The sequence below is a fragment of the Schistocerca gregaria genome, chromosome 3, assembly GCF_023897955.1.
Source record: "Schistocerca gregaria isolate iqSchGreg1 chromosome 3, iqSchGreg1.2, whole genome shotgun sequence".
In the NCBI taxonomy this organism is placed as follows: Eukaryota; Metazoa; Arthropoda; class Insecta; order Orthoptera; family Acrididae; genus Schistocerca; species Schistocerca gregaria.
In genome coordinates this window covers 617168336-617456693 of record NC_064922.1, presented here as the reverse complement: position 1 = coordinate 617456693, position 288358 = coordinate 617168336, and the positions used below count along the sequence as shown (strand labels likewise).

Genomic DNA, 288358 nt, shown 5'->3' with positions numbered 1-288358 from the left:
AGGAAACTTGATTGGTCCCCTGCGTCCTATCCACTGGCCTGGCACATTGTGATCCAGGTATGCTCGTACGTCCCTGTGGTGCGGCGGGGCACCATCTTGTTGGAAATAAAACTCATCATTACTGTATAATGCACGAATGGCAGGGAATATGGAGTTGGAAAGCATTGTTAAGTACGTTTCTCCAGTAACAGTACCTTCAAAGCGGAAAGGCCCAATGAGTTCCCTTGCAGACAAACCACACCACACATTTACACCAGGCAAATTCACAGCCTTTTCAACTGTCATGTGAGGATTATCTTCAGCCCAGTACACACAATTGTGCCTATTGACAGTCCCATTGAGTTTGAATTGGGCTTCATCCGACCAAATTATGCAACCCATAAATCCCGGTTTGCGTCTCACCATCTCCTGAACCCATTCACAAAATTCTAACCTTCGATCTGGATCGTCGTCACTTAGCTGTTGCACCAGCTGTGAAATGTACATACAAAACTTGCCTTTCTTCAGAATGCATAGCACACTACTAGCACTTACATTACTGTCACGTGCCGCTTGCCTTGAAAATTTTTGAGGCGAATGCTGAAACAGTTCCAAGACCGCAGTTGTGGAATCATCACTTGTAGCTGTATGAGGACGCCCTGATCAACCTTTATGCACATCGCACACTGTTCCATGAATTTTGAATTTGTCTCATAGTGTGTAATTGTTACCCTTGAAGGTGGTTCTGTACCATACTCACTTCTCCACTGTCTTCAAACTGCAGCTACATTCTCAAACCTCCAGTACCAGTTAATTATCTGCTACCGCGCTTCCAAGCTCAAACGCATGTTCGCCATGTCAGAGTTACTTCCTTGCCACTGCTGCCATCTGTTGAAGAAACATAACATCACTTTCTCACAGATATTTAACCTTGTAGAATGGGAAATAAATTGTCTATGACAGTTCAAAGTGTGTATACATTTTTTTGACCCACCCTGTAGTTGGTGTGCGTTTTGATTAGTTAAAAATAATGCTGTGTTCTAAGGACCATTGGTCTGTTTCTATCAAAATGGTGTAGATTACTTTGGATTTACACCCTACGTCTTTGTTTATGGTTACATACTGGCTATTTACATATTACCAGCTAGCTTATTGGCTGAAAAGTAATGATGATGAACATATTGGTATCTGTCACTGCCCATGTTACTGTTACAGAATGTTTACATCTACTTTTAAGTAGCACAAGCAATCATTATAGTCTTTTTATGCCACAAGGTTTTTGTTAAGTATCCATCTTTAGAGCAGAAGTTGCCAGAAGAAGCAATTTCAGTTCAGATTTAAATTTTTGTAAAGATTTAGAGCAGCCAGTTGCCTTCGATTTTATTCTTCAGTTTCTATTTACCATGACTTGTTTTAAATTAACAAGCGATTTATCATCAGATGGTACACATTTATTGCATATTTCCAGCATTCTTGTGTAGTTATGGCAAGAGAACAAAACATATATGCACCGAATGTGGTTAGAAGTATGTACAGTTCACACCTGGCCTCAGCGGCACAACTACAACAAAGCTGCAAACGTGCAATAAATATGTACCATCTGATGACAATGATTCAAAATTGGTCTTGGTAAATAAAGATTGAAAAATAATACAAAAGGTGGCTGACAGTAATTAATGGATTTTTTTTTTATTTTTTTTTTATTTTTTAAAAGAGCTCCCAGATTATACTAGTGGGACAGTAAAAAAAACTTTTGTGGCTGTTGAATGCTTTTGTGAACCTTTGGCAGACTTAGTGATAAACAATTATGTTTTCTTCTAAATTTTGATTAAAATAACCTCTTGGTTGACAGACAATTATGGTGGCGCAGGGTCGTTAGTTACGTACATCATTCTGCATACTTAGAATGCGCAAGAGTTGCACATGCAATGGAAATAAAGCAAAATATACATTCAGATTACTTTTATTGTTATCATTGTCAGCAGCGGCGGGATGTAAATCAGTGGGGATAGTGGATAGGGCAACAGTTAGCTCTCACCTTCCTGTGCATCGTACTGCAGCTGAGAAAGCTGTGGTGCCTAAAAAATCAGTCATTATAGCAGGCACATAGGTGTCAAGAAAGAACAACTGTTGGCTGACTCTTAACCACTGCCACAATCACAGAGTTATTTTAATCAAGGCATAGTGTGGTTGTGAAAAAATCAGTTCAATCTGAAATTTGATCGGCACTATCGATACAAGACAGAAATATAACTTTTGTGTAAACTTTGCATCCTTAACTAGGATTTACCAAAGTTATGTACTATGGTATGAAGATATCTGAGAAGCTCCCATCTAACATACAAGAAGTAATTAGTTAACTCAGTAAATTCAAAGGAAAATTTAAAACATATCTCATTAATGACTCCCTCCCCTGATTACCTTAGTGCAAGGATTTGATTCCTTCTTTAGATGGATGACAGGTAGTGTGTTGTAAATTGTCCTATGTAATTACATACTTAGGTTACTGTTTTCTTCGAAAAAATACTTAATTAATGAAGTAAATATTAAGTTTCTTATAAGCTACCTAATATAACTGAAGTAGCAGCAGCTTTCTTCACTAGAACATGTTTAACTGGCATAAACAGAACTGGCATTAAGCAGTATTGTGATCATTTCTTTTTAATATAGTGTACAGTTTAAGCAATGTTTAGTTGTCTTTTGTTAATGTTTACCTTCACTTGCTTCGTGTAGGTTCACCTTCTTGGAGGCAGAGTAGAAGAAATTTTGATTCTTGTTTACCTTCTTGCTGGGATGTACAGAATATGATGAATGAGTAGAATAAATGTCTATTCTTTTGAAATTGTGATTGTTTATTTATGTCAAGTCACATTAGTAAATGTATATAATTCAAAGGTGCTATGAGAATTCTTAATGCCTTGAACACGCACCTACATAATGACTGTCAGTAAATCCATAGCATCACTATCTTCAGCTGCCCAGTTGCAATGTGAATGCAATACATGATCAGATAAGCCGATTATAAGTTCCACCATTTAACAACTTAATATGTGCTCAAGTGTAGGAGTTTTTACTCCTAGGTACTTCATTTGAGATTGATTTGCACCTCATTGGTGACAGGGTGGTGTATTCTACATACAAAATTCATGTTACTGATCAGTACATACTTAATTCTTTTCTAATTTGACATGCAGTGATGTTATTCTAATTTGACATCTAGAGATGTTATTCTACTTATGTTTGTTCTTTCCATCACTGCCAGGTTCTATCAAAAAATATTCAATAATTTGTTCAACATATCTTTGATTTGTTTTCAGAAGCACATTGCAAATCCAGTACCACAACAGAGTGACTACAGGATTGCACAACCAAATGTTCTCTGCCACCACCCTATATTTTCTGGGATGGTTACTAGGGATAGGCAACAGCCAGTACCCAAGATCATTGTTTTTATTTTACCATCTGTGCCAAATTAATGCGTGTGATAATATATTAATGTTATGTCATTGTCTGCAGTAGAATCATAGATACACTTTACGAAAATGAAATGGTTTACATTCCACTGTGAAAACCCACTGTCATAAAATGTTTATTGATGTGGATGACACTTGTACCTCTTGTGTTGGAGTTACTGTTGCAGTGAAAGTGATTTTTTTAGTATGACATGTTAAAAACAACTGCAGTAAAATAAATTTGTTTATTGCAAAAGGAGATGTCTTTTACATACATTGTATTGTTCCATTAACTGTGAAAAGTATGAAATTAAAATATTTTATGATTGGTTCTGCATGGAATGTTGAATGTTTTGTTGTAATATATTCAATTATTCAAAATTTATTCACTTACCGTGAACCATTAGACATAAGCTGTATTAGGTATATTAGTGACATATGACAATTTCTGCCGGACTGCAGCTTGAGCCTCATCAAAGATTCACTGTGTATATGTTTAGAATAAGGTATAATGAACCCACTGTAACACATTCTACGAGTGATACACAGCTTCTTATTTGGCATGTGTTTAGTTCTTTTTCTTTGATTCCTTCCACACATCACCTCTCCTCTGCTTGTAACTTTAGATTGATCTGACTGTGAGAGTACATAATGGGCTATGAAAATAACACTTATTTACAACCGTTTCTTCTATATATGTTCTGTTTGGTTTGACCTTTGGGTGTGACATGATCTTGAAGAAATAAAACAAGTAGAAGTATTAACAGTTTGGACCAGTGCTTGATTTATAAAAAAAAGAAGAGGTATCAGTACTGTGACTTACCAGAGGTATCGGTATGGCATACCATGACAAATCGAGTGCTGGTTATAACAGCAAAAGCAGTTGTTTGGTTTAAAATAATGATTCCAGTAACTGTACCTGGATTGCTTTGTCTTCCCACAGCAATGAGAAAGGCAGATTTATGTTTGACAGTATTATGAAAAGGATAGTTGCTACCCACCATATAGTGGAGTCACTGATTTGCACAACAAAAAGACTGTCAAACATAGCTTTCAGCTAAACAGGTCTTCATTAGATTTAGACAGCACACAACACAACACACAAACGCAACATGTGCAGATGTGGCTACAGTCTCTGGCTGCCAAGGCAAGACTTTGAGCATCTTGGACTGCGGACAGTCTGGCCTTGGCAGCCAGAGACTGGGAAACACGTTCTCCATAAAGTCTCAATCTCTCCCCATGTGATTTCCATATGTTTAAAGTGCTGAAGAAAGACATTCATGGCTGTCCCCATGCTTCAGATAAAGAGGTGCGTGCCTGGCAACATTTTTCCACAAGGGCATTGACCATTGTAAGGCAATTACAGAGGAATAAATGTGTTAACAACTATCGCAAGTATTTCAATATTAATGAATCATTTACTTACTTTTTTCCACCTTTTTTCGTATTAATTTGACTGCCCTTGTATGCTGCTCTTTTAAGTTTGCTTTTGTAGATCTGTGTACTGTGTACACAAGTACTCTATTATTAGTTTACAGCATTTTATTTTTTTAAATACCGTGTTCCTCTCAGAAACTTGCAGCTGTGTGCTGGGTTAAAGATATCCAAAATTTGGTAGGTTTTTATAATCCAGCTAGATTATCTACAGTGCTAAAGCAATGAACAGTAGCTTTATAAACACTGATTGGCATGCACCATTTTGGATTTGAGAACAGTACACTCACTTTTTTAAGGTGGGGACCGCAAAGTACATACTTCTCTTGTACAGATGAGGAACTTGAAACTTAGCAAGTTGGAATAACTCCATTTGCAATAAATCTACTCCTTAGATAACTTTCTTGTTTCTTTTTTATATTTTGCTGGTAGTAGATGTACCACATTTACATGAAGCACCAAAGTTCCTATTTAGGTGATGTTTCAGTAAAATTCATTATATATCAGTTTAAGTGCATTTGCTAATGCCAACACTGTATGTGTTCTTTTAAGATAAATCTTTAATTTGCTTTATTCAGAAGCCATATGCTCAGGAACATATTGTGAGCTAACAGTTTTTTATTCCAGAGTGATGTAAATTATTCAAAAACCCTCATTTCACTCTCAGTAAACATTGTATTGTTTGTGAAAAGTCACTAACTAAAATGTTGTGATTCTTGAAGTTTTCCCGGTGTATTGAATATTCCACAAGAATTCGGGATTGCAGGAGGATCTCGTCGACTTCTTTCCACAATATTTCGACTGACAACCTTACAGCCATCTTCAGGTGAGTGTTTGACACTGGAGATTGCTAGTGCATGTCACTCTATTTATACGTAAGTGCCGCAAGACGCGCATGCACAAGTTACCGTTGCATGCGCACCACCTGTCAATTCCAAGGCCCTCTACAATATTACTGCATCTATGGAGCGCAAGCGAATGCGTGGTACAAGTAAAACATGCACGCCCCCTGTTGGCAAACATGTCCAACACAATAAAATGCAAAATTGCAATATTAAAATTAAAATTACTTGTCACATGTCAGAAGGCATAAAAAGTTTTCTTTTGGTTGATATTAAAGAAATCAACGGGTCCCAGGCCTTATTCAATTGAAAGCCCCCATCACGATTAATGAGATTTTCCGCCAAACGTATTTCCATGGATTACTTAACAACTGAATCCCAGAAGGATCTCAATGGGGCCAAGATTTTTGTGGCAGAATAATCCATAGTATGTCCTGTGGAAATACAATGTTCGGCTATGGCCGACTTATTGGGCTGTAAAAGGCGAGTGTGGCGCTCATGTTCAACGCAGCGGTCGTGTAGTGTGCGTGTGGTCTGACCAATGTAGGCTTTCCCACACTTGTAAGGTATTTTATAAATTCCATCCTTCCGTAATCCCAGATCATCCTTCGCTGAGCCCAAAAGAGCACGAGTCTTTGTAGGTGGCCGGAAGATTGCTTTCACATGATGTTTCTTTAAAATTCTGCCTGGACTTAAACACCTCCTTATACTCTTGATCTTGTGAGTGCACAATATCCATTATGTTCAAATACAGATTTCAAGTGCTCTAATTCATCTGCAAGGCTGTCTTTATCAGACACGACATGTGCCCTATGCACCAACGTTCAAAGGACGCCTATAGTTTGTGACGGGTGATGACAGCTTGACACCTGCAAGTACAGGTCCATATGCGTGGGTTTTCGATAGACAGAATGCCCCAATGACCCATCCACTTTGCGATTAACCATGACATCCAGAAATGGTAGGCAACTATCCTTTTCAACTTCCATCGTAAACTGAATGTTTGTGTGGATGGAATTCAGAAGTTGTAAAAACCGTGACAGCTCTTCTTCACCATGAGGCCACACTACAAAAGTATCGGCCACATATTGCCAGAAGACTGTTGGTTTAAACATCGCCGAATCGAGTGCCCTCTCCTCAAAGTCTTCCATATAAAAGTTTGCTACCAGAGGGGACAGAGGACTACCCATGGCAACACGGTCAAGTTGAAGCAAAGCAAGCGCTGTATCATGTATAAGATACAGAGGCGAGCGAGTGCACGGGACTTACCCTAGTTCACTGCTAGTAGCGTCACGTCATCGTAACGCGCCTGCATATAGTATTGCACCACATTTAACATAAAAGTAAAAATTAAGATTTGTGTGTAAAACTTTGTTAAAGTATAGTTCTATGTAATAATGTTTCAGGTAACAAATCTTAATGTTATAAAATTAGTAGTTTACGTAAAATTCACGTTTTGAAAGAAAAATAGGAGGCGCTAAATAATGACGCTAGGAAGCCAAAATTTGGTGAGAAGGTGCAGTAAGAAGTCATTAATGAGTGGTGCTGGTTTCCAAAACCATAAAACTAAAATTGACTCCAGAATCCGCGTTTTTCGGAAAAATCAGAGGCGCGAAATAATAGAGCTACAATATTGAAAATTGGTAGGATGCTTCAGTTCACCCTAATAATAATAATAGAAATACCACAATCAGTTACCTCTTCTAGTTTTTTAGTAATTTAGTAAAAACTACTTTTGTGAGTAAAATGTACATAAGCATTATAGATTAAGTACTTTAAATTTTAATGATAAAACAAATTCTGTAAGACCAATGATCAGATAGGACAATTAACAAAGCTACACCAAGTTTTAGTCTTGTAGCATAATTAACAGCTGATACAAGTCTTGATAAAGCTATGGTTCAGAGGTAACAATCTACCGTTAGTTCCATTGTAAAAATTCTAGAGAGTAAAGTTTTAATTTTTGGCGGGCTGAGATTTTCTACGTGCTTCTGTACTGCTCAGATGTATGTATACAAAAATTAAGAAGTTTGTAAAGCTATTATTAAATGTGATATTTAAGATTATGTGCCTGAGATAGCGGTCATTTGGAGGCCGCAGGCATCTGCATATGAACGGAAAGAACAGATGCTCTCTTGGCGGTACGCGCCGGAGCTATATAAAAAGAGCGGCAGAGGCAGTAGTAAGCTCACTCCGCATTAGACCAACGCCTAGTCCACGCGAGCTTAACGTCCGATCGCGCCTCGCCTCGGGTGACGTCATAGCGGGCTGTGACATGCGCGTACTTAGCAATGTAAACGGACATTGAAAATCGCGAGGACTGTTCACCGTCCTGGATCGTTTAGACTTCGGTAACAAACTGTTATTGTGCCGTCCGTGTGAAGTATAATTCCGCGTGGCAAGTGGTGACTAACTCCACTTTTAAGGCGAGCATTAATCTTTTTTTTTAACATTATTGCGAATTATTAATAGAGCACCGTTAGTTAGAGTAATGAACTATTCGGGAGGAACTTGCTGTAGAAGTCGCCTCTGAACTATTAAACGATTGGCTGAATTAACAATATTTAATGTCTTTAGCATTTTCAGAAGTTTCGAGTAATTTGTGTGAGCCTTTAAGATAATAAAATCTTGTTTGGAACTTTAAATTTTATTGAAGCAGCCCTAATCCCGTGAAGAACTATGGATATTTTTCGTTTAGCTGGGCTGTACAGGAATGTGGCCGTGCAGACTGGGAACTAAGGTCAGTAAGTTTCCCTTCGCTTTCTGACTGGCCACCAAATTAGTTGCCAGGCTCGCGTGATTTAAGGTGGCAATGTTCAACTTTCATTCAACATTAAACAACGACTTCTTCGCCGTCCCACATATGTTGCATCGGCAATAGTCTGTTACGTGAAATGAACATTCAAACAACTCATTCGACGACTTCTTCGCCGCCCCACATATGGTGCATCGGCCGGGAAAACTGAATTAAAAGCAAATAAAAGTGCTCGATGTGTGAAAGCGATTGGTATAAATTAACGAACTCGGTAGGCAATAACAGGACACTGAATTGAACTAGTGTGGGAACAGTGTTACCAGTAAAGGCGGGTGTAGTGTATAAACAATAAGTGTCTACCGCTGTACGTTGGTTAGTGACGATGGTGAGGAAGGCGACGATGCTGGATCGCGGCTGCCGACGGCGCTGAGACTAAAGGAAGACGGTGCGTCATCGCGGAGCTACGCTGATCTGCGAGACAGCTGCCGGCTGCGCCGAGCGGTCAACGGTGCCTTGCTGCCCCCCCCTGGAGCTATTGCAGTAGGCGATTCCTGTGGCGGTACTCGACGCTACAGCTGCTGCTGCTGCCTTCAATACGTCGCGACGCGTCGCATCACGATTGCTGGTACACCGCGACGACATCATTCGTCGAAATCAAGCATTTAAGTTAAGTATAAGACTTTTAAAATATTTATTAACTGCTGCTAACAAACTAAAAGATATGGAAAGTAGTGTACATTTCAGAAGGGAACCGGTCTCTGACCAAGAATCCTCAGGATCAGGAATTGAGTTTAATGAGGATGGTTCCATTAATCCCTCAAATATTGAACTAGAACGTAATTTGTCACCAGTAAATTATGACTTTAATTTAAATGAGAGTGCAGGGATGCAATCAATAAGTGAAATAGAAGTCAAAAGGGAGCCAGTAGAGTTGCTAACTTTGTCAGGTAGTGAAACTGAGCTCAATATATCTCCAGCTCAGTCAAGTCAAGAGATACAAAGTATCAAGGTAGAAGCTCCGGATTGGATGCAAATACTGTTTGCCAAACTCGAATCAAACCAAAATAAAATTGAGGCTAAAATTGAGGATAGTAATAAAGAACTAAAAGAAGAACTGCAATCAAAATGGAATAGTTTGAATTATAAGATAGATGCTATTCATCATGACATTCAAGTAAAAGTAGGGCAACAGTTAACTAAAATGCATAGTACTTTCAAATGTGAAATAGATCAAATTCAAAAAAATTATCAAGAGGCAGATGAACTTTTGGAAGTGAGGTTGTCCGAAAGATTGAGCAACGAGTCCAAACTTTGCTCTGACAAAGTTAAAGAGGTACAAATTAAAGTAGATACTTGTCAGAAAAACATCGAGAAAGTAAAAGAAACCTGTACCGAAATTCGTGGTGCAGTGGAACAAAGATGTTCTGCCAGGATAGAAGCAGTAGAGTCACAAGTAGAGGAATTAAATACTAACATTGCTAACCTAGAAAATAGAGTAACCTCTGTTAATTCTAGTCATTCTACTGTACAGCATGTGACTTCAGTTGACGCCGCTTTTATAGGGTGTCGACAGTTTTTGCGCTTTGATCCTGATAAGTACATTCACCCTCTTGAATTTTGGAATGACTTTGAGGATGTTCTCCCCAACACTTGGTCAGAAAGAGAAAAAATTTCATTTATAAGAAGTCATTTGTCAGGTGATGCCTTGCGATGGTCAGCGGATGTAATGATCAAATGTAAAACTTTATCTGAATTTAAGTCTGCATTTCTCAACGAATACTGGTCACATAACAAACAAAATGATGTGTTAAGGGAATTCTGGAGTGGTAAGAAGTTTTTCCCAGGGCGTGAATCAGTAAAGGATTTCGCTAGGAAGTGGGTTTCAAGACTGTCACATTTGACAGAAAAGATGAAGCCAGATATGATCATTATGGGTTTAGAAGGTAAGCTGCCGTGGTACTGGCAGAAGAGGATCATTTCCGCCCCTAGAGATAATATAGACAAATTTATTGAATATCTGGAAAGAGTGGAAAGAGTAGCTGCTGCTGAGGAGCAGGTGCAGCAGAATAACAAATCTTCTAACAATCACGTACAAAATAATGGAAACGTGAACGTTAGAAATATGGAAGTTAGGCACACCAAAATAAACTATCGAAACCAAAGCCGTGGCAGAGGAAGAGGGGTAGATACTCACCACGCTTTCGTAACAACTACTATGACGAAAGTGGAGAAGTAAATACTATGCCATTAAGACAAGAAGGGAGTCATGATGCTACTATATCTAGTGGTGTCACAGATGAACACAACAGGCCGCGTGTGGGAAACTAAATCCCGTCTATGAGGAAACTGGCGCTCACCAGGCGGTAACAGTAACACAGCCAGTAACGGAAACACAGACAATCAGCCAACATACACAGACAGACAACATGGATGACGAAATAAATACAGATAATACCAGTGATGTGTTAAGCCACTCTCACAAAATAGTGGATAGTATTTTGGATACACTAGAAAAATGGGTCAAGGAAGAACAGGAACTCAAGGTAGATAATGGGGAAGAAATAGATAATGGGTTTGAGTTTGATGGGAATAATGATGAAGTAAAAGCTTACATCTTCGATGAAAATGGCAATCTAAAAGCTGAAGTAGAAGTAGCAGAAGTAGAATCAGTACTGCAAAACTTTAGAGAGGAGGAAATGATGAATGAAGGGGGTAGAAATAGTAACGAGGTGAAAGAATCTAGTAGCTGTGTAAACGTGCCACCAATGGTTGAAGGTGACGACATTCTTATGAACAGCAATATTGCGCAGGGACGCAGTTGCTCAGAGGTAGAGGATAGTTTGGCTGATGTGCAGCAAACAAAAGTAGAAAAAGTCGTCAGATGCTTCGATTTAAAGTTAGTGGACAGATTAGAGAAAGCAGCTAGGATTATAGAGCATGATGAGCCCCATGATGTAAATGTAAATGTAATTGCAACTGATCAGAATTACTTTAGCTGGAAGAACATAGAACGAGATTTATTAGACGAGGTGTGTGAGCAACCTGTTCAATGTAAAATAACTCACCCTGTTATCAAAGTAAACATATCAGGAGTCACTGTGCGTTGTCTGCTTGACAGTGGCAGTGAAGCAAGTGCTTTATCACAAACATTTTTTGACACCATACCCAATAAAGAGAAGTTAACAGTTATGAAAGTAAGTGGCTTAAAGATTATAGGTGCTACTGGAAAAGTCTCTAGACCAGTTCAACACGAAGCTTTGATACCCATTGGTATAAATGACGTAGTAATAGATCATCCTTGTTTGATTGTGCTAGGCTTAAGTGTTGATATGTTGATTGGTACTGATTTCTTATCAAAGTACCAGGGAAAGATCAATTTTGATCAGAACAACTTAATTTTAACTTTACCTGACTCTAAAGTGATAAGAGAGTCTTTTATAGGAAGTCATATAGGCGGTAGTAATGAAACTTGGGAACTACCTATTAGAGTAATAAAGAATAAAGGATACTTGCAGGAAAATTTGGTTTTCAGTGAGAATGAGGAAAGTGCTAAGGTTGAAGAGAGACACATCCTAAAGGAAATAGAGGAAAAGGAATTTAAAATTAACAGTAATTAAATACTGTAGGGAGTCTGCCACTCTTTGGCGGATACACGGTTTGGCGTACCGTGCAGTCCCAGCTGGGTGAAACTTTATTTCCTTTTCAAGTTTCATTCCTTTCTTCTGGTCTATCATAACAGGTAAGAATCACATATGTCTTCATGTTGTATATATGCTATTAGGTTTTAAGTATTCTTAGTAAGGATCTACCTAGTGAATGGCAAAACAAAAGTCTGAGTACCAATAAGAGGCAAACATGGCTAAAATAAATAAATAAAAATATTTCATGTAATTGTAAAGGGTTAGAAACTACAACTAAGAGAGACACTTTGCAGTATACGAAGTACGGTATGAATATGAATAATCCATGAGATTATGCAGAAGGTAGTATGTTGCTAGAAATAAGGTTGTCTGAAGGAAAACAGCGTAAGAAGGTAATGCTCATAGAGGCAAGCAATGGCGTTTTAGAATTAAATAAATGGAGATGTGTGGAAGTGGTGTGAGGATCGCACCAAATATATAGAAACAGGACGTCAATAGGCTGACAAAAGGAAAAGGGAGAAAGAAGTGGAGAAATGAAGTATTTTGAATCTGGAAGAAAAGGGAGAAAATGAATAAGGTGAAGAAGTGAAGTAAGTAAATTGAAGTAAATGATGTAGGATTAAAGAATAATTCCCTCACGTCTCGTGAAATGGTGAAAAACGCTAAATCTTGCTTGAGGCAAATAAATAGTTAAACAGACAACAGAAACACACAAATATTGGAAAATGCAGAAATTTGGAATCGGTATACTGAAAATAACTAATTTCTTTAGTAATTCATACAATAAAGCAAAGTGCTGGTCAGCAAATGACTTCTTTGATGAACTAATCCATACGATAATTAAGCCAGAATACATTAAAACTAAAAGGTTACTCAATTTTCTAAGTTGAAGCAAGATCTTAATATATTAATTTGCTAAAAGAATTTTCACTATTTAGGAACCTAAAAGATTATTTATGAAAGAAGAAAGTAGGAGCTATTGTATCAGATACGACTTAGTGCTAAATGTCTTTCTGACAACTTCACAATTAGTAAAATAGTGCCAGAATATAAACTATAAAATGTACTTTGTCCTACCTTAGATATAAGTTGAAAACAGAAACTTAGACTGTATTGTCTGTTTCTCAGGGACATGCAGGCTGCATGAATGACTGACAACAAGCGGTAGGGAGATTGGAAGTAGAGACGCAAACCACAGTGAATACAATTTCCTCCCACAATTTTGTCAATCAGTGAAATTAAATAAGTGTTACAATAGGACACCCACCACAGTGCCGAGTATTATAGTAAAAGAAAAATGTGAGTGCGTTGCAGTGATAAAAGTCGTGTGTATTTTCTTTTTCAGGAAGACACTGATTTTAAAGAAAAAAAAATAACTATTTTGTAACCATTGAAAAATTTATATTTCCATGTAAATGTATGTAAATAATTTGTGAATGTCTTCTGTACTAGGTTTTCTATGCGTATATGAGTATGGTTATTTTGTGTATGTAGTAATAAGGAATTTCCTAAGAAGAAGCAACTTAAGTTGAAAGAGGTATACTAAAGTAATCCATCGCTTGTTTGTTCTTTTAGAAATTTAATTTTGTTCAAAAATAGATTTTCACGAAAATTAAAAAGGGGGTGATGAAGCAAAGCAAGCGCTGTATCATGTATAAGATACAGAGGCGAGCGAGTGCACGGGACTTACCCTAGTTCACTGCTAGTAGCGTCACGTCATCGTAACGCGCCTGCATATAGTATTGCACCACATTTAACATAAAAGTAAAAATTAAGATTTGTGTGTAAAACTTTGTTAAAGTATAGTTCTATGTAATAATGTTTCAGGTAACAAATCTTAATGTTATAAAATTAGTAGTTTACGTAAAATTCACGTTTTGAAAGAAAAATAGGAGGCGCTAAATAATGACGCTAGGAAGCCAAAATTTGGTGAGAAGGTGCAGTAAGAAGTCATTAATGAGTGGTGCTGGTTTCCAAAACCATAAAACTAAAATTGACTCCAGAATCCGCGTTTTTCGGAAAAATCAGAGGCGCGAAATAATAGAGCTACAATATTGAAAATTGGTAGGATGCTTCAGTTCACCCTAATAATAATAATAGAAATACCACAATCAGTTACCTCTTCTAGTTTTTTAGTAATTTAGTAAAAACTACTTTTGTGAGTAAAATGTACATAAGCATTATAGATTAAGTACTTTAAATTTTAATGATATAACAAATTCTTTAAGACCAATGATCAGATAGGACAATTAACAAAGCTACACCAAGTTTTAGTCTTGTAGCATAATTAACAGCTGATACAAGTCTTGATAAAGCTATGGTTCAGAGGTAACAATCTACCGTTAGTTCCATTGTAAAGTTTTAATTTTTGGCGGGCTGAGATTTTCTACGTGCTTCTGTACTGCTCAGATGTATGTATACAAAAATTAAGAAGTTTGTAAAGCTATTATTAAATGTGATATTTAAGATTATGTGCCTGAGATAGCGGTCATTTGGAGGCCGCAGGCATCTGCATATGAACGGAAAGAACAGATGCTCTCTTGGCGGTACGCGCCGGAGCTATATAAAAAGAGCGGCAGAGGCAGTAGTAAGCTCACTCCGCATAAGACCAACGCCTAGTCCACGCGAGCTTAACGTCCGATCGCGCCTCGCCTCGGGTGACGTCATAGCGGGCTGTGACATGCGCGTACTTAGCAATGTAAACGGACATTGAAAATCGCGAGGACTGTACACCGTCCTGGATCGTTTAGACTTCGGTAACAAACTGTTATTGTGCCGTCCGTGTGAAGTATAATTCCGCGTGGCAAGTGGTGACTAACTCCACTTTTAAGGCGAGCATTAATCTTTTTTTTTAACATTATTGCGAACTATTAATAGAGCACCGTTAGTTAGAGTAATGAACTATTCGGGAGGAACTTGCTGTAGAAGTCGCCTCTGAACTATTAAACGATTGGCTGAATTAACAATATTTAATGTCTTTAGCATTTTCAGAAGTTTCGAGTAATTTGTGTGAGCCTTTAAGATAATAAAATCTTGTTTGGAACTTTAAATTTTATTGAAGCAGCCCTAATCCCGTGAAGAACTATGGATATTTTTCGTTTAGCTGGGCTGTACAGGAATGTGGCCGTGCAGACTGGGAACTAAGGTCAGTAAGTTTCCCTTCGCTTTCTGACTGGCCACCAAATTAGTTGCCAGGCTCGCGTGATTTAAGGTGGCAATGTTCAACTTTCATTCAACATTAAACAACGACTTCTTCGCCGTCCCACATATGTTGCATCGGCAATAGTCTGTTACGTGAAATGAACATTCAAACAACTCATTCGACGACTTCTTCGCCGCCCCACAAAGTTGCTCAAAATATTCATTATTAAGTAGAAAGTGAGTAGAGGAAAGGGCATGGTGAAACAGCTCCGTTATATCGGCCGTAAACTAATTGCCGATAAGTGACAATGAATCCAAAAGAGGGACCCTCGTGAAGAGTGAAACGACATCGAGACTTACTAACAAGTCTGAATCCTTCAGCTGTAGTGTTCTCAGTCTGTTGATAAAGTCAGCAGAGTTGCGAATATGGTGCGTAAATTTGCCAACAAAAGGTCTCAGTAGCAAAGCCAGATGACTAGATAAATCATATGTCGGAGGACCGACATTGATCACTATGGGGCGTGAGGGCACATTATCCTTATGGATCTTTGGAAGACCATATAACCTCAGTGGAACAGAACTGTGAGGTCTCAATCTTTTCACAACTTCTTGCAGCAGAGAAGAGGAGTTTAGCAACTCTGACATTTTCCTTTCTACTCTCCGAGCAGGGTCTTTATCAAGCTTCCTGTACGTTGTCTCACTCAGCAAACTATATATCTTCTGATCATATATATCACGTGGCAACAGCACAGTGGCATTCCCCTTATCCGCCAGAAGGATCACCGTCTGAGGATCTTACCGTAACTTGTGCAGCGCAGCCCTTTCCATTGAAGAAATGTTGCTCTTCTGAGGCCAAGTTCTCGTAAGGGCGCGACATGTTTCCCGCCTGATTTCTTCTGCTGCTTCACCGTGTAGAGGCCTGACAGCTTCTTCAACAGCACTAATAAAATCTGTTAAAGGTAAGGTGTCAGTGTGAAGTTCAGACCTTTCCCAAGTACAGACAGTGTCACGTTGTCTAAATCCTTATCCGTGAAATTTACCACAAAGCGACAAAAAACATCTTCTTGTCGTGACGTTGCTGAGAGTTGGTCGAACTACGATGATTGTCTTAAAGAATACTCCTGACGGACCCGGTCTGATTTGGCCCATGTTACACCATCGACCCATTCCCATGAGAGGGAAGGAAGATTAGATGCAATCTTCATATGCAAATAAAACAGCTCTTTCGAAACCATGTCCAGTTCCCGGCGGGTGAAACGTATCCTCTCCTTCACAAGGCCTTAACTTGCTTTACATGTGATGAACTTTGCAGCGGCAGTCTTGATAAAATGTGTCACTCTGGCAAACTTCGGAATAAGGCCATTATCCCGGCATTTCAGTAAGAAACCTAAAGCACTCAACAATCTCACACGTTTGTTTCATAACTTATCCAACTTCTGGATGTTAGATGCCATCTGCTCCCCGAAGAGGTATTTGATGTGATTCTTAAAGTTTTCCCGGCCTATCGTATATTTCACAAGATGCGTGCAGCAAGCTGCCTGTCAAGCAGTCTCTGATGTTTAGTGCACACATGGCCCATTAAGGGCTACCTACAGTTCTGAACCTTATAGCACAAATCTAGGAAGTTTCAGTGTAGTTTGTCACAAAACTACCAGTGACTCTGGCTGACAACTTGCACTCAGCTCAGAATCAAGAGCCTACAATCAGTTCTATGGATTAAGCTCCAGATTATGAACTTTGTTGAAATGCCACGAGCAACACTTGCTTTCTCAGCCTCTTCTTTCAGTTTCTGGGAATGATCCAAGTATTACCTAAGGAGTCTATATGACAGGCTCTTGTTTCAACTTCTAAATTGCATAACAGGTATGGCTGAAGTAACATCGACACAGTTGCCTCTTTTGTAGCTTACTGAACATATATTCTTGCCGCGTAATCTAGATTTACTCCCCATAAAAGTGATAAGTACCATCAGTAGCATATTTTATCCTGGATTTCACTTGTGAACATCTTTCCGTCTTCTAATTAACTTTTTTTCTTCTTCAAAACCAATTTTCCAATGGAGGAAACCCACAGAAAATATGAGAGATAATACCTATTCTCTGTAATACAGGCCAGTTAACACACAGCAGCTTCTACTTATTTTGTTGTGCAAGTGAGGTTTACATTGTTCCAACAGGAATTTTTTTCTTATAGGCCCCATAATTGGCCTGTCATGGCATGATTCAGCTGCTCTCAAGAATTTCTAAAGGGTAATGCAATGCAAGAGCTAAGCTCACTGTTCTAAACTTTTTAGAACAATTTAACCAAGAACTTTCTGCAAGAATAATGGTACCGCAACTATATAAGATCAGCAATTGGTGGAGACCTTCAAACAGACTGCTTGCAGTATTATATGAGTATTTTGATTATGTGCTTTGGAAAGCCATATGACACAGTGCAATAAAAGCTTAAATTATGGGTACATTGATATGAAAAGTTAATTTTGTTAGACAAAAAGAATAAAATAGTGTTAAGAGAATGATTTTGAGCTGCAAAGAAGCAAAACAAAATGTATGAAATTTTAAGCACCCTGTCTTCTTAATATCACTATGGTATGAAGATATCTGAGAAGCTCCCATCTAACATACAAGAAGTAATTAGTTAACTCAGTAAATTCAAAGGAAAATTTAAAACATATCTCATTAATGACTCCCTCCCCTGATTACCTTAGTGCAAGGATTTGATTCCTTCTTTAGATGGATGACAGGTAGTGTGTTGTAAATTGTCCTATGTAATTACATACTTAGGTTACTGTTTTCTTCGAAAAAATACTTAATTAATGAAGTAAATATTAAGTTTCTTATAAGCTACCTAATATAACTGAAGTAGCAGCAGCTTTCTTCACTAGAACATGTTTAACTGGCATAAACAGAACTGGCATTAAGCAGTATTGTGATCATTTCTTTTTAATATAGTGTACAGTTTAAGCAATGTTTAGTTGTCTTTTGTTAATGTTTACCTTCACTTGCTTCGTGTAGGTTCACCTTCTTGGAGGCAGAGTAGAAGAAATTTTGATTCTTGTTTACCTTCTTGCTGGGATGTACAGAATATGATGAATGAGTAGAATAAATGTCTATTCTTTTGAAATTGTGATTGTTTATTTATGTCAAGTCACATTAGTAAATGTATATAATTCAAAGGTGCTATGAGAATTCTTAATGCCTTGAACACGCACCTACATAATGACTGTCAGTAAATCCATAGCATCACTATCTTCAGCTGCCCAGTTGCAATGTGAATGCAATACATGATCAGATAAGCCGATTATAAGTTCCACCATTTAACAACTTAATATGTGCTCAAGTGTAGGAGTTTTTACTCCTAGGTACTTCATTTGAGATTGATTTGCACCTCATTGGTGACAGGGTGGTGTATTCTACATACAAAATTCATGTTACTGATCAGTACATACTTAATTCTTTTCTAATTTGACATGCAGTGATGTTATTCTAATTTGACATCTAGAGATGTTATTCTACTTATGTTTGTTCTTTCCATCACTGCCAGGTTCTATCAAAAAATATTCAATAATTTGTTCAACATATCTTTGATTTGTTTTCAGAAGCACATTGCAAATCCAGTACCACAACAGAGTGACTACAGGATTGCACAACCAAATGTTCTCTGCCACCACCCTATATTTTCTGGGATGGTTACTAGGGATAGGCAACAGCCAGTACCCAAGATCATTGTTTTTATTTTACCATCTGTGCCAAATTAATGCGTGTGATAATATATTAATGTTATGTCATTGTCTGCAGTAGAATCATAGATACACTTTACGAAAATGAAATGGTTTACATTCCACTGTGAAAACCCACTGTCATAAAATGTTTATTGATGTGGATGACACTTGTACCTCTTGTGTTGGAGTTACTGTTGCAGTGAAAGTGATTTTTTTAGTATGACATGTTAAAAACAACTGCAGTAAAATAAATTTGTTTATTGCAAAAGGAGATGTCTTTTACATACATTGTATTGTCCCATTAACTGTGAAAAGTATGAAATTAAAATATTTTATGATTGGTTCTGCATGGAATGTTGAATGTTTTGTTGTAATATATTCAATTATTCAAAATTTATTCACTTACCGTGAACCATTAGACATAAGCTGTATTAGGTATATTAGTGACATATGACAATTTCTGCCGGACTGCAGCTTGAGCCTCATCAAAGATTCACTGTGTATATGTTTAGAATAAGGTATAATGAACCCACTGTAACACATTCTACGAGTGATACACAGCTTCTTATTTGGCATGTGTTTAGTTCTTTTTCTTTGATTCCTTCCACACATCACCTCTCCTCTGCTTGTAACTTTAGATTGATCTGACTGTGAGAGTACATAATGGGCTATGAAAATAACACTTATTTACAACCGTTTCTTCTATATATGTTCTGTTTGGTTTGACCTTTGGGTGTGACATGATCTTGAAGAAATAAAACAAGTAGAAGTATTAACAGTTTGGACCAGTGCTTGATTTATAAAAAAAAGAAGAGGTATCAGTACTGTGACTTACCAGAGGTATCGGTATGGCATACCATGACAAATCGAGTGCTGGTTATAACAGCAAAAGCAGTTGTTTGGTTTAAAATAATGATTCCAGTAACTGTACCTGGATTGCTTTGTCTTCCCACAGCAATGAGAAAGGCAGATTTATGTTTGACAGTATTATGAAAAGGATAGTTGCTACCCACCATATAGTGGAGTCACTGATTTGCACAACAAAAAGACTGTCAAACATAGCTTTCAGCTAAACAGGTCTTCATTAGATTTAGACAGCACACAACACAACACACAAACGCAACATGTGCAGATGTGGCTACAGTCTCTGGCTGCCAAGGCAAGACTTTGAGCATCTTGGACTGCGGACAGTCTGGCCTTGGCAGCCAGAGACTGGGAAACACGTTCTCCATAAAGTCTCAATCTCTCCCCATGTGATTTCCATATGTTTAAAGTGCTGAAGAAAGACATTCATGGCTGTCCCCATGCTTCAGATAAAGAGGTGCGTGCCTGGCAACATTTTTCCACAAGGGCATTGACCATTGTAAGGCAATTACAGAGGAATAAATGTGTTAACAACTATCGCAAGTATTTCAATATTAATGAATCATTTACTTACTTTTTTCCACCTTTTTTCGTATTAATTTGACTGCCCTTGTATGCTGCTCTTTTAAGTTTGCTTTTGTAGATCTGTGTACTGTGTACACAAGTACTCTATTATTAGTTTACAGCATTTTATTTTTTTAAATACCGTGTTCCTCTCAGAAACTTGCAGCTGTGTGCTGGGTTAAAGATATCCAAAATTTGGTAGGTTTTTATAATCCAGCTAGATTATCTACAGTGCTAAAGCAATGAACAGTAGCTTTATAAACACTGATTGGCATGCACCATTTTGGATTTGAGAACAGTACACTCACTTTTTTAAGGTGGGGACCGCAAAGTACATACTTCTCTTGTACAGATGAGGAACTTGAAACTTAGCAAGTTGGAATAACTCCATTTGCAATAAATCTACTCCTTAGATAACTTTCTTGTTTCTTTTTTATATTTTGCTGGTAGTAGATGTACCACATTTACATGAAGCACCAAAGTTCCTATTTAGGTGATGTTTCAGTAAAATTCATTATATATCAGTTTAAGTGCATTTGCTAATGCCAACACTGTATGTGTTCTTTTAAGATAAATCTTTAATTTGCTTTATTCAGAAGCCATATGCTCAGGAACATATTGTGAGCTAACAGTTTTTTATTCCAGAGTGATGTAAATTATTCAAAAACCCTCATTTCACTCTCAGTAAACATTGTATTGTTTGTGAAAAGTCACTAACTAAAATGTTGTGATTCTTGAAGTTTTCCCGGTGTATTGAATATTCCACAAGAATTCGGGATTGCAGGAGGATCTCGTCGACTTCTTTCCACAATATTTCGACTGACAACCTTACAGCCATCTTCAGGTGAGTGTTTGACACTGGAGATTGCTAGTGCATGTCACTCTATTTATACGTAAGTGCCGCAAGACGCGCATGCACAAGTTACCGTTGCATGCGCACCACCTGTCAATTCCAAGGCCCTCTACAATATTACTGCATCTATGGAGCGCAAGCGAATGCGTGGTACAAGTAAAACATGCACGCCCCCTGTTGGCAAACATGTCCAACACAATAAAATGCAAAATTGCAATATTAAAATTAAAATTACTTGTCACATGTCAGAAGGCATAAAAAGTTTTCTTTTGGTTGATATTAAAGAAATCAACGGGTCCCAGGCCTTATTCAATTGAAAGCCCCCATCACGATTAATGAGATTTTCCGCCAAACGTATTTCCATGGATTACTTAACAACTGAATCCCAGAAGGATCTCAATGGGGCCAAGATTTTTGTGGCAGAATAATCCATAGTATGTCCTGTGGAAATACAATGTTCGGCTATGGCCGACTTATTGGGCTGTAAAAGGCGAGTGTGGCGCTCATGTTCAACGCAGCGGTCGTGTAGTGTGCGTGTGGTCTGACCAATGTAGGCTTTCCCACACTTGTAAGGTATTTTATAAATTCCATCCTTCCGTAATCCCAGATCATCCTTCGCTGAGCCCAAAAGAGCACGAGTCTTTGTAGGTGGCCGGAAGATTGCTTTCACATGATGTTTCTTTAAAATTCTGCCTGGACTTAAACACCTCCTTATACTCTTGATCTTGTGAGTGCACAATATCCATTATGTTCAAATACAGATTTCAAGTGCTCTAATTCATCTGCAAGGCTGTCTTTATCAGACACGACATGTGCCCTATGCACCAACGTTCAAAGGACGCCTATAGTTTGTGACGGGTGATGACAGCTTGACACCTGCAAGTACAGGTCCATATGCGTGGGTTTTCGATAGACAGAATGCCCCAATGACCCATCCACTTTGCGATTAACCATGACATCCAGAAATGGTAGGCAACTATCCTTTTCAACTTCCATCGTAAACTGAATGTTTGTGTGGATGGAATTCAGAAGTTGTAAAAACCGTGACAGCTCTTCTTCACCATGAGGCCACACTACAAAAGTATCGGCCACATATTGCCAGAAGACTGTTGGTTTAAACATCGCCGAATCGAGTGCCCTCTCCTCAAAGTCTTCCATATAAAAGTTTGCTACCAGAGGGGACAGAGGACTACCCATGGCAACACGGTCAAGTTGAAGCAAAGCAAGCGCTGTATCATGTATAAGATACAGAGGCGAGCGAGTGCACGGGACTTACCCTAGTTCACTGCTAGTAGCGTCACGTCATCGTAACGCGCCTGCATATAGTATTGCACCACATTTAACATAAAAGTAAAAATTAAGATTTGTGTGTAAAACTTTGTTAAAGTATAGTTCTATGTAATAATGTTTCAGGTAACAAATCTTAATGTTATAAAATTAGTAGTTTACGTAAAATTCACGTTTTGAAAGAAAAATAGGAGGCGCTAAATAATGACGCTAGGAAGCCAAAATTTGGTGAGAAGGTGCAGTAAGAAGTCATTAATGAGTGGTGCTGGTTTCCAAAACCATAAAACTAAAATTGACTCCAGAATCCGCGTTTTTCGGAAAAATCAGAGGCGCGAAATAATAGAGCTACAATATTGAAAATTGGTAGGATGCTTCAGTTCACCCTAATAATAATAATAGAAATACCACAATCAGTTACCTCTTCTAGTTTTTTAGTAATTTAGTAAAAACTACTTTTGTGAGTAAAATGTACATAAGCATTATAGATTAAGTACTTTAAATTTTAATGATAAAACAAATTCTTTAAGACCAATGATCAGATAGGACAATTAACAAAGCTACACCAAGTTTTAGTCTTGTAGCATAATTAACAGCTGATACAAGTCTTGATAAAGCTATGGTTCAGAGGTAACAATCTACCGTTAGTTCCATTGTAAAAATTCTAGAGAGTAAAGTTTTAATTTTTGGCGGGCTGAGATTTTCTACGTGCTTCTGTACTGCTCAGATGTATGTATACAAAAATTAAGAAGTTTGTAAAGCTATTATTAAATGTGATATTTAAGATTATGTGCCTGAGATAGCGGTCATTTGGAGGCCGCAGGCATCTGCATATGAACGGAAAGAACAGATGCTCTCTTGGCGGTACGCGCCGGAGCTATATAAAAAGAGCGGCAGAGGCAGTAGTAAGCTCACTCCGCATTAGACCAACGCCTAGTCCACGCGAGCTTAACGTCCGATCGCGCCTCGCCTCGGGTGACGTCATAGCGGGCTGTGACATGCGCGTACTTAGCAATGTAAACGGACATTGAAAATCGCGAGGACTGTACACCGTCCTGGATCGTTTAGACTTCGGTAACAAACTGTTATTGTGCCGTCCGTGTGAAGTATAATTCCGCGTGGCAAGTGGTGACTAACTCCACTTTTAAGGCGAGCATTAATCTTTTTTTTTAACATTATTGCGAACTATTAATAGAGCACCGTTAGTTAGAGTAATGAACTATTCGGGAGGAACTTGCTGTAGAAGTCGCCTCTGAACTATTAAATGATTGGCTGAATTAACAATATTTAATGTCTTTAGCATTTTCAGAAGTTTCGAGTAATTTGTGTGAGCCTTTAAGATAATAAAATCTTGTTTGGAACTTTAAATTTTATTGAAGCAGCCCTAATCCCGTGAAGAACTATGGATATTTTTCGTTTAGCTGGGCTGTACAGGAATGTGGCCGTGCAGACTGGGAACTAAGGTCAGTAAGTTTCCCTTCGCTTTCTGACTGGCCACCAAATTAGTTGCCAGGCTCGCGTGATTTAAGGTGGCAATGTTCAACTTTCATTCAACATTAAACAACGACTTCTTCGCCGTCCCACATATGTTGCATCGGCAATAGTCTGTTACGTGAAATGAACATTCAAACAACTCATTCGACGACTTCTTCGCCGCCCCACAAAGTTGCTCAAAATATTCATTATTAAGTAGAAAGTGAGTAGAGGAAAGGGCATGGTGAAACAGCTCCGTTATATCGGCCGTAAACTAATTGCCGATAAGTGACAATGAATCCAAAAGAGGGACCCTCGTGAAGAGTGAAACGACATCGAGACTTACTAACAAGTCTGAATCCTTCAGCTGTAGTGTTCTCAGTCTGTTGATAAAGTCAGCAGAGTTGCGAATATGGTGCGTAAATTTGCCAACAAAAGGTCTCAGTAGCAAAGCCAGATGACTAGATAAATCATATGTCGGAGGACCGACATTGATCACTATGGGGCGTGAGGGCACATTATCCTTATGGATCTTTGGAAGACCATATAACCTCAGTGGAACAGAACTGTGAGGTCTCAATCTTTTCACAACTTCTTGCAGCAGAGAAGAGGAGTTTAGCAACTCTGACATTTTCCTTTCTACTCTCCGAGCAGGGTCTTTATCAAGCTTCCTGTACGTTGTCTCACTCAGCAAACTATATATCTTCTGATCATATATATCACGTGGCAACAGCACAGTGGCATTCCCCTTATCCGCCAGAAGGATCACCGTCTGAGGATCTTACCGTAACTTGTGCAGCGCAGCCCTTTCCATTGAAGAAATGTTGCTCTTCTGAGGCCAAGTTCTCGTAAGGGCGCGACATGTTTCCCGCCTGATTTCTTCTGCTGCTTCACCGTGTAGAGGCCTGACAGCTTCTTCAACAGCACTAATAAAATCTGTTAAAGGTAAGGTGTCAGTGTGAAGTTCAGACCTTTCCCAAGTACAGACAGTGTCACGTTGTCTAAATCCTTATCCGTGAAATTTACCACAAAGCGACAAAAAACATCTTCTTGTCGTGACGTTGCTGAGAGTTGGTCGAACTACGATGATTGTCTTAAAGAATACTCCTGACGGACCCGGTCTGATTTGGCCCATGTTACACCATCGACCCATTCCCATGAGAGGGAAGGAAGATTAGATGCAATCTTCATATGCAAATAAAACAGCTCTTTCGAAACCATGTCCAGTTCCCGGCGGGTGAAACGTATCCTCTCCTTCACAAGGCCTTAACTTGCTTTACATGTGATGAACTTTGCAGCGGCAGTCTTGATAAAATGTGTCACTCTGGCAAACTTCGGAATAAGGCCATTATCCCGGCATTTCAGTAAGAAACCTAAAGCACTCAACAATCTCACACGTTTGTTTCATAACTTATCCAACTTCTGGATGTTAGATGCCATCTGCTCCCCGAAGAGGTATTTGATGTGATTCTTAAAGTTTTCCCGGCCTATCGTATATTTCACAAGATGCGTGCAGCAAGCTGCCTGTCAAGCAGTCTCTGATGTTTAGTGCACACATGGCCCATTAAGGGCTACCTACAGTTCTGAACCTTATAGCACAAATCTAGGAAGTTTCAGTGTAGTTTGTCACAAAACTACCAGTGACTCTGGCTGACAACTTGCACTCAGCTCAGAATCAAGAGCCTACAATCAGTTCTATGGATTAAGCTCCAGATTATGAACTTTGTTGAAATGCCACGAGCAACACTTGCTTTCTCAGCCTCTTCTTTCAGTTTCTGGGAATGATCCAAGTATTACCTAAGGAGTCTATATGACAGGCTCTTGTTTCAACTTCTAAATTGCATAACAGGTATGGCTGAAGTAACATCGACACAGTTGCCTCTTTTGTAGCTTACTGAACATATATTCTTGCCGCGTAATCTAGATTTACTCCCCATAAAAGTGATAAGTACCATCAGTAGCATATTTTATCCTGGATTTCACTTGTGAACATCTTTCCGTCTTCTAATTAACTTTTTTTCTTCTTCAAAACCAATTTTCCAATGGAGGAAACCCACAGAAAATATGAGAGATAATACCTATTCTCTGTAATACAGGCCAGTTAACACACAGCAGCTTCTACTTATTTTGTTGTGCAAGTGAGGTTTACATTGTTCCAACAGGAATTTTTTTCTTATAGGCCCCATAATTGGCCTGTCATGGCATGATTCAGCTGCTCTCAAGAATTTCTAAAGGGTAATGCAATGCAAGAGCTAAGCTCACTGTTCTAAACTTTTTAGAACAATTTAACCAAGAACTTTCTGCAAGAATAATGGTACTGCAACTATATAAGATCAGCAATTGGTGGAGACCTTCAAACAGACTGCTTGCAGTATTATATGAGTATTTTGATTATGTGCTTTGGAAAGCCATATGACACAGTGCAATAAAAGCTTAAATTATGGGTACATTGATATGAAAAGTTAATTTTGTTAGACAAAAAGAATAAAATAGTGTTAAGAGAATGATTTTGAGCTGCAAAGAAGCAAAACAAAATGTATGAAATTTTAAGCACCCTGTCTTCTTAATATCACCAACTTTTCATCACTCTGTGTCATCTCTTTGAGCTGAGAATTATATTGTCTCCTCACACTTTATTAATTATTCAAGATTTTCTTGAAGTTATAGTGTGTATTTCAAGCAATGTCTTGTACTTGGAAATGTTTAAACTGCGGTTAGTAGTGGTGTATGCAAAAACTTGTTTCAGAATGTTTTATTGTCTATATAGGTTACCAAAATCATTGAGAATTTAAAATCCCAGATGAAAATAAAGTTCAACAGTTAGTGTCAGATCACTTAAAAAGGGAATTGAAAGCCATGATTAAGAATTCTGACCTGACTGACACTCAAGCTGACAACTTAATTTACAGGAAGATAGAAATGAAAGTGTGACATGCTCCAAACAAAGATCCTTTTGATATTGTTTACATTTACAACAAATACACACCTCATAGGGGTGCTACATTGAAAAACTGGGAAAATGTTCCCATCTATACAACTGATGTGTAAGTATACATAAATTTAATCATATAAACATATAGACTCTTAAGAATCAATATTTGTTGATTGCTGCTTTTTTTTTTCTTTTTTTTGTCATCTGTTCTTTTTGTTAATTTGGTCTTTGGGGTTTTCTTATTTGTACACAAACAATCTGTTCATAAAAATTGTACACTGTGGCACTTGAAATGCATGGAAGTATACAAAAAGTATACTTACTGACAGGATTTACCAATGGGAAGAAGAAAGTTAAATCTTAAAGGGCTGTACAGGAAAATGGCACTGGATGCATATCAAAAGAGACATAATGATGTAGAGCAAAATGGCAATTATTAACATGTGAGACAGAGAACAGTTTAGATAAAGTGATGCAGGGGAAGTTAATTGGCCATGTCCTTTCGAGAGGAACCATTCTTCCAGAAAATATGTCACCTTTAGTTGCATCATTTTAGTTCCATCTGGTGTATCTTGGAGCTACAACACCATCCTCAAGAACTATATTGAACTTTTTAGACGTTACATCTGCTTCCATTTATTGCTTTGCTTTGGCACCCAGTGTTTATTTTATGGAGAGGGAAAAGAAATTAAATTTTTTCCAAAGAGTAAGTGCAAATATGAAGTTTTTCACAATGCAACATACAAAAAGTTTTTGACCAAATGAATGTAACTTCACTTGGTCTGATAGCACTCCTAATATAAATATTACACTACTGCTTGTGAAAATTAGATTACCCAGAAGAACTGGTATGAATCATTCCAAAATCAGAACAGATGTAGACTGCTTCTTCTACTACTACTACTACTACTACTACTACTACTACTACTACTACTACAGCCTTTGGAGGGCCTTGGCCTGCATCACAATATCCTGCCATTCTATCTGGTCCACGGCTTTCCATCTCCATCCTCTGATGCACAGCTTTTTCATGTCTTCTTCAATTCCGTCCACCTGTTTCTGTCTGGGACACCCCTTCCATCGCCTGCCTCCAGCCTTGCAATCAAAAATCTTCTTACATGTTCTGTCTCCCTCCATTTTAACCATGTGTCCTGCCCATCACAGTCCTCCTATTTTAATGGTAGTGACAGTGTCATGTTCTTCAAAAAATTGTTCTAATTCTGCATTCGTATGGATGCACCAATCTTCTTGATTGTATATTGGGCCATATATTTTATGCAGAACCTTTCTCTCCCAAATGCTAAGGATCCTTCCTTCATTTGCAGTCATGATCCATGTCCTGGCACCATACATAGCAACTGGTCTTATAATTGTTTTGTAAATGAGGATTTTATATTTTCTGGGTAGAAGTGAGCTCCTAAGCAAGTAGCATCTGTTGCCTGCTGCTGTTCTAGCTTTCACCTCGCTGCTGATGTCATTTGTCTCTGTGATAGTCGATCTGAGGTATTTGAAGTCTCTCACCCTTTCAAACTTGTCGGCTATTCTGAGATTTGGTAGATTTTGCTGGTTGGTCATTGCAATATATTTGGTCTTTTCATCATTGACTGTCAGGTCGAGCGCCCTTGCACCTCTCTCCAGTTGTTGATAGGCATCAGCCAGCACATTGAGTAATACGAATAATGCCACATCAACTGTGTAGGCCAGGTACTGCAGTGAACAATTGAAAATGGTTCCTCCTCTGTTTATCTCTATCTGACTTTTTCTAGGTGGAGGCTGAATAACAATGAGGAGATTTTGTCACCCTGTCTCAGTCCCTTCTTCACTTCCACGTCTCTGCAGATTTCACCCTGTATTTTTACTTTACAGTTGGTCTCACTGAGGGTCATCACAGTAAGTTTAACAAGCTTCATAGGTATTCCTGCCTCTTCCATCACATTCTGCAATGTCACTCTTGAGATGCTATCGTAGGCTTGTTTAAAATCAATATAAAACTGATGTATGGTTATTTGATGTTCATAACATTTTTCAAGAAGTATGCATAATCTGAATATTTGATTAGTTGTTGACCTATTTCTTCTAAAGCCACTCTGATAGTCACCAATTCTCTCTTCCACATAGGGAGAAGGCTTCCTAGTTAGGATCTTGGAGTACACTTTATATGTAGTATTTAGCAGGGCTATTCCTCAGTAATTCTGGCAGTTTAATTTATCTCCTTTTTATGTATGGGGCACATAATAGCCGTTATCCACTCCATTGGCATGCTCTCTTCTTGACAGATGTTCAGTATTGCTTTATGTATTGCTTTCTACAATGCTGCCCCACCATATTTGAGAATTTCCACCTGGATCTGATCTTCTGCAGGTACCCTATTCTTTTTTAAGTTCTTAATGGCTTGTTTCCTCCAGTGTGGGTTCTGGTGTTAAGACCTCTGGTACATAAGTTATTTCCACCAATTCTTCTTTTTCTAATCCTTCTACTTCTGGGTTCAGTAACTCTTGGAAGTATTGCGCCCACCTGTTGAGTATTTTTATACTCTTCCCTATCAAATCCTCTTCTTTATTTCTACATATATTTGTTCTGGCTTGAAACCCAGCCTTTCCTTCTTTAATCTTTTGGTACATTTCATGTAATTGCTTCTCTTCCCCTAGCTGTTCAATTTCTTCCATTTTTTTCTTTTCTAGCGTTATTAAGATCTTAATAGGAGACAAAAAGGACACAAACTGAAAAATTTTGACATGAAGAAACTAAAGTTAGAAGAAATACGGAGAGCATGTCAAGTGAAAATAGAAGAGGGGATTAAGAACAATACCAACACATCAAATGAACAGATAGAAATAATGTGGAAACAATGTAAGACTGCAATCCTCAAGGCAGCTGGGGAGGTTTTGGGACCTGTACGGGCTCCAAGGAAGGCAGATTGGTTTGATGAAGTATGTATAAGAATTAAGGAGCATAACATATGAATAAAATTATTTCAGTGAAGAACTAGAGCAAATGTGAATTAATATAATGAGAAGTGTCATGTAGCTAAGAGTCTTTACATAAATAAGAAAAGAGAAGAATACGTAAAATTCAGGAAACAAAATAATGATAAAGATTGCATTGTGATGGCCCTCTTTTGTTTGACCAAGCAGGTATAATATAATAAAATGATAATATAATAGGATAGGGAATGAATGATAATAAAATGTTGGAATGTGTGGCTTTTTTTAAAAATGGATGAATTAAAGAGATTAATTCTTTGGCATGAAGGACAAGCACAATAAGCTAGGCATTGCCTGTTATGGGAAAGGAATCATTTTAGTTTATATTTATATAAATAAATCGTCTTCATAGTATTTTATGCGTACCAATTATTAATATTACGTCCGATCGCCGTCTCCTTAACTGTGGCCGTGTTGTTATATTCCGATCTTCGTAAATTTTCCGAAGTACACAGGTGGGCTTCCGTTCTTCTTATTGCATTACTACTTGAAATAATAATAACTCTCACAAATATTCTGTTAATAAAACACTACTATATTTCTGTTCGATGCACATAGAAAACACACACAATGGTGGTCTGCAATTACTCGCTAAAAAATGGCGGTTCTCACTCGTTCACTCACTGAGCGAAACCTTCCTTCCAACAACTCGTACCAGAACCAAAACTGCTCTGTCTTTTAACATCTGAAAGTCAAAAATACCTGATGGTAGACACAGGCTCTACGCTGGGCTACTACCACCTCATCTTTTCTCTTTGCTTTTAAAGAGGATGAAAACATAAATGTAAGAAATGCAAAAGGTATATCACAATTGCCCCCCTACTGTATACTGTCGGGAATAAGTCTCTTTATTTAGTGAGACAGTATACAGTAGCCTTATTTACCTTGGGGCTCATGTTGAGTCATTTGGTGCAAGTCAATGGAGTTTTAATACCCTTAAGCTACTACAAGTAAGTCTACGAAGTTCATTTCCTTGTTCATTACAAATTCATACATATAAATACACTCCTGGAAATGGAAAAAAGAATACATTGACACCGGTGTGTCAGACCCACCATACTTGCTCCGGACACTGCGAGAGGCCTGTACAAGCAATGATCACACGCACGGCACAGCGGACACACCAGGAACCGCGGTGTTGGCCGTCGAATGGCGCTAGCTGCGCTGCATTTGTGCACCGCCGCCGTCAGTGTCAGCCAGTTTGCCGTGGCATACGGAGCTCCATCGCAGTCTTTAACACTGGTAGCATGCCGCGACAACGTGGACGTGAACCGTATGTACAGTTGACGGACTTTGAGCGAAGGCGTATAGTGGGCATGCGGGAGGCCGGGTGGACGTACCGCCGAATTGCTCAACACGTGGGGCGTGAGGTCTCCACAGTACATCGATGTTGTCGCCAGTGGTCGGCAGAAGGTGCACGTGCCCGTCGACCTGAGACCGGACCGCAGCGACGCACGGATGCACGCCAAGACCATAGGATCCTACGCAGTGCCGTAGGGGACCGCACCGCCACTTCCCAGCAAATTAGGGACACTGTTGTTCCTGGGGTATCGGCGAGGACCATTCGCAACCGTCTCCATGAAGCTGGGCTACGGTCCCGCACACCATTAGGCCGTCTTCCGCTCACGCCCCAACATCGTGCAGCCCGCCTCCAGTGGTGGCGCGACAGGCGTGAATGGAGGGACGAATCGAGACGTGTCGTCTTCAGCGATGAGAGTCGCTTCTGCCTTGGTGGCAATGATGGTCGTATGCGTGTTTGGCGCCGTGCAGGTGAGCGCCACAATCAGGGCTGCATACGACCGAGGCACACAGGGCCAACACCCGGCATCATGGTGTGGGGAGCGATCTCCTACCTCTGGTGATCGTCGAGGGGACACTGAATAGTGCACGGTACATCCAAACCGTCATCGAACCCATCGTTCTACCATTCCTAGACCGGCAATGGAACTTGCTGTTCCAACAGGACAATGCACGTCCGCATGTATCCCGTGCCACCCAACGTGCTCTAGAAGGTGTAAGTCAACTACCCTGGCCAGCAAGATCTCTGGATCTGTCCCCCATTGAGCATGTTTGGGACTGGATGAAGCGTCGTCTCACGCGGTCTGCACGTCCAGCACGAACGCTGGTCCAACTGAGACGCCAGGTGGAAATGGCATGGCAAGCCATTCCACAGGACTACATCCAGCATCTCTACGATCGTCTCCATGGGAGAATAGCAGCCTGCATTGCTGCGAAAGGTGGATATACACTGTACTAGTGCCGACATTGTGCATGCTCTGTTGCCTGTGTCTATGTGCCTGTGGTTCTGTCAGTGTGATCATGTAATGTATCTGACCCCAGGAATGTGTCAATAAAGTTTCCCCTTCCTGGAACAATGAATTCACGGTGTTCTTATTTCAATTTCCAGGAGTGTACATTCACATACACTTATATCACATAACGACATTCACATAGATTTATACTACATAATCGTACGTCCATGTTGTGCTAACGTCTTAGTCTGTGATTTTTCATTATACTTGATAAGCTGTATGGACAGGGGAAAAATTTTACATTTCATAAATTGTCCTCACCATGTTTTAAAAATTGTTTTTCTCACTGGCTTTTGGTGCATTGGCCGTTCTGAGAAGGTGTCTTTTCAGCACACGCTATCTCATTATTCGCTGCACTTATGGCTAGCAGCAGCTCATTGTTTACCGCGCCCGTCGCAGCGACGCGAGCGCCACGTGAGCAGCAGCACTGCCCGCGCATCCATCGTAATGCCGCTCCAGGCTCATGAAGTCGGTGTTGTATATGCCCTCCAGTCCGGAGACTGGATACGACGGATTCAGCTCCAACGCTCAACCCGAAGAACACCAATACATCATCTCGCGCCTGGACGAGGTTTTCGCACAGCAAGGTGAGGTAAGGGCCGCACTGCAGAACTCGGCATTGTCTTCCGTTGTTCATTGTAGTTCAGCGGTCCTCACACCACAACTCGTGGTTATACGGATTTCCTCTCATTTTTCCGTCACACACGCATCATACTCACTGTATTCACTTCGCCACATTGTAGCGTTTACTCTTACTATGGCTCAGCCGTTATTTTCACTATTATTAGGCCTTAACATTTTTGTATTACTTCACACGTGCGAGTGTTTTACTCGTCCGTCGCGTTGCACTTCACATACATACATAAATGGTTCCTTTTCAAGAATAAAATTTCACATAAAATTGACAATAGTACATACATTTTACAAAGACAAAAACGTTGACAATAATAAAGTTGACATACAAATTTACAATTCATACTCATTTCATATATGGACTCCATGACATGCAGCCTCTTACACACTAATATGCAAATCAGAAGGAATCTTTAATTTATTCTGAATATTTGGGTTTCCTGTTCCTTTCTTGCAGGACCGACCTCCTGCGCGTTTTTACGTTCACAACTACACATAGAAAACAGTACATACATTCATTTTACATAGACTTCAACATTGACAGTAATATAGTTGGCAAATAAATGTACAGTCCACATTCACACTTCGTATATGGACTTCATGTTAAACAGCATCTTACACACCAATAAGTAAATTAGAAGGAATCTTTCATTTGTTCAGAATGTTGGCACCTTTTTCGTTCTTGTCTTGCAGGACCGACTTGCGCATTTTTACGTTCACAGATATACACAGAAAGCAGTACATACATACATTTTACATAGACTTTGACATTGACAATAATATAGTTGACAACTAAATGTACAATTCACCTTCAGTTTTCATTTATGGATTCCATGTTTGGTATCATTTTACACACTAATAAGTAAATTAGAAGGAATCTTTCATTTGTTCTGAATATTTGCATTTTCTTCTCTTGACTTGCAGGCCCGACCTCCTGCGCGTTTATACCTTCACAAAACACATAGAAAATACGTTCCAGCACTACTCACTACATGGAAAAAGAAGATTTGCTAAGGTCTGCTTCAGAGATCAAGCTACTTCTAAGATTGCTACTTGTAGTGCGTCGTTAGTGTACTTATTCTATCCTTGGCATTTGATAGACACCATACTACGTACAATATTTACAAGTGCTCGTTTATGAGCGGGTGTGTAGGATGTTTTTTTTTCTTTGACAATCCTGACTTCATCACTGCTTGTTAATCGTCGTAATATTACACATTCCTGTAGACATATTTCAAGTCATATTTCTGCTTTATTGATGCAACGACATGTACGTGTTTACCCTTTGTAACGTGTGGCCGATACTTTTACTGTATTTTTGCCATGTGTAATTCCACTCATAATTCATTCCCGCGAAAGAAGAACGTGCTTATGTTAAAGTACTGTTTTTGCTTCTGCGTGTGTCAAGAACTCAGTGTAGAAAATATTGTTTCACTGCATTTTGTGCTCGTTCCTCATACGAATCGTATATCATATTTTCATTAATATTCACCTTATAGTTGCTCAAGCTGTAACAGTTAGTCGCTAAAGAAATATTTTTCATACTAATTTGTTTTACTTTCTGACGCCTGTGTAGCAGATCACTGTATTGTAGTGTACTTTAAATGTAGCGTGTACCTTTGTTACTATGGACTCCACTGTTTCTTCTTTATTCTTCACTGCTTCTTCAAGATGGTCGTTTTCATAATTACTTACCGTACATACATCATCAAACTTTGCTTTCCACACTCATACAACCATTCATTCTAAGACTTAAAACTATATAATCTATTCTTTCTTACGTCGCCTTCGTGGCCCTTTCCTAGGTACCACTGCAAAATTAATCTTCATATTCATCGCCGTATATCCATGTAATTATTCATTAAAAAATCTTCCACATAAATCGCCATTTATACTCATGTATTACCTACAGGGTTCTTACGCTAGAACCACCGCCCTATTTATTTCTTCTCACAATTATAAATAAACTCATATTACTCTAATACACTTTCATTCTCTTCCTAGACTCATTCATGCATGTTATGTCACCACAAACGTAGATTAACTAATTAATACCTCCAATCGAATCTAAAACTTTTCACACTCTCTCTACTTCCAAGTATTATTCAGCAGTGAAATTAATTTGTTTCTGCATATTGCTTTTTTAAACATACAGTACTTACCTCAGTTATTTTGTTTTAGTTCGTATAATTACGTTGTGTGCGTATTGGTTGGTTTTCGTATTTACTTAGCTTATCTCCCGCAAGTTGTACGATTCATGTTGACAGTTTTACTCAGCTGCTTATGCTTTTCGTATAAGGTACCATGTAATTAATAGCAACTAACATAAGTGAGTTCTGTAATAGCAAATTTGTGGGTATGTATCCTCCCTATACGTCACGCTCGCTAATTCTAATGTTGTCTGTAAAGAAGTGTAGTCTTATAAGTGCACTATTGCTCCTCTCGCTAAATCTCGTACGATATGTTATTTTGTAGTTTACGCCTCCGTCACACGCACTTTTCTATGTGTATATTTCATTCTACGTTTCCCATCGTCGCTGACTTGCGTGCTGTATGTAAGCCGCTTAGTTCTCAATAAAGTTCAGTGCTAATCGTGTTCTTTTAAGTGTACATGTTGTTACTTTTCTTTTAAACTTGTCTTAATACTGTTGTATATAGTCTGATAGGAATATCTGGGTATATTTTCTTCTCCTTTGAATACTCATACTTCTTTCTAACTATGTACATTCAATAGCCTATGTTAAGTTCACAATTTTAGCGTATTCTATGCTCCTTATACTTTACTTGCACCGATGCGGTCCTTTTCTTAAAACTACGTATGCTTAACTTAATGATATACTCTTAAAATTAGTGCTCTTTACAGTATAGTCTCCATCTTGGGGATAAATGTCTGTATTCGTTTTGTTTGTGTAACTGATTTACGTTAGAGTAATGAGCTGATAGGTACTTCATTTCGTGTCGCTTCTGTTTTGTCCAGTTGGCAGCGCAGCGTGAATGCCGATTCGCTTAAATTCTAGAATGGTTTCCGTCGCGATGCGCAGTGTGTCTTTGCGCATCTAGCTGAGGACACTAAACTCAACCGTGCTTTTTGCCTACTCGACCCCTACGATCAGCTGTTAGCAGCTTCGTATGTAATTGTTATAAGTACACTCCGCTTCAAGCGCGGCTGCGCGTCTCAGTACTCTTCATCGCTCGTGCCGCTAGCTCAAAGCTCGCGCGCTGTGAATTCCTTTCTTTTCCATCGCACTTGTTTAATTATTTTTATGATTGTAACTACGTAATCTAATGATTTTCACTCATCCACTATTGTGTACAATTGTTTTATTTCTTCCCATATATTTAGTGTTCTCTTAAGGAATATGAAGAAGTTTCTTGTGTTTCTATAGATATTTAAGTCTTAAGAAAGCTCAATACCAAAATTACAAGAAAAATCTCTAACGACTAGGTTGCATTCTCATCTCTGCATTTTAGATAGTAGAAGAAAATTGAACATTCCTTATTGACTAAACAGGACAGTAGAAGAGGGAGAGGGTAACGAAAATATAAATATTGTACTCCCTAGCTGGAGAGGAACCGAGCGCCAATCGGTTTATTCGTCATAGAGTGACAATCCTCCTACCTATCCTGTGTTGCATATTCCGATCCTGGTAATTTGCATTTCCTTGTCGCCTGTTGTCAAAGTTTTCCCTCGGATTCCTAATGTCTCGGCCATTGCCGTACCTATGGGGCTGATATTTATTTTCGTACCCTCGGTCACCCTGTGGCTGGTGGGTAGGCCGATTGTACGGATTGCCGTTGTGACGCGGCGGTGCATACGGATGCCATTCATTCATACGCACACGACCACTATAGTTTCCAAATCCATTGCCGTTACCATAGTTGTTCTTTCCGTTTGGGTAGTGTTCATTACCGTTACGATAACTAGGCATGGCTTGCCCATCCTCATGAATCAGATCTATTGAGTCGAGCACTGAAAGAAAATACTCATGGTCATATTCGGGAACAGTTACTAATTTTTCCCTAACATTTGCAGGTAACTTGTTCTTTAAGATTTTCAATACATCTACATGAGAGATCGGATTATTCCAGTAACGGGTCTTGTTTAGATATGTTTCAAAATAGTTTCTTAGCCCCCCGAATTTTGAATGATATGGTACTGGGTTAAATACCTCTCGTCTTAACCTCTCCTGGATAGCTGTAGACCAGTATTTATCTAAAAATGCATTCTCAAACTGATCATATGTCTCGCAAAGTTCTGACATCTCCGTAGCCCACAAAAGGGCATCACCTTCGGTATGTCCTACTACATATTTGATCTTTTGAGCTTCTGTCCAAGTCCTCGGCAGTACATTTCTGAAGGCTCGGACAAACACTACCGGGTGCGTTCGCTTTTTCTCATTTGAGAATACGGGAAACTGTCGATGTTTTATTAAGCTCTCATCCATTAACAACGCTGTCCAGGAGGTCGGAACAGCATTTCCCTGCAGTGACGGTATATTTGTTTCACAAAAATTTTGTCCGTTGCTCGCGTCGTGCGTCGACATGCGGTCGCGCGGCGTGGGTTGGGCATTGTTGTCCGCGCCACTGATTCCTCCCACTGGCGGATGGCTGTTTAGCGCTCCGCTTACCGCCCCCGGCGATCATATTATCGTACTTTGTTTGCTAACTATTTCGTCCCTTAACCTTTGTTCTACCTGTCTGATATCCTGTTCCATGCGTTTTAAGATTTCTTCTTCCTTTTCCCCCATTACTTCCTTTACCGCTTCCACATAAGTGCGCTGTTCACGTACACATTTTTCTGCGAACGTTGTGTTTTCGTCCTTTGTATTACTCTTTACCGTTTCGTAAAGCTGCACAATGTCTGAGTTGATTCTCTTGTGTTCTAACTTGAGTAACCCTATCTCCACTGTGATTTTCTCTACATTTTCTGGCAAGTCGTCACAGAAAGAATGTAGTTTCGCTACTTCAGATTGTACATTGTCTAAGTTAACCTGCGTATTCTTTTGCATTGCCTGTAAATTCTCTTGGGTTTCTCTAATACCGGATAGCTCCTGTCGATATGTGTGTGTTAGTGTCTCAAAATTTTCTCTCATTATGCCTTTTAATTTCTCACCCATATCGTGAACTGAAATTTGCAATTGTTCATTAATTTTCCTATCCACCTCCGTGGAGATTTGCGAAATCTGCTGTGTGAACTTCGTATCCATGTTATTGAGTTCTGTGCGCAAACTTTGTACCTCGCCTGAAATGTGTGTCATGTTTGTATTTACCTTCGCGATCTCGGACTTTACTGTGGTATGTCTGCTTTCATGTTAGTCATGTCTGCTTTCATTGCAGTCATGTCTGCTTTCATGTTAGTCATGTCTGCTTGTATTATGTCTAAACTCGACATCTTTGAATTAATTGTGTTGATGTTAGTTTGTATAGTTTCTGTCAAAGCTCGAAATAATGCTTGCATATCTTCTCTATTCATTTCCGGCCTACGCCTGTCAGCATCTGCGTCTGTACTATGCCGTACTACGTTCATTTAAAATGTTCTCCTGCCTTGAGTTGTCATTAATTTCGTCTATTGTAGTCAAAGTATTGCTGGTAATGAAATGTTCTGTATTCACGGGCGTCGAATGCAACAATGGCATGTTGCGCCCAGCATCCAAATAATAATCACCGCTTAACGGTTCTAAACCACTCATTGTTGCGTTTTGTAAATGCACATCCACTACATTGGCATTTTGATTTTCGAATGACATTTCCTTATTGTTTTGACTCTCCATTATAGAAACTCTTAAGGCACTACAGTTATCAAAATCAGTATTTTCTCTCTTTAGATTTCACTTTCCTGGTACTTCTCACGCTAAAAATGCATATACAGCTGTATGTAATTGTAATCTCAGTTGTTGTTCGGTCAATATATTTTCAGTACTAATAAAGAAATGTCATTGTCTCTACTCGAATACAATAGCGTTAATCTCTGAAGCTTTAGGTTCTGGATTTTAGGAAATAGGTGCTTGGGTTTTCTAATATGCTTACTGGGAACGCATTTTCTATATGCATTGCGCGGTCCTACCCGATTGTTGTCTTGTAACTGTTACGTCCTCTATTGTGCTTTGTTGTACGTTCTTGGTATTGTCGTCCTCTTCCTTCTAATTTATTTATTATTTCCTTTCAGTATCACATCAGCGTCTCCGTCACATCATCAGCGTACATGGAACATAAAGAAATTGTTAACATACACGTATATTCATTTTCCTAACAATACTAGTACTCACAGTTTTGCCCACTACGTATCGTGACTGTCACTTGTCGCCACTTTATAATATAATAAAATGATAATATAATAGGATAGGGAATGAATGATAATAAAATGTTGGAATGTGTGGCTTTTTTTTAAAATGGATGAATTAAAGAGATTAATTCTTTGGCATGAAGGACAAGCACAATAAGCTAGGCATTGCCTGTTATGGGAAAGGAATCATTTTAGTTTATATTTATATAAATAAATCGTCTTCATAGTATTTTATGCGTACCAATTATTAATATTATGTCCGATCGCCGTCTCCTTGACTGTGGCCGTGTTGTTATATTCGGATCTTCGTAAATTTTCCGAAGTACACAGGTGGGCTTCCGTTCTTCTTATTGCATTACTACTTGAAATAATAACAACTCTCACAAATATTCTGTTAATAAAACACTACTATATTTCTGTTCGATGCACATAGAAAATACACGCAAAGGCGGTCTGCAATTACTCGCTAAAAAATGGCAGTTCTCACTCGTTCACTCACTGAGCGAAACCTTCCTTCCAACAACTCGTACCAGAACCAAAACTGCTCTGTCTTTTAACATCTGAAAGTCAAAAATACCTGACGGTAGACACAGGCTCTACGCTGGGCTACTACCACCTCATCTTTTCTCTTTGCTTTTAAAGAGGATGAAAACATAAAAGTAAGAAATGCAAAAGGTAAATCACACAGGTCAGTATTACATCACTATCAGTCAGTTGGCTACAGAGCTCTCAGACAAAGTGTAAACTTGCAAGGAAGTGCTGCTATGCCTCATTGACATCAAATGGTGCAGTGTCAGCACCAATGTGAAGAAGAAAGAAGAAAACTAATTCGAGTTCAGAAATCTTGGTTTCCAGCAAACAAGTATCTAATACCATGACATAATAGCTTACACAAAGCATGCTGCTATGACAGTGACGCATGTGTGGAACCAGTTGATAGAAGAGGGTTGTACTAGCATGTCCTGAGTGACTACAGTGCCAGGTCACCTTCTCTGCATGGCTGCAACTGACAGAACAGCTTTGTCCACAGTGCTGTCTCAACATGGGACTTCTGTAACATGTGTCAGCCATCTGCTGACATCAACTTCCATTGACCAGAAACCACCAGTGCCTCAGGCAACAATGGGCATTGAATGCTGTCATTGGCATGCTGAGTGAGAAAACTTGGATGAGCCCTGCCTCATCTTGTCCTGCAGTGATGGCCACATGTGTGTTCCGTTATGAACACAGGCAGACTGCCTTGTTGACTGGCATAGCAGACAAAAATCAAATTTGATTGTTTTCCGTTCCATTGGTTATAACACGTGATCTTGCCTCCTACATATTACTCAAGTGGCAGAGCTTGTGAAGAAAAACAGGTGCTTTACTGTGAATGACATAGCCACTATTTTTGACATTAATGTTGGTTCAGCATTCAGTATTGTCCACTGAATATTAGAGTTTGTCCAACACATAGTATTGTCCATGATGTGCTACATTTCAATAAAGTTTACATAAGATGGATGCATGTGAGCTGACTGATGAATTGAGAGATTGTCATATCAATGTCTGTGAACAAATTTTGTGCCATTTAAAGGTCAAAGGTAATGGATTTTTTGACAGAACTGTTACAGGGCTGAAACCATGGCATCCCATCACCAACCTGAAATGAAAAGATCAAGCAAGGAACAATGCCATAGTTATTCACTAAAAAAAAAAAAAAAAAAAAAAAAAAAACTGTACCAACCATCAGCAAGAAAAGTCATTCTGACTCTCTTTTGAGATGCAAAAGTTGCAATTTTAGAGCATTATATGGAAAATGGATTAACAGTCATCAGTAATTCATACTCAGATCTACTATGAAATTACCTTCACCATGAAATCAGGAGTAAACAATAAGAACTTCTTCTAAAAGACCTGTCTCCACTGTTCAATAAACAAGAAGATATTAAAATGATGAAATTTAAGTTTTGACACTAACATTTATTTGTCTGGATTACCTTACATGTAAATGTTAATCAGTAAATATTAGGAAATAGCACTGTAGAATAGCTGTTCCAAAGTTGGTTGTTGCGAAATTTAGAAAACAATGAAGATACCCATCTGTATTATTTTATGAAATTTGTGGCTCAATCCATTGGCCAATACATTTTGAGTATATTACGCATCAGTTTAGTAAGTGTTATGTTCTTATGAATAACAGCAGCATACCACAAGTTCAAAAACAACACAATATGAATGCAGTGTGCAATTTATAAGATAAAATTTGGGAACATAGGATTAGAATGAAGGTGGAGGAACTCAGTGCACTCAGACCCAATGTAAACATAAATCAAGAACAAAAACAGTGTAAATCCAGGCAAGATGTAAATGTAATTTTAACAGAGTGATGCAGCTGGGTGGTTGAGTGCACTATATTATTTAAAATTCATATTTTTGTAATAAACAAGTATAAATATGTTGTGTAAATTAACATGGAGGTTCCTCAGGTTGCTCATGTAACCAATCAGTGCATAAGATCTGTAATATCATAGAAATAACACTGTTTTATAATGCAAATTCATAAACGCCCTGGCTTGAGCACCCAAAGTATTAAACATCTTAGTTTACAAATGAAAATACCAAAACCATTAAGCATGCAGCAAAGTTAACTTACACCACAAAAGATCTCTAAAAATGTGTCATTTACTACAATTTGTTCTGGTAAACTGTCGGGAAATGAAATGTTGAGGGATAAATAGCTGTTTATAGATTATATCTTGGAGTTAGCTTTTGGTGTTTTTTAGCAGTTCATTACGAAACAGAAAGAAGGTATAATGTGTAAACGTTTGGCTAGTGTGTAATCCTGCAACACCGCTCCCCTTTCTCCCGCCCTACCATGGACACCACCTGGAATCTTGGTTCTGACAACAGACAGATCTGTAGTGTAGCCCAAGTTCTATGTAAGCTCCAATCAATAAATGTTGCAGCATTCCACAGCATGGAAACCATGAGCCACGCCTGATCAAGATCGTTTACTGACACTTGGAATGTTCCCTTGTAAGCCAATGTATAGACAACGTTTAAACAACCCTCATCTCTTAACCATTAGCAAATATCAGTATAGATATTTACATTACTGAAATGAGTTAACATAATAATGTATAGCTAATCATTGCAAAATTAAACTTCTTCATTTAGAAGGACAAAATAAGTGCCAAAGGTTTGCCAGTTCTTTATACCACACTCTACTTCCTAAGCTCAGTATTTGTTACAGCAATGTGGAAGTGTTTCTTTATTTCTTTTTCTGTCTTTTGACATGGATCTTCAGCTGAAATGTCATCTAAACTAACTGCCCTATAGAATCCTTATTGACTGAGCCTTATTCTGAAATCAGTAACAAATACTAAATTAGCTTTCCTGACTATGTTTATCATATATTTTCCCACCATTTATAGGTGACATATCACTAAGACCTTAAAAACTATCTCTTTGTGTAAGAAATTCAACATGTTCAGACATCAATTTGTCCTTTTTGGATACATGATACTACAAACCAAAATATTACATACACTAACACTGTAATTTCTCTTCCCTTGGTAAATTCATAAAAACTGATATTAGGTTATTTATGTGGTGGTATGCCCACACAATCCACCACTACAGCAATTGTATCTGGTGCCAGGGGGCAGCCATGTGAAGCAAGTGCACCAACGTCGCCTGCAGCCAGGGCCCCAGCTGGAAAATGTGAACATTTCAGGCCACTGCCAAAGGAGTGTCATCCACTTGCATCTTCTCTGCTGTATGCAAATTTTCTTCAGTCAAACCAGCTCCATGCCAGTGTGTATTGAGTTGTCAGAGACAGGACTCTGTACTTGAACAATTAATAGTGCGTTAATGTTTCTCTAACAATTAATAGTGCGTTAATGTTTCTCTAACAGTTAATAGTGTGTTAATGATACTCTAATATTGTCGTTATTTGGTGTGCAGTTATCAGCCAGTGCAATTTCTGTGTATGTAGTGGTTGTCAATAAAGAATGTAAATACAACAGTTTCCACAGTATCTGGTACTAAAGTGCATTTGTTCCACCCATCTGATAGTTAATTGTCATAAAAATGTTTCAACTGCTGAAGGAAATTTCAAATTTTTCTGCAATAGTTGTAGCTGTACTAGAATCTTTAAAATATGTCAGCTCCCTCATATTTCCAAATTCTTCATTTTAACAGATTCTTTAAAGGTTTTGCAATCTCGGACATGTCAAGATGAGGAATTCAAAAACCAGAAACCTCATCTCAGCAGTCATTGGGCAATGCATCCAATGTGATATCCAAAGGAAAATGATACAATCCTGTAGGTTAAATATTAATGTGGTACAATTTGTAATGAAGAAGTTGATATTCTTGCTAAAAAAGCCACAAAATATGAAACTTTCATTGACCTCAAACTTTTGCCCTCCAAATTTCTTCAAGGTCAGGGGTACTGGAATGTATCTCAGTTCTTCAGAGGCAGATGATATTGACCCTGTTATTTCACATACACACTGGTTTCATGGTGTTTGCTTACCCAAATGGCTAATATCTACTGTCTACTGTATGTGATTCAACAGTGGAAGTTTTCCAATGCACCTCCACAGCACTGGAATTAATCTAACACTGTTCTGTAATCAAACAAACTCTACAGAAGGCAGTATCAATCATGTCCTCTTTGCATGTGAAAACTGGGAGGACACAAACAATCTGTTTTGCAGCAGTTACATTGTCTGAAAGTAGAGTTTCTTATGAATGCCACCATTCTAGTTTCTTTAAGTAGTTCTTCATATATAACAGAGCTTTTTAAATTTTTACAAGGTGCCAAGATACTTCTGTACTAATGACCAAAGACTGGAAACTATATTAACTGTCATTTCATGTTAATATGTATTTCATATGTACAGTTATTGCAGTTTATGCTCTGAACATTTTCATTTCTATTCTTTTTGTTTTATCTAGTGAATGGTGGTTTCTGAACATTTAACCCTGTTCAACTACGTGCAAAATTTTTACACAGCATGTTCAACAATTTTGAGAAATATATACATGTATTTTTATTTTCATTTGTACCAACACAACATTGTTATTCATTAATGTTGTTACATTGTTCTTCCATCTTTTTCTCTATATTACTAAAATCTATTGTAAAATATCTTATATGCATATCAATCTGCAGCAGGCCTCTAAAGCCATCTGTTATACTTATATCGCTATCATGTCATCAATTAGATGCCAGAGGCCAAATAAATAAATAAATAAATAAATAAATAAATAAATAAATGCATAAATTTCACTTTAGCCTTTAAAAAGACAGATTGCAGCACTTTCTGCAAAAATTCATGCTTTAATACATAAAATTTTAATTTAAGTAAGTATTCTGCTTTAGAAGCGAGTTTACTGAATAATTTGTTGTTTTATTCACTCAAACTTACTTTGCAATTTAGTGTCACAAGTACACACTTCATAACTATACCACAGCTAACAGCACACACTTGCCTCATCTCAATTCAGTGCCAGCTGCCTTACTTCAAACCCAAACTGTGTTCATATAGGCATATGCTACACCATGACATACTGACTTATTTTACCATCATTCGTTTTATCTCTGTGGCGTGAATTTTTTGCTATATGTCATTTATAAGCTAACAGATATTTATGTTTGTATGAAGCTAAGGATTTATACATGATACAGTACAAAATTTTACAAAATAAATTTTGACTAGGGTCCTTGCCCTGAGACAGTGTACCATCATATATAATGGTAATCAAATTTGTGCAATGTTAATAAAATATGAAAAACAAAAATTTTGTGCTATAAATCTTAACCAGTCTAATCTAAAGGTCGTAAATTCAACAAAATATGAAGGAATTACAATTATGAACAATTTAAATTGAAAAGGACACATGGAAAACATTGTGGGTAAGGCAAACCAAAGACTACATTTTATTGGCAGAACACTTACAAAATGTTACTGATCTACTAAAGAGACTGCCTATGTTATGCTTGTCTGTCCTCTTTTGGAGTAGTGCTGTGTGGTCTGGGATCCTTACCAGATTAATGGAGTACATCAAGAAAGTTCAAAGAAGAGCAGCACATTTTGTTTTATCACAAAATAGGAGAGAGTGTCATGGACATTATATAGGATTTTGGATGGACACCATTAAAACAAAGGTGTTTTTTGCTGTGGTAGAATCTTCTCACAAAATTCCAATCACCAATTTTCTCCTCTGAATATGAAAATATTTTGTTGATGCCAACCTACATAAGGAGAAATGATCATCATAATAGAATAAGGGATATCAGAGCTCTCATGGAAAGATATAGGTGTTCGTTTTTTTAATGCTCTGTTTGAGAGTGAAATAATAGAGAATTATTGTGAAGGTGGTTCAATGATCCCTTTACGAGGCACTTTAATGTGATTTGCAGAGTATCCCTGTAGATATAGAGAGTATTACTATTTGTTCAGAAATAAATAAACACTAATGTTCCAAAAGTAGCCATATACATAGTCAAATAAAAAGCCACATCATGACAAAGCTGTCTAATGAAAATAATTTTAAATGCTTAATTGCACCGACTTAAGTCTTACGTTGAAAGTGGTTTAATGAGAGTTTTAATTTGGTCTCCCCCCCTCCCCCATAAACCTTGGACCTTGTTGCTTATGGAAATGGAATAGAATGTAGATGAAGATGAAATGGGAGGTATGAAACTGCGTGAAGAGTTTGACAGAGCACTAAAAGACCTGAGTCAAAACAAGGCCCAGGGAGTAGACAACATTCCATTAGAATTATTGACAGCCTTGGGGGAGCCAGCCCAGACAAAACTCTACCATCTGGTGAGCAAGATGTATGAGACAGGCGAAATTCCCTCAGACTTCAAGAAGAATATAATAATTCCAATCCCAAAAAAAAGCAGGTGTTGACAGACGTGAAAATTACTGAACTATCAGCTTAATAAATCACAACTGCAAAATACTAAGGCGAATTCTTTACAGACGAATGGAAAAACTGGTAGAAGCCAACCTTGGGGAAGATCAGTTTGGATTCCATAGAAATGTTGGAACATGTGAGGCGGTACTGACCCTACAATTTATCTTAGAAGATAGATTAAGGAAAGGCAAACCTACATTTCTAGCATTTGTATACTTAGAGGAAGCTTTTGACATTGTTGACTGGAATACTCTCTTTTCAAATTCTGAAAGTGGCAGGGGTAAAATACAGGGAGTGAAAGGCTATTTACAGTTTGTACATAAACCAGATGGCAGTTATAAGGGTCAAAGGGCATGAAAGGGAAGCAGTAGTTGGGAACGGAGTGAGACAGGGCTGTAACCTATCCCCAGTATTATTCAATCTGTATATTGAGCAAGCAATAAAGGAAACAAAAGAAAAATTTGGAGTAGGAATTAAAATCCATGTAGAAGAAATAAAAACTTTGAGGTTTGCCAATGACATTGTAATTCTGTCAGAGACAGCAAAGAACCTGGAAGAGCAGTTGAACGGAATGGACAGTGTCTTGAAATGAGGATATAAGATGCACATCAACAAAAGCAAAATGAGGATAATGGAATGTAATCGAATTAAATCGGGTGATGCTGAGGGAATTAGATTAGAAAATGAGACCCTTAAAGTTGTAGATGAGTCTTGCTATTTTGGGAGCAAAATAACTGCCAATGGTTGAAGTACAGAGGATATAAAATGTAGACTGGCTATGGCAAGGAAAGCTTTTCTGAAGAAGAGAAATTTATTAACATAGAGTATAGATTTAAGTGTCAGGAAGGCGTTTATGAAAGTATTTGTATGGAGTGTAGCCATGTATGCCTGTGAATCATGGGTGATAAATAGTTTGGACAAGAAGAGGATATAAGCTTTTGAAATGTGTTGCTACAAAAGAATGCTGAAGATTATAACTAATGAGGACGTATTGAACAGAATTGGGGAGGAGAGAAAATGGTGGCACAACTAGACTAGAAGAAGGGATTGATTGGTAGGATGTGTTCCGAGGCATCATGGGATCACCAATTTAGTATTGGAGGGCAGCGTGGAGGGTAAAAATCATAGAGGGAGACCAAGAGATGAATACACTAAGCAGATTCAGAAGAATGTAGGTTGCTGCAGGTACTGGGAGATGAAGAACCTTGCACAGGATAGAGTAGCATGGAGAGCTGCATCAAACCAGTCTCTGCACTGAATACCACAACAACATGTGAAAGAAGAGATTTCCCTCATGAAGTAGGATATGAGTTCTGTAAAACCAGTAGTTGTATAACAAATGACTTTAACTGTACTGTATATAAACTTGTTATTAGTTTCTAGAGACTTCTTTCTATCAGCCATTTGTGATTATCTAGCTATTGTATACATAAGACTAATGTTAATAAAATAGAAAGAAACTTCCACATGGGAAAAATATATTAAAAGCAAAGATTCCAAGACTTACCAAGCGGGAAAGCGCCGGCAGACAGGCACATGAACAAAACACACAAACACACACACAGAATTATTAGCTTTCGCAACCGATGGTTGCTTCTTCAGGAAGGAGAGGGAAAGACGAAAGGATGTGGGTTTTAAGGGAGAGGGTAAGGAGTCATTCCAATCCCGGGAGCGGAAAGACTTCCCTTAGGGGAAAAAAAGGACAGGTGTACACACACACACACACACACACACACACACACACACACACACACACACACACACACACACACACACACACATCCATCCGCACATACACAGACACAATCAGACATATTTAAAGGCCTTTAAATATGTCTGCTTGTGTCTGTGTATGTGCGGATGGATATGTGTGTGTGTGCGCGCGAGTGTACACCTGTCCTTTTTTTCCCCTAAGGGAAGTCTTTCCGCTCCTGGGATTGGAATGACTCCTTACCCTCTCCCTTAAAACTCACATCCTTTCGTCTTTCCCTCTCCTTCCTGAAGAAGCAACCATCGGTTGCGAAAGCTAGTAATTCTGTGTGTGTGTTTGTGTGTTTTGTTCATGTGCCTGTCTGCCGGCGCTTTCCCGCTTGGTAAGTCTTGGAATCTTTGTTTTTAATATAAGACTAATGTTAGTGTAATAACTGACAGTTATGAAGCTTGTCTTGCTGTAGGTTAAGTCCATCTACTGTTACGAAAGGTTACTGCAATTTTATGATTATATGGTGCTTCCATTTCACGAACTCATTCTGATAATGAGTTAATTTTGTAATGTGATGGGGAAACCAGGTTCTATTTACTAATCATAGGAATGTATTTTGTAAGACAGTATCATAGTGACTCAATGAGGATGTGGTCAACTACTATTAGATTTGTACAGAATGTCAAAATGTTGGCTTCTCAATGAGCAGAAATGCAACTAACATAATGTTTGTACTGATGACTTGCTGACAGAAAAGACAACTAAATACACTACAAAACAATGAATCTTATGTGATCCAGTCACATTAAAGAGACCACCTGTCAAAAGCTTGAGTAACCATCTCCAGCATTGTGGACATCCAGAAAGAAAGTCAGTAAGATTCTGAAAGAAACCAACAGGGATGTGGAGCCATACCAACTCTAGTGCCATGGCCAGTGCACTAGGCTTCTTGGTTAAGGATTCGTGCCACAAACAGCCCAGTTGAGGTGGTCCCACAGATTCTCGATTGAGTTTAAATCCAGGTAGGTGGGTGACCAGGGGAGTGAGGTAAACTAATCAAGGTGCTCTCAAACCAATACATGAACATTGCACACTGTCTGACATGCTGTATTGTCCTGCTGTTAGATGCCATTGTACAGAGGATAAAACAAACTGCATGCAGTGGTGGGCATGGTCCCCAAGGATAGAAGTGAACTTATGTTTATCTACCATGCCAGAATGACAGGGTCACCCAGGTACCACCATAAAAATGTTCCCCAGACCAAAACACTCCTTTCTCTGGCTGGACCCTTTGCCTTTAAACGTTTGATGCCACATGTGCCAACAGCCATCTGCCCACTGGAGCAAAAATGTAATACATCTTAAAAGGCCGCCTGTCACCACTAAGTGGAAGTCCATCTGTGGTACTGGTGTGCAGTTTCCATCCTTCGTCACTGATGGACAGCAATTAGTATGGCTGTGTGAACTAGGCCCCTCCTGTAGAGGGCTATACACAGTAATGTTCGCAGAACAACCATTGAGGTGACACCGTGGTAGCCCCTTGGTTCTATGGGGTGATCAGTTGCTTAACAGCTGTATGTCTTTTCCACTGTGCACAGCTCATTCAACTCTGTGGTCTGGGGTTTGTGGTGTGCCACAGTTGCCCCAGTGCCAGTTTTTGATAGTGTCATTTTGCCCCCTGCAATGTACTTTAAACATGGCAGCATGCAGCCAGTTGATAAACTTAGCCATTTCAGAAGTGCTTCCACCTTGGCCTGAAAACCAATGAGTGAGTCCTTGTGGACATCAAATCAATTGCTCCAATTTCAACAACCACTGCACTGTTTTCCATAACCCACTGACATGCTTTATATACCTTCCACAGCTAATGCTGTCACCTGCCCTCTGTGAGTATTTATTGCACATTGACATCAAACATTGGTTGTGGCCACCTAAAGACAGCATGGTCTAGTAAGAGAGTGATAAAAGGACTTAATGAATTGCTAAGCAAAATAAGAAGAGATAAATGTGACCATTACAAAATATTTATTATTGTGAACAATAAATATTATATCTTTTTATTCTTGCAATAGTTGTAATAAAACTTCAATCATTATCAGTTTGATTCTATCACTGCGTAATTCTAGGGAGGTGTCATAATGTAATCAAGTCTGACATCTTTTATGTACCTACCAGTACCACTGGATATTGTCAGTTACAGCAGAAAAATAAAAATATATGTAAATTAATTTTCACACGTAAGTAATATAAGGTAGAGAGTTTGGCTTCATTTTTTATGGATGAAACAATTTTGATAACTAATAGTAAGAAAATGAAATTACATAAATTTATGCTACAACTTTAATTATATTTTCTGTAACTTTTCTATAAATTTTGTATAAAAATATAACATTACAATGTTTTGCTTATGTTGTTAATCATATAATAAGTTGTACCATTACAATTATTGTAAGAGAAAGTATCGTTTGGCTGATATTATCTTCATGCCGCACTTGATCTAAGCACTTCAGATTTTAGTTGATAGTTGGTAGAAGACAGTTGGATGTTTATTTTTCTGGAAAGAAGTTGTAATGTGACTGTTGTGATAACAAAATTATCATCCTTTATGAGATTACTTTGGAGGCAAAATACAGATCAGAGACTGCAAAAGAAAATTATGTTAATATGATTAAATAGCTAATGCTGCTTGCATGACCCACATTGATTCTAAATATAATTAAAGCTTCTCCATAATTCAAAACCTGAGCCAGCATCTTTCACCCCTGAAGATGACAATGAAGCCACCATATAAAAAGATTAGTTCTAGACTAGGAAATTATTAAAAGGAATATGTCCTCTTATGAAATTCACTGAAGTGATACAAATATGTCTATTGAAGACACATCATTTAAATTTGAACTATGATTATTTGTTTCCTTATAGGAGTGTTACAAGCATCTTTTCAAGGTTGCTGGGTTCATAATATATGTGAAGTAGTGCATCTTGTCATGCACCTTGCTGTCTCTGACACTTTTAATAAATAAGCGTCATTTATACATCCATTATTACAGTTCTTTATGACTTGTGCTACACTAAATGCATTCTCCATATATTTATATGAGGTTCATCTGAAAAGTTCAGTGAATGGTCTCAGAAAATTAAGGAGACAGCAGTTACAAACAAAATATCTTTACTGGCCAACAATGTAATCATTGTTAGCTACAACACACTTTTGACATCTGTCGTAAAGCTGCATGAAACTATCATCAGATGCTTCTAATGGAATTGCTTGAAGCAACATGGTCATGCATTGTTGGATATCCACAACAGCTGCAAATGTTTATCTTAGTTCTTTATAAATGTAGCAAAGTCTGATGTAGATGTAACAAATAATCACAACAAAGTAAATCCCTTTGGCCTATGCGAAAACTCTGAAAACTTCACAAAATTCTTAAAAGTTTCTGTGGAGGATGTGGAAAATGCTACTCTAACATTAAGAAACAAAAAATCTGCAGGTTGGGATGAAATACCCACCAAAGTTATTAAAGTGGTACACAATAGAATTGTAAACCCACTAGCTCCAATAATAAATCGATGTTTTGAAGAGGGCTGTTTCCCAGAGGTACTGAAAAATGCTGCAGTCAAACAAATCTTCAAGATGGGATCAAGAGAGATCATGGGAAATCATCATCTTATCTCGATTCTCTAAGTCCTATCTAAAATACTGGAAAACCTTGCTGTTGCACAAATCTAAAACTTCATTGTAAAATATTCTGCTATTCTAAACAATCAGTTTGGTTTACAGCAGGGAGAAAACACGATAGATGCAGTAAAGAATAATAAGATGAATAAGGTGGAAGGAATTTTCTGTGACCTCAGAAAGGTGTTTGATTCTGTAAACCATACATTACTTGCTTACAAACTTGAAAAGTATGGCATTCGTGGCAGTGCCCTACAATAGCTTAAATCCTACTTATCCAACAGAAGGCGAAGAGTTACAGGGTGCATTCCGAAAGTAATGCAATTATTTTTTTTAAAGTAATTTATTGAACAGATTTGCACAAACACTTAAAATTCTTCAAAGTACTGTCCTTGGGCCTCTACACATTTTTTCCAGCGACTCTGCCATGACCGGTACGCGCCCTGGAAGGCGTCTTCTGGGACCTCTCGCAAGGTCTTCGTCACGGCGGATTGGATCTCGTCTATGGACGAAAAACGGGTTCCTTTCAGGGCTGACTTAATCCTAGGAAACAAAAAGAAGTCAGCTGGGGCGAGGTCAGGACTATAGGGGGGGTGGGGCAGCGTTGGCACCTGGTGTTTGGCCAGGAACTCGCGGACTCGTAGCGCGTTGTGGCAAGGCGCGTTGTCGTGATGGAGTTGCCAGGTAGCGGAGATGTCCTTTCTCGTCCTGACGACCCTTTTGCGGAGTCTTTCCAGCATATCCACGTAGTAGGCAGCGTTAACTGTCTGTCCTTGAGGAACAAACTCCTTATGGACCACTCCTTTGCTGTCGAAAAAGACAATGAGCATTGTTTTCACTTTTGATTTGCTCATTCTTGCCTTTTTGGGCTTGGGGGACTGATCAGTGTGCCACTCAGAGCTTTGGCGTTTTGTTTCTGGGTCGTATTCAAAAACCCAGGTTTCATCACCAGTGATGACGTTGTCCAAATAATTAACCAGTGATGACGTTGTCCAAATAATCACGTTCAATTTCAACACGTTGCAAAAGTTCACTTGAAATTTCCGCTCGGTTGGTCTTTTCGTTGTCTGACAACACCTTGGGCACGAGCTTGGCGCACACTTTCCTCATCGCTAAATCTTCAGTAACAGTGCGAAAAACAACAGTAGACGACAAGTTCAGTTCATTGGCAACCATCCTGATACTCAATCGACGGTCAGAGTCCAACAGTTGTCGCACACGAGCCACATTGTTGTCGGTTTTGCTGGTTGACGGCCGCCCAGAGCGTTGTTCGTCGTGAACCTCTTCCCGGCCTTCCTTAAAGGCCTTTAACCACCTCGAAACTTGTGAGTAGGACAGAGCAGAGTCCCCGTAAACCTCACGAATCATTTTGTTAGTCTCCTCAAAAGATTTGTTCAGTTTAGCACAAAACTTAATCGCGTAACGTTGCTCGATCGTCGATTCCATTTTTTCCGTGACACGGTCGGCGCGCAGAGGTTTACAATAACAGACGTCCTGCCGCTTCCACAGCTCGGAGAGCACTGAAACCGGTTTCGCGGCAAAGCTTAGCGTCCCCCCCCCACCTACTCCATGTGGCCCGCTCCCACTCCGACTACTAGGAGCGGCGCGGGAAATTCAATTAATTCAATTGCATTACTTTCGGAACGTACCCTGTAGCATCTCTTCAAATTGTGCATATTATTTTTCTGAGTGGAAAAAAAAATATCTCAGGGTGTTCCACAAGGCTCCATATTAGGCCCAGTCCTATTTATCTTCTATGTTAATGACTTACTATTAAATATCAGCTCTCCATTAGTTCTGTTCCCAAATGATACTTCTGTCTTAGTTAACAATCAGGATTCAGAAAAATTCCCAAATCTGGATCAGTACCTTAGAAACTTGGTTTCAGCTAAATGGGTTGAGTCTAAACATATCTAAGACTCGCGTGATGCAGTTCAAAATCAGTCACAATATGAGCAGATTAAGATTGTACACGACAACCAAGATATAGAAGAAGTTAACTTAGCCAAGTTCTTAGGTTTAAATGTAGGTAAAAATTTGAGCTGGCAGGCACACATTGAATAATCTGGTAAACTGAAAAGCTTTGCATTTGCATTGCAAATATTATCAACTGCAACTGACATGGACACATGAAAAATAGCATTTACAAGCTACTTTGAATCCATTATTAGATATGGTATTGTTTTTTGGGGTAACTCGAAAAACATAGTGCGGATACCAAAAATACAGAAAAAAATCATTTGAAATATGTGCACTTCAAATCACAAAGAACCATGCCGACCATTATTTAGAAAACTTAAAATATTAACTCTGTCTCCTTATACATACATGAGATTATTATATTTTTGTACACCAGACATGAACTATTTGAGGGAAACCATTTTGTCCATTCAGATGATACTAGAAACAAAGAAAATTTTATGCTGCCTATCCACCACCTCAGACTGTATGCTCAGGGACCTCAATACATGGGAATGAAAATTTGTAATAAACTAAAAGAGGACAAGTTGATGCAGATGAGTTTAGGTTCACATAAAAGAAAGCTTTATGAGATACTGACACGAAAGTATTATTACTCAGTAGATGAATTCATGCAGGACAAACTGGAAATTTGAGCTGGATACAATGTCTTACACATTCCAAGAAATATCCTTATAGAGCTATGATTTATTGTAGTGCTATTTAAAAATGTAAACATCATTGTAACTGTATTATATATTTTTGACATTCCTCCTGTATGTAAACCAAATGGATTGCAAATGTACATCATCAGATGATTACAACACAATTCACAATATTCAACAACACATGACCATGGTGCTTCAAGTGATTCCACAGGAAGTGTTTGCTGACAGTTTCCAACAGCTTTACAACCAATGTCAGAAGTGTGTTGTAGCTAATGGTGATTACTTTGAAGGCTGATAATGTATTTTGTTTGTAACTAATTTCATTTATTTTCTGAGCCCATTCACCAAACTTTTCAGAGGCACCTTATATATCTACTACTGAAGAATAAACATAGAATTTCTGGACTTTTTTAAATTGCACCTATATTAGGGAGAAAATCAGTTGTGTGATTTAATGATGACAGCATTGTCTTGGACAGATATTCTGGAGGTAAAATTGTCCCTCATTTGAGTGCCTGAATGGGTAATACTTGGGAGGATGATGTCACTGGGAAAAATAAATCTGTCGGCTTTTCAGACAGAGCACAGAATGTTAGATCCATTGTTAAGGTAGATAGATTTGGGAAACTAATGGGAGAAGTGATAGGTTCAAATTGGATATAGTGTTGATCAGTGAAGTGCTTTGTCAGGAAGAAGAACACCTCCAGTCATGTGGGTACATGCCTACCAACATAAAATCAAAGGGGGTAATACAGAAATAGATCTATTAATGGATGAAAAATTAGAAATATGAGCGAATTACTATGAACAGCATAGCGAATACATTATTATAGGCAAAATAGACACATCTACCTACTAGCTCTACAGGTGATGAAGGTACTGAAGAAATGTAGGATGAAGTTAAAGAAATTATTCAGTTTGTTATAGGTGATGAAACTTGTAATTGTGATTTGGGGAGAGGGGGGGGGGGGCTAGAATTTGATAAGGGGTGAACAAACACAGGGAAAAAGGAATGAAATAGGAGGCTGGGTGGTAGATATTTGCACAGAGTAGTTCTTTTGGTCTTCAGTCTGAATACTGGTCTCATGCAGCTGTCCATGTTACTCTATCCTGTGCAATCCTCTTTGTCTTTGAATAACTACTGCAACATACATCCATTTGAACCTTAGTCTCCCTCTACAATATCTTATCATGATTCCTCCCCCCCCCCCCCCCCCCCCCCGTCCCAATATTATCTGCAGCATTCTTCTGTAGCATGACAGTCCAAAAGTTTCTCTTCTCTTGTGTGAATTGCTTATCATGCATGTTTCACTTCCATATAAAGCTACAGTCTAGACAAATACCTTCATAAGGCTTCCTAACACTTAAAATTATATCAGATGTTAACAAATTCCTCTTCTTCAGAAATTCTTTTCTCACCATAGTCTGTGCTTCAGCCATCATCAGTTATTTTGCTGCCCAAATACTAAAACTTGTCTACTACTTTCCTAATTTAATTCCCTCAGCATCACCTGATTTGAATCATCTTCATTCCATTACCCTTATACAACTTTTGTTACTTCTCATCCTATGTTACTTCTCATCCTACAGCTCTTATAACTGGACCATATTTTATTTGGTTTCCTTTAGTACTTGCTCAATGTAAAAAAGGAATAGCACTGGGGATAGTGTAAAACCATTTCTCATTCCTTCTCAACTACTGTTTTCCTTTTGTGTCCTATAACTCTTACAACTGCAGTCACATTTCTTTACAAGGTATAAACAACCTTTAGATAACTGTAAACGAGTACAATTTAATAATTGGTACCACTTGGTTAAACAGTTTCTGATAAATTTGGCAACTTCTCCTTTCTCCATATTTTCTCCACAGAAATAAGAAGGTAACTTGAATTCTGTAACATGTAACGTATCTATACCAGTGGCCACAGGATGTTCAGAGAGGTAGATTATATCAACTGCTTTGCTCAACTCTAATTCTTCAACACAGATAAGCAACTTATTAAGCTTACCCCTAATCCTCAGATATTTTGATGCAATAAGGATAACTAATTTTTTGCACTGGCGGAATTACAACTAGAGGAACCTAGTTTTCCTGTCAATTATTGAGCATCTCTAGTTTCAATCAGAGGTTGTCTGCATGAATTGTGTATATTAAAGTTTGCTTTCTGGCTGCTTCTTTTATTAATATGAATGTCATTTTCAACCTGTCTCTGGACATCTTTTGTTTCTGCCTTCTCTACCCTAAAAAAAAAAAACTGCTGCTCTGTCAATTGTAACCACTGGTACTTTACCACTTGTGATAGTGCCCTGCCCCCCCCTCCCTTTTAAGTTATTTGCTATTAGCCCAGTTTTTCCTTCCCTTTCCCGCTGAGGTGAAGTCCATGCCTCGCATAGGCCCACCTGCTGATAGAGTCAACAGCAACCACACCGATGTGAGACCCTATACCTGACCTAAGCAGCCGTTCTCTCTCTAAATTAACTCTTCTAACAGAAAAGTTTAAATGAGGCTTTGAGGCTGGTCATGGTGCCTCAGAATGGACACAAGCCCAACAGCAGTATGTCCTGTTGCTGTAGCTGTCTTTACCAGGTCACTCTCAATTGAATAATTAGGGTTCTAGTATATGCTGATGCCCGCCCCACCCACTATTACCATGGTGTCTTCCTTTGTGAAGTCTTTGCAAAGTGAACCTACATCCTCTATCACCTAACCCAGACTTTCACTAGGCTTAAAACAACTTGTGCCCTGGTAACCTGAACCTAGTTCATCCTGCAACAGCTGGCCAACACCACTACCATGTGAAATACCTAACGACAAAACTTTATTCCTCTTCATAACATTTTCTGACTGCTTACTTTTCAAACACTTTCTGAAAGTTTGTTGTGTCCTGTCTATTGCTATGTCTACTTGTGGCACATCAGTTTCCAATTGTGACAACAGATCAAACCTGGTTTCCACATTCACAACAACACTGTCTGAGAAAGTACTATTCCTATTTCTTCTATAGCCTGTTGTCACTTCCCACCTCTCTTTTCCCTACTCCCCCCTTAACCTTTACATATCTTGTTTTGCTTTACCTAGTCCACCTGAAGGGCAGCAATCTTCTCCTCCTGTTCCCCTATCTTACTATCTCTACAGCAAATCCTACACAACCAAAGTGGAGTGATACTGATTCTGTGACTTATCTTAGAAGATAGGATAAAGAAAGGTTAACATATCGTTATAGCATTGACTGGACTCTTCGAAACTCTGAAGGCAACAGGAATAAAATATAGGGGGGAAAAAATTATCTGCTAGTTCTAAAGAAACCCGACAGCAGTTATAAGAATCAAAAAACATAAAGGAAAACAGTGGTTGAGATGGGAGGGAGAAAAGATTGTAGCCTATCCCAGATTTTAATCAGTCTATGCTTTGAGCAAGCTGTGGTGTAAACCAAAGTGTAATTTGAAAAGGGCATTGAAGTCCAAGAAGAAGATATACAGGGTTAATGACCAAAAACTTGCACTAAAAGTACTGCAGAAATGGAAAGTGCTATTGATGTACAGTTTTCATAAGGGCTCTGAGCACTATGGGACTTAACTTCTGAGGTCATCAGTCCCCTATAACTTAGAACTACTTAAACCTAACTAACCTAAGGACATCACACACATCCATGCCTGAGGCAGGATTCGAACCTGCGACCATAGCGGTCGCGCGGTTCCAGACTGTAGCGGCTAGAACCGCTCAACCACCCCGGCCAGCCAGTTATCATAGAATGGGTTAGTAATGAGGGGCTCATATTGTTAGCCAAAAACAGATTGTAATAATACTTAGCAAGAATATTTTTTGTGCAAACATACACTTTTTTGAAAGGAACGATGCATATTGACATTAACAAACTAAAAGTAGGATAATGTAAATAAAATAGAAAGAAACTTCCACATGGGAATATGGGAAACTTTGAAATATGTCTGTGCGTGTGTGCGCGTATATACATATCCTTTTTTCCCCCTAAGGTAAGTCTTTCCACTCCCGGGATTGGAATGACTCCTTACCCTCTCCCTTAAAACCCACATCCTTTCATCTTTCCCTCCCCTTCCCTCTTTCCTGAAGAAACAACTGTTGGTTGCAAAAGCTAGAAATTTTGTGTGTGTGTTTGTGTGTTATTTTATTGTGCCTGTCTACCGGCGCTTTCCCGCTTGGTAAGTCTTGAAATCATTGTTTTTATTATATAAAAGTAGGATAATTTAGAATGTCAATAGCGTTTGTTGCAGAATTCTAGGGCAAGTCATTTACGAGATAATTTTGAAATTTTCCCACACTGACACTTGTTTGTACCATTCAGCCTGGGTTGTTACGTTTGCTTACAGTGTACTTGTGTATTCCTGGACTGTGTACTGCATTGCAACTTGCTAGTCGGTCAGTGTGTGACAGTCTAATCAGTAGGTCATGAATGGGCAATGGGATACCAACACAGATAAAGCTGATATGCTCATAGTGTATGGAGAGAGTAAGCAGAATACAGTTTGTTCTTATATGATATATGGGGCAAGCTATCCTAACAGATGTCAACCATCTTGGCAATTATTTAGCAACGTCTTCAACAAGTTACATGAAAGTGGTACTGTATCGCCTAAACAATGTAAGGGAAGGAAGCAAGTGATGAGAGAAGAAGGGGAAATTAATATTTTTGCTGCTGTTGCAGTTGATCGGCATGTTAGCTCCCATGCAATCACTTGAGGAAATGGCATGGCTCAAGCAACTGACCTATGCATTCTCCATCGACATAGGTTCCATTCCTATCACACCTCTCCCCATCAAGAGCTGCATAGAAATTATTTTGAGACTCATATTAAATTTGTACATGGGCATTAAGATAGGATACTCCAGCTGCATTATGCACCCTGTTTGATGATGAAATGACATTTACCAAGGCCAGGTAAAATGCTGAAACATGCACTTTTGGCCTCTTGACAATCCCCATTGGCTTTGTCAGGTGAAACGTCAGCATCCATGGAGTGTAAATGTGTCCCATTTTTCCTAGTGGAACACTGAACACACACAAGTATCACAACCTCCTAGTAGACTGTCTTCCATGGATCTAGAAGACATTTCTCTGCAGACTAGGAAGCACCTGTGGTACCAACATGATGGCTTTCCAGCCCACAATGCATGAAGTACTACAGCATGTCTTCACAAATTGTTTCCAAATCATTGGATCAGATACAGACAACCTGTACCTTGACCAACCCATTCCCCAGATTTAATGCCTGTAGGAAGCTACAACCTAGTGCTACAAAGACGGAAGTATCTGCCTTCCATTTGAACAACAAAATGACCAACAGAACTACATGTATATGGGGAAATACTAAATCACAACAAACACTCTAGATAGGACACTAACATTCAAAGAACACCTGATGAAAACTGCAGCAAAACTTAAAACATGCAACAACATATTGCAGAAGCTCTGTGGCACCACTTGGGGCTCCACAGCAACTAATCCGCACTTGGCTTGGTGTATCCAGTGGCAAAATACTGTGCCGCAGTATGGCTCAACAGCAAACACACACACACACACACACACACACACACGGTAGATAGCCAGGCACAATCAGGCCAACTCCTACAGTGTGGCTGCCGTTCTCAGTAACATAGCCCCTCCTTGGAGAATTTCAAAAAATCATGACCAACCCTCAATTACAAATCCATGAAGATACTCACGACATCCGAGGAAACCGACTCCGGTCTAGGCATCCTCCACTAAAGACCGCACAGGCGCTGCACCAAACTAACTTTAAAATAAATGACCAATGGAAAGAGGAATGGGAGAGCAGAACAGCAGTAAACTGCCACAGTATGCCATGCATCTTTAGTAAACCAAAAGGATTTAATTGCTCTAGCAAAGTTTGGTCAACTCTTAACAGCATCAGAACCAACTGTGGGAGATTAGCTGACTCCTTACACAGGTGGGGTAAACTTCCTTTGGCCCTGTGCAACTGCGGCGCTGAGAGACAGACGGTCAAACACATCATGGAGGAATACCCGCTAAGGACATATGAGGGTGGCCCACAGAATTTCCTAATGGCGATCCAAGAGGCAATCAACTATATATTATCTAAGCTGGACGTTTGTTTGTGACTGCTCTTCTGTGAGTGTAAATTTACAATTGGTGGTGTCCTTATATACAAACTGTTATTTATTATTCTGTTTATACATATGTGATTTTTTAAATCGTGTTGTTTCTGCAATTTTTACTGTGATATTATGAGCCATACGCTAAATAAATAATTAAATGCCTGTGGTCTTTTTTTCTGTGGAGAAAGCTGAAAGGCACTGTCTACTAGGACACACCAACTATGCCTGACGATATGCAATGATGTATTACTGTAGTCTGCTCGAAAAACTTCTCTGAAATGCTAGCAAGTGTGCAGCAGTTGCTCCATACCAGATTGGAAGTGTGTATTGTGATTGCCTATGATCATTTTGACCTAACCTGTGATGGTTATGTTACTGGTCATAATCCACACTTTTCTAGTGAAAGTTACAAGTTGCATTTCAGATTCTAGCTTCCAGAATGACCGCAATGTGGTAGCATAGCAACGTACGTTCCATCACCCCTCACCATCCCACACTACTTTATTTTAAATTTCTGTTCAGCCACTTGTTTTTGTTTTAGAGGGATAATCAAAGATGGAGGTAACTTGTTGAACCAGTTAACAAATACACAGGGAATTAGATAATGATTTGGCATGCCTCCAATTCTTTTCAACATCTACATATAAGACATTGTCACCTATGGCATACATATCAACAGACTAATAAAACAGAAGTTATGGCATTCAAGGGAAAATTACCTATCAGATCTAAAATCGTAGTAAATAATGTAGTAGTGGAACAGGTAACCTACTTTCACTATCTCAGCTGTAACATGGAATGAAATTTTGACAATGAAATTGACAACAAGATCCTAAAATTTAATGTGTTTCGCGAGGGGTCAAAAAACATTCTATGTTGTATGGATCTGAAACTTGGGCTCACAGACTAAATGATATAAGCAGGGATCCAGGCTGCAGAAAAGACATTTCTCTGTAGTGATAAAGAGTGAACTATAGAAAATCTGTTCAGCAATGAAGACATTAGGAATCAATTACAAATTGATTCAATGCACAAGAAATAGACCTATATAAAGACAGATGGTGAGAACATGCAGACAGAATACCTCAAAGTAGACTTTCAAAATTAATCCTTGACTACAAACCATGAGGGTGAAGACAAAGGGGAAGTCCATGGAAGAAATGGCTAGAACAGGTGAAATCACCTAATCTATGAAGTGTCAAGTGGCTGTGGGGAAGGTAAGTGGGGAACAGAAAAGGAGAGGAACAGCAAAGAGGAAGACGGGTAACTGCATTGGCAGAGGGTGGCACACAATGACAGTGAGGGGACATGATTAGGGAGAAAGTAATAGGACAGGAGAGATAGAAAGAGTTGGGTGGAGGGTGTGGGGTTAGTAGGTTACTGTAAACCAAGGTCAAATTGGGGAGCAGAGAATGTGTTGTAAGCATAACTTCCATATGTGCAGTTCAGAAAAGTGCTGGTCGAGGAGAGAATCCAGATACCCCCTGTTGTGGAGCAGCCGCCAAAATCAAGCATTTTGTGTTCAGCTGCATGTTGAGCCACAGGGTGGGATACCATGCTCTTGGCCACAGTTTGGCAGGGACCACTCATTCTGGTAGACAGTGGTTGGTACCTGTACCAGCATAAAGAGCTCTGCAATGATTCCAGCACAGCTGGTACGTGACGTGACTTCTTTCACAGGTGGCCTGGCCTCTGATGGGGTGAGATAAGCATGTGACAGGACTGCATTAAAAAGTGTTGGTTGGTTGAATTGGGCACATCTTACACCTGGGTCTTCCATAAGGACACGATTCCTGTGACACGGGGGTTGGGATTGGGAGCGGCATAGGGAAGGACTAGGATGCCGTGGAGGTTTGGTGGGTGATGGAACACCATTGTAGGAGGATATGATGTCATTCATTTCAGGTGATAACAGAGATAATCATAACCATGGTGAAGGAGGATGATCAAATTTTTCAGTCCACAGTAGTATTGGGTGACAAAGGGTGCACTTCTTTGCATATGTTTCTTGGGGGGGGGGGGGGGGGGGATTGGGGGGGGGGGGGGATATGGCACAGGAAATCTATTTGCGGACTAGGTCTGGGGGTAGTGCCTATCTGTGAAGGCCTTTGTGAGATCTTCAGTATACCAACCAAGAAAGTTCCTGGCAATGCAGATACACCATTCTCTGGGGGTCAAGCCATATAGGAGGGATTTTTTTGGTGTGTAAGGAATGGCTGCCATCAAAATACAGGTACTGTTGGTGATTGGCAGGCTTAATGTGGACAGAGGTGTAGATGAATCTATCACAGATGAGGTCAATGCCCAGGACGGTGGCATGCTGTGTTGACAAGGATCAGGTGAAATGGATGGGAGAGAAGGTGTTGAGGCTGTGAACGAAAGAGGATAGGATGTCTTGGCCCTGAATTCACATCATGAAGATCTCATCAATGTACATGAACCAGACCACGAGTTTGGAGTTCTGGGAGGCTAGAAAGGTTTATTCTAGATTGCCCACAAGTTTGGCATAGAAGGGTCTTATTCAGATGACCATGGCTGCACCACAGATTTGTTTCTTTATCTTCCCTTCAAAATGAGCTAGTTATGGATATTGAGAACATTAGAGATCTTATTACACTTCCTTGTGCTACACCAGATGTTGCGTTTGTTTCTCTGGAACATTTGTCTTCCTATGCAGAATATTGCATATTTGCAAAGATATTCCATAAGATGACATCCTCGCTAATAGTGATGTAGCATTATGTCCAATATTGTTCTAAAATCTGGAAAAGGAGAATTTGCCTTTTCTTTTGCATCTGTTGTTTGAAAATTATCATGTATGAATAAAACAAATGTATTAGGTGGCTGCATTATTTCTTGATTTCCGAAAAGCATTTCACTCAGTACCACACCAACTTCATAAAGAAAAGTATGATTACGTGAGGCGCCCAACAAAATTTGACTGGATCAAGGATTTCTTGAAGGTAAAGACTCGGCACATTATCACAGATGGGAAGTCATCAGAAGAAAGTGAAGAAACTTCAGGAATTTCCATGGGAAGTGCTAGGAAGCTAACTGTTCATTTTGTATATTAATGAGTGGGTGAACAATGATAACAGCAACATCAGACTTTTTGCAAATAATGTAGTTCTCTATACATGAAAAGCTGCACAGAAGAATGGCATTATTATTGAAGTAGAGAACACATTGTGGTGCTGGAGTTGCAATAACATATAAAGGTAGCAAACAATGCACTTCAGATTATAAACTGCACAGATGTAAGTATTCAAATCTGCTGGAGAAGAAACTGGCTTGATTTGTGCAAATTCCATTCACCATGAATGAAGGTGGATAACTTTCTTTTGGAATTTTAGGTGTTATGAGGCAGAATTATCATGGAAATTGAACTTTAATTATATCATCGAAAATAATCAAATCTTGAAAATATAAAGTTTCTGGATTGATGTAAAATCTACTTACCTAGCAGCATGAGGAGAACACACATAGAAAGGTATTCAAGTTTGCAAGATTTTGGAGACTGTGGCTCCTCCTTCTGGCAGAAGGGTTGAAGGGAAGGAAGAAGGGTTAAGGGAAAGGACTCGTGAAGTATAGGGAAAGGGATAGAGTTTGGAAAGTCACCCAGAACTCTGGGTTATGTGAGTCTTACCAGACAGGATGAGGAGGACAGTCTGTTGGGGACAGCACCAGATAAGATTTGAAAATCTGAGAGCTTAAAGCTGGAAGATAGGGTAACATGCAAGATAGAGATTACTGCCAAAACATCATACATGAGATAATAAGATTGGAAAGCTAATTGCATTGTATATGATAGTAGTGTGAAAGGGGAGGAGGGGTTTAATGGACAGTTCAGGAAATGAAAGATACAGAAAATTAAAAGGGAGTGAAGAAAGGAAAAGTTATTGTGAAGAAATGCTACACACAAAGAAATTAATGAAAATTAAGGCCAGGTGGGTGGTGAGAATGAACGACATGTTGTAGTGCCTATTCCAGCACATGTGCCATCTGGATTCTTCCCCCGGACACCAGTTTTTCAGAACTCCGGTGGTGGAAAGTGGCACTATAACATGTCCTTGGTTCTTGCCATCCATGTTACCTTAATTTACATTAATTTCTCCAGTCTCAGCATTTCTTCACAGTAACTTTCTTTTCTTCAGTGCCTTTTAGTTTTCTATATCTTTTATTTTATGACTTGGGTATCCACCCTCTATCACATACAACACACTCAGCTTTCCTCTCTCATTAGCTTGAGCATGATATTTTCACAGTAATCTCTGTCTTAGGTATTAACATATCGTCCACCTTTAAACTCCCAAAGTTTTAAAATCTCATCCAGTGCATGACCCACCAATCAGTCTTACCTTCTCATCCCATCCAGTAAGTTTCCCCTGACCAGGGTTCTGGGCAACTCTTCTGAAATCTACCTACTTTCCTACATCTCACCAGTCCTTTTCCTTTGCCCCTCTTCCTCCCCTTCAAACCCTCTGCCCGAAGATGGAGCCAGTGGCTCCAAAAACTGTGCATGCAGGCATGTGTGCACATGCACACACACATGTACACACTCTTCTGTGGACAAGGAAAGCTGTGTTCTGATGCCTGTGTGGTTGTGTGTGTGCTACTGCTAGAAAAAGAGCTACCATTTGATAGCTAGTGCTATTTTCTGTTATGTATTTCCGTGCTCCACACATTGATTCACTACTATTGGTGAGTGAAAACAGAGAGAAAATAGTTGCATGAGAAACTTGCATTATATTTTACACTGGGCGGCCAAACAGTTTAAGTACACAGACAAGAAAGATGCATGGTGTAAACCTAAGATCCCACTTGGAAATCTAAATAGATTTAAAGGGTTACTGAAATTTGGAAACTGCATGGATATTTTTGTAGATAAAAGCATAGAACAAAGCTGAGGGAACTTCTTGTATAACTATAACTTGTCAGGAGATCCACAATAAGCCAAGTACAATTTGGATGACAGCATAAGTTATGAAAGCCAGAGAAAGTGAAAGGAAGATTTAATTACCGGAATGCTAAAATTCCCACTAAGGATGGGTCTACAGAGGCATGAAAAAAACTGTCAGGATATGTAGAGCAAAAGAGAACAATTATACATATTAAATTGAAATTTCTTTTACTGTTTCTGAAACCATTTAATCCTAGAGTAATACGAACAGAAAAAGTCAAATGTATCATCGAGTTTTAACATAGAGAGAACAGAATTAAGTGATTCATGGAAACAGTGTGAGAATTTAAAGTGGTAATATACAGTTTTTAGTGGAGTGATTGATCAAAGAAACTCTTCTAGTAGCAAATAAGAGGAAAAGGTCCGTAACACACAATAATTCTTTGCACTAATGGAAGTGGGTAGGGTTACACCAAGAAGTACTAATCCAGTATTTATCAATCACTGGAGTTGTTCATCACATAATTGGTATTAAATGACTGAACTTTCAGTCCCTTGAAGACCGATTTCTCTTGTGACTGCCGCAGACACAAATACACTCTTGTATTCACTGTCATACGGAAGCAAAACAGTCCAAATGTCATCCCGAGGAACTCCTCGATATTCTTGAAATGGATACTGTGTCAGTCCACACAGATTACTGGCTGTAGGCCCTGATCACCCCCACCCCCACCACCATACTTACTTACTTACTTACTTACTTACTTACTTGAAACAGGGCTTGATGGCCCTAATATCTCTTGACAAATTACTGCTAAAATAAATACATAGTTTTCCTTTTGTGCTAAGCTACCTTCAAATATTACCTATTAAATAAGGTGTGTACATTATCTGCTCCTACAGTACACATAAAACTAAATGCCAGAACTAGTAATTACAGAAGAAGAAGAAGAAGAAGAAGAAGAAGAAGAAGAAGAAAGCACTCCAGGAAACAACAGTTGTTTTGTGGTGTACACCATTTTTCACCCTAAATAAAAATTTCTTCCCTCAAAAACTATCTGTTGCATTACACAAAGGTGTCACCATTGTTGTACACTTAATTGAAATCCACTATTTTTTGTGGGCATTTATTTTTCCTTGTATAAACTTGTTATGGTTTCATGTTTTAGTATCATGTTGTTGTGGTGGTGGTCTTCAGTCCTGAGACTGGTTTGATGCAGCTCTCCATACTACTCCATCCTGTGCAAGCTTCTTCATCTTCCAGTACCTACTGCAACCTACATCCTTCTGCATCTGCTTAGTGTATTCATCTCTCGGCCGCCCTCTACGATTTTTACTCTCCGTGCTGCCCTCCACTGCTAAATTTGTGATCACTTGATGCCTCAGAACATGTCCTACCAACCAGTCCTTTCTTCTTGTCAAGTTGTGCCACAAACTTCTCTTCTCCCCAATTCTATTCAATACCTCCTCATTAGTTATGTGATCTACCCATCTAATCTTCAGCATTCTTCTGTAGCACCAGATTTCGAAAGCTTTCATTCTCTTCTTGTCCAAACTAACTATCACCCATATTTCACTTCCATACATGGCTACACTCCATACAAATACTTTCGGAAATGATTTCCTGACACTTAAATCTATACTCGATGTTAAATTCCTCTTCTTCAGAAATGCTTTCCTTTCCATTGACAGTCAACATTTTTATATCCTCTCTACTTCGGCCATCATCAGTTATTTTGCTCCCCAAATAGCAAAACTCATTTACTACTTTAAGTGTCTCATTTCCTAATCTAATTCCCTAAGCATCAGCCGACGTAATTCGACTACATTCCATTATCCTCATTTTGCTTTTATTGATGTTCATCTTATACCCTCCTTTCAAGACACTTCCATTCCGTTGAACTGCTCTTCCAAGTCCTTTGCTGTCTCTGACAGAATTACAATGTCATCAGCGAACCTCAAAGTTTTTATTTCTTCTCCATGGATTTTAATACTTACTCCGAATTTTTCTTTTGTTTACTTTACTGCTTCACTCCCTGTATTTTACCCCTGCCACCTTTAGAATTTGAAAAAGAGTATTCCAGTCAACAATGTCAAAAGCTTTCTCTAAGTCTACAAACGCTAGAAATGCAGGTTTGCCTTTCCTTAGTCTTCCTTCTAAGGTAAGTCTTAAGGTCAGTATTGCCTCACGTATTCCAATATTTCTACGGAATCCAAACAGATCTTCCCCGAGGTCGGCTTCTACCAGTATTTCCATTCGTCTGTAAATAATTCGTGTCAGTATTTTGCAGCTGTGACTTATTAAACTGATTGTTCGGTAATTTTCGCATCTGTCAACACCTGCTTTCTTTGGGACTGGAATTATTATATTCTTCTTGAAGTCTGGGGGTATTTCGCCTGTCTCATACATCTTGCTCACCAGATGGTAGAGTTTTGTCAGGACTTGCTCTCCCAAGGCTGTCATTAATTCTAATGGAATGTTGACTACTACCGGGGCCTTGTTTCAACTTAGGTCTTTCAGTGCTCTGTCAAACTCTTCCTGCAGTATCATATCTCCCATTTCATCTTCATCTACATCCTCTTCCATTTCCATAATATTGTCCTCAAATACATCGCCCTTGTATAGACCCTCCATATACTCCTTCCACCTTTCTGCTTTCCCTTCTTTTCTTAGAACTGGGTTTCCATCTGAGCTCTTGATATTCATACGAGTGGCTCTCTTTTTCTCCAAAGGTCTAATTCTCCTGTAGTGAGACCCCTAGTGAGATAAGCCTCTACATCCTTACATTTGTCCTCTAGCCATGCCTGCTTTTTGCACTTCCTGTCGATATCATTTTTGAGACATTTGTATTCCTTCTGCTTTATTTACTGCATTTTTGTATTTTCTCCTTTCATCAATTAAATTCAATATTTTGTAAATAAAATAGAAAGAAACTTCCACATGGGAAAAATATATTAAAAACAAAGATTCCAAGACTTACCAAGGGGGAAAGCGCCGGCAGACAGGCACATGAACAAAACACACAAACACACACACACACACACACACACACACAGAATTACGAGCTTTCGCAACTGGCAGTTGCTTCGTCAGGAAAGAGGGAAGGAGAGGGAAAAATGAAAGGATGTGGGTTTTTTCCTGATGAAGCAACTGCCAGTTGCGAAAGCTCGTAATTCTGTGTGTGTGTTTGTGTGTTTTGTTCATGTGCCTGTCTGCCGGCGCTTTCCCGCTTGGTAAGTCTTGGAATCTTTGTTTTTAATAAATTCAATATTTTTTAGTATATGATGTGAAATCTTTAAATGTCCGTTAACAGGCTAATTTCATTTTTGATGTGTGGCTGTTTTCTTATAAATGATATAAATTTAAATTTTCAGTAAACAGATGAAAATTTTAATATTATGCTGCCTTGTTCTATTTTACTGTTTTGTCAACTGATCCTTCTAGTGCATCACAATCTCTCCAAAGTGTCACACTCTTGTAAACTGGAATACTGACATGTGCTCAACAACTGCAAAAAGTTTCAGTATCATTTATTTGGATGGCAATACTATAAGGAAAATAAAACATTAGCATAAAGACTTATTTTAAACAATACTTTAATACTTTAAATATCACTTCCAGTGAATTTCACATAAATATTTTAGCACCCAGATTATTTCTGGATCAACGTTTTTCTTTTTTACATTTGATCAAATATTAAAACATTTCTTATTCAATAGTTACCGTACTCAAGGGAATAATTTACAGTGGTACTTAAAACAGTAGACTGGTGTGATATTGGCTTAAGGCAAAACTGTTTAGACAAAAAATGCTGCAAAATATATCACAGTTATCTATGCAAAATATATCAAACAAGCCAGGAATCTAAAGATTTGGAATTTATATTAAAACAATTCTATATATAGACTATGGATCACAGCTACCTTTGTGAGATATTTTTCCAGTCACCTGAACTAGAAAATTGTGAACACAGGGCCAGAATTATTACAAAGAAATTGAGTATCGTCATTATTCTGTCAAACCTCATGAAATTCATTTTGAAAACTTGTGCCTTCTTATTCTGTCAAACACAGATTTCATCCTGGAACCTTGCACAAAAAACTAAACGGCGAGGTTTGAATTTCTGCAGTATAGACAAAGAGGCTTTCGCAGGTTTAAAGTTGCACATGATTAACAAATAACATCTATTTACTATAAATACAAAGTCTCTTCATAAAAAAATAATTGTAGCTTCACATTAAAATAATCACTTAAATGTCTGTCCAGACTGATGAAATTCTGGGCAGTTTCAACATTTTACAAAATGAAAATGCTACAGACACTGCCACTTTATGGAAACGAAAATGATTCTCATGGGAATGTCACAGTTCATTTCATCTGTGCTTTCTGTAGTGATATCACATGCCTTTACTTCTGAACCAGCAGCTTCAGCTCCAAACATCTGAAGAGTATCTTTTCTGGTTCTCCATCTTCTTCACATAGGCCATAGCTTCTGATTCTGACATGTTTCCTTTTTCCATGACAACTTTCACAACAATGTCATGCACATCACGTGCCATATTCTTTGCATCTCTGTAAATGACAAAAAGAAACACCTGTAACGCTTTTTATAACAAATTTATACTATGTGGTTCTTGAGTTTCTCCCGGCGTATTTGATAATCAAAATATCCACGGGTGTACTGCCGGTCTATAGTGTCTAACGGGCACAATATTTCGGTGATCAAACATGTCGCCATCGCCAGGTGAACTAACGGACTGAGCTCCTGTGAACGCGCCGGCACGGAGATCAATACGCTATGGCTGCTCAGGGGGAACTGGGTTCGGTCGCAGCGGCGGCCGATTTAAATCGGGTATTTGAATCAGCCGCCGCTGGGACCGAACCCAGTTCCCCCTGAGCAGCCATAGCGTACGGATCTCCGTGCCGGCGCGTTCACAGGAGCTCAGTCCGTCAGTTCACCTGATGATGGCGACATGTTTGATCGCCGAAATATTGTGCCCGTTGGACACTATAGACCGGCAGTGCACCCGTGGATATTTTGATTAAATTTATACTAGTTTTCTCAAAATATTGTGATCAGGATTACCTACCCACAAACATACAAGTGCCCATTGTTTTCTCCAATGATACTCCAGATTTCATCTTTGTTCTTCTGTAGTAGGTGGGTAACATAGACTTTCTCTGCTTGGTCTCTTGAGAATGCAACATACATCTGTGAACAGTTAATGAAAATTGAGGAACCTGACTGATTCAATTTGCTCAGCACTATACCCACAATTAATGCAGTATAAAACCCCCTGTGGTCAAACTATGATCCATACCTTAAGTGTACCATCATTGACATACTGTTCCAGTTCATCTTGATAGATAAAATCTTCAGATTTCTTACGACAGCCAAAATACAGTATAGTGTCACCAACTGGCTTCCCTGTAAAATAATCCAAATATCAATATTCTGTGTTAAAAAAAGTTAATATGAACAATAGTAAGTTGCATACAGTAAACCTGACACACACAGTCTGACAAATGGGAATCTGTTTTAATATCAAAATCAAATATTCTCTTTTGAAAAGCTGCAGGAGACAAACACACAGGAGTACCAGGTGGGATGGCTGCAAAGCAAAGGTACTCTATGTCCTGTACTAGAACGAGGAAGATAATGCAGCCACAATAATACCAATATTTTACATTCTCCGTAGGTGTGGTTCTTAATGCCTAATGACTCCTTTTATCAATTTTTCTCTTGCCAAGATTAGGAGAAGTGATTGTGCCCAGTTGCCGATTACCAGCCTGTGTGACATTGTGCTAGGGTGAATCCAAACCTCTCTATAATGCATTTTGAAGTATTAAAATGCAACACTGTTAAGGATGAGTCAACCCATGATTTACTGATCAATGCAAGTTTTGTATTTTTACTGATAATCTTTCATGCAACCTCACACATCATGAAAGATTGGAATTTCCATTTTGGACACCTCATATATATAAGAGAGAGAGAGAGAGAGAGAGAGAGAGAGAGAGAGAGAGAGTGTGTGTGTGTGTGTGTGTGTGTGTGTGTGTGTGTGTGTGTGTGTGTGTGGCCTTCCTGTCTGCATTACATGTGAACAGCAATGCTTTTATTTATCTAGATCTAGTTCAACTTCTATACCGCATAAGCTGTCGTTCTAGCAAAAGCAACTTTCAGTAGTTATTAATTTCAGGTTAACAATAGCAGATAAACAAAAATATCGACAGTAACAGATAAGAGACTCTACCTTCTTTTTTTGAAAGATGCCGTTCTTGAATAAACCCACGGAAAGGTGCCAGACCTGTCCCTGGACCAATCATTATAATGGGTGTCTGAGTTCTTGTTGGAAGCCTGCAAAGAAATATAGGCATGAATAATTGTTTCAGATCAATACATACATGAGTGACAAACTTAATGATTTCAATAGCCAAGAGACTGAAAAGCTCCCGAGTTCTCTGGGGCTAAAGACCAATGAAACAACTCTAGAGTCCATGACTGACAAACTGTTATGGTTTGTTCCATCAAATTTGGACTGTGAATGACAGAGCTCCATCTCACTAGGAAGCAACAGTTTTAGCAATAATTCTTGCAGGCCCTCATTTTATAGTTAATATTCACTCAGTATAAGAAAATGAGGGGCTGGTGGAAATAAGCACTTGACAAAATTATATATTTTTGCCAAATAAATGGGAAAACTAGCTTTTACAAAAGAATTTACAATCATATTAATTGATTGCTTCATTTGTTGATTCCATAAATCTCATCATCAAAGGGAGCCTTAAGGATCTGAAATGAGTGACAATATGCATTGAAATTATATTAAAATGTCCTAGGAGGAATACAGACAAGACAAGGATTAAAAGTAACCACTCACTGTACCCTTGAAGCATTGAGTTGACAATAAGGACATTAAAAAAAATCGTAACTAAGTTTTCAGAAGACACACACACACACACACACACACACACACACACACACACACACACACACACACACACTTGCTTTGCTTGATTTTATTGATTAGAAAGAAGATATTCAGCAGTCTGTATACTGGAAAAGTTACTACCTTAATATGAACACATGTGTTAACCAGGGGGAAAAAAAAAATAAACACCCACGAGTCCAAATACTCTGATAAATTTCTGTATCTACATATATACACCATGCCCACATTAGAGTGTGTGGTGTGGTGTGGCGTGGCGTGGTGTGGCGTGGCGGATGGTGTTACTGGTACCATATCATCCCCTCTTCTCCCCAACCTTCCTTTCCTTGTTTTATTTGTGAATGATAATGGGAAGAACAACTGCAATCAAGATCTAATTTCTCACATATTCTTTTTGTGGTCATTTCAGGAATGAACCAAGTGGAGGTAATAGTTTCCCAATTCTTCTTGGAATGTACATTCACACAATTTCAACAGTAGATCTGTGATACACAATGCCCCTCTTGCAGTGTCTGGTGCTGAAGTTTGTGGAGCACCTCCATACCACTCACCCAGATCAAAAGAGCCTGAATTAAATATGTCACTCTTTGTTGATCTCTATCTGTTCTATTAATTCAGCCTGGTAAGGGTCTCAGTCTGATGAGCAATACTCAAGAATTACCAGATGTTGAAAATACCAATACAGTTGAAAGGTTCTTTTATTTAGAATATAACTGGCTTCGAGTTAGTATATGCCCATCTTCAGGTGTTGTAATTTCCTGCTGTAAAACTGAGCATCATGGTGGGTAAGTAAAGGACGTGATGTATTACCAGCGTGCGCAGAGCACGTTCACTAGCAATACACTGTGTTCTGCATTTGTCCACCGTGGCACATGGGGCCACAGCACTAAGTTGTAACACCTGAAGATGGACGTATACGAGCCTGAAACTGGCCGTGTTCTAAATAAAAACACCTTACAACTGCACCAGTGTTTTCAACCTCTGGTACAATGCTCAGCTGTGGATGTTCCTCTGACAGGATTGATTGTACTCAAGAATTGGTCTACAAATGTTTTGTAAGTCACTTTTTCCACTGAACTGCAGCCTGACCCCTCTGCTTTTCCTACAACTAGTGGTTGTTCCACTCCATGCCACTCTGGATCATTAGTCATAGGTATTTTATGGTTGTTACTTTTCTCTCAGTGATTTATAGTTAATATAATAATTGAAAAGCAATGGATCTCTTTGCTTATTTACACTTTCAGTGCCAAAAAGCAAGTCCTTGCTTTGGTTGTCTATCCTCTGCAGCTCATCCTGCATTTCTCTCTGAAATCTTCTGTTATTTTAACCTTCTTTCCTGTCAGGAACAAGTTCTGTCTTCTAGGAAGTCCTTAATTCTGTTCCAAGTTTCATCCAGTAATCAGTAAACTTTTATTTTGTTCACTACATTGTAGTGTGGAACTGAACCAATTGCATTCTGGAAGTTTAGGATGATGGAATTAACTTGGCAGTTGTTACACATCATCCTCTGGTGCTCATGGAGGAACAGAGTCAGCTGAGTTTCAGATCTCTCTTTGTAGAACCCATAATTATTTTTGTGGTGTTTTGCCCCACTCGTTATTAATAGGGTGCCTATGGGACGCAGCATTCTTGGAATGCTATACAACAATTAAATCAAATAACATTAGGAGTTTTATTTCCAGAAAGCAAATTCACAATACTTAACTTGACTATAGCAAATGTTGCTAGAGAGAGGCGACACGAAAACAATACAGTCTGCTAGTGAAGCACTAAACACACTGCAGGCTTGGGCTGATCTAAGCAGCCGAGGCTAGCAGGCGCTGCGGATATATTCACTTGCTGCAGGGGGCGCACCTGGTGCGGCACCATCCGATTATGTGCACCATTGGCCGCCCTTTCTGCATCACCTTCTCTGCTCTTGCATGCCACCTCTTCATTCTGGTGTTCGTGGTTACTTAGGAACAATTTTTATGGAGGTAAATGAAATGATCACGTGGCATTGATGGCTGGGAGACCCCAACTGGGAAGTTCAGCCACTGAGTTGCAAGTCTTATTTCAGGTGATGCCACATTTGGTGACTTGCATGTTGGTAACAATGAAGTGATGACGAGGACAACACAACACCCAGTCCACAAGCAGAGAAAAATCTCCAACCTGGCTGGGAATCAAACCCAGGCCCACTGCATGGCAGGCAGACCCATTACCACTCAGTTAAGCAGGGGGACTTTATAGAAGTGATTGTCGTTTTCTAAAACATCAATGCCTTAGCATAAAAAAGTTCTAACTACTATTCTTGAAAGTTGAATTGCCTTCAGTTTTTTCAAATCAGTTGGTACTCTGCAACAGCAACCTGTTAATGACTTTTGCACCAGAACATAAAGCTCCATTCTAAGTAGTAGGCAGGAATGCTTATAGAAACGTTCTTAATTTAAGCATTGTGGCTGTTAATTTTACAATTCATGTTAAATTCACAAGCTAACCATTAACCATAAATATTATTGGGAGGTAAATACAGTAATTCCATTTATGTGATGACTGCATGCATGGGGTTGTGTTCATCATGCATCGGGACCACATAGCCTGGTCGAATGGGTTCCATGTCTTCCTCTTAATGTTGCACCAAGAACCCCTTCAGCCTGTGTCATTCGAACAGTAAAACGAACATCATGGGTGTAACAGTGAAGTCTATGAATGCAGCAATGGAAAGACCAAATTATTCCATTTCACAATGAGTGTTTCTTTAAAATTTGCATGCCTGTACGGAGCTCTGTCTTACTATCCAGAGATTGTTTGAACAGAGGTTTCCAGGTGTTTGAATTCTGAGTTGTGATGCAATTCACAAATTAATGAATAAATTTTATGACATGGGAAGTTTTCATGACAAGAAGTGTAAATGACATCTAACAGTGGTCACAGCAGTTCATCTTGACAACATTGCATAATGCCTGGAAAATTACATTATTAAGTCTCTCAGATGTCTTTCACAGCAAATCCAAACTTCTTGCCCATCTGTACAAAGAACAACTAAGTTATTTGGTCTAAGGCCATATAAAGTAACATCAGTGCAAAGTACTTAAACCTGGTGATTTTGTGCACAGGGTTCTATTTTGCAAATGGATTTTGAAACAAGTGCATGATGGTGAAATGGATCCTTACCTCTTCTGTTTTCAGATAAGGCTTGGTTCCATATACAAGAGTATGTCAATTCCCAAAAGTCTCAGAAATGGAGCACTGACAAACCTATTCCGCTGCAGCCCTTCATGATCAAAAAAATAGGAGTGTGGTGTGCAGTTAGTGCCAACAGAATAATAGGTCCAGTTTTTTTTTTAATAACAGTTTAAAGTGAAAAATAAGTGCAAAAGATTTTGCAACCATTTTTAATGAAATGAGTGAAAGAGTATGAAGCTTTGCATTTTTTCCAGTAGGTTTTGACAAGGGCTCATACAGCCAATTTTAACATAATTCACAATGTGTTCCATGCCAGAGTCATTAGCAACAATATCTGTCCCAAGAATATTCCCAGTTTAACTCTGTGTTTTCCATTTGAGGGGAGTACTAAAGGATAAAGTGCACACAACAAATCCACAAATGTTACAGAAACTCAACAATAAGATCCGCAAGTGAATTAATTATATTTCTCAAAGAGAATTACATCGTGTGATGAATAATTTCTTGAGTAGATATCAGAAATGTGAGGAAAACTACAGCAGGCAGTTCCAGCACCTCCTTGTACGACATGGGCGAGTACAAAATTTATTTGCATATGTTTTAAATTTAGTAGTGTGGCAGCACAGCATCTGATTCACAGAGCAACAGTGCCCTTACTGCCTGCTATCTACTGTGCTGTACATGCACTCACCAGATAAATAGAGCACCCTGTACACTGGCACACAATTTTAAGAACCCTGAAGTCCCTGAAATACATCTACCAGATCTTTATTTGATTTACATTATACAATTACTGCAGACTACTGTATGGTAATTTTTGACCTCTGTTACATTGCCTCAAAATATTATGCCATAGGACATTTCTGAGTCAAAGTGTGCGAAGTACAATAGCAGTCCCACCCCTAAGTTAACACAATGTGAGAGATTTGCAAGTACAAAGCAGGTAGAATTGAGCTTTTTGGCTAACTTATCCAGGCACTGGAATAATGTCAGTTCACTGTAGTAAAATATAGTAAGCACAATCTGCATTCCTTCGATACTCAGAAACATTTGTTTAATTCGGTTACAAATAGGAGTGACATTCAAACAGAAGAACAAAATCACATTCAACGAGCCCAACCGCATAACAAATGAGAATTGATTTGGCTGTAACATTAACAGAAAATAAGCCTGAAAGTAATTAAGAAAGATTACGGTTTAACTTCCTACTGACAGCAAGGTCATCAGAGACTGTACAATCTCTGATTGGATAAGGAAGGGGTTTGAAAATCAGCAGTGTCCTCTTTAAAGGACCTTTTCCAAGCTTCATCCAAATCAGTTAATGAAAACTTACAGAAAACCTTAATCTGGGTCAAAAGACAGTGATTTGAACCCTAATTTGAACACTATTCCCCCTGAAAGTGACCATCAGCTTTATCACTGTGTCACCTTGGCTGGGTTTTCTGAATATATTGTCTAAGCTATCATTAACTAGTATAGCCTTTCTTTAAAAGAGGCAAAGTAATGAGCAACAGTCGAAAATAAAAACTAAGTGTATGTGAAAGGATCAACTGTTGCAGGTGCACATTACCAATAATAAGAACACTGAATCTAGACACTACTTTGTGAAGTTTTATCTTTCGGCTATCAATTTATAAATCTGCATTTTACCACTTGCCTAATTTATGCTTTACATCAGCTCTCCCTTTGTGTTCTATTTATGGAGTACAGTGCAGTAAGCTGCTTTCCATGTAGCCAGAAAAACCAAAATATTTTTCTGAAGTCATCTCAGTTGTTGCTGAAGAATGTTCAGTCATAATGTTAAAGGAGATTTTTGTTCTCTATGTTTGCAATTTCCTATGTAAACTGATCTCTTTTGATACAGTTATAAAATAACTGTTCACATTCAAAAGAAGGCTGTAAGGAGATATACTGAAGTGAAATGTGAATATTTAAGTTAATTGTATGATTGCTTATTCCCACAGAACAATTTCAGCTGCCTTGACAATCAAGCATCAGCAGTAGCAGAAGTTAGTTGAATGTTTTACAGAGAAATTTAACCCAAATCACATTCAAGCACAAGTCCTCATGTTAATTTTTAATCAGTTGTGTGTATTTGGGGGGGGGGGGGGGGCACTTCAGTCCAGAGACTGGTTTGATGATGGAGCTTTCCATGCAAGCTTCTTCGTCTCCCACTACCTACTGCAATCTACATCCTTCTTAATCTGTTTAGTGTATTCATCTTGTGGTCTCCCTCTACGATTTTTACCCTTCACGCTGCCCTCCAATGCTGAATTTGTGATCCCTTTATGCCTCAGAATATGCCCTACCAACCGATCCATTCTTCTAGTCAAGTTGTGCCACCAACTTCTCTTCTCCCCAATTCTATTCAATACCTCCCCATTATGTGATCTACCCATCTAATCTTCAGCATTCTTCTGTAGCACCACATTTTGATAGCTTCTATTCTCTCCTTGTCTAAACTATTTATCGTCCATGTTTCACTTCCACACATGGCTACACTCCATACAAGTACTTTCAGAAACGACTTCCTGACACTTAAATCCATACTCAATGTTAACAAATTTCTCTTCTTCAGAAACACTTTCCTTGCCATTGCTAGTCTACATTTTATATCCTCTCTACTTCGACCATTATCAGTTATTTTGCTCCCCAAATAGCAGAACTCCTTTACTACTTTAAGCATCTCATTTCTTAATCTAATTCCTGCAGCATCACCCGATTTAATTCGACTACATTCCATTATCTTCGTTTTGCTTTTGTTGATGTTCATCTTATATCCTCCTTTCAAGACACTGCCCATTGTGGTCAGCTGCTCTTCCAGGTCCTTTGCTGTTTCTGACAGAATTACAATGTCATCGGCGAACCTCAAAGTTTTTATTTCTTCTCCATGTATTTTAATTCCTACTCTGAAATTTTCTTTTGTTTCCTTTACTGCTTGCTCAGTATAGAGATTGAATAGCATCGGGGAGAGGCTACAACCCTGTCTCACTCCCTTCCCAACCATTGCTTCCCTTTCATGCCCCTCGGCTCTTATAACTGCCATCTGGTTTCCGTACAAACTGTAAATAACCTTTCGCTCCCTGTATTTTACCCCTGCCACCTTCAGAATTTGAAATAGAGTATTCCAGTACTAATCAGTTACGAGATCTAAAACAATGGATGTAACTACATCATTAAGCAGTGAACAGGCATCCAGTTGCTTTGGAACAGAATAAAACAGAATCATACAATGCTAATTTCACTAGAGCCAGATTAAGCATTTGCACCATTACCTGAACTGTGATCTTCTAATGTAGATTGGAGTAGTGGGTGTAAAATCTTCTTTTGGTTGCTTCTTCTTCAGCCAACTTGTTGCAACACCCTTGTTGTGGCGACCAGTAGGTGTCGTATAATCCACTAACACTGCTGTCACATGCACTGAATTTGGATACACCTGGCAGAACACAAAGTAATTACTAATATCATAATGAACTAGCAGGAATGTGATGCAAATAAAGAATTAAATTATGACTACACATAGCTGCATGTGTATGAGATAAATGAAAAATAGTTTTACCAGTGGTCAGAATTGTTAAGTTATTGGTAATTAGATACATACTTCCTGTGATGTACTTGCACATATTCTTGAAATATATGAGGACAAGCACATGTGTTTGACTAACTCATCAATGAATTAAAGACAAGTGCTTCTTACATGACCATGACCGTTCAGTGATCAATAATTACACAAGAATTACTGACCACTGCTAGTAAAGAAGACTGACTCATTTAGCAACAAGTTGTCCTTAGGTTAGCAGTAGCATCTTTGACTAGCAATCTACTTTGTCATGGGTCTCAGGTTTGGGCCTGGCTACACCTTAAATTTTAACCGCCTCAACTATAACCTGTTAAATGTACGAAGTTTTATCTGTACTCTATAGACTGCATCACAAAATATATTTTTAAGGTCTTGCCAAAGTACTTTATCTTTAAGTGTGTACACACCTATCACAATATATCATACACATTAAATTCCTAATAAAACACACTGAACAACCAAGAAGTGTTACTGATTTTAGATTGTTGAGAACATAATTCATCAGCAATCAATATTAATGCCAAGTGTTTCAGTTAATCTAAATAGTCTGCATAAAGAGAAGGTCAAACGTTTTACAGATTGATTTTTCTAAAAGTAAGGAATAAACTATATTAGAGAAATATTTGATGTATCTTATTTGTTGTACATGATATAGAGCTCATTCATAGGCATGTCAAATGCTCCTCTAATCTATCTAATTTCTTTCTTTCACTCAAATCATTTCACAAAACATTTGATTAAAGTTTTTTTAGTTTTCAAGTTTTATTCAAAAAGCATAGTCTTACTGACACCTTGATGATGATGATAACTTGAGGTGAGGGATGCTCACAACCATAGTCTTCAGCACCCTAACAAAAAGTCAGAATGCCAATCTCACGGGTAGGGACGAAGGCTGTCCCCACATGCGGAGCAGTTTATAATGTATTAAAGCCACTTCCCTTCCCCACCAATTTAGAGATGAGGCTTGACAATTCACAAAATTTCATCACTCTTGTAACACTGAAATCAGTATCAGTATATAGGACACATGTTGCCAAAATATGCCAACTGAAAGTAGTATACAACAAACTTCACAGAGTGGAGGATATTTTCTGTCACCTGCAAACATTCAATCTCCTACTGACGCATGATGTGTCTATCAGAAAATGAGATGATGGCATGCAACAGAATGTGTCATTGATGAACAGCACCATCTGACATGGTTCCTTGCCTGTTTTGTTGACCATGTCATTTCCCTGTTTCCTAATGTGGCCAGGTACCTAGCAAAAGATCACCTACTTGCCACAATGTTGGAGCCTCTGTGAAGAGTTGTGGATGAGCTGAATAAACTCGTCTACTAGATACATTTGGTGAAATGCTTGTAATGCACTGAGCAAGTTGGAACAGAAAAGAAACCTTGTGTGGTGATGTCTGAATCCTCTCCAGTACCTTCAGAATGCCACATAATTCCACATCATAATTTGTAAATTGTTTTGGAGGATGCACTTTGGAAACCCTATCAGGGAAAACAGCAGAGCAACTGAGTACACTCTCTTGCTGGGACTCATCTGTATAAACAACGATAGAACTGCGGTACATACTTAAAATGGAAGGAAAAAAAAAATTGTAAAAATATAATCTGGAGAACAAGTTTTCTTGTACTGTGTCAAAGTTTGAAATCACTTTAGGCCTCTGAAGACACCAAGGTAACAAAGGGTTGGATCCCCAGATGTGTATTTGGAGGTCTGATAGATCCAGATCCTTGAGACAGTCAACAGCATGTATCCTAAATGGCTTGTTCACATTGAGCCAATTCCTGAACAGCCATTCAAAGGCAGGTTGGACCACTACACTAAATGCCAATGACTGAGGTGATGCTGAGATTTTCAATGCCTGTTGAGCCAAAAGGATACAGTGCCAAATCCAGTGTGATGGTTCACAAGCCTCTGCACACAGACTAAACCGGGCTGGTTCGAAAGGCTCCAGTCAATATACGAATGCTCTCATGGTGGACAGCGTCTATCGTCTTGAGGTAGGAAATATGAGCTGACCTATAGACCATGCTGCCATAATCTCAATGTGATCGAACAAATGCCCTATAAAACTGTAGGAGGAGGGACCTGTCAGCTCCCCTTGTTTTTCCACTAATGCATTTCAAAATATTCAATGACTGAAAGCTCTTTGTATATCAGTATTTCAGGTGTGGGAGCCAAGTTAATTGGGAGTCCAATAATAAACCCGAAAAGCACACAGTTTCTCGAAAACGTAAAATATTGTTCCCCACTGTGAGCACTGGTTGATTAAAACTTCAACAAGCACAGTTAAAACTGACACATGTACTCTTCTCTGGTGAGAACCGAAAACCAGTTGTCCTGGCCCAGTTTTTCAGCCTTCTAATGGTCAGCTGAAGCTGCCTCATCATCATTGTAAGATCAGCAGAAGAGTAGAAGACTGCAAAGTCATCCACAAACAAAGAGCATTTGATAGGACTCCTGACTGTGGAGGAAATGCCATTGATAGCGATGGCAAACAACGTGACACTGAGTACACTGCCTTAGGGGATCCCATAGTCTGGAACATAGCAGTCAGACAAGGCATCACCAATGCAATATTGAAAACACCGGTCCTCGAGAAAGGATTGGATAAGAAGTGGCAGGCGTCCATTTAGTTCTCTTTCATGAAGTTACAAAGGTTGTTGTACCTCTAGGTAGTGACATATAGTGTCATACTTTTTCAAAGTCAAAAAAACACACAGACCAAATGGTTTCAGCAAAAGTAGGAACCCTGTATCACAATCTCCAGTAGAATTAAGTTGTTAAGGGTGGAGCAGCTCAGGTGACCGAGATTCTAGCATCCAGAGACGAAGAGGCAGTCAACCATGCGATCAAGGGCCCACACTATAGTAACTGTTGGAAGCAATTCGGTTCTTGTCTGATTTCCAGAATGGTATTAATAGTGCTTCCTTTCACGTTGTGGGGTACTGTCCATCAAACCTGACCTGATTGAAACAAGAGAGGAGCTGTCCTTTCACTTCATGGCACAGGTGACTAAGCGTGGCATAATGAATCTCACCAGGTCCTGGAACAGTGTCTCTGGCTGCAGGCACAGCTGATTCCAGTTCCCACATGGAAAACTGAAGATTGTAGACTTCCTCATTACGTGAGATGAAATGTGAGCTCCCTCATCTCTGCAGTCCTATGGGACACCTGTAAAGCAGGAGCTTGTATGGATGACATAGTGCCAGCAAAAAAGTGTTCAGCTAAGACCTGAGCCATATCTTCTGGAACGTCCACCAAGAGCCCATTATGCGACAAGGTTGTAAGGGGATATGTACTGCCCTTGCCTGAAATCCACCTTATTTGTTCTCAAACTTGCTCAGTGGAAGTGGATCAATAATTAATGGAAGTCCTTCCAGAAAGCCCTCTTCCATTCTCGCACAGATTTGAAGACATGAAGGTTTTCTGAAGTTGGATGGAGTCTGAAGTTCTGCAGAGCTGTTTGGCTCTGATTGCCAGTCAACAGTTATAATTCACAAAGGTACAGGCCATCGTCTGAGATGGTTACTAGACTGGGGTGGACACTGCGGCAGCCCGCTGGATCTCGCAAATGATATGGGTCGCCATCTCCTCTGCATAATCCTTTTGTTCAAAAATAGCCTTTGTAAATCTGTAGCCACTTCCCACTGAAATGAGTCTGCAATAGCTGGGAAACAAAAACAAAGGCCAATGGCTGAAAAAGACACTGTAGCTGTGGAAAAGTGTGTCATCTGACCCAAGTTGAGAAGGCAGATATTCTCAGAATGGACGAGTTGCTCGATCATTCGACCCCTGGAGCAAGTGGTAGCCAAGTCCCACAGCACTTTGTATGCACTGAAATTTTTCATAAGGAGGAATGGGGGTGAGAGTGCCCAGAAGAATTCTGTCAGTGCATCTGTATCCAAAGCATCATGAGTTGGAAGATACACAGAACACACTATGATGTTTAAAGGTGCTAAAATGTTCTTGGTAAGAGGGACAGGAGAGAAGTGGGATCTGTCATCAATGAAAATAGCCACTCTAACTTTAGCTCTGTCTCCAGTAATATCCAGTAACATCGTCCTTCCTGTAGCGGTGGTAACCCCATAAAGCAAGAGTGTCAGTTAATTTAAAACTAGTTTCTTGTAAGCAGATGCAGAATATGCTTTCTACTGGGCCGCGAGCTGTAATTCTTTCAAATGTGATCAGTATTCATTTAAATTCCACTGCAACACAGAAGTCCCTGTGGGAGCCATTGTTTAGTGGTGGTTGGTCTTTTCTTTCTCCCCTTGAATCTGATTTATCGGGAGGTCAGGAAGAACATAAGCCAGTTCCTGGCTCTCCGTTTCCTCCTATTGGAAGTCCATATCCTCAAGAGCATAGTCCCTGTCTGAGAGGGAGAGAGCTCACTGATCTGAAGGTTTAAGTGCCACTTTCTTCAACTTGGAACTACTTTTTGAAGGATGTTTTTCCTTACTTATGGGAGGAGTTGACTGCTTGGGTTGAGGTAATGGCTTAGTAGGCTTCTGATGGTGGGCTGCAGTATGTGACTTAGGTGGTAAGCCCATCACTGACAGCTTCCAAATGATTTCTGATTCAAGTGTAGCATTTCCCCTCACAGGTATGTCAATAAGTGCATGTGCTCATACTTTAATCTGTGGTCCGAGTCTGTGCAGAGACTCCACACTTGGCGATTGGCGTCTCGAGGGATGATGCAAAAGAAGTAGCAAAAACTGGAGCTTGCAGAGCTTGGAAAGCTTTTTTAGCTATTAGCTCTTTCAGCTAGATGTGTTCCATTACAAAGTCGTTTGACACTTTTTAGGGACCCAGTAATACTTTCCAATGTCTTGTGAATATAGGAAGGAGAGACCATCTCAAATATTTCCCCTGTTCTCTTCATTACAATCAAAGTGTTATGGCACACTAATGCTCTGTTACTATAATTCTGCAACTTCTTTTTGGGAGGATTGAACAACTGAGCTCTCTTTGATGAGTGGGTGTAGGTACTACCTGAGAATACACCCATCCCATCAGGAGTAGTAGTTTGATGAGACCATTCCATAGGAAGACCATGAGATGCTAGGAAAACAAACCTTGACCAAGGCAGAGCCCTGCATGACTGAGCAATCTTTATACAACTTGGGGGATGGCAGGTGTCCCAAAGGTCACCCACTCGCGACTGTTTTACCTCGGCAGTCATTGACCTCATTAGCACACAGCACACCTTGAGGCTAAGGGGTTTCTTACAGGTGTGTGTACCTTCCTTGCGGTCCAGGCAGTGAAGCCAAGGCCGCCGTTCTCCAAAGCGCACAACATTCCACCGCTGCACCACACAGTGGTTGTTGAAGCATGCCTGGAGCTTATGGTAACAGAGGACTGATGGCACTTACCAGTCCAGAGCTCAGGAACCCAGGGTCGCTAAGCCCAAAACCAGCAACCAAATGCTGAGATCCTGGGGGGTACTGACACCTTGTTTGCTTTCCTAGCATCTTCTGTTCCCAAAAAGTCTTACATTTAATATATGATTGAAAGGAAGCCTTTTTGGCACTTAAATATCACAACAATGTTTCATTTTATGTGCAAAACAGCTAGGCCTTTAAGAGATGAACTTTTCGACACTTCATTTTCATAGCCAGCAGCAATTGTTTGTGAAATATTTAAATGTTCCCTAAAATCACTAAGTTTTCCTTAACTACCTGATTACTTTCAAGTAACTAAATATTTCTTTGCAAAACTAGACTGGTCAGTTTCATATCCTATTTGTTTATTTCCAACTCTTTGTTTGTATAGGAAAATTTGGACAAAAACCCTCTGTGTAATTTATAGACTCATGTGTCAGCACTAAAACATTTGACAAAAAGTTTTGGTATTTTTATCATTTATGAAATGTAACACTTTATATAGCCACAGTTCCGGATGTGCAGGGATGGAATTTGGTGTGCCACAAATGACCTGTCCCCAAATTTTGTGCATGCAGCACAATTACTATGATGAATAATGAAAAGAGTCAGCCCTCTGAGTAAAGATATCAATCTGTAAGATGTGAAAGTATCAAATTTTGTCAATGAATACTTTTCTTAAAAATAAATGATAAGCATATTGTAGCAACTGGCGCTTGTGCTCCTGCGCTCCACTGAGAAAACTCCTAGTTGTCACCTTCAATGCCATGCATGCTGCAGTAACAAGACTGGAATACATTTGAATTCAAATGCTGCCAGTTATGGTGGACAACAAGCAGCAGTACAGACATTCTGAATCTAGGACACTTCCTTACCTACACCCGTGGTCACTTCTGTTGCTAAATTATGACGTGGCCTTATCCTTTCCTCCATTTCTTGTAGATTCCCTCTACATCCTTCATGGTGAAGGGATGATGATGATGATGGGTTTGTGGGGCTCTCAACTGTGCAGTCATCAGTGCCCATACAAAGTCCCAATTTTTTACACTGTCCAATTTTTATACAGTGCAATCTCTCCACTCCACCCGATCCCCAGGCAGAGTGAAGGAATGTGATTTTTCAAAACATTCAGCACAGTGCATTTTCTCTCGTAAGTATGTCTTACTTCATCTTTCATTACTGTCCACCTCTCAGGCTACTCTCATTTTTTCTGTGATTTGAATATGAAACAGACTGGCACATCTGTAGGCTAGGACTACCATTGTTGGCAGACTTTTCTCACCCTTACAAGAGCAACCAAAGTTTAAAAAAAAATATTATTTGAAAACATGAATTAAATTTTAATTAAGATCTAGGTGAAAACTGCTGTGCAATTTATTAGAGGTATACAACTGCAAAGAGGATCAGGCAGTAATATAATACCAAAACTACTTCAGTTTTCCCTTTTATGGCAGACTTACAGAAGTGTCAGCCGTGTGAGCATTTTGTCATTCTTATATAGCCTTAGCCTTTAACATCTGAAGTTATGCACCCACAGTGTTGAATGCAACTGGGCATTGTTGACATCATTAGCTTTGTCACTGACTAAGCACTAGCAGTCCAGGTCAGAGTAAGTCAGGCAAGTGGATTACTACACTACGCAAGTACCATGGTGTTTCTGTTAAGTACAAAGTATGGTTTAAATATTCTGATAACAGTGTAGCACAAGTCATGTATTTTAGGTAAGTGTCTTCCAGTATGATCTGACAAATAAAAAAGTGACTGATTGTAGGAGAAATATGCACTGAAGCACAAAAAAACTGGTATAGGCATGCATATTCAAATATAGAGATATCCAAACATGCAGAATATGGAACTGCAGTCAGCAATCCCTATATAAGACATGAGTGTCCGGCACAGTTGTTAGATCAGTTACTGCTGTTACAATGGAAGGTTATCATGATTTAAAAGAGTTTCAATGTGGTGTTACAGTCAGCACACGAGTGATTGGACACAGCATCTCCAAGGTAGTGATGAAGTGGGGATCAACATGACAGAAGTATAACCTTTCAGCAAATTGCTGCAGATTTCAAAGCTGAGCCATCAACAAGTGTCAGTGTGCAAAGCATTCAATGATACGTCATCGATATGGGCTTTTGGAGCCTAAGGCGAACTTGTGTACCCTTGACAACTGCACGACAAAAAGCTTTACGGCTCGCCTGGGCCCATCAACATCGAAATTGGACTGCTGATGACTGGAAACATGTTGCCTGGTCGGACAAGTCTCATTTCAAATTGTATTGAGCAGACAGACATGTATGGGTATGGAGGCAACCTCGTGAAGCCACAGACCCTGCATGTCAGCAGGGGATTTTTCAAGCTACTAGAGGCTCTGTAATGGTCTGGGGCATGTGCAGTTTGAGTGATATGAGACACATGACATGCCTAGATATGACTGAAAGGTGACATGTATGTAAGCATCCTTTCTAATCACCTGCAACCATTCATGCCCATTGTGCTGACAGACTGACTTGGGCAATTCCAGCAAGACAATACAAAACCCCATCATCCAGTATTGCTAAACTCTTTCCAGTTTAAACACTTCCATTGGCTACCAAACTCTCCAGACATGAACATTATTGAGCATATCTGGCATGCCTTTTAGTGTGCTGTTCAGAAGAGATCTCCACCCTCTCATACTCCTACGCATTTATGGACAGACTGCAGGATTCATGGGGTCAGTTCTCTCCAACATTACTTCAGACATTAGCAGAGTCCACGCCACGTCGTGTTGCAGCACTTCTGCATGCTTATGGGACCCTACACCAATTAGGCAGGTGTACCAGTTTCTTTGGCTCTTCAGTGTGTATGCACTCATACTATACTGCCAGACCAACAATAGCATAAACTCTGAAATATTTTTGTAACATGATCAGACAAACAAACAAAAAAATTAGGTTTGTTCAAACATGTCAGGACTGACTGAAATATAGTAGAATTTCAATAATCAAGCCTGGAACCTCACTCCAATAATGGTCTGCCAATGGTCACCACACTTCTAAATACATTGATGTACTAGCAGCCAAGCCAAAGTGTAGCTAAATAATTTGGGTGGAGTACTTTCAGAATATAATGCAAGTATGCCTATAAACTGCAGAATACTATTTAGCACACTGTCCATACAAGTAGTGTAGTGAAATTGCAGGTGTTGTGCATAAGCGGAATGGCCCGTGGCTTAACTGTAAACTACTGCGAAGATGCATGACTTTGATGAACCATTCTCATCCTCCTGAGACTCTGTACACTCACTCATGCACTTTATTTATAATGCACCACACATAAGGTTTATGCACGCAGTCCACCTGCCAAATAATACTTTACTACCAAACCAAAAAGGATAGGGAACTTAACACTACATGTTCAGAAGCAGTTAATACGGTTACAAATCTGACATGTTGGGTGAATGATATGAAGTGGTAAAAATGGATGAGAAGGAAGAAAACTAGATGTAATACAATGTTCGATCAGGCGTAACCCGAAAGACAACTGCAGTGGAAGAACTGCGCTCACAAATTGGATTTACCTACATTTTACAAGGAATGATTGAAGAACGAGTAAATCAAGAAGTAAGAGAGAGTGGAATGAGAGTCTTGTTAACCACAATTGACAAAAAGATAGAAACAACATAAAGCTGAACACATAAGGAAGGTATGGAACGGGTAATGTCACTGAACAAGAAACAGCTGCAATATTAGACATCAGGATGGGCTGCCAGAAGTTGTTTGAAACATGTGATTGATTCCTTTGCATTTTGGCATTATTTCAACCACATTCAGTACTTATATCAAGAGGGAGAGAGGGAGAGAGGGAGAGAGGGAGATATAGAGAGTTATTCTGGGGTTCTAAGGATGTCAGGAGGTCTCATAGACAATTCAGAATTTATCAATATTATGCAGGTATAATAAATAATCTCCCAGTCAAATGTTCATTCCACAGGATACAGCGCATTGAAATTAGTGATCTAAGAAGTTAAAACTTTATCCAGATCAGGACTAAAAAAAAAATTACACACACACACACACACACACACACACACACACACACACACACACACACACACACACACACACACACACACACACACACACACACAAAAAAAAAAAAAAAAAAAAAAAAAAAAAAAAAAAAAAAAAAAACAAAGATTCCAAGACTTACCAAGCGGGAAAGTGCCGGCAGACAGGCACATGAACAAAACACACAAATACACACACAGAATTACTAGCTTTCGCAACCGATGGTTGCTTCTTCAGGAAGGAGAGGGAAAGATGAAACCCACATCCTTTCGTCTTTCCCTCTCCTTCCTGAAGAAGCAACCATCGGTTGCGAAAGCTAGTAATTCTGTGTGTGTGTTTGTGTGTTTTGTTCATGTGCCTGTCTGCCGGCACTTTCCCGCTTGGTAAGTCTTGGAATCTTTGTTTTTAATATATTTTTCCCATGTGGAAGTTTCTTTCTATCTGAGCACTATAGGACTTAACAGCTGTGGTCATCAGTCCCCTAGAACTTAGAACTACTTAAACCTAACTAACCTAAGGACATCACACACATCCATGCCCGAGGCAGGATTCGAACCAGATCAGGACTGTAACATGAATTTTTATACTGTTCACTGGCTACACCCTGTTAGCAGTGTTCTACCTGAATTTTAATCTTAACTAAAGATACAGTTTGAACACACCATTAAGATTCAACTGCATCTTTATTACAAGAGTATGTAAATATGGCTCATGTACCTTTGGAGATGATGAAATGGAGTAGTATCTCGCCTGCAGGCGGGGAAGCAGTTCACACAAGTGATCAAGAGCAGGCTTGCAAGAGGGCAGATCTTCCAGTATATGAACAATGTTACGGTTGTCTTTAATTATCCACTGATTGTACAATGACTTTCCTTCAGGAGATGTGCTTGACATTAGCTTCAGTTTCTCTTGTTCCTGGAAAAGAAGAAAATTTGCTTTAAATATCTGACAATCAACTGAAAGACTTCCACTAGCAGTCTGAAGTAAACTTCATACAGCTAACAGTATCTCTTACATGCAAGATAAAAGAGCACAGACACCACAAGATAATAAAGATGTTTACCTTTATGAAATATTGTTGAGTGTCATCATTACAAGTGCCAGTTTAGAAGTGTATTGCACAATAAAGAAACATATATATATCTCGCAGCATTTGTCTAATCTTAATGGTTACTCCTTGTTCATTATGATCCCTCGTGATTATGACAGTACAGTTTTGAGAAGTGGGGCATTTCAAACAAAGTCTGAGTTATAGTGCAGTTTGTAAATGAAGCATCAGTCTCCTATCATTATACAGCAATACTCTAATTTCACCCATTTGTATAGTTGATAAAGTAAATACAACAACCACATAATGTTCCTTCTGGTCAAATTCATTTCTGTCAAAATCGATTGCATCAATAAAAATCACCCAAGAATCATAAAAATTTTTACCTCCTTAATTTATGAAAAAGTAATGGGTTGATTACCGTTTTGGGGCATTAGCTTTTATTTGTTGGATTCAAATGTATTGGTATTGCTAAATCATAGGATTGCACTGGAAAAATTTTTTATCTTCAGGTATCACTGATACATGTCAGACACACAACAGGTCTCAAAACACTGACTATTATTGGTCAGTGTTGTTCAATTACTAAAAGACATGAAAACCACATAATAACTCTTGTGAATGATATTGTAGACAGCTGATAAGACAGTCTGAAGAACAGAACGAATGTGCTACAACATAACACAAATTTCCTCTTTGAGTTCTGGGATTTTCCTTTTTTTTTTTTTTAATTTGTTGTAGGGCTATGAAGCACATCTTCAATTACAGATTTACTTTGGTGAGTTTACTGCAAGAAAGTAAAATACTAAACAGTCAATGCAGAACTAGATGGTATTGCGGTCAAGATACTCCATATTTATTCTGTAAGGGTGTTCAAATCCATGTCCAGTCTCCCTGATTTAGGTTTCTCATTGTTTCTACAAAATTCTGCCAGTGATTTCTGTGATGATTTCTTCAACAAGGTCACAAGTGATTTTCTTTCTCATTCTTGTCCCTTGTTGTACTTCACCTCTAATTTGTTATACTCCTCTGACAATTGTGAGCAAGATTTCCAACAACCATCAGAGATGGAACATTCAATTAGACAGTTATCTCCTCAGTAGGTACGACCTTTGCACCAACAGTGGTGTCATGCAACACTACTGCCTTCATCCAGTTTCTCTAAAGGCAATGTAATAATCATTATTAGAGCATCCAATGACCTTTATGTTTAAAGTCCATCTTGGGTTTCTTCCATTTAAAAAATGCCAACAAACATTTTGATTATGATTTGTATTCATCCTACAACTCAGAATAACTTAGAGGGGATTTGCATTCCTCAATCTAACAGCAAACAGGAAGCATAATGGCTTCGCATTTTGAAACACAATATCTGATCATGTTTAATTATTTAAAGACTGAATCTGTCATATATTTCTGAGACTTTATATAAATTCTTTTCCTTAAAATATAATGGGAACTGCTGAAAATTCACATTACTATGGTATAAGATCATGAAAAGAATTGCAGAAGTCAAATATATGTAAACAAAAGAAATGTAGTCTTATAATTGAGGAAGAAGAGCAGAAGGGGCAATGGGACAGCAATAAAACAACTGCTGTATGGTCCCATGTCCTCTGTCATTTCTGTGACAAGATGTTTCACAGTTCCATAGAGGAATTTGGATGCGAATCAGTCGCTTCTGCGATTGTATTTGGTTCAACTAAATGAGGTATGGAAGCAATCTTCTCAAAGAGGAAATTTGTGTTACGTTGTAGCACATTCATTCTGTTCTTCAGACTGTCTTATCAGCTGTCTACAATATCATTCACAAGAGTTATCATGTGGTTTTCATGTCTTTTAGTAATTGGACAACACTGACCAATAATAGTCAGTGTTTTGAGACCTGTTGTGTGTCTGACATGTATCAGTGATACCTGAAGATGAAAATTTTTCCAGTTCAATCCTATGATTTAGCAATACCAATACATTTGAATCCAACAAAAAAGCTAATGCCCCAAAACAGTAATCAACTCATAAAAAAGCTAGATCTTTTTATAATGCTTGTTAAACTAAAGTGCTGACAGCAAGCACTGCAAATAAAAGAATGTGTAAGAAACCACTTTGTTCTCCCAATTTCAGAATGTCAGCACAATAATTAAATAATTGTTTGTGGTTTTTTCTGTACAATATTTTGCAATGAACAAACTTTCATCTTATCTATATGATTATTTAAAAACAAGTGATTGTTTCAAAAATCTTTAAAGGTTCTAGAATGATTTATTTCAAAGTTTTTACATGATACTCAAATAAAAAGTTCTGACAGACCTAGGCTACATATTTTTTTAAACAACAATGTAGAGGTTCTCTGTTAAAAGTAGAATGATGTGTTCTGATCATGTATCATTTCTTTTCTCACAGTCAGTTCTAACTTCGATAGCTGGGCATTTCAACCATTAGACAAATAGTTTCTCCCATATATATTCTTTGTTCTTATACATAACTTTAAACAAAAGTTGTATAAGCAACTGAATGCTGTTTTTCTTTCTTGCGGTTGGTTTTAACAGAAAACAGGAAAGTTATTTTGTGGCATACTGGGTTACAATTAGACTGCTACTGAGGAATCTGTTCGTACAAAACTTGGAGTTACTATATATTCAAATACTAAAATTACATGAAAAATTGTTATTGAAGCTACTATTTTCACAGATCCAGTAGCATGAGAAGTGTCTCATATGCCATATACCCCAAACGATCCTAACCAATTTACCCAATTTCAATTCCCGATCAAGGTTTCATTGGTGATAACAGACAAGGCTCAAGGTCAGAGAGAGGGGAGAAGAGGTGATGGATTGAGGGGGGGGAAGTATATTAGAATGTATATATAATTCCCATACGTATTTAGCAATTGCAAAGCTTAGTCACTTTTGCTAGTAATGTATATTAATTATAGTTGGAGCTGGGGGAATAGCAAAGCCACCTACTAGTGATAACCTGGACCACATAAGCTCCTGGGCACCGACAACATAAATGAGAGAATATCCAGCCTGTATCAGCAGATGCTGTTACTATTATAAAGACTGTAGTGAATTAGAAGACACCCCTTCATCCACAGAAAATGACTGTAGTGAATTGAAAGACACTCCTCAGAATTGGAAGATATATAATGAAGTTAAATTTATGCTAATAGGTGGGAAAATATTAAAAGGGGCATATTTTAAATCTCATCTCATATGTGGTGTCCGAGTACAGGAGATTTAGTTCTGTGGCAACACCTGAAGAGGATTTTTGTTTCGCTTGTTTGGAAGAAAAAAAAAATGGCATTGCCAAATAGGTCTATATATGAATTTATTTAATTTTTTGTGATGAGTAAGATTAGTTTGGATATAGCGAGAAGTAATGCAATAATTAGAAACTTCAGCTCAACAACACGCCATTCATTGAACAAGACATCCTCCTCTTAAGTACTGCTGCATGGTATGGGATCCTTACGAGATAGAACTGATGGAGGACACTGAAAAATTTGTGTACCTTGTAAAAGCACATAAAACTATTTACACATGAAGATTCTATTGAAACAATAACACTGATCTGAGTATGACTATAATTGTCCCACAGGGACACCAGTTATCACTATGTTAAATTTGTACAGGGCTAAAATTGTTTTTAGATCTTTTAGAATTTTTGAAATTTGCCATCATGGCTAATTTGCACAGCCAGAAGTAAGAAAGAAAACTAAGATTTCCGATATCTGCAAGTAGAATCAACATCCCAACCACACTTTAAGTATCCCAGTAACCAGAGATTCAAATCTCGGAAAATGCCATACTAAGCTTTCCAATGAACTACGAGAATCACCTTCCAAAGACGGCATATGTAGAAAACACAGCAAATAATAAGAAAATTCTAACGATAATTTCAAACTAATGTGTTACAGATATTTTAAAATAAAATTACCTCTGGATCCTTAGTATACTCTACGAGTTCCTTCAAAATGTGAGTGCGGGGATTAGAAGTGATGTCCAAGTAATGCCTCAGAGCTGTACGATATGAACAAGGACATGGGAATGGGTGCTTCTTAGTTGATTCCTCTGTAACAGACGTAAGGTACATTGTTACTATTAAATCACATTAGCAATAAGGAAAGACAAAACTTTTTAAAAAGTTCCTTTAAGGCAATTTAAGAAGCCAGTTAAATTTTAATAAGCCATTTTATGATAAAGAAAGTAAGATATCTGAAACAAAAGAGACCCTCAACTACACTGAGTAAAGATAATAAAGGGTTTCTATTCACTGGTGGGATCAGGAACAAGGATATAAAATTTTCTTACATGTCATTCATTATATTAGGCAAGCCATCAAGGTCCATGTACATATTGAAAAATATAATGAGAATAATAAATCTGAAAGCAACAAGAAAAATTCTTTAAGAATATGTAAGTTTACGTACCATCAGTATTTGTCAATGTGATCACAGTGTCCAAGTCAATAACCAACAGTTCACCTATCCTGTTGACAAGTGCTTCATCATTCATGGGATACACAGCCACATGGTCACCTGCAACAAACACAACAAATGTCGCATAATGTTACAAAAAACATCTACTAGACACTTTAAAGAATTAGTGTATATCAATTTTGAAATTTATTTTAATAACAAAGGATTGCATTACTTTTAGATAAATGAATGGGAAAATGAAGAGATGGGAGAACATAGCCAGGTTTAAAAAGGATAGCAACTAAATAATAAAAGGGATGAATAGTGGATACCACTCATACGCAACAAATCTTATGAAAAACAAAAGTACAGATCACATATTTTACTTTTCGTTTTCTTACTCAAATTCATACAGAACAATATGAAACAATCACTTCAACCATTCCTATCCAAAACAATCATAAAGACAGCCTTTATCAATCATTTTTCTTCCAATACCTTCCACATAATTTGTTTTTTATTTTTATGGGAACCGAAGGATTAAGAAACATCCTGTTACCCCATTCCCACTATCCAAAATGCATTGGTGTCTTGATGAAATATTTTTCCACTTTAAGGGAGATCAGGATTTAGCTCTACATCGACAAAGGTCCCCAGAGACCATTTTCTCATTTAGTGGTAAATGTCTCAATCCTACCTTTCAAGAAACTGTTGCAGTTTGTCCTGCATCTGCTTTCTTTGCTTACTGTATTATACATTTCAATAAAAAATCGTCATCCATAAATGCAGGTAATAAATTTGCACAATAAAGGATAAAAATGTGCAGTTTCATAATGAACCATACATAGCATGCATTTAAATGTCATCTTTAAAGGATGGAGAGACCCCAAGACTGTGTTATAATAATGTGCAACTAAGAAGTAAGCTTCGTGATACACTCCATGTAGAATAGATGGAGAGTACCTTGCTCTGTCATGTTTACATAATGCCATACATAATTAACACTACAGTGGCTAAGTATCTTCACAATACCTAAACTAACATGAAAACCATTGCTAATAGTAGTATGTGGATCTTGAAATGCATGCTACATACAGACATGATAGAATTTCCTATTGCCTGGAGTGTCATGAGGTACACTGCTCCTTTCTACCTTGCAATATCCCACCATCTGCCTTCTCACATACATACCAATACGGCATCATGCTGTCATCGCAATTACAAGATAAATGTGACTTGAAATTTGTGCATCAATACACCATACTGCACTGGGACAAAGTTTGAAACCTTAATAGGTATTCTGTTCACTACTAGGTATGTCCAATTACAAGACTAGTTGATTATTCCATCCCAGTAAACTGCAACAATATTTATTACTAGATCAAGTACTCTGAGTAATCTATTTGTCTGTAACAATAATTTGAAAGTAAGTATAACATGAGTAATATTAAATTAAGTGCAATGAGCTTTTTTATGTTTTCCAAATATCTTTATATCATTCAAGTGAGCTGTATGAACATCACAAGTTGAGATAGTGGGCAGTAATAATCAATTGGGGAAAGCTGGTAAGGTGGCAGACATATATAAAAGAGCTATACAAAGAAATCAAACTTGAAGATAACAACATGGAAAGGGAAGGTGAGACTGGAGATTGATCACACTTTGAGAATCTGACAGAGCACTGAATTCTAAACAAGCCTAAACAACACCCCTAGAGTACACTACATTCACTGAGAATTACTGATATTCACAGAATAACATACCATGACGAAACTGTTTCCACCTGCTATCCAAAATATATGCAAAAGGTGAAATATCTTCAGATTTCAATAATAATAATAATAATAATAATAATAATAATAATAATAATAATAATAATAATAATAATAATAATAGTGGCCCGAGTGGTTGGAGTTGGCAGTCATGTGTGAATGAGGTGTGCTTGCTTATGTGAATGAATGGTGTGCATTTCTTTTTTTTTTTATGAATGCTGTGGCCAAAAGATTATGCGTAAGTCTCGTAATTATGCCTGTCTGTAACTTAGTGTGTCATCTTTGTGGTACCTAAGTAGCAATATATCTTCTTCTAGAGTGCAATAATTCTGATTCCAAAGGAGACAGGTGTGAATATTATTATACCATCAGTTTAATAAGTCATTGTTGCAAACTACTGCCAAATAATTTACAGAGGAATGGTAGACGCTAACTTTGGTGAAGGTCAGTCCGGCTTCAGCAGAGATGCAGCCACATACAAGGCAATACTGACCCTACAACATAGAAGAAAGGCAAACCTACATTTACAGCATTTGTAGAGTTAGAGAAAACTTTTGACATTGTTGACTGGAATATGCTCTTTGAATTTCTGAAGGTAGCAGGGATAAAATACAAGGAGTGAAAGGTTATCTCCAACTTTTACAGCAACCAGACTGCAGTTATAAGAGTCAAAGGACATGAACTGAGATCAATACATGAAAAAGGAGTGAGACAGGGTTTTAGACTATCCCTGATGTTATTCGAACTGTAAACTGAGCAGGGAGAAACACAGGAAGGGGATTAAAGTTCAGGGAGAAAAAATAAAAATATTTGTGGTTTGGTGAGAACACAGAGCAATTCTAGCAGTGCAAAAGATTTGGAAGAGTGGTGGAATGGAATGGAATGGATAGTGTCTTGAAATGAAATTATAAGATGAACGACAAAAGCTATACAAGGGTATTGGTATGTAGTTTAATTAAATAAGGTAATGCTGAAGTAATTAAATTAAGGAATTAAACACAAAGTAGAACATAAGTTTTACTACTCAGGCAGCAAAATAACTGATGTTGGCCAATGAAGAGGGGATATCAAATGCAAACAGGAAGCAGCAAGGAAAGTGTTTAAAAGAATCTGTAATTTAAAATAAATATAAGTATTTGGAGATCTTTTCTGAAGCTATTTGCCTGCAATGTAAGTTTATACAGAAATGAAATGCGCACAATGGACAGTATATAGAAGAAGAAAATAGAAGTTTTTGAAAACGTGTACTACAGAGGTACTGCTGAAGAATATATGGTAGGATCACAAACAGATATGCAGTTCGAAGTAGATAAATTTATAATAAAATATTAAAATTAAAGTAAATATAAATAAGAGTATTGATTATGATTTTTTAAAATGGGTGTAACTTCAGCTGTCACATCCTCCTGCCCTGCTAGAACCCAACTGTTCTTTCCTGGAATAAAGGTATTTATGAGGTTTTCCTTTCAGCTGAAGTGACTTGCTCCTCCCTCTCCCCACCCTTCCCATACAGGTCCTTTTTGTGTCACTTGAGGTGATTTGCTCCCCCTTCTTCCCACCCTTCCCATCCAGGTCCTGGTCACACCTTTGGCAAAATAAAAGAAGAATTCATAAAGTAATGCACATTTACCATTCAGTGAGATTTTTCCATGTAGTTAATAAAAGAAATACTGAATGTTCACTGTACCTGAATCATATCTCATTTTGGATCCCTCAATATCAAATTCTATATGCATGCAGGATCGATCACCAGCCTTATGAAGTTCTCTGTTGACTTTAACTGGTGCAAGAAATGGGTTCTTTGCATCATATGGTCTGAAAAATAAAAGTATTCATTTATTTCTTCGTCTAATCTTAATATTTAAGTGTTGTTACTATTTTCGTACTGTCATGTATCCATTAAACATTAAAATCATTGTTCTTAACATGAGGAATCAATAATAACACTATTCTTATATATGAGGGTTGGAACTTAAATAGTGGCAACTATTTATTCACAACTGATACAAAAGAGTTACATGTTTGCATCTGTTACTGTCCTTCAAAGTAGTCACCAGCATTGTGTAGAACCCGTTGACAGTGATGTGGAAGGCATAATATACTGTTAGCATAGCCTGTTCTGTTGATGGTGTGAATGGAGCAGTCTACTGCCTGTTGAATCTCTGGAACAGTTCTGAAGTGAATGCCATAAAGTGCTTCCTTCATCTTCGGAATCAAATCAAAGTCACAAGGACTTGAGTCCGTGGAAAATGGTGGATAGTACAGTACTTCCCAGTCCCATCAACCAAACAGAGCAGCCACAGCTTGTGCTGTAAGTGCCCGCACACTGTCATGCAAAATGATGGGTTGGTTGCGCAGAAAGTGTCAGCACTTCTTTCGCAAAGCTGGTCACAGGTGATACTCCAAAAATTAACAGTAATACTGTGCAGTGACAATCTGTCATGGAGGAATGTAATGCATTGGGGTAATACCATCACAGTCATACATGATAATCACCATAACTTTACACCGCTCCATTTGCATCATCAACAGAATAGGCTCTGCTAATGGTATACTATGCCTTCCACATCGCTGGCAACCGGTTCTACAAAACATTGGTGACTACTTTGAAGGATAATAACAGGTGCAAACATGTAACTCTTTTGTATCAGTTGTGAATAAATAGTTGCCACTATTTAAGTTCCAATCCTTGTACTTCATTTTTAACACATTGCCATAACAGAAGTAAAGAAGACTGATGCACCATACAGTAAGAAAGACCATGAAAGAAACTCATCTGTGTTCGTGTTATTACATGAATATGATATGCAGCTTACAGTTTGCATCAAAAAAAGCTGCAAATGTTTTTCAGACACAGGGAAAGGACACAAGTCACAAAATTGCTGAGCTGGAAAGAGTGTGTTTTGTTTGTATATGTTCCTATTATTACCGTACAACCAAGGAAGCAATAAAGATTTTTTTACAATAAAAAAATTATGTTTATGTCCTCAGAGGTTGCTCAAAATATAATTTAGCTTATAAACTGAAAGTATTGGAACATTAAGAAAAATGAAAATCATCTACTCACGGTCTCTGGTTTGCAAGTGAATGCAGCCGTGCTACTTCTCCTGTGTAGATCTTCTCAGGTGAAATGGAGTCGTGCTCAGTGAGTCGATATTGCCGCACACTAACATCTTCACCAGTGGACTCTATACCAAAGAATTCACAAACAGCTGGCCAAAACTGATCCTTCCATGTGATAAAATCATCTTCAATACTGTGGGAATGGGAATAAGATAAGATGAGTAAAACAACGTTGGAAATACTTTACTTACTGTAAAAATGACATATTAAGTTGCAGACAGGCACAATTAAAAGTCACAGATGCCTCACTCACCTCCCCCCCCCCCCCCCCCCCCCCCGCATTTATCTAACATGATATACAGTAGCCACAACATTCAGAGAATAAAAAGACCTTTCCACTTAGTTAGCCATATAAATGAGACACACACCTGTTGAAAAGTCCAACAGTAAAGTATTGAAGCTCCAGGGCTCATCGTTGGATGGTGATCACATTCACTACAGTATGAATAAAGGTGGCACAACACCTAAGCAATGTTCCCATTACCTGTTGTTCTCCATAATTAAACCTCAGGCAAGTCACACCAAATGGCTGTGTGCAAATTACAGCAGTGGAATTGCAGGTACTGCCACTTCAGCATTATCAGGTACTAACAATGTCCATAAAATGAGGCAGCAAGAGGTTTAAGTCAATATTATTTGTCTAACTTGTTAGCTACTCATCCTGTGCCACCCCTTAAGCAAATAATGTGGAAGTTCTGCCACAGATCCACACTCTCATGACCACTATGTGCATTAACAATTGCCACCAAAAGTTTGGTGCTCCGATTTGTGAGACTAAGCCTGTATTTTAACAAAGTGATTGTACTCACTTGGCATCATCATCGCCAAGGCCCATTTCATAGACACGTGTTGCACCTAGGTCTTCCAGCCTCTTGTCAATGTACTTGGCCACCTCATTGTAGTGCTCATATGTCTTATTGCCCAGCCCAAACACCTGCAACAGAAAAGCGAGTGATATAAACACGAAAACAAAATTGTAGAAATCTCTAGGCCAGCTCAAAACATATTTTTGGCGTTAGTCCAGCAATTAGAAAGTTCATGGTCACAGGAAGTTCACTTGTACTAAATTAGAAGGAAGGAAAAGTATTTTGCGCGCGTGCACATGTGTGCAAGTGGTAGTATTTGTGCGCCTGGGTATGTGTAGCCTTGCAATTTAAAAAAGCAGCTTGGTTTACATGTGGGGAACCAATGAGGGGAAGCTCATCAAGAAAGAAATCATGAATGTGAAAAGAGTATGGCTCACAGTCACAAATAATTGCTTCCTTCGATTCTGACCATTAGCAATAAGGACAAAAGCAATAGTTCAACACCCTCCCCTAAGTAACAGAACTTTTGTTTGATAAGATATGGACAATGATGTGTCAGAAAACTATGAGAGATCAGATTTCACAAGCTTTTGCATACTAGTTAATACAGGGTAACATAGTATCAGTCTATATGCTGTAGGTATTGGTCACATCTGTTGCTGTTCTCTACATATGTATTCCATTAGGGTATGCTACAAGTTCCTTGGTCTTCTTGGCACCATATTTTGATGCATAAAACATAGTTGTTATCTAGTGTTCCCTACTGCCATAAATCAGAGAATTTGGCAATCTTTTTATATGCGCTGATTACTGATCATCACATTCTGCCATTCCCTTTTTGGCATTTCAAGATCCTGCAGTCACTGTTCCTTGGTGCTTCTGAACCATCCAAGGTTTTCTGCACCATGTCTAATCCCACAGGTGAAGGCTGGTGGCCAGATCAACTGTGAAGAGCTTATTCCCTACTATTGGAATTATGTGAGCTCACTTCTGCTCTGTCAATGATTTTATGGCACAATCCTAAAATTTGCTGAGCTCGTACCCATTGTCTCCACTCGTATGGATTTCTGCCAATTTGACAAACTGCAATTGGTTACACTAACCCAGAGTGCTGGTATCTGTGCCAGAGATTTTGTTGCACTTCAATATGATATGCTGAAGCTCTATACCATGTTTACTGATATGTGACTTGCACGGTTGCACCAGCTGATGGATGTGTTCATACACCATACATTGAACCTTCCTCATCCTTTTTGTAAGGTTGATGTACGATATGCTGAACTGTAATGGAATACCACAAATTCAGACATTTCACAAGTTGAGGTGATTTTTAATACTTAAGCAGATTGCTTGTTTTGTTCAATGTCTAATCAACTTCCATGTCAGTTATCAGGGAGGTTTGAAACTGATATTACTGAGGAGGTACTTCCAACAAGGTGCTTTCACTGCCAAACTGTCATCAGGTTTCACAAACCAGCCCCCCTCCCTCCCCCCCCCCCCCCCCTCGAGTATAGAGACAACCAGAAGTCCTCAAAGAGTAGCCTTATTAGGTGTCAACTAACACCAGAAATATTTTGTCATCAGCCCACAGAAAGAAAACAGAAAACAACCATAATAATGGAGAAACAAGTATTACCAGCAACATCTGAAGAAACAGTCATGAGATTTAGTCCTCATCAAAACTCTAATGTTAGTACATGGCAGTGGTTTTTCTCAGCAGCTCATACCATTGAACAATCTCTGGGAAGCACCTTATGGCGATGGTGAATTGCGTTTGCAAAATATTGTGCCAAGAAACACTCAAGGAAATGGCTGCATACCAGGAAGTCATGATGCGTAAGTGTCATGTCATGTGTCACACTTCGCAATTTAATCGGCAGGATTTTACTCTCAAGGTCATCAGTGACATCCTCCTGTTTTACCAGTCTTTCTCTAGTTCCTTCTTGTTGTAAAGTCTTATTGGCTGCCCATTATATGTTTATCTTCGTCTCTTTCTTTCTTTCTTCTTCTACCCAATCTCTTTATTTCATCTGTCCTGATATATATTTTATTACAGCATTTCAATATGTTTTACTACAGGATTTCAATACATAATCAAATTGTTCTTTACACTATTTAATTTTACTTGTAATTAATACTTAATGTCATCACATTCAATTCACAAGTGAATAACTCTTGCTTTGTTCCATGAAACAAGATTCGCAATCTTATGCAATAATAATTCAACCATCAAGAAGCAACAAAATACTCCTGTCATTTGGCAGCGATTGTATTCAGCTGCAGCTACTGTTCCTCAACAGAATATTCATACTGAGGGAGTTTCCTAGAAGCCTTGATTCAATTTCCCTCCTTTAGAAGAAGGCCCCTCTCCTGCATCTGTTTCCATCAAATTGACATTTTGTGAACAGTATCAAGGGACAGTGCAACAGAAACAAAAGATTCGTGGGAAGTCTGATGCACTCTCACAGAGCCGGTTCGAGTAAATTTTTCCACATAGCAATTTATCTGTAAGCGCTACCCCCCCCCCCCCCCCCCTCTTCTGAAGTAAATTAATTATAATGATAACGTTTTATTACCAGATTAAACACCGTTGGCTGTAGAAGTTACTTATGTTTTGTTGTTTCTTTCCAGGTCACTGTGGACTAATAGGATACTATATTACCTTTCACCAACAGTAGAAGGTATTAAGAGTGTGCCGACTAAATCACGAGAAGCACTGAAGAATAAGGTAACCTTATTTGTTTTATTTATATACGTTACTGAGTTTAAAAAAACACACAAGTAATTTCTACAGACAACAGTGATCTGATAATAAAATGTTATCATTATAATTAATTTACTTCAGAATACAATAATGACTATCGCTTGGAATGAAACCCTAGAACGCTTCTAAGCAACTAGCGCTGCCTTTCGCTGCACTAGTCTGATCAAGGCCCCAACACAAGATACAGCCTTTATGAACACGGATACGTCCAAGCAGTGTACTTCACATCTGAGACATTGAAGCGAAAGCCATACGTGGAGATTGAATACCTCGTCAATTTAAGACCTTGATAGCATAAGAGATATTGAAAAGCTCTCAAATTATCGTTAGTGCTTACCCAGTCGATTTGGTAGAAAACTTAGCTGACAAACTGAGTCAGTTCATTGAGCTGCTCAAAACGTTTGTGAGTGCTGTTGACAGCATGAAGCACGAGCCTCTGAAACTGCAATTTTGCAAACTTTTGATAGAAAATTCATTAGAATCTTGTTTCCCAAATGTACTAATAATCTTGCGCATTTACTTGTCTTTGATGATCATGAAAGACAATGGAGAACGTTTTGTTTCAACAAAGCGCATTAAAAATGAGTTAAGTCACCGTCGGACAAGAATGAACATGGAATGGGATTTGCTTAGAGACATTGATTTGATTTGTGTTGTCTCTACCTTTATCCAAATCAAATCAAGAAGTCTTTTTGTAAACTATTGTTTCATTTTATATCCTAAACTTTGAGTGTAAAGCAAATCAGTGGTTTCTTCGTAGCCTTTGCTGCGGGCTTCCTGCTGGCTTAATTCGGAGTGGTCAAGCAAGTCCGAAGAGGCAGTCCACCTCTCCGTAAAGAAACGGGAATCGCAAGGGAAGTGGATATCCTGGTGCTCGAAGACCAGAGTATCATTATCCAGAAGAACAGGGGAAAAGTGAAAAATCATTTTTCACCATCTCTCACCACATTTTGAACATGACAAAGGTCACAGTGATCTGCACTGTTCACCGGAAATGCAACTGTCAGGTCAGTCCAAATGACTTTTATGGCCGCGTGATCATCATGGACAAGTAAAGCGTTTATCACGAGACGAAGTAGCAAAGTAAGCGGCGGAAATCCGTGGATTCGCCACTGACGAAAATGAACCAAGGCCCAAGCTCCGTCGAGAAAGGAGGTGCTGAGATTTTTTTTCTTTTTTGCGAGAAGTCGTCAAGACAAAGCGTCTAGGGAACCAGTGTTTTTGCTTCACGACTGTGCCACAGTTCATTCTGCACAGAACACACATACTGATTTCTTTGGGCTTTCGACTCCCCCCCCCCCCCCCCCTCCCTCTTCCGTCCTCCCGATATTATTATGATATGGCACCTAGTGACTTTCTTTCTTCATGTGAGGAAACCATTACGTGGCACGCATGTCCATAATGACAACAATATGCTTTTTGTGTGGAATCTTCCGTGAAAAGTCAAAATGCAGACTTCTATAACCAAGATCTCCGCCAGAAATGTGCCACGCTGAAGGATGGATATGTAAAAAAGGTGTAACACCATCACCAAGCTTCAGGATCGCAGCTTTTTTATTTTTTTTCCTCAAAGTGATTGTTACAACTTTATGAGTGCCCACCGTAGTATCTGTAAACCCATCACTTTCGAATGACAGGAGTGTGCTGATACTGAAAAAGAGTAAGGGAGAGTCGACGGAAGCTGTAGTGTACGAAAAGGTAGAGATAGATAAGTAGGTCGGGTCAGCGGCGGTCTCCGCGATGGTCAGATGTCTCCCCGGTGCGTTGTCCCGAGCTGCCACCGGCTCGTGAGGTCAACGGCTGATGCTTCCTCAGATAGCACATCGGAGCGGCAGTGTGAAACTGTTTCAAAACTTCTGTCGCTTATACTTTAAACGCCGCACTCTTGCCTAAAGTAATGCTAATGCGTTAACCTGAAGAAACCGTGGCGATCTTAACAACATGCACAATTTGTCATGTCTTTGCAGCACTGCTTCCAAAATCGTGACGGCGACTTTTGACACTAAGTGTTTTTGAAGGCTTTGCTTTTGGTTCGCACGCATTTAAGAATGTGGAAAAGTGCAATACATACTAGCATTAGGGTTGGGGTTTTAATTTGCTTCGTTTTACACGAGCCTCTCAATAAATAAGACTTGTATAATAATAATAATAATAATAATAATAATAATAATAATAATAATAATAATACCTAATACTATTATTAATACAGTCGTTAATGTATGTAGGAAACATCCTTTTAGGTGTTGATGTTTCTTCTGCACATGGGCGAAGTTTGGAACACGTGGGAGAAAGAAACAAGGAAAATTATCTGAAGAACCAGCATTGATGATGAATCTTGAAAATAACAATGCAAGAGATCTGCTAGGACAGGCTGCAAGAAAAGGAAGAGTATCTTGAGTTTGTAAAAGGACAGAAAACTGATTTTGTTTCCTGAAAGTAGGTTGGTTTTATTCAGGATTCTAATACATCATGTTACTCCCCCTTCCTTTGGCTACAAAGTACTACTTTTTAACACATCCGATCCGTTCAAGGCCACAGCCTGAAGCCATCCTACTGGGACGGCCTGTATGCCTGCACGTCGATGTCTGAGCCAACGTCTTGCTGCATCAATAACCACCTCGTTATCCACGTAATGCTTCCCGCAGAGTGTATCCTTCCATGGGCCAAACACATGGAAGTCGGAACGTGAGAGATCCGGACTGCGCGGTGGACAAGGAAGAACAGTCCAATAAAGTTTTTTGAGCTCGTCTCAATTGCGCAGACTTCTTTGAGGCCTTGCGTTGACATGGAGAAGGATTAGTTCATTTGCGTTTATGTGACGACGAACACTCTGAAGTACACTACTGGCCATTAAAAGTGCTGCACCACGAAGATAACCTGCTACAGACGCGAAATTTAACCGACAGGTAGAAGATGCTGTGATATGCAAATCATTAGCTTTTCAGAGCAATCAAACAAGATTGGCACCGGTGGCGACACCTACAACGTGCTGACATGAGGAAAGTTTCCAACCGATTTCTCATATACAAACAGCAGTTGACCGGCGTTGCATGGTGAAACGTCGTTGTGATGCCTCGTGTAAGGAGGACTAATGCGTACCATCACGTTTCCGACTTTGATAAAGGTCGGATTGTGGCCTATCGCGATTGCGGTTTATCGTATCGCGACACTGCTGCTCGCGTTGGTCGAGATCCAATGACTGTTAGCAGAATATGGAATCAGTGGGTTCAGGAGGGTAATAAGGAACGCCGTGCTGTATCCCAACGGCCTCGTATCACTAGCACTCAAGATGACAGGCATCTTATCCGCACGGCTGTAACGGTTAGTGCAGCCACGTCTCGGTCCCCGAGTCAACAGATGGGGACGTTTGCAAGACGACAACCATCTGCACGAACAGTTCGACGACGTTTGCAGCAGCATGGACTATCAGCTCTGAGACCATGGCTTGGTTTACCCTTGACGCTGCATCACAGACAGGAGGGCCCGCGATGGTGTACTCAACGACGAACCTGGGTGCACGAATGGCAAAACGTCATTTTTTTCGGATTAATCCAGGATCTGTTTATAGCATCATGATGGTCGCATCCGCGTTTGGCGACATCGCGGTGAACGTACACATTGGAAGCGTGTATTCGTCATCGCCTCACCCGGCGTGATGGTATGGCGTGCCATTGGTTACACGTCTGTCACCTCTTGTTCGCATTGACGGCGCTTTGAACAGTGGACGTTACATTTCAGATGTGTTACGACCCGTGGCTCTACCCATCATTCCATCCCTGCAAAACCCTACATTTCAGCTGGATAATGCACGACCGCATGTTGCAGATCCTGTACGGGCCTTTCTGGATACAGAAGATGTTCGACTGCTGCGCTGGCCAGCACATTCTACAGATCTCTCACGAAATGAAAACGTCTGGTCAATGGTGGCCGACCAACTGGCTCGTCACAATACGCAAGTCACTACTCTTGAACTGTGGTATCGTGTTGAAGCTGCATGGGCAGCTGTACCTGTACACGCCATCCAAACTCTGTTTGACTCAATGCCCAGGCGTATCAAGGCCGTTTTTACGGCCAGAGGTGGTTGTTCTGGGTACTGATTTATCAAGATCTATACACCCAAATTGCATGAAAATGTGACCACTTATCAATTCTAGTATAATATATTTGTCCAACGAATACCCGTTTATCATCTGCATTTCTTCTTGATGTATCAATTTTAATGGCTAGTAGTGTAGTTATTTCAATTTCCTGAGGAAACCAGAGGGCACACACTTGAGTAGCCCAACTGGTGAGCAAGTATGTCGGCACTGCCAACAAAGATGCACAGTTGAGCAGCACGATGATTGATTGCGACCCGTCGATCACTTCTAATGAGTGTGTCCGCACGTTCCAACATTGCAGGAATCACAGTTGCGTGCGGCCGGCCGGCACGCGGGAGATCGGACAGGTTTGCGTGACCTTGTTGTGATGATCACAGACGCCTCGCCCAACGGTTCACGTATGTTTGTTCACTGCCAGGTCTCTGTAGACTTTCTGGAAGTGATCATCAATAACTGCGATGCACTAGTTTTCCGCCAAAAGAAACTCGACAGCTCTCAGTTTGGAACTCACCTCCGATAAAGACGCCATTCTGGCGGCTACGTATAGCGGCGCCACCTATCGGAACTTCATGAAACTAAGGGGACTGAAGCAGGAATATTGCGCGATGTCCCACAACAAATTCCTTATTTTTTCAACCGGAATTGGCCGAGAAAAAAAAGATATTACTTATTGAACGCACCTTGTTCGTTGATTAGGAGATGAAACACCACAGCGTTCATAAACTTAACACAGAAATAAATAAAACCGGGGAAATTCCACATCTACATCATATTCTGCAAGCCACCTCATGGTGTATGGCGGAGGGTACTTCTGGTGTCACTACCTGATCCCCCACCCCCCCCCCCCCCTACCCTGTCCCACAGGCGAACGGGGCATGGGAAGAATGTTTGTCGGTAAGCCTCTGTATTGCCTAATTTCTCGAATTTTCTCGTCGTGGTCATTACGCGATATGTATGTGCGAAGAAGTAATATGTTGTTAGAATCTTCCCCTAAAGTGCTCTCTCGAAATTTTAATAGTAAACCTCTCCATGATGAACGACGTCTGTTGTAACGTCGGCCACTGTAGTTGGTTGAGCGTCTCAATAAATCTCTCTCGCCGACTAAACCATTCCGTGACCAAGCGCGCCGCTCTTCGTTGAATCTTCTGTTTCTTGTATCAGTCTTACCTGGTACGGATCCCATATTAATGAAAAGTACTCAAGAACTGTTCGAACAAGCACCTTATACGCTACTTCGTTCGTGGATGAGTTACATTTCCTTAAGATTGCTACTATGACTCTCGGTCTGGTAACTACTTTCCCTACTATTTTTTGTGTAGTCATTCCACAATGTTTTAAAAAGCTCCTCATAACTCAGTAACAAACAAAGTGAAATGTGAAGGATATGGCACCCTATTTTAGCACATGTCGAAATATATACAGGGCTTTCAAAACAAAGTGTCAGATATTCCTGCAGGAGGCAGCACTGGTCAAAACTGGAAGGACAATTCTTCAAATTCCTCCGGAAACAAATATCTGCTGAGATATGGGCCGCTTTAGTTGTGACGAGTAATATGTAGTGTTCAGGAGTCACAAAGGGTGCCATACTAAATTACCGCAATTCGCACGTTGTGACAGACGCAAATCCTCGAGAAATCATGTAAATGAAGCTTTACGATCGCTTCGTTTGAATGTATGGGCGGGAATTATCAGTGATAGACTCATAGGTCCATACATTTTACCAAACAGATTAACACATGCTGAGTATCACCGATTTCTGCGCGATGAATTACTTGACTCCCCTATGCACCAGACCTGAATCCGTTGGTTTTCTGGCTATGGAGACATTTAAAGGCTTGTTGTATGCCCAACTCACCGACAATGTGCAAGCGTTACAAGAGCGTGTGAGCAATGCACGTGACGCAATCTGAATGCAGCCATGTGTATTTCAAAGAGTGCGTCATTCGTTTATGGCGAGTAATGTGTAGTATTCAGGATTCACAACATGGAATACTAAATTACCGCAATACGCACGTGTAGGCGGAAGCAAATTCTCGAGTAATCATGGAAGTGAGGCATCAGGGCTGAAATATATGTCAGGTTGCAGCATGTAGCTATGATGTGTACTACTACGTAACACACAGATAGGAGTGAGAGAACAGATTGGCCCACATATCAACAAGTATTTACCTACGGGCATATCATTACAGGAACTCTTCTTTTAGTTCTGATCAATTTGTCTTCTATAGAAATAAGTAGCACTTTTTTAAAAAAATATTCTTTATCATCGAATAGGCAATAAAACAACAAAATCCAGCTGAAGGGCAGTTTGGATTTAGAGGGAAAGGAGGCAAAAGAGAAGCTATCTTAATGTTACGAAAGGTTGCTGACAAAATACTGTACTTAAGAAAACCGTAAGTTATTGCATTCGTAGTGCTGTAGAAAGCCTTCCATAACGTGAACTCGTCAACAGGATGTGCTAATAAAAATTACGTGTGGTAATTCCGAGGCAGACAAATACAGTAAGAAACGCATAATAACAGAAGAAGCATCATACATACAAATGTTGACGTACAAGAGGGTGACATACAGAAAGAAGTAAGTCAGCGATTGAACTTATTATCAGTTTTGTTCTGCCTGTGTTCTGACAAGTGTTCTAAGGAATGTAAAAGGGATATGGAAGGAGTAAGTTTGGTAGAGCCGGAATCAAAATGGTAAGATTTGCTGACGACATAGCCATCACTGATGACAACGAAAAGAAATTGCAAATAAGTTAGCAAAAACGATGTGCTAGCAAGAACTAAACGCGAGAAGTTAAAAAAAAAGTATCTAAATATGGTATCAGCTCCAACATAGCGCGGCAAACGGAGTTAATGATCTACCACTCTGACAAATAAGTACTTTTAACTACTTAGTCAAACAATCTCAGTTGGCAAAAGTTGTGCAAACAAAGTGCAGAACTGGAAACTCAATAAGGTAGTTGTTTGGAGCGTGCCGTCGTATCACCCGGAAACCCTGATTATTGATGTTTGCTAGAAGAGATGTCTGGAGGCATTTGAAGTGCGGCGCTGGCGGACAGTGAAACAGAGCTCGTAGGCAGTAAGCTTACAAGTGAAGAAATTCTTAAGATAATCGGTGGAGAAAAGATCTCTACTATCAGTGGCAAGAAGATGAGTTCAGTTAACTGGGCACCTCTGCCGACACAATAATTTCGTAGTTAATGTAATGGAAGAAATGATTCAATGCAAGTGGGAAAATAAGATCTAGACTGCAATATTCGACAAGGGTCAGAGACGATATTTAGTAAGTCCGTACGAGGTAATAAAGAGACTAAAAATGAACATAGTGGAACGAAAAAGAACAATTGCTGGTAACCATTATACGGATTGAGAATTTAGACGAGCCGAGCGACATGCATGTTTCATAACTGTAGACAGAAGGCGCTGTTTCTGACGTCAAAGGTGTGAAGCCGCATGGATAACTACTCTTGTTCCGCTGTCCTGCTGTTCCCTATGCCTGCTGTGCGATTAACATCCAAAAAGATGCTCATCGACTTGTAAACGACAGTGTTATACGCCAGGCCAAGAGCATATAAGGGAGACCTGAAGAGGCTATGCGCTTTCAGAGTACGGTTTCGTATTTAATGACTACACACGTTACTTGATGAGCGTACAGCTCTTGTTACTCAGCAAGGGACACAAAAGATGTTCGAAAGATTTATTAAAAATTATTCTTAACAAAACATTGGCCGAGTGGGTCTGTAACTGAGGACAAACTGTAGCTTTATTTTTATCGGTGTTAGGCATTTTCATTTGTGCGACATCAAGCGCACAGAACTTTTTAAACTGGGCACTGAGTAATATTCATGAACTTTACTCTTTTTTGTTCTTTGGTGCCCGCAGCACACAATGTATCTAGTAGTGACAATTACGATAATGATACACCTTTTACACTGCTCGTTTTGTGAGTTTTGTTTCGTAAATCACAATGAGCTCATTTCGACACATTGCCATCATCACGTGTCCTGTAAATACATTAACAGGTGATTAACCTGTAACTGTGATCGTAAAGATGATATATATTCGATTGATGTTTCTACCTTAAGTGCAATATCGATACTTCTATAAGTCATCTTTCTTGAAATTTGTATTTAGATTTTACTTGGACGTTCGATGTAGAAGTACTGTTATATCTGATTTTCAGATATAGATTACTCAGGTTGTGTGTGTTATTTTCCTTCTTACAACTTGGTTGATATGGGATCGGCGATATTACATATTTACATAGTTACCGCTACCAGTACGTGATGTCCGTGATGTGTGGAAATTTGGTTACGCTTTGATTATTTTCTTACGTTTGTTTCGGATTACGTTTGTTACCTGAAGCTACGTCTGGTTTGTGTTGAGATTATTATTTTTATATTTATTTTACGAAATAAAAATATTATTTGCTTTTCCTCGTCGTTGTCATTTACTGATACACAGCACTACCGTCTAATGCGACACTACACGCACACTTACAGGAAAAGCTACCAACGGTCGTGAAGAAAAAAGTATTTTCAACCGATCCGTGTTACTCCCAGTTGACAGCACAAACAATTTAATTTTTCTCACAGTGTTATATTGGATTTTCATAAACCACCGTGTTCGAATCCTTGCAATATATATATATATATATATAAAATTGGCGGATATTGCAGCACCATGAAGGCATTATCCCATGCTCGGTGGGGTAGCTTCATACTTATTCGTAGCACGACACAAATTTACGGAATTTTTACAGTGCTGATTTATTTCGCTAATTGGCTTTCAGGTTACAATGCCACTGTCAAGCGATGGCTACCTGTCTATGGCCTTTTAAACCAAAAGCCAGTTCGCGAAGTAAATCAACACTGTATAACATCCGCAGTTCGTGTTTTTTATTGATAAAGTAACGGTCGGAAGTATGTACACACCCAAAGGGATGCAAAGCGCCCATCCGTTAGGAGCAATAAAGCAATATTACCTGCCCAAAAACAGTACAGGGTGTCCCTCCCAAACGTTCCACAGTTTACCGAGCGAGGTGGCGCAGTGGTTAGAACAATGGACTCATTCGGGAGGACGACGGTTCAATCCCGCGTCCGAGCATCCTGATTTAGATTTCCCGTGATTTCCCTAAATCGCTCCAGGCAAATACCAGGATGGTTCCTTTGAAAGGGCACGGCCGGTTTCCAACCCCGTCCTTCCCTAATCCGATGAGACCGATGACCTCGCAGTTTGGTCTCTTCCCCCAAACAACCCAACCGTTCCACAGTTCCGAGGCCCTGGAGGAAAACAATAGATATGATAAAAAACTGCACCGTATGGCAGAGCAGCTCAAGGGATTTATATTTCCAACGCGTAACTACTGTCTCCAGAATGCAGCACGATCGCTTAAAATGAAAATGGCGATTCACTGTAGCGCACGCAAGCAGTAGTATGTTTTGCAGAAACAAAATAGCCGATTATTGTGCAAAGAAACCGTCGCAGGTGATGTAGATGTGATTTAACGTATCTGAAAACGACTAAGGAATTGTAGTTTCTGGCAACTTGAACTGTTCTGAAACGTTGCAGTGTTTCAGAAGAGAGAGAGGAAGACATGAGACAAGCTCTCCTCAGAAGCTCACCTAAGTCAATTCGGCTGGCATCGAGGCATCTTAACGTACCCCAAGTAACATTGCACTGTGTAGTATGTTACACCAGCGTACGCTCACGAATTGCAAATTCTGAAGCATCTCAGGCTGAACGACAAACCACGCCTACAACGGGTATACTGCAGCGTACTGACAGGAGTGCTAGCTTTCTGGAAAGATGTTTATTCTCAGATGAGGCAACCTTTGATGTTTCAGGAACGGATAATCGGCATAGTGTTCGGATTTAGGGGTCGCAACATCCGAATGCAGTCATAGACCATGTTCGTAATTACTCCATACTGGACGTCTTGTGTGGGCTACTGCACGACATGATTTCTTCTTTGAAGAAAAGACAGTGAATGGGTCACTGTATTTGGAAATGTTGGAGCAGTTTGTATACCCTCGGATACAAGACTTGGCAACACAACGTCTCCTTTCAACAAGATGGGGCTCCGCCGCATTGGTGAACGGCTCTTCGGAAGTTCCTGAATACGAAATTTCCCAATCGCCGGATCGCATACGGAGAAATATTTGCCTGGCCACCACGTTGCCCCAACGTAACCCGCTGGATTTCTACTTGTGAGAGATTCGTTAAGTAACGTGTGTATGCGACCAAAGTGGACGCTATTCCTATGTTAAGATGTAGTATTACTGATGTGATTACAACAATGACAGATGACATGTTACGATAAACATGGCAAGAAATTGAATAGACTGTTTTCTTCGTGCTACAAATGGTTCACGTGCAGTGGAGTACTGATGATTATTTAATAAATTCTTTGGAAAGCTCTAGCATATGGTGCCATTTCTTTATCATATCTACCGTTTTTTTTCCCCCGGGCCTTTGAAATGCGGGAGGGTTGACAGCTTCCTCAGTTATTTGTTGGCTACATTCGAATCTCTGTTTTCCCCTTCAGTTTATTTTACCTCCACGATTCCCTCTAGTAACGTGAAAGCTATTTCTTGACATCTTTACTGATGGCCTAACAGACTATCCCTCCTCCCAGTCAGTGTTCACTACACACTTTTCCTCGCCGTTTTTGAGGAGAATCCGTCATTTCTTATAAGCCCACATCTGAACCGCTCCAATTTTCTTCTGTTCTGCTTTTCCCACAGTGCGTGATTCACTTCTGTACAAAGCTGTACTCTCCAGGTGCTCTCTCTCATAAATTTATTCCTACGTATGCTGCTGGTTGATTTCTTTGAGGGAGGGTGAACCTATTTGTCTGAGCTAGTTTGCTTCTCATATCTGTGTTTACTAGTGTGTAAAGCCCAAAAGAGGTAGCGCAGACAAATAGAATAAAACAAGGGCTAAGTAGGGTAGAGAAAAGTATGTCCAGTTACTAATCTATCAAGAGACATCTTGCTATACCATTTGACTTAAGTTCAGGAAATCAGACTGTGCAAGATGCAGTGAGTTATGTGCAATCGCTGGTAACAACCAACTTTCCACTGCGGTAGCGAGAACTGTCAGTTGAGAATAGTGTTTTCTGTACTCCCTGTTTCGACTCTATGAGCTGCACCCGGTGATAAAACGATAACAGTAGTGCGAGGACTGTCTCATGGCGAGATAAAACATGTACGAGAGGACAAGCAGAAACTGCAACGTGATTGCACATCACCGCATGACAATCAGCAAAACGTAAAATATCGGGAATACAGCGCGCGCAGAGAGAGTGATATTTATCCGTGCTACTCTCTAAATTAAAAAGTAAACTCCGTCCGAATAGGCCTCAAAGCTCAATGGTACTGACCGACGACCCCTGTTCATCCTCGACAAATCGTGGCAGTGAATGCGGGAATGGAGGGCCGTGTGGTCAGCGCACCGCTGTCAGTTTTCGTGACGTGGAGCCGCTACTGCTCAGTCAAGTAGCTCCTCATCTGGTACCACGAGGCTGAGTACAGCCCGTTCCAGTCCTCCCACTGAGGAAGAATCCTTGGTAACCGAAACCAGGTTCTCCGCATGGCAGTCGGCCGCGCTGACCACTCAACTACAGAGCCGGACCAATTTTTTGTAATATGGCAACTGCAAATTGTGGAGGTAAGACGAAGAGCTAGCAGGCAAACGGATCGGACGGTACGGCGCGCGAACGTCGGGCCAAGGGTTAATCAGTGCGGCGACATGCTCGGATCGACGTGACACAATGCAACCTCTGTTGGCATCCGCTAATTGGACACTGAAGCGCCAAAGAAACCGGTATATGCACGCGTATTCAAACACAATATGTTAACATGCAAATACGGCACCGCAGTCGGCAACGCCTACATAAAACAACAAGTGTCTGGCGCAGCTGTTACATCTGTTACTGCTGCTACAACGGTAGGTTATCAAGATTTAAGCGAGTTTGGAAGTGGTGTTACAGTTAGCGCACGAGCGATGGGACACGGCATCTCCGAGGTAGGATGAAGTGGCGATTTTCCCGTACAACCGTTTCACGGGTGTACCGTGAATATCAGGAATCAGGTAAAACATTAAATCTGCGACATCGCTGCGGCCGGAAAAAGATCCTGTAAGACCGGGACCAATGAGGACTGAAGAGAATCGTTCAACGTGACAGAAGTGCATCCCTTCCGCAAATTGCAGCAGATTTCAATGCTGGGCCATCAGCAAGTGTCAGCGAGCTAACCATTCAACGAAACACGACCCCCATCATCATGGAGCCAGTACCAACTCGCACAGTGCCTTGTTGGCAACTTGGGTCCATTACTTCACGGAGTCTACACCACACTCTAACCCACCATCAGCTCTTGTCAATCGAAATCGGGACTCATCTAACCTGGCCACGGTTTTCCAGTCGTCTACGGTCCAACCAACGTGGTCACGAGCCCATGAGAGGCGCGGCAGGCCATGTCGTGCTGTTTGCAAAGGCACTCGCGTCTATCGACTGATGCCATAGCCCATTAACGCCAAATTTTGGCGTACTGTCCCAACGGATACGCTCGTCCTAAGTCCCACATTGATTTCTGCGGTATTGGAAAAAAACTGTTAGTATTTCGACCTTTTGTGTCATCCTCTGTTTCGATGCCATTACAGTCACTGAATGCCTGGACAGATTGCTTCCATCTGTTTACTGATGTAACGTACGACCAATTATCGTTCAATATTTTTCCGAAGTTCACTAACTTTAGTCAACAGGGTTGAGCTATACGTAAACAAACAGAAATCTTCTGAGTAATCCACATGAAACTGCAGGATAAGAAACTAATTTAAAAAAACTAGCGCTGTGCGTAAGACCCACTACTTATCATATGACAGCTTGTCTTGGTTTGTGCGTCATGGCACTGACATTTCATATCAGCGTGTTTACAAGAAATGTCATGCTTCATTCGGAAAATGACCTGATCACAACTGTGGATATTACGTATTTCATATATCAACTGTGACGCAGAATACTTTTACATGAAATTTTGATAATTTGGATGCAACCGGAGGTATTACTCCGTCACTAGATTCAATAAACAGTACCTTTTAGCAATGATAAAGTGTGCAGACTGCTGAGGTCACCGGTCCCGAGACTTGCAAATTACTTAAACTAACTTATGCTAAGAACGAACACACACACACACACACACACACACACACACACACACACACACACACACGAGGAAAGACTCGTACCTCCGGCGGGAGGGGCCGCGCAATCCGAGACATGGCGCCTCAAACCACGCGGCCACAACGCGCGGCGGCAATGTTGACATGGAGGCTGTGCAGAGAATACTACGTTCTGCAGAGCGCGAGAAATCCACACAGAGTAAGTTTAACCCCGGTAGACGTTTTAGTTACTGTGATTAAATGAAGCGAAGAGCCGATTACAGTTTCGATGCATAAAAATACAGCACTGACATGCATTCATGCGAACAGATTTCGCCGAGCACTATGATTCGTCTACAATGACGTTATAGCCTCATCCCTTGGCGCGTGCGCTTTTCTAGCGAGTCAGCCGATGTATTGGCGAGCCAGAGCAACAACACGTCATTAAGCACCTGAAGATGATGAGCAGCTGTCTTGTTGATACATTGTGTAGGTTTCACAACAGTTTCCGATACGACGCCCGTGAACCAATGAAACAATAAATTTAAGTATAATAGGAAACCTACTGAAAGTAGGTATAAGAAACAGTGATCTTTGCTCCTTCCTCCCAATTCCCAGACAAATCTTCGTTGGTACTCTACAAGTCACATTACGGCGTCCGGCGGAGGGTATATCAGGTACCAATTTCATTTTCATCCTCTATTCCATTCGCGAAAGGTGCATGACAAAGACGACTGCCCATAAACTTCTGTATGAGCTCTAATTTCTCTAATTTACTGCACGCGATAACTTCGCGGGACGACTTTTCTTCCGAAGTAATCTCTCGAAATTTCAACAGTAAGCCTCTCCGTCATACAAAATTACTCTGGCAGCGACTGCCACTATAGTTTGAGCATTTTTGTAACGCTCTGGTGTTTACTAAATGATCGTCTGACAAAACGCACTGCTCTCCGTTGGATCTTTTCTCTCTCTTCCGTTACTCATTCTTGTTAAGTGCCCAGATTGATCAACAATAATCAAGAACCGGTTGAACAAATGTTTTTCAAGGCACTTCTTTCGTGGAAAAATTACATTTCCTTTACGCACCTCCAATGAATTTCAACCTGGCATATTAATTAAATTACCAAACAATTCTTTCAATGAATCCATCTTGAATCTGCTTTTCCTACTGAAGAAAAATCACGGCATCACGGCAGTGGTGTTCGGGCTGTTCAACAGAGAAGACGATGCTATTCTACTTGAAATCTGATGCCATCACACCGTCCAGTGACGGCTCTATGACACCAGAATGCCCTCGAGAAAAGCCTCCTCAAAAAAGGTAACTTGCAAACCCTGATGGCCGCGCAGTTGAGCGGCCGACAAACCAAACAAAAAAAGTTTTTAAAGTATATCGTTGGGTTTGTGTCGCACCTCATGAAGAGAACGCCTAGAGACAGTCGCTTCAATAGTTCTTGACAATACGATACGATACTTCTTTCACTATACTCTCCATTATTTTACAAGGAAACTATTCTTTCTGGTTCGATAGCTGTTAAAATAAGAAATAACAAAAGACGGATTAAGCGGCGAGGGCACAAAAAGAAAACTAGCGCTCTCCTGGCCAAAAGATGTCTGTGTGTGAAACATCCGCCTTAATCTGAGAAAGAAAATTCATAGAATGTACGTTTGGAGCAGAGCACCGCACAGAAGTGAATGATGAACTGCGGAGAAACCAGAGAAGAAAAGAATCTAAGAATTTGAGATGTGGTGTTACGGAAGGATGTTGAAAATTGAGTGCCGCGACAAGCGGAACTTAACAAATCAGGTGCCGCGCGGGATTAGCCGAGCGGTCTGGGGCGCTGCAGTCATGGACTGTACGGGTGGTCCCGGTGGAGGTTCGAGTCCTCCCTCGGGCGTGTGTGTGTGTGTGTGTGTGTGTGTGTGTGTGTGTGTGTGTGTGTGTGTGTGTGTCCTTAGGATAATTTATGTTAAGTAGTGTGTAAGCTTAGGGACTGATGGCCTTGGCGGTTCAGTCCCATAAGATTTCACACACATTTGAACATTTTTGAAAATTGAGTGATCTGGTTAGATAATACATGAGGATGTACTGCGCAGAATCGCCGAGGTGAGAAACACACAGAAAACGATGACAAGAAGAAGGGGCAGGATGATACGATAGTAGTAAAACTTCAAAGAACAATTTTCCACGGTACTTGGAGCTGCAGAGAGTAAAAACTGTATGTATAGTCAGAGATTGGCATATATCCGACAAAGAATTGAGGATGTAGGGTCCGAGTACTACTGTGAGATGAACAGGTTGGCACTAGAGAGGAATTTGTGGCGGGCCGCTTCATCTAATTAGAAGACTGATAAAAAGCAGCTGATCAAGTATCTTCCCACAAAGAGCAGTTCCTTAACTGCAATGTATTGTTTTCATTTATTTCTTTTGTTTGCTATTAGTTTGGCGGTCGTAGCTCGATTGTCAAGCGGTCATTCCTCTAATCAGCCACCCTGTCCAGCTGGATCCTAACATCGTCACTAACCACAGTTGGGCTAAAAACTGAGCCTTTGACAGGACGGATGATTAAAAGAATAGCCGCTTGAGAATGTGGCTACGACCCCTAAACTAACAGCAAAAACACAAATAAATAAAATCAATGCGTTGTAGCTACCGACAGCTGTTTTCGAAAAGATACAATGCATGTTACGGCTACAGTGATTTTTTTTCGCAAATAAGGGATATATATACTACGTATGCAGGGCGCGTAGGACGTTAGAAAAAGGTGAAACAAAACTAAACAAAAATAACTATGAGGAGAAGAAATGAAGGTGGTGTGTGTGACGAGCACTTACCGCGTAGTTGAGACCGGTGAGGTCGGGGTCTCCGTTCTGCAGCCACTCGTAGAACTCCATGGCGTTGTCCGTGGGGTCGCCCTCGCCGTACGTGGCCATGCAGAACACAGCCAGCGAGTTGGGAATGTCCTTGAGGCTCGTCAGCTCTTCCTGCAAGCAGGACGGGCTCATTTAGCACAAGACTGGCTGACTGACTGACTGACTGACTGAACTAATTCGTTCAATTACGAGACGCTTCCGTGTGCAGGCAGTTGAACACATGATTTGAGAATTGTCAAGCGTCAACCATTAAGACTGTCAGTAGCACTTATATTAAACGTCAGCCCGTATATAGCATATCCCACTCACTAATGAATCATGCAACTCTTAACATATTTTTTAAGTACAGGGTGACAATTATTGAATTATATGAAAGAAAATAGTCATTAACTTCTGAACGCGGAGCACGATGGGAATTAGTAAGCGCATGCATGGTCCGATTTAGCGACAAAGAACACTTCCATTTGGATGGGTTCGTCAGTAAGCAAAATTGGCGCATTTGTGGAACTGAGAATCCGCATTTCGCGATCGAGAAGTCTCTTCACCCTCGACGGGTGACAGGTGCGCAATGTCCAGTCACGGAATAACCAGTGCAATATTCCTTGATGGCACAGTGACCACCGAACGGCACGTGAAAGTTCTGGAAGATGATTTCATCCCCACGACTCAAAGTGACCCTGATCTCGACAAGATGCGAGACGGAGCTCGAACCCCATCGAAGCAGGTGACTAGCTAACTAACTTTAATGTCCTGGAGGAGCACTTTGGGGACCGCACTTTGACTCTAGGGGAACCCAGAGGGCACTGGCGTGGCCTCTATTGGCCGCCATATTCTCCGGATCTGGACACATGCGACTCCTTTTGTTGGGGCTATATTAAAGACAAGGTGTACAGCAATAACCTCAAAACCATTGCTGAGCTGAAAACAGCCATTCAGGAGGTCATCGACACCATCGATGTTCCGACACTTCTGCGGATCACGAAGAATTTCGATATTTCTCTGCGCCACATCATCTCCATTGATGACAGGCATATCGAACATGTCATAACCTACATTCGATTACGTCTAGTGACGTTTGTATGTTGAATAAAGTGTGTGTACGCCTTGTTTTAGCTAATTTAGTTTTTTTTTTTTCATACAGTCAATTGCTGTCACTCTGTATCTGATATATAACTATATCGTCTGTCCTTTATGAAGGGATGGGGTGCGAAATGACAAAAACTGAGGAGAAGGAATTCTGTGGTGCACTATCTGTGGTCTCCATATTCCTTCTTCTGCGCACCATGTTTTCCGAAGAGAATTGCATGACGGGGCGCTGTCGCGATTAGCTACTCATTAATTTAATGCGATGTCTAACGAGCCAATATGGTGAGAGGTTGAGAATGGCCAGTAACTTTGCTTCCACGATCACCTGACCTCAATTCTCTGTACTTTTCTACCTGGGGTCATCTCAGAAATAAACTGCACGGTACTCCCGTTGAGGTGGTTGAAGAGCTGCAGCAGCGTATTGTTCAGTCTTGTTTAGATGCAGGAGATAATCTGGGGTGATCTGAAAAAATTCCTAACTCAGTGCAGAGACGAGTGGAATATTACATCAAAATGCGATGACAAAACGGGAAACCCCTCCCTTTAACAGACATGAGTGTAATGTAAATTGTAAAATGCAGTGCGACGAAGACGTATTTCTTGAAAATACACTTATTTTCAGTCTGTCGGCCGCTGTTTTATTGCCTCAGAATTACTGGTTTCCAGCAATGTTCCGATCTTCAGGTCATTTTTTGGGTTCCGTAACTCAGGTGGTAGAAATGGAGCGCTTATAGAATCCCTTTTTTGTCTGTGTGTCTGACAGTTACAATCCCTTTTTCTCTGGAATGGATAGGCGTATCAACTTCAAATTTTCTAGCAACTTAAGGCAATAAAAAGTCACGGCCATTTATCTCAGCTCATTTAATAGTCGCAAACTCGCTCATCAAAACCTGTAGGATACTTGCCGCTGAACTTTAATCATGAAATTTGGCAGGTACAAGAGTTAACGTGCTTATTGATAGGTATTTTCCAATTTGATATACAATGCAGTACTCAAATGGTTCAAATGCGTCTGAGCACTATGGTACTTCTGACATCAGTCCCCTAGAACTCAGAACTACTGAAACCCGAGGCAGGATTCGAACCAGCGACCGTAGCGGTCACGCGGTTCCAGACTGAAGCGCCTAGAACCGCTCGGCCACACCAGCCAGCTACAATGCAGTACTGACGAGTCATTTCAGTCATCACTTACAAATCTGAATCAAATTTAATACTTAAGGAATCATTTTCATTTAATTTTCGATTTTCGTAAGAACTATTAAGCCGCGTTTCACCGCAATCTCAATGCTGTAGATATACGTTCCGGGGCCTGTTTTTGTGAGAAACATTTGTTAGTATAACACCTGCTCCTAATTTCGCCGAAAATTTAACTAAATTTCGAAATTCCCTTGTGGTTTGAAGTGAAGTATCAGGTGCCAGCATCTATTAGTCAATTTCTCTCATAATTAGATTACTTTTGTTCTATAATTTAAACGATTTAAATGATGCCTGAGCACAAAGGATTCTAACAAATTACGTTCGCTGATCTTTACACTTTGATTCAGCTAATTAGAACATTCAATAACCAATTTTTTTAAATTTCAAATAAGAGATGTTAATTAGCATAGCATGTGAATATAACCCTAAAATGATGAAATAAATGGAAAAATTCCTAAAGCGAATGCGAAATTGCACAAATAATTTAAACTTAAACTCAAACTCAAAATATTCTCGAAAAATCGAGGAATTCCCGGAACCGAAATCATGTCAGTAGCGAAATCGATAACAAGCAAAGACTGTAGATGTTCCGGATTCCCGTGGTCGGTTAACTATTGATATACATAATTAAGTTTGTACGGAACCCATAAAGCTCGAGTCCTACTCGCATTTGGCCAATTTTGTTGTAGTTGGAGTGACCACTCTTAACGGAAATACTACCAAAATACATTTATTTTATCAGGGAGTTAAGTTATAGATTAATTTAAAAAAACTATCCCTCCCGATTTTCTGGGTGTCCCCGATGTGAGAGAGATTGAAATAACATACCTCCATAGGATCGGTATAGGAGTAAATTGTTAATTTAAAATCAACGCCTTTTGAAGTTTTAATTATTGGAGGTCGCAAGATGGCAGAGGCCGTTAGACAGATTCCTTCATCTGAAGGACGCCAGCAGTGCAGGGATACCTTACTGGCAGGTTGTTGGCACTCAGGACCAGCCAGGCAATGGCAACTAAACAGATTAGGGCGTTCGCTCAGAACTCGCTGTTAAGACGGACGCAGCTTCTTGAAGGAACGGCCGTTTAGGATGGCAATAGAAAATCTGCTGTTTCCTTGCTGCGACCGCGTTTCTAAATGGGCTCCAGCAGGATCACTCTGCCATTTTCCGGTTTGTATGTAGCAGCAGACAACGCACAGCGTCCGCGTATCCATCACGGAGGACCTCGTACTGCTGCCATGTGGTTGTAACACTTCACGCACAGCCGTAGGAGAGCCTTTGAAACAGAGTATAAAGTTTAATATTCGCGAGGCGTAACTGATGCACTTGACTCACGCGATCGGAAGACAATGGTCGGCCGCCGTCTGAATAAAACGGCGAGATGCTACGTCCTAAAGGCTACAATGAATCACTCTCCTCTAACATTACCTTTTTTTATATAGAGATAACCGATACTATGTATACTATCGACTCTTGCATAGGTTAAAATTATCTCAGCTGTTTCATTAAAAGAGTTCATATGATTGTGTATACGATGTATTATATTACAAGCTAAAATGCATAAAAAAGAAATTAATGTGTTACAATCGATATGTATTAACAGCTAAAATTACTCTTCTATTAAAAATATTTGAAATTACGAATTTCTGGTATACTTAAAATTCACATGATTAATTGCACAATCTAACTCCAATTATTAAATTTATTTCTGGATTTATTTTTAAAATAATGATAAAATTTGATGAAGATTATACTTTGGTAAAGAAATTTTGTAAACGCTCTTGCTTTGTAAACTCTTTGGAATAATGTGAATACCGCAGAATGTAAGTAGTGGTGGTGCCTCTGATGGTGGTAGACGTTTCCTAAGTTAGTCACCAACAATGTAATTATTGAATGTGGAAAATGTAATAACGGTGTGATGTTGACAGATGTGACAAAGAATAAAATTCAAGAATAGCACAGGCAAATCTTCATTAGTTATTTAGTCATCAAGAAGATACAAAATCGAAATTTCAGCTGCAAGAATGTACCGCTAGACAGGACTTTGAGCCATCGACAACAACAACAACAGATAATGAAAATAAGTAAAAAGTTATTCCTTTGTATGTCTTACGCCTCTCTAAGTTTCCAAAATTTGTGCACAGAATGAGAATTTTAATAGTAATGTGTAGGAGGGTAAGACCACTGTCGCTACTCATTACCAGTATTTCTCTCTCCCTCGTCTCAGCTCCAAAATGGCTGCCGTGATATCGTTTTGTAACTTTTAGTTCTAATTGATGCTTCATCACCTGATATTGGATACCAGTGCACTCTTACGTCTAGATTTCAGTGCTTAACATTCGTTTTCATGTTTGTTTTCAAATCTTAAATGCACAATACATTTTCGATGATGAGGCAAATTTGGACTCCTCCCATTATGATTGTGTCGTGGCCCTTCTGGTTCACCTACATCTGCATGATAACCTTCGGTTAGTCGATGTTCAAACTGCCTGCTTGATTTACGCCTGGAAGTAGGATCGAGTCAGACGCTTTCAAGGCCACACGTTACGTCATCACCTCCTTCGAGTGGCAGGCGACGTGCACCGCAACAAGTGAAACTGGGAATGTTTCTGCAGAACACTGCTTACTCCAACTACAAGAATGATCTGAAGATAGCAACACTCTCCAAAACCGATAATTGTGAGATAATAAAACAGCAACAGACAGACTGAACATGATTGTATTTTGCAGAAATAAGGATCACTTCCTCCTGACAAGTATGCCCTGTTTTTTTATGTACTTCTTATTACGGTACACCATGAGAGAAATTTGAGCCTAATAAGACGGAAACTTAAATACGTTTCTAAAAACCAGCACAATATTTCACATTGAAGTTGGTGTCGGCTCATCGTCACACATTCGCAGTTATTTCTAAACGACTGGTACGCGCACCCATGTTAAACTTGAATTTTTTTGTTTCTATTGTGATATACTTTCACCCTTGTCAGTTTCCGCTACATATATCTACATACTCCGGAAGTCATCATATTGTACATGTCTAAGAGTACCTTGTACAACTGCTAGTCATCCCCTTTCCTGTTGCAGTCGCATATGGAAGAAAACTGACTAAATGGGAGCCTCCGAACAAGACCCGATTTCGCTTGTCTTTGATCAGCGATCCGTACGCGGGATGTGCGGGGGCTTGATCTAAAATGAATCCTCCAAATTTATGTGAAAGCTCTTAAAGCTTTTTGAATTAAATAAAATTATCAGCATTTTACATCCTTATTCTCAATGTCCACATATTTTTCAAATAGTCACTGTGGCAAAAAAACATATTTCTCCCGCCAATATACCCGTTTACCGCTATCGTCACTATAGAGTGTGATTCTGTTGACGGATCCACAACCTCATCTCTGCTTGCACCGCTTCATCACTATCGAAGTGAAGTCCTCGAAAAGTGTGGCGTATGTAGAGGATGATCAATGACAGTGAACCCAAAGCGTCGGATTGTTGCAGGTGTCGCTGCGCTCGTGTGTGGTCTGACCCGGTCATGCTCGAGAAGAGGGTGCTGCATGTGTGGACGAACTCTTCTGCTGTTAGAAACCTGATAATAGCACGCTGTTTCTCACGCACCGACGTAGTTACGTGACACACCGCCATGTTACACGCTACAATTCCAAAGTCCCCTAGCGGCAGCGGGTTACACATATGTAGACATGAAGAACGCAGATGTACAATGTTAATAACGTTTGTTTTATTTAAATAGCTTGACGAGTTTACACATAAATAATTCGGGAGCATTACTTTTCAGCCGAGCAGTTCCAGGCGCTTCAGTCTGGAACAGCGCGACCGCTACGGTCGCAGGTTCGAATCCTGCCTCGGACATGGATGTGTGTGATGTCCTTAGGTTAGTTAGGTTTAAGTAGTTCTAGGGGACTGACGACCTCCGCTGTTAAGTCCCACAGTGATCAGAGCCATTTGAACTTTTCAACACGCCCTGATATAATAGTTGCAGTAGAATGGTTGCGCAGTCTGCACGAAATACCAATTCTCTAATCCTTCTCAATTGTGTTTCGTGCACTGAAAGCCTTCCTGCCATCAGTGATTCCTATTTTGAGTTCGCGTAGAATTTCCGGAATGCTCTCGTGCTGATGGAACCTACCGGTAACTAACCTAGCAGCACACTTCTGAATTGTTTCGATATCTTCCTTTAACCTGGTCTCGCGTATATCTCTAACACTCGGGCAGCGCTCAAAAATCGTTCCTACAGGTATTCTGTGCGCGGTCTCCTTTTTAGGTCAGCCATACGTTTCCAGAATCGAAATGGTTCAAATGGCTCTGAGCACTATGGCACTTAACATCTGAGGTCATCAGTCCCGTAGAACTTAGAACTACTTAAACCTAACTAACGTAAGGACATCACACACATCCATACCCGAGGCAGGATTCGAATCTGCGACCGTAGCGGTCGCACGGCTCCAGACTGTAGCGCCTAGAATCGCTCGGCCACTCCGGCCGGCTTCCAGAATCGTTCCGGCAAACTGCAGATGACCATTGGCCTCCCCTGCAACGGACCTTCCGTGCTCGTTCCATTTCATGTCGCTTTGCAACGTAACGCCTGGTATTTAACCGACGCGAGTGCGCCAAGCTGCGCAGCACTAACGCCGCACGGTAGCCTTAGATGCTTCTTTTTCCTAGTAGTCAGCATTAATCTACATTTTTAATTGTTCTTTTGTATTTTATGCTATCGCTCACTTCTATTTGTTTTGTGTTTGACATAATGCAACGCGTTTTTAGCACATTCTGTCCATCTTCAGGCGTTTATGCATACAGAAAATTCTTACTTGAAATGGAGTTGACAAACTAAAATGGAACATTTTGTTTACTGTTCGTTTCCTGAGGGGCTGTTGTGGTATCTGGGGGTGGGCGGGCAGTCTTCGGTCACAAATTGATATACACTGATGTCTTCTGCTTGAGTGGGTTGTGTCTTGTTGTTTATTATGATTGACACCACAGCGATTTTCGCATCCAATAGCTTCGTTTTTCATCCTTGGTACCCTGGCGGAACAATTGTGTAACATTAAACTTTGTACCATTTATTTCGTCACTGCTTTTTGGCGAAATTGCGTCAAAAAACTGTGATAACAAATATTACCAAGAGTAATGTTACACAATAGCGTAATTACGTACAAAAACAGCGACAAAGTGAGTTGTACAAAGTGTAACGTTACCAACAGTTCCGCCAGAGTACCAAGGATGAAAAACGAAGCTTTGGGACGCCAAAATCGCTGTGGTGTCAATCGTAAAAACCACCGAGCGAGGTGGCGCAGTGGTTAGCACACTGGATTCGCATTCGGGAGGACGATGGTTTAATCCCGCGTCCGGCCATCCTGATTTAGGTTTTTCCGTGATTTCCCTAAATCGCTCTAGGCAAAGTAGACATGGTTCCTTTGAAAGGGCGCGGCCGATTTCCTTCCCCGTCCTTCCCTAATCCGATGAGACCGATGACCTCGCTGTCTGGTCTCCTCCCCCAAAATAACCTAACCCTGTAACAAACGAGAGACAGCCCACACGAGTAGAAGAGATCACTGGACATCAATTTCTGCCCAACCACTGCCCCCCCCCCCCCCCCCTTCCCTCCAAAAGCCGCAACAGCGCAACCAGCAACCAACCTTGAATAAAAAGTTCTATATTAGCTCAGTTTAAGTCAATTTACTTTTAAATAAGTTTTCTGTATGCATAAGGGTCTTAAGATGGACAGAACATGCTCGAAAAGCCTTGTGTTATGTTAAATTAAACATGATACAATTAAAAATGATTGGTAGCAGAAAATACAATTATGACGCACAATCACGGTTCCAAAACATAGCCACAATGAACTTTGTTTTCCCTTCAAATTTAGCGAAACGTGTCATTCGTGGCACCAAATCATCCTGTATCTTCTTACAGTCATCCACCGGTGACAGTTTCCGCACACTTCTGAGTATACAAGGAGTCTAGGGGAAAAACAAAAACAGCTGAAATTTTTTTTCTCAATAGATGCCACTGCGCGTTATTTCCGTTGCCGTCGCTGCCGTTAGGCGGTATTTTCGTGCGTACTTTGTATTCGGTAGTCACAGACTTTTTACGTGAGAGCCACGGTGCGGGCCGGGCCACGTCACTGTTGACGGCGCCCGTGTCCAGTCCCAATGGCGGGCGCTGGTGGCCACTGGAGAGGCGAGGCTATTCCGGGAGTGGAGGAAGGTCAGGCGCGGCTCCGACGTCCTGGCGCAACATCCTCTCCGCGCCGTGGTCCCACGTGCTGCGCCGTCCCTGCCACCAGCCACTAGCGTGTCCCTGGACGTGTTTGTGTCGACTCTACGCTGGGAGCGTCATCACCATGACAGCGAATCTGCGAGGCGAGCTGACGCTGCTGATTGGTAGACATTATCTCATCTAGCACACGATAGCACCTAATGGCCGTGAGTCCGCATTTGCCGGCCTCTGTCTGCGGGCCACGACGCCACGTCTCCGCACAATTTAGGTATGGCGGTTATCGCTGAAACAACTGGTTTTCCGTTAATTTTTTTTTCATTCCAATAGCAGTTTAACCGAACTGTTAAAACTGCTGCCGCGCGGGATTAGCCGAGCCGTCTGGGGCGCTGCAGTCGGACTGTGCGGCTGGTCCCGGCGGAGGTTCGAGTTCTCCCTGAGGCGTGTGTGTGTGTGTGTGTGTGTGTGTGTGTGTGTGTGTGTGTGTACTTATAGCACGTTCGGGGGTCGGGGGTCTTTCCGAACGCGCAGAGCAATATCCGGCCTGTCAGATATTCAGAGCGTGCGTCTGAGCGTTGACCAATGAGATGGCACAACGCCACATACGTCACACGCACGCCGTCTTCCTTCAGTACAGAGTTGTGAGGCGCCATATTGGCATTCATTTCAAGCTTGTATGTATATATGCCGTTTCTGAGCACCAGCAAATTGAGAATCACTGGAAAACCCGTTACCTGTGTGATTCGTTTCCAATAAAATAATGAGAAACAACATATTCATGGCAAAAGAATTATTGTAACTTGCGCATTATGAGAGCACGCTATTTGAAGGCAACGACACACTGAAGGTCCACCCAAAAAGCATTGTTCTTGGTACAATTTCTTATAACTAAATCTCAATTAGTAACATATCTATGATAAGGTTTTCTGCAAGCGGTAACATACTATGATAGTTTCAAATGTTCTGTTGTTGGTTTAACAAGCTGGCACGGTAGCTCAGCGTGTTCGGTCAGAAGGTTAGCTGCCTTCTGTAATAAAAACAACTGAGTTAATCGATCCACAACGAACTTAAAAGGACGACGGCCGCCCCGAGCAGAGGAAACGAACAAAACTGAACAAAATGAGATTTTTTTTAAAAAAAGGCGTAATGAGTAGCGTCGCTGTCTACAAATTGGGTTGTCAGTCGGGGCGGTCGTTCGCGTCTCGACTCTCCTAGATTTTGTTTCCTGACATTCGCGTTTTTATTAGTTTCAGATACTTTATTATTAGTTTAATACAAGTATATATTGTAATATTTATTTATGTAAATATAAGTTCAACATTTTTTGAGGGGTGACTGTTCGATTAGCTTTATCTACACGACAGCTTGCGCTACTTGTAAAAAGATATTTTGCTCCTTTTTCTTTTACGCATCGTAACTCACATGTTGCAAAGTTTCTATTACTGGGTAGGAACAGTGCTTAAGAAAGACTAAAATGTGGGAATGATGAAGTAATGTTCATTTTATGCAGAGAAGTATTCCAAATTTGTACCGCACTGTTTGTAATTTAACTTTTATAAGCCTGTGTCCTTACTGATTGGACATGGGTACTTTCCTTTTCGTGGACGATGGCGGAAATGTGCGTTTTAATAGAGCTAACATGGAAATTTTACGCGCGTCCATTGAGTAAACAGTGTGATTTACGAACTAGAAACATCCCTCAAATGCCGCTAGAGTGCGTTGCGATCGCGTTGGGGCCCACGAGTCGCATCGTTCCTGAGCGTTCAGCAGCACGTTGAACTTCGCACGCTCAACGTTAATTTTCGACAGCACGGTCCGTGTGCCGACGGCTTTAGGATAGTTTAGGTTAAGTGGTGTAAGCTTAGGGACTGAGGAATTAAGCAGTACCATACAACTTCACACACATTTGAACATTTCTTTAAAAAAAAAAAAACTGCTCAAAATAACCGGTTTATGAAATAACCTTCGTCTTCAGGCAACGAGTAGCCTACCGGGACTAGCCGACCGCCGTGTCATCCTCAGAGGAGGGTGCGGATAGGAGAGGCGCGAGGGCAGCACGTCGCTCTCCCGGTCGTTATGATGGTATTCTTGACCGAAGCCGCTACTATTCGGTAGAGTAGCTCCTCAATTGGAATCACGAGGCTGAGTGCACCGCGAAAAAATGGCAACAGAGCATGGCGGCCTGGATGGTCACCCATTCAAGTAACGACCACGCCCGACATCGCTTAACTTCGGTGATCTCACGGGAACCGGTGTATCCACTGCGGCAAGGCCGTTGCCACTTATGAAATAATCTATTTTTGGTTTTTACGTGCTGTTATTTAAAAGTAGAAATCGAACAAAGATTGAAAAATTTTGTCTCAGTTTCAAAACATACAGAACGAAAATATTAAATAGGTAAATGAAAGAAAACTTATTCCGTCCACTGTTCGCCACTTTTCTCGAAAGGTGACAAGTGGGTGACTTCTATAAAAAAATTACCAGTGTTCTATTGATTCCAATTCTGCTCAAAAATCAAGTTGTAATCGCGGATTGGGCATTACGAATAGTCAGTGCTAAAGGGTGAAAACAGATTGAAGAACTATTTTTCATGTTAATTTGTCCGTTTTCTAAGGCTACAAGGAGATAAAAGGCGCGTTATCTAGACACAGGCAGCCGATCAGCTTTTCTGTTTTATTGTAAACCACAACTGAACTCCAGAATGGGATTTTCACTCTGATATGAAACTTCCTGGCAGATTAAAACTGTGTGCCCGACCGAGACTCGAACTCGGGACCTTTGCCGTTGCCCGCGAAAGGCAAAGGTCCCGAGTTCGAGTCTTGGTCGGGCACACAGTTTTAATCTGCCAGGAAGTTTCACAACTGAACTATTAAGTTTTTAAGTTCTCTTCATATGATGTCAAGTTTTTGTAGCCCCTCCCGTTTTTAATCATGGAAAGCAAATGAACTGGTATCGCACTTCGTAAAATACGTCCCAACTAGGGATGGTGACATTCTGTAATACAACTGACGACCGACGACAGTGAGGAACTACCATATGGTCCAGATGGGGCAAGTCTTGCTCAATGCTTGCACACGAGTACCGTTTAATGGACAACACAATAGGGTAACAAGTTCATTACTGTCTCAGCAGTGCCGTACCTGTTCTTACGCCATGTGTGTCGCACGTTTCTGTCGCATTGCTATAAAATAGCACTGATCGCTTTTCTTATTTTCTATTACAAAGCAATATTTGAAACCGATGCAAATTTTACAAATAAAAATTACTCCTTTTAAAAAATAAAAAAACGTCTGTTATAAATGAAACAAAGCAAATACCAAAATACTAGTTATTCAAAACTAAAATACTGGTATCGGTTTTAACTAGTCGGTTTTTCTCACCCCTACCACACTAGCTCGAGTCTACTTTAACTGAATATGAACACGTTACTTAAAGATACAGTAAGCATTATAGTGGTAAAGAACGGTGTGTGACAGAGGATGCTTTGTGCATCACTGTCTCCACCCATTCCCCCCCCCCCCCCCCTCCCAGTACCCTTCTACCGTTGCAGGTGCGAACGGTCCGCGGGAACATCTGCTTACAAGACTTCATATGAGCTACAGTATCTAATTTTATTTTCAATTTCTTTTCGCAATCTCTGTGTACGAGGAAGCAATATTTTTTTCTATTTAGTCCAGTTTCGTACCACAATATTTTACACCAACCATTTAATTTCGGTCTGTGATAACCTGAGCGCAAACAATTTGTCAGTCACATCGAGCCACATGTGTAAAACTGGAACAGCAAGAAAGTAATAAGTATTATTAGTTATATGAAGCTGACTTCTATGAACGTACGCTTCGGGAATTTTACGACTAAATCACACCGTGACTCTGTAGTGACTGCCACAGGAGTTGGAGAGCATTTCTGTGGCGCTTTTGTCTTTATTACACCAAACTCCTAACAAAACGCGCTGCTGTACTTTGGGTCTTCGCTATTTTCTCCACGAATCATACACCATAAGTTTTCCAGACTGAGGATAAATATTCAAGTACCGGTCCATCGAAGATTTTTTATAACTCTTTCGAAGACGGAATACGCTCTCTAAGAATTCTCCCTATGGATCTTGGTCTGGTATCTGCCTTCCCCCTGTTAGTTTTATACAGTCGTTCAACTTTTCATCACTTCGTAGGCTTGCTCCAATATATTTAATGGTCGTGTCAGGGTCCAGACATCAATCGGCAGTCTTGCAATAGACGAATAACGGATTCTTCCGCCATTTTAGGCTTACTGCCACTACAACTTTATGGCGTTGCAACTTGTCTACACACATCAGAATCGCCTTAGAACAGAATCATAGAGCTTCCAACGTTATCCAGTAAGCAATCTGTGTGTGTTGTGTTCAGTGATGGTTCTATAACACCCATGTGATGTACAACCGAAGCTACTTTTACTTCTTAAGATTTCTCTGCGTTAAGAATCCACTCACAAAGTTGGTCTGACAATCTACAAGCTCGTATTTTGTTCATTCCACATTCGTTTACGTCTCAGGGTTATCTTAGGTACTGCTAATGACTAGGATACTAGTTCTGTTTTGAAACACAACTTCTGCAAACGTAAAAAAAGAGTTGGGTCACGAAAGACAGCATGTCCTTGAGCCAACCGTCCCTGTGTCTCGTTCAAAACTTATACTTTAATATAGTCTGACATCTAAGATTGGCTTGTTGATTGTCTGATCCCATCCGATATGAACTACTCGAAAGCCAGGGGTGGTCAAGGCATTTATTTTATTTCGTTACTGCTTTTACCGCCTCAACACACCCTACAGTCTCTCAGCAATAGACCATTTTATCACAATCCGTTCTCCGTCTCCGAACAACAGCCTCTAAGATCACGAGTCGATTCCACAACAAGCGTCGACCTTGCACTAGTTTGTTCCCCACCATAATGCCAAGGAAGATCTTTAAACATTGTCATTGAGCCGTTCGGGGAACGAATCTGGTTATCGATTCCAGCCAAGTGTCGCTGCAAATGCTGTTGCGACTGAGCATTCTCTTTGGACGACGAAGAGGTGGACGTAGGACTGGCTGGTGGTCGCGGTCGGCAGTCAGCAATCACTCAGCCGGTGAACGAGAAGTACGGAGTGAAGGCTCGGTGCGCCGCGGGAAAACAGCAGGAGTACTCTACCTAGTGACATGCATGCAGCGCCGAGCTGGCTGGCTAGTTAGCTAGCTCCGTACACAGCAGCGAAAAAATATATATAAAGCTGTGTACAGAGGACGTTGCGCTGGTGCAAGCTATCCATGTTACCCTCCGATAAGGCTGTAATTATGTAGAAATGACGGTTACATGCTAGCATTGTTGCCAGTGGAATTAGCCTACGGAAAGTGGCCGAGTGGAATTTGTTTGCTATAGCCCGATTAAAATTACGCCGGCCGCTGTGACCGAGCGGTTATAGGCGCTTCAGCCCGGAACCGCGCTGCTACTACGGTCGCAGATTCGAATCCTGCCTCGGGCGTGGGTGCGTGTGCTGTCCTTAGGTTCATAAGGTTTAAGTAGTTCTAAGTCTAGGGGACTCATGACCTCATGTGTAAGGTCCCATAGTGCTTAGAACCATTTGATTAAAATTACTTGACGGTTTGCGTCTGTCACTTGCCGGTACAGTGTTGCTACATCAGCTACTGGTTACCGCTCGGTTTTAGGTGACAAAAAAAAAATTGGGATCACTTCGCAAATGCTGTTAATGTATAACTCGGAGCAATACTGGAAGTTGCCGCTGCGAGGTATGTCGGAAGTGCAGACGCTCTGTCCACTGTTGATCTTCAGTAACCGATGGCTGCACTGCGGCAGCCGACGCGTTTCGTAGCCTAAGCTAATCACGACCTCGTGATGTGCAATATATCCGAGGAAACGGGTGCCAAAAATCGGCAGCAGAACTAAAATCACTATCGCTATGTTCACGGCGATTAAAGCTAGCCTTTACGAGCAAAATCAAGGCAGAAGAAAATCTGAGTCAACGCTAAAAGCGAACTAATTTCTCGCTATCATTTGATTACCTGAAAGTATTCCCACACTGGCTTCATGAGCTGCCCGTTACCAATTGCTGAGCAGTCCACTTTGGCACTTGATTGCACATTATAGGCGACACAGGCAGCTTCCAAATGAAAAAAAAAAAATAGAATATGCTACGCCACAACGCTGCTCCAGGAAGTTGTTTTTACAACTATGGTGAGCCAGTCGCAACGATGAATTGTAGCCTTCAAAAATTCTGGTTCTGGCAATGTCGTGCCAACGTAAGCCGATCTCTGTGATGGGCCAGTGCTGTGTATGAAGCGTGCGTATTTCATTAGCATAGTTTGTTTGAAGTAACAAAAACTGAGGCCATAAGCGCCTATCATCTTGTGTGTGTGTGTGGGGGGGGGGGGGGGGGGGGGGGGTTATTATGTTTGATGAAATACGAAATAAAAGTGCCAGATCCACGATTTGGGGTCTAAACACATCAAGAAAAAAGCGAACTGCTAATTGTTGTGGTAGTTTGGCAATGGCGAACGGTTCGCGAGTGACGTTGAGCCCTCTAGTTGGAAGAAATCAGCTCCAACGCGGGAAGTGTCAACTACCAAGTAATTTTAATCGGACTACTGTTGGTGGCGCTCAACAGCATTTTAGCTACTGGTAAAGGCTATTCAGCATGTTGATTACTGCAGCGGGAGAATGTTATACTGTGCCCGATCAGCTTTTGGACGTCTTCATTCTTCAATCATTCGCTTTCTTCACGGCTTTCTTTTTCTTAGTTGTGGCCCCAGGCAGCATGTGTTGTCTTTCGTCAGGTATGCAGTGTCGTGTAAAATAAATGGCTCTGAGCACTATGGGACTTTATATCTGAGGTCATCAGTCTCCGAGAACTTAGAACTACTTAAACCTAAGGACATCACACAGATCCATGCCCAAGGCAGGATTCGATTCTGCGACCGTAGCTGTCGCGCGGTTGAGTACTGAAGCATCTAGAATCGCACGTCCACCGCGGTCGGTTCCTTGTGAAATAAAACAGTATCTTCAAGCTGTACAGTTTAGCGTATTTTTGTTTAGTATAAGTTCTGAGGTTTCTTGCGTTACTAAAAATAAAGATCCTTCCTCGTCTCCCTTTGCTCGTGAATTAGTAATAAGCTTAATGTTTGTAGTACTGAGTTACTTGTGTCGCTACTGTGTGCCTTTTAGGTAGTGTTAAAGAGTGTAGTATTTCATCAAAAGCACCATTTATTTAAAGTGTTTTTCATATTCAGCGTGCTGGTGGACCTAATACTTTTTTATTAAAGTTATCTGTTTTTAAATACTCAGTGTCCTGTATGGGAATACAGGCTTTCTCGGCGAATTATTCTCCGGTTTCCAGCCAGGTCAAGGCGTCGTTCTGCGGCAACGTTTCAACAAGTTTCCGACTCGTCACATTTAGACGAAGTCCAGACGAGGTTCATGTCCAGCTAGTATCTTTATAGACGTTGGATCTCAAACTCCACTGCCTCTTCTGCAACGGCTCGGACGCGGCAGAGGGGCATGCGATCCATCGTCTATAAAGATATGAATTGGGCATGAACCTCAACTGGATGTGACGAGTAGGAAAAGTGTCGAAACGTTGGGCAGAAGGACGCGATGACTCGGCTGACAACGCCTCATTGTCACAAGGCCACTTCCATCACGCCCCCCCCCCCCCCCTCCTCCTCAAAAGTCATTCCTGTTGTTCTACAGCCCCCCTATTCACCCGTGAGTCCTTGTGACGCATTTCTTTCCCCAAAAGTGAAAAATGTCTTAAAAGAATGTAATTTTGGGGCTCTGGAAAACATTCAAAAGAATGCCCTAGCGGTTGAAGCTCTTCAGGCAGCTACCAAGACTGAACAAAGATTCTGCTGATGTACCACTCCCGATCGGAATTACTTTGAACATTGCTGCTTTAAAAAAACTGATAGAAAAGAAAATCAGACATTACTTTTCTCACACCCCTTGTATTCGGAAGTGAAGGTAGATTAATGTGTGCAGCGGCATCAAACCAGTCTTCGGACTGAAGATCAGAACACTAGACGCTCAAGGTTTCATTGCTATAGAGCACAGGACACACTTAACGAACGCGGAGGTCAACACAACGGAAGAATTAGGACAGTTGGACAAGGGCACGACATGAAATCAGCCGTGAAATTTATCTGCTGAATCATTCCAGCATACAGGCGAGATGGCTGAGCCGCTAGGGAAACCTAGAAAACCGTGAACTGCGATGAACTGGTAGATATTTGAACCCCTGTCCTTCAGAAAATGAGTGTGGTTCTAGAAAACAGCATGTATTCCCTACGTTCCCATTTTTAACTAATTTAAATCTATGGTGGATACGTATTTATGTTTACTCGCAGGCAGACGGGCTGCTCCCGCACACGACTTTCATGTCAGTATGGTCTAATGTGTCTAAATACTGTGTTACAACCACTCTGTTTCATATATTATTAAATTACTGCCCAAGAAATTACACAAATACGCTAAACATACTGAACTCAACAACAAACACCGTCCGAACAGGCCTTGAAGGCCCAACAGTACGACCGGCCGCCGTGTCATCCTCAGCCTTTAGGCCTCACCGGATGTGCATCTGGAGGGGCATGTGGTCAGCACACCGCTCTCCCGGCCGTACGTCAGTCTTCATAACCGGTGCCGCTACTTCTCAAGTATCTCCTCAATTGGCCTCACAAGGGCTGAGTGCACCCCACTTGCCAACAGCATTCGGTAGAACCGCACACTGACACATCCAAGTACTAGCAGAGTCCGACAGCACTTTGGTGATCTGAAAACACACACACACACACACACACACACACACACACACACACACACACACACACACACACACACCGCAGGGGTAGTATCTGTGACTCTCACATGGGTATTCTAATCACATTATACAGTCACGTACGGTTCGGAAAGAAACCATCTTTGTGATGGGATGTTGTGAAGCGTAATGCATTACTTATCGCCAGGTACGAACAGTAGAAAACTCCGAGCAACTACATTTTGCTTTGTTCGCCAAGGCTGTAAGCAATCGCAAAATTAAGTGTTAACACGTACTGAAAACATTTAAAATTTTCTTCCCTTCATGTGTTTATTGCTTTAACGAAGTAATACGGTACAGGTATGGGTAACCATCAATTTGGGGATTCCCTGACTTATAGACACCCAGCTCAAAAAAAGTAACGACAACATTTTATCTGAAACTTGCTGATTACGGCTCTTTCATTAATGTAGGTGACAGCGTAGTGCTGCATACTGCCAATTTGTTTGGATTACCGAAAGCTGAGCACTTCCTTTTCTGCAGGTGTTGCTAGCAGCAGCCACTGGCATAAAATAATGTGAGTGGCTTTGACTTCCCTTTACAGGCACTAGTAAACGCCTTTAAATGCAATTTGCGACGTTCTCTCTCTCTCTCTCTCTCTCTCTCTCTCTCTCTCTCTCTCTCTCTGGTTTAGTGTACCTCTCCCTGTCAGCTTCAGTTACGGAGTAAAAATGAGTTGCGAGCGGAAATAATTTAAAATAGTTTTTAAAACTTTCATTATCTGCGAGCACCTTTAACTCTCATTGGAGTACGTCAAATATTTTTATGGCTGCATGCTTTTCTCTTTCTTTCCAAGAATAAGGTTAAACTATAGTCAGTGGAGGCAATTTTTGTTGCTAGTGTTACATTTACAAATGCTGCTGTTATTTTCGGATTGCGCCTTATTAATGCTAACAAACTTCATAAGAAAGTAAAGGTATTTTGAGGCTGTTGTAAGTATGCTTAATTTTATGAACAGTTTACCTTCACGAAGTCTGAGAATGGACACGAGGTAGTATGCTTACAGAATGTCTCTGTGCAATAAATACTTCGTGTCTGTGCGTGGAGTTGTCCAGAAAATTATTCTACAGGGCACCAATGTATGGAATGACGTGAGCTAATCTAATTTTCTAATGCTTTCATCAACGAAAACAGTGAAGTAACTTAAATCACTTAATAAAAGCAAGTCTTCTGATCCAGACTGAATACCAATGAGGTTCATTTCGGAGTATGCTGATGTATTAGCACCACATTTAATCATATACGACCGTTCAAAAATGGTTCAAATGGCAATAAGCACTATGGGTCTTAACATCTGAGGTCATCAGTTCCCTAGACTTTGAACTACTTAAACCTAACTAACCTAAGGACATCACACACAGCCATGCCAGAGGCAGGATTCGAACCTGCGACCGTAGCAGCAGCGCGGTTCCGGACTGAGGCGCCCAGAACCGCTCGGCCACAACGACAGTCTACAACCGTTCGCTCTATGAAAGATCCGTACCCAAAGACGGAAGAGTTGCACAGGTCACACCAATATTCAAGAAGGGTAGTAGGAGTAATCCACTAAATTACAGGCCCATATCGTTAACGTCGATATGCAGCAGGATTTTTGAATATATATTGCGTTCGAACATTATGAATTACCTCTAAGAAAGCGGTCTATTGACACATAGTCAACATGGGTTTAGAAAACATCGCTCCTGTTAAACACAACTAGCTCTTTATTCACAAGAAGTGTTGAGTGCTATTGACGAGGGACTTCACGTCGATTTCGTTTTTCTGGATTTCCGGATGGCTTTTGACACTATACCACACAAGCTGCGTGCTTCTGGAATATCGTCTCAGTTATGTGACTGGATCTGTGATTTCCTGTCTGAGGGGTCACAGTTCGTAGTAACTGACGGAAAGTCATCAAGTATAACAGAAGTGATTTCTGGCGTTCACCAACGTAATGTTATATGCCCTTTGCTGTTCCTTATCTATATAAACGACTTGGGAGACACTCTGAGCAGCAGTCTTCGGCTGTTTGCAGACGACGCTGTAGTTTACCGACAAATAAAGTCATCAGAAGATCAAAAGAAACTGCAAAACGATTCAGAAAAGATATCTGAATGGTGCGAAAAGTGGCAGTTGACCCTAAATAACGAAAAGTGTGAGGTCATCCACATGAGTGCTAAAACGAACTCAAACTTCGGTTACACGATAAATCAGTTTAATCTAAAAGCCGAAAATTCAACTAAATATCTAGGTATTACAACTACGAACAACTTAAATTTGAAGGAACAAATAAAATGTTGTGGGGAAGGCTAACAAAACACTGCGTTTTATTAGCAGGACACTTGGAAAATGGAACAGACCTACTAAGGAGACCGCCTACACCACGCTTGTCAGCCATCTTTAAGAATACTGCTGCGCGGTGTGGGATCCTTACCAGATAGGACTGACGGAGTAAATCGAAAAGTTCAAAGAAGGGAAGCACATTTTGTGTTATCGAAAAATATGGGAGAGAGTGTCGCAGAAATGATACAGGATCTGGACTGGGCATCATTAAAACAAAAACGTTTTTCGTTGCGACTAAATTCCAATCACCAACTTTTGCCTTCCGAATGCGAAAATATTTTGTTGACATCGAGGAACGATCACCACGATAAAGTAAGGGAAATCAGAGCGCGTACGGTTAAGATACAGGTGTTCATTCCTTCCGCGCGCTATACGAGATTGGAATGATAGAGAATTGTGAAGGTGCTTCTATGAACCCTCTGCCAGGCACTTTAATGTGATTTTCAGAGTATCCATGTAGATGTAGATCAGAAATTATACGAAGAGAAAATGCTGCTGAACGCAAGTATTTGAGAACGTTTGTAATATGTGGTTTCGACATCAAATTCCGGGCATATAGACAAAAAGGAATTTTGAAATATCAGTTGTACTCTGAGATTACAAAAGTCATGGGATGGCGATATAAACATATACACATTAGGCTAGAACAGCGTACACATGGTTTAATAGGGCAGTGCATTGGCGGAGCTGTGATTTGCACTGAAGTGAGAAGGTTTCCGACGCCAATTGGGCCACACGGCGCGGATTAACAGGTTTTGATCGCAGAGTTGGAGCTAGATGCATGGGGCATCCCATTTCGGAAATCGGTAGAGAATTCAGGATTTCGAAATCCACAGTGTAAAGAGTGTACGAAAATACCAAATTTGAGGCATCCCCTCTCACAACGGACAACGCAGTGGCAGACGGCCTTCATTTAAGAACAGAGGTCAGCGGCGTTTGAGTAGAGCTGTCCGTGCTAACAGACAAGCGACAATGAGTGAATTCAGTGTGAGGCGTAAGAAGAACATGTCGGCTAGGATGGCGCGGCGAAATTTGGCGTTAATAGGCTAGCAGACCACCAAGGCGAGTGCCTTTGCCAACAGCACGACATCGCCTGCAGCTACTGGTCTTATCAGTTGGATCCCACACACGACTGGAAACCGTGGTCAGGTCAGATGAATCCCGATTTAAGTTGGTAAGAGCAGGTGGTAGGATTCGAGTGTGCGGCAGACGCCATGAAGCTATGGTCCCAGGTTGTCAAAAAGGCATTGTGCAAGCTGGTAGTGACTCCACAATGATGTGGGTTGTGTTTACATCGAACAGGATGGATCATTGGCTGGAAATGGGTACGTTTGGGATCTGGAGACCATTTGTAGCCACTGATGGACTTCATGTTCCCAAACAACCACGGAATTTTTATGGATGAGAATGCGCCATGGCACTGGGCCATAATTATTCGCGATAGATTTGAAGAAAAATTTTGGGCAATTCAAGCGAATGATTTGGTCATCCAGATCACCCGACATAAATCCCATCGAACATTTATGGAACATAATCGAGAGGTTAGCTCAGGCCCAGCATTCTGCACCGGTTACACTTTCGCAATTATGTACGGCTATACAGACAGCATATTTCTGCAGGGGTCTCCCAGCGACTTGCTGAGTCCCTGCCACGTCGAGGTGCTGCACTAAGCAGCACAAAAGGAGGTCCGACACGATTTTAGGAGGCATCCCATGAGTTCTGTCGCCTTACTGTATGTAATTTCCTTTCTCTCGTGCTTTATTGTTAGTTATTGACGCTACATCCTGTAGCGAATTAACTGCAAGTGGATGGCTTTTGTTTCGTTCTCTGTCATCCCATATTTCTATTGTAGTTTTACGAGTAACGGAAGGCAGGTGTTCCTATAAGCATGGCCACATGTTTTACGCCCTATCGTCAGAGCGAGATGCTGCGGTATTACACCTAGCCGACCGAGCACTTCAGGTAACAAATGAAACCCAATGAAGATTATGAAAGGCTGTGCCGCGATCCTACTTGGCAGCTGTTATTGGTTGGTTGGTTGGTTGGTTTAAAGATTAAAGGGACCAAACTGCAAACTATCCACCAGTCAGGCGAAGCACTAAAATAAAAATTCCGGGGGAAGGAAAGCCCTAAGGTCATTGGTAAGACAACACAGAAAACGGAGCACAGCAACAAAAACAACCCAGAGAAGAAAGACAGAAGGAATTAAAACTGTAGAGCAGAGGACTGTGGCTGGCTGATCACGAAAATAGTAGGATGAGTCAGCCACTCTGCAACACGTTAAAACATCCAGCCTAAAAGATTAGGGTGGAGTCGAATTACAAGACAAAAAGAAATAAAATATACAGCACAAAAGAGGGTGACGCAATAAAATTAGAGGGACCTATAAAAGCCACTTGCTCGAATAAAATTTAAAACACGATCTGCCATAGAGATATCGTCACCTAAAAGAGACGATAAATCACCCAGGAGATTAAAAGTTCGCCTGAGGGCGGTTAAAAGAGGGCATTCCAACAATATATGGGCCACCGTCATGTTTTCACCACAGCGACAATGAGGGGGGGGGGGGGGGGGTGTCCTCTCGACGCGGCAGATGACCACGCGTCAGCCAAGAGTGACCAAAGCGGAGCCTACACAGAACAACAGAATCCCTGCGAGAGGCCCGCATGGAGGAACACCACACAGTCGTCTCCTTTACTTGCCGCAGCTTATTAGGTGCAGACAGAGTGCGCCATTCGTCTCCCCACATCCCGAAGACCCGACGGTGCAAAACCTTTCGGAGATCAGTTGCCGGTAGGCCGATCCCCAGCGTCTGTTTGCGGGTAGCCTCTTTGGTTAACTTGTCGGCGAGTTCGTTTCCCGCTATCCCAACGCGTCCCGGGGTCCATATGAACACCACCGAACGACCACGCTGTTCAAGAGCTTAGCACTCATATACAACCGCTCGCTCACCGATAGATCTGTACCTACAGATTGGAAAATTGCGCAGGTCGCACCAGTGTTCAAGAAGGGTAGTAGGAGTAATCCATTTAACTACAGACCTGTATCATTGACGTCGGTTTGCAGTAGAGTTTTGGAGCATATACTGTATTCAAACATTATGAACCACCTCGAAGGGAACGATTTATTGACACGTAATCAGCATGGCTTCAGAAAACATCGCTCTTGTGCAACGCAGCTAGCTCTTTATTCGCACGAAGTAATGACCGCTATCGACAGGGGATCTCAAGTTGATTCCGTATTTCTAGATTTCCGGAAAGCTTTTGACACCGTTCCTCACAAGCGACTTCTAATGAAGTTGCGGAGCTATGGGGTATCGTCTCAGTTGTGCGACTGGATTCGTGATTTCCTGTCAGGAAGGTCGCAGTTCGTAGTAATAGACGGCAAATCATCCAGTAAAACTGAAGTGATATCAGGTGTTCCCCAGGGAAGCGTCCTGGGACCTCTGCTGTTCCTGATCTATATAAATGACCTGGGTGACAATCTGAGCAGTTCTCTTAGACTGTTCGCAGATGATGCTGTAATTTACCGTCTAGTAAGGTCATCCGAAGACCAGTATCAGCTGTAAAGCGATTTAGAAAAGATTGCTGTATGGTGTGTCAGGTGGCAGTTGACGCTAAATAACGAAAAGTGTGAGATGATCCACATGAGTTCCAAAAGAAATCCGTTGGAATTCGATTACTCGATAAATAGTACAATTCTCAAGGCTGTCAATTCAACTAAGTACCTGGGTGTTAAAATTACGAACAACTTCAGTTGGAAGGACCACATAGATAATATTGTCGGGAAGGTGAGCCAAAGGTTGCGTTTCATTGGCAGGACACTTAGCAGATGCAACAAGTCTACTAAAGAGACAGCTTACACTACACTCGTTCGTCCTCTGTTAGAATATTGCTGCGCGGTGTGGGATCCTTACCAGGTGGGATTGACGGAGGAAATCGAAAGGGTGCAAAAAAAAAAAGGGCAGCTCGTTTTGTATTATCGCGTTATAGGGGAGAGAGTGTGAGAGATATGTTACACGAGTTGGGATGGAAGTCATTACAGCATAGACGTTTTTCGTCGCGGCGAGACCTTTTTACGAAATTTCAGTCACCAACTTTCTCTTCCGAATGCGAAAATATTTTGTTGAGCCCAACCATAGGTAGGAATGATCATCAAAATAAAATAAGAGAAATCAGAGCTCGAACAGAAAGGTTTAGGTGTTCGTTTTTCCCGCTCGCTGTTCGGGAGTGGAATAGTAGAGAGATAGTATGATTGTGGTTCGATGAACCCTCTGCCAAGCACTTAAATGTGAATTGCAGAGTAGTCATGTAGATGTAGATGTAGAATGGACCCCTGGATGGCACCAACAATGGGGTGGCGTGGGTAGCACTGGTCAAGAGCCTGCAGACTACTGAGCGAGTCACTGCAAATGACGAAGGACTCTCCAGTGCTGGTACGAATACGCTGAAGGGCACGAAAAATGACTGTCAGTTCTGCGGTGTAAACAATGCAGCCTCCCGGCAAGGAGCGCTGGTCGACATAGTCCGCATGAGCATAAGCGTAGCCCACACGGCCATCAACCATCGAGTCATGGTACTCGTCGAGGAGAGCAAGAAATCGGCAGCGCAAGACTGCAGGAGGAACTTAATCTTTTGGCCATCGGGAAAGTTCCAGCCGAAGTTGCGCAGCTGTTATTCAAGTAGTCACTCTAAACACTGACTATTCGGTGCTAGTAATGGAAATGTACAAGAACAGGCAGGGCAGTACCACTGTCAGTCAAGATTGCACTCTTTCATTGCAGTATATTCTGCATTGAGGCTTACAAGGCAATAGAAAACGAATCTTAAGCACTCACATCGGGATGACAGAGTGGATTAGTGTGTAGTACACACGTTATCATGCATCAGTTGAAATACAAATTACAAAAATGTAACCAATGAAGTCCCTGTACGGTAGAGACGAGAGAGGGACAAATGCTAGCAATGAGGAAATACTACATTGCAGCATGATGGCGCATTACCTAGCCTCTGAGTGCTGTGCAGACAGTGATTTGCGGTTGTCTGGGAAGTCAGCTGCGGTGGACACGTGTCGACTGCTCCAGGATACCAACAAAAACACTGGTTGACCCTATTGGATCGCGTTTAGAATGCTAGGCTCAAGCAAGAAAACAGCAGACTGTCAGGGTAGGCATTGTTTTATATTGCCACTGTGAACAGCCGTTCCTACATAAAGTTGTGTGTATCACCAGCGTTGCCATTACGTGACTGGTCTTAAGCGCTAACTACCTCCCATGATCTCGAGGTGTGGCTATAAAGTTAAGGACTGATACTGTCAAAGTAAGTACACATATACGAGAAATGAACGAGCAATATCTGTGAAGCGTGAAGGCTTTTCAGTCTAATGCGGATTCTCTGGAGTCTGTAGACATGTCAGCGCGGCCGTGGGCTTCGTTTGTGTCAGCTGTTATTTTGTTTTGCCGAAAAAATACAAGTATAATAATAGAGTAATGATTGTCTTCAACTTTCACATGAAACTTGGAAAACTGCTACTGAAACATATCTTCTACTAAAATGAAGTAGATGGTGAAGACTGCATCACATACACCAGTTTCTCAGTGGCTCAAGCGGTTTCAAGATGACCGAGAAGACATTTGTGGTAATGGCCTATGGGACGAAACTGCCGACGTCATTGGTCCCTTGAGTTACACACACTACTTAATCCAACTTAAGCTAACTTACGCCAAGGACAACACACGCACCCATACCCGAGGGTGGACTAATCTGACGAGTGGAGCCGGGCGAACCGTGACAAGGCGCCCGTAGAACGCCCGGCTACCCCGCGAGACCGGAAAAGACACTGAAGGTGATTCACGCCCAGGGCGCCCTCCAACATGAAAAAAAGGATTAAAACATCGATAAAAAAGGTAATATTCGATCTCACCGCCAGTTAAGTATTCGATCGATTGCTGAAACCGTAGGAACTGATGAAGGCTGCGTAAGGCAAAATTTACATAGTCTGCTTAACGTGACAAGTGTCCGAGCGAAACTGGTGCCGACAATACTCATTTTCGAACGAAAAGAACCCGCGAAAATGTTTGTACTGACTTTGAATATAGGTGAAAATGATTCTTATTTCTTGGACAGAGTGATAAAATGTGACGAAACCACAGAGTTAGCACCAATCCGTGCACTAGAAAGGCCCAGCTTCACGAGAGCTAAGAAAGCTCGAATGAGCACATCAAAAGTCAAAGCGATGACGATTTTTTTTTTTGCGGTATTCATGGAATGGTATATCTTCACTGGGTTCCTGAAGGTCAAACTATTAATGACATTAGTACCTTAACGTTCCTGCTTAACTCCGTAAGCAAATAAGAACAAATCGGTCGTGTGCCAATAGGACTTGCGCACTAAGGATTCCGTACAAAATTATGTGTATAGACAATTCGACAAACTCTACCATTTTTGTCTTTTATCAAGATTATTATCGGCGAGATATCGGTCCCAGGTATTCCAAGATTTTCGAGAATATTTTAATTTCGGTAATGTAAATGTGCTGAAGTCATGCAGGAGGCAAGTAACCATCATTACAATAATCAGTAGTTCTCCATTCAGGCTGACTGGGTAGCAATGGTGAAAGTCAAACATCAGGCAAGCATGGTTTCACATCCAACTTGAAACGCCATATCTACATATATTAATTGTTCCTGGATATCTGATGACGGACGAATCCCGAAACGCGTCATATGAGCAATAAAGTCATTCCAAGCCTGATGTTTTGACTTATGAACGTAGAACTACTCATTGTTTTAATTTCAAGTTTGACGTCAGATAACTAATGATAAAAGAAATACTTTTTCGTGTAATAAAATTACAAAATAACAATTTTCTTCCATTACGTGTACTGTGACATCTTTCTTCTTGCCAAATTTCATGATTCTAGGTCAATGGGATATACCCTGTAGGCTTTGATGAGTGAGTTTAGGAGTATTAAAATATGTCCCAAAAGGTTTGGCTGCACTGACTTAGCAGCTAAGGGTCTATAGATCGTAGTATGTGAAATTTCAACTTGACACGCCTACTTGTTCCTGAGAAAAAAGATGGACTAATTGAGTTAGATAAGTAAAGACAAAATTTCGTGTCGTACAGCTACAGATTTACAATTTCTGGATTTTTTCGTTTTGTTGTATTGTGAAATATTGCTTCTTGCCAGATTTGACGATTCTTGGCCAATGGAGTGACTGCGACAATTAACATATGTGACAAATGGCCGTATCTTTCGATTGCATTTACTTAGAAGCCTACATTTAAAACGTAGTCAAAGGACCGTATACCTCAGTATGCGACATTTGAACTTAATACGTCTAACCGTTCCTGATAAAGTTTTTAACAATCGGACGGACAAACACAGACAAGAAAGCGATCCCTTAAGGGTTTCATTTTTACCGATTGAGGTACGGAACCCTAAAAAAGGACAATAATTGTGAAAGAACGAGTCGTGTGTTCTACATCAAGACTACGCACCGTCTCATTATCTGTTACGATTTCTCGTGAAGTGAAGCATGTCAGTGTTAGACCGTCCACCTTATTCGCCTGAACAAAAAAAAGCACCCTATGACTTACATAGTCCCCAAGATCAAATCTGCATTACAGGAAAGAGATTCCAGTCTGTTGCAGCGGTACGCGTCATCAACAAGCTCACACAGAATGACTTCCAGCACTGCTTCCATCAATCCAAAATTCGCGTAGCGAGGAGGGTAGTATACTGAGGGTGAGAATAATTAACTTTTTTTTAAGAAAATGTTTGACAGCAATGGTCCCTTTATTTTATAGCCACACTTCGTCTATGGTGTCCTTCAAAAGGAGGAGCTTCTCCAACAGTCACTGCTATCTAGGTGACCACCAATAATTACTGGTCAAGGCGGGACCTAAATTACTCCTGCACAGAGGGAATAATGTTCAGTAATTTCCGTACGACTGTCGTCTCGACGCCGCGCGGGGTAGCCGTTAGCGTAAGCTAGGTTAAGTTACATTAAGTAGAGTGTAAGCCTAGGGACCCATGGTCTCAGCAGTAGAACTTACCACAAATTTCCAATTTCTCGTCTCGAGATGGAGCGGGAAGGGGGGGGGCGGAGGAGGGGTCGCGGCAGGGGAAGGGGAGGGGGAAACAACACAGGAAATATGGAGGCAGGTTTTTTAATTTTACATTATAGCTTAATTCTCTAATAAGATAGTTGTAGTGCCAGCCACTGACCATGTCGCATTCCTCGGGGTCCGCCACCATGCCCTTGAGGCGGTAGCGCGCTCCCTCCTTGGCGAGCCGGCCGGCGAACTCCTCTGCAGTGCCCGTCTGGCTGCCATAGAACACCACCAGGCTGCGACCCGACGTCTTCAGCTTCTGGATGAACGACTGGTCAGACGCGGGAGCCGTCATTGCCGTTGGTCTGCAACCAACGAGCCAAGTCACCTTTCCTTCCTACCGCTCACAGAATATATTGGCAAAGCACATGGACGGAAAAAAGTTGCAACACCAAAAAAAAACAATGTACAGAAATGAAATTTCGAATACATTTGTCTAGGTAACATAATTAACTGATTAACACTGCAAGCTCCCACCGTAATGTAAGCACGAGATAAACCAGTGCAAATGCGAAATGCTGGTACACTAATAAGCTGTGTCACTGCCAGAATGTTGAATGCAAAACAGATGCAGGTGTCATTTTGTGGGATGGAGTTCCATGCCTGTTGCGCTTGGTCTGTCAATACTGGGACGGTCAGCGCTGTTTGTGGATGACGCTGAAGTTTACGTCCGATGATGTCCCATTGTGACCGATTGGAGACAGATCAGATGATGGAGCAGGCCAATGCAACATGTCGACACTCTGCAGAGCACGTTAAGTTACAACAGCGGTATGTGAGCGAGCGTTATTGTGTTGGAAACCAGCTCCTGAAATGTTGTTCACGAATGACAGCACAGCAGGTCGAATCACCAGATCGACGTACAGATCTCCAGTCAGGGTGCGTGGGATAACCACAAGAGTGCTTCCGCTGTCATACCAAACAGCACACCACACCATAAATCCAGGTGTAAGTCCAGTGTGTCTAGCATGCAGACAGGTTGGTCGTAGGCCCTGAAGTGGCCCCCTCCTAACCAACAAGTGGCCATGACTGGCACCGAGGCAGAACCAGCTCCATAAGAAACCACAACAGACCTCTGCCGTACCCTCCAATGAGCTCTTCCTTGACAACTGAATTCGCGAATGGGGTCCGTGGAATGCACGTTATAGGGCGCCTGGCACGGAGCTGCTCTTGAAATGTTCGTTCTGTCGCTGTGGTGACAAATACTGCTCTGACTGTTGCTGCAGTGGCAGTAAAATGCGCCAAGGCCATAAGTCGAACACGGTGGTCTTCCCTCCCGGTACTGCCACGTGGCTGTCCGGAGACCGGTCTTTTGACCCTACATTCCCCTGACCGCCGCTGCCGGCAATCATGTACAGTGGCTACATTCCTGGCAAGTCATTCTGCAATGTCGCAGAAGGAACATTCAGCTTCCCGTCGCCGTATTACATGACCTCGTTAAAATTCGATGAGGTGTTGATCGTGGCGTCTTTGTCGCCTTAAGGTCATTCTTGATTAACATCAGCTCACCATGCCCAATCTCAAAAGTAACGACCGTTACAGAGTCTATTTAAAAAACCTGATTTTCATCCTTATAGCGCCACTCTTGTGCGACTGGCGTGAAATATGAATGGATACCTTCAGACGTAGAAGCATATCTACCAACTTTTGCTGCGATCGTTTTCCAACAGTGAAGTTGCACCTTCTCCTCCATTCTTTTCCAAGAAAATTTTATTTCTGATTCCGTAACTGATGAAGTATATTATTGAAAACATAAGGCCCACGGTTAACTGTCATTGTGTTTATTTATATTTCATCCTTTGTGACTAGTTTCATGGGCTCACCTCCATTTTCATGCGCTATGATGTAAAAATATTACGTAAAGAGTGACTCTCAGCATAAATATACAAATTTTGACAAATTACATTGTAACAGCACTACAATACCATTAATTTGTGGAAAATGGCGTACAGCATTGTTGGCTGTGAGACCTGGAAGGAAAGGTTAAGTAGACTAATTGGTAAGGTTTTTCTATCCTTCGTGCACAATGGCACCTTCCTTCGCGAAGATGAAAAGTGTGTTGAAGTGTGCCGTATGTGGTAAGTGGAGGCGACTAATGGGTGTGTGTAGTGTGATATCACGTCTTGTGTTGGATGATAATAATAATAATAATAATAATAATAATAATAATAATAATAATAATAATAATAATAATAATAATAATTATGTGAGAAGGGAGAGGGGGAAATTCTTGTGCCGGCATATAGCCTACTCTTCTCCAACAGCACCAACGATGCAGCGCAGTTTATCGTCCTCATCCGACGGACGGACCATCTCACTTCATGAGATACCGCGGAGAAGGACACTGGAGGAAAGTTTAGTGTTCAAGAACTAGATGCAAACACCCCTCATCCCCTTTGCCGTAAAGACGAAGTGTAAGCAACCAACAGCACGTGGCGTATGCAGGCGATTACCCATCCAAGCACTGGCCACACGCAACGTCTCTGACCTCGGTGACCGTACGGGAGCAGGTGCTCCACGAGGCAAGGCCGTTAGCATTTTAATTACGTAACATTAAACGAGGTTAATCACTACGTAGGTATAATGTAGTTGACGCGATAAATAGTTACGTAATCTGCAAGCTAATAATAGAATTTCGTCATAGAAGTAATATAGAAACAATACGCTCTCAGGAAGAAAGTGCAAAGAGATAACAATAATCGATCACGTTCTGCTTTGACCAGCAAATGTTAGTGATTATTTAGATTATGTGGTTTAAAGATAATGTTCCGTCTGGGCAGTTTCACTCCCTTCGAGTCCATGGCTACTGTCTAAGGTTTCTACATTATTCTTTGAAGAAAGTGAAACACCAAGATCGAGAGATGTGTTCACAATGAAATTTATTCCACCGATTGGAGACATGACACTACACCAATGATTAGGATTATAGATCTATACATCCGCTGTGATGACGAAAATCAGTATATAGTAGCGTCACCTCGTGCTGCAATCAGAGCCGCTGGATGTCATGGCATGAATCAAAGAGCGCCTGAGTATATGCTACTGACCACGCGGTTTGTAGGCGCGTCCACAAAGCATCAACTGTGACTGCAGGAAGACCTAAACGGAAAAGTTGCTGACCGACTGTTTCCGAGACATGTTCGATGGGCGAAATGTTAGACGAACGGGAAGCAGTGATACACGCAATTCTTCGAAGAAGGCTTGCACATTCCTCGCCACATGTGGTTAGGTGTTGTCCTGCTGAAATACGGCATGTGGAACCGTCTGCAGGAGGGGCAGTGTCTCGGTCTGTAGGATCTCCCTGATGTGGCGGTAGCTGCTCAGACTGCCCTCGCGACGTAGGCGGCAAGATCACACATTATAAGCAATGGCGCCCCCAAACGATCACACTTTGCGTTTGTCCGCACGCCGCTCAACAATACAGCCTGCACGAATGCGTTCACCACGGCGGCATCGATAAGGTATGCCGCCATCATTGCAGGATAAGCTGGACTCGTCCGAAAACAGTACATTTTGCCACTCAGCGCGTTAGTGTTAGCGTTCACGTGCCCATTGCGTCAGCTTTCATCAACCAGCACCCACCAATGCCTCTGACTACAATGTCATGCGTTCCTCTAGGGCAGCGCGCAGGCGGCGGCGTGAAACCGCCGACGCAGAAATGCCTACACCCGTCGCAGTATCCCAACGGTGCGCTAATATTGTAGGCGAAGCTGTTCCGTCCGTTACTGTGTGTCATCCAGTACACTGTCACTACGTTTACATCCGACACATCTTTCGGGAGTCTCAAACAATTTCGGAAAGCGTTTTTCGCTGTCGTGATTACTTGTTAAGGCCTGAAGCGGATTTGGTAGCCCATTCAAATACGGCGTCTGGAAATCAGCTGTTCCAGTTTCTGACGTAGCCGGCACAATTGCTATTTCTCATCGGTTAAACATTAGAAGTAGCTTCATGCTCAGTAATATTTCTACTTCTCCTTCACACTGCAAAAAGTCACTCCGTCTATATAAGCTGATTTTTTTTTAACAAGTCGTTAACTAGCAGCCCAAGAGCGCTTCAGTTGTGCTTTTACACAGTAGCGAAAATCTATTGTGGAAGAGGAAAACCGGCAGCAAGAAGCCGATTTACAGACTGTTTTTGAGGGTTTGCATGACCAACCAAAAGCGGTATTGTAAAATCGATTTACGTACTGCGGTTTTTGGAGCCCATGTAAACATCAGTGCTGTGTACGGCCTTCTTCCCTCCACTGGTTCCACATACGCCTCACTACTGACGCAACATGCCCTGTGCGAGCTGCAGTGCTACGGAACGACACACCGCCTCCCTGACACCAATCATTCTGCCACGTTCAAATGCATTCGCATGCCGATATTCCACCCTGTGATGTCGGCGAGGCATAGTGGCACTTTATTACCTGTTTCCATTTTTGTGATGGCTCCACATCGGCTGAGCGTTTCGTAACACTGACTTCTCCGATCACACAAAAGAGGACGCTGTTGGACCCACATGCACGCCACCTCTCTGCGATTTAAATCACTTCTTATGGTTCCGTTGTTCTACACGTTCTCTTATCGTGGCGTGCTGCCATCATTACTCCTGAGCGTTTCACTTTTTACAAATAGTAGTGTAGCTTAATTTTGGTATTCAATGAAGATGACGTGAGCTCTCTTTTATTCGACATATACTTCTATTTGAAAAATATCCAGTGTATGAATATGAAGTCTTCAATGGTCGATACGTTACCCGAAAGAGATTCTGGTAACAAGCAAAGTGATCTTTGGTTGTCAGTAGCATTGTCATGGCCACTGAAAACTAAGTGGAAGTTAGGTGTTGGTCATGCTGTTGAGCGGTATGAAAGTAAAAAGCTGGTCACAGAAATAGAGACGCAGAGGACGTTGCTTTTTGAAGATACGAATTTATAAAGATTAAATTCAGAAGTGTAAAGATAGTCTGGCGATGTTGTTGCTGAATTGCGTGCTCGCGCGTAATTTACCACGAATTCGAGAAAGGGAAATATTTAGCACGATTTTTGTCTTTTATCGGTTCGGGTAAGTTAGTTTGATGGGTTGTTGAGACGTGATTAAACAAAGTTATCTACTTACATAGCTAGGACTCAGGAGTTATAAGTTTACCACTCTTACCATTTCATTACTTTGATGGTAAAATTATATTTTGTATAAAGTGATTTTTCTGACGGTGGTTGTGATATTTAAAGAATGAGATTCACAACGAATTTTTGATGATAGCCTCTTTTCAGTCATTGAGTAGGTTTCTCTCGTCGTCTCCTCACGGAAGTTTTATTTTCTAGTCGTATGTGGCCGCATTGCTCTTAGTGGATCACAGTTGCTCACACTTGGTGTATGATGTGGTTAGCATAGTTGCTTTTCCTTGCATAGCACGTCGACAAGGTTCTTTTCTTTAGCTGGTTTGCTGTTGCGTTTAATATTCACCACTTTAGAGCAGTACAGAGTTTTCGTTACCACTGTTCCTGATGGATTTGGCACCTCTTTATCAGATACCGTTTACACAAGTACACCAATTGCATTATTCAGGCACACACTGGGAACACAGACATGCGGAGATACAGAATACCAAACACACACCACAACTAGAGTAATAAAACAGAACCTTCGTTGTTGTCTTCTTCAGTACAAAGACTGGTTTAACGCAGCTCTCCATCTACTCTACCCTGTGCAAGCCTCTTCATCTCCGAATAACTACTGCAACCTACATCCTTCTGAATCTGCATTCTATGTTCATTATTTTCTTCGTCTACGATTTTTACTTCTCCAGTACTGTTGATCCCTTGATGTCTCAGACTGTGTCCAATCAACCCCCTGTTTTAGTCAGATCCTCACACAAATTTCTTTTCTCTCCACTTCTATTTAGTACCTTCTCATTAATTACGTGATCTACAGATCTAATCTTAAGCACGCTTTAATGGTAACACATTTCAAAAGTTTCTATTGCCTTGTCTAAACTGTTTATTGTCGACGTTTGACTTCCATCTATGCCTAAACTCCACATAAAAACTTTCAGAAAAGAATTTCTAACACTTAGAGATAACTTCACTACTTGTGAACTAAAATTTACTTCATACTCTGTATGGATTTATGTCCCATCGTCTATTACATTAATGGCGGTATAATACTGTTATAATTTACCAGAATTTGTATCTTTATGCTGAGACTATTTATGCATTATTTTTATGCAGGAGCGTTCGAGATTGTGTCAGCCACTCCGAAGTGCTCACAACGAATTAAATATAAACCATCAAAATAAAGGTGGCTGTCGAACTGATGTTTCCAGAGAAAACACAGGCCATGACAATTTCTCACCCTGCAGCAAATCACGTGTATGAAACTTACCTAACTGGTATTATGTTGGAGAGTATTTTCTTTTTATTAGCTTTAACTTGCTGACAAACCCGACGTTATTAATGACTTAACACCATCTCCTTTCTGACAAGGATGGGGCAAAAATAGAATATAACGTTTTTGATAGAATAAAAATCCGATCCACTTGCCTGTAACTTTTTTTATTGTGCGACCAGTTTCCAAGCCTCGTGCTTGACCTCCAGGTGCCGCCAAGTAATTATGTAAACACAGAAGTGTGGCAGCCGGGCCAGTGAGTTATGAGGGGTCACGCCCACGGCTAACAAACGCGTGGGAGCATAGGACCAACAGCCCTTCTCGACAGCCAAAACATCGGTCCTTCAAACTTAGTACACATCCAAAGAGCACGTTTTAGGGTATGGCTCCCTAATCAAAATTTTAACTACGAAGTTCGTCTACAACCTCAAGGAGCTAGTAACAGGAATTTAAAACACACTTTGCAGGGTGAATATTAATGAAAGCGACACACTGCAGGGACAGAGTCCTGACTTGAAATGCAGGAGAAAAGGTCTTGTCAACACGTGTCCGGAATTGGATGGTGTGCGTGCAAAGACAACATATCGTCCTGCAACACAGTACAGAGCTACATCGCATCCATGTCGCAACAGGTATTCAAAGCGGTCTCCATGGAATGCAGTGCACGCGTTGACCCTTCGCATCATCGATTGCCGCACTCTTTCCAACGTTCCGTTCTTGTCCCTCTCCGAATAGCGTCAGAGGGGTCGTGAACACGCTGTTGAAGGGTCTGCACAGCGGCAGCTGGTTCAGCATCCACAACGCTTTTTCAGATGCCCCAGAGATAAAAATCGAGGGAGACTCCGGTGATCTGGCAAGCCACGCTACAGAGTGTCCACGTCCCATCCAACGTCGGGGGAAGATGTTGAGGTGCTGGCGAACTGTAATGCGGAAGCGGGGTGGTACTACGTGATTAAGAAGTCACATAACCTGCAGTATTGCCAAAAGGCACATTCTCCAGCAGCCGAGGCAGAGTATTCTGCAGGAAGTCTAGGTACGTTCCTCCCTCGATCAGGCAAATGCCGGGATGGTTCCTTTGAAAGGGCACGGCCGATTTCCTTCCCAATCCTTCCCTAACCCGAGCTTGCGCTCCGTCTCTAATGACCTCATTGTCGACGGGACGTTAAACACTAACTACCACCACCACCATCCTCCCTCGAGGCGTTGTGGGATAATAAGCGGCCAAGTTTGTGGTCGACAAGAAACCCCTGCCTACGCATTGACGCTGAACTGACGCTTATGAAACGCATCAACCATTCACTGAGGAGCTTCTGTACCCCAACGGTGACGATTATGCAGATTGATGATGCTAGCTCTGGCAAAGGTTGCTTTCTGACTGAAGAAGACTGATGACTTAAATCCTATAATTGTGATGGACTGGCGCAAAAACCATTGACAAAATCCTTCCCGTAGAGAGAAATCTGCTTCTGATAATCCTTGCACTCGCCGCATGTGATAGAGATGGTAGCAGGTGTCATACAGGATACACATAATCGTACTTGGCTTACACCACGTTAACGGGCCACTTGCCTGTAGCTTGTGCGGAGGGTTCGACACATTAACCTGTAGAATCCAAATCTAGTGTACGCAAAGTCCGCCGCCCCCCTGCTCGTTCGTCTGTCTGAAAGAACCTATGACCACACAAACGCCCGAAAAGGGCACGAAATGTGTGATGTGGTTGGGTCTGTGAGGGTACTTGTTTTGGTACAGCCGTGATGCTCTCGGCTGTTTCCATCTGCTTGGCCGTACACAAACACCATCTCGGCATGTTCCCGACACGAATACTGGGCCATCCTGCTGCTTACAGTACGTTTCGTCAATCACACTGCCTACAACACACAAGGAACACACGACACGAGGAACTGTCATTCGTCAGCGCCATCTAGCGTGGCAACATTTCCAGACATGTTCACAGGACCCTTTTCCTCCATTTCCAGCCAGGTATCCGATCTTGAAGTTTGTCGGTTTTATTGATGTTCACTCTGCACACACTGACGACCGGTGCCTGCCTTGGCGTGTACTCACTGTATGGTGTAGGACTTTGTGGAGAAGGCGGACAGCTGGGCCTCCTTCTTGGCCTTGCGGCTGCGCAGGTACCAGACGGCGAGCCCCAGCAGCGCGGCCAGCAGCAGAATGTCGACGGCGCCGAGCAGCGGCTCCTCCTCCACCGGCTGCGCACCCAGCTCGTTGCCTCCGGCCTCTGCTTCCATCCTGCAACACCGGCACACACGGACACGTCAATAACGATGGCGACCATGGGGCGCCTCTGTATGTTATGCGGCAAAATGCAATCCAAGTTAAAATGTTCAAATGTGTGTGAAATCTTATAGGACTTAACTGCTAAGGTCATCAATCCCTAAGCCTACACACTGCTTAACCTAAATTATCCTAATCCCGTGCGGCCAATCCAAGTTAAATACAGAAATTTGTATCGTAAATAATCGTTACCTAATACTAAATGCAACCACAGGGGTGTAACGTGGACAAAGAGAAAAAAATAGTCTTTTCCTGGTTAAAAATACCGTTTTTCTAGGTTGAAAACATACCTTTTCCCGGGTCAAAATACACTATTGGAGTATTTTGCTGCATGCGTAGCAGAATTCCTTAACTCTTTACTCCACGATCCCCGATGCTAACTTTTAGATTCTCTAAGTGCTTTGAACTTCCACTATGGAAGCTATGGAGAAGCCTAAACAGAATCCAAACAGGGGATGGACTATGTGCACACAATCTACACAAGTGGGGGAAAGCTTCCCAGCCCTAGCTGTGACTGTGGGGCACCTAATAAAACAATACAGCACATCGCCCAGGACTGTGAATTAAGAGCCTACCAGGGTAGTCGGGCTGACTTCAACGCCACACCGCCCTGTCTCGAATGGATCGCCAATTTGGAGGTCAGAATTTGAGGACTTGTGTAACGCAAAATTATCTACTGTGATGTTACTTTTTATTGTGTTTATGTATTATATTTTATCTGAATATGTATCCTTCACTCGTGTATTTTATAGTGTATTTTATCATATAATTTCATAATGTAATAAGTGTAAACCATGTGTGTAGCGCCATACGCTAAATAAATAAATAGTTTCTCGCTATTGTCAATTCTGCTCCTCATTACTTTCATCTTTCCATATTCTGCACTCTTTAGAATCTTCATTCAGCCCAACACATCCTGATTTCTCCTTTACATTCACGGAGATAGCAGTGTCGTCAGCGAATCTTATCGTTGATATCCGTTCACTCTGAATTTTAATCCTACTCTTAAACCTTTCGTTTATTTCCTTCATTGGCTCTTCGATGTACAGACTGAACAGTAAGTGCGGAAGACTACATCCGTGTCTTATACCCTTTCTAGTCAGAGCACTTCGTTCTTAGCCTTCCAGTCTTATTGTTCCCTCTTGGTTAGGATGTCTAATGTCCCAAATGGCTCTGAGCACTATGGGACTTAACATCTGAGGTCATCAGTCCCCTAGAACTTAGAACTATTTAAACCTAACTAACCTAAGAACATCACACACATCCACGCCCGAGGCAGGATTCGAACCTACAGCCGTAGCGGTCGCGCGGTTCCAGACTGTAGCGCCTAGAACCATTCGGCCACTTGGGCCGGCTGTAATGTCTCAATAGGGACCTGTAGCTGCAGTGCTGTATGAGGCAAAGGTATCAGAGTGTTTCGAAATTACATCTGGTCGAATAATTATTTAGCTTCAGGTCGAAGAGATTAATTTAGCTTCAACCGGGCAGATAGATCAGCAGCATACGTCAAATTATATCTCATCATAAATCAAAAGCCTATGCAGACGACATTTTACTGGTGAGCCAGAACGAGAATGGGCTGAGAAATATGGCACAAGGTGTCATCGTAGAGGCGACAAAACTGGGTTTACAGATCAATGAAAACTACTGGTATCACGCACTGAGCAAGATCAGGTCACGCAGACTGGCACATGCTACTTAATCCTGAAAAATACACTAGGTTCGACACTATCACACACAAGACTGAACTCAAGGCATCCTCCTCATAGTCTGACCTACGGCGTGGTAACATGGAATGCGAGGCCCACAAGAAAAACAGACAGCGGCACATACGTCACAGCACGTGACACTACAGATCTTACGAGTGCTAGCAGCCGTCTGCAGCACGAGCGAGTATCTACTCCAGACGAGTTTAACAATGCTTAACTGAGCGCTTACATGCATGCAAGCTCTCATTAGCACACGACAAAGTGACTCGACAAATGGGTATCTTTTCACTGATTGATTTCTCGTGGGCCCTGCACGGAACGAAGTGTTCGCGAGGTATGGACATGGAGGTAGAATAAGGGGAGATGGCGCTACGGACTTACGCTGTACGTTGTTTTGAAGCTAGTTGCCGGGGCCTGCCGCCATCTTGGATCACCAAAACATTAGCAGACGAGTGTTTACAATTCCTTCTTCGTTATTTCTGTCGTGTGCACGGGATATTTATTTTATATAGTAAATGTTACACTGTTTTAGTGAACAACACAGCATAAGGAACGCCACTTCAAACGTTTTTCTGGTCTTAAATGCGTATTCGATACAGTAATACGACACGAAAATATGACTCTTCAAGCCTCAGTATTTTAATTCCTTTTTGTTTACACACTTCGAATAAACAAGAAGAGAAGTATGTGCTAGAAAATCGTGCTTTCGTTATCCATTTCTATCCACTTTCATTGTGTTTGTGTCGATAATTCATAAAGCCACAACTCCAAAAACAATAATTGATAGTTTGGAGGAACCGATTTGTATTCGTTGCATTTTCAAGTCAAATGCAAATTTTAAATAGGCTATACAAGTTTGCAAGAAACTTACCTTATTTCCTTTGGTGTCCCATAGATGTATGCAGGGATGATATAAACAAGCCAAATGACACGTCAACAAAGTGAAAGATTCGTTAAATTACGGAGGAAAAGATCGGAATTTAAGATTGTCAGGTCCATTGTAGTTTGTCCATCTGCTTGGTTTTTAAATTGTACCTACCAAGTGACATCAGTGTGGAAAATAACAGTAATTTACAGGGTAACACGACAACACAGTGATTAATGTAATGATCTAAGCCGGCCGGAGTGGCCGAGCGGTTCTAGGCGCTACTGTCTGGAACCGCGCGACCGTTACGGCCATGGGTGTGTGTGATGTCGTTAGGTTAGTTAGATTTGAGGAGTTCTAAGTTCTAGGGGACGGATGACCTCAGATGTTAAGTACCATAGTGCTCAGAGCCACTTGAACCATAATGATCTAAATAGCCTGGACATAGTGAACTTTGCTTTAACAAATATGTAACCCTGTAAGTGCTTATAATTTAACCACTGTAACAGGTGTTCCACACATTTTATTGAAGATTAATTAACTACATGTAGTTACATTATTTTTATATCAAATTATCGAATTTTAAAACATTAGCCCCCATTCCGAGGATATTTTTTTCCAGGACTTTTTAGTTACTTGGGAATAACCAAACAATGAAAGCCAAGTGTATTGCTCACCTCCAGAGAGCTCTTCGCATTGGATTGATAGGAAATCTAAAGTCAAATCGCAGAAATAAAACCATACTGTAGAACTTTACAGTGCATCAGAATTTCCAGTATATATACGAAAATAGCGCTTAAATAAGTCCACTTACGAATGAAATGCGATTTGTTTAAACTTTAGACTACAATCAGAGCGATTTATCAAAACACTTACGACTACACGGAATCAAACCACCAGAAGCGAATGTTTTGGAGTAGCTAACATGGCGGATCTTCGCTTGGGTTGGCTTCAGGTTTGTGACGCCATGACAGTTCCACTTATTTTTACCTCCATGGGTATGGCGGATAAGGCGACTGTTGTGACGTCACATGCTCGTTGCGAGGTGGGGTGGGGTGGGGTGGAGGGGGTCGTAATTCTCACGGGCCCCGACGGACAGCCAGTAAGGAAAAGAGCAAACTTGTTGTCTTTGTATTACGACCAGGCAGCTGACTAGAAGACGAGTGGTGTGACGGGAAGTCAAAAAAGAGGATCATAAATGCATTGAGAAACAAGAGACTCCAGGACATTAGCGTGAGGCGAGAACGCAATGCCTGGAGAATTGGGCGGACAGCTATAAAAACCGCTCCTCCTGGACAGTGCGAGAATACGTAAGGGGAAACAGTTGAAATATGACTCCAACAAGTTGGGCATTTTAAGAGTGTCAAAGAAGTGGCCCTAAAACCGCACAGGTTCAAGCAACTTGTTGTGACAGCGGATGATCTTTCTGACCGATGATAGCTTCACGATAACTAAGGTGCCGGTATTTACTTAGCTTCTGACCTCCAAACTTCGCTACAAAACAGTACACACACCTTTCCACCGACGTAAGGGTGCGGCTCGCAATGTAGACAGAAGTAATATTTTACAGATGGATCAAACTATGGAAACAATACGACTAGTACGCAAAGAAAAAGAATTTTATTGTGTAGTTAACTGTATTATTTACGAAGATATGGAATGATCTCTTGTGTTGTTCTAGTACTCAATATTTATTACTGGCACTCTAGAGAGATTGCTGAAGCCTACAGCGCAGGGGCGACTCCAGCGATTTTGCCTCTCCTTGCAGAATTTTCAGGCGCCCCTCCCTCGGTCTGGCCTCTCCTTGCATCTTAAGACAATCAGTCTCTCTCAAAATGTCATTCAGGCGTAAGTGCTCTATCGACTGAGCTGCGCAAGGACGACTCACGACCCGTCCTCGCAGCTTTGCTTCCACTAGTTCCTTCCAAACGTCACAAAAGTTCTCCTGTGAAACTTTAGAGACTACCACTCCTGGAAGAAAGGATATTGCATAGATACGCCTTAGCCACTGTCCGGGGGATGTTTCCAAAAAGAAATTTTCACTTTGCACCGGTGTATGAGCTGATATGATACTTCTTGGCAGATTAAAAAATTACAGGCTGTGGCTAAGCCATGCCTCCGCAACATCCTTTCTTCAAGGAGTTCTAGCCTTGCAAGTTTCGCAGAAGAGCTTCTGTGGAGTTTGGAAGGTACTAGTGGAAGCAAAGCTTCGAGGACCTGTCGTGAGTTTGTAAGGTAGGAGACGAGATACTGGCAGAATTTAAGCTGTGTTGTGAGTCGTTCTTGAGTAGCTCAATCGGCAGAGCTCTTCTCCGCGAAAGGCAAAGGTCCCGAGTTAGAGTCGCGCTCTGGCGCACAGTTTTAATCTGCCAGGAAGTCTCAAAGAAGAAAAAATTATTTGGAGGACCGTGGCAAGAAGAGGAGCAATGTAAATGGTATTAATGGCAGATCCAAAGGCGAGGTAGTGGTGGAAGGATGCTATACCTTTTTCCCCATATGTAAACGCCGCTTAATCACAACGTTTGGATTCAAAAGACCATTGTATGTACTTATTCCTTATTACAAAGTGTTTTTCTCAGCGATACTCTGAGTATTTAAGGAATTGTTAGGCCCTCATATGCTGACATTTACCTTTGTTTCTTCATTATCAAATTTTTCGCTTCTGTAGGGGCTTTCAAGCTGACGTACGTATTGGCACCTTGGTGGTGGTGGTGGTGGTGGTGGTGGTGGTGGTGAATAGTGTGTAACGTCTCGTCGACAACGAGGTCATTAGAGACGGAGCGAAAGCTCGGGTTAGGGAAGGAAATCGGCCGTGCCCATTCAAAGGAACCATCCCGGCATTTGCCTGAAACGATTTAGGGAAATCACGGAAAACCTAAATCAGGATGGCCGGAGACTGGATTGAACCGTCGTCCTCCCGAATGCGAGTCCAGTGTGCTAACCACTGCGCCACCTCGCTCGATGGCAATCCTTGCTGTTTTGAAAGACGCAAGCAAGGTGACCAACAATAGCGTTTCCTTTGTCATGTGTTTCACCATACAGTAGACAATATTGGTATTTCCAGCTTATTCTCACACTTCATTTTACAAAACTTTGTCTGGATTAATTTGTCCTTGTGGAACTTCATCAAAATTTAGTATTTTGCCCCCCCCCCCCCCCCCCGAACGGTAGCACGGTTCACCCTCCCCCTCACCCCCACCCGGCGCCCCTGCTGCAGCGAAATTTCTCGCTAAATAAGGTGGGGAAAAGTGTAAGTTGAAGGTCAAAACTCCAGGAGCAGTAAAAGTTTCACTCCCATTTGTTTACATAACAATGGAGGTTAAAAGTCTACTTTTCTTCAGTTATTATTGTTTTTTTCCGTTTTGAGCTTACTGCAATTTAATTAAGGAGAATTTGAAGTCATCAGATGAGTTTCGCTTTTATTTATAAATCATCTTCCGTGGTTATTCTGCAAACTGGATGCATATGCTTGCACATTTTTGGTTGTTTTAAATTAAAAAGAGCGATTTGTTGGTGAGAAAAATACTTACAGTGTTTCTTTACTTATTCTCCAAACCAATGCTTCTACTTTCCTTGTTAGCAGCGACGTCTTTCGACATTAATCATTATGCCAAGTACATAAGTGAAACCAAGTCTTTCGACATCTACCGCTGCTAACAAGGAGGGAAAACGCAGTGGTTAGTAGAATTTGGAAGGAATCACCGACGTAATCTGCACTGCAACTTTATAAATAAAACGCTGTTTTTAATCTGAAAAAAAAACCGAAAATGTACAAACATATGTATCAAATTTGCATAATAACCACGGAAGGTTCTTTATAAGTAAGAGCGAAACGTGCCTGGTGTAAAATTCTCTTGAACTGCCCGGAAAAACCAATAACTAATATTAACAGCTGAGCTGCTGAGGAAGATGGCTTTGCAAACAATTCTCTCTCTCTCTCTCTCTCTCTCTCTCTCTCTCTCTCTCTCTCTCTCTCTCTCGTTTGAATCTTCGGGTTGTTATATCTTCGACAGCAGTTAACATAACGAAAAAAAACATCCGTGATAATTAGCTAGATTTATTTCCCGCGACACGAAACACATGAACGTGTTTCACGATTTGGTAATACCACAGTGAAGGCTAGTTTTCGTGCGTCATACCTTACCTCTCGGCGCGCCGGCGAGCGCATGCCGTTGCTTTACGGCGGAGGCAAAGTGGTGTTTTTCTAGAAATTCAGGACAGAGCTCTCTGGTAGAGAAACCTTGTATGCTGCTGGCTAATAAGGCGACTAGCTATTACAAAAGCGCCAAGGTCTTTAATACTTCTGGCGGATGTTTGTGAAATGGAAACACGAGCTCTTTCTTTCGTGATAATCTTAGATTTTGTTAAGCTCGCATGAGTCTAGAACTTGAATACGTAAAGTAAGTTCAGCTTAGGCAGCACGCTCGAAGGTAAACTTTAGATTAGCAATTATGGTGGTGAATTAACCCAGGAATTCGTGGATTTAGGACAACTGAAAACGATAGACGGGATAGACGGAAGAATTGTGAAAGAAGACAGGAGCATAAATAATTTGTCTTTCGAAAACTAACTGCCGCATTTTGAAGTAATTTCACAATGCGACTGACACACAAGATTTATAGACATTTCTGAAGCTCGGTGCTTGGCGTTAACTGCGAAGCCAGAAAAAAATCGTTTGGTCCGACGACCAATGCAGAGAAGTGCGTGAAGAAAAGATATGGAGGGAAATCACGAATACGTGAGTAACCTAAGCAGAATTTTGGGGGTGGTAATGCGAATGTTATGAAGTAGAAAGAGAAATTGTGCGGGCGTACAGCCGTGGAAGAGTATCCGTCTTTAGTCAAGAAGTGGTCATACCGTCCGTGGTCAGCTTACATGGCATTGGTATTAAGTGAGTTTTCTAAATCGATAAACCTTAAACAGTATTCTAGAGTCTGACTAAAACCCACATCCTCCATCTTATCTGTCCATTTCTTTGCCTAGGATGCAGTGAAAGTTCTCCAGTAAACGTCAACTAATAGCGAAGAGGGCTCCCAGAATGTAGAGGCAGACAGATTTTGCTAATTTGATTTATTTGCACTCGCTTCACACTCTCCGCCATTATGGTCACAGGCAGGTCAATCGGGACCGACCGACCGCAGTGTCATCCTCTGCCAATGGAGTCATTTGGATGCGGTATGGATGTGCGTGGGATCAGCACACAGCTCCAATGGCCGTTGTTCGCTTTCTAGATCTTGTAGCTGCTGTTTCTCATTCAAGTAGATCTTCATTTGGCATGACGAGGTTGAGCAGACCCCGTTCAGGTCCTCCCTCTAAGGAAAAACTTCTGGCAGTACCGGGTGTTGAACCCGGGTCCTCCGTATGACAGCCACGCTGACCACACAGCTACCGAGGCGGACTAGTGAACGCAGGTGATCAGTTATTTTCCGTTTTTCTAGGTTTCCTACTGCTCCGTATATTGATTAGAGAGATGACCGTAAAGAGTGTTTCGTCCGAGCCTCTCACTGTTAACTAACGATTCTTCACAAATGAAGGTCAGAATGTAATTTTGTGCGGCGGTCATCAAAAAGCTTAAGGTTTTAGCGTTCAAACTCTAATTATAAATCTACCAAGCATTCATCGCATATACAAGGTACGACCGAATGTGAAAAGTGAATTAAAATAAATAATGGTTCTAGAAGCGACCCCAGATTTATCACAGTACGCACGTATTTTAATGCAGGGAAGAAGAGTTAACTGTTATTCTTCTGTGTGTTCGGCGAAAGAAGTCCCGGTGGATAACATGTTCTAAAACCATCAGTGTCGATGGAGTGTGATGGGCACATTTCAACAAAACACCGTGTTACGTTATTTAATGTATGTTAGATAAGCTACCTTATTTGCCCAACACGCCCTAGATATTTTAAACCTTCATCCTGCAAGATTTTCTGACCATTTTGACTACACTCTAGACAATATGAAAACAAGCACAAAAATGCCAGGGCATTTTAGTTTTCTACAAGATGAATAAAGGAAGGCAATACACATGTCTTGAGAAGCAGACGTTTTAAGAGCTGTCGCAACAATGTTAAACTAATTGTATCAACTTAGTTATACCTTTGGTCTATACAGTTTTGATGCTATGCGCGCGCGTCTCACACACTGAGAGAGAGAGAGAGAGAGAGAGAGAGAGAGAGAGAGAGAGAGAGAGAGAGAGACAGAGAGGGGGGGGAGGGGGGCATGTTAACAGATAGTGAGACATGTTCTTCGCTGTTGGATCTAGTTCAAAATGGTTCAAATGGCTCTGAGCTCTATGGGACTTAACATCTACGGTCATCAGTCCCCTAGAACTTAGAACTACTTAAACCTAACTAACCTAAGGACATCACACACATCCATGCCCGAGGCAGGATTCGAACCAGCGACCGTGGCGGTCTAGCGTCTAGAACCGCATGGCCACACCGGCCGGCTTGGATACAGTGCTACTCCTAATCCTCTCCTCCTCTAGTGTGTTACGAACAGCTATTGGAAGTTCACTATTTGTATTTGGGACAATGAATGGCATACTGATCTAAATATGGAAAAATTGATCTTAATGCAGATGATTGGAGAAACAATCTTTTACCGTTCGGATACAACAGTAATGGTGTGCCGCTTAACACAGTCACGTCGACTGAATATCCAGGCGTAACGTTGGAAAGCAACATAAAATGAAACTAGCGTGTAGAGCCGGTTGTAGGGATGGCGAATTGTAGACTTTGATTTGTTGGGAGAATCTTAGGAAAGTGTAGGTCATCTGTAAAGAAGACAGCAAACTAAACACTTGTGACACTTATTCTTGAATACTTCTAGAGTGTTTGGGATCCCATCAGGTAGCTTTAAGAAAGACTTCAAAGCAGTTCGGAGGAGTGCTGCAAAATTTGTTATCGACAAGTCCAACCAACAACCAGATACCACGGAGATGCTTCGCGAACACCAATGGGTTTCCCAGTAGCGTAGCGAAAGTAATGTCCTTTTTAAAAATAAAAAAAAAAACATTTATGACGAAGTTTGGAGATCCATCATTTACGACAGAGTACAGAACGGAACGAAATTACTGCCACCAGTAAGTATCTCGCGTACGGACCGCAAAAGCCGATAAGAGTAATCATGGCTAATGCCGAAGCGTGTGTGTATATACGTGTGTCTTTTTTTCCTCCCTTCATTTACTAGTGGTAGAGGAGGGGAACCGACAAGCAATGGTGCGAGATACACTCGCTCATTCGCCGTATGGTCACTTGCGAGGAATGTGTGTGTGTGTAGACTTGTTTCCCAAATTAAAAGAACTTAAATGTGAATCCAGAGGCGGTGACCGCGGAGCGCACGATCCGTCATAGAGCCAGTTACACTCCGAGGAGGAAAGGATCGACGGAGCACAAAGCAACTATCCGAATGGGATGTACATTTATAGACACACGAATGATTATACTTTCAGAAAAATGAATCATTTATTCAATAGATGGAGCTTCAAAATTGAGCAAGTCGATAATGCATTGGTCCACCTCTGGCCCTTATGCAAGCAATTATTCGGCTTGGCATTGATTGGCAGAGTTACTGGATGTCCTCCTGAGGGATTCTGTCTATTTTGTGCGTTAGGTCGTCAGAATCCCGAGACGTTTGGAGGGCTCTAACCATAATGTGCCAAACGTTCTCCACTGGGTAGAGATCCGGCGTTCTTGATAGCCAAGTAAGGTTCGGCAAGCTCAAGCCAAGCAGTAGAAAATCGCCACGTGCGGTTCGTCATTATCAAGCCGAAATGTAAGCCCAAGATGGCTTTCCACGAAGGGCAAGAAAACGGGGCATAGAATAACGTCGACGTACAGCTGTGCCGTAAGCGTGCCAAGGATGGCAACCAAAGGAGTCCTGACATGAATTGAAATGGCACCCCACACCATCACTCCTGATTGCCGCGTCGCATGGCGGGTAACAGGTTGGTACCCCACCGCTGTCCGGGGCGTTTCCAGACATGTCGTTGCCGACAATTCTACTCCAGCGAATGCAATTCCAGGCCGATGACGTATATTTTATTTCTGAGAGTATGAATTTATACTCACAGCTTATTACTAGTTTTACTATATACATAAACATAAGCGACAGATCAGTTTTATTGAATGACAGGCTTCTAAACAAATTAAACTCAAATGTTTAACCGGACCTTTCTTTAAATAGCGCGAAATTAGTGACATTGTTAAGGTTTTTGCGAATACTAAAGTTTGGAAACTAGATTTTCTGTAAACATTTTTATTATTCTTAAAAATGAATAATTACAAGTTTAATGTTGTTTGTGTGCTAATAATTAAGATTTTGCAAAACGTGTTCTTCTAACTCCTAAAACAAATATTCCAAATAAATTTTTTAATGCTAGGACTTTATTATCTAGTCAACCTAAGTTCGACATCAGAAGTGAGCACCAAGATTAGAGCTCGCAACCCTCCAGTGGTAGAAAGCCTGCATGAAAATTAGAAAGAAAGGTGACATTCTCACGCAACCCTATTGGGTAAATCAAGGGAACAAGGACTCCAGGAAAATTGTGCACTGGTTGCGTTGCTTTTCCCACATAATTTGTGTACCGAGGTATATAGGCACTTTCGCTGAGCCCCTGCGCGAATAAATAGGGGCCGAAATGTCTAGTACTGCTACAAAGTACGCTCTGTGTTGTTACTTGGTGGCTTGCGGAATATGCGCGTAAGTGAAGAAGAAAAATATTTGGAAACAAAAGCAACGCTCACAGGTGTTTAAGAATTCGAAAGATTAAGTAAGACCTTACGTAAGTGTGCAATTTCGGTGCAGGTCTGACGCTACGCTTTCATCAACACTTTTCAAGCCATGCACGTACGTCAAGTTAATTCCGCACACGTGCTCTTCACAAGGATGAGCGTCGTCGAGCGTCTGGGCGTGTGTAATACGAATGCATTCTTTGTAGCAACACAACTTTCACGACAGCGGTACTGGTGCCTTTCCAGACATGTTCCTTCCTGATGTACCACGTCAGCAGACCCAGAACCGTATCCCGGGTAATGTTTTGTTGCTGTAATCGAGCAGTACGTGTTTCAAAAGAAAAATGAAACGTGAGGATTATAACAGTCGTACGAGAGAAAACATTGAACAGATATGTATGTAGAAAAAAAAGGTTTCCACGTGATTTCGGCGCTATTAACCAAACATTCAAAAAGTGTGCCGTCGATTCTGGTTACCACTGAAACTATATGTCGCTGATACGTTTCCGATAGCGCACGAATTTTTTACTAAGGGCTCCACAGCTGATAAATCGTAAATCTAAGGACGAGATCTAGTGTACAACGCGAAAGCCAGTATTATAAAAACAAACATATTCAACAAGTCAAGAAGGTAAGCAAGTGAACATCATGGCCATTATTTACATTATCGTCGGTGAGGTGCATGTTTTTAACACAGGGAACCATGAGTTTACTTATTCATTCAACATATACTTAGGCCACTATTGCACAGAGGTAGTGAAATTTTGTACAATACATTAGCATATAATTCAACAACAGTAAAAAAGAATTTTTTTTTAATCACCAGTAGTCTGACTGGTTTGATGCGGCTCGCCAAGAATTCCTTTCTTGTGCCAACCTCTTCATATCAAGAGTACCACTTACAACCTGCGTCCTCTGTTTGCTGTATGTATTCGAAATCTCTGTCTTCCTTTATAGCTTTTACTTCCATGGTACTAGAGGGAGCTGTTGGAAGTTATTCCCTCATGTCTTAACAGGAGTCCTACCATCTTGTTCCATCTTCTTGTCAGAGTTCTCCGTATATTCCTTTCCTCGACGATACTACAAAGAACCTCCTGATTGCTTACCTGATCAGTTCATCTAATTTTCAATGTTCTTCTGTAGCACCACACCTCACACGTTGATTCTCTTCTCCTCCTTGCTCCGTCCATCACTGGTTATTTTGCCGCCTAGGTAGCAGAATTCCTTAACTTCATCTACTTCGTGACTATAAATCCTGATGCTAAGATTCTCGCAGTTCTCGTTCCTGTTACTTCTTATCACTCTAGCATTTCTTCAATTCACTCTCTTGGTGCCTTTACCTTTCCTAAAAGGAAACTGACCCCTCATCCAACACATCCTCAATTTTCTTTTCCATTTTTCTGTATATTTTTCTTGACACCAACTTGGATGTACGAGTTGTTAAGCCGATTGTGCGATAATTTTTGCTGTTGTCAGTTGTTGTAAAATTCGGAATTATTATAAGGTATTTTCTCTGGAAAAAAATGGCTCTGAGCACTATGGGACTTAACAGCTATGGTTATCAGTCCCCTAGAACTTAGAACTACTTAAACCTAACTGATCTGAGGACATCACACCCGAGGCAGGATTCAAACCTGCGAACATAGCGGTCGCGCGGTTCCAGACTGGAACGACTAGAACCGCTCGGCCACACCGCCCAGGCAACAGTGTTGTAAGGTGTGTTTTCCCACCTCATAAGATCAGGGCTCTTTCCAGCCCGTGAAAGATACTGTATGTCTGTGCAGAGCAGGTGTGCCTAAGAGATAACTTTAATTGCTGTGGAGCTTGATACATATCGGTCGGACCATGAGGAAGACCGTTGTGTGGAACATTCAAGGTACACACGCTTACAACAGCCCAACAAATCTGTGATTGCGAGACACTGCCACTTCCGATGACTGTGATAGTATTATAAGCTAATCTGTTGAAATTACATTACTGCTTACACTAATTAACAGGATCGGGAGGGATTGGGAGAGGCTATCTGCTCGTATACTCTTTCTCTAGTGAAATAGGATAAGGAGAAAGTCAGCACCGCTCCGTCCACAACCACGCATTTCGGCGGTAGAGATGGCACAGGAGTCGCTAGTGTTCAGTATGTGTAGAAGACCATTCTACAAGGAATCTAGTACTGACTGTCTCTGCCTGCGCAACTCCACCCACCGCGAATTTACATTGCAGAGCACCGGCAGCTTAGACTGCGGTCCACGCCTTGAAAATGACTTGTGGGTTGCTTGTTCCTATATCGGCGGTTTTTGGCGAGTTCATCCAGCCACTGTTTTATTCTCAAGTTGCTAGCTTTGAATTTGGGTAAAAAATGGAGTTGGGGTCGGGTGAAGAAGAGCTTCTGGTCTGCTACGAAATTCCATCAGGATTAGAAATCCAACTTATAAAAATCGAGAACTGAAGCCGACAATTTTAACGTGGTATCTGCTCGTCATTCCGACCAACTGATAGGTCGACGAAAACAACGAAACTAACGCACAGTGGAAGGACAGTATGTTTCGTTCCAAGCCTGGCTCTTATAACGATGAAGTCCGACGTAGGCCAGTTCGGCTGTATTTGCTGACTCGTAAACATGTGGATAATGGTAGCTCAAATAAAGGTGCATTCAGGAGGACGATCTAGTCTTACGATTAGCACAGTGTCTCAATCGCACCATACTATTTACGAGATGCTTCGTTTGAAACTACCATTCCTCTACATGTCTAAATCTTTCATCACCATTTGGCTACATGAAGATTAGGATTGCGCTCGGGGTCTATTACCGCGGGTTGTAGGGCTTCCTCTGACTTTTAACGTGACTGTTGGTTCAGCGGCTGGGCTTCGACCTTCATGTACGCGGGAACCTGCAAAGCGACTCGCTTGATTGGTTCTTCCTTGTGTTAGTGGAAAACAGGTCCCTAATATTTCGAGCTGCAATTTCTAGTTATGTCTAAAGTAATTCTCGGGCTGCTCATCGCTTGACCGAGACGCGAGGTATACGAATGTCGACATGCTGTACGGTAAGTGGACCGGACACACTTTTGCACTTGAAACGGTAAATTTCTGAACTGCAATCGAGAACGAGGCAGAATGGATCATATAATGGCATTCCTTAAAGCCCTTTGTGAAATTATTGCTCAAGGGAGCAATTGGGGAAATTTTTGTAGCTCACAGTATGAAGTGTCTCACAAATGCAGCTGATATAGCCATTCTGTTATATTTAAATGAAAATGTCGGCGTAACGTGAATCTCTGGATGTGTGGCATAAATATGAGAAGCAGTATAGATATATGATGACTTGTCTTAACTAACAGTGTGTGACTAGCATAAAAGAGCGAGTAAAAAATCTACATTTTTCACCTCCGAAGAACACTAAGTTACGAGGTGTGATCAGAAAGTAACGGGAATTTTTTTTTTCTTGAAATATCTTTATTTATTGATCATCAATTTTGGCCCCTTCAAAGTAATGCCACCCACATCTAATACACTTGGTGCCAGCGATTTTTCCGATCTTGGAAGCACTTCTGGAACTCACTTTTCGGTATGTTCAGCTACTTCAGTGATTCCATTTTTTTGCATCAATGGTGGCAAAACTACTTCCTTTCATGGTTCTCTCCAGCCTCGGGAATAGAAAGAAGCCACAGGAGGCTATGTCTGGCGAATACGATGGATGAGGAAACAACTTTTTTTTGCCAAAAAATCACGAACAAGTATTGAGGTGTCAGCGAGAGCATTACCGTGAAGCAAATTCCATAAAAGGTTTTGCCACAATTGTAGTCGTTTTCGTTGGACTATTTTGCGTATGCGGCCCATAACTTCCAGGTAGTAGTCCTTACTGACCATAAGACGATAAGATCTGTCCCATTCTAATCTAAGAAAACAGTGAGAACAACCTTCACATGTGACCGAACCCGTCTAATTGCTTTCAGTCTTGGCTCTTCAGGTAGTTTCCACGGGGGCCATTGGGCCTTGGTTTCGATGTCACAACCGTATATCCGTGTTTCGTCACCTGTTACGATCTTCTTTAGAAGTTCTGAATAGTTGACTTCGTTCAGCAATTCCTTAGCTATGTCGATGCAGCATAGTTTTTCGTCTAAATTCAACAATTCTGGAACAAACTTTACTGCTACAAGTTTCAGGCCCAATACATACGAAAAAAATTGCTTGGCGTGAGCTAAAGGATATACAGACACCATCAGCAGCCTCTCCAACGGTGATTCAGCGATTTTCTAGAACTATTTTCTTTACTTCTTCCACACCGCCGTCAGTAATTGATGTACCAAAGTGTGCAGAGCAGTCTTCATCTTCAATCTCTTCTTGGGCCTCTTTGAAAACTATAGCGCTCGTAAAAACTTGTTTTACTCATAGTAGATTCGCTAAAAGCAACAGTCAGCATTTAGAATGCGGTGCCTTTTCTTTATTTCATTTTTCAAGCCAAATTTAATGCAAATTCTTTGATCCACGTTCGTTGTAAATAAAAATTCGCGGAGAACTCGAAAACACGTATAACCTTTTCTACTGTCAACAATAAACTAAATATTCAAAACAGGTGAAAATGCAAACATAGCTCATGACAATACAAAATAAAAGACAAGATAAAAGAAAAGGTTTGATAATCGGATGTATAGAGTCTCAAAATTAAATTACCGTTACCTTTCAGCACACCTGGTATACCGTTGACAAATATTACATCCAAATTTTAAAGCTTTCTTCCAATTTACGCAATTTGAGGAAATCCTCATGTTTCAGTGAGTGGTGTGAGAAGGAGCTACATGTTGTAATAATGACATGGTGACATACGTTGGCCTCAGCCGCTGATTAGCAACATGGAAACCGAAATCTTGGGAAAGAAGGGCAGTTAGCGAATGACCAGCTAGCAGCGGAAGCTGAAATTGCAAGCATGCTGACGTAATTGCGAACGAACAGTCGCTGTACACGAATCTGGCGTGTAATTGCCAGCCTGCGCGACCCTGGCGGTGACCCGGCATGACGCAGCAACGTGTTACCAACGGAGCCGCAGATGCCTGCGTTGCTACTCAAAGTCTCGCAGACTCACGTGACGGTTGCCAGTTTTCAGCTTCTCATCAGCGACATTAAGAGTTTCTGAAATGAAAGACTCGAACAGAGCTTTCTTCGATTACTGAGCACATCTCAGAACAGTGGCTTCCCAGCTGCGGATAATTACGCCCCCCCCCCCCCCCCTCCGGGGATAAAATGTAATTTTCTGAGTGGTAAAAAAAAAAACCTTTATCAATATTTTGTACTCCTGTAACACACCGAGGTGACAAAAGTCATGGGACACCTCATAACATCGTGTCGGACTGCCTTTCACCCAGGATAGTGCAGCAACTCGACGTGGCATGGACTCAAGTCGTTGGAAATCCCTGCAGAAATACTGACCCATGCTGCTCCTATAGCTGTCCATAACTGCAAAATTGTTGCCGGTGAGGAATTCTGTGGACGAACTGGCCTCCCGATTAAGCCCCATAAATGTTCGATGAGGTTCTTGTTGAGCGATCTGGGTGGCAAAACCAGTCGCCAGAACTGTCTAGTGTGTTCAAATCAATCGCGAACATCTGTGCCCTGGTGACATGGCGCATTATCAGCCATAAAAATTCCGTTGTTTGGGAAGATGAAGTCCACAAATAGCTGTAAATGGTCTCTAAGTAGCCGAACATAACCATTTCTAGCCAGTGATCAGAGGACCCAGTCCGTTCCATGTGATCACAGCCACACCATTATGAGCCACCACCAGCTTGCACAGTGCCTTGGTGAAAAATTGGGTCCACGGCTTTGAGTGGTCTGCGCCACACACTAACCTTACCATCAGTTCTTACCAACTGAAATCGGGACTAATCTGAACCAGGCCATAGTTTTCCAACAGTATAGTGTCCAACCGGTATGGTCACGAGGCCAGGAGCTGTCGTGCTGTTAATAAAGGCACACGCATTGGTCGTCTGCTGCCATAGCATATTAGCAACAAATTTCCCCGCATTGTCCTAACTAATACATTCTTCGTTCGTCCCACACTGATTTCTGCGGTTATTTCACGCAATGTCACTTGTATGTTAGCACTCTCTACGCAAACGCCGCTGCTCTCGATTGTTAAGTGAAGGCTCTCGGTCACTGCGTTAACCGTGGTGAGAGGGTAATGCCGGAAATTTGTTATTTTCGGCACACTCCTTACACTGTGGATCTCTGAATACTGCACTCCCTAATTATTTACGAAACTGAATGTCGCATTTGTCTAGCAACAACTACTGTTCCGCGTTCAAACTCTGTCGACTCCCGTCGGGCAGTCGTAATCAAGACGGAAACTTTTTTTTTCACATGAATCACTTGAGTACAAATGACAGCTCCACCAATGCACTTGCCTTTCATACCGTGTTACGCGATACTACCGCCAACTGTATATCTGCAAATCGCTATCCGATGAATTTTGTCACATCAGTGTTCTAATGCGAAAGTTCGCAGTAATTACTTTTTTTTCCAAATACTACCCGTTACGCGTGATCCACTGTGGTGGAGATTACAGCTTGTAAAACCAATCTATGATTATTATCCACCTCACACCGTCAACTAATTACATATATAAGTTGTACTCTGTAACGTGCGTCTAAGACAGTGAAATTGAGGCACACACATCACATATGCTTAAATAACTGAAGCAAATTCCCTCTACCAGTTCGAAGAAGTTCAGGAATGGGCCATAAATTCCTTCATTATTCACATTGCAACAATAGAAGAACTAAGTGACAGCACAATTCAACAGTAAGTGCGCAATGACTTCTACACTGCGGTAAGGCCCCACTGAATAATAATAATAATAATAATAATAATAATAATTATTATTATTATTATTATTAATAATAATAATTTGCGGCAGCGGTCAAATACAAAGCATCGGTAGCCTGAAGTCATCTAATTACTGCCTGTTCAGAAGCAAGGACCCCAACAATCAAGTGATTTACAGACAGCGTGCTTAAGTATGGTGCAAACATTTTAATTTACTTTATTTTAAACGCAGGTGAAGAGTGAGACGAGAAAATATTGCTTGCGAGACGAGTGGTGTAGAGGGAACATGTTTTGCAACAAGCGTCTACCCTTAGTGCTGATAGATCACTTTCATTTCTGAGCTGTAGTAGGTAGCACTTGGCAATGTACTGAGAATTACGTCATCATTCCGCAAGGAGAGCTTTTCACAAATGAGCAGTACAAACTGTGCCAATTGACTCATTACTTCGCTGTTTAATACAGCACCTACAAAAATTTAATATAATTTACCTTTTGCAATTTTAAAATGAAAGTATTTTCAAAGAATATTTTTCCTCTTTCTAAATTTTTGTAAGGCGCTACTGTTGATCATGGTGGGGATAGAGTATAGGGGATGGAGTGGATTACTATGTGATATCTGAGTTCAGGGGTAATGGTCTCCGAAAGATTTGAAACTACTCTCGTAGAACCTGTGCCAAGAGCGATCCACATGGTAACCTGCAGGAATATCACTTTTCATTAACACTTGCGCGGCCTGAGAATACCACACGTCTCGGGCAGATCCACCTACTACCTGAGGTTCGGATTTCACGTTAGACTGTGGGTTCCCTTTCCATCGCTAGGCAACTGAGGTAAGTTAGGTATAAGCAAGTCGCAAAGTGGCGTCCAACTGATACACTTTGCGCCAGCAGTTGAGACACACGATATTGATAACAAAGGCGAGAAAAAACATTGTGACCGGGAGGTGCCATGGGGTAACTCTGAACGCTTTTTACACTAAGGAACAGATGCTGATCCAGCGGGAGTTTCACGGGGTCAAGACATCCTCTTAAGAACAATTTACTGACATGAAATGCAGTTATATATACAGCGTGAACGTCAATAAAACCGACAAACTGCAGGGGCGGATTCCTGACTGGAAAAGGTGGAAAAAGTTCCTGTGAACACTTTTCCTGAAATGCATCATTGCCACGGTAGATGGCGCTGACAAATGAAATTTTTCTTGGGTGTTGCAAGCTGTGTGATTGAAGCAGCGTACTGTAAGCAGCAGAATGATCCGGTATTCATGTCGGGAACAAGCCGAGATGGTGTTTGTGTACAACCAAGCAGATGGAAACGGTCGAGAGTCAGCAAGGCTGTACCAAAAAAGTAGCCTCACACGCACCAACTACATAACACAACATTTAGAGACCTTTTTGGGCGTTTGCATGACCATGGCTCCTTTCAGACAGACGAACGTGGAGAGAGGCGGCGCACTGAGCGAACAACAGATTTGGAGGACCGGGTTCTACAGGATATTGACACGAACCCTAGTAGAAACTCCAGGCAAGTGGCCCGCCAATATGGTCTAAGCCAAGGTATGATTGTGTGTATCCTGCATTTCGACCGCTTCTATCCCTATCACCTGCAACGAGTGCAAGGATTTTTCTGCCATCAGTTCTCTTTATAGATGAGGGAACCTTTAACAGAGCTGGCATCATCCATTTGCATAAGTCACCTGTGGGCCGTAGACAATCCTCGGGGAATAACTGAGGAGTCCCATCAGAGTTGATATGTGGGCAGGAATTCTGGCGACAACACGCTTGGATCGGTTATTATTCCATAACGCCTCGATGGAGGAGCGTGCCTGGATTTCCTGCGTAATACTCTGCCTGGGCTGTTTGAGAATGTGCCTTTGGCAAATATGACAGGTTATGTGGTTTCTGCACGACGGAGCACCACCCCTCTTCCGCATTACAGTTCGCCAACACCTCAACATCCTCCCCGGATGTTGGATAGGACATACAGCCTCCGTAGCTGCCTTCTAGATTACTGGACTTAAACCCCCTGGATTTTTATCTCCGGGGCATCTGAAAAAGCGCTGTGCGTACTGAACCCTTTGCTGATGTACAGACCCTTGAAAAGCGTGCTCACGCTCTAACTCGATTCGGAGAGAGGCAGGAACGTTCGAAAGAGTGCGGAAATCTATGATGCGACGTGTGAACGCGTGCGCTGCATTCCATGGAGACCGCTTTGAATATGTTCCAGGACGATATGTTGTCGTTGCATGCACACCGTCCATTTCCGAACACATGTTCATAGCACTTTTTTTCCTCCGTTTCCAGTACGGAATCCGTCCCTTTAGTTTGTCGTTGTCATCTTCTATATCAGTTGCCGAACTTCAAGTCGTCTCGTGGAGAACAACTTAGCATGAAAATTAACGGTCTCGGTAACGGCACTGAATTCCACTTTTCAGAAGGTGCCCAGAGAGCTAACCCACGTTAATGGGCTTGCAGCGTGAATAGCTAAAGGAAACATTCCAGCCAGCTGGAAGTACCCGCAAATAGGCTGACATTGCCTGCTGCCGTCAGTGATAAATGAGACACATTCCTGAGTCCAAGGAAGCTGAGTAACGCCACTTTTCCCGAAAGTAGGCGGAAACGACAGAAACAAATAGCGTTGTTCCCAAGTACAGGCTGTCGTAGGCGCAGTCCGAAGACGTGTATTCAGTGTTAGCGCTATGTGAAATGGTGATAATGGTGAGGGCACACTGATCATATCGTATAAATTAAGACGTTGCTAAAGTTGTGCAAGTCTGTTGCTCTTACAGATCTTCAGTCAATTGTATGACACGTGAATCACAAAAATTCTTTCCCAACCCGAGCTCGGGCTCAGTTTCCAACGAGCTCATCGTCTGCAGTAAGTTGAACCCGAATGTGACACCTTTTCATCATCATCTATTTATTTATTTATTTGTTTTACTGTCTTCATTAGACCACTCTGATTCAGTTGGACAAAGGTTAATACAGGTTGTTTTTATTCAATAATGCAATTCAGTTCAATATTAATTCAGTAAGACAAACCGATAGTACGGTCGTTATACAAGGATTATTCTATAATTATTATAGGAAGGATGCTTTGCTCTTCTGTCTATCCAACACTTCTTCATTCTTTCAAATATTTTCTTTCATTCTTTCTTAATCCTTTTTACTTTCGAAAGGAGTAAGTCTCATTTAGCCCTTCTCTTCGTATTCTAATCGGTAGCATGACCGGCTACTGACAGAGAACCCAAGTTCAGTTCCTCGTAACAGCCTGGGAAGGTCTTGGACACGCTCCGCTCAGTCTCATCTAACTCACTAAGAACCTGTTTGAATGCATAAGAAACGTGATTTCGACACATACCGAACACGTGGAGCCAGGCTGAAGGTGTTTGCCTTCAGCGCGTGAGTCACATAAAAACTCGGGCGTTCCCCACAACGACGACGTAACTGAAATCCAAATCAGTCAATAAGCCTTATACGGGAGTACCACGTCATATATCCTGAAATCACTATATTTCGCTGATATTTGACTGAAATTTTATCTATGTACGAGAGTTTGAAATGATTACAAAATTATTTAAAACGGTTCACGCTCTGTTTCCCGATCTCAGTATATTTCCGTTAAGTCGTTGTTCCAGAGAACGCCTCAGGTACTCTTAAGCTTTCCGAATGTTATCTTTACAGTCAGAAATACAACCACACAGCATACATTCTTCTTCCAGACATCTGCACTGCAAAACCATGCGCCCGACATGTTATACCACTGGTGTGGCGGTAGTCGCTGGAGGGCGAATAAAGTGGAAACGCCTTCACAAAGTAAAGACTAACAACCTTGAGTCTCACGAAGCGTATTGCTGGTAACTGAAGAGTAAATCCTTAGAGTTGACTGCTAATGTAGGAAAGGTTGCGAATTATTCCTCATACTAATACTAGACAGTATTGATATTGCTGTAGATCGATACTAAACTTTATTAACCATATTCACACATCAAAAAGATTTTTGCATCATCCCGTTTCCCAGAACTCTTCAAAATAGACGTTGGCTGTGTATATTTTATCACAGACACAGTCCCTTTGACTGTTTGAAGATGTCACTAAACCCGCCAAAAGATTTAAACAACCATGCATGAGCAGCGTCTATTAGATGGAGGAGGTCCAACAGCCGATCAGTTCCAGTCATTCCACCATGAAGGAGGTCATGTTGTCTGTAGTTCAACCATGCCTAGACGGTCAATACCATGGTTCGACTGCGTGCGCAGTGTTACTTTGTGCCAGGAAGGGCTCTCAACAAGAAGTTTCCAGGTGTCTCGGAGTGAACCAAAGCGATGTTGTTCGGACATGGAGAGGATACTGAGAGACAGAAAATGTCGATGACAAGTCTCGCTCAGGCCGACCAAGGGCCACTACTGCTGTGGATGACCGCTACCTACGGATTATGGCTCTGAGGAACCCTAGCAGCAACCCCACCATGTTGAATAATGCTTTCCGTGAAGCCACAGGACGTCGGGTTCGACTCAAACTGTGGGCAATAGGCACAACTTCACTCCCGAAGCCCATGGAGAGGTCCGTCTTTGCAACCACGACACCATGCGCGCGGCATAGATGGGCCCAACAACATGCTGATTAGACCGCTCGAGATTGGCATCACGTTCTCTTCACCAATGAGTGTCACATATGCCTTCAACCAGAAAATTGTCGGAGGCGTGTTTGGAGGCAACCCGGTCAGGCTGAACGCCTTAGACGCACTGTCCAGCGAATGGAGCGAGGTGGAGGTTCCCTGCTGTTTTGCGATGGCATTATGTGGGATCGACGTACGCCGCTGGTGGTCATGGAAGGCGCCGTAATGGCTGTACGATATTTGAATGCTATCCTCCGACCGATAGTGCAACCATATCGGCAGCATATGGGCGAGACGTTCGTCTTCATGGACGACAATTCGCGTCTACATCGTGCACACCTTGTGAATGACTTCCTTCAGCATGTTCTCAAGACACGAATCCTATCGAACATGCCTGAGATGGATTGAAAAGGGCTGTTTATGGACGAAGTGAACCACCAACCACTCTGAGGGATCCATGCCAAATCGCCATTGAGGAGTGGGACAATCTGGACCAACAGTGCCTTGATGTACTCGTGGATAGTATGCCACGACGAATACAGGCATGCATCAATGCAAGAGCACGTGCTACTGGGTATTAGAGGTTCCGATGTGTAAAGCAATCTGGACTACCAACTCTGAGGTAGTCACTGTATGGTGGTACAATATGCAATGCGCGGTTTTCATAAGCAATAAAAAGGACGGAAATGATGTTTATGTTGATCAGTATTCCAATTTTCTGTACAGGTTCCGGAGCTCTCGGAACCAAGAGGATGCAAAACTCTGTTGATTTGTGTATATATGTGGTGTCCGAAAGAACAGACAGTATTTTGATCCAGCAGCCACTATGAGTTAAGACAAAGGGAGTACCAGACATTGGCTGCAAGTGGTCAGTGATTGACATCGCTGGGGAAGGTGAAAATTTGTGCTGAACTGGGATTCGAACCCGGGTCTTCTGCTCCATAGGAAGTTGCCATGACCACTGAGTCGTCGGGACATAGTGGTCGCCCCATGTGCACGGACTAGCCTAGCACGCCTGCCGTCAGACTCCAATTATCAAGTTATCCACACACTGATAATATAGTGCCCCTTGCCTGTTCTCTTCGTACAGTCAAGGTTACAGGTACTGACCTCTTCAGTGTGGATGCAAGCCGGGCTCTAACTCTTACTTGAATCGGCGAAATGCCGCGAGTAATGATGGTAATGAACAAGGGGCACTAAATTAGTAGTGTGAGACCAAGTTGTGAATTTGGATCTGATGGGAAGCGTGCTAGAGTAGTCCGTGCAGCTGCGATGACCACTGCGTCCGGATGGGTCAGTGGTCAAAGCATCTGCCTACACAGCAAGAGATCCGGGTTCGAATCCTAATCTGGCACAAATATTAAACTTTCCCCATTGGTTTTAATCGATGTCTGCTTGAGTCCTATGTTGGCAATTCCTTTGTCTCTTTTTTTGTATCAGTCATACTTATCTGCTTCATTTATCACAGTGTTCGAGCTGCTGTAATACTCTCATAAGATTATGCGTGATTGCGGTTGTGGTCTTAAGTATTTCTACTAAGACGTTATCATCAATTGTCAGGCTGCAAATAGAGAAAGTTTTTAACATTACCATAATAGTTAACTAAACAGTCTTGCTTCCAAACGCACTGAGCAATCATCAAAAGCAATGTCCATTTGATCAATTTTCTGGTCATTGTCAGACTTAAATAAGAACCCTTGGAAGAACTATCACGTAGTTCTCCCGAGAGAATCCGTATTGGAAGGAGACAGCCACCAATGTACATCTCGCGTTAGGTTATGAGAGATTAGCCCACGTGCAGAAGCACTTTTCCCTACACCGAAGGTGAATGGAATAGAAAAGATAATCGCTAACAGTTGCACGGAGTACCTCCAATGTGTACTATACACTTGCTTCCGGAGTACGTCTTTAGATGTAGGCGATATCGACTTTTCTAAAACTGTGTACGTTATACTCTATATCAAAAAATAGAAAGTTTCCAGGAAGAACAAAAAATAGGAAACTTTAAAAAAATTGTTCGTAGCGCCTATATGAAATCAGAAGAACTAAATGAGTGGACGGAGAAGCTTCTGAAGGCTTGCAATTACAAGAAAGCTTGACGAGTTGTTCTGCTACCGTAAGTATCAGATAAATTACCTTGGCGTTTAAAGAACAACGCTAACGTTTATTCAACTTTGTCGTGTACCCAACACTGTCCCTTGAATAAACATGCCTCGCAGAAGTGGAAAATTTCGCGTCATCCACTGCGCAGGAAGCCTCTCGCCCCGTGTTGACATCAAAGCAAACATCCATAAAGAGAGTTTTGAAGTCGACGGCAAGGTCCATGACGCGTTAATAAGCTGGCTAAACGGGCAAGAGTTGCCTGCTGCTGGTATTATTACAGAAAAACACTTACTTCTAGCCTGGGACGTGGTAGACTTCCACGCTTTGTTTAAATATGGAGGTGTTTTATCAGTCTCAGGAGTAAATCTAAAGAAAACTGTTTGGGATGGCTGCTGCAGAGCTGTCGTCTTATATTCCAGTACATCCTTTTATAACACCGAGTAAAGGCAAGAACCAAAGAAAGTACGAGCTTGCAAGAAATGTTTAGCACTATTTACTCAAGTGAACACTCCGATTCTTAAATGTGAACAGGCCTCTAAACACACACACACACACACACACACACACACACACACACAGGACAGAAGCCGAGCTGTCCAGACACGCCTACGACCCGCCCTCACAGCATTATTACACTTTGTGGTGTGTGGCGGAGAGAGCTTTATGTACCACAGTCATTTCCTGTTCTACTCGCGAGCAGTTCGCGGGAAGAACGTCTCCCAGTAAGATTCGATGTAGGCTCTAATTTCTCCTAATTTTACCTTCATGGTCTTTCCGCGAGATACAAGCAGGAGCATACAATCTATTGGTTCCTCTTACAGGAACGAACGCTCTCGGAACTTAACGAACAAACACACCGTGTTGCAGAACTCCTCTCTGCCAACGTAGTTGGTTGGCCATCTCTGTGACACTTCCGTGCTTACAAAGTGAACCTGTAACAAAACGCGCTCTCCTCCTCTGGATCTTCTACTTCCTCTGCCAGTCCTACCTAGTACGGATCCCAGATTGACGAGCACTATGTCAGTACCGCTATCCCACTCGTGAGGGCGCGCCGTAAATAGTCTATGGATAGCTCATTCGGTACCGATAGAGCATTTGACCCCCCCGGAAGGCAAAGGTTCCGGGTTCGAAACCTAGTCCAGCACACAATTTTTAATCTACCAAGAAGTTTTAAACCATCGCACACACCATTGTACAGTGGAAATCAATTCTTGAAAAATTACAGATGTGTAAAAGGTGGCATTAAATATATACAGGTCTAACCAGTGTTCAGACTATTGTGGTAAAGACTGAGCTGCAGAACTCTTCAACGAGCCATTGCCACACTTTTCTGCATGTGTCAACGTAAACCAATGATAAACGAACGACTACTACAGCATTAGTACCGTAGGTCTCAACTTAGAAGACGTTATCAAGTATTTCCCGCCGAACATATTACCATAATTGCTGCAATGTCACAAACACTACTCAGTTCTACTGGGATCAGCTGTCAACAGTGTCTGAAGTTTTCTTAAATTGTCTTTCACAAAATCCTGGGGCGTTGTTAAAGAGTGATTGTCATTAGAAAATAGCGCGGATGCTTCCGTGTAGACAGTTTAAACATTATTGGTCAGCCTACGACAAACAATGGTTCAGAATTAATACCCCTATGAATTCAGTTTTTCCCTACTTCTGAAGCTCTTAGTCAACGACGGAATGCCCTTACATTGGGGAGGGGGTAGGAGCGGCAGGAGAGACATCCAGTGTATAACCTTAGATTCAAAACTGAAGCGACAGAAGTCGTGGGATAACTCCTAATATCGTGTCAGACCTCATTTTGCCCGATGTAGTGCTGCCGCTCCATGTCGAACGGACTCAAAAAGCCGTTGGAAGCCCCCTGTAGGAATATTGAGCCATGCTGCCACTATAGCCGTCCATAACTGCGAAAGTGTTGCCGGTGCAGGATTTTGTGCACTGACTGACCTTGCGATTATGTGCCGTAAATGTTGACGGGGTTCATGTCGGGCGACCTGGGTAGCCACACCCTTCGCAAGAAGTGCCCAGAACGTTCTTCAAACCAATCGCGAACAATTGCGGCCCGGTGACATGGTACATCGTCATCCATAAACATGGCATCGTTGTTTGGTGACATGTCCATGAATGGCTGCAAATAGTCTCCAAATAGCCTAACATAACCATTTCCAGACAATGATGGGTTTAATTGGAGCAGAAGACTCAGTGCACTCCCCATAAACACACGTCACACCATTATGGGGCCACCACCCAGCAGCTTGCACAGTGCCTTTTTGACAGCACGGATCCAAGGCGGTCTGCCCCACACACTAACCTTACAGTCAGCTCTTACCAACTGGAATCGGGACTCACCCGACCTGGTCACGGTTTTTCAGTCATCTAGGGTCCAACCAGCATGGTGAAGAGCACAGGAGAGACGCGGCAGGCGATGGCGTACTGTTAGCAAAGGCACTAGCGTCGGTCGTCTGCTGCCACAGCCCATTAACGCCGAATTTCGCCCTAGCGGATACGTTCGCTGTACGTCCCAGAACGATTTCTGTGGCTATTTCACGCAGTGTTGCTTGTTTCTTAGTACTGACAACTCTATGTAAACGCCGCTGCGTAGTCCATGGTGGCCATCAGTATATGTGCATACCGCTATCCCAAGACTGTGTCACCTCAGTGTATTCAACACCGTAGTTCACGAATTAAGCCTTTTTTCATCGTAATTTCGACTAAAACATGTGAGTATTGTTTATCTCGTTTGGCCTAATACCTTTAAAGGTACTTCAATTTTTTTTAATTGTGAAACACTTACCGTCTTTGGAATTAGATCAACGTAACACAGTAAACCGAATCATGCAACTTCTTGTGCTATTTGCTCACAGGATCCGGGTTTTCCCACTACTCGTCATAGTCACTTTTTTGCGGATACACTTCTGGGAGCAGTACACAGATGCACAGTGAGTCTTTCGCAGGGAAAGAAGTGATTCCGTTTTACACTATCATCACGCGGATAGATCTGACAAAGGCCATCTTCGTGGTGACTTTGGTTAGTGTGGTGTCACCGCCAGACACCACACTTGCTAGGTGGTAGCCTTTAAATCGGCCGCAGTCCGGTAGTATACGTCGGACCCGCGTGTCGCCACTATCTGTGATTGCAGACCGAGCGCCGCCACACGGCAGGTCTAGGGAGACTTCCTAGCACTCTCCCCAGTTGTAGAACCGACTTTGCTAGCGATGGTTCACTGACAAATTACGCTCTCATTTGCCGAGACGATAGTTAGCATATCCTTCAGCTACGTTATTTGCTACGACCTAGCAAGGCGCCATGATCAGTTTCTTTTGATACTGTAATCCATTAATGACGAACGTCGCTCTTGACGGTACATGATTTAAAGTTAAGTATTCCACCAGCTACGTCCGTTTTTCTCAATTCTAATTCCCTTGTCATGTTCCAGACCTCACGCCAGCCTGCGTGAGCTGAAACGCGTGCATTTCGGCCTCCTGTAGTAACACGGTGTTGGCTCTCTTGCCAACCACAACAGTTAGTGTGTATTTGACACACCGGATCCTCTGAATGTTGAAGGAAGAAAAGCTGTTCAGCGTTTAACGTCCCGTCGACATCATTATAAGTGGTGTGTGCACTAGTTCAAATTGGGGAAGGGTGAGAAAGTAATAGGTTCTTTCAAAGGAACCGTCCGGACACTTGGCTTAAGCGATAGAGAAATCTCGGGGAACATTTTATCTGGATGGCCGGACTGGATGTCAACCTCCGTGCGCCCGAATACGAGCCCAGTTTCTCACATTTGTGCCACATCGCTCGCTTCCATAAATGATGTTCCGTAGTGCCACAGCTAGGAATTACATGATATTCTGCCACGTTCTCTATTAATCCAGTGAATGTCGTCGTTCGCTTTTGGAGGGTACTGCCTTAACCGAGTATTATAAAACAGGTTTCAAAAAATGGTTCAAAAATGGCTCTGAGCACAATCTTAGAAAAGATTGCTGTATGGTGTGTCAGGTGGCAGTTGACGCTAAATAACGAAAAGTGTGAGATGATCCACATGAGTTCCAAAAGAAATCCGTTGGAATTCGATTACTCGATAAATAGTACAATTCTCAAGGCTGTCAATTCAACTAAGTACCTAGGTGTTAAAATTACTAACAACTTCAGTTGGAAGGACCACATAGATAATATTGTCGGGAAGGCGAGCCAAAGGTTGCGTTTCATTGGCAGGACACTTAGCAGATGCAACAAGTCTACTAAAGAGACAGCTTACACTACACTCGTTCGTCCTCTGTTAGAATATTGCTGCGCGGTGTGGGATCCTTACCAGGTGGGATTGACGGAGGACATCGAGAGGGTGCAAAGAAGGGCAGCTCGTTTTGTATTATCGCGTTATAGGGGAGAGAGTGTGGCAGATATGATACACGAGTTGGGATGGAAGTCATTACAGCATAGACGTTTTTCGTCGCGGCGAGACCTTTTTACGAAATTTCAGTCACCAACTTTCTCTTCCGAATGCGAAAATATTTTGTTGAGCCCAACCTACATAGGTAGGAATGATCATCAAAATAAAATAAGAGAAATCAGAGCTCGAACAGAAAGGTTTAGGTGTTCGTTTTTCCCGCTCGCTGTTCGGGAGTGGAATAGTAGAGAGATAGTACAATTGTGGTTCGATGAACCCTCTGCCAAGCACTTAAATGTGAATTGCAGAGTAGTCATGTAGATGTAGATGTAGATGGGACTCAACTGCTGTGGTCATTAGTCCCCTAGAACGTAGAACTACTTAAACCTAACTAACCTAAGGACATCACACACATCCATGCCCGAGGCAGGATTCGAACCTGCGACCGTAGCAGCCGCGTGGTTCCGGACTGAAGGGCCTAGAACCGCTCGGCCACCGCGGCCGGCGAACAGAAAAGGTCAGACAAGTAGAAAGGCATAATGTTGATATTATTAACCGCCGCTTATACAATTTGTTCAATCTGAGCACTGGAGACGAGATGCTGTACAGGCCAGATCTGCAATTGATAGCCAAAATTGGAACTTTTCCCAGCGTAAATCGATTCCACATTAACGCATTAGAATATCTACCGAATTCCGACGCCATTCGGTAACCACAGCTCACAGTGGAGCTCTGTGGTAGCTACACTTTAATTTTAACCACCCAGTAGTAAGAAAATATAGGAAGAAGCAATAATAACAGAATTTATTAATAAAAAAGAGCAAAATTCAAAGTGGATGTTCTTGTCAGAGTTCGGATGGTAAATTCTTTACGCGCCTGTGAAGTGAAATAATATGTAGTGTCGTCCTAACACTTCCAAATATATACATTTGTTTGCTCTAGAAAATACAAACTTGTAAACGCATCAAACATGATCTAGAATGCTGTAGTCTCTGTAGCTTGTATTCTTGCTAAGTGCCATATAACATCAAAAATTACTTTTCTCGTCAAATAACTGACTTTTTCGATGTTGAAATAACTTTGATTTAAAAAACTTAACTATTTACGTTCTTATTTATGCATAATGTAGGCTTTTTCTCTGTAGAAAGTGAATTCCTTTTTGCTTCAGATATTTCGTCTCGTATGACAATACTACTAGGAAATATACCACGACCTTGTGGAACCATCCTAGTGTGTCACGAAAACAAAGCAAAAAATGATGTAGACGCGAAAATACAAAAACTATTTCTATTATAACAGTGAGCTCGACAAGAATAGGGTAATTTCCGAAGTTAGCAGCTGCCGCAATAGCCCTCTGTTTCTGAGTATGTGCAGCGTGCAGCATACTCAAATTTATAACTCCACACTCAGCACAGTCCGTAGATTGCTGACGCCATACACACACTCGCGAGGTGGTTGGCAACTGATTTTCCCGCAGGCGCGAAAGGCGCCCGCACTTGAGAATAGTCGATTGCGAGCAGAACGTCGCTCGAGTAAAACGAGCTCATAATCAACTGCAACAGAGGAGTGGTGTCTTGAACGAAAGTTGCTCGGATGAAATCAAAGGTTACGTAAGAACGGGAGCTGGAAACGGAAATGCTCGACTTCGATTTATTGGAGGGATTTGAGGAAAGTGCGGTTCATATGTGAAGGGGGCCGTGTATAGAACGCTGGTGCGGCGCCCATTCTTGAGTAGTGCTCGAGTGTTTGGAATCCACACCATCTCGGATTAAGACAAGATATCGAAGCTATCTGGAGGATTGCTGGTGGATTTGTTATGGGTAGATTCGATCATCACTCTAGTGCTACGCAGATACTTCGTAAATTCAATGAGACACTCTGGAAAAAAGACAATATTCTTTCCGCGGAACATTATTCCGAAAACTTAGAGAACCGGGCATTTGAAGCTAGTTGCAGAACGATTCTACCCAGTACTGGTATGGAAGACGTAGATAAGAGAACTTAGTCTCGTACGGGGGCATATAGATAGTCTTTTTCATCGCTATATCTGCGTGTGGAACAGGGAAGGAATGGCTAGTAGTGGTACAAAGTACCCTCCACCACGCAGTATACGGTGCCTTGCGAAGTATGTAAGTTGATGTAAATATAGAAATAAGATTAGGTCCATATTCAGTTCGTGGTGGTCCAAGAAACTTTACTTTGAGACAAAAGACGTCCACAGGAGTCCCGCTTTATCTCCGTGAGGCACGTGAGCTCCCATCTCTCAAATCTTTCCGGGAAAAGACCAGCATACAATTCAAACATCTATCTCAGCACTTTTCTAGTTATTCAGTAAGCAGCAGCTCATTACTTCGGGCTACAAATCCAAAATATCAGGGTTGTTTTCCAGTGGGTCCTAGGAATTTTTTTTCCTCTATTTGCCGATTCTTTCATTCTGGCAACGATTTGTGAATGCGGAAAACTGAGTTGAATCCACATTCAAGTGTAGGTCCCCGTTACAACTGGGTAGCTAAGTCACTTCCAACACCGGAGGCCGGAGAAATCCACGGTTTACGACCTTTAACAGAACTATGCCTCCTAGTAAAATGCTGTACTGTTTAAGACAACCTGCTGATTGAGGACCTTCGACAATTTCTGAAGCGAGCAGCAAGGACTAAGTTTCATTCTGCTACATATCATAAGCATGTATACGTTCGAGATGCAATAATCTTAGTTCGTCTGCACAACCGTTACGGAAAGAAAACGTAGAAGGTAGCACAACAGGTTTCTGGGAAATATTCGCTATCTTAAAAACTGAGCGGGCACAGCTTCCCGTAACGTCTTTTAGTCAGTTAAAGATAAATTACTTTCCATGGTGGTTCTTCGGCAGACGCTCGCTGGAGTTTTCCAGGAAGGCGTCAGTCGAATTTTGCCACTTACGTAACCTATGATGGAGCCGCCTTTCACAGCTGAATTTCATATCTTAACGGACTGTTGCTCCCAGATATCTCTAAGTCTTGGCTTACTCCAGTGTTGCTTCCTTAAACAGTATTGAAACGTTTCTTTAAAGTCAGTACCGTCATTAGACTTGCTTATTTGCAGTGTTAAATTTACACGATCATGATTTCGACTTCAAAGTGCCATTATCAAGTGTTTTACAGTACCTAAGACGGCATACTGTCGCATTTAAAATACACTATTAGAAATATTGTCTAAGGGTCGATATTTCTGGTAAAGCCTACAGCTTTGTTTTATCACTGAGTACACCACCTTGATTCAGATGGTATAGTCAAGACGCTATACTCAGTGATAAAACAAAGCAGTAGGCTTTACCAGAAATATCGAACCTTAGACAATGTGTCTAATAGTGTATTTTAAATACGCAGTGTGCCATCTTAGGCACTGTATGACACTTGATAATGGCACTTTGAAGCCTAAATCATGATTGTGTAAATGTAACACTGCAAATAAACAAGTCTATGGCGGTACTGACTTTAAAGAAATATTACTATGGCCCCGCATTATGAAAAAATAATTAGTAGTGAAAAGCAAGCCATCGACAAACTGGAGGAAGACAGTTACTGCTGGATGCTCTATCGGTATGCCACGTACAGTGACGTGGGGACTTTTGTACCACGAGTCCACACATATAGAAGCAAACAAACAAAACATTCATTAACTTCATTCTTTTGAAATGAAATTTTTTGATTACCCGTTGTAATCGAGGGAAGTTGGGAATTCCTATACTAAGTAACAGTATGCTATCACCTATCCACGAGCCAGCCACATTTTGACAATGGAAGTTTCTTACGTCACAATAAATTAGAACAATTTTCTTCCGCGTCGAGATCTGCCATATGCTAGGGACATCGCGCAAGGACGAGATGTACCAAGTCGTGTGAATTCGTTTTAATCCCATTTCGCATTATCGTCGTCATCTCCAAGCAGAAATCACTGGAGGAACGGACATCGTTTAATATCTGAGTTCGTACGGAAAAGAAATTGTCGTGTAGCATCACAAAGGCGATGGCCGCGGAATGAGAATTCAGGCAGTTCGGTCAGCCACCTACTGAAGTGGCGCCTCGCTTCGTTTCCTTTCGGTTCACAGTTATCCTCCTACCCCCCCCCCCCCCCCTCACCATCCCTCCAACACCGCCACCTCGTCCCATGGGACAACGGAGTGCTGAGACCCTTTAAGACCTCCCTTCGGCGCACTGTGTGCCAACATCTCCAAGGAGGAGCATTTCACAGAACTGTCATTCACAACCGGGAAAACCCAACGGGAGGTCTGTTTCCGTGAAAAATCGCGTGGGTTCGTCCCGTCTCCAGCTGTCGTGGTGGAAGAATAAATTGCACCAGTCTGATGAAACGACGTTTCCTTCCGTTGTGGTTTACCGAAGATTCTTCTACAGTTTGCTCACAATTTTCCGTAAAAATGAGATACTGATTGTGTTCACTTAAAGGTACGGAACGAGAAGTCACAGATCTTAGTACACTAAATTCATATGCGGGAATAAGGCAGTTCAAAACCCTGTCGACCATTTAGATTTGGTTTTTCCGCGGTTTCCTTGAATTGCTAGAATGGTTTCTTTGGAAAGGACATGGCCAATTCCCTTCCCTGTGCTTCCCTCACCCCGAGCTACTGTCTCCAGTGGCCATATCGTTGTTGGAACGTTAAACCGTAATTTTTCTTCCTTTTTCGCTAAAAGTCGGGAATTGCATATTTTCCGTTTTTATTTAAAGCTTTGTATAGCCCATTTAAGTATGTTGGTCATTATTTGAGGTTTTATAGTTGTCCCTGCTTGCATGTTGGCTCAAATGGTTCAAATGGCTCTGAGCACTATGGGACTTAACTGCTGTCGTCATCAGTCCCCTAGAACTTAGAACTACTTAAACCTAACTAACCTAAGGACAACACACACACCCATGCCCGAGGCAGGATTCGAACCTACGACCGTAGCGGTCCCACGGTTCCATACGGTAGCGCCTAGAACCGCTCGGCCACTCTACCGGCGCTTGCATATTATTAAGACATATTGGTGTATGTGTTTTTTCTATTTTAAATCCTCTTAGTTCAAATTAGGATTTTATCCAGAAATTTGTCCCCCACATTTGTGTTGCTTTCGATCTGGTCTCGCTGGTATCGCTGGTATCCAGTCAAGTATCCTTGCACATACCATTTCAATACTTCACAAGTTCACCTACATTCTGGCCACTTAAAGATGACCCTTTTTAGCATCCTTTTTTTTTCATTCTGTAACAATTTTATAACTACGATAGAATATCACAAGAGATTCAGAAAAATTTCATTCAAAAACATTGATCATACATTGCTTCCAACATCCCGGTTATGTTTGGGATTATGCATTATCCACCCTATGACATCGTCACGGGAGCTCCTTCAAAGTGTGGCTATGGATTTGGAATACAACATCAGGACCAAGAAGGTACTCAGACGTACTACCACAGCCATTTTATCAGCACTGAATTTATGTTTATCGCTTAGTTGTCATACGCGCTAAGATACACAAATTTTTCAAGATTGTGAGGCGTATGTTATGTGCCGCTAAAATGAAAGGCTATGTTTGCGTCGAACTGTCGGTCTGTCTAACATATCCATGTTACAGCTGTGTCACCGTTCCAAATAAATTATACCAGGACCAGAAGCATTTAAGCCTAGAACAGGATATTTAAAAACTACTCACCAAACAGTTTTGTGATCCACAGAAAGAGTTACGGAGTGTTGAGGACACATTGTACTTGGTTGGGATTATAAGGAATAAGATTCTGTTCTTCAGCCAGCAATTCGTATAGGGCATTTAATTTTTCCTGCACAAATTTAGTTTTTATAATACGATAAACAGAACTATCTCCCCTTCCCTTCACATGGAATGTGAAACTGGTACAACAGCGCAACAAGGAATAACATCGACAAAAGTAGCAAATACTTTCAAAAACTTTTAGCACAGTGCGTGCAGTTTGAAGTCAGTTTCATTAAGTTTAATATTATTTAACAATCTTTTTTTGCACGCACCAGGGAAGCTATCCAGACCAAATAACATTTCTACAAGAAAAGAGAAGAGAAGAGAGGTTTGGATTTTAAAAAAAGGATAACAGCAACAGCAAAAATTGTAGTACATCATACTGGTACAGTTCAAACAGACTCAAAAATTTTAGAAATGAAAACAATTATCCAATGGTGATGAAACAGATGTTTTGGTAAAGAAATCAAGAAAAAAATGAGGAAGTTTTCATTCGAGTACAAACACGAACTGTTGAAGTGTCATCTGCTGTAATACCAATAAACGAGGGCGTGCTGAAAAGTAACGCCTCCAGTCTTTTTATGCGAAAACTCAAAGCTTTTTAAACAAAACAAACTTTATTCTCATTCTACATCTTTATTCTTCACGTCTACATATTTATTTCTCGACATAGTCGCCCTAACGATGAACAAAGTTGTCGTAAGAAGAGTTCAGTTAGTTGATAGCGTTATTGTAGAATTTTTTACTTTGTTGACGGAGCCTTAATGTCACCCGCTTCATCGCTACGAAAGTGAAGTCCTCGATGGTGTTCTTCAAGTTTTGTAGACAGATGAAAATCGCATCGGGCGAAGTCGGGACAGTATGGAGGATGGCAGTGAACGCAAGGCGTCGGATAGCTGCTGGTATTGTAGTAGTTGTAGCGCTCATGTGCTTTGCGATGCTGAAAGAGAGGATGCTTCATGTGTGGACGAAGTCTTCGAGTTCGAATCTCGATTACAGAATGAAGTTTCTCACCTACCGACATAGTTACGTGACACAGCGCCATGTTACACAACACAATTCGAAACCCTCTAGCGTCAGAGGGCAGCAGACATGTAGAAACGAAGAATACAGATGAAGATTGTTAACAGCGTTTGCTTTACTTAAAACGCTTGAAGATTTTTCACGTGTCAAATTCGGACGCCCTCGAAAATAGTTTTAAAGTATGGAGGAAGAATGGACGGACAATTTCTAAAAATCAGAACTATTTTTACTCCTTTTTCGTGCATATACAAACTTAATGTGTCGCCAGAAACTGTATAACTGGCATTCTCGAGTGCAGGAAAATTCGCTCCCACCAACGCGCCGAGTTTCTCTTACTGTACGTCACGGATCCCAATAGAGTCGCCGTGCGCCTTGGCTATTCCGCGCACTGTGCTGCGTTCCCGTATCTCGTCGAGCCAAGTCGCTTGTTCAGATACGGTGCTGTATCTTTCTTGTGACATTCTCCTCGGCATTTGCCGTCATTACACCTGCGCACTTCTCAGACTATCCCCATAGCTCTAATAAACTAAAGAGCTATAGTTTTCAGACAGTCCATGAACGCAACCATCCGATGAAACTTTTGGTTCGATTTGACAGAACAGCTCATATTTTTACGACAAGCTTTAGCCTAAAACCTCCAGCATCACTTTCAATTGCGCTGTCTTCGCCCCGAGAGTACCACCATATTTTAATACCTCAGCTTTATCACACGAGAGAGGAAGCAACTGGAGCTTTGGTAATTCGAAAGGAAACTATGATCGATAAGTAGAAAAGAAGTGTCGTGGGTATCTTCAGCAGGTGGCTCTTTTTGTGAGTGTGTCTCCAGGAGCTCTCAGACAAGCTAGGCAGAGGGCCTTGAGGATATTCCAGCCGGCTTAGCGACCCCCGGTAAATTAACACGATAACAGCTATCCAGGATAGCTGACTTACCATAGCATGCCAAAGCCGCTGCCAAAGGAGAATCTCAGCGCCGACACGACCTAAATACGGGGATTTGTCAGAGCGTCTCTCCGAAGTTTTGCTGAGGAGACTATGGACAGCAAAATGTAGGCGATATTTACTAACAAATCGGAGGTACTCAATCGGATTGTTTTGCAATAGTGAGAGGGAAGCAGTTGATGTTCAAGAACGGGGGAAAAGAAACAAAAATGGAAGGCGGAATAGAGGGAGGGGGCGGGAGAGGGGGGGGGGGAGAGAGAGAGAGAGAGAGAGAGAGAGAGAGAGAGAGAGAGAGAGAGAGAGAGAGAGAGAGAGAGAGAGAGAGAGGGGGGGGGGGGATGATGGACAGACGACGGGACATGTGACGTGCGCTGATGGTGAGACAACGATGACGCCGTGCACGAGTGCAGCTTTGTGATCAACCATCCGTCTGACACAAAGGGAAGATACTGAACCACTTCATACGTATTAGACGAGTCTGGTTGATCGTAAAATACGCACGCCGCACAAAAAAATTAGTCACGCTATGGGGACTACACTAATGCCGTGCGAACTCTAATCTTGATATGGCCTCCATTCCTTGAGGAAGAGCGCCCACAAAGTTTTTCGTTTACGCCATGTAATGATAAAAGACGCACTACGATGAGACCCCATTGTTGTTGTCTTCAGTCCTGAGACTGGTTTGATGCAGCTCTCCATGCTACTCTATCCTGTGCAAGCTGCTTCATCTCCCAGTACCTACTGCAACCTACATCCTTCTGAATCTGTTTAGTGTACTCATCTCTCGGTCTCCCTCTACGATTTTTACCCTCCACGCTGCCCTCCAATGCTAAATTTGTGATCCCATGATGCCTCAAAACATGTCCTACCAACCGATCCCTTCTTTTAGTCAAGTTGTACCACAAACTTCTCTTCTCCCAATCCTATTCAATATCTCCTCATTAGACCCCATAGAACTACCAAAATGTGGCAATGATGACTGCTGCCTTTCAGCCACTGCTCAAATACGTTCCACAAATTCTGTGGATTAAGGTGGGGTGATTTAGCGGGCCAGTTGCAGTTCGACAGCACGCCTTTAGTCTTCATCAAACCAGCAACGTATGCGTGCAGAACTGTAAAAATGGCTGTTCTCTTTAGAGAACGGAGTATCCTCAGCACACTCTTCAAGAAGATGGAGAAGTAACGGTAATTCCGGTATTGATAATGTTAAACATCCTGCGTAATGTTCACGGAATTTGCACGAGCCGTGCAAAGCGATTGTGGTAGCTTGAGTCTGAGTTTTTGGCTAACTCTTCCTTTTCAGATCTTGATGTGATTTTCATACGAACTTTCATCCCCTAACACAAATTTGGTTAGAACCGAGAAGTCAAATATAGAGTTTCATACATTTAGGATTAAAAATGTTTTAATGTAAAGAAATATTCCCGTAAAAATTGCCATCCCCATTCTTTCCCGTTAGTGGCTGAATTTCCAAAACAAAAAACAACAAAAAAGATGAAACATTACTAGAATGAAATCTTCACTTTACAGCGGTGTGTGCGCTGATATGAAACTTCCTGGCAGATTAAAACTGTGTACCGGACCGAGACTCGAACTCGGGACCTTTGCCTTTCGCAGGCAAGTGCTCTACCAACTGAGCTACCCAAGCACGACTCACGTCGTCCTCACAGCTTTAATTCCGCCAGTAACTAACGCATTGTAGAATTTCTAACCGAGAAGCCAAATACCAATTTTCACACATGCAGCTCTAAAAATGCTTTACTGGTTCTTTAATAATGATTTGTATTCAAAAAGAAACCTTCACCCACTGCTACACGCCCTTATGGGGTTGAATTTTCAAAAATGCTGAAATACGTATTTGTTATTTTTGTCTGAGAAACCAAAAACCAATTTTCAGTAGTACTACCATAAATATTACCTTATAGCGACATATTTTCAGAATACCTTCAATCTCCAATTTCATCTAAGCGTGGAAGTTCGAAAAAATTCCTTCTTAAATGATGTCTACAGCATAAGCAGTTGGGACTGGACCGTGATGACTCAATCTGTCAGGACATTTCCTTCTATGCTCAGTATCCTAGAGTGTTGCGACGAACTTCGAGGGGTTGTAGATGTCTTGAGGACCAAATCGAGGATAGAAACAAGTGCCTGGAAAAGTCATCCAACTACGCTACAGAGCGTCGAACTCACAGGCGCCGTCGCCTGCCCCTAGGCAGCAAACATGACTGTTCGCTGTAGATGGAACGTCTCGCTATGTTGCTCGTTACTCGGCGATCACGAGTGACTGTAACGACCGCCAGTGAAGAAGATGGAGACAGCTGCTACGTCGACAAGATTTGTCTCCTTTGAAGCGATGCTCTTTTGCCTTAGTGGATGACGGATTCCATCTGCAGTTTATTTTTCCTCCTGTACACCGAAAACCATTTGAGATTTTAGAGGGTTCCAGGGCTAAAACTGCGGATGGAAACCCATGTCCGAAAACGCCAATCCACCGAGGATACAGAGCATCACAATAATATGAGGCAAAGTGTTTCTACGCAGCAACTACCTACGTCTTCTCCATTGGCGATCGTGACAATCAGCCGCGATCACTGAATAACAAACGACACAGCGACGCGTCCTGCTTATGGTCTGGTCCGTCAGCGAACAAAGTCAAGTTTGCTGCCGAAAGGGTGGCGTAGTGGCAGCCACCGGAGCCCATGACTTCGACGAGCTCTGGCGTCGTTGAATGTTGTTTCCTGAGATGGGTTCCTGTCCCATATTTTTTCCTCGAGGCACCCTCTACAATCCCCCTTTCTGAGCATCTTGTACGTAGAGACTGTGAGCAATTACCATTCGTGAGGTAGCAGAGTCCAAATGACAACTCCATGTCTTTCCCTTCGCAATGTTGGCTTGTAAATTGTTCGAAATTAACCTGTATTCACTTTCACCAGCAGTTCTTGTCGGATTTGAAACAGATTGTCATCGACAAAGCGTGACATCTGTCTGCGGTCCCTGTCGATTAGCATCTGTTTACCACCACCATTCTTACGGCGAGTTACATGCTTGGGGGTCGTTACCTATTCATTGTAGACACGTTGGACAGTCTGCGTTGATACGCAAACAAATCGGTAGCTTCACTCATGGTGGGGTAATGGAAATGTCAAAACGCGAGATACGCCTTTCTGCCATTGATTCACGTCAACGTGCACCCATCTTACTGCGCTGTTTCCATACAGTCAACCGGTACGCTAACATTACTTCACTCCAATGACTTCTGTCAGCGGTGATGGATTGCATGAACGCCTGTACAAGCTTTGTAGTGCCTATATCTCTCCCTAGTTACCAGTCAGCTCTTATGGGGGAGAGTGACTAATACTTCGTCTTGTGAGCTTACTGAGGCATTGCAGCATAAGGAGGGATGAGAGATCTGAATGGTGCAGCTTTCTGTCGCACAGATGCAGCTTTTAAAAAATAAGTTTCTAGCGTTGCAGCTGCGTTGTTAAGAGAGGTGAAAACTTGTCCATATTTTGTTAAGAGGACAAGCAGTCCAGTTGTTATAAAGTACCTATAAGTGAATGTAATTTTGGGGTGTTGTTTCTAGTGATTTGTTAACTTCGTTGTAATTAGTCTATTCTTTTAGTTGCTATAAGTGTTTTCCTGCGAAGGTCGTTCAATAAATAATGCCCCACAGTTTTTTCCCAGAACATTTTGTTGTTAAGAGCCAGAATTTGGTGACAATATACATCGACATGTCTTGTCCATGTCGTATTTTTCTACGTAGTCTCCATCACGTTCGTTGGTCGTACGCCAACGTTGAGGAAGAGCATGTATTCCCTGCTGGTAAAAACTCTTGTCCTGTAGACGTAGCCAAGTTTTCACTGCATTACTGACGCTCTCGTCATCTTTAAAGTGTGTTCCCCATAGAGAATATTTAAGCGGCCCAAAGAGATAGAAGTCCGAGGGTGCCAGGTCTGGGAAATAGGGTGGATGAGTCAATGTTGTCCGGCCCAATTTGGTGGGTTCTCAGACTTGGGTGTGAGCGTGCATTATCGTGTTCGAGCAATATTTCTGATGGATTCTTGTCCGATCGAACACGTCGAAAACGGTTCTTGAGTTTATTCAGAGTCTTCGCGTATGCCTCTGAATTGATGGTTGACCCATTTGGCATCTCATTCACGAAAACGACGTTATTATAATCCCAGAAGACTGTCACCATGACTTATCCGGCACAGGGGGTTGTCTTGAATTTCTTCTTTTGGGGTAAATGAGAACTATGCCACTCTAAGATCTGCCTTTTTGTTTCCAGCTCAAAGTGGTGTACCCAGCTTTCGTCCCCCGTAACGATCCGTGACGGAAAGGCCTCTCCGACGATCTCAAAAAGCTCCAACAATTCAGATGAAATGGCCTTTCTTTGAATCTTGTGGTCCGCTGTGATCATTCGTGGAACCCATCGTGAGCACCTCTTTGAATAACCCAGAGTCTCAGTCATTGCAGACGCACTTCCAATGCTAACCGACAACTGTAGAGCCAATCGTAGAGTTGTGATACACCGGTCGACGCCAACAATGGCATCCACACGATTCAGTATGTCTGAACCACAGGCTGTGACAGGACGTCACGAGCGTGGCTCATCATGGAGCTCTGTTTCTGCATTTCCTGATGCTGTAACTTTCTTTACCCATCGCACAACTGTACTCCTATCAGCTGCAGCATCGCCATACACTGCACACAATTGTTTATGGATGCTGAACACTGTTTTTCTGCACCCAAGAATTAATTGCAGTACGCTGCATGTAGTATGTAAACGCCATTTTGACACTGTACTAAAGCTCTGCTATCTACCAGAATGGTTCGAAACTTCACCGGCGCACAGAACAAACATCAAATGTGAAGCACCAACAATGACGTTTAAAAAATAATGTGGGGCATTACTTATCGAACGACCCTCGTACGTTTTATGTCATCGATCTAATTAGGCGCAGATGTTCCAAGCTACAGTAGTCAGACGGCCTGAAAAAGTGCAGGGCGTTTCAAAAAGAATAACTTGATTGAAAACTGCATATTTATTGATAAAAACTCACGACAAAATAAGGGGTGAATCGGAAAATACTCTAAAAACCTTAAACTTTTATGTTAACAAATGCTCTGTGTGTCCATCAATGTGAGAGCGAACAACATTTAGACGATGGCTAAATTCGTAATAAACTTTACACTATGTGAGTGCTTTTACATACGGTATGGCGGTGTTATTCTTTTCTTCACTTCTATGTCACGAGGTAAAAATGGAGATGACACTTTCCTTAACATTTCCCCGTAAGAAAAAACCCCATGGGGTCATGTCTGGCGACCTCCGAGACTAAGAATGCCGGCGGGCAGTGTCTAGGGTGCGCTCTATTCAGCGCTTGAGTCAGAGTCCCATTGAGAAACTGATGTACGGTGTTCCGCCTTTGTGGTAGATCTTCATCCTGTTGGAAAATGAAGTCATCGGAGTCCTCCTGAAGTTGAGAAAAAAGCCAATTCCGCAATATTTGAAGATAGGGCGCGCGGAGCCCCGAGATACTGCAATTCACTCATGACCTCCCACAGCGCCAGATACGAACCCATGCGATTTTTCCTGGTGGTGATATGTGAAGGAAAGTGTGTTCGTCTCCCCTTTACGTCGTCACATAGAAGAATTGAAGAACAGAATAACAGCTGTCATAACTTCTGTAAAAGTAGATGAATTTAACTATTATTTGGATGTTGTTCGTGCTGCTGCTGCTGGTGGTGGACACGTAGAGCATCTGTAATAGCATAACTAAAACTTCAAGATTTTGTGAATATTTTGCAAAACATTCCTTGTTTGTAATTCGTGTTTAGCAATGAAAATAAAGTTTTTGATATCAGGTCATTATTTTTGAAACACCCTGTATATTAGGTTGACGACCCTGTTTCGTGTGAGCTTAAATATAGACAGTGATTGACGAATGTCATATGGAATCTATGAGGTTGGTTGGTTGATTCATTGATTCGGGGGATGGGACCGAACAGCAAAGTCATCGGTCCCATAGGATTAGGGAAGGATGGGGAAAAAAGGCGGCCGCGCTTTTTCAAAAGAACCATCCCGGCATTTGCCTGAAGCGATTTACGGGAAACCTATATCAGGATGACCGGACTCTGGTTTGAACCGAATCCATGAGGTATGCACAGGCAGCCGAACAGTAGGTGGGTTTTTTGTTTGCCGAGTTTTTAACTAGTCTCTACAAGAGCGTCGCTTTCATCACAGTCGGTACCGTCGTCTCAGCACGATGGGGATGGCGTACGCAGAACACATTTTGTAGCTTACTCAACTTAGCGTAATTGAGGGTTAACGTTACAAGGTTCGGAAACTTGTTCCAGTCACGTAGCGCGGACCGGTTCGAGAAAATTTTTCCACACAAACGCCACCCCCCCCCCCCCCTCTCTCTCTTCTCTTCAAACACTGTCACTCCTGTCCGTATTGGCTACTAATCGTGATACACATTGTATACAAATCTTGCACTTCGGCGCCCATGGCGCCCCAAGCGGCGGCTTGGGCTTTAACCAGCACTGCATGTAGCGGAAAAACTCCGTGACACGTTTGTATCGCGCAAAAACTTGCATGCTCGTGTGAACTGCACAGCTGCCTTTCGCTAGAACGCTCAGTTTCTTTCCCGAGATTTTCAAAACAACATCACAACTTTGACGTGGGCTTTAATTTTCATATTATCAGTCGTACTTTGTTTCGTGACTGATCACTTTATAAGCTACAAAAACTAAATAATGAACCAAGCAACAAAATAACAAATCAATAACTGTAAAAGTAACTGAGTGCAGCGACAAATTATCCCCACTGAAACATGCAAGAGGTTCACTTTTCCATCACAGATTGGGCTTCAACAGAGTAAATAGTTTGCAAAGCAGCCTAACAGTTCACAGCTGCGTCCATTGCACTTACACAACCGTCTCGGGCATTACTTTAAATTCTCACATCCCTGAAATGTACACTACGTTATGTCTGCCGACGGGGTAGCTCGTTGGCATTATTTGCCACTTTCATTAGCCAGCGAACATGTATAAATTACGCAACTGATGATTTCTAAATAATTTAGCCACCGTATTTACTATCTTCGCATCACTCAGTCCCTAATGTTTATGAATTATCCAAGTCTGATCTTTACGAAACGAGACTGCCACCAGAAAAGTACATTTGCTCAGTCCTTGAACGAAATATCGCAAACAAATTTGTAGAAGAAACAATCAATAAAAAGGGGATGAAAATGCAGAGCTTAAGAAACTAAATAAAAATCGTCTCGTAATGGAAACGAAAACTTCAATGGAAGTAGCGAGCGAAATACTAGGAGTAAATAAAATACTATCTATGACAAAATACATATGTAGGGCGACTGAATCATAGAAACACTGAAAAAAAAAAACATGTAAAAAAACATGTAAAAAAGGCATCCGAAATTATTTTCTAATGTCAGTTACAGTCCTTAAAAGAATGCATATTTCGGCTACAGATAAAGTTCACTTTGGGAAAGCAAGAAAAAAGACAACATTTGAAACCTGTAGTTCAAAAAAGATTAAAACTCAAATGGACAGAAAATACGAAATGAAGACACATTGTCAAGAACAGAAGAAGAAATCAGTTGGGAGATAACAGCAGGAATGTAGATCGTTGATGTATAAACGCACAGTGCAAAGAGCATCCTGGTGGAGAGAAGGGGAGGGGAGCTTTAAGGATTGCAAAATATGGCGAAGATTAGTAAGGTGATGACGCAGCAGATACTGAGAAATAATTATACCGGCACCGAAAACGTCAGCTCTATGTAAAGAACAACACTAAAAATCAACTTACAAAACGTTTTCTTCATTTCATTTGTTAATCACAATAGTTTCGGAGACCGAACCCAGTTCTCGACAGGCAGTAAGTTCTCCAGTACACACCTATGCTGCTGTCTTTTTCATGAAGGATGAGCATATTCCACTGGCCCGTAGAGATATGGGAAATAATTAGAGTAAGAGAGGGAAGTGATTAACAATTCCTCTAGCTCCAGCGCCAAATCTAATAATTCGTAAGTGCTCGAGGTGAATAACTGCTGCCTGAACGATAACAGTCCACAATATGACTTGGTAGATCAGCGTTATTTACCATAACCACGTCACGAATGCTAGCCCAAAAATATGGGTACGTTTACTACCCTTTGAGATTATAATGGCGCAGCGAAATGAAATGGTGGCCTGTCGCTTATTCGTTCAATTCTCGTGACACAGTACCCTTTTCGCTATCAGGTCAACGCCTGTCACATGACAGAGGGTGAGGTGGGGGTTGGGGAGAGAAAGGACATGGCAACCCTAACTGACTACATTGAGAGGCGAAGTGAAGCTGACTGTCCTGACGTAACTTGACACGGTAACCTGTGGGCCATGACCGCGGCACAGAACCTGTCCCTCCTGGTGTAGAACTGGTTCGCCTTCCAGTACTTTCCACGTTTCCAGATGAGCAAACGCCCGGGCGCGCAGGTACCACCACGTTGCGTAATAATTTAGGCAGCTGCAAGACTGGCGGAAGCTAAAACGTACCGATCGTAATGTAAACCATCTTCTGGCACAACCTTTACAGCCTCCCACAATGGCTTCAGTCCAGCTGCTAATGATTAAGAATACTTGCCGTATAATACCGGGTTTAGTTGTCAACTAACGATTTAATTCCTGCCTCTCCTTGCAGCCCTGTGCTCTGTATTTCGATGGAAGCTGCCTTTAGGAGAAGGAAAACACTGCGTGTAAGTCAATTTATTGCGAGTAATGATGGGTACTGGCATACTCCAAAAGATATTTAAGATCCTGGAATCAGCAGCCAGCCACCACTGGCCCTTCTGTTACTGATTTATCGAACAGAAAGGCCTGCCACAATCTGAGAGTGTCCATGATTAGTTTATTTTTAAAGAACGACTGCAAAACTTCACAACTACAAAGCTTCTCACATTGTCAGCTTCATAGTCACGCTATATTGCAGGTGAAACGCATGGATGAGTGAAGCAACTCAATCTTTCGCTACAGATTGTGCGTTTTACAGTATCCCGAAGTGGAGCTAAACGTAGAATCCAGATGTAATTTGAACAATATAGCTGTCAGACAGCTAGATCAATTTTCTTAATCAAATGAAACTGTAGTGAATAAAAAGAAGTGAAATTTACATCTTTGGCTGGTTTTTCGTTGTACTGTTCAACTGAAGTTGCTGACCTACAATTATTACAGGATACTGAAAGTTTGAAAATGTAGTTTCTCAACGACGCTACACACAGTGGCTCATCATCTGAGGACAGTGGTTTGCAAAAAGGTATTGTGAATGAGCGCTCCAGAATGCATGTGCCTTCTAGCTTTAATCTCCACTGTCAGTTACTACACAGCTTGCAACTATTCTGATTTACTGGGGAGATAAACATCTGATACTTACGTTATTAAGTAAGGCACAGACGTCAAATTCCGTGTTACCTGACCGGAACCGCAGGGTTACTGCATTCTGCTTTTTGGCAAGATCGTTATCTCGCTGCACAGAGTGGATAAAATTATTCATCCGAATGTTCTGCAGTTGTGAAAACCTGTCGTACGGGGCTGTTCATTCCCAAAATAGAGAAGCGAGCCTAATGCTACCGTTGACATGTGTGTATCAGGGCTCCCACTTCCGTTGTCCGAGTGTTGATGTAGAGTCCAGTAGCAGTACAGGGGCGGTGACGGAGGGCGTATCGTCTGCAAAAATAGCCACTCGTACTGGGGAAACGTCAGGAAAACATCCAAATGTCAGCCGAAAGTCCCAAGAACAAGGCAATGAATGGGCTGTAGCTTCAGTAAGTACGAATTCTCTGCCCGACGAGTATGAGAATTTGGTTGGTGAACCCACAAACTGTTCGAGATAAACAACAATGTGGAAGTGACATGATCTCACAAGAGAACCTTAGGACTAGTCCTCTTGGATTTTAAAGATCAGAGGCCAGACAACAGTTTCCTAAAGCAGTACAATGCACTGAAGAATATAATACGAAATGCCAGAGTTTAATAAAGATGTTGCACTGCTACTATAATCTAAACCATCACAATAGAACTTGGCTGTTGAAATCCAAACGGCGAAGACTGCACTGAATAGATAGTCTATCATAACAGCTTTTAACACCGTCGATCTTCACCCAGACCGAGACCTCCACAAGTAGCGACCTGTCAGAATAAAACACCTTATCTGATTATGTTCCACTACGAGCTTGTATAATTCCGACGGACGGGTTGCGTAACGCTAACCGCGCGAATCAAGCGCTCTGACATGACCTTGTCAAACCTGCTATGCAGAGATATCAGTGTTTCTCTTAGGCCTACTTCTTTTGCTCTTTAGGTGGTAAATGCGGAACAAAGTTTTTAAAAAATGACTTCAGCTGCCTTCCAATACAATCATCGTTTATTTCATCTCGTTATGAAGTATTCTTCTTTATATTTCCCTAAATCATTAAAAGTCAATTTCTCAAAAATGATTCGAGTAAGAATTGCAGTGAAACTGCACAATAAAAGGCAACTACAGCGCTCAAAATGCAGTACACAACAGCGTATTTATGACGGGGGAAATGTAATGCGCCAAATGTAGATGAGTGAAAGCCCGAAACGCGCCTTGCTATTAGTGAAACTATATACGAAGTGTCTGATTCCTCTGTTTCTTCGAGTAGTTTGATCCACAGCCAGCAGTCTCAACCACTATTATATGGATGAATTAACGACAGACTCCTTTTATGCACCTAATTAACAAACAGAAACAGTCCATCATAACCATTATGTGATTGTTCACAACCATTACCATTTAAAGTCACTTCTTGTTCTATAATGGCTTCTCAAATAATTCTAAATGTTTAAGCATTTGACATCCTCCACTCACACAAAAAAGCTGCATCAAACTAGTCTTCAGATTGGAGATCACAACATATGAAGATACATGAATTCACAAACTATCCAGTTCATGCGATTTTCATACCGTTGAAAACCAGCAAACGCCATGAACTTTACAGTGACCTGTTGAATATACAGGCTGTTTCACAATTCGTATTAGCCTGCAGGCTTGAAGTTTTAGAGGGGACCTAGTACGAGGTTTTTTTTTTTTTTTTTTTTTTTACAACCACTGATCGGCTGCGAAATTAAAACCACAGCGAAAGTCCGATGAAGCTTTGGGCAGATGGGTTGTACATTGTCTCTATGTATGACCGTTGATCGCGTCACGTCGCACTTTCCAGTTCTGAGCGCGCACAGAGCGCACGTAAAGATATTTACAACAATGGAATCTCCTGCAAAATGTTCAAAATGTGCAAATGTGTGTGAATTCGTAAGGAACCAAACTACTGAGGTTATCGGTCCCTAAACTTACACACTAACAAACTTAAAATTATGCTAACAACAACACACGCCCATGCCCGAGGGAGGACTCTAACCTCCGGCGGGAGAGGGCGCGTAATCCGCGACATGGCGCCTCAAACCGCACGGCCATTAACCGCGGCTGCAAAATGTGAAATTCCGGGTGAGGGGTTCAAACGTGGTTCAAATGGCTCCAAGCAGTATGGGACTTAACTTCTGAGGTCATCAGTCCCCTAGACTTAGAACTACTTAAACCTATCTAACCTAAGGACATCACACACATCCACGCCCGAGGCAGGATTCGAACCTGAAACCGTAGCGTGAACCGCTCGGCCACTCTGGCCGGCTCCACCTGATTTCATGCAGCCCACCTAACTGATACGTTTCTTTCTTCATCACAATTTTCGGTCGCACACTGCAGCTGAAAAAAAAAAAAAACACTCTCCTGCGCCGTTTCCGATGGGAAATGTTTCATCACCCACCATATGGCCCTCTTCGCTCGGTTGATCCGCTGGCCATGAGAACAGCATTTTAACAGAAGAGCTGCAGGCCTGCGTAGGGAATTGGCGGAAGGCACTGGCGGTAGCTTTTATAACGAGAGCATTGGAAAGCTGGTACCACGATACGGAAAATGTTGGTGGGTTGATTGATTCAGGGGAAGGGACCAAACTGCTAGGTCATCAGTTGCATCGGATTACGGAAGGATTGCGAAGGGAGGCGGCCGTGCCCTTTCGAAGGAACCATCCCAGTATTTTCCTGAATCGGTCTAGGGAAATCACGGAAAATCTGAATCAGGATGGTCGGACGTGGGTATGAACCGTCATCCTCCCGAATGCGAGTCCAGCGTGCTGACCACTGCGCCACTTCGCTCCGTTCGGAAATTGCCGAAACTCAGATGTGGATATAGCTGAATGTTCTATTTTTAATTTTCGCCCGTGGCTTCCATTTCGCTACCGATCGGAGAGCGAAAAAAAACCCTCGCTGAGATAAAGGTCTGATAAGGAACCCAAGCCTGGAAATGTACCGTATGGATGTCAACTATGAAGACCAAAGGCCCGCTTCACGGTACGTAACTTAATACCAGGGCTGGAGAACGCTTGTTATATCGAGAACGTTTTTCGGGCCACCTCAATCCATCACATACAGCTGCGAGAAACTGGTACGCTCACGATTAGGAGGGGAGCCCCACAGACGCGCACTTTGTTCAACAAACAGCGACGCAGCTACTGTGAAGCGCGCGCGCGCGCGCGCGCACACACACACACACACACACACACACACACACACACACACACACACACACACACACACACACACACACACAATCACAATACCTTCACGGTCCCTTCTACAACCCCTAAAAGCCTGCAACAGAAATTGTGGAACACCCTGTATATGTACATATCGAGTTCTGTAATGAAAACAATAAGGAACAATTTTTCTTCTTGGGATACAGCTAACATCAGAAAATTTTCAATAGTTCCTTTGGTTCGGTAACATGAAAATCGGATCTCAATGAAGTGTCCCCAAATCCAGCAGCGCTGAGAGTTGCCAGAGATTCGGGTCAAGGGAGGCGGCCGGTATAATTTGTGCGCACATCAAAACTCGAGCCGCTCCTGGTCAAAGTACGAGCAGAGCGATAGCCTTTGGCTTTTGCGCCGTATCGAGTTTCCAAAGCTACAAAAGCTGCCACAATTCACCACTGTCTCAACTATCTTGCACAGTTTCAGTGCTCGCGGGCGATGATAACTGAACGAAGTCCAATGTATTACATTCACTATGACAGGATTTAATCTCGCCTACAAAATGTGCCCATGAAGAAACGCCTACTTATCGTCCTATCTATGCTAACCTGGACTAAAAGATTACACATGTAACTCTTAAGGTACATAATGAATTAAGATTTCTCTCTCGTCTCTAACACTGTGGTACTGCTGTCTGGTATATGTTACACTGACAGAAGGAACGAGACTGCCCACATATGACTTTTTTTTACGCCATCATTGCGTTACCACCAGCCTTCAAAGTATAAAGCAAGCTGTAGTTTTCTAAAGAAGGAAAAGAAAATAATCTGTATCCATGAATATGTTATTAGCACTAGGTACCAGTGTGATATTTTAACGAAGTATACTGACGCGAAAAAAAATCTGATCATCAAGGATATAACCTAAAGTTGGTTGGCGTGTCTGTACATCCGAAAGATGAGGTCTATTCAAATTTAGCGCCACTTGTATAAGAGTGGCGATAGAAACGTCACTATGAGAATGCGAATCAGGTTTGCTTTAAGTATACACTTAGTCAAGAAAGTCTTTAAGGCGACAAAGACGTCATTATCAATACCCCGCTGAGTTTTAACGGGGTTGTTTAACAGAGTTGCGGCAGGCTGTGTGTTCTTCCCGCGATATTACAGAAAGACTTGGAAGTGGTGTAGTCACTGTATTTATTGCAAGCAACGGTGATCACACGAATGTAGAGTTCAAGAAGACAGGGCTCCGATCGGCCACGTGGCACTACCGAGAGGGGAAGCCGTCGTGTTAGGCATATGGCTCTGGCGCATCGTACTACATTTGCAGCAGCACTTAGCACCACATCGACCCAACGAACTGTTACAAATCGGTTACTTGAACGACAGCTCCGAGCCAGACGTCCTGTAACGTCCATTCAACTGACTCCAAACCACCACCATTTGCGACTTCAGTGGTGTTAAGCGAGAGCTCACTGCAGGGCAGTGTGGAGGTATGTTGTTTAGGATTGGAATGGATTGTTTGGGGGAAGAGACCAAACAGCGAGGTCATCGGTCTCATTGGATTAGTGAAGGATGGGGAAGGAAGTCGGCCGTGCCCTTTCAAAGGAAACATCCCAGCATTTGCCTGGAGCGATTTAGGGAAATCACGGAAAACCTAAATCAGGATGGCCGGACGCGGGATTGAACCGTCGTCCTCCCGAATGCGAGTCCAGTGTGCTACCACTGCGCCACCTCGCTCGGTGTTTAGGCCCGTACTGCACCATCATATTTCTTTGTCAAAGTTGATACGTCAAATATTTATGTCAAAGAAATTTGGTGCTGCAATAGGGAATTTTGTGAAATCTCGGCTTTCGTCAAAGAAATGTGACCAAATCATTGGATCATAAAAGTCAGTCGTCTTCTGTGTTCAGCAGTGTGAAATGTAACCGTTTGGAGTGCTGGCATCGTTACAGCTATCTGACGGCTGTGTCTTTGTAAATATGGCTGCAAAGTTTAAATAGTGTGTTCCTTCGTCTCTTTATAGTGGCATTGCTTCAACAGGGGTGGGGGAGTGAGCAAGGGCACAGTGCAAGCTCTTTATTAATCGTGTACTGACGGGGTATCCTGTAGGTGACTTCAAGACTTCAAATCCACAATCAGTTACAGCCATACAATTCAACATGGGGAAACACCAAGCAGCTTTACAGCAAACCGCAATAGACGGCGACACACTAAATTAAAATAAAAATGTTCTATGCTCTCCATTCTAGTTTGTCTATTTTTGAACTCTGGATTCCCACCAGTTAAAAAGTGCTTCATCTGTTTCGCACTTTTTCATTAATTTTGTAATATTTGGAACATTAATTCTATTAATTAAATTAAAAAAACAGTTCTTAATGCCTATATAGTGCACTAAACGTTTATTTATCTTCAGATATTCCTACTTCATTGCTTCATAAATCACTTCACACGTGTGTCTAATTATTTTGGATAAATTGAGTGCTGTATAGTAAGTCAGAGTACCTGTGTTCTCCACACATAGCATTACTCAAGTGAGTATTCTGCTTTGTAATATTAGGAGCCACTTTATAGAGCAAATACTGAAATGCACTCTCTTCCATTCGTAAGTTATTTATATAAGACTTAACGTCCTCCACTTGCAGCTCTCGTAACAAGTTTTGCTGAATGCTTTTTATTATCTCGACATAAGACGCATGGTTTCACGCAAGTGTGTTTCCTTTTTTTTCCGCCGCTTCTCTTACAATTGCACACACAATGCAATTGTTGTACAAGCAACTGCTAAAGCATAGTAGCCCGTTATTGTTGCCCGTCATCATACCTTTGACGAAAAATACGGTGACAGTGTAATGCCCCTTTTTAGCGCCACGTCAAAGATCTTTTAATAAAGATCTTAGGCAAAGAAATTTGACGAATATTTGATCATATTTCTTTGTTAGTGAACTATTACTAACAAGAGCATTAACAATATATTAAGACATTTCCTGCCTACTACAGTGACCAAAGATTTTGCTCCGTTGTTGATGTCTAGTTTTCAAGGTTTTGTTTCCCAAATTATTGTGTAGTGTGGTCGGTGGTTAACTATTTCACAATAAACCGAAAGCGATACGGAATTTAAAGAAAATGAAACGTTCTGTATGCAGCGACTTTAACATAAATACCGATACATCTGCCATCATACCCATCTCACACCTCTTTTACAAGTGCAGTCTCCAGACAGCCTAGGTTCAGAGTGTAGAGTTTCCAGCTGCACTTGTTGAACATGTTCCTTCAATTCTTCAGCTGCATTGGGAGTTGACAGAACTTTCAGTACCCCTAGTCGTTCAGCTGTCAGTCTGATCCACCGTGCATTTGAATTATGCACATTGGTGGACTTCGTATTTTTTCAGCAGCTGACAAAGTCTTAATCTCTCTCTTGCGTAACAGTAACTGTGAATCGTGTTGCGCACGTAAATTCAATGATGAGACTAACAGCCTTTCAGAACGTCACTCACAGTTGCCCTCTTTCGTTTCTAAGTGTGAGTAGAATCACGATCGCAAGACAAAAGAGTGTCCTTTCACCAAAATTTTGTGTTCTGTTTCCGCACAGTTACCCTTTTCTGTTAGATAAGTAAATGATTCCATGTAAGTAGTGAACTATAACCTCATAATCAGAATGAAGATTTTTGTCGAAACTAAATTCCTTTCAATAATGAATTAAACACATTATAATACCTTAACCCTACTTACGTACAGTCCAAGGCTTGACAATCAAGGTCCACCTGGTGCTTGGGGCCTCTTCAGCTGGAACCAAAATACTGTCTTTTCGAGACTACTCCTTTTCTTCGCTGCATAGTTTCTTCTTTCACTTTGAGCTGTACCTTCACCTCTTTATCTCCGTTTTGGTGCAGTTTTCCTTTCCATTTTTGCATTACTGTATATTATTTACAAATAATAATTACTTCAACAATGCCCTTTTGTTACAAACAAACCACAGAGCAATTCATTTGTAAGCAATTCACAGAAGTGCACACCAAGACACTAACAGTGTTGTCGCATGACTCATCATTTGAACGTCGATGTTGGTCTTACACACGAGTGCCATCTTCAGACAGCGGTATACATCGTTTCCCATTGTTCTGGCTTGTCTAAATATATGATTGTGGCCTAGGCATTTAAGCGGAATTTCGCCAAAAACTCAAATTTTCTTTTTATGGCGGTTGACCGGAGTTTTACTTACATGCCACAAATCTGGCATAGAGTGCAAATACTTGGAAGATCATCAGAACGGGAATTATAGTGTCCTGAAATGTTACAAGATGAACATCAGCACAGCTAATGGAATGTAGTCTAATTATATCAGGCGAAGCTGATTAGTAAATGAGACGTTGAAAATGGTGGAAGTTATGAGATTTGCGCAGCAAGAGTAACTGACGATTGCAGAAGCGAACAACTAACAATAGCAAAGACAGCTTCCTGAAACAGTAATACGGTGCCATGAAATGTAAAGTGTTTGGGAGTCTTCTGAAAATGTTTGTCTTGAGCATAGCAGCACGTGGACGCGAAACGTTGACAGACGATGCACAAAAGAAAAATATGGAAGGCTCTTGCAATGTGATGAAGATCAGATCGGTAGATAGGGCAGCCAATGATGTGGGAAGGACAGAGTCGCGGAGGAAAGAACTTGGTAACACAATTTGACTTGACTTAAATAAGTGACAAGTTGTTGGGGTAGATCCAGAGGCATCATTGAATAGTTAATTTAGCAATGGGTGGACGTGTGTGTGTGTATGTAAAAATTAGAGAGGAGCCAAGGCAGGGCTACAGCAAGGAGGTTGGAAGGGAAGTAAGCTGCAGTAGTTATGCACAGATGAAGGGCCTCGCCAGGCTAGACCAGCCTGGAGAGCTGCATCAAACCGCTCTTCGGTGTGAAGTTTACGGAGACAGTTGCGGCAGTTTTCTTCAAAGGAGAGTCAACATATGTATGCAATAGTTCGATCCACTGGCCACATCTCAACCGTTATTCATGAGCTGCAGAACACCTCCATAATTTTTTTCCTTCCGTCAAAACACAATAACATGTGTACGTATTGCTCGTGCAATGCCACTAGGTAGATCGAGTTATATGCAGTTCGTCATACCGTGACGACACAGTTCAACACAACGCACACTAACATACGGCAGCAAGTATGTTTCTTATCAGTATTAACAGCTTACTTTATTTCGAGGTCCCATATCTTTGAGTGATGTTAAACGCAATGTCTCCTATTAATGAAACACACACACACACACACACACACACACACACACACACACACACACACACACACACACACACAGACACAGAGAGAGAGAGAGAGAGAGAGAGAGAGAGAGAGAGAGAGAGAGAGAGAGAGAGAGAGAACATCACACACATCCATGCCCGATGCAGGATTCGAACCTGCGACCGTAGCGGTCGCTCGGTTCCGGACTGTAGCGCCTAGAAGCGCTTGGCCACTCCGGCCGGCCCACAAATTACCTCAAGCGAACTCCCACTGGGATGCAATATTATTTCCAAGTCAGTCTGTTACTGTTGAAAAACGGCTGTTCACAAATTGGCCGATTGATTGGTTTAGAATGAACGTTTAAAGAAACAGTACTACGGGATGTATGTAAATTGCACTAGAAGGTTTTCCTTGGTTGCTACTTTTTTCCCGATTTATATGAACGGCTAGAAGAAAGAAGGAAAGATGCGGTTTCAATTGTGGAATGCGAGTTTGTGATGCAAATAAAAAAGGCCAGCTTTTTCTTATTCCCAGCAGACAGAAAAGAAGGTAAGTACTGATGTACTTTTACCTGACTATGTTATTAAAAGCTGTAATTCAATGTATCGCTGCACGTATTTGCTTTCTAAATGTAACAGTTTAACATATAGAATCTGATTGCGTTGGTATGTAAAGGGAATAGGTGCACTTAAAGATAACAGGTCCGCGCCCTGTAAAAAAGAAGCAGACGTGAAGAAAAAGGCAAGGTATTAAAAGAAACAACAGAGTGGATTCGAGAACAAGACTGAAAAAGCGGTGAAGAAGTAAGGAGGTTCCACAGTGCCTCGGGAGGGGTGCGACCAGGCGCCATGGGAGAGGCCGCGATACGCACGCACGCACGCACGCTGTCTGGGCCGAACCGGTGCACCTGCAGCCAGCCGCGTTGGCGACCTTGAGCGCGCAGCCTCGGCCAGCTGAAACGCACTTTAGTAGCCGACAGCCGTTGTTGGCCGACGGAAACTTCGGCACGAAATGCCACCTAAAGGATACACTGAAACGAGATCAAGGCATGGCACTGCTGGCCACCAGTCGCAAGTGTTCTCAGCAGATGCCGGATTACGTAACATGGGTATCGATGAGGTAATGATGGCGACAACACAATACCCAGTCACCGAGCGGAAAAAGTCTCCGGCCCGGCCGGAAATCAAACCCGGGGCCACTGCTAAGGGACGGACAAAGGATACGCTGATGAGCTCAACCGTAAGCCGGGTTTGCTGTTGCATCCTAAAATCAACATGACTCCGCTGGAAACTAGGGATGGGAACAACCAAATAAACAAAAAAAAACCGGTTCACTCGACTTTTTAAAAACAACCGACTCATTCAATTGTTTTGCGTATCGGTTAAATTTTTCATTCATTCATTCGAGCGAAACTGGTCTGTGGGCGCAACCGATTGAAAACAGTCGGCGCAGTATGGAGTGTTCAGTTCTGAGCGGAAACATTCGATCGTTTTGCCATTGTTAAATCATTATTATTGACTGCACTCTGTTATCGCCTGTCGTCGCTGTTATCGCCATTAAGGAAGTAGCAATTCAATTTTTCGTCCGCGTCCTTCTGAATAGGGAACTTCGTGTGTATCAGAATTCTGAGCGCTCAGTGGCGCGGGCATTAAATAAATTATATGACTGGATGAAAAAATTCAATGATGACAAATATTGCTAGCAGAAAAAGAAAACATCCTGGAAGTGATAATAAACGCTTGAAAACTGTTACCAAACCATTGAAAAATTGTTATCTTATAAGCTTTCTGTTCACTTCACCTCAGCAGTTACGGAAATAAAATTAGTGGTGACGGATGCAAACTAGATTGAAGGAGACAGAGGTTCGATAAATTTCAATAAATTACTATTAATGTATTTAAATGTAAATTTATAATGTAGCACCTGTTATTAACTTTTTAAACCAACTAAGCATACACATTCAATGCCAAAAGTTCGAAAAATTCGTATTTAAATAAATACATAAATTTCGAATACACTTCAGTTTTGGAAATATACTCTTATTCGTCTCACGTTGAGGTAAAATCGGTATTAAACTCAGAAAATGTTGGCAACATTGGTAAAACCGTAAAGGCTGAAAAAGAACGTAAATGAAATCACTCGAACCCAGAGACAGATTGAAAGATTCACAAAGGTGATATGAATACAGAGACTAGTTTCATTCGGTTGTTTAATTCGAATGAAAAAATCGACTGAACGAAAACACAATCGACTGGTTAATCGGTTGTTGAAACCAACTGGTTGTCCAATCATTAATGAAAACTGACGATATGTGCGCCGTTCATCATAGGTTTAGCTTGTAGCGTCTGCGTCTGAAAAATCGGCGGAACATTGCTTAAACGAGGGACGAGACCCTGATAGTTCTCCGGTACGTCCGGTTTTTGGGACAACGTTTATAAGGAGGCATTTGAAATTAGGCTGGAGAGACAACTTGATAATCGAGACAAGGATTTTCTTCTTAGCAGGAGATGGGACCATGTGCTACCTCGCAGCAAAATACGTTCTTCGGTGCTCTGGCCAGAGTGTTTGAGGATAGTCTTGAGTGTGATACATCCTTGACGCCGGTGTTCTACTGCGGGCGACGCAATCAACCCAGGGCAGCACCTGTAGTGGACAACATATATGCCGTGTGTGTACGGGGACCTATACAGATCGACTGTTTACGGCCTCGGCATTTTAAATAAAGAAACTGTTGTCTACCTAGCGAAGAGGTGCATGACTGACGGATACTTCCATGTAACACTAATCACTCATACTGATTTGAAACCTACTATCAACAAAGATGCTTACCGTGACAGGAATCGTGAAATGCATTTATGTCGGCAACGTAAAGGCAGACATCTATCGACCATACAACAGAACGTCCTTTCTCTAGAGTTTCTGCTACAAGAAACTAAGCAACCGTCTTGTGACGTCCACTGTATGTATGAGGCTAGAACAATGATGTTATCCTCAACATACGCGTCGAATAAAAAATTCTACTTCTGGAAGTTTTAGTCAATGTAAATCTGAAGTGGCCGCTCTGAATCATATAATACTGTCATAAACGCACAAAGTGCAAAAACGCACAAGAAACTGGGTGCAAGGGGTTTTCCACCTACCTACGAGTGTTACCGCCTTCCTCTACAGATTCGATGTAAATAAGCGTAATTTGATAGTGAAAGTAGTTACAAGAAGCTGATATACAGGTTTGAACTTGGTACTACAAGTTCAGTTGGATGAAACAATCTTATTGAGACAGTCAGTTTAGAATAATGCGCTGTACCCGTTTTACGTATTATCGGTTTACCAACAGCGATAGAAAAGCTGTACCAAAGCATACATTGCTAGAGCGGGGATTTAGCTTTCGACGTAATTGGAATGATTAAAAAAAGGTATCATAATAATTGCTACGAAGCATGATATGAGCGAAGCGTGTAGTCGTTAAAGACATGTTTGCCTTCTAATCAACTGCAATTTCAGTGTGGATCACAAAGACTGATAAGATGGCAATGTCTAATTGCCAAACAATGCGGAATTTCCACTTCTGATAGAGGAAGCTGCACATGGGGCAAAAACCATATTACAGATGTGTCGAGGAAAATCGAATTTGTCATTAGCGAGCGCAAATAACGTTGTGTAAGCTGTCGCACGTTTATTGCAATTGCTTTAACATAAAAATCGCCGGCTGAGTATACAAACGTAACATTTAGATTTGACGAGATTTTCCTGTTGAAAAGACGACGGCATGATTCCTTTGGAGTTGTGTTATTTCATTCCGTAGCAACATAAATGCTACTGCCTGTTGGGCCTTCCAAGGCCTCTTCGGATGGAGTTATACATGCCTGGGAACGTAATATTGGCGCATATGAAGACAATGCAAGCTAATACAAGTTTGATTCAACATAAACGAATATGTCGCAAATTCCCTGAGGGTCTAACAGAATTTCAACGATCGAAATAACTTAATATTACTGTTGTGCAGCAGTGTTCTCGTAGCAGTACAATAATAATGCTCAAATTTGATTAGTTATATGTAACGAAATGGAATAATAATATTATCCCAATTCATATTATTTCAGAAACTTATGATTATACATTTGAAGTAAAAGCCAGCAACGCAATTCTTTTTTCGACTACTTCCCTGGAGGTTCACATTGTTTTTATTTATAGACGGTGTCCGGTTTCGTTTATATAACGATCTTCAGACAAAAATGTCTGGTTTCCTTCATATATGAGTTTATACCTTATATTATTTATCAGACAGTTGTCTAAAGCAAACAAGTTGCAACTAGGGCTATTTTAAGATAGGTCTTGATATTCATCGCCATAATTCCTTAGACGCTGTGTCTGCATACCTTTTAACGTTGAGCGATGTACACATAACTGGCCATGCTACATGATCTAAGATAAAAGTAATTTATCGATTGTTATTTTTTACGTGTTTTCCTTGTACTTTGTTAGTGGTAAACGTCTACAACAACATTAACAGAGACTGACGACGCACTGCTGGAACAAATCAAAATGAAAGTTACTGTCAAAACCGCAACAGTAAAAATTCATTTGCATCGTCAAGCGGATGCTTCCCGAGCTGCTGTCTTTGTAAAGACTTATTTCAGATATACAGTAAATAATCCTTAGCTGTTCCTGATGAACCCATCAAATTCAGCAGAGACAGGTGAGTGTAAATAAGTTACTGTCTCGCTCCTATCTGGGCAATAATTCAAATTTTACCTGATGCAAATTGTGACACGTGACACTGCCTGTCTGAAAGTGTGTGTTAAGTTTGAGGTTGACATATATAGTGCCAGTATAGATGAAAAACTGTTTTTGTTGTATTGTTACATGCGTCCCCCGTAACTGAAGACGAGAGTTTAAATTCCGAATAGTTTTGCATACTTCGCTCAAAGTAATGCTGTATGTATTTCACTGAAACGGATAAACTGAAATATATTGTGCCGCCATAAATATTTTGGTTGATTTATCGGCAACGGCCGCGCACGGAAGCTTTCCGGCAGTCATTCTCCCCACTGGAACAGGAAACGGAGGTAATGACAGTGGCACGTAAACTGCCCTCCGCCACACACCGTTGGGTGGCTTGCAGAGTATAAATGCAGATGTAGAACGTAAATTAAATGAAAGTTGGTAAAGCTTTATGAAGCTTCCACTCATTTATTCTGAACATTTAAGAGTTAAATAGGTGAATCCGAATGTGCTCTCTCTTAAACGTTGCTAAAAACAGGAAACAAGGACGGAAACATTGAGAAAGAACAGAATATAGCCATGGACGATCAACGATTGAAAGTTTACGAGATAGTTGACATCATTGGCGTATCAGAAGAAAATAAAACTGAAAAATTTACACGAACACTCAACGTCGAGAAAGTTTTGTGCAAGATGGGTGGCGCATTTGTTCAATCGAAATGCAGAAAATAATTTCGCAGCTATTTTTGAGCTGTTTTGAAAGTATCTGTTTTGTAGTCTTAACTAGTTACGTTGCATGAGGGACGTGGACTGTCTTCTGGTATGAGAAAAATCTTCCTTATTGATTAGGTCATAAAAGGATAAGTCGATAACTTGTGAATATTACGCAAGTTGTATGGGCTAACTGAAGGAACAAAAACAGGCTTGTATTACAAAAAGAAGAAACTCATCAGGACCTTGAACTTGCCCACAAAGATGCTTTGGCGCTGGGATAATTTTCCGTGGAAGAATATACATAATTGAAGACCGTTAGACAGTCCTTTGACCTAACAGGGGAGTACGTCAAACACATTTTTTTTTAAACAGAACTAGTCTTTCACTTCCAAACAGAGGATGTTGCACTTTGCGTTTGTATGGGCCATCAGGTCTGCAAAGGTGTGAGCTAGTCTTCAGGTTGGAGGAAGGCTACGGCGTCTCACTTCCAAAGAACCTTAACTAGTAAAATAGGGTGATATTTAAACCAATTTTCACAATGATGACTGCTCTCCATTGCTTTGCGTATATCATTATCTCTTCAAAGCCGAGACACTTTCGTGACAACCTTACAACAAGCAAGCTCACCAAAGCTCTCACATGATCACGTAACAAAGCCTTCTAGATGGAGGTGGTGTTGCATGTAATGAGCGGTCAGTAAGTTAGCGTGACAAATCTTATCACATCGAAAGTACAAGGGGCTGCTCTTTTGAAATCTCACGCGGACTCTGATATTCTTCTCCTTCAATACTACTTACAAGCGACCTTACGCGACTAATTGCCTCCAAACGATAGAAGAGAAGATAATTATCCTCGCCTATCAGTTTCGGTTATCATGCTGTGACAATGAACTAGTCTGTGGCAATCTGAGTTACGAATACGCAGTATCTAAATCAGAATGTCTGATATGGATGATTAAGTCTAACTTATTTTAGTCCAGAAACGTGGCAAAGTCAATTATGTTTTCAATGAAATCCCGAGTTCATACGCAAAGATACTTTCAAGCTATAGCTCGAGTAATAGCAGTCATTTCACTTCTATATATACATATATAGATAGAAGTGAAATGACAGATAGCAGTATCATCACATGAAAATTATTGTGTGTACCTGTAAATGTTACTAAAGATAGCCGGCCTGGGTGGCCAAGCGGTTCTAGGCGCTACAGTCGTAAACCGCGCGACCGCACGGTCGCAGGTTCGAATCCTGCCTCGGGCATGGATGTGTGTGTGTGTGTGTGTGTGTGTGTGTGTGTGTGTGTGTGTGTGTGTGTGTGTGTCTGTGTGTGTGTAGTCCTTGGGTTAGTTAGGTTTAAGTAGTTCTAAGTTGTAGGGGGCTAATGACTTTAGAAGTCCCGTAGTGCTCAGAGCCATTTGAACCATTTACTAAAGATAGTCGCTTGTAATTTTTATACCCATTCCTTCGGAGTACAACTCCAGTGCACAATAATTTATAATGACACTTAAATTACTAGCGAACAAATAAGACGTGACTTTAACACAGTCCTATACAAACTAAAACTACAGGCAACGCACAAAAACGTACTACAATAAAACCTTAAGCATCGTACACCAGTGTTCAGATACACCGTACATTGCAACAGAGAAGAACAGTTATGAAGCTATCGAGCAGTGTTACACTATTATTATATGAAGCTAACTACGGATAAAAGTTGATGATAAAGGGAAACGCACACATTTTAATCTCACCACCCCTTCAGGTTTGATCCATATTCTTCCTTTATATCTCAACAGTGTAGCCATGTATGGAAGTGAAACGGACGATAAATAGTTTGGACAAGAAGAGAATAGAAGCTTTCGAAATGTGGTGCTACAGAAGAATGCTGAAGATTAGATGGGTAGATCACATAACTAATGAGGAGGTATTGAATAGAATTGGGGAGAAGAGAAATTTGTGGCACAACTTGACTAGAAAAAGCGTATGGTTGGTAGGACATGTTCTGAGGCATCAAAGGATCACCAATTTAGTATTGGAGGGCACCGTGGAGGTTAAAAATCGTAGAGGGAGACCAAGAGATGAATACACTAAGCAGAATCAGAAGGATGTAGGCTGCAGCAGGTACTAGGAGATGAAGAAGCTTGCACAGGATAGAGTAGCACGGAGAGCTGCATCAAACCAGTCTCAGGACTGAAGACCACAACAACATCTCCACAGATGAAAGTTACTGACCCTCGCTATGGCAACCGTTTTCAGTCCACATGTAACAGATTCGAATTCTGGCAATTTGAGTTATTTTAGTAGCGCCAGTATTAGGCCGGAAAAGTGAGAAGATATGGTGGCATGAAGTAATGGTAACCATACTACGTACAGAGCTACTCTTCAGTGTCCAATTGAGCGAGGGCATGTCACACTGTAACACTGTAGATGTTGATCCCGCATCCCTCTTCCGCATCTGCATCTATTGAGGGTGCTACTGGTAACACTATCTGATCTCCCTCCCCTGCTCTATTTGCAAAGGGCGCGGGAGAGGAGTGATTGTCGGCAAGTTCTCTCTCTCTCTCTCTCTCTCTCTCTCCACCCCCCTCCCTCCCCCCCCCCCCCCACCCCCCTTCGTTGCGGTCATTTTGTAAGACGTATGTGGAGGAAGGACTACGTTGCCGAACTCTTCGTGGAACGTACTCTAAGATTTTCAATAATAAACATCTACAAGAAGTACAATGCCTCTCTTGTAGCGTCTGTCACTGGGGTTCGTTTTAGATCTTTGTAACGCTCTCGCGCCGACAAACCGATCCCGTGACGAAACGCGCCATTCTTCGTTGGATCTTCTCTACCGCGTCTGTCAATCAACCAGGTATCGGTCCCAGGCCGATTAGTAATACTGAAGAATCAGTCGGACAAGAATTTTGATGGATGAATCGAATTTCATTAAGATTCTTGGTACGAGTCTCTGCCTGGCATATGCTTTTCCTACTATTTGTTTTACGTAGCCATTCCCATTTAGGACGATCCGAATGGTTATTCCTAGGTTGCTGTTGTGGTCTTCAGTTCTGAGACTGGTTTGATGCAGCTTTCCATGCTACTCTATCCTACAACCTGTTTCATCTCCCAGTACCTAATGCAGCCTACATCCTTCTGAATTTGCTTAGTGTATTCATCTCTTGGTCTCCCTCTACGATTTTTACCCTTCACGCTGCCCTCCAATACTAAATTGGTGATCCCTTGATGCCTCAGAACATGTCCTACCAACCGATCCCTTCTTCTAGTCATGTTGTGCCACAAACTCTTCTCCCCAATTTTATTCAATATCTCCTCATCAGTTATGTGATTTACCCATCAAATCCTCAGCGTTCTTCTGTAGCACCACATTTCGAAAGCTTCTATTCTCTTCTTGTGCAAACTAGTTATCGTCCATGTTTCACTTCATACATGGCTACACTCCATACCAATACTTTCAGAGAAGACTTCCTGACAAATCTATACTCGATGTTAAATTTCTCTTCTTCAGAAACGCTTTCCTTGCCATTGCCAGTCTACATTTTGTATCCTCTCTACTTTGACCATCATCAGTTATTTTGCTCCCCAAATAGCAAAACTCCTTTACTACTTTTAAGTGTCTCATTTCCTAATCTAATACCCTCAGCATCACTCTACTTAATTCGACTACATTCCATTATCCTCGTTTTGCTTTTGTTGATGTTCATCTTATACCCTCCTTTCATGACACTGTCCATTCCGTTCAACTGCTCTTCGAAGTCCTTTGCTGTGTCTGATAGAATTACAATGTCATCGGCGAACCTCAAAGCTTTTATTTCTTCTCCATGGATTTTAATACCTACTCCGAATTTTTGTTTCCGTCACTGCTTGCTCAATATGCAGATTGAATAACATCGCGGATAGATTACAACCCTGTCTCACTCCCTTCCCAATCACTGCTTCCCTTTCATGCCCCTCGACTCTAATAACTGCCATCTGGTTTCTGTACAAATTGCAAAGTCTTTCGCTCCCTGTATTTTACCCCTGCCAACTTCAGAATTTGAAAGAGAGAATTCCATTCAACATTGTCAAAAGCTTTCTCTCTGTCTACAAATGTTAGAAACGTAGGTTTGCCTTTCCTTGATCTAGCTTCTAAGATAAGTCGTAGGGTCAGTATTGCCTCACGTGTTTCAATATTTCTACGGAATCCAAACTGATCTTCGCGAGGGCGGCTTCTACCACTTTTTCCATTCGTCTGTAAAGAATTCGCGTTAGTATTTTGCTTTTCCTTATATTTGTTTTATGTAGCCATTCCCATTTAGGTCGATCCGAATGGTTATTCCTAGTTATTTCGTGGTAATTACTGTTTCCAGTGATTTGTCACCAATAGTGTAATCGTGTACAGTAGACTATTTCTTCGCCACTTCATTCGCGATACGTAACATTTATTTTCTTTCGGGGTCAACTGGCAGTCCTTCCACCAATGATCAGTTCTTTGCTGACAATCCTGGAGTTTGCTGCCATCTTCTGGCGTTGCCACTTTCTTATAGACAACCACATCATCTGTGAAGAACGATGTGAAGCTTTCCATGTTGTCCACTAGATCAGGCATCGGCAACCTGTGGTGACCTGCACGCCTGATTCACATACAAGTACTCAAGCCCGCAGGCTGGCTCATCACGTAATGTGGCAACAGCGTTCCTTAACGTCAAAACCGTAGCGCTCGCGACATTGATGTCTATGGAGTAACGCACCGATACGAATTGCACCTATTTTCCGATACGACGACACGACAATAAATTGGGTCTCAAAACACGCGTTTCTGATGGTACATTCGTATTATGTTCACCTGATCTTCAGATGTTTACATTTAACATCTTTAAAATATTCTTTCTTTACTATGGCAACGGAATTTTTTAAGACGGCTATTGTAAAACATCGTATTTAAAGGAACGATGCTTACGACGAGTATATAAATGTAAACATCTGAAAATAGGATGCCAGGCATCTTGACGAGTCATCACGGAAGAATAAACGCCTATAAAAGCAAATGGTTGTAGCTTATTCACTAAAAATTATCTTCAGTTTCAACAACTGCAGCGTTCTAATACGTCCACAATGGACAAGAATTATTTACTAACGTTGATACGAGAAAGAAAAAATTAAATTAAATACGACAGGCGGTCCCAGTCCACAAGTGATTAGAAGCAACTTCGCGATTCTTGGCCACAGACAGGTCATTAGTGTTTGAAATTTAATGACCACAAACAGTGTTGGCACGCATTTTTAAAAATATTTGTCGAATACTAGTTCGAATGACTAGGAACGAACAGAATGATGAACATCCGAAACTGTGTCACGGGCGAAGTACAATGTGAAGCCCTGTATCTCTTTCCCATGAATTTCTTCCGCTGGCCTGACAAAGAGACTGTTACATCCCGGGGCCGTCTGTTGCCTACCCGTACACTAGGTCATTTATATCTGCATATCATATACAGTAACTGTCCTATCACAGCTTCCAGAGATACTCCTGAAATTACATCAGCCAAATTTGTTCCCTTTAGAGCGACGTGTTCAGTTCTATCTGCAATGGAGTTCTGAATCCAATCAGAAATTTGTTCAGAAACTCGGCAGGCTGTGTCTATTTTTCCCTATTCGGCAGGATTAGGGTGTGTGTGTGTGTGTGTGTGTGTGTGTGTGTGTGTGTGTGTGTGTGTGTGTGTGAGACAGAGACAGAGAGAGAGAGAGAGAGAGAGAGAGAGAGAGAGAGAGAGAGAGAGAGAGAGAGAGAGAGACTGGGTTTTTTCCACCTCCATCTGTAACAAAAATGGAAATGATCTATGGCATTGTCGGCCCGGAGGCCCCATTCGGGGGAGTTCGGCCGCCGTATTGCAACTCCTTTTGAGTTCATCCACTTCGGCGACTTGCGAGTCAATGATTATGGACACACACGCTGCCGAGAATCGAACCCGGACCCCCTGCGTACCGCTACCGCTACGCTAGATACAGCACAGCGTTGCTCTTAGAAGTAGATACCTTAGGGGTTGCGAAGCAACTCAAATCGCTTGATACGGCAAGTCTTCAGGTCCAGATTGTATACCGATTAGGTTCCTTTCAGATTACGCTGATACTATAGCTCCCTACTTAGCACTCATATACAACCGCTCGCTCACCGATAGATCTGTACCTACAGATTGGAAAATTGCGCAGGTCGCACCAGTGTTCAAGAAGGGTAGTAGGAGTAATCCATTTAACTACAGACCTATATCATTGACGTCGGTTTGCAGTAGGGTTTTGGAGCATATACTCTATTCAAACATTATGAATCACCTCGAAGGGAACGATCTATTGACACGTAATCAGCATGGCTTCAGAAAACACCGCTCTTGTGCAACGCAGCTACCTCTTTATTCGCACGAAGTAATGGCCGCTATCGACAGGGGATCTCAAGTTGATTCCGTATTTCTAGATTTCCGGAAAGCTTTTGACACCGTTCCTCACAAGCGACTTCTAATCAAGCTGCGGAGCTATGGGGTATCGTCTCAGTTGTGCGACTGGATTCGTGATTTCCTGTCAGGAAGGTCGCAGTTCGTAGTAATAGACGGCAAATCATCGAGTAAAACTGAAGTGATATCAGGTGTTCCCCAGGGAAGCGTCCTGGGACCGCTACTGTTCCTGATCTATATAAATGACCTGGGTGACAATCTGAGCAGTTCTCTTAGACTGTTCGCAGATGATGCTGTAATCTACCGTCTAGTAAGGTCATCCGAAGACCAGTATCAGCTGCAAAGCGATTTAGAAAAGATTGCTGTATGGTGTGTCAGGTGGCAGTTGACGCTAAATAACGAAAAGTGTGAGATGATCCACATGAGTTCCAAAAGAAATCCGTTGGAATTCGATTACTCGATAAATAGTACAATTCTCAAGGCTGTCAATTCAACTAAGTACCTGGGTGTTAAAATTACGAACAACTTCAGTTGGAAAGACCACATAGATAATATTGTCGGGAAGGCGAGCCAAAGGTTGCGTTTCATTGGCAGGACACTTAGAAGATGCAACAAGTCCACTAAAGAGACAGCTTACACTACACTCGTTCGTCCTCTGTTAGAATATTGCTGCGCGGTGTGGGATCCTTACCAGGTGGGATTGACGGAGGACATCGAAAGGGTGCAAAAAAAGGGCAGCTCGTTTTGTATTATCACGTTATAGGGGAGAGAGTGTGGCAGATATGATACACGAGTTGGGATGGAAGTCATTACAGCATAGACGTTTTTCGTCGCGGCGAGACCTTTTTTACGAAATTTCAGTCACCAACTTTCTCTTCCGAATGCGAAAATATTTTGTTGAGCCCAACCTACATAGGTAGGAATGATCATCAAAATAAAATATGAGAAATCAGAGCTCGAACAGGAAGGTTTAGGTGTTCGTTTTTCCCGCTCGCTGTTCGGGAGTGGAATAGTAGAGAGATAGTATGATTGTGGTTCGATGAACCCTCAGCCAAGCACTTAAATGTGAATTGCAGAGTAGTCATGTAGATGTAGATGTACCTCTCACTACTGTTGGCCCTGACCATGTTCATTTGCCATTTCATTTGCATTACACAAGTTTGTTAACAATATTGTAATCTACTGACATTTTATAACATTCTCACACCAAAGTGGGTTGTCTAACGACACACGCGAAGAACATTTAGCAATTATTGCAAAGTTCGGAGTAAAACAGATCTCTCTTACTGTCGCCAACACAAACTGGCAGAATTCTGTTGTTAAATAAAGTCAGTGAGTAATCTCACTCATTTTCAAGTATTGTTAGCTCAATTTTTATGGTAATTATTAGCAAGACGCGTTTCGGCAGCATTCTGTCATTAGCTGCATTTACAGTTATTTTTACTTAGTCTTGCGTGTGCCAAATTTTTCAGTCGAATTCAGACATGAGATTACAGTGGAGAAATGCGGTGAATTTCTTGTTTAGGGAAAACGGCAGTGGTAAACGGTAGTCACCGCCACATAACACACGAGGAAGCAAGTTAACATTGCATTATCGTCCCGTTCCAAACTATGTTTAAAATTTAAAGACTAACTCACTGCAAGTCAGTTAAAAATCAATTTCAAAATTTTTTACGGGGCAGACAAACAAGAAAACACGTAAAGAAATCGTGGTAAAAACAGTTGTCTGGCTCTACGACATCGTTGGCAATTTGTTTTTATCGACCGCTGATTACATATTATTTTAGTCTTACTGCAATTTATTTTCTGGTCTCTTTAAAATTAATTCTAATAAATCCTTCCGTCTATCGTTGAATTTCATCCACACTATGGAGCCAAATGCATAATAGTCATCAGCAGAATGAAAGATATACAGATGTGATCCATTAACACGCTCTTTTTTTTTCATTTTATGGATCTACACACTTGCTCTACGGTAGCTGGAAATAATTATATAAGGAATCTCCTTATCTACCCGGAATTTTCCACAATCTTGCTTAAATGAGATGATATATACAGTCTTCAGAACATTAACGCTGAAGGAATGGATTTCTTTGTTCTTAAGAGTCGTCGGCACAGATTCTATTGTAATTTAGTCTCAGGTTCTCAAAATCTATGAATACCAAGCTAAAGTGGTAATACATACTCGGAACGCCGTTCCGTAATTTCGTTTTAGACTCGCAAATCGTTGATAGCGCTGTATACTCTTCTACGACCACCTTTTTCCCTTGGTGGATTAAATCCAACTTCTCTCTGAACATTAGGCTATGGGTGATTCTTAGTGGATATCTACTGCGCTATGGAGTAGAGGGTGATATGTCGATAGTTTATGCTTTTTCCTGTTGTCTTCCTTACGAAGTAAAACAGTTGTTACATAGTTCAAGATGGATAGTTCTACAAAATTCTTTTTCTCTCTCTGCATTTCCGGGAATGTAAGGCAGATCACATGTTTCATGTTTAAATGTTTGCAGCTGACCAGATACCACAGCTCTTTTTTATATAGTTTTGTCACTTCCAACAGTATTGTGACACTGCCCTTTCAACAATATTCCATGCAGCGCGTAGTTCTCCCACGTTTAACCCCGCAGATGGGAGTGTTGATCTCCGGGACGCTGAAATGTTAGCTCAGTAAATGCACGATACGGGCCTCGTTATCAGCACTTATCGCCACCTGACCATGGCCAATGGCCACAGTGATACGCTATCTGCACCTCGGTGCTTGCATTGTATTGTCCAGCCGACATCTGTGTGATGGACCACTTATCACCCTTGAGGCGTCCTACACCTTACCTCTTACGTTGCGTCTCAACGTAAAAGCAAGCATTCATTAAAATTTTAACTCAACAATTATTGGTGACACCACGATAAAAAGAAGACAGGTTTTTAACAGAGCTCGAATTGTAGCATGGATGATTGCATTATTGGTCATTTGGGGAGTAAATCCATATTTCTAAGATTTCATCGACATAACAGCATGAACTTAGACATTTATAATGCCTATTATATTATTTTTCTCGCCTCAGTAATATAATGCAATGAGTTTCATACCAGCACATTTTATTGGCGTTTTTTTCGTATGAATTACGACAAAAGGACAGAAGACGAATAATTTTGCGAATTTTATTGCACTTCGTAGTGAGCTCAAGCGCCCTAGTTCGGCTCAGTAGACGTCGTTAAAGTCAATATACTTCACATGCCAGTAAATTTAAATAAAGCAAGGTCCTATTGTTCAGTGATGCTGCCTTCATATGATGAAGGCCGGCAAGGAATTAAAATATTTATCCTAACCTTCAATGAGATGATGAAAGTGATGGGATACCTACTAAAATAGTGTCCGACACCTCTTTGTCCGGCGTAGGGCTGCAACTGGACGCGGCATGCACAAAACAATTCGAAGTCTCTTACAGAAATATTGAGCCAAGCTGCCTCTATAGCCGTCCATAATTGCGAAAGTGTTGTCAGTGCACGATTTTGGTGCACGAACGTCCCTCCCGATTATGGCCTATAAATATTCGATGGGATTCATGTCGGGCGATCTGAGTGGTCAAACCATCCGCTCAAACTGTCCAGAATGTTCTTCAAAACGAATCGCGAGTAACTGTTCTCCGGCATGGCGCATTACCATCCATAAAAATTCCACCGTTGTTTGGGAACATGAAGTCTATGAATGGTTGCAAATGACCTTCAAGTAGCTGAATATAACCATTTCCATTCTGATCGGTTCAGTTGGACCAGAGGACACATTACATTCCATGTAAACACAGGCCCCACCATTACGGCGGCACCATCCGTTTGCACAGTGCCTTGTTGGCAATTTATGTCCATGGCTCCGTGTGGTTTGCGCCACACACTAACCCTGCTGTCACCTTTTACCAACTGAAATCGGTACTCATCTGACCTGCACACGGTTTTCCAGTCGTCTAGAGCCCCAACAGTATGGTCACGAGCCCAAAAGTGGCTGCGGACGATGTCGTGCTTTCAGCAAAGGCATTCGCATCGATCTTCTGCTGCCACAGCCCATTAACGCCAAATTTCGACGCACTGTCCTTACACATACGTTCGTCTACGTCCGACATCTGTTTCTGGGGTTATTTCACACAATGTTGCTTGCGTGTTAGTACTGCCAACTCTACGCAAACGCCGCTATTCTGGGTCGTTAAATGAAGTTCGTCGGCATGCATCTTTCTCTGGGGGATATGGGGGCGTGGGGGTCGAAGACACTTTCGACGCCACTGATGCGGCTTGCATTAAACACGAAGAAGTGGCAGTCAAGAAAAGCTCATTTGAAGAGAGACCTAATTTACATAAAATAAAATTTTGCGCACAGTTGGAAGCAACAGGTTGGTGACAGATCTCCATTACTGAAGAGGTTGAGAAATCTTTGTAGCCATCCTACGGAGAAGTGATTGCAGCAAAAGATAAAAGAATCTGATCAAATTCCGATGAGTTTATGAAGCTGAAAGAAACTTTTCTGGCTAAAATATAAGAGACTTTCAACTTGATCGGATTGTCTGAAATTTCTTTACTACAGAACTCACCAGTTACGATTAGTGACGTAGAACGTTAATTTTCTGTGTGCGAAAATATCTGCCTGATACACGGATGAGCCTAAGTGAAGAAAGTCTGGAGAAATTAATTTTTTACTGTTTTAGAAGAAAATGTTGGCAAATACTGAAATAAATTTTGATGCCGCATATTCTTATTGTTTTGCTTCGCCATTTTATATGTTTAATGATATTGCATGAACGCATGCATGTTTCACGATCTGATAGTGCCCGACAATCCGGGTTCTACTTATTACGGTTTACTGTCCCACTGAGGGCGACGCCATTATGACTGGGTTAGGACAGCGAAGGAAATGCGAAAGGGACGTCTCCTTTTCAAAGAAACCCTGTTTTTCAGTCTCTCAATCTGTATGGTGGTGACCATAGCACCGAAGTGTTTCGTAAAGTTTCTGTAGTTTCATAATGTAATTTTCAACATGCAACCAAGTGGTAGCGTGTGCGAATCTCCCTGCGTGCCATTTTTACAGGTGGCTCGAGTGAGCTACACGTCTCTTAATTTCAAAGTTTTCTGTCTTCCGTGCAGTTACTTGGGTGCGCAGAAGAGCATAATACAGTCTGAGCAGTAGAGTTACAGACCCGAATGACGATGACCTCTATGTGCCACGCTGGCTGCGTGGAGTGATGCAGCGGTTTAACTCGCAACTGGTACTAACGTCAACGTGGCAGGGACACGCTCGTTTCCGGCGCTTGTTTAGCTCGCCGTAACAATGGACTAACTATTTAAAAGTCCGCGTACGTACAATGAATATGCAAGCGATCCCAACATAATAAGGATGCGACTATTGTTTCCCATAGCGTAATAGCGCTACTTCGTTACTTCGGAAGTGTAGGAATCGAAACGGCCTCTCTATCTCTCTCTCTCTCTCTCTAGTGTAGGTACTAATTAGAAACTCAGCGAAACACGAGACACTTACCTCGAGCCATTTCGCACGTTGACGTGGAACTGTCAAAGACGGAGATTCATTTCTGCACAACAAGAGGAGGTCATCCTCATCGTCATTCACTGACGCGCGAAAAACACACTAACGAGGAAAAAATCGCAGCACCACAGAATAATTAGTGTCTAGTAATGAAATTTCGGTCAAGGTACCATTTAAGTGGTTAATATTGCAGTATCACAGGTTCATGTAAGTGTGAGATTAGCAACTGCAATTGTGAAATGCTGATACATCTACATCCACAAAGATACTTTGCAAATCACATTTAAGTGTCTGGCACAGGGTTCATCGAAGCACCTTCACAATCTTCTATTATTCCAATCTTTCCGTACGAGCTCTGATTTCCCTTATTTTATCATGGTGATCGTTTCTCCCTATGCCCGACAGCGTCGGCAAAATATTTTCGCATTCGCATGAGAAAGTTGCTGATTGGATTTCGTGAGAAGATACCGTCGCAACAACAAACACCTTTGTTTTAATCATGTCCACCCCAAATCCTGTATCATTTCAGTGACTTTCTCCTCTATTTCGCGATAATACAAAACGTGCTGCCCTCTTTGAAATTTTTGAATGCACTCCGTCAATCCTACCTAGTAAGGACCCTCCCTACACGTGCAGCAGTATTCTAAATGAGGACGGATAAGCGTAGTGTAGGCAACTCCTTAGTAGATCTGTTACATTTTCTAAGTGTCCTACCAATAAAACGCCGCTTTCGTTAGCCTTCCCCACAACTTTTCCATGTGTTCCTTCCAATTAAGTTGTTCGTAATTGTAATTACTAGGTATTTAGTTGAATTTACGGCCTTTAGATTTGACTGACTTATCGTGTAACTTAAGTTTAACGGATAAATTAAATGGTAAATTAATAACCGGTGTAACAGCCAAAATATTGACTGAAAACATGCAGATGAATGATTTGTGTTGTACAAGTGCCGGACGTCAGTTCGTTGGTTAAGTTCCTTGCCTGTTGCACTTGCTCGGTCAATGCAGAGACGGTTAATGCTGGTTACGGATGACGCTGGAGTTGTCCGATGATCTCCTTCACGTGTTCTACAGGAGACAGATCTGGTGATCGAGCAGGGCAAGGCAACATGTCGACATTCTGTAGAGCATATTGGGTTACAACAGCGGAATGTTGGCGAGCGTTATTCTGTTGAAAAACACCCCGTGGAATGCTGTTCGTGAGTGGTAGCACAGCAAGTTTAATCACCCGACAGACGTCAATTTTGCAGTCAAGGTGCGTCGGATAACCACGAGAGTACTCTGTCACACTAAATCGCATCCCAGACAACTACAGCTGTACGTTCAATGCGACTAGCAGGCAGAGAGGTTTGTTGCAGGCCCTCAATTTGCTTCTTCCTAATCAACGCACGGCCATCACTGGCACCGAGGCAGAACCAGTTTTCACCAGAAACCACAACAGACCACCAGCCTGACCTCCAATGAGCTCTTGCTTGACACCACTGAAGTCGCAAATGGAGGCGGTTTGAGGCCTGTTGAACGCACGTTACAGGGCGTCTGACTCAAAGCTGCTCTTTAAGTAACCTACTTTTAACAGTTTGTGTCTCTGTGGTGCCAGCTGCTGCTTAAATTGCTGCTGCAGATGCAGTATGAGGAGGCAGAACAATGAACACGATGGTTTTCCTTTCCCTCTTGCCAATGCCAATTGGCCATCCGGAGCCCGGTCTTCTGGCGACAATATTCCCGTAATCACCGCTACCAGCAATCACATGCTGTAGCCCTATTATACGACCTCTTCCAAACTCTATGATGTGTTGTTACTGCCGTCTTCGTCGCCTTAAAGGCATTCTTGACTAAAACCACCACGTCCGATCCTAAAGGTAATTAACGCTGTCGGCCGTTACAATTTAAAGCAAATCCGATTTGCATCCTGACTGTGGCGCAACTGGCGCGACATTGGAATAGACAACTTTCAGATGTAAAAACACGGCTACAAACTTTCGTTTATGTCGCATAACTACTCCTTGATGCTGCAATTTTTTTTACCGTCAGTGTATATACCAGTATCACTATCACTCGTTTCACGATTGACAATTGGTCACTGGGAATCTGTACGCACTGCGAAAATATTTCACTATATCCATTTCATATTTCGTATAGGGCGTGAGTGCAGAGGGAGGGAGGGTGGGTGGGTGGGTGGCGGTCAAAAGGTTTGCGTTTGAGGGCGTTGCTGCAGCGTATACGCAATATAGAGCGACTCCGATGCGGGTTATAAGCAGCGACATATAGGCAAGAGATCAGTGTGCCATTCATGTGTCCGAATTGCATGCGGTAAATGTGGAAACATGAAGTACAGACATCCATCGGAGAACGATGAATGTTTACGGAGCAGCATGTCTGACTAAAACCACAGCTCAGGAATGGTGAGCCACGATTGCTATCACGTTCTCTTCACCGATGAGTGGCGCATATGCCTTCAACCAGAGAATCGTCGGAGGCAATCCGGTCAGGCCGAACGCCTTAGACACAGTGTCCAGCGAGTGCAAGGTGGAGGTCCCCTGATGTTTTTGGGTGGCATTATGTGGGGCCACCGCTGGTGGTCATGGAAGGCGCTGTGTTTGTCGCGATTCGACACAAGACGCCCCAAAATCGCAAATGTTGTGACGCAGAAGTTACGCAAACTCAAGTGGGAGACACTCGAGCACCCGCCATTTGGTCCTCATCTCTCCACATGCGATTATCATGCTTTCGGTCCCTTTAAAAATGGTCTTTAAGGGTCGACGATTCCTACCGCACGAGGATGTGCAGATGGCAGTTAACGGAATTATTTACGCAGGAGGACACGTGTTTTACCAAACAGGTATCCTCAACCTGGTGCGTCGCTGAGATGTTTGTCTCAATACTCACGGCGATTTTGCCCCATTGGCACAGCGATCCTGGTCTGGACGGCCTTAGATTGGAAACTTTTTGATAACCCTTGTATGAAGGAAGGAAAGCTATTCTGTGTTACTTCATTCGCGAGTGGTATTAAACACGCACTGCCTCACTAACATATAGGCCAAAGTGGTATAAAATGATCTCATCAATAATAATAATAATAATAATAATAATAATAATAATAATAATAATAATAATAGACGTTAATGGTGGTGGGCTTGTGTCAGAACAATGTCAATATTGATAACTCACAGATGTGTAAAAATTCTGTCTAATAACTGTTACAGTAAGTAGGGAAAGAGTGTCATGGTGTCGAATTAAGTGTACAGACAACTTACGTATTTCAGTTCCCCGCCAATTAAATGCAATTTAAGCAGCCAGGTAAGCTGTACGTCGCATACAACTGGATGAATTCCATTTTTTTGACAGCGTCGACAAGCGAGAAGCTAATGACGTATTTTTATTTCAAAATCTAGTGTATTTATTTAAACCACAGCAGCGAAATGATTTAAGTGGCTGGTTTCGGGCATTTGAGGCCACCCTGAGATCCCGATTTGTTGGCTACGACGCAACACGTTACAATCGTCGCTGTAATTGACAACTGTGACATGCCGTAGTCACCAACCAACCGGGATCTCAAGATGCTCTGTAATGGCCGAAAATAGCCATCATGGCCTGTATCATTTCGTGACCCTGAACAAAAACAATTTACCGTACTGCGCATAAACAGAAGTTGTTCTTATAAATGTATGATTACAGAAAGCAGTCAATCATCAACGTATCCTTACAGCGAGCACGGAAGAGTGTTTATGGACAATTTGCCTCAACTTGCTCTATCTTGATATATTACTACTATTGATATACCAGTTTTCTCTTCGAGTCTTCGGACCTCCCTTAATACGATCTAGTTCTCTTTTTCTGCATCGCCCTATACGGGGGGTGTGAGAAAAATGAGACTGACTTTATCTGCCTAAGTTTTTATTTATTTTTTCAAACAAAATACTGCTTCTTTAAAAATAGTTCCGCTCGGCAGCTACTCACTGGCGGAGTCGTCGTCCCAGTCTTGGAAGCACCACTGAAATGCTTCAGTCGGCAGGGTCTTTAACATGTTTGTCACATTCGCTTGAATGTTATCCAAAGTCCCAAAATGGCGTCCTTTTAAGACATTTTCAATTTCGGGAAAAGAAAAAGTCACAAGGACTCAGGTCAGGTGACTAGAGGGGCTGTGGAACAACAGGAATGTCTTTGATGCAGCATCCACTTGCCTGCAACATCCGGTCTCACTCGACTCATCCTTTTCCTGGGCCTTTTAAGGAATCATTTTATCAACTATCACCTTTATTGTTAAGCGTCGGCCTGATGCCACAAGAGCACGCACGCGTTCGACGTTTTCGTCAGTTTTCAAGTCGAAGGCCTCCCTGAGCGAGGGGGTTCATTTTCAACGTGTTCACTGCCTTTCAAAGCACATTGTACCAGTGAAAAACTCATGCTCTCGATGACGAATGTTCGCCATTGACCTATTTCAACTTTTCAAAAGTTACACTCGCGGATTCCCGAGTTTAACACAAAACTTGATGGCATAACGTTGCTGTTAAGTCCGCTGTTCCATTTTCGAAACACAAAACAAAAACCGAACTTCACTGCTGACTTTCTAAAAAAACCACGTGATGTTTGTACGTAGCTTAAACTCTGAGCATCCGGAAAGCATGACGAACATCGGTCTACACAAGAACAACACAGCGTTGGCAGGTTTCTCACAAACATCGTAAGTATTTTCCCCTGCACATTCATATGCAAGTGTTGTTTTGATAGACAATTACCCCTCATCCTCTTCACATGTCCAAACCTCTTGGGCCGTGCAGTACTCTGTCTCTCAGTCACTGTCTCTCAGTCACTGACAGATCCACTTGCATCTCTCCTCTGATGTCTTCCTTCCTAATTTTCTCTCTTCTACTCTTCTGCAAAGCTGATCGCAGAAACTTCATTGAACATGACTGTAGCTTGCTCATATCTGCCTTTTTAATTACAGAGTTCGAAGCTGTATTTCAATCTTGTCCCACCAAAGTTCCGTCGTTGATGAAAAAAATTAGATACATTTCTTACTCAGTTTTGTATTTCTAGTTCAATTCCTTGACAATGAACTTTTTCGGAAACAAAGCTTCCGCACATTCAATTTTTTTTCCCCTTCTGGCATCAGATTGCCTTGGGCAAAGGTCCTGCTCAAAATCATTGCTATAGTTTTGTCTTGCTTACTCTCAGCTGGTACTCCTCAACCTCAGAGTTCCAGTCATCTAACCTTCCCTGAATTTCTGTTTCTCAACAAATAGCTTCATGGTCAGCAAAGATTAAAGCACTGAGATCACAATTCTCTTCCTCGGTCATTTCCATTATAATCACATCCATAAGTGCAATAAAAAGTGCGCTACATACCTGCACTCCTCTATGGTTTGAAACAGTCAAACCTCCCATTACCCAACAATACACAGCTTTTGTAGCCTTTATGTAGCATCTGCGCCTTCCTTATTAGGAGGGAGTTTGGAATCATTAGCTTTTCACTGTCAGATCTTCACTTTGGCATACTGTCATACGGTTTTTCCAATTGCATAACACGATGTGATCTTTGCCGTTTTCCCAATACTTTTCCGTTAACAGTCTTATTGCAAATATGAGGTCTGTTGATCTGCTGGAATGTGTCACACCTATCAAATAGCAGAGGTGTGTGCGTACGGAGCTCTATAAAGTTGAATGACCGAAAGCTAATCAAAGGAAAGACATATGTCATACAGTTTCATTTGAAAACCCCTTCGGAAGGTTGTCCACTCCTTACGAAACAGTCGTTCGAGCGTTATTTGAGCATTGTTCGTCATTCTCGTCGCCTCAGCAGATAGAATTGATAGATGAAATAGAAGATTCAAAGAAGAGCATCGCATTTCGTCACATGTTCATTTAGTAGGCGCGAAAACTTCGGTGAAGATGATCATCCAACTCCTGTGACAGACGTTGCAAAAGAGGCGTTATGCACCACGGAGTGGTTTACCTGTTGAAATTCCGAGAGCATAAGTTTCTAGAATGTAACCAATATATTGCTACATTCTAGGCATATCTCGCGTGAAGATAACGCAGGTAAAATTAGAGATATTCGAGCTCACATGGAGACATAACAACAATCGTTCTTCCTGGAGACCCTTCGCGGTTGGAACAGGAAAAATCAAATGGTTCAAATTACTGAGCACTATGGGACTTAACTTCTTAGGTCATCAGTCCCCTAAAACTTAGAACTACTTAAACCTAACTAACTTAAGATCACCACATACATCCATGCCCGTGGCAGGATTCGAACCTGCGACCGCAGCGGTCGCTCGGAACAGGAAAGCGGGGGCGCAACAGTAGTACACGAAGTACCCTCTGCCATCGTAAGGTAGATCCACCTGGACTACGGCAAGTGCCTTACATGGGAAATGCCTAGGCGTCTGCGATGTGCTGAAGGAGATGATGTGAACGCAGCAATTCTGCACGTTTAACGGATGTTGATGGCTGAGAATAGTTTCCGCCAGCACCAGCCATAGGGCCGTGTCGTGCTGATTCGATAGGTTGTCCTGGCGAGATAGTCACCGCAACTCACGTGGTTGGAGTGTAGTATCCAAACCACTCATCAAGCACTCTCTTTACTAGCAGCTTCTTACTGAAGGTGGTACTCCCAGAAGACTTAATCCGCCTCCTCCTAAACCACCGGATCGATTTCAAGCAAACTTGGCTCATATATCATACATTGTATGGAAATCATCTCTTGGGGGAGGGGGGGGGGAAGGAGGAGGAACGACTCCTTTATCAAAGGGGTGGGGGTGAAAAAGCAGCGTAACCCACGACGCAAAAGTGCCCATACTTCTGTCATCCAGAATTTGAGAATGAGAGCATTTCAGAGATCGCAATAAACTTTACACACAATTTCAAACTCTCACGTAACTTTCTCGCTGACGACCCCAAAATGAAAGGATAAACGTTTAAGGCTGATTAAATTTTCGCTGTACATGCAATAAAACTGCCGCATGAAGGATGACGTTTTGATTTATTGCTTCTTTACTACGAACTTTATTCGCAACACGTTTCACAGACAGTATCCACGTAAGTTGCTGAATGTACCTCCAAAAATGTATCATTGTACGACACATACATTTCAGGAGATATGAAGTCGAATAGTGAGACGCGTGAAAACTGTCGCACCGTAAACGATCTTTTAACGTACTACTTCTCTACTTGTAAATCTGTTCACAACACATTTTGCAGACATTAGGCAGATACACCACTGGATGTACCTGCAAAAATTATATCACTGTACAGCATATAGTATTGCCTGCTGCTTCGTTCCCATATCGGCGGTTTTGTTATGATGACTGACAGTGAGTAAGTAAGCGAGTAATTTTACAAGATGTCTTCATATTTAGTGGTTTAGAGACGTATGTATAAGAAATGTACGCAGGGCCGGTATGTAGGTACATAATGAATGTGTGTATTATTTTGCTGTATGTCGAATCTGAAAGCATATTTTCTAATTAAATTTAAGAAAGGCCTCGTTTCATTACATTCGTGCAGAAGTAGAGTAATAGAAGCTCCTATGGCTCGCCTAGTACTGGATGTGAGATTTTGCTACCAGAACAGCGCATACCAACCACTTCTTCCTTCCATTTCAATGCATTACAAAGTCTACATTTTTTATCCTTCCTCGTAAGAAGACTAATTTATGATCAACATAGTTAATAGATGCTAGTGAAATGCAGTCTGACAAGGGCCTCCGACGTCACATGTAACCGCACGGATCTTTTTAGGTCTTCAAGCGTCTCGGAATCTATAAGAGGCGCGCCTGACCCTCAGCGTCTAAAATGCGCGGCTTGTGACTGTTCTGTCTGTGTAGCCTTTAAAGCGCCTGATGTTCCGGCAGACACGATATTGTTCTGAGGTTTATAGGATCCGAGTAACATTCGCAGCTGGAGTTCTCTTGAAACCATGTTACCACTTACGTTTGCAAGGCTCACATTTTTAGTTTTAAATACATTTCTCTGACTCACCGTCTTATTTTATTGTTGTATCTGCAGTGAAACTCTCCAGCAATGCCAAGCGGTGTAACAACTCAATATCATAAACAACGCTCTCAATAACAATGGTTTTTCACTGCCGCTGAATAATCTACGAAAACAGAGTCGCCGACCATCGCGCCAGCGTCATCTGCGTCCTACTCATGTACACCATATTTGAAAATGTGAATAATATGCAAAAAGATACAACTTTATAAACTGCTCTAGCTCTTCCTTACTTTTCAAGCTATTTTTGTACCAAATTTAATCGGAATCGGTTTAGCGGTAGAGTCGTGAAAATATAAAAGAGTTACTTTCGCATTTATAATTTAATACTGGTGTATGTATTGGCACGGATTAAATACGTTGATGATTACATAAGCATTGTACTCTAGCTGTTACCCACTGCTGCGCTAGCGAATCAGTAAAGTGAGTTGAAGTGTGCGTATGGCTTTATTGGCCGGGCGACACCGGTTGGGATGAAGAAAAAAGACCGGGAAGGAATCGAACCCGGCAACCCATGATCGACAAACAGGAACGATGTCGGCATGACCACAACCTGTTCGCGCGTGTTTGACCGAAACATGGTAGTTGTGAGAGACATGACGCTCAGCGGCTAATACGTGACGGGCTTGTGAGTGATATTAGCATGGAAGTATCGGTTAAACAGATGGATTGGATAAGTATTACACTGAATCGCTTTACGTAGAACATGTCAACCAATAAAAGCGTTTTCACAAATATGACAAAGTTCAAAAGTCAAATAGTAAATACTAAACGGCTGATCCCGGCGGAGGTTCAAGTCCTCCCTCGGGCACGCGCGCGCGCGTCCTTCTGATAATTTAGGTTAAGTAGTGAGTAAGCTTGGGACTGATGACCTTAGCAATTAAGTCCCACAAGATTTCACACACATTTGAACATTTTAAATACTAAATACTTTTTCAAAGAGCAATTTTTGTTCCATATTTTGCGTTACATCCTTCAAATCCTCTGCGTTCAAGCTATTTGCCTACCAAATTTTATCGAAATCAGTTCAGTGCTTTAGTCGTGGAAGCGTAAAAAGACAGCTACTTTCACATTTATAATATTAGTATGAAGACGCGAAATACGCTTCACATGTGCGTAGGCGGGGCAAAGCCATGGATAAAAAGCTCTCCCTAAACGCCTGAAAAATTTTAACCAAATTTGGCACGCACATTAGTTACAGTCAGAAAAGAAATACTGTGGGGGTAAGAACTACCAGCCTCCTATTGGGATGAGAGTGATAACGTGGAGAGATACGGGGTAGGAGGAGATGGACAGAAAAAAAAGGTTCAAATGGCTCTGAGCACTATGGTACTTAGCTACTGAGGTCATCAGTACCTACAACTTAGAACTACTTAAACCTAACTAACCTAAGGACATCACACACATCCATGTCCGAGGCAAGATTCGAACCTGCGACCGTAGCGGTCGCGCGTTTCCTGACTGTAGCTCCTAGAACCGCTCGGCCACCCCGGCCGGCAGATGGACAGACAGTGAGGGTGAAGGAGGATGAGCACAGATACGGAGCAGGAAGAGAAGGTCAGACTGGTGGTGGAGGAGGCGAACAGAGAAAGAAGGAAAGAGGAAATGGACTAATAGAAGAATGGAATAAATACTCACGGGGGCAACGCCAGGTATTCAGCTAGTTGATGAATAAAGTTCTGGAGGTTCCGGACATTCGTATTGAACGACAAAGCCTTAGTAGATGGGCGTCTGCCAACAGAGGTCCTGTACAGTTCAGTGAGCTTATTGGTGGACGTGACCAAGCGCCGCATGCCTCGCCCTGGGGCTGTCAATGGGGTTCAACGCAGCGGGCGGACGAGCAGAGCGGATATTTCCGCAGACGCGTGCATCCCGTGTTCCGGGTGTGCAGCGTTGCCACGCCTGCTAGCCAGTGGCCAGAAGCCAATGGTCAGCAGCCACCGGCCAGCGATGTCCAGGCGAGTCTCCGCGGCGGCGATACCTCACTTGACTGACGCTCTCGGCGAAACTGGCTGCCTCCCTCGTACCCCGCGCACAACGCCCAAACACTGCCGGCGTTGCAGACTGGAGGAAACACATTCTGAGCTACGTGGCGTACTGCTTTAGTTTCATTTCGAAATGTGATTACGTCGTACCGAGAGAATTTTCTCAAGACACCTGGACTTGCATTCTGGAAGAGCGGACTTTAAATTCCCGTCCAACAACACTGACTGACGTTTTCCGTGGTCTTCCCAGAATTCTCCACGAGGATGCTGGAATGGAATAGGGTGCTCGAGCGTGTGGGATGCAGAGTAGGTTCACTAACAGCGATCAACTTTGCTATAATGCGAAGGACAGCGCGTTGTCTCACAGGATGTTCGGAGGAATGTTAAAACGTCGACTGGCAGGCAAATACTCAGGAAAACATGTTGAGAAAATTCCAAGGACCTGCTTTCAGAGTGGAATCCACAAATAATCTTTACTCCCCACAGACTGTTTCCATAGCGAACTTGTCCAACGTTCCATGCGTGAAGGAAACAAAAATCTTAGTATGTGACAATGAGAAGTATCGTCTGCAACGCACTTAAATATATATTGTGTGTGCGTACGCGCATAAGCCAATTTACGCCTTCAAGTTATCGTTTTGTGTACTCGTTTGAGAATAGTTAAAAATCACATCTCAAATCCGTATCTAACAACTCTACATAGCATCAATTCTTAAGTTTGACGCAATTCTCCATGGTATTCTCACTAGCTCGAAGTCCGTGCTTTTTGAGTGTGTCTTGAGGTATAGTTTCTGTCAAACTAAAACAAACATGAGCTGTAATGTTTCCAGGCAGTAACTAACGTACATCCACAGTTCACTACTCTCGACTGCCAGAAAACACTAATGAACATATTACTGATTGATCTCTTACCCCATTGGTTTCTAATGGCTCATTGGAAAAAGATCAAGTTCTGGGACGAAGCAGCATTTTTTTCCCTCCGAAAGGCAGGAATAACCGTGCTCCTATACTCTCTTGCTTGTTACAGTGCTGAATAAGAAGTGAAATAACGATCCGAAAACGGTTAGTATAGAATACTTCTGAAAGAACCGAAACAATAATTTGCAGAAATTGTAGATAACATAAAACGGTTACACAGACCAATGCAAGCCAACAGGACATAAACATGACGCTTACAGGGTCACCACTGACACGTATATGTCGCCAGTCTTGTCATAGGTACGTGGAACGTATTCACAGGAAAAAATCCACAACTTTATTCATGCATCCAATGAACGCTAGCACTTAGACGATTCAGGGTCATGCTATAGCAGGTATTCTGGAACGTTGTATTGTCCGAGATAATATCCATAACCACTACTGTTTTTGATTATGGATACTAAAAATAGCAGCCGCTACTACCTCTGGGAAGTTGAGGTGAAATTCACACTGCCATTCTATAAAGAAAATGTACACACCTGTTCCCCTCTAAACGTGCACTTCCGTTTCTCAGATCAAGAGATATTTCTTCTCTGGCTGGCCGCTATGACACATGTAATTCATTAAGCTATATGGTATAAGCTCACTTGATCGAAGTTATGTAATTGCTTTTTCCTAGCAGAAGGTATTACCCTGGAACTCGCAGGAAAATATGAGGCAGCAAAATATGAAACATATCAAGTGATTATATGTTACACTGATCGACACAAAGTAGAATAAAAGAACAGACGTCATATTTTGACGATCTAACAAAATACTTATATAAGTAACTATCACTCGTGTAAATATTAATTAACCGTAGTCCACAATACCGATTGTCTTATCAGCTGTAGTTGTAATTTTATTGTTAAAAAACTTAAGTAATCGTGTACAGAAAAAAAGATTCAGTAATTCTCAGTTTTCGAACTAACTTTTTCCATGACATTTAAACACGTGAACAAAGACATCCAGCGAACATTTCAAATGAGTATAAATTGCCAATGCTCCTTTTCCAGATCATACTTGGCCACAACGCTCATCAAACTTTATCTACCTTAATATCTGTGTTTCAATATAACTATCGATTTAATAAAGAGCGTCATATCACAAGCTTTAGAAAGGAGACGCTTTAACGCCACGTCGCCGACGAAGCCACTAGAGACTGAGCACAAGCTCAGGTTGAGGAATGATGGGGCAGCAAATTGGCTGGGACCTTTCCAAAGGAATCATCTCAGCGTTCGCGGAAACCCTACGAAAAATTTGAATGTGGGTGGCTATGGGGAATTGAACCCCGCCGCCGTTAGTGAGTCCATCGTCTTAACCACTGCACGAACTCGCTAAGTATAACAATTGTTCTACCTCGTATCCAACAAGGAATAAGTGCCGGAAAGCAACCACAAGGCATCAATCGGGCATGTTCTCTTTACCGTTAGCGCATCTCATTAAACAGAACTATCTGAGGATTAAAATCAAATTATACAATTAGATACATCTGAAATGGAATATGGAATCAAATGGGCGCTTTACCACTATTTTCCTTAATGGCACTTGCGAAAAAGAATAAACGCTCATAGTCTCTGAAGTAGGCTCTCAGAATATTTAATATTCGAAGAAAATGTGATTAATTCCGCATTAAACTGACGGACGATTTGCACCTATAAAAATAAATATTAGATCCTGCCTAACAATAGTGCGCTCATTTGTCAAGCCATGTTCCTACTTCTGTTATTCTTTTGCACGGAGACTTGCGGTACAAACAGTATCAACCAACTGATGATTGACATGTCAAACTACTCCGTCACGAAAATTATTTTCGCAGGGTCTTACATGCGTTCCGTATCGCAATCGACACGGGAGACTGCTACTACGAAATGTTCGTATACCAAACATATCAATTTTTACGGTATCGTACCTCAATCGGAAAGAATGTAAACCTTATAGAATCACTATGTTGTCCGTCTGTTAAGACCCCCCTTTTTTTTTTTTTTTTTTTTTTTTTTTTTTTTTTTTTTTTTTTTTTTTTTTTGAGGGACGGATAGACGTACCAAGTTGAAATTTATATTACACACAAAGGTCTACGCTCCGCTGGCGATGTAAAAAAATCTAAACGATATGGTCGTTTGTGTCACATATTTTGATACTCGCTAACTCTAAAGTGTATAAGTTCCCATGACTGATATCTTGCCAGGATCGTTGCCAATACCAGGCAAAAGTCGTCCATGTTCTCGGTTCCGGGATCGATGAACTGTATACATAATTAAGATTATATGGAACCATCAGAGCGTGAATCCTAAACGCACTTCGCAAGTTTTTACAACATGGTCTTAATCTACAAACTACTTGTGTTTAAGACCTTTAATTGTTAAGGCATACATTTCTTTAGAATCAACATTGGTATGAAGAAAATGCAATATGTCATTCAAACCGATGATTGTGTTGTCTTTAGGGCTTGATAATAAAACCTGGAAATACTACTGAAACAGTCCGACTGAACTGTTTTAACAGTTTCCTAACAGTGACGCATTTCCCAGACGAATACAGCCTGGATAACAGAAAATTGGTGGAGTCGTCACCGACGGTTGGTGCGCTAAAATGGTTCAAATGGCTCTGAGCACTATGGGACTTAACTTCTGAGGTCATCAGTCCCCTAGAACTTAGAACTACTTAAACCTAACTAACCTAAAAACATCACACACATCCATGCCTGAGGCAGGATTCGAACCTGCGACCTTAGCGGTAGCGCAGTTCCAGACTGTAGCGTCTAGAACCGCTCGGCCACCGGGGCCGGCTTGGTGCGCTAAAATGGCAGTGAAATCAGCACAGCCAGTACGATTGCTTTTCTTAATGGGGAACTAGGTACTCTTTGGTTAGCATCAAAGAGCTCCAATTGACTAGAAAACATTAATTAGGAAAGATCTGTATGACATGATATTGCAAAGTTTGATAAAACAGTAGCACACAAGTGTGGCCATCTGCAGAACTTTTTCCATGCGTGGGGTGTGAGGGCAGGTGGAGCAGGGTGCTAGATCAATAATTGCCACTTTTGATATAAATCAGTTTCGAGGCAGATCATATAAGAACTAAATTTTATAAATGACAAAAAACTTATTATATCCCAGAGAATTTATGGCTGTCAACTCGATGCAAGAGTAAAAAGTCTTGTAATTCGCAGATTCGAAAGTGTGTGTGTGTGGGGGGGCGCAAGTGCTCCTCTTGTTCCCCACCCGTCCTCTTGCGGACTCCTATGCACTCAAGTTAATAATGAAATTAAAAAAAAATTGTGCGGCCCACAATGGGACAAGCAGAACCCCAATTAATAAAGAAATGAGTGTGACAGTAAAAATGAACAATGCAAAACAGAAATAACAACAGAATCTAAATTGTGATTCGCAGCTTCGATATGCTGTACTAAAGTCATGTGGTCGTATGATAGATGACGCCGTGCCATGTAATAAGCCCACTTGCTTCCAGTGTTTTACTTCTATACTTGGAGCATACTGTAATCACGGGCAGGTGGTTTTTCTACTTTGACCTGCAAAGTGTGACACATGGTATTCGTCAGTCGAAGATAGTCGCAGCAGGATGAAGTTTTGTTGCATATTTGACGATTTATTTAAAAAACTTTTCTTAGAACTGGAATAAGACTTTGGTTCAGAGTTTTAAAACAGCCCAACCGACATTGAATCTAGCAGCAGAATTCCCTCCGAATAAATACGTTTTACGGTGTGTGCGAAAGTTCCTCCTGTTCCTCGGCGAAACGGACTTCCGCTGGTCAAAACCTGGTGGTCTTAACGAAAAAAAAAACTACAAAAATGAAATGTTAGATTAGGTACAGAGGGTCGGTTACCTACATTGCCACACGCTAGCCACTCATGTAATCAATGCGCAGTACAAGTGGAAAGTCGACAAATAAAGCAGATGGTGCTGGTGGCGGTGGTTAGTGTTTAACGTCCCGTCGACGACGTGGTCATTGGAGACGGAGCGCAATCTCGGGTTAGGGAAGGATTGGGAAGGAAATCGGCCGTGCAAATTTCAAAGGAACCATCCCGGCATTTGCCTGAAACGATTTAGGGAAATCACGGAAAACCTAAATCAGGATGGCCGGAGACGGGATTGAACCGTCGTCCTCCCGAATGAGAGTCCAGTGCAAATAAAGCAGAATCGGAAGCGGAAGTGTCTACTATGGAAGTAGGATGTAATGTGAAGAGAAAGCGCTGAAACAGGTCGCCACTCACAAGTTCTCTTATCACATAATAGGGAAAGCTACACACAAGCACCTCCGCTAACTAAATTCATAGGACAGACATTAGCTTTGTTGGTATGTTTGCGGCTACTGAACGGTCGAAACTTCGGAAAGCTCGCATGCAAGCCTAGCTACACGTTGGTAAATTTCGTGTACAGAGTACAAATACTTCTACATATGGGTCATACTTCAAGTAGACCACCTCAAGCAGTTTGTCTTACTGCAGGGACATTTCAGCGATATCCATCGCAACGCCCAAAAGTCTCAGCAACATATTAACATAATTATAATAAGTATTGACAGCCAGCAAACATTGCAGATAATGTTTAATATTTTCGTTCAACTTCGCCTAACAAGGGAAACCACAGACCACGTATGGTAGTATCTTTCATTCCTCCCACAAGATGGCTGTATTCCATGGCCGGGCTGTAGTGATCTTGCTTGCTACTATTTTCCGCTCTAACTCACTACTGCTCAGCTACGGGATTGACCAAGGGCATATTCCTACTCTCAAGGGCTATTAGACATTTTTTCGTCAACGTTCATGTTACAGAGGCGTAGCTCGCCGACTGTGCGTAGGTTAAGCTAACATGCACACTTTCGGCAGTCTAACGTTGATCCTAGGACAGTTTCTGGCTGTAACATATAAACTCACAAAAGCTTAACGGCATTTACATTCCACAGTGCCTAGCTGGTGGTAAACGTGACGACTCGGTAGACACTACTCAGTCGTTCTCAATGATCGTGAAATGCCACGTAACTAGAAAAATATCGAACGAATGCGATATCACATAGGCTGTTTACAAGATTGCTTCTATATGTGACCTCGCTATTTTCTTTCCGTGATGAGGCATTCTCATTAATGGGAAGCACCCGATGGTTGTGATGTTCCAGTGTAATCACTAATGAATGACCACAAAGCGCCACTCACTTTCTGTCAGTGTTCCAATTTGTGCCTCAATGTTGCAGCGAAGAAGCGCTTCCTAATGCTTCTGTGCCACTGGAAGGGGGAGGCGCATGGCCCTGACGGTGTGCCGCAGTGTCACCTTGAACGCGGGGCCTCTGCGTTCTCATGGCTGCGAGCGCAGCACGTGCTAAGGCACGAGATACCGCGTAACGCTCGACCAGACGTCACTTGGTGACGACCGGCCTAACTAAACGCTGCTCACAAGTGCAGGCAAGTCGCCGAGAATAGAGAGCTGTCCGACGAACACTTCAAGAGGAATAAGTTCTGTTTCACTTAAACTAGCACGCCTGTCTTCTGCTCAGAAGTACTTTTTGGAACACGAGATTTATCAGCGATGAGGAGAGGGGGGGAGGGGGGGGGGGAGGGGAGAGGAAATAAGTACGACAGTCTTAATGCAAACAGCATTGCCAGTGGTGAAAGCCATTCATAGCGTCAGCTACAACGAACTGGCAGAGTGAAACCTTTGGTTCCCATTAGCTCTATAAGGGGTAAAACACAGTTCGAATCCCGGCCCGATAAAATGTTTCAAGCGACAAGAAGTTCCAGTTACGCTTCTTGTCTTACCCACCAAAACAATATAAGATCACTCTCTCACACGCACTGATGCATGCTGATTTATTTCTTTAGCTAAATTTGAAAATTACACAACATACAGAAACGTTTGAGTCTGATTTCGTACACGCGCTTCGTACACTGCACGACTTCATAGACCGGTGGGGCCGAGCGGTTCTAGGCGCTTCGGTTTGCAACCGCGCGACCGTTACGGTCGCTGGTTCGAATCCTGCCTCGTGCATGGATGTGTGTGATGTCCTTGGGTTAGTTAGATTCAAGTAGTTCTAGGGGTCTGATGGCCTCAGATGTTAAGTCCCATTGTGCTCAGCCATTTTAACCATCTGAGAGCATTCGGAATTTGATCTCATGGGTGGAAAGGATCAGCAGTGTCCTCTGTACAACTGACAATTATAACAAGGAAAAGAGATAAAAATTTTTCGAGTCTCCAACGCAGGATTATCTTCTCCTGCACTCTGAAGATAAGCGGATAGTAATGGGTACATAGTCACTCATAAATAAGAAATACCTTTCGTGCTGCCTCAAAAGAAAATGACATGATTGATACAAACAGAAACAACTTTACTGACTGAACTCAGCACATCGGAATCCGATAATCATTTTGATATTAGAGGTATTGGACACGGTAGCTATTTTGTAAAATTTGAGACTTGTCACTACTGCGCAGTTCAAATCTTCCTTGTCAGTGATAGGGAAAACATGCTATTCCTATTAAGTATATGAAATGTCCCCTAATATCCAGCTTTCAATGTACAGGACTAACATTGCAACTCAATATCTCGCTTACGCTAGACAAATGGCATTAGATCAAAGTGTACAAATGGCATTACATCAAAGTGTCACGTTAAGCATGAGAGTTGCCCCAGACAGTTACAAAACATTTTATAATAAACGGAAATATTCTAATGTGTTAAGGTGTTTCTTTCTCAAGACTAGCAATAATATTAAAATGACACGAGGAACAAAAGCTACCGAAGTTAGTTGTTTGAGCACTTCAGTATAATTATTTCTTATTCAATACGTACACAGAAAAAAAATTGGACCACTGACTCCTATTGATATGGTGCACCGGTATGGGAGTTATTCTATTTGTTGTTTGCGAGTGGGTCCATTTTATTTTGAGGGCTACTTAATAATTCTTTGTAATACATTTTTAACGGTTTCTTCTGTCGATTTCTCTCTGACGGCATTAAATAAAATGCAAAACTACTGACTCTGCTCTATGTCAAGTAGGAGGTCATTCACAATAGGGACCAAAAGAATGGGGCTGTGCAGACGGAGTTTGCTCCGTCTGGCCATCCGATTTAGGTTCTCTGTGCTAGTCCTTAATATTTCAAGGAAAAACCAGGAGGATTCCTTTATCAGAGGCACAGTCAACCAACTGTCCCATCCTCATAAAAACATACTTGTATATTCTGTTTGTATATGTATTTTGAGTTATTTATTTTCATTCCATTATGATGAAAAATTCTAGGTCTTTGTGAGATGAACTTTGGATGAATAAATAAATCAAATATACAGTATAAGCAGTATGACTAGACTCAAACTCTCCCCTCCATGATTTTTAAAATTTTATGCCCATCCAGCATTACTTGTATCGGTAATCAGCGCAAACCCGTTGCCTGTAAAAGCATGAATTCTACAAAGCTAACCAAGAGTATCCCGATACACACAAACGCCTTTGGCAGATCTGGTAAAAAGCAACTGTATATTGACAAAGACCGACGGTGAAATGCCACCATCAAAATAGAATGACGTCTGTATCCCCTTGCACATCTCCGCGCAATTGCCTTCTTAGAGAGGATGTATGAAACATCTTGGTCCCCGCATGGTCGACATTCAGTGACATAACGATTTGAAGTCTGTTACACGAATATTGTCGAACATCCTCATTACAGCTGCATCCAGCTGTTAATATGAGTCTAGAATGAATATCTCCTTGGATTGATAGCTCAAGTTGTATGTTGATCTCTGATTGTATGTTTAGTTGCTTGCTTATGCAAGCTGTTTAAGTCCGCCGAGGACAGACTACTTTGTTGGATAATTCAGAGCTTATATATGTAAAACTTTCCTTCAGAATTTTATCTCAGCATAATGTACACAGCCTTGGTACTTAGCTGCGGCAGATTAGAACGATCCTTAATTACTGCTTATTTCTCCCATGTGAGATCTACGTATCAAAACCTGTCGACGCCACTGAAGTCACTAGAGAAGATTTATAAGCCTGTCAGAGGGCAGTCGAATGGAATTGCCCGATTATAGCAAACAAATCTACTAAGTGCTCCCAAACTATTGGGGAAATCGACAAGGAAAATGGCAAACGGCTTTTTCTTGAAGATAGGCTCATTCAGAGTAGTTTACTTACTTACACTTTCATCTCGCTCTCTGACTGTTGTACAAATAATCTTCCAAGAACAGATAATAAAGTAATACAGAATAGGTTACGGCAAAAATTAAATTCGAGATGCAGATATAGATTAAGTCAAGGGCAAATATGATTGCGCGGAAAGTGAAAGACAGAACCAGGTATAACTTAAGTGACAAACATGCGACTAGGCCAGTTCCAAAAGTAATCATTTCTCGTAAACAAGCAAGTTAAAGTTTCCACGTCAATGTGTTTTCCTAATGCCAAAGAGACGCTTTGCGGCGAACAGCAATACCTACAACGATTTAGCATACAAACATTTGCACAATGTCTATGGGTTCCAGTAACTGTGCTGTAGACTAATGTTCTCTAATAGTGCCAGTCGATTTTCTTCTCTTAATTTAACTCAAAATATTCGCGCTGTTCCGATGGTAGCTAGGCAAGCTCTCGATTATGTAACATGTTACCCGTTTCTCGAATGGTCTTCGTCACCTACTCAAAAAAAAGTTGCCAGCGCAAAGGTGTACCGGACTTCAGGAAACTGAGGGATGCAATGATTTAACAGTTCACTACGAAAATTTCAGTTTTTGTAGCACAAAACTATTACACTAGCGTGAGAAAGCCTTTAACTCTGACCCCAGTTTACTTTCATATTACTTCGTAGCCCCGTAGAATAACAGTAACCATAAGTTTGTATCCTGCTTTCTCCACGGGGAGAAAGTACCGAACATGGACAGACGCCAGATTGAATTCTCTCACGTCCAACAGCAAGTGGTACGTCAGTATCTTTCTACATGTTAAACTTCGTGATATACCTCTTTTCTTGCTGCAAATGTTGATGAACCTAAGCCGCAACCGGTACAACAATATAAAGATACCAGGTTTTCGCTCACATTGTAATACTAGAGGTAATACAAAGCATCTGCAAATTTTAAAACAAACATCTACAGGAATTTAATATACTAATGTCAAAAAAATTTTATGCTGACAAATATATCGCCTTGTTTCCTACTACACACTTTTTGTTATTCACGTACACGCAGGAAGAAAAACTCGGTTGTTCTCAAAGCTATAGTAAACGTCAAGTGCTTATGTATGGAACGGGATGATTACTCTTCGAAGAACGATCAACGTACATTAGTGTAATTTTTTAGGTTAGGTTTGCGCATACTGTTACAGTTCTGTACCCTTAAACCTTCCGTAACTGTATATTACAAATACATTACCTAAGATGTTGTTTGCTCTTCGGTGTCAAAGATGTTCCCCACGTCCGGACAGTGCAATCTTGATATGCTAATGTTTGACTTTTGTTTGACTTCACTACCGTCCGGAATATACGGGCGAGAGAGAAATAACAAAGAAATTAGTAACCGTCCCTCGACACATAAACACGCACTAGTAAAGCCGCACAACTCCACAATTTCCACCACCAACAACCTACAGATATCGGCACTGAAATGCCTCTCCGCTATCAACGACTTTGCTTTTGCTTGCAACAGCTGGCCTGCAGGCGGAGCTCGACTGGGGTGCCTCACACGGCCGCTTGCGGAACTACGGTAGCACCTACGTCATCCAAGAAAATTAGCGCCGTGTTCGAAGTTCACGCGGATAACTACGCTTACGGTTTATGCAAATTCATCCTTATCTCAACGATTGCGGTCTCCACGCAGACCACTGGACATGCCGTTGCTGAAACACGATAAGAGTAAATTTCAAATGAAAGAAAATGAAACTCCCTAACCAAACACAATATAACAACGGGTTTTATAGCGTGTAGGTGGTCGTTGGCAACACTGTTAACAGAAAGATTGTTGAAATTGGCAAGCGCCACTAAATTTGATATTTTCGTGACAAAAATTTATTTTTAGAACATCCGTAGGTGCACAAGTTTTAGCATATGCTTTTTTACCGTTAAAACATTTAACCCCTAATGTCTGGATACATTTCTTCAGGGACTAAAAAAGTAAAAAATTATGTCGCCCTAGAAACACCCGAAACACTTAGGACATGGAAGCAAACTTCAAAAGCGTTAGTAGCTTATTGTTAAATTTTTACCCACCGGCGCTGCCGCTCGGAAACAGTCAACCTTACACTTATTAGCCGAACTGGTATGATGCGAATTCGCGACGCCCGGCGTTAAGGGGTTCATAACCTAATATTCAGCTAAATCAGTGATATTTATATATAACATACACGCATTTCTTCCGTGAAATTGGTCAGTAAATTGTTTTCATTAAATTGACAAGAAAATCCCACGTAAACACCGTTTATCGTTGAACATCTGTCTCGATTAACAAAAATATCTTCCCTCTGAATAAATGTGGAAACTGCCGCTGAGTAGTGAGAAAAACGGTCTACCGTTTCTGCATGTTTGATATTGTGAAGCAACCATCTTGCATGGAGATGTGACTAGACGTTGATCCTGTAATAATTTCTTTTATCGCCCCGCGATTATAGAGAAGGAGCAACTGATTTTAAAAAGTGATAGCTGATCTGGCAGAGTAAGAACAGAATTAGAGCAGTTGAGAGCTGCACTTAGCAGCAGTAAGCTTAACAACGGGGTAGATGATTGGACTGTGGTCAGATCTGTTAAATAAGGCTCGTGGTTTGAGAAAAGAAGCAAGTCTCTTTAGGCTTAGATTAGACGTCCCCATCAACTTCTCTGCTCTGGAGGCTGTCGACAAAAGTGTAAAGACAACTGAAGACATTGACAAGCACTGTCGAAACAGGAAAAAAACCGCAAATTAAAGCTATTAGTAGCCACAAGTTTCAAAAGACCAAGAAACAGCTTTTGCTGGAAAGCAAGGAAATGTTCAAGCAAGTAAGAAATGCCCAACCTGCTTTTAAAAGCATTCCAGAACTCAGTGATGACATCTGTTATTTACGTTGCATGGGGAAAGATCTTGACAAAGAAAATAATTTAGCTATTATTAGGGGCGTTGGAGACAGTCTGAAACACATGTGTGTGATACGATTCGCCTCTCACACAGTCGCACCACATACGCCATGGTCTACATCCGTATGTTTACAGCAAGAAGTTACTTGCACGACTAATTAATTACCAGGAACATTTAATGTGACAAGGGCACTGCATGTCCGAACACCGTGATTACCAATTTGTTCACTAGGCGTTTTTAGGGTATGTTTTTCTGAAAGACCGAGCTGCTGAATAACTATCGATACATTTGCAAACTAAGTGTAGAACCAAAAACCAACCATTTGGACAGTACAAAAGGTAAGAGTCATAATAAATTTGGACTTTTGCAACACAACATAAGACGCTCGTTGAACAAGAAAAATGAATTTATATTTCGCTCTGCAGCAGAGTGTGCGCTTTTCGAATCTTGCTAGGAACGTGGCGTTCTCACATTACTACAAGTAAGTGAAAATTCTGAAGGTTTTTTTTTTTTTTAATTTGTGGTATGTTCCTATGGGACCAAACTGCTAAGATCATCGGGCCCTAGATTTACACACTACTTAATCTAACTTCAACTAACTTACGCTAAGGACAACACGCACACCCTCGCCCGTAGGACGATTCGAACCTTAGACGGGGGGGGGGGGGGGGGGGGGGGGGGCAGCCGCTCGAACTGTGGCAAGGCGCCCTAGACTACGCGGCTTGAAGGTATTTCTGCAGATATTATACGTGTAATAGATATCATGTGGAAGCAAAACTTTGTGTGGATGCACCTAGACGGATACAGTTAGTTGTAACATGAGGAATGAGGTAGCGCCTATACATACAAAAAGTGGAATAAATTCCCAGGCCACAAACCAAAGTGAATACTACATTGAACGGCTGTTTGAGTCCCGTGCTTCAATAATAGAAAAGCATAATGTAGTCGTTACGTGAGTTCACAGGCGCACTAGAGAAAATGTCTGAAACCTCATTAAGCAATGAAAATAATAGGGCAGTAATTGTGGGCGGAAATGTCAATGCTGATCTTATACTGTGTGTTTTTGATCGAAGGCACTGCCCATTCTTGTTTTGATTCCTACAGTAACATTTCCAACAAGAAGAATAGGACATGGCGCAACTGTAATTTACAAATTATTTTTAAATCCAAATGTCTTACATGAAATAGATGGGAGCCCGATAATAAATGATTTCTCTGAGCATAGTGGTCAAATGGCAGTAACAAATTACCCCCTTTAATATGATTTAACTAAGAAGGAAAAGCAACATTTTAGAGAACTGAAAATGCCGACTCAATTACACTATTCAGTTAGAATTCTCGGGATGAACAACGAGAAATAATTTATTAAGGACACATTATAGATGGGAATTATAATTCTTTTTAAAAAATATTCTGACAACAGTATGAATCCAGTTCCCTTTACAATGAGTAAGGAACAATTACGGTGGAAGTCTAGAGATGGGGTGACAAGCATCTGAAATGGAAGTACCGTGTACCAAAGGACGTTGAAGAATTTTATGAATTTTGAACTGGCAAATTGAAGAAAAACGTTAATAGACAAGCGGAACTTAACAAATCAGGTGCCGCGCGGGATTAGCCGAGCGGTCTCAGGCACTGCAGTCACGGACTGTTCGACTGGTCCCGGTGGAGGTTCTCGTCCTCCCTCGAGTATGGGTGTGTGTGTTTGTCCTTAGGATAATTTAGGTTAAGTAGTGTGTAAGCTTAGGGACTGATGACGTTAGCAGTTAAGTCCCATAAGATTTCACACACATTTGATTTGAACAAATCAGTATTGTAAGGAGATCAGAAAATTAACTTCACTGAGTCCCAATGCTCTATAACCAGCACATCAAGAAGATCATAGAAGTTAACAATGAACGTATAAAACTTGTTGATGAGATTTTATATTCTTTTAGCGCAGCTGAAGACAGTGATAGAATGGTCAGGAAAATAATACTTAGAGGAGTAAAAACGGCCTGGAAAGCATTTTGTAAACCAGAGTTTCTAAAATAAAAAAGTTGTCATTTTCTTTTAATGCAGAGTTCACAATTAGTGCGTGTAACCTACAGCATTTGTCAGTTACTTGAATGCAAGATAGAAAATTCCATATACTTTACTTCATATTGGCTCTCCTATGAACTATAATAACATGTTATTGTTTGAGATTCAAGTACAAAAAGTAACCAAAACCAAATACTTGGACCGCCTTCCAGATAAATATAACTTACAAATTTGAGAGACCCTTGATATATGTTTCACGCTCGAGTGACCTCCATTCTGCCACTTAGTTCAGGAAGCTTTTCTTGGTAGGTGCTTCGTAATTGTAGATCGTTTTGACTCACTCATCCACTTCTCCATATAAAATATTTCCGTCAGCAAAATCTGTGACAGAAACAATGGCTCCGAGAAAAGTGTTCTTGTGTTTCCGTCACGATCATCGAAACATTGCAATGTAGCGACTTTTTTAAAGAAAAAATTCAAAGCCAACGTTACTGGAATTTTATAAGTGTCTTCCATCCACACACTTTCCAAATGTACATAAATTAGCCCGTGGCTTTTTTTTTCGCTTTTGGCACTACTTATTTGTGTGAAAAAACTTTCTCCAAAATGAAACATGCACGAAGTATTTACAGATCAAAATTAAGTGATGAGCATTGGAAGTCGCTGATGATTATCTCTACCAGTAAACTTGATCCACAACTGGAGGTAATTATGAAAGGGAAGGTACAGTTACATAAAAGTCACTAATTATCACTAAGATGTTAAATTTCTTTACGTGAATACTCTAATACTGTGAGTTTTCAAGATATAAATTACTTACAGTTATTTATATACATCATTTCAATTAAAACATCCAATATTATTATGTACACCAGGTATTGTATTTTCTTTAAATTGCCTTTAAATAAAAATATTTTATACGGTTTACTTGCCATGTGTATTTTACAACGCAATCAAAAGAAAGTGAGACCTCGCTTAAGAAGCATCTTCCATAATGATTGATTACTATGGCTAGTCGCCGAAGTGGCGTCCATTTGAAAGACTTGCACCAGACTCGTGAGTAGAATACAGTGCAAAGAATTTTTTTTACTTAAAATGTTTTCGCCAAAGTAGTCTGCTAACCGTTCTTTTTTCTTTTCACTATCGCACGGAGAATGTCTGTCTGTTTATTGTGGATAGCCATAAGTTTAACCACGACCTTCCGATTTGCAAAGATGGATCTCCGATAATGTCGCGGAGTATTGGTCGCGACAGGCCTCGAAAGTCAATTGTTGGCAGTATAGGTACGACCTCAAATATTAAGGCGGGCCGGATGCCGGGGATGTCCGGCCAGCTAACGCGGGCCGGTTTGCCGGCACTCGCGGGCCGTAGTTTGGAGACCCGTGATATAGAGTACAGAAGGCATAAACGGTGAGTGCATTGGCGACGCTGTAATTTGTACTCAAGTGATTCGTGAAAAAGTGTCCAACGTGGTTATGGCCGCGCCACGGGGATTAACAAGCTTCGAACGAGGAATGGAAGTCGGAGCCAGGCGCTCGGGACCTTCCATTTCGGAAATCCTTATGGAATTCAATGTCAAGAGCGCGCCAAGAATACCAAATTTCAGGCATTATCTCTCACCGCGGACAAAGTAGTGGCGGACGTCATTGACTTAACGACCGAGAGCAGCGTCGTTTGTGTAACGATGTGGGGCGTACAAAGAAGGTATCCATTAGAACAGTGGGCAGAAATCGGTAATGGGCTATGGTAGCAGATAACCGACGGGAGCGCCTTTGGCTAACAGCACGAGAAAGCGCCTCACCTGGGCTCGTGACTATATCGGTTTGTACCCTAGATGACTGGAAAAACGTGGCTTGGTCAGGTAAGTCACGATTTCAGTTGGTAAGAGGAGGTGATAGGATTCGAGTGTGGCGCATATCTCACGAAGTCATTGACCAAGTTGTCAACAAGGCACTCTGCAAGGTGGAGGTGGCTCCATAATCGTGCGGACTTTGTTTACATGGAATGGACTGGGTCCCCCGGTCCAACTAAACCTATCGTCCTGGTCCAGGTAAACCGATCATTTTATCCAGAATGAGATTTTCCCTCTGCAGCGGAGTGTGCGCTGATATGAAACTTCCTGGCAGAATAAAACTGTGTACCGGACCGAGACTCGAACTCGGGACCTTTGCCTTTCGCGGGCAAGTGTTCTACCAAGTGAACTACCCAAGCACCACTCACGACCCGTCCTCCCATCTTCAATTCTGCCAGTACCTCGCCTCCTACCTTCCAAACTTCACAGTGGTCCTACCATCCAAACTTCACAGTGGAACAAAGGATATTGTGGAGACATGGCTTAGCCACAGCCTAGGGGATGTTTCCAGAATGAGATCTTTCACTCTGCATCGGAGTGTGCGCTGATATGAAACTTCCTGGCAGATTAAAACTGTGTGCCGGACCGAGACTCGAACTCGGGACCTTTGCTTTTCGCAGGCAAGTGCTGTACCAACTGAGCTACCCAAGCACGACTCACGACCCGTCCTCACAGGTTCCGAGTTCGAGTCTCGGACCGGCACACAGTTTCAATCATTTTATGTTTGGCTACTTGGAGACCATTTGCAGCCATTCATGTGCTTCATGTTCCTAGACAACCTTGTCATGTCACAGGGCCACAGTTATTCTCGTTTTGTTTGAAGAGCATTCTGGACAATTCGAGCGAATGATTTGGCTACACAGGCTGCCTGGCATGAAGTTAATCGAAATTTTATGGGATATAATCGAGAGGTCAGTTCGTGTACAGCGTTCTGCACCAGCATCACTATCGCAGTAACTGACAGCTGTAGAGGCAGCATGGCTCAGTATTTGTGCAGGGGACTCCCGAACATTTTTATTGCTGCACTATGGGCGAAAGAAGGTCGGACGCTATATTAGGAGGTATCACCTCAGGGTAACGTATGATGGCTGTGTTTCAGACCTACGTCGGCGTACTAGTACTGGCGGCTAACGGCAAGTCGTGACACTAATACTACGAAAGATGCAAATCCTATAGCGCACAGTCTGAACATCAGTCCTATAAAGTTCCCATATGGTAAATAGTTTTCCGTTTACTCTGCCTCAAGTACTGAAAGTTTAATTTAACCACCCTGCAGATTATTCTATTCCGGAAGTTTTCTCCATTTTATGTTTCTCAGAGCCGTAAACAGAGTCAAGTTAATGCACTGCTGAATTGCTTGCAATCGTCAGTAGAGAAACATGCAGGTCTTTTTACTTCTTTTTTATCAGTAACTTTGTTAATACAGACGAATGGAAAAACTAGTAGAAGCCGACCTCGGGGAAGATCAGTTTGGATTCTGTAGAAACACTGGAACACGTGAGGCAATACTGCCCTTACGACTTATCTTAGAAGCTAGATTACGGAAAGGCAAACTTACGTTTCTAGCATTTGTAGACTTAGAGAAAGCTTTTGACGATGTTGACTGGAATACTCTCTTTCAAATTCTAAAGGTGGCAGGGGTAAAATACAGGGAGCGAAAGGCTATTTACAATTTGTACAGAAACCAGATGGCAGTTATAAGAGTCGAGGGACATGAAAGGGAAGCAGTGGTTGGGAAGGGAGTAAGACAGGGTTGTAGCCTATCCCCGGTGTTATTCAATCGGTATATTGAGCAAGCAATAAAGGAAACAAAAGAAAAAATCGGAGTAGATATTAAAATCCATGGAGAAGAAATAAAAACTTTGAGGTTCGCCGATGACATTGTAATTCTGTCAGAGACAGCAAAGGACTTGGAAGAGCAGTTGAATGGAATGGACAGTGTCTTGAAAGGATTTAAGGTGAACATCAACAAAAGCAAAACGAGGATAATGGAATGTAGTCGAATTAAGTCGGGTGATGCTGACGGAATTAGTTTGGGAAATGAGACACTTAAAGTAGTGATGGAGGTTTGCTATTTGGGGAGCAAAATAACTGATGATGGTCGAAGTAGAGAGGATATAAAATGTAGACAGGCAATGGAAAGGAAAGCGTTTCTGAAGAAGAGAAATTTGTTAACATCGAGTATAGATTTAAGTGTCAAGAAGTCGTTTCTGAAAGTATTTGTATGGGTTGTAGCCATGTATGGAAGTGAAACATGGACGATAAATAGTTTGGACAAGAAGAGAATAGAAGCTTTCGAAATGTGGTGCTACAGAAGAATGCAGAAGATTAGATGGGTAGATCACATAACTAATGAGGAAGTATTGTATAGGATTGGGGAGGAGAGAAGTTTGTGGCACAACTTGACCAGAAGAAGGGATCGGTTGGTAGGACATGTTCTGAGGCATCAAGGGATCACCAATTTAGTATTGGAGGGCACCGTGGAGGTTAAAAATCGTAGAGGGAGACCAAGAGATGAATACACTAAGCAGATTCAGAACGATGCAGGTTGCAGTAGGTACTGGGAGATGAAGAAGCTTGCACAGGATAGAGCAGCATGGAGAGCTGCACCAATCCAGTCTTAGGACTGAAGACCACAACAACAACAACATTGTTAATACAGGTATGCTGATTCCGTCTAAATCTTGCCTTAGGCGAAAACTTCTTCATTCTTGGCATCTTGGCACGGGAATGAGTGGGGGTGAGGCGGTGGGGGGATGGGGGGGGGGGTCGGAGAAAGCGACAGGAAGGGCATCCGCACTTTCTACAACCAAACATTGCCAAATCCAATTTAAAATGCAGACCCCGCAAAGATACGGAAGAATCACTAAGACGGAGACCCACGAATACAGATTTATACAGTAGCCGCTCCATTGTCACTGGTTTACAAATATGGCATTTATTACACATGTCATTTCCTATGTTATGTAAAGTCTTTTTAATCTTTCGCTTCATGGGTCGTATGAACAAAACGGAGAATGTGCTTTATTCTCGGAATTTCCGAGAACATTCTAAGGTTCGCTAGCATAAAACGAGTCAAAAAATATACCTCGCCTAAGACTGTTCTCAACTTCAGTAAAAAAATGGTTCAAATGGCTCTGAGCACTATGGGACTTAACATCTGAGGTCATCAGTCCCATAGACTTAGAACTACTTAAACCTAACTAACCTAAGACATCACACACATCCATGCCCGAGGCAGGATTCGAACCTGCGCCCGTAGCAGCAGCGCGGTTCTGGAATGAAGCGCCGAGAAACGCTCGGCGACAGCGGCCGGCTCCAGTAAAAGGATGGAGGAAATTGCTCAACGCGGAGAACATTCTGAAACTTGGCATGAATAAAAGTACAGAAGTTCCTCACAAGCGGACAACATTCTCCGTTTTTTGAAATGAGCTCTGTAGCATACTTCGAGCTGGTGGCTCTGTTGAAATTTAGTTTCACCGAGTTTTATTATTTTGTAAAATGGCAGAATTTCTTTTGGTCTGAAGGCAAAAACTAATATAAGCAGGCCGAAGAAATACTCAAGAGGGAAACTGTAGAAGTTTATACAGGTTTAACATCAAAAATACTATTTGGGTGGCAAAACTTCCTTACCGAAAATCGTGAAAGAAGGCCGGCCGACGTTTCAGACGAAGCGAAAATGAAAACATTTTTGTCCTATTTAGCAGATCGATCTTTTTACGCAGGTGTAGGAGAACACTTAAGGTATATCTTATATTCTATTACGTTAGAATTAAGTAGGCGATTCAGAAAAATTAATAACAGTTTAATTACGAAACCAGCGATCTGTCTCTTGTAGCCGGCCAGGGTGGCCGTGCGGTTCCAGGCGCTACAGTCCGGAGTCGCGCGGCCGCTACGGTCGCAGGTTCGAATCCTGCCTCGGGCATGGATGTGTGTGATGTCCTTAGGTTAGTTAGGTTTAAATAGCTCTAAGTTATAGGAGACTGATGACCTCAGCAGTTAAGTCCCGTAGTGCTCAGAGCCATCTTTGTCTCCTGTGATAAAAGCGCACGGGCGATCCCTTAAGTACTTGAGGTGTCAGCGAATTGTTATTCGTCTTATTTAACCAAAATTATCTCATAGTAGGAAACTCTGACAGAGTTCCGCCGGTTTAGAGTAGACGAAAATGTGTTGTATTCTTAAGATTTATTTCGCATAATCAGTTCACCTAACCTCAAAAACAAAATAGTTTCCAGAATGTTGAAAATTCTGTAACATCGTCAGAAAACGCATTTTCGTAATATGTCCGTAACTGTCTTAATAATATGTAGCCGCACATACAACTAAAATAGAAACGTAGAGCAGCTCTTTCAGAAGACACTGATGCCAGTCCCGTATGTGTACAACGAGTAGTTTGCATGTCTGAGCGCGTTGAATGAAATTAAGATTACGCGTGCGTTCTCTGACGGGCGTAGCAGACAACACACACCAAGAACCTTCTCCAAGGAGGAGGGAAGTAGTGAGAAAAAACTCGCTAGAGAATATGCCGTGAATTTTTTATTCGTGCGAAATTGAGAACTTCCTCAGAGAATGTTCTTTTGCTCTGATATTCTTCCCGTGAGAAAGGTCTCGTTTTTATTCTACGACCCCATGCATACCAACGAAAATCTTTTTGTGAATAATGGGTAAGCCGTTATTGGTTCCAACTCCTCTTTATCTCTCTTTTGCTTGCAGCCTTCAGTGACACGTGGAATGGCATTGTGTATTCTATGACCGGTATATTATTATCTTATCTCTGTACTGATTGGAGAGACGGATACTGACGCAGCAATCACGATTTCAAGGCTTTTCTCTTACGGCTCCTGCGTGGGGTTGTAGGTGTAGCTTTAACCAGATACTTAGCGACAGAAAGGCAGTCTATATTCTGCAGCGACCACTTGGAAACAAAGACGATTTTTAAAAAACAAGGTTTTTTTAGAATAAATAACTAAGAACAGAAACGACTTCTGCACAGAAACGCCTTCTGCACCTCTCACGAGTTGCTAGGTTCGAACATTCAGTTACTGACATCGACCACAAAAGCTGCTACATTGTCAGATCCTTTTTCAAGAATGCCTATTGGAACTGATGTACTCACTGTACATGGCAAAAAGTTTTCTTCTTGGTGGAAATACACATTTTTAAGAAAACGCACTCAAAGTAACATAATTTTCACGCCCCTTCATGTCCATAGTATTTGCCAAGTAGGTCGCACATAGTGCATGTTCTACATCTACATCTACATCTACATCCATACTCCGCAAGCCACCTGACGGTGTGTGGCGGAGGGTAACCTGAGTACCTCTATCGGTTCTCCCTTCTATTCCAGTCTCGTATTGTACGTGGAAAGAAGGATTGTCGGTATGCTTCTGTGTGGGCTCTAATCTCTCTGATTTTATCCTCATGGTCTCTTCGCGAGATATACGTAGGAGGGAGCAATATACTGCTTGACTCTTCGGTGAAGGTATGTTCTCGAAACTTTAACAAAAGCCCGTACCGAGCTACTGAGCGTCTCTCCTGCAGAGTCTTCCACTGGAGTTTATCTATCATCTCCGTAACGCTTTCGCAATTACTAAATGATCCTGTAACGAAGCGCGCTGCTCTCCGTTGGATCTTCTCTATCTCTTCTATCAACCCTACCTGGTGCGGATCCCACACTGCTGAGCAGTATTCAAGCATTGGGCGAACAAGCGTACTGTAACCTACTTCCTTTGTTGTCGGATTGCATTTCCTTAGGATTCTTCCAATGAATCTCAGTCTGGCATCTGCTTTACCGACGATCAACTTTATATGATCATTCCATTTTAAATCACTCCTAATGAGTACTCCCAGATAATTTATGGAATTAACTGCTTCCAATTGCTGACCTGCTATTTTGTAGCTAAATGATAAGGGACCTATCTTTCTACGTATTCGCATCACATTACACTTGTCTACATTGAGATTCAATTGCCATTCCGTGCACCATGCGTCAATTTTTGTTGTGTTTGTTGTGTGTCCACTGCTTTTTATGTTCACGTAACGAACATAATTTCTTCTCAGAAAGAAGCAAATAATTATACGTGATATTTTCATTATTAAGTAAATTCCGTAGTACTACAGACTGAAAATTTCTACGGTCATTATTATGGGAATAAATACAGCTTTCTTTCTATTCATAACACTGAGGAGCCAAAAAAACAAGTATAAGTAAGCGTATTCAGATACAGAGATATGTAAACAGGCAGAATACGGCGCTGCGGTCGGCAACGCCTGTTTAAGACAAGTACATGGCGCAGTTGTTAGATCGGTTACAGCCGCGTGGAGTGGCCGCGCGGTTCGAGGCGCCGTGTCACTAAGCGTGTGACCCCTCCCAGCGGAGGTTCGAGTCCTCCCTCGGGCATGGGGGTGAGTGTTGTCCTTAGAGTTAAGTTAGTTTAAGTAGTGTGTAAGTCTAGGGACAGGTGACCTCAGCTGTTTGGTCCCTTAGGAATTCACACACATTTGAACATTTGAGATCGGTTACTGCTGCTTCAATGGCAGGTTATCAAGATTTAAGTGAGTTTGAATGTGCTGTTGTAGTCAGCGCAAAAGCGATGGGACACACTATCTCCGAGGTAGCGATCAAGTGGGGATTTTTTCCTGCGACAATTTCACGAGTGTACTGTGAATATCAGGAATCCAGTAAAACATCAAATCTCCGACATCGCTGCGGCCGGAAAAAGATCCTACAAGAACGGGACCAACGACGACTGAAGAGAATCTTTCAACGTGACAGAAGGCAACCTTTCCGCAAATTGATGCAGATTTCAATGCTGGGCCATCAACAAGTGTCAGTGTGCGAACCATTCAACGAATCGCTTTAAACCTCTCCTGGACCCGTCAACACCGACATTGGACTGTTGATGACTGGAAACATGTTGCCTGGTAGGATGTTAAAAATGTGTGTGAAATCTTATGGGACTTAACTGCTAAAGTCATCGGTCCCTAAGCTTACACATTACTTAACCTAAAGTATCCTAAGGTCAAACACACACGCTCATGCCCGAGGGAGGACTCGAACCTCCGCCGGGACCAGCCGCACAGTCCATAACTGCAGCGCCTGGTAGGATGAGTCTCGTTTTAAATTGTACCGAGCGGATAGAGGTGTACGGGTATGGACGCAACCGCATGAATCCATAGACCCTGCCTGTCAGCAGGCTCTGTAATGGTGTGGGGCCGTGTGCAGTTGAAATGATGCGGGACAACCGATAGGTCTAGATACGTCTCTAACAGGTGACGCGAACGTAAGCATCTCGTCTGATTACCTGCTTCCATTCATGTCCATTGTGCATTCCGACGGACTTGGGCAATTCCAGCAGAACAATGCGACACCCGACACATCCATAATTGCTACAGAGTGGCTCCAGGAAAAGTCTTCTGAGTTTAAACATTTCCGCCGGCCACCAAACTCCCAAGATATGAACGTTATTGTGCGTGCCTGTGATGCATTGCAACGTGCTATTGAGAAGAGATCTCCAGCCCCTCCTACTCTTACGGATTTACGGGCAGCCCTGCAAGATACGTGGTGTCAATTCCCTCCAGCACTACTTCAGACATTAATCGAGTGCATGCCACGTCGTGTTGTGGAACTTCTGAAAACTCCCGGGACCTTACACGATATTAGACATGCGTACTAGTTTCTCTGGCGTTTCAGTGTATAAGCAGATTTCATTCACCATCATCTGGTGAAGATTTTACTGGTGTATCATCCAGCTACCACTGATTGGAGACTAGTAAATTACCGTCCCATGTATATAACATCACAGTGCTAAATTTGGAGTGGTTCTCTTACCGAGAAGCATCGACTGCTGATGAAAGGTGTCGCATTGTGTTCAGCGATGAATCGCGGTTCTGCACAGCGTGCGAGTCAGTGCTGAGTTGGTGCAAAAATTTCATAGCGTTTTTCCATAATCATAAACACAACAGGTACACATAACACTTTAATCATCTAATATGTACACTCGTGCTCATAAATTAAGGATAATTGCGGAATGTTGTGCCGCACAACGTGGCACTACACAAAACTGGCGCTAATAGCTTAGTCACATAGGGAACACACACGACACAGATCTGTAATCCACGGTATCGGTAATAAGTTGAAAAATCATCCCATGTACTCTGGATTAGGTGGTCGAGCGGCTGCTGGGGTACAGCCCAACATTCTTGCACCAGTGCCTGTCGGAGCTCCTGAAGTGTCGTAGGGGTTTGAAGACGTGCAGCGATATGTGGACTGAGAGCATCCCAGACATGCTCGATGGGGTTTAGGTCTAGAGAACAGGTAGGCTACTCCATTCACCTGATATCTTCTGTTTCAAGGTACTCTTCCACGATGGCAGCTCGGTGGAGCCGTGCGTTATCATCCATCAGGAGGAAGGTAGGACCCACTGCACCCCTGAAAAGGCGGACATACTGGTGGAAAATGATCTCCCGATACACCTGACCAATTACAGTTCCTCTGTCGAAGACATGCAAGGGTGTACGTGCACCAATCATAATCCCGCCCCTCACGACTTTCATACAGGTCCCTTTCAAGGACGTTAAGGGGTTGGCATCTGATTCCAGATGAAAACCTGTCGAGAATCACTGTTCAGACTAAACCTGGACTCGTCCGTGAACATAACCTGGGACCACTGTTCCAATGACCTTGTACTGTGTTCTTGACACCAGGCTTTGCGGGCTCTCCTGCTGCCAGGGGTCAGTGGGATGCATGTTGCAGGTCCCTGGGCGACTAAACCAAATTTGTTCAGTCGCCTGTAGACTGTGTGTCTGGAAGCAAGTGTTCCAGTGGCTGCAGTAAGATCTCGAGCAAGGCTACCTGCGGTACTCCGTGGCCGTCTGCGGGCACTCATGTTGAGATATCTGTCTTCTTGTGGTGTTGTACATTGTGGACATCCCATACTGTAGCTCATGGACAAGTTTCCTGTGTCTGCTGGAATCGTTGCCATAATCTTGAGGTCACACTTTGTGGCACAGAGAGGGCCTGTGCTACGACCTGCTGTGTTTGACCAGCCTCCAGTCGCCCTAGTATTCTACCCACCATAACGTCAGCAATATGTGTTCTTTGAGCCATTTTCAACACACAGTCACCATTAGCACGTCTGAAAACCTCTGCACGCTTACTCGCGCTGCACCGTACTCTGAAATGCACCAACACACCTCTGCTTATGTGGACTGCTGCCAGCGCCATCGTGCGACGACCGGCGGTCAAATGCACAGTAAGGTCATACTCCGAGGTGATTTAAACCCGCATACTGCCCACCAGAGCGTTGTTTCACCATGTATCCACATTACTCTTAATTGATGAGCATGAGTGTATTTTCTCCTTCACTATTTATAACAGCTTGGCAACGATAGGGTAACTTCCCGTTTCCGCTACTGTAGAAATCACGTGGTTTTAAAGCGAAGAACTCGTCGAGCCATGTTAAACCATGTTCGGAGCACATTTTGATCCGGAAAGGAAGTTCCTTGAGCATTGTTCGATAGAGAGCGGTAAAGCTGAAAATCTGAGAGCGCAATATCAGGTAAATAAGATGAGTGCGGAATGAATTCCCAACCCAACTTCTGTAAAGTGTTTTTTGTCAACCTCCTGTATAGTGTTTCTCGTCAGTCCAGTAGAATGCCGGTTGGTGTTATCGTGTCCCTCGTCGTTGTTCTTGGAATGCGTCTGCAAGACGTGTCAGTTGTTGACAACAAATGTCAGCAGTGATGGTTAACATTGGGGAGCAATTCGTATACAGCACTCCGTGCTGTTCCACCAGATGCGTGTTATCTTTTGCGTCTCTGTACGGTGAGTTGCTGCTTTGATTGGACTCAACCATTCCTTTCTTTTCATTATGTTAGCATAAAAACACCATTTTCGTTACCAGTAACGGTACAGGATAGTGTGGCGTCGCAACCAGTGCGCGATCGCCCATTTGTCTATTAAAAGCTTTCCTTCAGAATGCATGTGGTCTGCAATGTAAGCCGGTAGAGAATTTTATGGTCAGTAACGGATGAGTTGTGTCCTGCAGACTGACGTCACGACCATCTGTTGCAGCTGCGCGTGTGAAAGCAGTGGAGTAGCGCTGGCAGGCCACTTACATTAGATGAAACTAAAAATATTAATAACTAATAAAGGAATAACCTGAGGAACGTCATATTTGATGTACATCCTTCTGTTGTGAAAACAAACAATATGTCAAAGTCTGAGATCAAAAATAGTTGTATTTTGGAAGTTAGTAAAATTCCATAAAAAAAACGTAAATTTCCGACAGTCAAGAATTTAAATAAATACAGTGACGTAATAGTTCACCTTCAGTGACTATGTACGATGATCTGATAACACTTTCAGTGTTCATATATAAATTTGCAAAGTTTTTAGTTTCAGAAAACCTCTGTGACTTTTCTATAACAATAATTTCAAGAATTCTAAGTAAATGTGTGTATTGTGTGTTAGGGTGCGTGTGAATGAGAATGCGTGCGTGAGAGTATGTGGGACATTCGGCATTATTAAAAATCATTCATGTAATTCTCTACAGGAAATGGAAAGTGTTCCAACTCTGTAACGTGGGAACGAATCCACTAGTGGTTCCCCTACTAGTGAATGTCGGATGTCCAAGTATGTATGCTTATGTATAAGACAGCCAGAACATTCGCGACTACATAATAAATTTCCAGATGTAGAGAAAAGCTTATAGTTCATTTTGTTTTGTTTATTTAATTAGAGACTTTTGTGTTACTTAAATTTGATGACGTCAATGAGCCTAGAGAAGTGGTTGGCGCTTGCTAGATTTTGGCGCGAGCCGCGCCCTAGAAGTGAGTTCTCATTGGTCGTAAATGCTGACAGCCAATGAGAAGCGAGACGGTTGGCAGCCTAGCGAGGAGATATAGTTTTGAGTGTGGGAGAGTGAGAGGGGAGTCGCGAGCTAGCTAGCTTTGATTGGAGGCGGTTATGCTGGATGTAACTTTTCGCATTATGCGTAAGATGAAGTCTTGGGATGACTTCCAAGTTATGGTCCAGTATTAATGGTATCTGGTAGTGACCAGAAACTGTTTATGAAAACTTTAGAGTGTTGTGAAAATTCGTTCCGACGAAAATCGCTAGTGAACTTTGAATTATATAGCGTGGCGGTACTGAGTATATTCTTACTGAGTATTTTATGGCAAGCATAAACTTTTACCAAATACAGCCACTGAATATCGGGTGCAGAAGTAATTGGCCGATCATTGACTATGTTACAAGTAATTGGTTTCGGAATTTGGGGAGGTAAAAGTTCTGGCTGTTTTATGTACGGTGATAACTGTAAGCAGAAACTTTAGTAATTTTCGTAAATGTGGGCTGATGATCTTGCTTAACGGCAATAAAGATCTATTTGAACTTCATGTTTAAAGTACGAGTGACATCCCCTTTCCGAATCATTTCTTTAAAGTACATAGACAATTTTCAGCAAATTTTACTTCTAGCGGCTTCCGGCGTGTAGCTACGAGGTTACAGTTTCCTCAACACTGCTTTTCTGTGATCTCGTAAGTAGCTGCAGTCAGGAGTTTACGTGCGAAGATCTACCGCTATAAAGAGGTAGGTCAACAAAAATTATAAAAGAAATTGCATTGCAGCAGCAACGTATAATCCGTCGCAATTGGTGCATCGCACGCACGCACGTAAAAAATCCGTCGCAATAGGAATGGTCGGTGCTGTTCACGAGCCAACTGATGACGATGCAGTGATGCACAAATGCGTGCGGTACCCACACACCTGATTTTTTAACCTTCTCCATTGCATGCAAATGTCGCACGATGTTGGAATGATCACATTTCATCACATTTGCCAATTCTTGATTACACTATCGTGGTTCATTGTGGATTAAAGTGTTTAAACGATTTTCATCAAACCACGAAGGTCTTCTGGAACGTGGAGAGTCACTAATATCAAAACTATCCTCCTTAAAACAAGGAAGTCATTCCCTTGTCGTGCTCTGTCCAACGACATTATCCTCATACACGACGCAAATAGTTCGGCTGCCTCCTCTGCTGTCACTCCTCGACTGTACGCAAACATATGAATATGTTGGACATGTTCCTATTTTTCCACTTGGGACTCCCTTTTCTAGCTCCACAACGCCAATCACTATCTCCCAATGACAAAATGACAATATGTGAATTCCAACAGCAACAGTGAACCACAAATATAAATGATAATCGATAAATAAACCCATAGCAACCGGAAAACCAACATGCAAAACCAAAACGCTACGAACTTACGCACCAGTCTAATACATGCCTGATATTCGTGGGGCTACATGATTCCGTGTTTTTTTGAAAGTTTGCTGTAAGGTCTTACGGGACCAAACTGCTGAGGTCATCGGTCTCTAAGCCTGCACACTACTTAATCTAACTTAAACTAACTTACGCTATGGACAATCCGTCTGATCATCTGCGTCCTTTCACGCTCAGTGTGCATTCCAACGGACTTGGGCAATCCCAGCAGGTCAGTGCGACAGCCCACTCGTCCAGAATTGCTACAGAGTGGCTCCAGGAACACTCTTCTGAGTTTAAACACTTCCGCTGGCCACTAAATTCCCCAGACATGAACCTATTGAGACGATAACTCCACCTTCTCGTACTCTTACAGATTTATGGACAGTCCTGCAGGATTCATGATGTCACTTTCCTCCAGCAGTACTTCTGACATTAGTCGAGTACATGCCACGTCGCGTTGTGGCACTTCTGAGTGCTCGCGGCGAGCCTACACGATATTAGGCAGGTGTAGCAGTTTCTATGGCTCTCCAGTGTACAAACTGCCTGTCACATGCCATAGTCCTTTGAATTCACACATTTTGATAAGCGGCGTTCACATGTGGAAAGATGCGTTGCATCCTTCACCCAGCACTCCCTCTCCTTTGGATCTGCCATAAATACCATCTGCATTACTCTTCTTCTTGTCACGCTCCTCCTCTAAATTTTTTTCTCTTTTGTTTGCTGCTTCTATCAAGTTTTCCCTCATTCCCTTTCCTTACTCACTGTTGAAGTCGTACTCAGAAGGTATTAGTATCATTCGGAGATATCCTTTCAAATCTTATTTCAGCGCTGAAGCAACTATTCTACGCAAGTCACTCGTTTTCCTATGATCTCCCACTTTGTACAGCAGAAGCGCGGGGGATACTGCCGACAGTGCAGTGGTCTACACAGCTGTGCTGATTGCTACTGGTTTCGCACGCACGCTCTCCTCCGCTCAGGGAACGGGAAAAAGTAACAGATTTTAGTTACACACTCTGCGAGTGAAAACTAACTTAAGTTTGATTGAAATAATTAAATTTAGAGTTGTAACTCATAATGGATTAAACTGTTAAATTTTCACTGAGTGATGCCCCGTACATCGCTCGCGTCTTAAAAACGTATTCAGGTAAAAAAAAAAAGTATGAGTCGGTGTGATATGCGAAATTAAGATGTCATGGACGAATGATATTGCGGAAAAGGTTAGGTTGACTATGTCTAAATATGCAACAGGGGGGGGGGGGGGGGGCTTGAAATTTTCGTACATGTCTGCAAAATCCCTAGAGCCCACATGTCTGCAAAATTCCTAGAGCCAGCCGATATCCACACTATGTTCACTGGCACATTCAGATGAAATTTTACTGCTTGGCATTAGATCATTCTTTCGCAGTTTTCTCGTAGAAGATAGGTTAAGGAAAGGCAAACCTGTGTATATAGCTTTTGTAAACATAGAGAAAGGTTTTCACAGTGTTGACTAGTATACTCACTTTCAAATTCTTAAAATGGCAGGGGTCAAATAAATGGAGCGAAAGGCTATTTACAACCTGTTCAAAAACCATATGGGTGATATAAGAGTCGAAGGGGACAAAACAGAAGCAGTGGCTCATAAGAGAGTTAGGCAGGGTTGTAGCCTATCCGCGGCGTTATTCAATCTATATACTGAGCAATTAGTAAAGGAAACACAAGAAAAATTTGGATTAGGAATTACAGGCCAGGAAAAAGAAACTAAAACTTAGAAGTTTGCCGATGACACAGTAATTCGTCAGAGACAGGCAAGGACTTGGAAGAACTGCTGAACGGAATGGACAGTGTCTTGAAAGGAGGATATAAGATGAACATCAAGAAAAGCAAAACGAGGATAATGGAATGTAGTCGAATTAAGTCGGGTGATGCTGAGGGAATTAGATTAGGAAATGACACACTTAAAGTAGTAAAGGAGTTTTGTTATTTTGGACGCAAATTAACTGATGATGGATGAAGTAAGGAGGATATAAAACGCACATTGCCAAGGGCATGAAAAGAGTTTCTGGAGAAGACAAATTTGTTAACATCGAGTATAGATTTAGGTGTCACGAAGTCCTTTCTGAGAGTGTTTGTAAGGAGTGTAGCCATCATGTATGGAAGTGAGTCAGGGACGAAGAACAATTTAGACATGAAGAGAACAGAAGCATTTGAAATGTGGTGCTACAGAAGAATGCTGAAGATTAGATGGGTAGATCACAAAACTAATGAGGAGGCACTGAAAACAATTGAGGAGAAGAGAAATTTTTGCTACAACCTGAGTCGAAGAAGGGATGGGTTGGTAGGACACATTCTGAGGCACAGGAAGGAACCTTCGGGGTGGAGGGGGGGTGTCATAGAGGGAGACCAAGAGATGAATACAGTAAGCAAATTCAGAAGGATGTAGGCTGCAGTAGTTACTTGGAGACGAAAAGGCTTGCACAGGATAGAATGGCACAGATAGCTGCATCAAACGAGTCTTTGGACTGAAGAACACAACAAAAAACTCATGTACAATTTCACAACTTATCCTTCAAAACAAAAATCATAATAATTTCGTGTGGCTCAGTGACCTGATGAAAACCTTCAACTGGACACTACAGGACGACATGCTTGTCTTCACTTATCACAGCAATGCTGCTGCGGATAGGGGACCTGCAGTCCAAAGCAGAATCTGAACCGCGTTTTCCTTATTGACATGTCTGGCATCATGGAGAGGTGAAGGCTAAGTTAAAAGCAGAGTTTACAGATTTTCAGTTCATCGTCTGTTTAACTATCCAGCAGAGTTAAATCCTTGACCCTCAGGTTCGACTAAAACAAAAGTTGTTGTTGTTGTGGTCTTCAGTCCTGAGACTGGTTTGATGCAGCTCTCCATGCTAATCTATCCTGTGCAAGCTCCTTCATCTCCCAGTACCTACTGCAACCTACATCCTTCTGAATCTGCTTAGTGTATTCATCTCTTGGTCTCCCTCTACGATTAGCAAACAAAAGTAACAGTCAGTAAAATAATCCGTAGTAAGTGGAGTATCAACAAGGGAAATGGAAACTTATATCTTTGCGTCGCTGTATCTCTGTAACCACTAAAAAACGCAAAAATGTTATAAGGAATGTTTTATCCGGATTAGCCCTACTAAAATATTTACTATTCCCCCTAAAACAACACGTGTAGTGGTTGCTAAAGCGACAGTGTTTACCACTCCTCCCTGTAATGCTAAACTGGCAGCTCAGTAGAATTGCAGACAGTTATTTCCAGGAACGCATGATAATCCTGCAACGAATTGAAAGTTTGTACTCCACATTTCATGTGGGGTATGACCTTGCTTTCTGCTGCCTCCCCCACCCCACCCCCACCCCCCACCCCCTTTCGTTACCCTCTCCCTCTTGGACTCCTGTGACACACACATATCTTTCAAGAACACCATCAAACACACGATATTGGGTAAGTGTGTTGCATAAGAATGTGTCTAGTTATCGACACATTAAAGCAAAGACAATTCGCTGCTATCTACTGTTACGAACGCTACAAGGTTCTCCGAGCAGGGAGACGATTCTAGTAGAGACAGCATGAATGGTAATTGCAACGCTAACACCTCATCTTCCAAACTTGCAATTCATCCTTTCAAGAGATAAGCGTCGCCAGAAGGCACGAAGAATAATTATCATGCGACGTAAGCTTTATGTAATGCTTGTGCTCACATGCCATTTTCCTTCCTTCGAGATCCTGAGTTAAGGTTTCATTCACCGTAAGCACTCTACGGATGCAAGTCACGAGAGACGATGGAGAAGCTACTCTGCAGTATGGCCACGACCACTGGAATGGTCATTCGCTTACACAGACTAAAGTTTCGTAGCGGAATATTTTTGATTTTGGCTTCCATCCCGAGGTCAACAATATAGATCGAAAGACGACGAACAATGTAGAGGAAATTAGAGTTAGGAAGTGCCGAAATTAAATGCGCTCTCTGTGAAGATGGAAGACCGTTAAATTCCACCACATGTCAGTGACACCGCAACAAGATATCTACATATGTACACAACGGAACACAGGTGGTGCAGTGATAAGAAACTGGACTAATATTTAGGAAGACGGGGTCTCAAATCTCCGTTAGACCATCAAGAGTTAGGTTCTCGATGATTTACCTAAATGACTTAATTTCGGGATGGTTCCTTTCAAAGGGCACGGCCGATTTCCTTCCGCAGTTCGAGCCTTTGACTCATCTCTGATGACCTCGTCGTCGACTGGTAGTTAAGACGCTAACTTCCCCTTCTACCTACCTTCTACACATATGCACCCATGGTTGACAGTATTCGCGCTGCGCAGGTTGACGCCGAAAATGCTCATTTCACCGACATCTCGATTTAAACCTGTTTCCGCAAGCCACCTTACCGTTTGTGGCAGTGGATACGTCATATTTTTATTAATTTGTTTGGAAGATCTTAGCAGGTGGAAATAAATTTATGTAATTTGTCTATATGAACACCATATAATCATAGGTATAGAAACTCTTAATATAAGTGTTTATAAATTATCTGTATATTCATTTCCACGCACTGTTAATAAAAAACAGTTTTGACATTCATGAAAGGGAAATATACACTGATGTGACAAACTCGTGGATACAATCTAATAGTGTGTCGGACCTCCTTTCGCCCGGCGTAGTCCAACAACTCGATTTCGCTTGGCCTGAAACAGTTGCTGAAAGTCCCCAGCAGAAATATTGAGCCGAGCTCCCTCTGTAGTCGTCTATAATTGCGAAAGTGTTACCGGTGCTGAATTTTGTACATCAACTGATCTCACGATTATTTCCCACAATTGCTCGATGAGATTCACGTAAGATGATCTGGGTGGCCAAATCATTCGGTCGAATTGTCCAGAATGTTCTTCACACCAAACGCGAACGACTGTGGTCTGGTGACATCACGCATTGTCATCCGTAAACATTCCAGTTTTGTTTGGGAACATAAACCATTTCGAGTCAATGAAGGGTTTTGTTGGACCAGAGACGCAAGTCCATTCCATGTAAACACAGGCCACACGCCGACCGTGGTGGCCGATCGGTTCTAGGCGCTTCAGTACGGAACCACGCGACTGCTACGGTCGCAGGTTCAAATCCTGCCTCGGGCATGGATGTGTGTGACGTCCTGAGGTTAGTTAGGTTTAAGTAGTTCTGAGTTCTAGCGGACTGATGACCTCAGATGTTTAAGTCCCATACTGCTCAGAGCCATTTTTGAACAGGCCACACCGTTACGAAGCTTGCATGGTGGCTTATCGAGAACCTGTACCCATTGATTCGTGGGGTCTGCACCGCACTCGAACTCTACCATCAGTTCTTACTAACTGAAATCTGGACTCATTTGAACTGGCCATGGTTTTCCATAAATTCAGACAACGTTTCCATAGGAGAACAGTGATCTGGTGTTATTACTTGGTTAAAATAACAGTCTAGATCGTACTGACATCTTCTTCAGATGTGGGCACGCTATGGCTGGTACTGGCGGCTCTTCGGCTGTTCTCGTGATAGCACGATTGTAACTGACACAGACAAATCACGGTTTTCCAGTCGTTTAGGGTCGAGCCGTTATGGTCACGAGCCCAAGAGAGACGCTCCAGGCGATGTCATGTTCTCAGCAAAGGCACTCACGTCTGCCTTCTGCTGTCATAGTAGATTAAATTCAGATTTTTCCGCAATGCCTTAACTTTCATGTTAGTCGTATATTCCCACATTGATTTCTGTGGTTGTCTCACGCATTGTTGCTTCTCTGTTAGTACTGAAAACTACGCAAACGTCGCTGCTCTCAGTCGTCAAGTGAATGCCGTCGGCCACTGCGTTGTCCGCAGTGATGGGTAATGCCTGAAAATTAGTGTTCTTGACACGCTCTTAACAATGTGGATCTCGGAATGTTTAATTCCCTAACGGATTCCAAAATGGAGTGACCCATGCGTCTAGCTGCAACTACCACTCCATGTTCAAAGTCTGTTAATTCCTGTCCTGCCGCCATAATCACGTCTGAAACCTTTTCATATGAATCACCTTAGTACAGATGACAGCTCCGCCAATGCACTGCCATTTTATACCTTGTGTTCACAATACTACTGGCATCTGCATATGTGTATATCGTTATTCCGTAACTTTCTGAACCTCAGTATAAATGCAGAAACGTTGAAATAAGCATTCTGTATAGTTCAGCATTTAGAAGCATGTTCTTGCGGCGATTACAACTACCCTGCTGGGAAACAGGGAAATTTCCACGAAAAATTTTGGTGGTTTATTGCTCTGTTTGTCAGACTGAAAGAAGGAATAATTTATTTGTGGTGGTTTCAATGTGATCTTCTTGAAGGAATCTGACAGGGAAAGTGACATAGAGGTGACGTTATCCACTTATAATTTAGTATCAGTCATAAATTTCTCCACCCGATTTACTAAAGCTAGTAGTACACTTATCAGATGATGTATTCACAACTTTGCTTCATACAGAGTTCAGAAGCACCCAAAGAAATCAGGGAGGCTGATTAATTACAAAACATCTGAAGATTTTATAAAAACCTTAAAAATGTTGATTGGAATTAAGTTTATAATGAGTCGAAAGCTAGTTCTCAGACCAAGTTATTTTTAATGAGTTTGTATCCATTTTTGAAAGCAGTTTTCTAAAACCATTAATGCAATAAAGGGAAATCGTTAAAGAAACCTAGGGTCACTACAGGTATAAGAGTATCTTCACAGTGAAAAAGAACGAGAACAAAATAAACCGAACGAGTAATTATCCAGAAGTCCTTTTATGTTATAAAGTGTACTGTAACATATTAATAAAAATTGTAAGAAATTTCAAGAATATGCACATCATGTCAGAAACTGACAGATCAGAAAATAAAATCAATATGGAATAGTGTTGAAAGAGAGACGGGGGAACAAGCCACAAAATATGACATTATTTCTACTAAAGGGAATGGGAACATCATAAAGACACTTGAGATGTGCATATATTTCTCTTTATTACTTCTTAATAGCAGTTAAGAAATTATAGTTATAGGATAGAGCAAAACAGTACACCAAGGAAGCGATAAAGAATATATTTAGGCAAAAGCAATCAAAAACTAATCTCCACTCGCCTCTTTAAAATACTGAAGCTCATTAAGACGATAAAAACTAAATGTTTATGTGAGGTGGACAATATCTTCAACAAGATATTAAAAAGTTGTGGCCCTATTATATGTAAAGTTCTTAGTCACTAATGTAAGGCGTTATTTATTCACGGTGTTTTCCTAGAAAGATTAAAATACATCACTGTTAGGCTGCACTATAAGAAGAGTGATTCCACAGAGGTAAATAACTATCGTTTATTGCCACTCCTTACATCATTTTATAAAATTTTTGAAAAGGTAATGTACTCCAGAATTGTTACACACCTGTGTAATTTCGGAATTTCAATGGGGCACTCTATTCAGACAGCTATTTATACATTTACTAAACACATAAATAAAGCCCAAGTATCACCAATTGGGATTATCTATGGCATATCGGAGCCGTTTGATTGTGTCAATCATAGTATCCTGCTAGAGACGTTTAGTTTTTATGAAATGTGTAGTTCGGTATATTCCTGGTTTAGTTCTTATTTAAGAAGCAGACTGAAGAAAATTAATTCACGCTATTCGATTAATAAAAGACGGACGCCACATCATTTACAGCCTATAGCCATCCCACAGGCCTCAATCCTTGGCCGACGAGTGTTCTTGCTTGATATTAACGATGTACCATTTTATTTGAATCAGGAGGCGGAATTAGACCTGTTTGCAGAGGATACAAGTATTTTGTGTAGGCGAACAACGATGCTTCAACAGAGAAAATAGGAAATGCGAGTTTTGTGAAATCAGACACTTGTTTCTCAAAACTCTGCTAAGTTCAGTTTTGGAAAAAAACATAACTCATCCATGTTAGTACCAACAAAAATATCCCATCTCCAATTAAACCAGTATAACAGCAAAGAATAACACATGAGGTGTACATACTGATGACAAAATGAAAAACCATACAATAGGTCTGCTAAATCGTTTAGTTTCCGCTACTTTTGCATAAGAATAACTGTCAGCTTTGGGGATATAGAGACATATTTAGCATACCCTCATTCGCGGGATAGCTCCTCACATAGGCCAAAAAGTATTCTCTCTACAAAAGAGAGGAATTACAATTTTATGTGAGGTTCACGCAAGTACGTCTCGCTTGCATCTCTTTAAGCATTTTGTATAATTTCCAAGCATCCTTTGGCACTCAAGTCGCCCTCTCACTGTTGACGGTATACACGTATATCGCACGCCCGACCTTAGATACGGGCAGTTTCGATATTGTTTTGTGCGTTAACAAGAGAATATGGTATAACGTTGTTAATAGTCATTAGTGAATCTGCTCTAATACCAGTTCAAATACTCTTAAATGGCGGAAGTTAATTCTCGATTATCGTCGTAGAGGATAGAGAAATATTCAGTTTTGCTGGAATTATGGCTTGATGCCAAATCAGGAGCAGAGGAGTTCCGTAGACTGTCACGGTGAAACGTGTCTAAAACTGTACAAGAAGACCGCTAATGTATACTTCACCTTCGTGCTCTACTGTGCAAAACTCAAGAATAGGACATCGATAAGGAAAAAAAATATAGAATGAAATTTTCTCTCTGCAACGGGGTGTGCGCTGATATGAAACTTCCTGGCAGATTAAAACTGTGTGCCGGACCGAGACTCGAACTCAGGATCTTTGTCTTTCGCGGTCTAGTGCTCTACCAACTGAGGTTCGCAGGAGAGCTTCTGTGAAGTTTGGAAGGTAGGGAAACAGGTACTTTTTTTTAAAAAAAACGCTCTATTTGATACCGCGAAACTGAAAGTGAAAATAGCATAATAATCGGTCCGTGCTAGGTTAAAGATTACACGTTACAAGCAAGTTCGCCAAAAAGCTGAGTGTCAGTGATAGCCGTGTACGACTATGATGTGTTTTGTCGTGAGACCTCCTACGTCACTCTGACAAATGACACTGTCCTATTCGATGGTTGCAACAAGATCGTGGAAGTTGACGAGCCGCACATCGCTACTCGTACATACGGCAGAGGACGTCTCCTTAAGGACGAAGTAAAACGTATCTGGGTTTTTGGTGACCCGACAATAAATCGATTAAGTGCTTCATACTTCTGAGTGAACTCTAGGGGTAAGACAACTTGAGTAATCCTAATCAAGCATTTCATTGTACCAGATACCAAAGTGATAACAAACGGCTGGAAATCGTATCGAAATTTGAAAAAAAGAGGGTGTTGATCACGAATTTGTCAACCACTCCGTAGAGTTCTTATCTTCCTACAGTCCATAGCTGCACACGCAAAACACTGAGAGATTACGAAAATAATTGAAATCATCAGTTAAAAGAAAGGCCCGTCCGATGGAGGGAGATGAACTATATATGTTCCATTACTTGTTTTTCCATATTTTGCTTGTCTGGAAAATCTCTTCTTGGTGACACACTCTCCATATTTTTGAGAGACAGTTCACGAGTTTATCCAGGGTACAGAAGAAAATGAGTGCTTCCAGCCGCCTATTTTACATGCGGCATCGTCCACACTGAGTATGTCCCTGACGAGTAAAGTAAGTGAAATTACTACGTTCTTTATTACATTGCTCCAAGTTAAACGAGTAGTGTTACGCTTTCATTTTTCTACTGCATGAAGTTTAAAACAGATTCGTCTTTTATCGCCTATATTGTCAGTGCCTCTAGAGTTGGGCGTTCGATATACAGGGTGTTACAAAAGGGTACGGCCAAACTTTCAGGAAACATTCCTCACACACAAAGAAAGAAAATATGTTATGTGGACATGTGTCCGGAAACGCTTACTTTCCATGTTAGAGCTCATTTTATTACGTCTCTTCAAATCACATTAAGCATGGAATGGAAACACACAGCAACAGAACGTGCCAGCGTGACTTCAAACACTTTGTTACAGGAAATGTTCAAAACGTCCTCCGTTAGCGAGGATACATGCACCCATCCACCCTCCATCGCATGGAATCCCTGATGCGCTGATGCAGCCCTGGAGAATGGCGTATTGTATCACAGCCGTCCACAATACGAGCACGAAGAGTCTCTACATTTGGTACTGGGGTTGCGTAGACAAGAGCTTTCAAATGCCCCCATAAATGAAAGTGAAGAGGGTTGAGGTCAGGAGAGTGTGGAGGCCATGGAATTGGTCCGCCTCTACCAATGCATCGGTCACCGAATCTGTTGTTGAGAAGCGTACGAACACTTCGACAGAAATGTTCAGGAGTTCCATCGTACGTGAACCACATGTTGTGTCGTACTTGTAAAGGCACGTGTTCTACCAGCACAGGTAGAGTATCCCGTATGAAATCATGATAACGTGCTCCATTGAGCGTAGGTGGAAGTACTACTAAAATGAGTGTCGCCCTAACCGCCGTCTGCTTCACGTCTGCTGTGCAGCGAGCTACCTTAATTTAAGTATTAACTGTATTTTTCTAACTTGTCACTTCTTCTTCTGCGTGTTTTTGCTTTTAGGAAGCTTTAATAGTCGAGTGCTATTAAGTGTTCCATAGATTTCGTGTTTGTTTTGAATACAGTCAGAGAGTCCCTTTAGTCAGCCATAGTGCTAGTAGTGCTAGTGTTTGTTTTGAATACAGTCCAGAGACAGGTAGTGCTATTTTCCTTGTTTTCTACAAGGAGTGGTTAGCAATCACACTTTAGTCAATAATCAACCGCCTTTAGTGAATTAGCAGTCTATTTAAAAGTTTATTCACACTCTATAGTAAATTGACTTCTTAGGATGGATAGGATGTGTGGCTGCTGTGTACGGACGCAGGAGGAGCTGGCCACTCTTCGCGAGCAGCTGAGCGTGTTGATGGCCGCGGTCAGCCGTCTTCAGGCTGCAGCCTCGGAGTGTAGCGGCAGTGGGGAGTCTGGTGCGTCGCAAGGTACACCCCAGGTGTTACATGCTTCACCCACTGTCCCTGCTGTCGAGACATCTTCGCGGGTACCGGGCGCGGTTGGGCCACCCTCTCCCCAAGGGGAGTGGCGGGTTCAGCGGCGTTCGCGGCGCACGAGGCGGAGGGTCAATGTGGAGGCTGGCCGTGTGGCATCGCCCGCTCTGCCTGTGAGTGGACATGTGGCAGCTCCTTCAGCAAGGTCCGAGCAGGCACATGGGGGGAGGGGTTTATTAGTTATTGGGAGCTCCAACGTTAGGCGGGTGATGGAGCCCCTTAGGGAAATAGCGGAAAGGTCGGGGAAGAAGGCCAGTGTTCACTCTGTCTGCTTGCCGGGGGGTCTCATTCGAGATGTGGAGGAGGCCCTACCGGCGGCGATAGAGAGCACTGGGTGCACACGACTGCAAATTGTTGCTCATGTCGGCACCAATGACTCCTGCCGTCTGGGTTCAGAGGTCATCCTCAGTTCGTACAGGCGGCTGGCGGAGTTGGTGAAGGCGGAAAGCCTCGCTCGCGGGGTGGAATCAGAGCTAACTATTTGTAGTATCGTTCCCAGAACCGATCGCGGTCCTCTGGTTTGGAGCCGAGTGGAAGGCTTAAACCAGAGGCTCAGACGATTCTGCGGAGAGCTGGGGTGCAAATTTCTCGACCTCCGCTATCGGGTGGAGAAATGTAGGGTCCCCCTGAATAGGTCAGGCGTGCACTACACGCCGGAAGCGGCTACGAGGGTAGCGGAGTACGTGTGGAGTGCACATGGGGTTTTTTTAGGTTAGAGAATTCCCTCCCTAGGCCCGACAAGACGCCTCCTGAGACGCGGCAAGGCAGTAGGCAAAATGCAACAAGGAATAACAATATTAATGTGCTTATAGTAAACTGCAGGAGCGTCTATAGAAAGGTCCCAGAACTGCTCTCATTAATAAACGGTCACAACGCCCATATAGTACTAGGAACAGAAAGTTGGCTGAAACCAGACGTAAACAGTAATGAAATGCTAAACTCGGATTGGAATGTATACCGCAGAGATAGGCTGGACAGTGAAGGGGGAGGCGTGTTTATAGCGATAAGAAGTGCAATAGTATCGAAGGAAATTGACGGAGATTCGAATTGTGAAATGATTTGGGTGAAGGTCACGGTTAAAGCAGGCTCAGACATGGTAATTGGATGTCTCTATAGGCCCCCGGGCTCAGCAGCTGTTGTGGCTCAGCACCTGAAGAATAATTTGGAAAATATTTCGAGTAGATTTCCCCACCATGTTATAGTTCTGGGTGGAGATTTTAATTTGCCGGATATAGACTGGGAGACTCAGACGTTCATAACGGGTGGCAGGGACAAAGAATCTAGTGAAATATTTTTAAGTGCTTTATCTGAAAACTACCTTGAGCAGTTAAATAGAAAACCGACTCGTGGCGATAACATATTAGACCTTCTGGTGACAAACAGACCCGAACTATTTGAATCAGTTAATGCAGAACAGGGAATCAGCGATCATAAAGCGGTTACTGCATCGATGATTTCAGCCTTAAATAGAAATATTAAAAAAGGTAGGAAGATTTTCCTGTTTAGCAAAAGTGACAAAAAGCAGATTACAGAGTACCTGACAGCTCAACACAAAAGCTTTGTCTCAAGTACAGACAGTGTTGAGGATCAGTGGACAAAGTTCAAAACCATGGTACAATATGCGTTAGATGAGTATGTGCCAAGCAGGATCGTAAGAGATGGGAAAGAGCCACCGTGGTACAACAACCGAGTTAGAAAACTGCTGCGGAAGCAAAGGGAACTTCACAGCAAACATAAACATAGCCAAAGCCTTGCAGACAAACAAAAATTACGCGAAGCGAAATGCAGTGTGAGGAGGGCTATGCGAGAGGCTTTCAATGAATTCGAAAGTAAAGTTCTATGTACTGACTTGGCAGAAAATCCTAAGAAATTTTGGTCCTATGTCAAAGCGGTAGGTGGATCAAAACAAAATGTCCAGACACTCTGTGACCAAAATGGTACTGAAACAGAGGATGACAGACTAAAGGCCGAATTACTAAATGTCTTCTTCCAAAGCTGTTGCACAGAGGAAGACTGCACTGTAGTTCCTTCTCTAGATTGTCGCACAGTTGACAAAATGGTAGATATCGAAATAGACGACAGAGGGATAGAGAAACAATTAAAATCGCTCAAAAGAGGAAAGGCCGCTGGTCCTGATGGAATACCAGTTCGATTTTACACAGAGTACGCGAAGGAACTTGCCCCCCTTCTTGCAGCGGTGTACCGTAGGTCTCTAGAAGAGCGAAGCGTTCCAAAGGATTGGAAAAGGGCACAGGTCATCCCCGTTTTCAAGAAGGGACGTCAAACAGATGTGCAGAACTATAGACCTATATCTCTAACGTCGATCAGTTGTAGAATTTTGGAACACGTATTATGTTCGAGTATAATGTCTTTTCTGGAGACTAGAAATCTACTCTGTAGGAATCAGCATGGGTTTCGAAAAAGACGGTCGTGTGAAACCCAGCTCTTGCTATTCGTCCACGAGACTCAGAGGGCCTTAGACACGGGTTCACAGGTAGATGCCGTGTTTCTTGACTTCCGCAAGGCGTTTGACACAGTTCCCCACAGTCGTTTAATGAACAAAGTAAGAGCATACGGACTATCAGATCAATTGTGTGATTGGATTGAGGAGTTCATAGATAACAGAACGCAGCATGTCATTCTCAATGGAGAGAAGTCTTCCGAAGTAAGAGTGATTTCAGGTGTGCCCCAGGGGAGTGTCATAGGACCGTTGCTATTCACAATATACATAAATGACCTGGTGGATGACATCGGAAGTTCACTGAGGCTTTTTGCAGATGATGCTGTGGTGTATCGAGAGGTTGCAACAATGGAAAATTGTACTGAAATGCAGGAGGATCTGCAGCGAATTGACGCATGGTGCACGGAATGGCAATTGAATCTCAATGTAGACAAGTGTAATGTGATGCGAATACATAGAAACATAGGTCCCTTATCATTTAGCTACAAAATAGCAGGTCAGCAACTGGAAGTAGTTAATTCCATAAATTATCTGCGAGTACTCATTAGGAGTGATTTAAAATGGAATGATCATATAAAGTTGATCGTCGGTAAAGCAGATGCCAGACTGAGATTCATTGGAAGAATCTTAAGGAAATGCAATCCGACAACAAAGGAAGTAGGTTACAGTACGCTTGTTCGCCCAATGCTTGAATACTGCTCAGCAGTGTGGGATCCGCACCAGGTAGGGTTGATAGAAGAGATAGAGAAGATCCAACGGAGAGCAGCGCGCTTCGTTACAGGATCATTTAGTAATTGCGAAAGCGTTACGGAGATGATAGATAAACTCCAGTGGAAGACTCTGCAGGAGAGACGCTCAGTAGCTCGGTACGGGCTTTTGTTAAAGTTTCGAGAACATACCTTCACCGAAGAGTCAAGCAGTATATTGCTCCCTCCTACGTATATCTCGCAAAGAGACCATGAGGATAAAATCAGAGAGATTAGAGCCCACACAGAAGCATACCGACAATCCTTCTTTCCACGTACAATACGAGACTGGAATAGAAGGGAGAACCGATAGAGGTACTCAGGGTACCCTCCGACACACACCGTCAGGTGGCTTGCGGAGTATGGATGTAGATGTAGAATGAGCTATAACATAGAAATTAAGCGTTTCCGGACACATGTCCACATAACATCTTTTCTTTATTTGTGTGTGAGGAATGTTTCCTGAAAGTTTGGCCGTACCTTTTTGTAACACCCTGTATACAGCTCGCGCAACTTCAATACCCAAGGCTTCTTGGAAATTACTGAGCTGGGATTATTAACCACAGCCTCACAGTACACCTATTTATTTATGAAATTTGTAATCAACAATTCATCTTACTTTTAAGAGTAACTAAGATATTCACAAATACAACAATTATCTGTATAACTTAACAATGATCCGTGTTATACTTTATGAATCTAACTTTGGCACAGAAAGAGGTGATATTTGCAACTATGCGGCTCTTTGACATTCGCTCCATGGAAATAAAATCATAGAGGTAACAAAAAGAAGGGATTTGTCATTACGTCACAAACTTTAAGCAGACGTCCGCCATCTTACGTAGCTCACCGCATTTATACCTCTGTGGTTCACCACGTTTGTACGTTCCTGTAATGTCACTCTGATGTGCTCGTGCCCAATTTTGACCGCTGGGGATATCTATCGACTTACAATATTGTATCCCAAATAGCATCTGGTGCTTTGATTGTGTGGAGACATAGTTGTTTCATCAAAAATGCCAGCTTACTCGTTTACGGGTATAATAATCGATTCGACCATAATCAAAAGTTTAAAGGAATCACATTTCATTTGTAAGTGCAGCCATTCAAACAATATTTTCTTTTGTGTGCATGAATTACGGTTGGACTATTTACTTTTATTCTTTCCTATATTTTCATTGACTTCCAAACCGCAAACGTTCTGACATCTCAGCCACACTGTATCAATGGTCTTGTCCCCGCAAGACATATGGCTACGTGACCACGCTAATTGTTGGTGCTCCATCTCATGCCCTAAATTCCTCCAGCAGATAATTTCTAATTGTTCACATTTTTTCCCTCTTTAAAAGAGATTTTGGTAGATCAGCGGGAGAAAGCGAGCAAGATGTGAGTGGGTGCGCTTTGCTTCCATGGTGACGAAAGTTTTGGCCCAAAACTTATGTTAACCCTCTTTTCGTCGTGCCTACCTACTGCTCGCCGTGTGAGTAGCAATCCATCCGCTTCACAGTATAGTTATTCCCTCGTGAAGATTGTTGTAAATAACCATTTGCACTTCAGCATGTACAATGATGTACATAATTACTAAACCGGAAGAAACGTTACGCCACATTAAAGTTGTCTGTAGCACAAACAGGGATTCACAACGCTGTAACGAAAAGTTTTGACCACTTACCCAGTGATATAAAATGCCAGACAGACAAATGTGAAACTAACTGAAAACGTTTCTCTTTGGCAACTCCTATCCCGCAAAAGACTATTATTATAAAGAATAAATGGTGATGGCTAGTAATTACTAACATCTGTCTGTCTTTGATTAATAAAACAAATAAATGAACAGCATGGAGGCATTCTTACAAAAAAACGATATTAATAAAAAATGACTCGTCCTACATCATAACGATTTATCGTGCAAATTATACATGGAACATGACACTAAATAACTATTGGTAATGCAAAGCATAGTCTAGACTTATACACATCGATAACTTCAAATGAAATTAGAAAGGAAAGCGAAGAAGAGGAACAAAACAGATGCACATTCCAATTCTGATATGTTTGGTTATTCCAGAAAAACTGACAGAGCTGCTGGCGAGAGGTATTCCGGGAAGAGAAGGAAAGAGGCTACTGTTTGAAATTGACTTATCATGCACAGGTTAAGCTATCATTACCAAAACGACGATATGCTGGTTCTGGCAAACTTTTTCTTGCGCTACAGAAAATAAAAATAAAGCGTGATATTGAAACGTCCCCTTAGAACAATTATACACGACTGTGCTTAAACTGACACACAATATTTTTAGCGCAACGCAATCTGACTTTCAAAAATCCCTACAAAAGAATGGCCCTGACTAACATTAACCTATACCTTTCACAAATCACTTACCTCACCAAAAATCTTCGTTACTCGAACTACTGCAATACAACAAGCACCACTACTGCCAGCTAAATAAAAGATTCAAACTACGGAAGTCACTAACTACTGATAGGCACAGTTAGCAAATCGAAGATTTTAATAGAGAACAAACAATGTATTTACCTTAATAGTCATAATATATCAGTTCATGACATCAGTTCTTACAAATTTCAAAACTCCGCCATTTCTCTCCCCACGTCCGGCTCACCTCCAACTGCGTAACGGTACGCGCAGTTCACATCCAGCTGCCGCTGCCCAACACTACAATGGCAGACAACAATGCAAACCAGCCACTTACTGCACACGGCACAGCCAGTGATTTTCATACAGAGCGCTACGTGGCGGCGGCGTTACCAATAAAAAAACCTGAACAGCCTACTTACATAGCCCCCATGCTCCCCACAAAAAAATTTACATATTGTTTTAGGCAGTGGCCAATAGAGATTTGAAAATTTTTTTCATAATTACAATAACAAAGAAATAAAATGCACACACTTATCGATACAATGTTGGTCGAAAGCTAAAATTTTTTCACAGTCCATAAAGACAGTCCTGATCATTCATCACAGTAAAATAGCTGTGTTTTTCCCAAAGTCTGAGCAGTAGAAGAAAATGCACACGGAAGTAGTGGAGTTATATGCAGTCTGGAAGAAGTAGTGTTGTCCTTACAACGGAAAGACAGTGCTGTCTCTTGACATGCTGACAGGTAATGGGCCACAACAGAGCAAACCCACAGCAGAGTCAGGCGAAGGTTTGAAGAATATTGGTAGGTAGGTCATCACAGAGCAGACCCACTGTAGTCGTAGAAGAGATTATGGTATTGGTGGGCCACCAGAGGTGCAGACCCACTGCAGTCCTTGTAGAAATAATGGTATTGGTGGGCCATCAAAGATGCAGACCCACTGTAGTCCATGTAGAGACGGCCAGCAGCCAACTGTTGCGACTGTGCGGGTGCACAATCACCATCAAAGAGTCTTGCGGAGAATATAGCAAGTCCATAAACCACCACTTGTGTACTCACAAAGTTTTTGGAATTGTCCTTCGAACCAGCAATGCTGTTACCCAGTCCCTTGCTGAATTATTAACACACGTGCAAACACTATCAGTCCCTACTTCTCACATATTGTCCATATACTATGACCAACAGAAACATGTGCAGTGAAATCTAACTTACTTTGAAGAACTGGTGTCTATACAGTTATAAATTTACAACATAAGAATACAATTACAAAGGTACAAAATATATCATTAAAGAACATAATAGTACAGACAACATTTGCAGTAATACAGGCCTCACAAAAGAATCGAAATAACAAATACATCAGTGTTACAAAAATTATGACATAAATACATACAGAAAAGATCAGAAAAACTTTTGAAACATCAACTTCACTCATGAGCATTAGAACAAAACAGAATAAATAATGTGTATACATCTTTACAAAGTAAATAACATATTATTAATGCAAATTATATTTGAGGATAACTGTATTCCTCATCATAGTGAATGTATCATAGTATGAGAAGAGAAAAAATTCTATGAAACAGTACACAGAGACAGGAAGAAAATAAATACACTAGGGTACACAAACACATAGTGGGATAACACAAAAGGAAAGGACAGGGTTTGTTTTCAGGGTAACATTTGGTACTGCAGTCCAACCCAAAACTTCATTCCATAGATTTTTCGTCTTATTTCAACATTTGTTTCCACCAAAACAATCCTATCCAAGCATGCTTTCTGTATTTATATGTTCACATATTTCTTACCTCATTATTTATTTTCCATTATCTTACCTCATCATTTATTTGCAAGAAAATCCTACTTAAACCTGTTGTCCCTAAACCCTAATTTTTGTTCATATCCTCTTTCAAAAATAGTTTTTCTCCATTGTACACTACTTTTTTTTGGCCAAATCATTTCTTATAGCTTCTCAATGCTTTTCTTCCAATCCATCATAGTTAGTTTCTTATATAGTCTACCCCCTCTTAAGCTAACTTAAACCTACTGAGCTCAGATGCTAAACTAAGAGACGACACAATGCAGCAGCACAAAACAAATTAACACAAACAGCAATGACAAAAAAATGGAAATTGGCAAAGCAAGCAGCAGCAAATGCGACAACTTATATCTAAACATGACAAAGCTCAAGCAGAAAAAAATATTACAGTAAAAACAACAATGCAGATTAGGGAAATGTCTATTCATATCTTAATGTCTGTATAATTAAAGTGGTGCACCACAAAAACTTATTCTATGGAATAAATTACCGAGTACTTGAAAAGAAAATTATATATGCAGTTCCTGTGAAGGGAAATGTCTTTTTGTGCTCCCTCATTTTTTTTGGAAGTATATCACAAAATTATTGTTTTATGGATCTGTGGACAGAAAATATTTATATTAGTACATCTATAAAATTTTATTTTAACCAATGCTGCAGTGCAGCTAGAAACTAGATATTAAACAAAATAGGCAAAGCAAGGTGTGAAACGTCCTTCACTAGCCGTGTGGCATTTCATAATGCAGTAAACAATCTTTCAACTAGCAAGACAATAGATGTGAATTGTTTCTATCATTTCACTTCAGTAAATATCATAAATTAAGAGCTCCACAGTATAATCATATGTTTTCAAGTTTAAGTGTGTTGTATTTGCGATGCTTTCTACAAAGGAATGTCAATAGCGAAGATAATGGCTTCTTTTTTTTTCTACCTGTGCCTCTGAAAGGCACACACTAATGGCTTGTTTCCAGGTGGCTGTCGCCCAGCTGGGTGCCCACGACACATTAAGTGCAGGTGGTCACTTAAATTTCTTACAGAAATATTTACGACACCAGTTTCCGCTACAGTGGCAGTCTCATCTAAAAATATTTCACAGGTCAAGAATTTTCGTTACAAATCTGTAGAAACAAAATCCTTTAAATATAATAGTGTCCAAAAAATTTTCGCCAGCATAGTGACACATTCACGCATATACACACATTTCATAACTCAAAGTACGATTCTCGGTTTCCAACATCTTTTTTCACAAACCAGAGTCCCTAACCACATCTCATTATTCTTTACCTTATTCGTCGACATTTCTTCAATATTTCATCATAATAGATATGTAGCATAATCAAATAACTCATATAGCATCAGCTTATTGATCATAAACATACCACAACAGCATAATACACATAGTCATCGTAATAATAACATCATAACACCTCAGTCATCTCTCAAAATCGTCGTAGCTTCCTCCAATAATTTCAAAACCTAAAAAAAATTCTCGCCTCCTGCAAAACTGTCATCTGCCTCAAACGTACTTTAAAAATCATGATCCCATACCAGATACATCATTCAAAGCTCTCATAGTATCACAATGGTTCTGAAAAAAATAAGAACATTTCACAAAGTACAGACAAAATACAATTTCATAAGTGTGAAGTAATCCAACCGTGTAATTACGTAAACATCTGTCACTGATGTAGTAAAAAAATGTTTGTCTCTCAGTTAAATGATCAGATAGCTGTGTAATTCTGAGTTAGAGAAATATGGTACCGATGTGTAAAGTTGTATAAGCAAATACCATATTAGCTAGGGCTCCTTGTGCTTGCCATACACATGGTACACAAAGTAAGCGTGTACCCCCCTGAGGATTAATGTAATTATACCTTCAGGTGTTACAGATTACAGGAATGGAGTGAAATGTATCACGGAAAACTTTCTATGTAATTCAAAAATCTTGAAAAATAAATGATTCAAGTACAAAATTAATCACTCAAATGTGTGTCCTGTAGCGCTAAATGTGCGTCTTCCGGTAAGATAATTCTGTGGAAGTGTCGTAGTTATCGTCCTCCGAAAGCTAAGTTCTGCAGAAGTCAATGTACTTACCTCATGATAAACAAAAGTGAAATGCTTTGCATATAAATATCTTAGTTATTACGCTTATTGCCGTGATGAGGAAAGTACTGTGCTGTAACGTATTGTTGTGCTACGGAAAAGGCTGTCTCCTTGTAGCTATACCACAAAAGTTACTACTACAACATGTTTTACTTTCCAGAAGAATTCAGAAAAACTGTGCAGATATAAAATAGATAAACCGCAAAAGCAACATTGTAAATTGTTACTCATTAGTACCGTCGTGATAAAATCGTGTAGCTGTCACATATACCACTGTGTCATCTGGTATCTCACAGAAAGTATTTTAAATCCAGAATGTATTTTCAAGTAAACCAAAATGTTGCATTAAAATCTCATTAGCAGTACTGGTAAATGTTCTAAGTATGTGAGCCTTATGGTCGTTACGTAATCGTGCCACTAACAAGCAAGAATGTACACACACACACAACAACACTGCGTCGTCTGTTCACAATAACAATGCACTCGTAAATACTGTCTAAATATGTTCCGTAGGTTCTAGACTGGATATTTAACTTCAAATATTGTTGCATATTAACAGATTCTAAGTCTGACAAAGCATACTAGTAATGTAAAGTGAAAAATTTTATGGCAAAGACAAAAGTTAAAAAGCAGATTATCTTTCAATAAACGGTTTTACATGTGAAATGTGGTGCCATCATTTACCCTTTCTAGTTCGCAGAGTTTTAACTTCAAAGCAATTATCATGTTGTGTACGTCGGTAAGGAATGCTAAAATTTTTCTCAAGGTTAGCGTCTTATGTTATTTTTCTCTGAGCCAGCCGGCGCACGTGGCTGCCTGCGGTGCGAGTCATTGTCTGTTACCTCTTTGTTGGCGCGCGTCGTTACCTGGATTAGGAGACCTAACTTCTACAAATTCACCTTGCCGAGAGGGCCCTGTCCTGTAGGAATCCCGTCAGTTCTGATGCAATTCAGGTCTGTCATTTTGACGGTAGATTCCATAGTTTCTTTCTTGTCGGCCACGTGGTGGAGAATTACTCCCTGAATCGTAACTGCGCGCTGGACCGTTGCGTCTGAAGTTATTCTGTCTCCCGTGATAATAATAATAGTTCTGGTTGCCATATTGTCTGTATCTATGATTGTCTCTGTCATGTTCATTACTACGGAAATACGATCTTTCTCTGTAACTATTACTCTGCCAGTGGTTGTCATACGGGTGGTGTCTGTTTTGGTCACGATTTGTGTTGTGAGAATAGCCTTGTCGTGTCCAGGTACTATTTCTTTCATTGCGGAATTGCGACGGATATGACCTGTAATTATTGTGCTTCTGTTTTTGCGTTCCGCGATTGTCAGTGTCAATTTCCAGTTCTTGTAAGAGTCGCTGAAAAGCTTCAATGTCGTCTTTGCAACGTCCTGCCAAAATAATATGTCGTAAATGTTCAGGCAATTTCATTAAGCAAATGTGGATGAGTTCTGTGGGGCTGTATGGGTTTGAAAGATATTGATTCTTATGTAACATGTCGTCAAAATATTTCACAAGACTGGAAAATTCAGATTGTTCGAAATGTTTCATCATTATGATGCCATGTTTTACTCGGTCTTGTGTAGCTTGAGACCAATATGCTGAGAGGAAGGCATGATAGGAAGGCATGATAAAATTCTCCTTCACTGTGGCAATCGTGAATGACCGATCGCATTCTTACAGCTGGTTCATCCTCCAAGTAGCCACACATAAATTCTAATCTGTGTTCTAATGACCAGTTGGGAGGAAAACAATGAGAGAATTGATGAAGCCACGCTTGTGGATGAATGTCGTTGCCAGAATTCTTAAATGTTTTTGAATTTACGTGTAGTAATGAACAGCTTATAGTCAAAATCATCATGTCGGCGAGTCGCATGTCGGTCACTGTTACGTCGTTTCGGCGGTTCCATCTCAAAATTCGGTGTACCTTGCCAATTTCTTTCATAATTTCCGAAGTTTCCTGTGTTATTATTTTGTGGTTGTTCTGTATTTCTATGTCCCTCTTCCCGTACTGGAGCGCGAGTGTCCTCTGAAATATGTAAATCTTGTATTACTTGAGCCAACTGATCTTGCACTTCCCGCATTTGTCTTTTGTACTGTGTGTTGATTTGATTTTGATTCTGTTTGAATTTTCTAATTTGTACATACTCTTCAGTGTCAGTGAAGGCTACAGGTTTTGTGGCATTCAGATCGTCATCTACCTTTGTAGATAAGTTAGTGAACTGATCTGAAAGTTCGGCTACTTTATCAGATAGTGAAATTATTTCCTCTGTGTGTTTTTCTGAACCAAGTTTCAGAGTGTCCATTTGTGTTGAAATCGTATCTACTGTGTCCTTTAATTTTTCCTGAATTTTAGCTTGCAAGGTCTCATGATTTTCATGAAAAACAGTTTGCAGTTCTTTTATGGCTGCTTCGTGATTCTGTTATGCATTTTCCTGCCGCGAAAAAATAGGTTGAAAATGCTCACAAATTTGTGTTTTTACGTCATTACAGACTTTTTGACATTTCGATTCAATGTTATGTAACTCATTAGTTAAATCTTCACGTGTTTGTTCAAGCGTGGTGTCTAACTTTTGAAGCTTTTGTTCCATTGTGTCTAACTTTTGAAGCTTTTGCTGTGTTTGTCTCTGATTTTGTTCCATTGTGCAACTTTTGAAGATTTTGTTCCATTGTGTCTAACTTTTGAAGCTTTTGTCCCATTTGTTGCATTAATTGTAATAACAATGCACTGGTGTCTGAAACATGTTCCTTAGTGCT

At 41.5% G+C, this 288358-nt stretch overlaps 1 protein-coding gene across 1 annotated transcript; it reads right to left on the bottom strand.

Annotated features, from left to right (window-relative positions):
* Positions 1 to 68671: 68671 nt before the first annotated feature.
* Positions 68672 to 247603, bottom strand: LOC126353855 (NADPH--cytochrome P450 reductase). The gene is made up of 15 exons (XM_050003021.1): positions 247244 to 247603; positions 154525 to 154710; positions 146208 to 146397; positions 118258 to 118407; positions 99404 to 99528; positions 98539 to 98727; positions 97159 to 97286; positions 93712 to 93819; positions 93219 to 93352; positions 88952 to 89149; positions 78486 to 78646; positions 71347 to 71450; positions 70414 to 70520; positions 70183 to 70304; positions 68672 to 69664 (listed from the first exon to the last, which is right to left on the bottom strand). The coding sequence occupies exons 2-15, from the start codon at positions 154707 to 154709 to the stop codon at positions 69520 to 69522; spliced, it is 2046 nt and encodes a 681-aa protein (XP_049858978.1). The 5' UTR covers position 154710; positions 247244 to 247603; the 3' UTR covers positions 68672 to 69519.
* Positions 247604 to 288358: the final 40755 nt, after the last annotated feature.

Bases quoted from the DNA above. Each gene is read 5' to 3' on its own strand.
- LOC126353855 (XM_050003021.1), bottom strand. From the start codon at position 154,709: ATGGAAGCAGAGGCCGGAGGCAACGAGCTGGGTGCGCAGCCGGTGGAG. The intron at 146,398-154,524 runs GTGAGTACACGC...CGTTGGTTGCAG, and splicing joins ACAAAGTCCTACACCATACA to ACCAACGGCAATGACGGCTC. The intron at 70,305-70,413 runs GTATGGATCATA...AACTGTTCACAG, and splicing joins TCAATGATGGTACACTTAAG to ATGTATGTTGCATTCTCAAG.